This window comes from Ammospiza caudacuta, chromosome 1, assembly GCF_027887145.1.
Source record: "Ammospiza caudacuta isolate bAmmCau1 chromosome 1, bAmmCau1.pri, whole genome shotgun sequence".
NCBI lineage: Eukaryota > Metazoa > Chordata > Aves > Passeriformes > Passerellidae > Ammospiza > Ammospiza caudacuta.
In genome coordinates, this window is record NC_080593.1 from 66060904 (window position 1) to 66349261 (window position 288358).

Sequence of the window (288358 nt, forward strand, 5' to 3'; positions counted from 1 at the left end):
TACATTTGAGGTGAAGAGGATTTTATTTTTATTTCACTGTTGGAGCTCTTTGAACTACCTCAGACTAGATTTTTAAAAGTTAATGCACATGACTACTTAACACCCATGTTCTCTAGTAAGAGTGAATTAATGGCATTCATATTTAGTTCTTGGAAGAAATTTCACAAGGGCATCCCCATACTACAGGCTGGCATTCAGCCAGTAGCAGTAACTTGCACAGCACATGAACAAGTCTCCAGCTCATGATCTGCAGACAAGGAACTGGCACTTCTGGGAATGCCATATCTTGCCTGGGAAGGCAAGTCCTAGACTCTGCCTGTTACAATCTCTTCTTTGTCTGGTGGAGCTTCAGGTTACAACATCAAGAGTTTTCTAACTTTCTGTAGCATCACAGGAGGGGAACAAAGGAATAACCAGTACAAACAGGAATTTTTCTGTTTTCCTGACTCCGTGCGCTCTGTATCTTAAATGTCGTACAACAAAGACCCTTAGCACATGGGACCACAGGACATAGAGGAGATGAGGATGTAACACAAGGTCTCTCTTCTGCCCTGTATTTTTCACATATAACTTCTGTAGTATTTTGAGAAATAATAAAAATACCCATTTTATTTGACATCCTCTGTGGACCACAGAAGTCTGTTTTGCATACCAGTGGTTACTTCTATTAGGAAATCACTCCACATGCATTCAGTCTACATTTCCTTACATTAAGCTATTGATCTTTCTCTTAGTTCCAACCTCTGGTTTGTACAATTCACAGCCTTCTGGTTTTTGGCATTAAAATCTGAAGATGATTAGCAAAGCATTGATGTAATCAACTTTCAGCTATTTAAAATGTATACAGGGACATTTTGTTTTCTGTTACTTTTTCTAGACTTATTGTTATGGTGAATAGCATTCTTTATTTACTCTCGAAGGGAAGATGAAGAGTCTCCCCAGGAGGAAGAAACAACTTCCTAATACAAAAATAAAGCACTGGAGAATACAGTCCTGGCCCATGTATAAACAGATAGACAAGACATCTAAGAAACAATGGGAAAATGCTTTTTCCCTTGGTAACTAAAGGTCATAACCAGTGGTGTTTACTACTCCAGTTTTTCCCAATTTCCAGGGTGGAAAACAGAGGAAACTTATCTCCCATCCAGTCCCCAAACACATCATTTGATCTTATTGTACTACCGAACCCTACAGTAATCTGTGACCCATAACAGAGTTTCTGTGCACCCATACACACTCCTAGCAGCAAGACCTTGTGGATTGTCATGTAATTAATTTACCCATATTCCATAACCTAAATTGGTATTCTTCATACCAGTGGTTAATATATAAACCTGACACAGAAACCTGACAGAGAAAGATCTCAAGTAACTGGTAAATACTTGGTCTGCTTAGCCACAGTGGGCTTGGGGCTGCCACAGCTGTAGGACTGTCTGTATGCAAATAAAAATATGCCTGAAAGGTTAAAGTGTGTATATACCATGTCAAACAGCCCTGCTATGAAAGAAAATATGTGGGAATATGAGTATCAAGACAAGGCTATAATCCCAGTAGGGAAGTCCTTCAAATGTGCAGAGTCACTCAAGCAGCTGGCTGCAAGGGCGGGATTTTGTTCAGGATTAAGGCACTTAATATGCAGTCAGTGTGTGAATCCCTGCTACAGTCAAAGGAGACCTACTGAATACAGTCAACGAAGCTTATAGAACTGTTCTGCTGACAGCTGAGAAGTGTCTGCTCCAAGGTAAGCTAAATCACATGATTTCATAAACTCCACTGATTTAACTCTCATTGACTACAATGGCAACTGAACAGGAACATGACTTTGTTTCTAGAAATTTATACATAAGTATCTACAGTTACAGTTGTTCTCTAAAAACCTCATCTAGAGTTTTGATCTGGGACAAAATTCTGCTCCAAATGGCAGGAGGAACTCCACATGGAAGATGACTTGCAGAACCAAAGGCTGTGTCAGGATTGTGAGACTTAACATTTGAATGCACATGGTGAACAAAACCTCTGGGATCATCAGCAACTTGCTGCAGAAGTTAGCTGCACCACTCCAAAAGACATAAACATAGAAAGCTGCTTGCTTCCAGAAGACTCTGGTAAAGAGGCACTCACATGAGTGACTGTAGTTAAAGCAGCATTCTGAACATTTCCACGGTTGCTGGGTTTGGCCATGCTGACTTAGACTGACAGTCTGGTCAAAGATGGACCAAGAGTCCCATGGATGCCTTCAGATGCATGCAGCTGTGGGAACGCAATACTGGGTACTCAAGTCTAGTGAGTAGAGGCAGCATCAAGGACAACGTCCCTTTTACCTCCAGTACAGCAGGACATGAATAGGCCTGCAATGTGTGAACACCATTTCTGCACCTTGCTCACAGCTGCACCTACACCTCCTGCTCTGTGACAACAGCAACAACAGTTGTTCCAACCAGAGTTCCCAGATGCTGAATTCACAGTGCTACCCACAGCTGCAGTCCCACTGAAGCACGAGGATCAGTATCTAAAGCATCAGGGTAATCTAGGGATAACTAGATCTAGAAACATACAGAAAAAGATCAGAAGATGTATTTGAATTAACTGGTTCCTCCTCTTCCTTTCCTTGCCAATCCCCTTCTTGCATGAGAATATGTCATCAGCCTCATAATTACAACACCCACATCCCTATTACCATAAGAAAAAAAGCAAAGTAGATGCCCTTTATGTGCCCTTTCCAAGTCCTCTGCACATTTCCTTCTACTCCCCTAGACATGATGGGCCAGAGTTAACCTGTTTCCTCACCTGATGAATTTGTGACAACTCTCAGCAGACACCGTCTGCAAAAGCCTTTTCCCTGCAACACGGCAGAGCCAGCCTGCAACAGATCTATTCATAGAGCAAGAGAGAAAAACCTTCTCAGGATTGGAGGCTCCTAGGTGAGCAGCGACAGTAACTGATCCAAATGTTTCCTTTGTATTGTATGATCAGCAAGAATGTGTGTTTTCATTTGAATTTTCACCCTTTGGTTTTCTGCATCTGGTAAATACTGGCAAAGTAAATGTTAAGATGTCAGCTCTCTCTTCTAAGAAGTGATTGACAGTCCCCGAGTGCTCTGGGCTTTTTATAACCAATGTGACTGACAGCTTTTAAGTGGAAGCACTTCGTGCAAGTTTCAAATGTTAGTTGTCTGCACGAATAACACGGAATATTGGCTTTTCTTGTATCTATCTAATGGCATTTCCTCCTGCGCCAGCAGCCACTCTAAACCCTCAGTTGTTAAAAGATGGGGAAAAAAAAGTCTGTGTTCTCTGCTCTGCACATTTCCAAAGCTCTCAGTGTAACAAAAGGCAGAATAAACCAATGCCTGTGCTTTAGGTTCTTGCATTTCAAAGCAGTGCAGCTAATAATTTATTTCTCTTTGCATCAGGCTTAGCTAAAAATCATGGTGCCTTGTACAGTAATATTTCTTTTTTATTATTTTTAAGTACTCTGCACCAAAAAGTTTCAAGAAATCCAACAGTATTATTACTTTGTCAATGCACTCAATCAAAGTGCTAGCAACCATGCTATTGAGTCCAGGATATCTCTTGCCTTGCCCCTCTAACAACTAAGGAAAACAGATGCACTAAATATTAGACACAAAATTTAATATACATACCAGAAATGTACATGCTGCTTCTCAAACAAATGTGCCAAAATTAGCACCTTGTACAATTCTGCACTTGAAGTCCAAGCATAGATAAAAGTCAAATTTAGGGAATTTAGCGCATGAGAAATTGTTTGATCAAAGGCACCTATTTTTAATTGGCAACAGGCAAGCAATTTAAGAGTTGTTAATAAGCACATTTCAACTGTGAGAGTAACTTGTAAAAATATTGCTAGCCCTTCTACACAGAAAAGAGACTAAAGGTTTGAACAGGGTTCATTTACTGAAAAAGTTTCCCAGAATGGATTTGAAGTAGAAGGAGTTGAAGGACAACCCATTTTTCAAAGCTACAGAAATATCCATCATTTCATGTATACTTCTACACTGAAGGACTTGAATTTCGTATTTCTTCTACACTGTGTAACTCTGGAAATGTTTTCAATGTGAGCACTTCAGTGTGAATCAATCAAAAACATCTTGTGCTTTCTGAATAAAGTAATGATAGAGGCTTTATATAAAGGTAGGCCACTTGAGATTAAAAAACCCATTACCACAGAAAAATCAAAGAGTGAGATCCCTTTGTCCTTAACCATCACGATGAAGATCAGGTGAAGGCGCACTCCCTCGATTCTTCCACTTTCCAACACTCAGTGCACAGCCTCCCTATCACCCCTATCCAAAAGTCTGCATGCTGCCTGACAGCAGGGAAGGCACAGGCTGAGCCACCAGCCAGCAGGACAGAGTCACACCGTCCCTAGTGCTCTTCTCCCCAGACTGGCACAGCCCTGCAGCTCACGTGGATGATGCAGGGCACATACAAGAGAAACCTGCTCTTCAGTTCCCTCACAATTTCTCTTTGCTGAAATGCACCCCTCTGCCTAGAAATACCTTGGGGGCTCAGGAAAGTGAAGCTGCAGAGTTAGAGAAAACAGTGTGATACTATTTAGATTTTGCCATGCCATCCTAAGAATACTGTTGGAATGTGGAACAAACTTTTCCAAACCTGTAAACAACACGTTCCTCTTAGTGGAGAGCCTCTGGCCTCCTACAAAAGAGAAATCAGTTGTATACTATATATGATATTCACCTCACTTTCATGGCTATGGTGCAAGATTTTTGTAGTTACCTTTTCTTGTTCGGTTACATTACTTCAGTGCTTTTTTTAAAAAGAAACCTATGTAGCCATCATTCGTTAACTGTACAACATAACCTACTCAGAGAATAATACAATTTCCTCTCAGCTTCTCATTTTTCTCAGCTTTAATGCAGCTGTGTAAGATTCTCCCCTCTCCAGAGGGCAGACAATAATCAGGTTAGGTTGGTATCTTTATGAGACTGACCTTAAAGTTCACTTAATTTTTTCTCCCATCCTCTCCCAACAGCCTTTCTTAAGTCCTTTCCAATACATTATTTACTGTTGAATACACCTAAAAATAGAAAATGGAAACAGATTAATAATTTTACCTCAAAATTTATCAGTGTGCAAAATAAACAAATTACTGCTCAGCAAATGTAGAAATATACTTTAATCTTTAGTACCAACTGTGTTCATTCATTTGCTTTCTTTTTGTACAGAAAAAAATTTTTCCTGGTAAAAATTAGAAAAGAGACAGAATACTAGTTTTATTGCATTTAAAGAAAATAAGTGAAGTCACTTAATCCTTCTATGAAAAAAAAACTTCTCTAAGTTTTGAAGAGCAATGCTTCATTTATACTGGTTTTAGGTACTATAAACAGTTAAGAATTTTTGTGTTCCCTCTGAGTAATTGACTTAAACATGCACAGCAACATCGATTAATCTAAGCCACATAATTTCCTGGAAGTGTTTTCTTTATATCAATGTCTTTCAGGCTGCAAACTACAGCCCAAACAGAGCTAGTGAAAGTTCTACAGAACTACAAGTTATTTTCTCAAATTTCCAAAACCTCCTGCTCCCCACAAAGAAGTGGTAGTAAAAGAGAAAAAAGTATGTCTGCACTTGAGTGGTTTAAAAAAAAAAGGAAAAGGAAAATTTTCCCATGGATATGTGTTTCAAGTTTCTACATCAAGTAATTTGAATTTAGAATACTTTCAAGTTCCTTCCTCCTCAAACTGTTCACTTCATCACTAATATGCACCACCTGCATTTTTAGAGGCTGGAAACCCAGGATTAGATCTGACAGCATGCATTTGCTAAAATAACACATTGATATATTTTACTTGTTATATTAGCTAAGATTTAACTAGCAATGATTTATTCCCGAACATTGCACTTGGCATTTGCTAGACACACTGAATACCACCAAGGTTAGCTACAGGGGAGTAGCTGTAACTCCAACCTTCCTTCCAGGAGAATACTATTAGGATGAGGAATCCATACTTTGGATGATTACAACACAATCAGCAAATAAAATGCTCTTCTGAGATTACTTCATTATCCCTCTAGTAAAATAAAGAAGCCCTAGAAAATACATAATGTGAAAAAGAAAAGATAATTCTAGATTTTCACAGAATTATTCAGCTTACCGTAACAAAACTTCAGTTACGGGAAAGTCAGTGAGCTGGTCAGTATCAGAGCATGAATTCCTGAGCCATGAAATGGGAGAAGATAGAGGCTTCTCAAGCCCAGCAATGCCAGCTTCTAAAGCTGAGACTTTCACCTTTATATAATGAAGCTGGAAGAACAGGTTCCAGCTACTGCACTCAGTAAGAAGAGAATGTCCAAAGAGATCTGGTATAAATAAACATGGAGTGAAGAAATTTGTCCTTGTTTTGTGGTGTAGCCATGTACTGCTGCACAGGATGGTTCCATACACCCCCAAGCATGTGACTTTGGAGGAAGGTAGGTTTATATACCCAGTATCTGTCAGGTACTCTGAATAGAGCATGTTATCACTTAGTTTTGTTCTGGTTTTTAATAATGAAATTCCCTTCATTCTTCAGAGTGGGTTTTGTCTGGTGTAATCCAGTATTGTTCACAGTGACATTTCTGCAGGACAGCAGGGTTACACAAAGGCTCTGCGGCCTTCCTGACTCAGTGAGGAATATGTTGGTAGGGCTGCAATGAGTCGGCCTCTTTGGAACTGCTCAGGGACCAGGGAATTACATGAAGAATGTCTGCAGTGACTCAGAGATGTTGTGCTTGCAGAGGTAGTTGGGACTAACCTTTCTTCGGTGAATGCCTGGTGATGTGTTTAAGGTGCAGCAGGGATTAGGGAAAATAATCTTAAATTGACAAGGGATGATCCGGGAAGTTCAATAACAAACACTGGCAGTTTGCAACCTTAACAAGAAAGATTTATGTTATGTAAAAGAGAGATAACATATATATAATTCAAAAAGGTATCAGAAAGCTAGGATTTCAAACCACTGAGTTTTTAAAAAAATGTTCCTGCTTCCCTATTCTCTTCTCTTCTACATATCCCAGATCTGTCATATCTGTAAAAAAGGAAATAGAGTAAAGAATTCCTATCCTTTGGGAAAAAATTGAGTTAGTGTAATGCAATATTCTCTAGCTAGCCGTCAACAGCCATAACAACTGCTCAGCTGTAACAGCTTCCTGATCCACTTTTCGAGGAACTCATTCTTGAGCTGGCATATTCTAGTGATGATACCTATGCTCAGGGCCTCTAGAACCCAGTTTTAAAGTGGTAGATAACTTTAGCTCAGTTACATTTTCACAGGCCTATGAAAAACATACAACTCGACCCCATGAACCGGATGCAGTGATTATTACAAAGCCAAGCTGTCTCTGTAGAGTTACATTTTCTTTATGCAGCTCCTTTGAAGATCAAGGGTTTTTTTAAAAAAAGAATATTCCTGAGGAGCTCTCAATCCCATGGTGACAGGAACAAGACTAGGTACATCTCCAAGTTACAGCTCAAAGAGGCCTACAAGTCACATTAAGTTATTACTGCACTCAGCTCATATCTTCAAATTTGCATTTAAAACTGTACATGCTAGGAACAATCTTCATTCCTTTATTTTTCTTGTTGCTGGTGCCATGGCAGAGGGTCCAAGACCATGGAAAATACATCTGTTGGGTTATCAGGATCTCTCTTACCAGAGGCTAACTTACATTTCCTGGGTACCCAAGCTGGTCTAGTAGAAGACATCAGAACCAAAAAGCTTCCACCAGAAAATGAATGATAGGTGTAAAGAAGGTGGTCTATTTTAGCACAATACCAAAGCAGAGGGATAAGAACAGAGCCAGTAGGGAAGGACAAAGTTAACCAAACGCATCTAGGACTGTCAGAAGAGAATCATGTGCTGCTCTGGATTAACAGAAAGACCCACAGTGTCACTAGGTAATAGGCAAAGGAAAGTTGGGTCAGAACAAATGTGGTCAATTAGGTAACAGAAAATGACTTCTTGGCCTGAGTGTGGACAGGAAGAAACTTTAACTGAAAATGCCTTCTTTGGTTAGACAGACTAACTGGTGTTTAGAAACCAAGCTAAGGAAGCAGTTTGGTCTCAGCTTAACACTGTCCCTGTGGGTAGCCCCATTTGTTTATTTTGCCTTGAACCTTCCAACATCCCCTTTGCACAAATCATCTGGTCTACAAACTCTTGGGCACTGTCCTCTCTTCAACCACAGCTTTCCGGCTCCTTCACAAAGCTCCAGGCCTATTATATTTCAACCTGCTTGTCATAAAGCCTAACAAGCTCTTTCAAAAGCTTCCTAACACTTGAGAGTTACTGAGCTTTTAGTGCTTCCTCAGCCTTACTTAGAAGAGGCTGGTATTGGAAAATCTAATATATTCAATGTGACAGGGCTGGGTTTGCAAATACACTTGTCTGGTTTCTATTGACATTTAAAAACAATGTTAGTGACAAAAATGTAGTTATTCCTAAATTATGGAAACAAGGAGCCAGGCATACTGAATGAACTTTTTTTGAACCTCTATTCATTTCACTTCAGATTTTGGCAGAGAGTTCTGCTGGTTTCTATTTTATCCTAACCAGTTTATCCATGTTCCAGACTTTATATGTTCTCTGGCTGTAAAGCTTTCCTGTGGAATTTGCTCATTGCCACAGAACTGTGCTGGAGAAATCCAGCTCAGCTCTGAAAAATAAGAGAATTTTCTTGTGCTCATATGTACAGATAAAATCGAGAACATGCTCTGAAGCATATGCTGACATACGCTGACATAGCTCACTCTCCATCATGTTTCAGGCTGCCTCAAACTGCAGTTCTGAGAGGTGTGAACTACCTCATCAAATTCAGCTGGGGCTGGAAGGATTTCCCTCTTCCAATCTTGAGAGTCTACTGATTTGCACTGTGTCACGGAAATTCATCATTTTTGCTACAGAATTCTGTTTTACTGCAGTCTAATGCTTTGTTTCCTTTCTCCTGACTTTTCTAAAATCCACCTACACAACTGCCTCTTCCTTTCCAATGGCAGTGGGCACAAATTGAAATACAGGGAACTCCATTTAAATGTCCTTTTAAGATAAAACTTTTACTGCAGGTATGACTGGACACTGGCACAGGTTGCCCAGAGAGGATGTGGAGTCTCCATGTGTGAAGATACAGAGAACACGACCAGATAACATACCTGGGCAGAGTTGAGCACTGGGTGTGGATTATTTCCAGTGATCTCCTCACACCCAGCCGTTTTGCAATGGGGTGAATTTCCCTGTGGAGGAAGATGTTTGCTGTATTTTAGCATTTGTTCTGCCTGCAGTGTTCCAGAGTCCTCTCCAGCAAAAACACAGGGACTAATGAGCCTATAGAGGTCCAACTCCACAGTGTCAGCTTACCAATCCATACACTGTCCTACTGCAGCTAGAAAATGATGCATCAGCAAAGCCCTATAAAGAAGTTTTCCTGACCAAATGGAAGGGTGCTAAGCATCAGAACTGCCTGGGTAGGAAGTGAAGAGCTGCCTTGATGAATATCTGCCATCTCTCCAGCTAAATGAATTCACAGAGAGGAGAAAAACACTGAAGGAACAAAGATGAGTTTTGGTGCAGAAAGATTAGAGAACACTCACAGATGTAGAAGAGGTGATGTTTTGGCAAGGAATCTGAGTCAATGAGCTGTGTACTTACCATGACCTCCACAAACAGCTGTGTCAACTGGATTAATTTCTGGTTCTTCCTACCTCCCACTACAGCAAAGCAATGCTGAGACTTGCGTAAAATAACAGAAGCCACTTCACTGACCACTTTCAGCAGCACAATGCCCGTTCTCAAGCCATGTATTCCACTACTGTTACATTTTGCCCTAAACTGTGCTGGGCTTTTTCTTGAACAGATTTAGCCATATCAAATTTAAGTACTTGGTATCAGCTACTCATCCAGGCTCCCCTTAGAACAAATCAAAACAGGCAGATGTCTCAGAAAACCAAAATTTCACTCCCCAGAGTATCGGAGACAGGTGAAAGGAACAGAGGTTCAGAGAAGGTTGCTGAGCATCTAGGTTTCAGCAGAGAACAATTTTTAGGTACCAAAAATTGGTTCATGAGCTTCCTATGATGAGCACTCACCTTGTCATTGACACAACACTACAAACAAACAAACAAACAAAGCATTCCAAATTTAGTTAACGACCACAATAAATATTTTTAAGCTACCCCACAACACTGGTCATCTGATGTGGAGCAATGCAAACTGAAGTCTTTTAGCAACTAAATATTTAAGCCCATATTCAAGGAGCCCAATCAAATGGTCTGGTATCTCCTGTTGGCTGCAGCTGGTAAAATGAGAGAAAAGGCTGGTCACCACATTTTCTGTCATTGTCTAAGAAGCAGTAGGTAGGGATCAGAAAGTACTTGAGAGTCACCACCAGGAGCTTCACAATGGACCAAAGAAAATTCAATATATACTTCATTAACAACTGGAAATGAACCAGCGGTGGGAGTGGTGAAAATCAATCTTCAAAACCATTAAGAAATGAAAGCTACCAGTGAGATACCGTGACAGCAAAAGTTCCAAAATTGAATGAAGCATGAAAATTGCTTTGGAAGAGTAAGACACAGGTGGGAGTCAGAAATCTTTTTGCCTAATTTTGTCTCTGATGCACTGAAATGACTTTGGCAGATCTTTTATACCCTTTGTGCCTCTGTATCCACATCTGTAATTCAGATCACAGCTAACCTGGTAACGCTTACCTCACAAGGACATAGAAAGGCTTGAAAGTTGAGATCCACAATGTGGCTTAGGAAACACAATTATTTTTAAAATGAGCACTTGGGAGATGGTCAATAACAGCACTGAACAGCATTATAAAATCAGGAAAGGCAGACTCAGGCAGGGGCTCAAACAGCTGGAACTGAAGAAGTGTGTCACCAGCTTAATTCCTCATGGAGACTGGGACTTCTGTTCACTTCCAGAAGCACACACACTGGCTGCCTGCCATATTGTGCTATTAATCAATGCCTAAGCACAAACCAAACAACAACAAAACCAAACTGCCCAGACCCCACACAGCTGTGACTTCTTGCACCTACACCACAAAGGTCCAATAATATCTTTCTTTGGTGGGAACAAGTGTCCTGAAAGTAACCAATCCATAGTGTCATGAACTGCAAGAGCAGCAAACTGCAAACTGCCCACAGACACTCAGATGACAGCACAGGCAGGAATTCAGCCCTACAGGATGTGGCCTCATTGAAAGATGATGCACCCTGAGCAAGCCACTTGCTGAAGGTGATACAAGGAAATGTTGCAGGATTAATTTACATTCCCACCCCTTTTCAAACATCATCTGTATACAAAAAAAAAAAAAAAAGGCAACATGAAAAATAAGGTAATTAAGTTACCATAACGAAACACTGCAATGTGAGCTGATAGGTAACAGCGTCCTTAAACTAGACAAAGAAGACTTATTTCCTTAAAGACTCGGTTCAAATGCATTAGTGTTAACTAATGACAACAGGAATTTCATCCCATTTACAACAGGCTGTTTTCGATATCTGTGAAAAACTGATGTAGTTAAGCCATGGGAAACTGAAGAAAGTTACTGGAATTAGTGAGGGTGCATATGTCTCTGGGTTTCTAGGAAGGCTGAAGTATGAGAAATTCACAAATGTGTGGAAACTTTTGATAGCATTCCAGTTGAAACAAACTTGCAACAAACCCTGCTGAGAGGTTCATTCAACAGGATGAGCTAAGCAAGGAAACAGTCAGTTCTGGCTAGTTGCACGGATATTAGCAGCAGCTGTGAACTCAGTAAACAGTCCTGTTTTCTGGTTGTCAAAGAGCTGCTAAAGCAGATGTGAAATGCATCAAAAATAGGTCACAAACAGAAAACATGCAAGGGAAAGCATCAATATGAGAGTGACCTGAAAATAAGTAATGCTGGAATATCTCGGTAGTGTTTACAGCCCTGAAGTGTATGCAGCTCAGAGCAGCACCCAACGACAGGCTGCTTCATGGGGTTCTTACGATAGGACCTTCCAGAGACAGCACTGTCTGTGTAAGGGTGGGGTACTCTCAGCAGCTGAAGCATCAACACAAGAAAAGGTACTGAACTGTACTCTGCTTTCCTTTGAATTCAGTTTTCTGAGAGAGGCTTTCATTCCTGTCCTTCTCCTCACCCCCAATCCCAAACTCTATAATTAACTCAGACTGAGGTATCATAATGAGCCAAGCGTGGAATTTGCCACTACAAACAGATTACAAACTCACTTTGTCTGATAGGCAGCCCTCACGCAATAGTCATTCCTCCAGGGACTGGAATCGTTGCCAGCATGGTAATTACATTCCCCCTTTTTTCCCTTTCCCTTTTTAAAAGCCCATAGAACCTGTTCCTTGTAATTCCCTCATATGGAGATCCACTCAGATCTACTTCTAGCACTCTTGCAGTACTTAAAACACTACAGTTCCTCTACTACCAGATATATAAAGGAACAAGATTAAACTCTAAAGGGCAGGTTAAGAAAGATAAGGTACTTGGGCTATAACAGGACTAAACAGGGCACTGACATGTCCCATCATTCCCTAGAGAGCCTCTGTGGCCTTCACAGCGCAGGTGTGGGATTGTCTCTGGCCAAGTGCCTTCAAAAGCTGAGTCCAAGCACTGCAGCCTGGAGCAGGCTCAAACACTTCTCACAGTCTGCAGGCAAGGACAGACACTCTCCTTTATCTGACTGCTTTTACTTCATTACCGTGGCAGGTTCTACCCCTCCACAACCTAAAGACATTGCATCATAAGCATTAATACAGTAAGGCTAATCAGACAAAAAAACAAAATAAACAAACAAAACAAGGCTGTTGATATATTCCATAAATGGTAAGGTCAATTCTTATGTTTGACTGGGAACACAGGTCATTTAGTTGCTTAGTCTTAGCAATTAAATCCCTTAAGTAGCAATGGCTCTGAAACAGCGTTTAACACAGAAACACTGAAGAGACTTCAGCTATTAATGTTTTAGACCAGCAACCAAGCTTCCAGAACTTGTCTTCTCTCCTTCAGAGGAAGGGAGGAGAAAAAAAAAACCTACTCTGATCCAACTTAAAAGAAACCCTTTGTGGCTTGCATTCAGTTGGAAGCCTTTGCTGAAACAAATGTTCATTTTAGCATGGATTTCTTAGACACCAGAATCTAGGATGAAATGTGGTAATTGACAACAAGGTTAAAAATGGCAACATAAACATAATGATCATTGCTATCAGCAGTTATGTGACAGTGCTCCAAGGTCCTTTTTTTTTTTTTAAGCTAGTCAGCTTTTATTATTATCATTCATCTAAGCAATAACTCAAAAGCAGTCATACTTCCTGAAGCTAGTGGTGTGAATCCTGGAGGCTGAAGCATGCTGCTGCACTCCGCTCTTTTGAAGAACAGTTTTCTAGAAAAGGAGCCTACAGAGGGAGAACAGAAAGCTGTTACTTTCCTACAAGGACATAAAAGGATTGTTTCATTCTTTCAGAAGAAATTGGGCTACATACTTGTACTCAGTTCTTGGCCAGCTTGCTCCCTCCCCTCCTCATGGGGCAGTATGTTACACACATTTGGCTGCTGCTCTCCGAGCGCCACAAGTGCTTTCATTCCAGTGAGGAGTTTGTGAAGCAGCTTGGGTGGGAAGGGACTGCAGCAGATTTAAACTTTGCTGACAAACCATTTAAGAACATACTTTCTGTCTCTACAGGTTGCAGATCATGGGTAAGCTCTCACTTCCAAAACCAGAGCAATATGCATTTTTACCAAGTAAATATCATGCAGACAAATCAGATGGTAACTATTTCAGAAAACCTGGCGTAAGTTTCGTTTACACAATGCTTTCCAAATGTTCCGTATTTGCAGAATAAAGATAAAAACTCTGATCTTTGTAGTCTGAACTTGTCTGCTTGGTTTACCTTTCCTTTCTGGCCTAAATAGAACTTTTATGTATATGACTTCTGATTTAACACAGGAAACCTAAATAAATCCCAATGAAAGAACTGTCAGCTGACAAGGTTTGGCTCAGAATTTGGGGCTTCTAACACTTGAACTCTCTTTTCTCAAGTTGTTTTGAGATGCACTCAGGCTGGACTGAAAACAAATCCCATAAACTTCTTCCTTAAATTTTTACTGACTTAGTGAGAGGGAAATCCTTTCTCAAAGACACCTCATAAACTGCTTGTCATCAAATGCTGTTACAGTCAAGCACTGAGTTACCTTTTGTGCTGTAATCTGTTGATAGAATGTTTGAAGCAGTGCTTTCCCCAAGACTTCCACTAGCCACAGCATGTTTTGAAAATCTGAAATGGCTTACTTCAACTTGCCTGCAATGATCTGTGTTTGTCTAGTAGGAAACATAAGGAAGTGAATGATTAATTACACTCTTCCCAGTAATTTAGAAGTGCTGATGAATGCCAGGAAAGATTGTAATGAGTACTGAAAAAACCCCAAAGGCAATACATTGGAAGCCTTATTGTTGCTTTCAACAGACACAAAATAATTAAGTTTGTTAATTAGACATCACCTTTCAAAAAATAAGTAACAACAGGTACGTTTCATGCTGTCCATATTTTTGTGCAAAAATCACAAGCTGAGCACATGCGACCGCAGCCAACAACTGTTCATCATCACAACCCAGCACCCTAATCTCAAAATTAGCACTGTACATAGACATACACACAGATATTTTCTCTTCAGTAGTCATCTTTCAGTCTGTCATTCACTAAGTAGCTCTGTGCTTCAAGTGCATTCTGTGGTGAAACAAGCAGAAAACACTCTGTGTTTCACTGTCATGCCAAACTAGGAGATCATGTAAGGTACTTGATTCTGTTACTGGGTTCATGTAATCTTTTGCACAGATCAGAAGGGAAAGTTGCCCACTTGGGAAAATAAAACATACTACATAGTTCATTCAACTATTTGGAAAGCATTCTAAGCTGTTACTTATGTACACCAAGAATTTGTACAGGATTGGTAAAGTTGAGGATTTTCTCTGAAACAACTCAAAGACATTTTGTTGCTCTACTCACGCTGTATTATTTTCAACATCATACTTTATATAATTAGTTAGCTTAGTAACTGTACAAGGTTTCATATCTTTACTTAATCATGTAATTCTTTACTGTGAGGGTGGTGAGGCAGTGGAACAGATTGCCCCGAGAATCTGTGGGTGCCCCATCCCTGGCAGTGTTCAAGGCCAAGCTGGATGAGGCTTTGAGCAGCCTGGTCTAGTGAGAGAGGTGTCCCTGTCCACAGTAGTAGGGCTGGAATGAGAGGATCTTTAGGGTCCCCTTCCAACACAAACCATTCTATAACCCAATGTGGTTTGCAGATTTCCATGAATTTGAATGAACTGAGTTTTAGAGTTTATGCTTCAGAGAGCTAACAGGAAACCACCACCCTAGCTCCCTCCCTCCCCCCATATATACACATTTTTATCTTTCTTATCCCTCTTGATTACTTACTACAGTGTTGTGGTTGAGGAACACATTCAGGTAAAAAGTGAGCCTGACATTATCAGGAAACAATTCTCTTTGGGAATTATCCAGTATCCATTCCTTTTTATTCTTTCATCCCGACTCTTCCCCTGCACAGGATTGTCACTTTGAAGCAGCACCTTTAAGGGTAAGTTCCAGCATTTTCCTCAAGTAAAAAAAATAATGAAACCAACCAGCTGCAGTGTCAGAATAAAATCCAAGCATAGTAACAAGCCATTTTCCCATTGCAGCATCTATGCTTGCTAAAAGAGGATACTGAAACCCAAAGCAAAGCACAAGGTATAAGTAGTGACAGAATATAGCAGGCAGCTGTGTCGCTGCTCTCAATGTCTGTAAAGAAGAGAGACTTTTTTAGGCTGCAGAGAAAGAAGATGAAGTGTTGTGCCTGCTGGGTTACACAGCAACATGCCACAGGGAAAAAAACCCCATCCAAACATCTGGGAGGCTACAAACACCAAGGCAGGGCTGGCACGTATCAAAAGGACACACTAAACAAAACTCCCAGAAAGATGTATGGAGACACTTCCGACGTGCTTTAGGGCAAGTGCCTTAGCTCTGTACAGGAGTCAGCAGCCATCCAAAGAGATCCTGGACAGAGCACAGAGTGAGCAGGGATGCTGCCAGCCCAGGCCCCATGGCAGAGGGATGGCAGAGGTGGCCAAAGCAGCACAAAATACCAGCAGGGCACCCAGAGTGGAAGCACGGTTATGGGCTGTGTGCGCGCTCCTGTGTGAGCCCTTTCACGCACGTGGAGGCAACACATGGCCGATTGTGGCAGTGCTTTGTGCTGCACCTGCTGCAGAGCTCTCCCAGCCACAGCACTGGGGGAAATTCCCATTGTGCATTCAGGGCACAGACCATTAACTGCCCCCTGGAAATGCTTAACCCAGCCCGGGAGGTTGAAGAGGCAGCCCAGCAGGCAAACAAGGGCCACCCTCCCAGAGAGAACGAGAAGGGCAGCCGAGAGCAGGAGGAGCCGACAAGTGAGGGATCATTTGTAGCTGTCCCCTCCCCTTCTCAGCACTTAGATTTACACAGACTGCTTGTTCTGCCCCACAAGAGCACAAGTCACTTGTCAGAGCACCTTAAAGTCCCAATTAACCCAATTAACAACCTCACCATACCCCTGTGCAAGACAAGGTGGACCTTCAAGGCAGACACACCAACTTCATATCCACTGATCCTGAGTGAGGGAATTTAGCTGCCCTCCCAACACATGGATGCTTCTGCTTTGTGAGAGACATGATCCATGGAATCGACTGAAGGATCCCCAAGAGGCATTCTGAATTCTCAGTCTGGACACAGGGGGAACAAGCAGGAGCAACTCACTGGGATCTGAGGCTCACGCTGCTTACCTGCAAGGTGAATTCCAAAGGAGCATATCAAAGTTATGTGATGTTATAACCTTTGCTGTGAGAAATCCTGCTGAAACTGTTATTAATGCAGAAAAAAAATATCCAGAATTTCCTTTCTAACATGCTAGAGACTAACTGAACAGAGACAACTGTGTCCAAGCCCTAAGCAATGCTTCATGGCACATGAAGGACAGAGATTCACTTAAATTAATAGATAAGTAGTAGAATACTATCAAGTAGTAGTAGCGTTACTATTAAGTCACTTGATAATTACTTGAAATCAGGTGATTGAGGAAGAGGCTTTATCTAGGAATAAAAGCTCAGCTGTTTTTTCCTCCAACACAAAACACTGCTGTAAGGATTCCAGCCTGGGAAAAAAAAAAAAAAAGAACCCTACACAACAATAAATGTAGAAATGCTCCCAAAGATTTCCTAAGTCCATGCTGCAGGCACTCAGGAGTAAATGTGATCGCTGCATATTATGCTGGCAACTACGTGATATTTGCATTCACTTCAGTATGGCAAACTGTGGAACGCGTGATTAAATGGGAGAGAATACAGAGAGGGCCAGAAAGGCTGAAAGGGTAAGGAAAACACTAATGAAGAGAAAGCGTTAAAGTACTTTTTTGTTTAGTCAAAGAAAGAAGAAATGAGAGACGGCAATAGGTTTCCAAAGTGTAAAAAGTTGGGCTTTTAGACACTAAACGATTGCATATGACCCTTTTTACACATATTACCATGAACACAATTTTCAGTAGAGAGGATTGAGTTAAGTATTATGAGGAGAGCCTTTCCAGCTCTAGGTGTAATTACGCAATAGAACCCAGGGGATCGTGGTAAACTCCTCGCTGGAGGGGCTTCAGTTAGAAACTCATCTGTCAGGAGAGTTTAAGTGCTGCCTAAAGGCTGGCGACGTGCAGGCTGACCTCCTGAAGGGCACTGCACTTTCAGCCGCGCTCCGCATCTCGCAGGGGCCAGGCCGGCGGTGACCGCCCGGCCCCTCACGGCCCCCCCGCAGCACGGGCAGCGCGCGCGCCCGCCGGAGCCCGCCCGTTCCGCTCGCGCCGGTGCTTGTCCCCGTGCCCCCGGCCCGAGCGGCCGTGCACCGCCGGATCCCAGCGAGCAGCCTCGGGGCCACCGACGAACAGGGGACGGCACACTGGGCGCTGCTCCCCGCTACCGTGCCGAGAGCGTAGGGAAAGGGTTAAAATAGCTAAAAATACCTACAAAAATGGGGGGGAGGGGCGGGGGGGATTATACTTCATCTAGGATTTCTGGCAGGACATTGCACTGCAAGCGCCCGCTGCTGTGCCGGCTGCCCTCGCAGCCGCGGCCTGCGGGGCAGCTCTGGGTGGGCGGCGGGAGCTGCGCGCCCCCTGGCGGCCGCGTCCGGCACCGGCAGGATCGCGCGCGAGACTCGCTGTGTGGAACGGCACGCGACCGGCCGCGAGACCCGGCGCGCGACAAGGCACGAGCACCGGCACGAGACCGGGCACGCGACAAGGCGCACGACCAGCCACGAGATCCGGCCGCGCGATAGGCCGCGAGCTTCGCCCACGCGACAGAGCATGCGCACTTGCGCGAGAAGTACCACGCGACAGTGCACGTGCATTTGCACGTGTACCTGCGCGAGACATAGTACGCGAAACGTCACGCGCACCTGCGCGAGACAGGGCGCGCGATCCGGGCTCGCGACAAGGCACGCGACCTGGGCACGCGCACCTGCGCGAGCCGCTGGCACGCGGCGAGGCGCGTGCACCTGCGCGAGACATAGCACGCGAAAGTCGACCGCGCGACAGGGCACGCGCACTTGCGCGAGACGCCGGCACGCGACAGGGCGCGAGATCCGAGCTCGCGACGAGGCTCGAGACCTTGGCACGCGACAAGGCACGTGCACTGGCGCGAGGTATAGCCTGCGACAGGACGCGAGGCACGGGCACGCGACAAGGCACGCGCACCGGCGCGAGACCCAAGCACGCAACAGAGCGCGGGACAGGCCGCGCGACACGGAGTGCGGCGGAGCGGCCGCGCGCTGTTGGCACGAGCGCAGTGGCCGCGGTGGCACCGGACAGCGCCCAACGGCCACGGCGCGGGACCAGCGGGCGCGCGAGCGGGGCCGGAGCGGCTGAGGCGGGGAGGCCGCAGTGACGCCCAGCACTGACCAGCCCGCAGCCGCACGCAGCCGGCGCGGCCCGATGGCGAACCCTGCCGAGGGGGAGGTGGTGGTGAAGGAGCAAGCGAGCCCGTGAATTGGCCTCTGCCAAAAGCACGGCAGAGGGGAAGGGGAAGACACAGCTGACCTTAGAACCGGCTCTCTGCTGAGTCCAAACCCCGACAAAGGCGAGCAGGGGTGGTCAGAAGGGAAGCGAAGCAGAACGGGCTGTGAGGTCAGAGGAGCAGACAAGGGGAAGATGCTGTGTAGGAACACATAGAGGCATACCTGGGATGGCTTCAGCTCCCACCCAGAAAGGGGGAATTCATTTGGTTTTGGGGCTGCGGCTGTAGCCTCAGTGGGATTTGCGCTGTCCTGAGCTGCTGCTGCCGCTCCCAGGCACAGGCTGGCACGGATCGTGACAAGACACACCACAAACCCCCCATGCCCATCCTTTTCCATTGGGAACCAACAGCCTGGTTCCTCCTCCCTGCTCCCAGACTCGTGAAAGCATGATTTTCAAACCATAGCCTGGCTGCTGTAAACCTTTAATTTAACAAACCAAAACACTACAAGGTGTTACTATAATCTATTGGGACGTGTTGCTGTAAAGTGATTTTGACAATATCAAAACACAAGGAAAGCTCGTAGCAAAGTCAAAACTATGTAGTAGAAAATGAACTTAATCTGAAGCTTCAACTCTGTTTTTAATTTATATCTCATGATAATTGAAATTCAGTTTGGGCTTGTTTCTCATTTTCATTTAAAAGTTACACACATTCGAAAGCCGTCAGGTGCTTGCTTCTGCTCGAGAAACATTGCCACACTTGCCTGTGCTTTCTCCTCAGCAAAAATTAGCCCCATTGACCTTCTTCACTGAAGCCCTCCATGCTGGAGTGGTTTCAGCAGGTTGGTGCTTCCCCCACACACGCCAAGGTCACATCCTACAGGGTCAGCGATGTTACAGCTCCTTGTTTTCCATTAAGGACTCCCATGGGGCTGGAGGCGTGGGCCTACCAGTACTATTTTAGCATCATAATCATCATATCCGTGAGTGAGCACAGCTTCCCTGCAATTTAATTTACTGTTTAAACAAGCACAAATCTCACAGAACGTCTGCCCTCCAATTACTCTGGTGTCTCCGAACTACCTCTAATCTCTTCCTAAAAGAGATTCAAGGACAGCAGAATAAAGCAATACAAAAAGTTCTACTGATTTCCAAATCCCAACCACAGGAAGTCACTTAACTGAAAAAATAGTGACCTGTTACTAGCGCTATATGGAGAGAAAGGAACACATACACCCCCCAAGAAAAACCCAAACACCAAACTTAAGTCTAACTGGTAGTGGGATCTCGCAGATTTACTGACTGAAGTCCCACCAATGTCAGTGTGACAGAGAAATGGCAGAGCTGTCTTGGCATCAAGTGCCCTAGAGCATTCCTGAAGTTTTCCATAACCGAGAAAATAGCTGTCAACTTCTTACTGCTTAGAGACCTCAGCATTTTATAACAGAGGTGCTGATTCCTGCAGAGTAGATTGAAGTCCCATTACAAGAGTCTTTCTTCTCTTATTTACATTTAGCATCACCTTCAGAAATCATCCCAGCTCTCCAGAAGTCCATGGATCATGGTTAAATACTTTCTCAGACACAAGCACACGCTTCAGAACCTAGAAAACCTAGCGCAACCGGGCAGGCAGCCAGAGTCTATCTTCAGACTTTTTTTGACTGGCATGACGTAACAGCATCCCTTTTATTTATTTCTATGAGGTACTCTTGTGACAGAATGGGGAAGATATATACAGAGATGTTAAGTATCTGTTCAGCTCTTCCCCATCATCTGTATCATGCTGGCACAGTGCCTTGCAGAAAGCACTGGAGCCTATCCATTTGCATCCTTGGCTAGGAGTGGATTGCCAGGCAGGGTAGACGCACCGCCAGTGCATTCCTGTATGCCTGTAAGCAAATCCTTGGCATGTCATGCATGCTACTCAGATATATTCAATTAGTGCATCAGTATTTATGCCTGTGTGCCTGAATCTGAACTGCAGACAGATGTGTGTAGTACTTACTGAAGCACCTCCCCCTGAGGAGGGGTGTAAACAGGGAGGTGACTGAAATGATTTAAAAGTTCATACATGTCTCTGAGGCTGCTCACTCAAGTGTCACAGACATCTTTTCATGAAAAATCCTTTCCTTAGGATTTTTCCTCCTGAGAAGCTAAACATTGATTGTCTGCTGTTGTGGAATGCAACAGGTGGATCTTTGATTGGCCCATCTTAGATGTTTATAATTAATGGCCAATCACAGCTCAGCTGGCTCAGACAGAGAGTCCGAGACAGAGCCTTTGTTATCATTCTTTCTTTTCTATTCTTAGCCTAGCCTTCTGATGAAATATTTTCTTTTATTTTTTTAGCATAGTTTTAATGTAATATATATAATAAAATAATAAATCAACCCTTCTGAAACATGGAGTCAGATCCTTCATCTCTTCCCTCATCCAAGAACCCCTGTGAACACGGTCACACTCAAGGACCGTGCTCTGAGAAGCAAGTGAGCAGACTGGAGTGCACACTCCTCACTAACTGCAGTCCAGCCTGTGCTTATTCCAGTGCCCTGCAGAATTCTTCATTCTCCTGTTTTACAGGCACCTATTGAAACTATTTCCAAACTCTTGTGACAAGGGACTGGGAGAGAAGGAAGGCACAGACAGACCAGGTTGTTCTGTGTTCTCCAGAACACAGAACTGTGCTGTGATGGAATTAAAATACTACTTCCTACATACAAAGCAAGCAAGTATAGTTTGGAAGAGAGCACTGCAGAAAGACAAAAGCAGTAGAGATGTGCAAGATAATGGGAAATCCTTGTTGAACAAATGGAGAGGAAAGCAGCTCAGACATTTGTGAACTCTGAAAGAAGCAAGTGTGTGGCAGGGACAAACCCAGTTTGTCATAACACCTCATAGTAGGGTGACTAAAGCAACGAAGGAAAAAAAAAAGCTGTTTAGCATGATGTGAAATTATGCTGTGCACATTTTTCCCTTTAACTTTGTTTTCAGTTTTGTAATTAGTAGTTCATTGTGTGCTCTGCTAGAATCACAGTGTTTCATTTGCAGCACAAAGAGTGACTGAGGCAAGCAGCACCTCTGAATAGCAAGCAGAGTGCCACAGACAAACTCCTGGGTGCTCAGGGGCACCAGGCCACACTCCCCACCTCACTGATGGTGTCAGGGTGCAGACACAGATAGGTTTTCCTCTGCTGGGTGTTAGCCAAAGCCCTCTCCTCCAGCCCTTGAAAAGGAACAACACAGCTCCCAGGCTACTGTCACCACAGATAGCCTGCCATTTAATTTTCTGGAAGCAAACAAAAGTTACCTTTGCCTTCTCTGGGTAAAGAATGGGGTGTGATACACACACATATTAAATTCCTTGTTTAAAATGAAATCCTTTGCCACAAGGATATTTTAATGACATTTTGTGTCAGACACCACCACCATATATTGCTTCCTATGTATCCTGGGAAACACTTGCCCCCACTTTTCAGGCAAGCAGCCTGTCCCTGTGCTATGGTCTGCTCCAAAGCCTCAAGATAGTGATAGAAAGAGGAAAAAACCCAACAAAACCCAACACCTCTAACTCTCCCACGCTGACTTTAGTACACATTATGCTTAGCTGGTAGATTAGGCTTTTGTACCAGAAGAGATTACCCAGGATCTGCAGTAGCACAGACAAGGATGTGCATGTGTTGTGCTGCCTATAAATAGGCTCTCCACTTAACAAAAACACAACCCAAACAGCCAGCTGTTAACAACTAGACCACAGAGTCTAGGCAGCAATTGCTGCTTGCTGAATAAATCTGTGCAACCTACTCATGCTTCAATTGGCAAATGATGTACAGATTAATGTTTGATGAGAGCTGATAATATTAACATGATCTCTGAAGAGGCAAGAGTGAAACATGCTAAGCACGAAAACAATCTTTGAACTGCTGCTCAGCAGGGCTGTGAGTGGGGCTTTCCAAAAGTGAGCATTTTTAACTCACAGCTTGTCACTGGCAGCTTTGGCAAGAACAGTGGGGACTGTCAAAGAGAGGAAGGCCATCCCCACACCTAGGGGCCTGTCTTTGGCTTGAGACTTTGACTTGAGACCTCTCTCACAGGTGTCTGGTGATCAGCTGCCCAGCTCCGTACTAGAGATTCAGCAGTACCCTGGAATAGCTACAGGAGTATTCCAAGAATGAATGCACTAAAGGACAAGCCCAGCTCTTCTCCTAGCCCTAGATACAGTCATTGCAGGGCAGACTCGGGTCAGGGAACAGGAATGCAGACAAAAGTTTGCATTATGCTAAGCTCAGCTGAGTCTGACAGTTTTACAGGAACCAGCCCTCAAAGCTATACTGTGGCTACTCTGCAAGAAAAGCAGAGTTTGATTGGGTCATGGGAGAGCCAGTGCTTCTGGAAAACACCTTCTACTTGATGCAGACTACTTGCAAGCAGTCCAGAACCTTAGTGCCATTCCAAGTCTAATGTGTTGACCTGACTAAGGCAGGACAGATTCACAAGGCCAACCTGGTTTGATTTCCTAATTTAAAAAACCAGTCAAACAAAACAGCACACCACCGAAACCCAAACAAACCAACAACATCAAAACCAACTCCTTCAGTAAAACATCCAAAGCCTGTCTTAAGGCTGATGTTGATGATCATTTGCTCCCAAAGGCTGAGCAAGATGACCCCTACAATTGGGCTGGGGCCCCCTTACAGAGAACACAGCCTTCTGCAAAGGCTGTGCCATGACAAACTGGTGGCTAAACAAATGGACTTCATTTGAGTTCTGTGGCTGAGCTGGAGTTGAAGCTGCAGATTCATCTGGCTTGTATCACCTGTGCCAGAAGGTCTGCACCCCTGGCAGCCACATCTACAGCCACACAAGAGAGGTCCCTTCATCACGTGAAACAGCAGCTTGGACACCAGAATATCCATGTAAATAAAATACAGCAAAACTGTACCAATGTCTTGCTTTCCCTTTTTTTTTTTTTTTTTTTTAATTAGGGTTAGGAAAGAAAGAAGGAAAATCTTTACAGCTTAGTTATTTAGGCCCTGAGATATTTTCCATTAAGTATGCCAATACAGAGTCCAGATTCAGGCCAGGCTTAGATTGCAACAACTCCACAGACTTCAGAAGCAAGACTCCACTTTAGGTAAGCAAAGCAGAATTATGCCGAGCATTTGGAGACAGCGACTACTACAGAAACAATCCAATAAAAAACTTAGAAATCCCTTAAACAGGCACTGCTGAATTTAGCCATGGTATATCCAAATTGCACCCTGTTCCTTCTCCACCTTGCTTTCAACCAGAGGTTACTGCTCCTGTAATAGGAGTGGAAAAATACTGCTCTTTTATGTAGTCTTCACAGGCAGCTTATGACAGAAATATAAGGCTGTATGCAAGAATATAAGGCTATAAAAGATTACAGCAAACCCTGCCAGTTCTTACCTGTCAGAGCTCTTGAAGAAAACTACTAAGGCCACACTTTGGAATTTATTTTAGCACTATTTTACAGGCTGTCATAAAGTTTATGAAGGACACAGTGCTTAGTGTCTCACCACCCAGCATGGACACCTGCTAAATAAGGGCAAACTGTGTTGTAAAGGTTTGCATAAAATGACAAACTGCATTAAAAGCTTGAAATTCTCTTCAGAGGAAGCTAAATAGAAGTCAATATATCTTAGAAGAAAAGCATGGGGATAGGGGAGGCAATTGATGGTGGAAGGCCAGAGGGCACTTTTTACTTCTTTTTGGCTGTGAGGCTCTCACCTGAGAACTGGTTTTGGCATCTAAAGATATTTTTTCCAGAGTGCACATCAGCTAACAGTCAGTTCTAGAACAGGCCAGAGTGTGAAACACCTTGAGAAGCTGACATGGTATCAATAAGCCATATGCTCTCCTTAAATGGCCACAATGGGAATCCCTTTTACACAACAGGAGAAATTATCATGGATATCAAAAGGCTGAACAATTACTTCATTTACTCTGAAGAGAAACATTAGTAGTACCATTTTTTGGCCCTGTGTTAAACTAAGCACAGCACTGAAGATCTGTGGTGACAGGTAATACAAACCAAATCACAGTCCCAAATGGTCTGAAATCCATTTGCAATATTCCTCTGCAAAAATGCAAGTTTCAGAGTTTAAAACATGACTGAATGACTTTATTGATATTTTTCATTTCCATAATGTGAATAAAACTGAAAATTCTTGCTCACAAATGCACAACAAAATATAATTTCTACTCCCACTATGCATTGTTATAAATGCACCTGTATAAATTGCTAAAACATTCCCAGCAAAGCTTTTATAAAATTCTTAAAGACTGGTTCTTCACAGGTCTTCAAACTGCATTGAAATCCTTAATTTCCAAATGTTTTTCTGTATATATTTCAGTTTTGAAAAAAAACCAAAAACCCAGATAAACAGAGTAAGCTGCAATTATGCTTTGCTTTTGCAATATCTCTAGCAGCTCTAATCAGGAAAATGCAGATATTGGATGCTCTTGCCAAGTTTAAACAGTTTTACACTTTACATATCTATTCTCTGATAACTGCTGAAATAATATTTTTTAGTAACTAACTCACCAAATTCCACGTTATCACCCTCAACAACAGCATTTTCTTAGGCACACTAACTTCTTTTTTGCAATAATGAAGCGAGTCTGGAGAGAAGAAATACACAAATGCACACTACGAAAAGGCATAAAAATTCCAACAAACATCAGCCACACAATTTTCCTTAAAAAATGAGCAATTGAAATACAGGAGGCAAGACTTCTACTGTGTGTTTGCATTTTGCTTTTTCCACTTACTGCAGAAACAAACTGTTCTGTTGCACTCACGTGGCTCTTCACCCATTACACTTGCAAAACCCAAAGCCATTTGTAGAGGGAAATCAGCAGAGCAGCTGTCAACAGAAGAGTAAATGTGATGGTCCTGGTGCCAGCACCCAAGCAAAATACTGACTTTGGAACTCCAGCAACCTGACAAGCCTGGGAAAGCTCACTGCAACCTTTAGTTGTAAGGTTTCACGTTAGGATTTAATCTCCAATTGATCACACGTGTCAGAAAAGCGTGGGATTGCTGCTAGTGCTTAGGAATACATAGGAATAGCATCTTGTGCACAGAGAGAGGGCAGTACCTGGTCAGAGTCTGTTACATCTTCAGGAAAGGGGTCTGAGCAGGAGTAAAGATCCAAGTCTTTTGCTGTCTCTACACAGGGGACATCTTCCATTCTGACTACCAGCTACTACATCTCAGTGCCCACTCTTCTGGGCACCTGACAGAAACAGCCCAGGCTTTGCATTGTAATGTTTATTTCTAAAGCTGGAATTTCAAGCATTTACAGTTTCATGGCATAGCTTTATGAGCTCTTCGCCAATGAAAGAATTTTTGTTGTTTGGTTTTAGACTGCTCCCCAGTACAACCCTTGCTGACTTCTTTTAGAAAAGCATGAAGCTGTGTCTGTGCTCCTCTGGTGGCACTAGTTTGTCATCAGTCCTCAATAAATCAGCAGTGTCATCCATGAAGTGAGCTGGGGAAGCAGCATCATCCTGTGCTCTCCTGTGCAATGCTGCAGCACACCACTAAAAATAGCTGCTGCCTTTCACTCCAGAGATGGAAGCTTCCTGAGAACAAGGCATTTCTGTACTCGGGGTGCACGCACAATATGCAGCACACTGATATATCACCACTTGTCCATATTTAAAGGGAATAGATTTGCAATATTTCCCCAAACAGAAAGCTGTCGCAGCCACACAGCAAGTGTGTTTCTAGTAAACAATCTTCGGCCTCCGCCCCACAGGCTTGAGCAGTTGCATTTAAACTCATGTTTTTTTAATTTTATTTCCACAACTGCCAAAGCAGTTCCATGTTTCTGCTAATCTTTTTTGAAATAGAAGAAAGTGAAAAATGTTTCAGGAGAAATTTTGGAACATCTTCAGATTATTTTTTTTTAAAAACATATTTTGTTTAAGTAGAAGCAAACAACAAGTTTTTGATCTCAGCTCTCACATACAAATCTGGACCATTCCACATTTAGACAGAAAAATGGAATCAATCTATTTCTGAACAGAACTGGCTCTGGGCAAGGATAGGCAAAGCACAAAAGCTGCTCACTCAGAAGAGGGCAGAAGCTGGAGAGACGTTCCCTGGGCAAAGGGAAAGGACACATTGAATCAAGGGATGGAAAAAGTGATCACAAAGGGTTCAAATATGGAAACAGGACTATGAACCAGTCTGGGAGCCTGAAGAAATTTGCTGTTGAGCAGAGAAGCAAAACTGTGGCAAGCTTCCCTAGAAGCTCTGACAATTTTGCATTAAACATCTGCTAAAACAGTATTTGACCACTGTGCCAAAAGGACATCTCTGATGTGTGGCTCCCAGGAAGGACAGACTGCATTTGGCAAAGCAAAGCCACTCTCTGTCCCATGCTTCTGCCAGACACAGGAGATGAGGAGTGCTGGCTCCACCTCACTGCACAGCCAGTCTCCCAGCAGCACAGAAATGCCACCAGGAACTAGTAGCTCCTTACCTCACCATTTCTGCCTGCCAAGAAAGCATGAGAGCCCGGTGCTTTGCCTGTTCAAATTCAGGAAAAAAGGTGTTTGAAGAGCTTTGCTCAGCACAGCCAGCATTCTGTGAACAGTGGCAGAGCTCTAATTAACTGCACAGACTTCATCTCAGCAAAATGTTTTAAAAGAAATTTTAAAAGTACATGAATACTCCCAGTTAATCCATAAGGCAAAGAGCTGAATCACAGACTCTGACAAGGCAGTCCCTGGAAAGCAGATAGATATGTCATACACTCCATTTCTCATTCCAGAAGCATCCCAAGTCCAATGTGTAACAAGCAGCTTTATATGCATATAAGCTGAAAAGAGAATGCCAGTTTCCAGCACCCAGGAGGACTGTTCAAATCTGGAGTCTAATTAACTTGACAAATCTCCTTCACTCCTGGTGTAGGAAAGTTACAAAGGAAGATTGGCTTGACTGCATGCCAGACATGTAGATTCCAAACAACGGCATTTCCCCTGAGTCCTTCCATGAAGCCCAAACTGCAGTCAGGACAAGCAAGGACACCAGCTCATCCAGGCTTCAGGGCTGTCCATCAGCCTGGGTGGTGCTCTCCTGGAACTGCACTTTTCCAGGAGCAGAGCTGACCTGTCCCACCAAAGGAGCTCTAGCATCGCTTCACAACAGAGCAAGGTGATGTCTAGAACATTCCCAGTCCACTCCAGCAACTACAAGTGCTTAAGATCACTGGCCAATTTTATTCCCTTCAGAATAACTTGCTTCTAACCACAGTCTTATCCTAGGGATGAGGTGAAGCTATCTGTACATCCACACTTCCTTCTCCATTAGCACAGCATCTCATGTAGCTTGTACCCCGGACTGGAGAAATATTGCCAAGAGATCCTCTTGTTACATATCCTTCCAACCACACATGTGGGCACATCTGCAGGTTGGGCAAAACAGTGATTGAGAGCAACCCTGCAGAGAAAGACTTGGGGGTAATGGTTGAGGAAAAACTCACATGAGAGTAGTGTGTGCTCACAGCCCAGGAACCCAATGGAATCCTGGGCTGCATCCAAAGGAGAATGGCCAGCAGGGTGAGGGAAGGGATTCTGCCCCTCTGCTCTGCTGAGGACCTCACCAAGAGTGCTGCATCCAGCTATGGGGTCCCTGAAATAAGAAGGACATGGAACTGCTGGAGCAAGTCCACAAAGTTGATAAAGAGGACCGCCCTTTGAAGGCTGAGAATGCTGAGGCTGTTCAGCCTGGGTAAGAGAAGGTTGTGTGGATACCTTCCAGTATTTGAAGTGGATCTACAGGGAAGCCAAAGAAGGAACTGTAGTGATAGAACAAGGACTAATGGGTACAAATTCAAAGAGAGGGAATTTAGATTAGAGATTAGGAAGAAATTCTTTACTGTGAGAATGGCAAGGCCCTGGAACAAGTTACCCAGAGAAACTGTGGATGCCCCAACCCTGACAGTGTTTGAGGCCAGGTTAGATAAGGCCTTGGGAAACCTGGTCTAGTGGGAGGCATCCCTGTCCATGGCAGGGGTATTTGGACTAAATAATCCTTAAGGTCCCCTACAAACCTTAACATTCTATGATTCTAAGAGCATTCCCTATTCTGATAGGAGTTTGGTTTGCCCCTGTGTAGGGGTCTGCACTTCCAGGTTCCTGTATTCCCTTAGGAAAGTGTATTTCAGCTTAGTTCAACATTTAAAGAGGAAAAACTTGGCAATTTCTACTGTACCTTTGAGAACTTACTCATTGGCTTAAAATCTGATGTCAAACCTGGCATCAAGTGATCCAGGTAAAATGGTATGGTTCTGAAAAGGCCTGGGGAAAAGGTCAACTCAGCCCAAACTGATGCAACACTTCTGAACTATTCCCAACCCACACAATTAATGTGCACTGAATATTTTTGGAGAACAGATGTCACTACGAGTTATTTCATACCTGCATGGTGTGAAGTCTGCAAGGACTCTTCAGTGGCAGAAACACAAGCTTTCACAGAAAACAGTGACATCCACCAATTCAAATAGGATCTCATTGAGACCAGCAGGCATACTCAAAAGACTCATAGGCAATTTCAAGATGGAAAAGGCCTGGTGTATCCAGACTGAAAGCAAAATGATCTAAAATAGCCATGAGGAGCTTTCATCGAGATCAGCTTGAGAGAAGAGCAGGAATTTTTTGCTATTGCTTGGGAGGGGGGGAAAAGAATACAGAGAGATGCAAATGTACTTCAGATAAGCACTACCCTTAAGATTTGTGAAGTTTTTTTCCCTAGTTGGATGGGAGAGAAAAAGCTCTTGTATCCCTCAGGCGAGCTGTGTTCTTCAGAGAATTGGATGCAACATAGAGGTTCTGAACACCATGAAGATCAGTCCTTCAAAACTTACAGTCAAATACTCGTGCCCCCACCTACACACACACAATTAGTACTTCACCATATTACAACTAAAATCACGAGAAGCCAGTCTGAATCCTTGTTCAAGAGAGCAACTGGGCAAAAGTTGCCTTGAACATTACATCCCCTGCTCTCAACTAAGTAGCACAGTTCCTGACTCTACTAGTAACTAATAAGGAGAATTAACTTTTATTTTGCTGGACAGGAAGATAAGCAGGAAGTTTTAACAGAAATTCCCATTTCCTATTTGTCAGCCTTTTCTTAAACTGTTCCATGTTCATGAGAAAATTACAACTCCAAAGAGAACACCTAAAGCACCCCGACTCCTAGTAGCAATTCAAGCAGGGTTTCAATGCTATTCACTTGAGTAGCATTCAGTCAGTCAGGGAAGCTGAAACAATAACATATGTGAAACAGCTTGAATCTTGAGGATATGATCTATACAGAACTAGTTAACAGAATTTTTTTCTTTAAACCCACACACTCACCATAACATTCATTTAGTAAATCTGAATAAGAACTGCATTCAAGAGAACACAATCTGCATGTGAACATTCTGTGAAGAGAAAGAATGAATTCCATGAATCAATAATTTGCTTCAATTGTCTTGGTTCTGTTTACTATCTACACTATGTTTGATGAGTCTTAACTTATTAATGTTGGACATCCTCTGTTTGAAATCTCTGTATAAGACTCCAAGTGAACACAGTCTGTGTTTACTTTGACTTCACAGATAATTCAGGATCTGCTGAAGAGTTTTCAGACTGCAATGGACTTTATTAACTCTGCTGTCTTAAGTTCAGAAAAAAAATCTCTGCATCATGTCAATTTGAGGCAAGAGGCCCTTCATTCAGTATCTCTTATTTTGCAAAACAATATTTTTTATATTATGTTGATATCATATATAGTATTGGAGTTAACATTAACATAATAATGATGACATATGTGCTATTACCATTACAATGTTGGCATGTTGATTTTTAATATTGACAGAGCTGCCCAAAATATCTACTGTTTACAACATTTGTTCTAGCTAAAGAGATTTGGTAGCATTTGCTAATCAACTGCAACCACTTCCCACCCATAAAACTGATGCAAATAAGGGGAAAAAACAGCTAGAGGGATCCAAAGACATAAACACTTTTACTTATAACTCTGTAAAGAGAAATCCCTCTCTCTCTCTCTCCATATGGCTTTCTCTTGGCTCTTAATCATCTTTTCATTGGCTTCCAGCTGGCTGTCTCACTATCAAGACCAACTTGCTATGCCAAAGTCAGGCTCAGAAAGATGAGAGCTGCAGAGTGGCATGACTGGATGCAGCAGTTTTTACTAGGGGCAAGTCTAGCATAAAGGGTGCATAGCAGGGTCACTTCACTTGCCTGAGCCAAGCAGGCACTGCTGTGTTCCCAAAACACAGCAGCAGGTCTGTGTTCACACTTTTTAGTAGCGGGAGCGAAGAACAGCTACTACAATTGAAGCTACAGGGAAATTCTGCAGGCAGAAGTGTAATTACCTGAGTGGGAATTCTGGCAGAAAACCCAGACCTCTTTCTCTCCTTAAATAGAAACAAATACTGTGCAGTCACCATGGAGAGATTACGTACAGCATTTGGATCACATACAGCACTGAAATACAACACACACACAAGAGAGCCAGCCATGGAGCTGGCTTAGCAAAGCACAACCACGTCAGGTCTCCACTGACTACAGCCGCCATTTTAGCCATCATCCCAGTCTTACAAATATTAAGCTATCTGTCAAAATTCATGCTCTGTGTTAAAGGTCAGCTCTGCAAGCTCTTTGGTCCATCTGGGAGGACCTGGAGCCTGACATGACATGCATGAGACAGAGATGGAAGCACTCACATATTGATCTACCACTACCCAGGTAAGATTTTAAATTAAGAATAGAAGAAAATCACAGGGAAAGAAACATCCTATAGTGCCTGTATGTGAAGGCCTGTTTGGATTTAGCTAAGCAGCCAGTCACTGAAGTGCAGCAGTTCTCGTACAGTCTGCAGAGGCTTTGACTTGCAAAAATTCTTAGTTTTGGTCCATGTTTGCTGGACTTTGGTTTCCAGTCATCCCATGCATTCAGGCCTACCTCCTCATCTCTCTCTCTAGCCATTCCTTCTGATCATTCCACAAGCCAGCTCGTTTTTTTGCCTACATCCCCCAACAGCCCCCGACTCAATGCCAGCTTCAGCCCCCCTCTCCTGGGGTGGAGTTTTCCCCCTCTACTCCATCATCCATGTCCCCAAGCTTCCTCCTTGGGGCTGTGATAGCACCCCAGGGGGAGTCACCAGAGCACAGGGAAAATGAGTACCCTTTTCCTTCTTCAGGCACAGTATGGGCTGCAGTTTTGCAGTCTTTTTGGCTTCAAACTCCCCTCCAAATGACTACTTGTGCTCACTAGTTGTCAGGGTACTTCCTCTTTAGCCACCTGACTATTCACTCCTGTTTTCAAAGAGAAATACGGCTACTCAGAGTCCCTGAAAAATCCACCATAACTTTCTATTCTTCAAAGTCAGCAGGACTGTTACCAGACTTAGAATCTCAAAAATTTGCCCCTCCCTTTCAAACCAGCCAACCTTTGCTTCGTTAATAACTGCAGTCAGCTTCCAAACCTTAGAAGCTGTTTTTTATCTGCATATATGTCAGGGTGGTGATACTAAATGGGAAATAGTTCACTTAGCAGGACCAGCAAAGCCTTGCTGTGTATCAGAAATGCCATTCCATGGAGAATACTTTTCTCCCCTCTCTGCAGCAGCTCACTAATTTAGGTGCATATATCAGACAGCTGATAAAGTCACAGATACCAGGATGTCCTGCCTCCCATTTAGTTTTCCCAAGCATCCTGCAAGCCACCAAACAGCTTCAGATTTGGAAGTTTTGAAAACAACTCTCCTCATTTTAAAATAATCATACTTTTCAATTTCCTCCACATACCACTAGCAATTATAGAAACAGCTATCTGATTTTGTAGTGATTATTCTCCAGCATGCACATCCCTATGACTGGCTTTTGTTTCTATTCTCACAAGACAAAGCATGGAGAGACCTGCACTTTTTTCCCCTTTCCCACCATTACTGGTCTTCTCACAGCTCCTCTTTCCCTCCATTTTCCATGTTGTGCTTCACATAGGTTTCATTCCATGGGTTTTCTTAAAGGGAAATATCTTAATTTGTATTTATGAAAATCCGCTTTTTTCACATAGCACACATCCTGCTGCCTTGACTGTACTGAAACTTGCTTATTTTTAATGTTACATATTAATGAAAAGCTGCTAGAATGACAGAAAGGATTTTCTATCATCAGTCAGCATCAGCATGAGAGCAGTCTGCTCTTGAAAGCCTCTAGCTCTGATTGTTCAAAAACACACTGTTCACCATGTCAGTTGAATCTTGTGTGTCAGATATTAAAAGTTCAGGCTCTAAGTGCACAAATCCTGTTGAGATCTGAGAAAGTTCTTTGCCATAAATATTAATGAGGGCTAATTTCATGCTACTTGTTACATCCCATGTACACTTACTTCTTCAAACTATCCCTTGTCTTGTCTTTTATGTGCCAATAATCAATTTGTAAAGCATAAATCATAAAGCTTACCTAGTTTTTGATTATGCTACAGCCTATGATTTAGCATTTAATCAATTTTCTTACTTTGATAAGTGACGTTATTTCCATTTTATCATCTTATCTGTGTTTGAAGGAACAAATAAAAGTCACCTCTTTGAAAGATTAAAATTCCATCTATTATTTACTTAAAACCAAGTTTTAGAACTGCACCATCACAGTAAGCATTTAATCAGAAATGCAAACAAGAAGCTCAACCTGTACATCCTGTTCTGCCCTACATCAAGCATCAGTCACATTTCAGCATTACCTCGTGCAATCGGCAAACATCTGCTAAAGAGAAAACAGAACAAAATACCCACACACCAAAAGGTTACTTGACTTGCATTCTGTGTGAATTCAGACTGAACACGAGAGTCAAGTCCCTGTCAATCAGGGATGGGAAAAGAACGGGATGTTTTGGAAGACAGCTGTTTCTGGAGAGCCAGCAGGTGCGTGTTTGAGCGCGCCCTGCAGCGCCAGGAGGCCGGCACAGAAGGCACAGTCCCACACACGCTCCGGGCTCGGCACAGGCGCTGCCCAGAGAGAACCTGGAGCCCCAAGGAACCTTAGGGCAGTGCTTTGCACAGTCAGGCAGGGCACACTGGGGCAGGAAAGATCACTTCGGGCTCCCTGCCATGCAAATGAGTTTATTCAGCTTTCCAGGCAGAGCAGCTGAGAGCTTGGACTGGAGACAAGAGGAATGCAGCAGGCTGCCTGCAGCCAGCCAGCCAGAGCGATCGCTTAGGCTGGAGTCACACTGTCTCAGCACTGGGGTTCATTGGATTCTGAAAGTCCACTGGCCTTACTATTTAAAAGAGACATTAGTCATGTAAACATCTCAGTTTCTCATAAACACACAGAAAATACGACAAGTTTTAAAGAAATGTTGCCACAAGTCAGAGTAAGGTCATAAAGTGACATTCATTTGTTACCAGGGTCCCAGGAAGTTAAAAAAAAAATCTCCATTGTTACTAACAATTACTTGAGCTTTTGCTCCCCTTCAAAAGGTTTTGAATCCTTAGTTCATACAAAGAGTCTGTTTCATGTAAATATTTGGGGGGAAAATATTCTCTTTCTTCTAACTATAACTAGCTGATGATGTCAGCACAAGTGACCCAAGACATGATCTTCAACTGACAGCACTGACTTAACATTTCTCTGCTGTCTTTTATAACAACCTCTTGAAAGCATAAACTATGGCTGATTTTTTCTTTTTTTAAATCTCCTACAGACATCTACTTCTAAGGATGTGAACAGGTTCAAACAGTAATCAAGAAATTGTACAATGATCTCAAAGGGTGCTTAAAACATTCTCCGTAGCCTGTCCCTGTCTCCCAATGACATTTTCTCCCATTTAGAAGCTTGCCTTACTACCTGACATTCCAGATTTTGAACTGATCTTTTTCCATGGCTAATGGTGTTGAAGTATACTTAACAAATTTGACCAGCCATTGAAATGCATGTATTTTATGCAGTATCTTCATCCAGCAGCTTGAATTCCCACACGAGGTTCACTAACACCCTGAATGCCCTGAAGAGACTTGGGACTCCAAGACCAGCATCCCAGCTCCACAGATGAAACATACTCCCTCTCATCTTCTGAGAGGAGTGTCTGGACAAGGACAATGATGTCTGTATGCCAGGACATAAGTAGAAAGCTTTCTGTGGAGTTATTTATTGTAGAAACAGGCCCTGGCAACAGTTAGACTCCATGGTGATAACACATAACCAGGCTCTCAAGGAAGAGAATTGGGCATTCGTACTCCCCAGACTTGCAGCAAGGAGCAGATGGTCACAATTTCACCATGGGCCACAATATTTCTATCCAGGCTGAGTGGTAGAGCTGCCTTCTGAGGGCCTACAGAACCACCAGGGAGCCAAAAGCCAGGGGGTGACCTCTTCCCCATGGACTCTGTCTGAAATACATTAGGAGATGCCTTCGCACAAGAGTGTACCAGGAGGACATGGGCACACAGAGACATCGTTTTGCTGATGTTGGGGGTGGCTTTGGCTCTGTCAGGGAGCTCTGAAGGAAAAAGGCTATCACTCACTCAGCTCAATGCAATCGTTCTGCTACAGAGAAAGCAGATTCACCATTTGGCCACAGGCGTGATCTGATTTCACAGCACCTGAAAAGTTGATTTTCACAGTCTGTCCCACTTGCCTCATTAAAGATACAATTATAGACACTTATCTCCCACACCAGTGATGAATTACAACACTGCAGCAAGGTGGATTTTGCCTCAAAAAGTTATTTTGAGGCAGGGGCTTGTATAAATGCAAATATTATGTATGCAAGATATATATGTGAAGCTTTCAAAGTTGAGTTGGCTTAAGCCCAAACATACAGAGAAGAGACAAATTACACTGAGGCTCTAATCCTCCATTATTAGGAGGTTCAAAGCTATTGCTTAGAAGGTGCACAAGCTAACACCTTACCAAGTGCTAATTTAAAAATCAGTTTTAAATTTCTAACCAACATTCTGCATACAGAAGGCCCTTAAAGTACTGAAACAATACTCTCAATACAGTCAAATGGATTGTGGCCACATTTAAGTTATGCTTTGTTTTGAAACTGGAAAATAAAAAATTAATTTTGAAATGGTCCAAGAGACCTTCCCTCACCATCCACCTGTGACAGAACATGGATAAGGTATCAGGAATGCCTCTGTCTTCCACTGTACTCTGAATCTCACAATTCTATAGGACTATTCTAGAAAGCCCCTTATATGTTTAGAAGCCCAAAGAGCTTTTCACATTTGTCTCTTCATCTTGCTGTAGACTAGCAATGACAGCATTGATGGAACAGAGACAGAGCCTCATAGGCTGGGGCAGCTTGACTAAAAGGGACTTCAAAGGATGGAGCCAAACTTGAATATGAGAAAGTGAGGAAATCTTCCCCAAGGAACCACCATGAAGATTAACTTCTTTTCAGATAACCCACGCACAGGTTAACAACAACAGAAGTTCATAACAGCTTCACAAACACAGACCTAGGAGGAAATAATCTTGAAGGTCTATTGCTACAGCCAACTTCCACACTGGGGATTGTTCCTGCCGTGACACTATGCAGACTGAGCTCTTAGCACTGGTTTAAAGCCGTGCCCTAGTAACATAGAGTAGCTGATGATGACGATGATGTTCTTCTGCATGACTCAACCCTCACTACCAGAAGAGGAAGCAGGGTCAATACTTTTCTTGGAAGATGCCCAGAAGAGACCAAGAGAACAAACCCAGCCTTGTCCCCAGGGGCACAAGGGGACCCCCTCTGGCTGGGATTACAGTACATTGGGAAGGGAGGTTGCCCACAGGAGGGCTCTCAGTCTGGTGTTACAGTGAGCCAGTTTGTACCACAGCCAATACAATACCCTGACAGGCAGCAGTAGAGACAGTAAGGAAATATCCTTTTATTTCTTCACATATGCAACCAGAGATTGCAAGGCCAGGTATAATATGAAAAAAATAAAAACTCCAAAAATCATCATGGCATTGAGCAAACGTGTGCAAAGAACTTTTTCTTTCAAATGCAAGTGAGCACTTAAACCCAAACTTTTCTATAATCTTAGGATACCATTTCAGTAAGAGGTGCTAATGGAGAAGCAGGACTATTTTTTGGTTTATCTGAGCCCCCTTATTTCAAAGTTTAACTCTTGTATTTTTCAAGTGCTGTGAACATCTTATGGTTCACAAACATGCTAAATGGAGTATCTACAGTGATTGTTTACTCTCTACAATAAACAAAAGCTGTAATAAAGTATTTCAAATAGAACACAAAAAGAGTAATTAGAGGTGTTTGCTAATCTTTAAAAAAGACTTAACTCCCAATACCACAGAAGGATGTAATGAAAGGATTTCATTTCATATTCAACAAAATTATTTGCTTGTTCTGAAACAGTTTCATTTAATTTTAACCTCGCTTTCCTCCCACTTTCTAAAGGATAACTTCACAGGAAATTTCTGAACAGAAAGTTTTGAGATCATGCTTCAATCTTCTTTTTCCAACACCAAAAAAAGACACACCATACCAAGGCACTTCAACCACATTTTTCTCCTGAATGGATTAGTAAAACCAATACAAATTCACATAACTTGTCAGCGTTGCCCACTCATCCTGCTTTTATTTTTTGCCAGGGTGCATTTTGCTGTATACTGGCTTCTGACATTTGCATGTTCTGACTGACAGCTGAACCCCAGTGCTTTTTGGGTAACTGGTTTGGTTATTTTAGGAGCAGAGTCAGCTACAGGGTGGTAGATGTTCTGTATTTTTGTTTTACAACTAAAAAATAAGACAACGTTGTCATACTCACTCTGCTTATGAAGACTGGCAGATGTCAAATATCTGCAATTTTGATTTGGTCCAAGCATTTTTCATACAAGAGCTCTCACTTCTGCCAGTAGAGACTGGGCAGATGGTAGAACTGTCAGCTGAGGGCTTCAAAACACGATGGGTCTTGGCCCTAAAGTTGCTCATTGTTTATTCATGTCTAATATGTGGAAATTAAACAGATACTCAGAAGAGTTATCAAATAACTTGGGTTTTAGTCCTAATGCTGTCTATAAACATATAATTGTTGAAATGCTTATGATCAGACTCAAATGTAGCAATGCTGTTACAACAAAAATCACATACCACAAAAACGCATGAACATTTGGTTCTATTTAACAGACAAACAGTGATCTTTACAACATCATCAGTAGGCTTGTACTACACCATCCTAGTCTGGCTTTCTCCAACCAGATCACAGAACCCTTAAGAATTCAAACTATCAAGAGCCCCTATGGACCCTTTTGGGAACATGCTTAAAAATTGGCTTCATGGGTCTTCTGCATAAGCTTCCATGCTTTCCAGAACATACCCCTCCCTCTGGGTGTAACTGGACTTGGCACCTGCACCATTCTTCAAGCCACTAAAACATTTATTGCAAACTTTAAGCAGTGAAGAGAGGCTCCAGCTGGCCTTCTCCACTGGACAGTCTCAGTCTATGCAACCTCTTAAACAAAAACTCTGGCATTGGAAATACATCCTGAAGCTTTGCCTGAATGCCAAGTGCTGTACAAGTATTGTGCTTTAATGTTTACATCTTTTGACGACACACCGCTCACCAATGAGTTCATCAGTAAATCATCACCCCTAGAGGAAACAGAGAGGCAAAAATCACCATTCTTGAGGAGCTGAGGATGCAGGGAGTAATCAAGAGTCAGAGTACCACTGCCAGAACTGTAGAAGCATATGAGAACAAGGTAGGTGTCACATGAAACTGGACTCTGGCTCTGCTGTGAGCACCCTGAGATGCAGCTTTTGCACTCTAAAAGCATCCACACATTTGTCCTCTAAGACTTCTAGAAGCAAGTTGTTTAACAGAGAACTGTGTTGTAGAAGTGTTAATACAACAGAAGTTGGCAATAGCTTCCATTGTTTACAGTTTCTGGGCGTGTTTCAAATGTGGACAAAGGTAATAACAGTATTAAAGAATCTGCTCTTTGAAAAACTCACTGGAAGTACATGCCAGTAAGGGATACAAGCTTGTTTCTCAGGCCCATGAAACTAGAAGAAATGCTGCTATCAGGACTTAAAATGAAACTTAATTTAAGACATAGAAAACTTTAATAGCAACACTTCTGAGAAACCTACAATTCATATTTGATCTCAACCTAAGCAACCATTACAAAATTGATTTAAAAAAAATATAGAACTGATATTTGACTAAGAAGCTAGTGTCCATTTTCCTTGCATTCTGAATGATAATCTGTGGCTTATTTTGGCTTCTGAACTCAAGTTTTTTATTTTGTTTTTTATTTTGTCAAGCATTGTGTGAGGATCAGATGCCTCTCCTAGATAGGCTTTTGAGTACAGATGTCAAGAAAGAGAGGGTCTGCAGGACATCTGTAAGGAGTTTAACACATTTATGGATATGCATTGTTCAAAGCGTGATCCCACCACTGCTTGAAGGAGCAATTCAAGCTTGAACCCAGGATGATTCTGAGTAGCTTTATCATTTGAGGGAAGCCATTCACACACCTCTAACCTCAGCCACTTACATTATTGAAAAGAAAATTTCATAGAAACTTCGATATTCTGTGATTCTGAGATAAAAAGGACTAAACAAGCAAGGGCTGTGTTACAGTGCTGCCTAACACATCTCCTATTACCAGCACTTTGGAAAATGGGGATAGAGGGTCTCCAAGTACAGCTTCTCTATAGCTTTTACTTCACACAGATTTTTGAGTATCCAAGAGGATTGGTCCCTCTGTGGCTAAATTTAGGTAACATACTGCAGGCAGGTTTTTGTATTTTTCCCCTTCACAGCAGAGGCAATTGTCTGCTCTTTTTCTCCTATTGTATTAAAAAGCTGCCTGGTATTAAATTACATACTCTTTTATTGACAGAAACTCAGTCTTTGCTATTTCTCCTTAGAGAATTTCTATTCTCCCAACAGGAAGAAGGCACTTCTTTCAGTCTTAAAATGAGTACAGCTTTTAAAATGAACTTCATATTTTTTGCTAACAAAGCCAACTTTTCTAAGCAATACTTTATATTTGAGCTGGGCCCACTGCTGGGTAGCCTACAAGTGAAAACATAAATCTGTCACTAGCTGTTAACTATTAGCTCTCCCTTAGCAGCAATAGAAAACTCAGCTTGTGCTGCCTTCCTTGAGAATAACTTACTCCATTAAAGCTCAAGTCCAGCAGATTTCCTATGAATAGGCAGATCAAACAGAGACACAGTAGAAAAGGTGCAGTACCCAGACATATTGCAAATTACAACATGCAGCTCTGAATTTTGCTCATTAACACACAGGTAAATTCACATCTGAAACTTTGGAACTGACCAGGAATAAGCATGAATTTATGCCAAGTTTCAGTCCTTGCACTACCTTCAACGAAGAAATGAACCCATGGCCCTCACAACACTATGAAAGATGAGTACAACCAGGTTTGAGATTATTTTTACAGTAATACTGGGGAGAGAACCTTGCTAGAGCTTTCCCTTTGTGTGCATAGTTCTGCTTCATGTAAGTATCTGCATCCCTTAGGCCTTGGCAGCGTCACCCATCTTCTCCAGATTTCCTGCCACAGCCAGCACTGTGAAACAGCCACATTAGAAGATTTGGTCTTCCAACCACCCCTTACTTTATCCTCAGCAAAGGAACTCAATGCAGTACAGGTTAGGATGCCTTGTTACACTTTTTTCTAAGCATTACTGCTCTAAAGGAGCAGCATCTTTGAGAGCAACATTTTATGGATCTAGCATCACAAAGCCAAGCCATACACACCATGTATGGAGGATAAATCAACCTCTATAATTTTCACAGTGGTTCTTATTAAAAATGCTAGCAGAGACAGAGCTTTCACCTAAGACACAGATATCTAGTCTTCCTTCCATTATTACATTTTAGCATCTGCTGGAAGTTGGGGGCAGGGGGAACCTCTTTGACCCTTTGTTGCTTCAAAGAGATTGTTTATCATGGGATATCTCAAGTTGGAAGAGATACATAAAAATCATTGAGTCAAACTTCCTGCTTTTGGCAGGACTACCAAAAACTGGACCACATGACTAAGTGCCATTCAGATGCTTCTTGAACCCTGACTGGCCTAGTGCCATAACCATTCCCTGGGCAGCCTGTTCCAATGCCTGACCATCCCCTCAACAAGGAACCCTTTTCTAATGCCTAAAGTACCATTGTGATGTCAACATGAACATGTTTAATTCTCACCTCTGAGGAGTTACATTGAACTCTTATAGACACCCCTTCTCCCAGAAGTGGCAGGAGTTGAATTATAGGCAGAACAGGATGCTTTAGTGCACTAACAGCTGTAGGATGTCATCTATCAGGTACCTTTTTTCCCAAATCTGCTTTTAAAGGCACTCCTACATGTGCAAACTTTTGGAGGGTAAGCAAAAGCACCAAAAGCTGTCATTTCAAATGGAACAGTCTGTGGGAATTTAATCTCCTTATCATGAGTTATCATTTACAAGGAATGGGCTCAGGTTATTTTAGTGCTTCTTTTGCTGTTAGCTTTCAGTGTGGGTTCATTGAAGCTATGAGGACTCTTGATCTCTAAAACGGTTTAGCTCAAAGACAAGTTCTTTTCTTAGCTTGTATAGACACAGAACAATCTGGAAAGCAACCTGCTTGCTGAATACTCTGCTTTGTTTGGACATATTGGGAAGAATTTTCCAACTATCTCTTTATATGCAGTCTACAGTTTGTCTTGGGTAAGCAATAACATGGTCAGTGTACAACACCTTTGTGCTTTCACTGGAATGATCTCTCTCATTAAATAGAAGAGTTTCTATTTTTTTTTTTTTACAAAAACCGCTTTTGATTCATTTTTATGATGATTGAACATTGCTTTGTTCAGACTTTGTGTCATCTGCATTCAGAATGTCTCCTTTGTATATCAGTTTTCTTCCTACTGATTCATGCTCCACCTTCATCTCACTTCATGAGTCATCTTCTCTACTATTTGCAGCACTTAACACTTCTGGCAGTGAGGCTTGACTTCTAGAGTTATTTATGGCAATAAAAGGCTGAGGAGCAGATAACTCAGGAAACTTGTAATAGGATAGTGATTACCTCAACCCTAGGTCCTCGGTGTGGGTTTAACACTGCTAAACCTCACATAGAAAATGGCAGAATTCAGCCTCCTGGCTGATCACATAATCACCACATCTTCCAGGACTAAGTGCTGCCTTCAGCAGCAGGGCTGTAGGATTGGGCTGCTCATTTGCATGCAGCAGAGACCAGTGTTATGATTACTAAGCTTTAACAAAACCATTCTTAAATCTCTTCAGCAGTGATAAAGTAACTTCTCTAAATCCTCAGGACCTCATTACCAAATCCCCATGTCTACTGGGTGTACAGCAACACTGCAAGACACATCACTCACCAGCAAAGGGGAATTCTCACTGCAGGGAACACTCCCTCATGAGTGAGCGCTGAGGTTATTGACACATCATTACTCTAGGCTTTCACTGGTATTGGAGTCCATCACCTCCATGCATGAAACAAAAAGGCAGAAGGCAAGCAGCAAAGTGTCACCCCAAAAACAAAATATACCCTGCTGAAAGCTTTTAATGTCTCTACAGAGGGATGCTCTGGGAAAGACAGAGAAGAAACGCCCAGCTAGGCTGGAAAAAAAATTGGAAATGAGAAAGTGGGTGATTTTACAGTGAAGGACATGAAGCCTTCTGCTAAAGCAAAGAAACAGGTCATCTAATTCTGCTGTGTATTTTTCCAGTGTTTGTTTTATCACCTGAAACCCTCTACTTTTTAATAAATCAAACTAATGTAGACAGTTTATGTACAACCTACTACCAACATATGATTAACTGCAGTACAGTGGGTCTTATATTCATCTCAGAGACATTACAACTCCAGGGTTTTTTTTTGCTGAAAGCCTGGAAGATTACTCTAAAAATATTCACAAGAGAGGAAACTTCTGGAGCAGTCTTGTTTTGTTCCTACAGCAAAAGATTCACAGTCCATGGACACCAGAACAAATTGACTAAATTCAATGATTACTGGAGTAATCTTCTGATCACATTTGGGGTAGAAAGACAGAAAGAACTGCTGCATGTTTTTGACAAATACCTACTTCCATCCTTCAGGACAGAGCATTGCACATTTTGGATTTTGTTCTATATTACGGAAGAGGAACTGAATAAAATACCACAACACATCACATTATTTTTTCCCCCAGAAACTGCTCACCAAACCACAAAGAAACAGACTGAAAAGGACTGCCTGAGTTTGGAAAGCCAGGGAGGTACAGACACCCTCAGCCCTCACCTTTAGATGCTGAGCCAGGGCTGCTGCTGAAGAAAATAACTGCAGTAGACAGAACAAACAATTGTACTGAGGAGGACACTGTCACTGAGTCTTGGTAACTTACAGCCGCATCAGTGAATCAATCTGCCTGTGGCTTGCAAATATGAAGAGCTCCTCTGTTCCCTGCAAATATCTTTTTTGAGGGCAGAAGTAAATGATTTATAATGGGGCACAGCTGACTCTTGCTACTACCTGTCTCACCTGGGAAAAGGTATCTCATCTGTGTGTAACAACACACTAATTAGAAGAAACAGGTGAGAAGAAGCAGGAAGAGGCAAGTTAGTAATGAGCCAGTCACTAAATTCAAGCACATTCACATTATCATAAGTCTATCAAATTTAACTTGCTATTATTATATTATTAAATTTATCCAACTTCTTTATTGGCTCCATGACAAGATTCCCTTTTCCTAGGGATCAGGAGGTTGGAAACACATTGTATACACACAAGAATACATAAAAGCAGGAGCACACAGGGATAAAGCTGTGACCAGCAGGGATTTGGGGCAGTAGAAAAACATGGTGGGACCCTAAGAATTTTAACAATGCAGAGAGACTGGCAGAGAGGTGAGACCTTCAGACAGTAAGGTGACAACAGGTTCCAAGAACATCTGTTTGACAAGCATTGAGCATATGAGGGAAAGACAGAACAAATACCAAAATTATCATGCAGAAAACAACTGATGGGCTGAGATATACAGAGCACAGGTGAGTTGCAAGGAGATGACTCTTTCTATTCCAGAGTTGTATGTCTGGTCAGTCTCTTGACTTTGCAATCCTCTATGCCCTACCTTGAATGAGCATAAAGCATTTATTACAGCCAGCTCTTCCAAAAAACCAGTAAAGCTCTTCCAAAAAACCAGTAAAGCAATTATGCCATTTTCAGTCTCCCTGCTATCAGCCCTGCCATCACCTCCTGGTCCATGCCCACTTCGATTTGGGCCACTGGCTTTGCCCACCTCCTTTCCTCACCAATCTCACACCATGCTCACCTCTGCTTCTAGCCTGGCTTTTTACTTTCTTACCTTCAGCTACAGGTGACACATTCTTCCTTTCCACTTTCCCAGCCAAGGAAATCCAGCTGCAGCACAGGACCACTCTTCTCTCAAATCACAGGCCAAGTACTGCAGAACAGATTAAAAGATAGCCCCGATTTTTACAGCTTTGTGGCAGTTCTCCTAGCACTCTCAGGAATAAAAAAAGCTTTCCTGCTTTCTCCTCTCTTGACAGACTTATACTAAATCACTAAGGGGAGGAGCAAGAGATCATCTCGTTTCCTAAGCAGCTGGGATCCCACCTGAGAAGCTGAGAGAGACAGCCCATTAGATAGAGCTTACTCTTTCAGCCCACCTCCAGGCCTGGTCCAGTTGGTATGTTTTGCAAAAAAATTGTATTAGCAATAGAGAAGAAAACCTGAAAACCACCCTGTGTTGCCTGGAAAGAACAATGGAGAAACAGGAATATGAGGAAAAAAAAAAACCTTAGAAAATAGAGAAGCTTTATTCAGCTGGTTGAAAATTTTCCAGCAATCTGACAAATAGGAGAAATAAGAGACCTGAGGATACATTCTCTCTACACAGTTAACCCAAGCTGTTCCTTGAATTTTGTTTCTTAGGTACATTTAGCTAAGGTTATCTGGCCAGGTATGGAATAAAAGCTGTTGTATGCATATACACACATCCATACAGACTGTTCCATTCAAGAGCTAATAGTCTCCCAGTGCCTTGTCATGTTTTCAGAAGAGCAAATGATCATCTCTTTGCAGCCAATGCCATTTCTTCCATTATTTCCTGGGCAAGAATTTTAACTCCCTGCAGCACAAAGCCCCATAAACCCCTGATGATACAGAGAGAAAAGCATAGCATCAGTAAAAGTGCCTTTTTGTAGCAGGACCACTCATGTGGTTCTGTCTGGCTCATCTGTGTGCCACGTGTGATTGTTAATCTCTCAAATCAACTCAGCAGCAAAGATACCTTGGAAAAAGCAACAAGAAATGCAGTACTAATAGCAGGCTACCTCAGATAAACTTCCTAGAATCAAAAACTTAAGATGAAGGTGGGGCATGGTGTAGTTCTACTGGTGGGCTGAGAAGTGATCAGCTTGTCAGCTTTACTTGGGGAGGGCACAAATCTGTTTCAGAAGTGAAACACTCAATTCTTCATCCTGTGCACATCCTAGGACTTAACCCAGAGCAGGTAACTTTTCCACCTGCATCTATTGGGGCAGGGTGCATGTTAAAGGTAGGTAGCCTGGTAAACGCTTTGTGAAGGGGTTGTTGTGTTGTCTGACCCCATTAGACCAGGGGAAGAACCATTCTGAGTCTTTCTAGGATGCCTTTTGGAAGAGGCTGAGCACTGCGTGGAAGGCAACTTCAGGGGAAAACCCCACATGGATTTCTCCTTTTACAAACTTCACAACGACTTTAATAATTGCCTTTATTAGGAGGATCTGCTGAAATCCACAATTTCATGCTTTTTAACACAATAAGCTTCTGAGCCTCTTCCTGCAATACAAGATACAAACTCTTGGCTGGGCACACAGTTTAAATATTTTCTGGATTTAGAAATAATTTAAAAATAAAGACCAAATGTCTCTGTTGAGTAAACTAATTTCTGTGTTATTAATAAGAGAAGCAGTTAAAGCCTGCCTTATTGAATTGTGTATTTAACTGAACACTGATCTAACTCCCACTGAAAACCATCCATGTCTTTCCATTACTTTCAGTGGATGTTGGACTTGTCTCTTGATGCTTAAGAGAATAGCTAAGCAGGGAGAACTCAGTTACATTTCTGAGCAAAGAAACAGCTTGCTGTTTTGACTTAGTTCAAGTGAACAGTACATTGTGAATATTCCTGTGTATAAAATTACACTGAGATGTAGCTGACAACTGCAGGGCTCCTCACCATGGCTAACTGCACAAAAAAAACTAGGACAGCAAATAGGTGCCAGGTGTCTGCTTTTAAAATGCCTTCAAGTATTAGATCTCCTCCTGTTTGACTGCTGGGTCTCTTACCAAAACCCTCGGGGCACAGTTCAACAGCTCTCATGACTAAGCTCCACAGACTTGTGTCACAGTCACATTTGCACTGCTCCCTGTCCCTTGACAGGTTGAAAAGGCACCAGCAAAGCAACAGAAGCCCACAACTCCATGGCAACTGTGGAGGAGAGCACTGGTCTCCCTGTCAGTGGCAATCTCTCTCTGCTAGCCATGCGTGGAGGGAGACACACAAGCCTAGGCAAGGGTGACTTGAGGAGAAGCATCTCTGGAGGTCAGCCCAGCCAGGGCTTGCTCTCCTCAGACATAACCACCACAGACCTGTTTCCATTGGAGTAATTTGCCTGAATTTATTTCCTTGATCTTTACCAGAGGGCAGCCAGCTTTCTGAGACTGAACTCGAACTGGCAGAGCAACCAGGTGAACAGAGTCGGAGCTGCAGATGTTTGAGTGCATCAGCATCACTGGGGCGGGCCAGAGGATTCCTACCCCGGCTGTTTGGGGACAAGGCCGCAGTCCCTGAGCCTCCTTGCATGATGAAGAAATGGTCGGTGCACGATGCTGTAACGCGTAGTCAGGCTCCTCTGAGCACACAGGCTTGAGCGCAGCTCGCTGCTCCTGCCCTGGGATTTTCCCTGGAGTTCCAGCACAGAGCGCCCCCGGCAGGGGTCACCCTGTCCCGCGGAACTCCGTCCCGGCGCCGCTCCCGCCCCGGCACTGCCACCGGGGGGGTCAGGTGTTCATTCCTGCGGCTTTTTTGTTTTTTCCCCCCCCGAGCTTCTGAACAGGAAGGGAGAATATTCCGTGCCTGCTGTATTTATGCCGCCGTCCCTTTTAAGTCAGTTTCCTAAGATACCCAGCTACAAGAAAGATGTGAATAACTTCGTTCACGCTGTCACCAGGAAGAAAAGCGGGAGAAAAAATAGAGTTCCAAGAATACAGAAAGACAAGTTCAAGGGAAGTAAAATTATGTATGTACTATCAGTTTGCTTTTTCTCTTACTCCAGAGGCAACTCTGCCACAGGGAGCAATGCCAGCCATACTCAGAGATTTCTCCTACAAGAGTCACCTCTGTTGAAGGGAAATGTTCTGTGTGATGCTGAAATTAAGAGTTCAAAGGAAGGGAAAGAAATGCTCAAAATAATCAGTGGATCAGGGACCAGGTTTGATTTTTTGTGGGGTTGCATCTGCCTGAAGGAAAGGCAGTAGGCAGGATCCTGTGCTGGTGGGAGCTCGCAGTGCCAGGCTGCTTTGCCTGAGGCTGACACTCATGTTTGTCCATGGAGCTCATTCCAGGGCAGGTGTGAGTGCTGCTGGAGGTCCCTGGGGAGCATGGTCACAGCTCCTCCCTTCATGAGTCTGTGTTTCTTCTCCCCTCGTACTGATTTAGTCTCTTTTCCCTTCCTCATTTTGTTCCTCTATTCCTCTGATACTGTTCCTTATGACCCAGTTTGCCTTCTCTCCAGCATGCAGAGGAGTCACTCGGCTTTTTCCTGTCCTTTCTGCACTGCAGTTCTTTATACGCTGAACAAGAATGTTCCATTTAAAATACCAGCCATTGCTGCTGAACCACCAAACCCCTCCGATTTCAAAACAATGTCTGAACAGCTGGGACAAATGTTTTTCTCACAAAAAGTAAGACACAATTTACCACTATGCCCTACATCCTCGGGGAGACACAAAATACACACCTAGACCACATTTTCAAATAAGCCCCTAATAATCGATAGACAGGAGTAGCTGGCAGGAACTGAGATGTCTCCAGTTTTGAGGCATTTGAACTCAACATCCAAATGGTTTTATGTTGCATAAGTCTCTGTTTTATAAACAGCCTGTAGTGCTGAGACAGTGTGCTGCAGCAGCTCTTGGGAGCTCTCTCTTGTGAAGCCACACTGTTTCCTAAATTACTCTGTTCTCACTTTTAATATTATCCAGAATGATGAAACTAAATTTGTTCCTTAGAGCTTTGCGTTAACTGCCTGTCTCTGTCAGTGCACTTCAGACCAAGCCAAAATACTGAATGGTGGGAGCACAATTGTGCTGCACAATGCAATGCTTTGGCTTGAGTTCAAGAAGCTTAATGCCAGAAAGGGGCAGTAAATAATGTCATTACTCCCTATATATACTGAACTTTAAATTTAATTACAGACTGTAGTACCAAGGGTACAGAAGGATTGTAAATGAAAAAAAAAAAGAACCAGGAGCCTTCAACCTCCCTTTGTTTTTCAATGTTACCTTTACATTTCAAAACAACTTGTCCTCTTTTCAACTTCTGTCAGAAGTGCTGGTTTCCTTTGAGGAGCCAGTCGTTCTTATTTCAGGCAGCATATCAAGAGAAACCATGTTTTCCCAGCACATAGTCAACAAGCACTGAAAAGAGACTTCAGTGACTGTAGAAGCAACTACTGAAAATATCCCAATTGGTGTAAGATTCCTACGTTTAAATGTGCAGGGAAGGTTTGGGAGCAGTGGGCATAGGGAAAGGGCAGGATTAATGAGGAGGGAAGGCTGGACCAGGGTGCTTTAGGATAGAAAAGTCCCTCCCAGAATGGCAGTAACAAAATTATTTCCCTCCTCCTTTTGAAAAACAAAGCAAAGCAAAAGAAAACACAAAGTTTTGATAAAACAAAGAGGTAATTTTACTTTACAAAGTAAAGCCAGTATCAATCACACACAGCAGGAACTCAATTTAGCACAGTGAATTCATTCTCTTTTCCTGTTGACTTGCAGATTAGGAAGGCACAGGATAAAGAGATCCTGTCAGGGATATTAAGGGAGCTCTCCTGCAAAGATACCATACATAAGCTCTGCTCACAGTCTCTCCTTACCATGGAGCAGCCAGCTCTGGAGACGTGTTTCCAGCTGATTGACACTATCTCACAGGGGGTGAGGACAGAGACAAGCTAGAATGTCCTACCCAAGTGTGTGACCCCTGTGTGCCCTCGCTCACAGCTACTCCATTGCCTGGGATTTAATTCTCTGGAGTGATTTGTTCTGAAATAGGGACCTGACTGATGTATACATAGCAGAATAAACCTGCCCACTATCATCACTTTTCCACTCCCATTAAATTCAGTTTTCTCTTGTTCCTTCTGTGTTTTGTGTTTAACAGGCCATCTTTTATTTTTAATATTTGAACACCTCTGGCAGGTGCTAGATCTGTTCTTCCTCCCTGGCAGTTTTAGCATAAGAATTGTTTGGCTTTGGAGGAAAGTGGGGAAGAAAATGAATAAGGTAAACATAAACAAATTCAGAAAAATATTTGCAAAGACAGCACTGGGAAAATTCTCTCTCCTCCACATGAGAGCCTTTAGTGTGCAGTGGCAATATGTAGTGACTGGCCACTACAGTGTGCTGGTATGTCTGCTTCCATTATTTTAATTCTCTTTATATTCTGGAAGATATTAAAGCCAGCTAGTGATATGGAAGGTAATGGTTACTGGTGATGGCATCTCTGAGAGCTGCTTAGACATGAGTCACACTTCAAAGTCAAGAGTAAGACCTGCTGCAGAAAGTCCTGCTGGCACTAAAAACTTCCTTCTGAAGTGGTACTCTCATTTAGTTGTGAGAGCCTTACGTTTCCTGTAACACTCCCTGGATGCCTAGAGCTAAAAACATGAGCTATTAGAGTTGGAATTACTGAGCCAGAGCTCTCAGCCTGGGACTGCAAGGGATCATGATCCTCAGCAAAACACTGTGACTTCCTCTGCAGTGGGAAATTAAACATGCCTGGGGTCAAGTGGCATGGGATGCCAACATATATCCTATTAAATGGTCCTTGATCCAGAGTATTCTCTGAATTGTGCCTGGGAGCTGTTGGGACAGTGCTAGCTGCCCAATGTAGCAACTGCCAGAGGTTGTTCTGACATTTGAACTCATGACAAGTTTGTTTATTCTCAGAAATCTTCCTTGACACTTTCAATTACTAGAGTAGGCACAACCTGTCTGAAACAATGTTTTCCTCACTTTTCTGCCCAGTGTACTATTCCTTCCTCTATCCTCAGTAAAATGTGCCTTTGACTATACTACCAAAATACTTATAATTATCCCACGATTGAATACTTAACAAGCTACTTTAGTTAATAAACAGCCATGTGAAATACGAAACTCATTAACCTGTACCCAGTCTGCTTGTCACAAATACTGTTTTTATCACCAGCTCTAGCAATTGATAAGTCTCATGCTTTACCATATTCCTTTTCCTTTAAGAGTTCCTGAAAGATCACTGCTTTGCAATGGCAGTTCAAACACTCTTTCTGGGCACTTAGTGGCTGACAGGCAAAAAGGAAAAAAAAATAGAAAAAAAGAAAACTTTCTGATGGATAGCCCTCATAAGCTAGGAAGTCAGTGGTCTCCAGCAACTAAACTGCTCCGAGGCATATCCATATCAGCCTTCAAAAAAAAAGATATTTCATGATCCTATAGGATACTGAAAACAAGCACTAGATGGAGCAGTGGGTAAACTTCTGGACTCTCTCCCTGCTTTTATTCAATCCGTGAAGTTACCAGATAGCCCTCTTGGAACCTGAGCTGACAAGCTGATGCCAGGTCAGTAGTTTGTGAAGACACAAGTGTGCCTTGGGTAGGGCTGAACCATTAGTCTGTATTACAGGACTCTTTGGATCCACGGCAGTTAACACTGATGTGTAACTGGTGGCCACATTCCGAGATGTACTCTTAGATGTTTGTACATTCTTCTTTGTCTAACAGTTCTGACTAATATCCATCCTTTTTGAAGATTTTCACTAAGGATCTATAAGTCCACAGTATCCTACTTATCATTTGACTGCTGAGGACGTCAGTCAGCAAAATCAAAACCAGACCTTCCTTTTTAATTATGGATTGTGCATTTTGCCTTGTCTGCCTTACAAAAATATCACAGCTTTTTCGTAGCTGAGAGACAAAGACTCTGGTCTTCCTTGGTGTTTGAGGATTCCCAATATAGGGTGTTCCTAACATTAGAAAACTCAAAATGTATATGAAGGGGGAGAATTTTTCACAAGGCATCTGGTCTGGGTTTCAGGCATTTTCCCAGTTGGAGAAAAAGTTATCTTGTTGGAAAGGAAAAAGCATATTGTTAGGAAACAGCCTCATGATTCTTAGGGTAACTTGGAGGGCAAGGGGAATGCTGAAATTAATAGCTTTTAAGCATTTGGGAATGCCAGTGTGGACTTCAGCTTTCTTTAAAGTACAAGAAATAGAAAAGAGGAGGGGATATTTTCACCTCTTTCCTTGACAAAAAACATCTTTGTCATGTCAACCAACAGCTAGTGCTGAGCTTATCACTGCTTCCACTCTGCCCTGCTCTCCCTGTTCTGGCTTCTGAAACTTACACCCTTTGGAAATGATTGAATAATGAACTTTTCACTTCAGGCTCTCTCAAATAAGAGAAAAAAATCCTGTCGGTTGCATATGGAGTTCTTAAATCTAGCTTCAAGATGCTACATTTGAAAATTAATTGTATAAATGAAAGAGGGTCACTTCTAAAATGCAAAAGAGGATTGTTTTGAAAATAACAATTGTTTTAAGGTCTTACCCTGTGTCTTGGTTTTTTTGCTCTCTGGACTGTTTATCAAAACCTGCCCTAGTTTGCCAATTTCATAGCAAATGACTTGAGTTTTCCAGAAAGTGCAGATGTCCCTCACCAGATTACTAAGAAAATAACAGTAGAGTATTTAATGTTTGCGAGAGAGCTATTCGAAGAATTGTTCATGTCAGCAGTTAGTCATAAACCTTTATACAAACATTTATATCACCAAAAAGCTGATGAGAACCCTAAATTCTTCACTTAATTTTTTCCCCTCACTCTTCCCTTTTCTAACGAGCTTCCTAAATGAATCCAATGGTTTGTCCAGAATTCATCCATCTGACTTTATGGCTAGGATATGCTCCAAGGAGGTGGGAACAGCTTACAGCTTGGTTAGAAGGACTGAAAAATAAGTTTCTTTTACTCCTGTAAACCTGGCATTTAGCTGAATTCAAGCATTGACAGGCTAATGGTTGTTGTTTAGCTGCAACACCAATTTATTTTACATTTTAAGACCTGATGTAGCATCATGCTCCATCTCTCAATAGCCCCAGAAGCACCTCGAGAGAGAGGCATCAGGGACTTACTCTGCAAGGGAGAGCCCAGCCCACACAACAGTAATTATTACTTTGCTCACCTTGCTCCCTTTCAGTCACTGGTAACAAGAATGGATGCCCAGACAGCAAAGAGTGCTCCAACAGCTCATTGTCATCTCCTCCAGCACAGGCACCACAGGCAGTCACTGAGGAGGATGGACACTGGAGACAGGAAATTGCCTCTTTTGTCTGTGCCTGAAGCTGCTCCTGATTCAAGGTGTGATGGCAGGACGTGTCAACACCTGACAGCACCCTCATTTTCACAGTGTATGCAAGATGTCAGCAATAAAACCTGGGCCTGGGAAAGGTTTAAAATAAGCAAAGGAATGCTAAATTACACCTTGAAACCCTACTCCAGAGAAATGCAAAATGACAGTATTAACCTGAGCCAAAAGCACTTGATGTTGGAAGGAAAACCCAAGCAACAGTGGCTAAATTGACAGAAAAAAGACCTCAGTTTATGCAAACATTGATGACAATGTTGATGACAATATCGATCAAGAACAAAAACATCCCTGTCACCTAATGGGGAAAAGTAATCTGCACATGGCAATATCCACTGGCAGTATTACTGTAAATAATCACTCTGAAGTGCAATTTATGATTATCACTGAGACCATTTTAAAGAAGAAAAGAGTATAGGGTGATAGCAGAGAAAAGTTTTGCTTGTTACTTTATTAATAATGATTTGTATAATGCCTTGTTAGTCATCATTTATATTTGTGTAGAGAACTTCATTACAAAAGTCACTCTGCAGATTCACCTAATTGATTCTATAGAGAGAACCACACTGATTTTGAAGACATGCACAATAAATATTACATCACTTTCACTTGCTCTTCTGTTGGCTGTACAGGAGAGAAATCCTCTTTCTACCACATACTGTCTCTGCAAAACTGTAGACCCAGATGTAAACAGAACTATGCTAAAACAGTGAGTACACACAACATACTCTGCATTTGCCTAAAATATACAAATTATTGCAATATGCAATTTACTATTTCAAATGACAGTTGATCTGAATTATGATAAAGTACTTGAACCAAATTTTTACTATTTATAAACATTTCTTGAACTTGAAAGCCATGCACTTATTCAGCAGCATGCGCATATTCCATATAATGGGATAATGAAGTGTAGGAGCTAAACCAGGCTACCTGCACTTTTTGGCATCCTATGTAGCATTGTCAATAAAGTGATGCTGTGGCAAGGGGAACAGCTCAAGCGTATCACGAAGCCCTGAAACAAGCTATGCCATTATGTGAAAGTTCCCATGAAGCCCCAGTGACTGTTAAATTATTGAATGTGAATTGCTTGAAAATACAGCATTTCCAGCAACTCCTTTGCAAAAGACTGAAGTGTTGCTCACTACTAGATATCTCAAGCAATAATAAAATCAAAGCATGAAATCCCTATGCAACAGCAAATTAAAGAGAACGAAGAGAGCATATAGTATTACTGAAAATTAAAATTAAGGATAATCTTGTATTCAGTGTTTGGATTCAGTCTTCATCCAGAAAGAAAATCCTACAATAAGTACCTATGGATTCATCTTCTGGTAGCATGAAATGTCACTGCTTTCCCCACACTGTCACTGTGACCCTCTGTGCAGTGGAGTCAGAATTATTTGGCTCATTGCTGTGAACTCTCTGTTCTGTTATTGTCAGGACACAGCATTCCTTTTCTGCCAAAAAGCTGGGATGTGTGCAAAGCAGGAAGACTTGGGCCTTGCCCTTTACCCCTTGCCTGTTGCCCCTTCCCCCTTCCTTTTCCCTCTCCTTCCCTTTCTGTGCTTTGCTTGGGACAGCAAAAGCAGCTGTTTTATTGGTGTGGTCCTGGAGATCTCGGATTAAAGGTCTATCAATTTATACCCAGTGTACATATATATATAATATACATATATTTGTATACACAGCATTTCATATCAGCCAGTGTCATGTGATGGTGGGACTTGGTTTGCTTGCTGGGAGAGTATACCTTTTATTTAATAAGAGGAGTGTAGGTATTGCTGTTTTTCCTGGATGCCTCTTGGGAACTTTCTTTGACATCTAAAGCCTTTTTCTGGCAACCAGTTTGTTCTCTAACAACAGCAGGCTGGGAGTTGTGATAGATCCCATTTAGTCTTTTGAGAAACAACTAAATTCTGTGAGCTAACTTGTCTTCTTTTACCATCTAAGGAATATTGGCAGGCTGCAACCATTTTCCTCTGTTAGCTCTTGAAATGATTCTTCATGCTTTTGTCACATAATTAAAATTAGATTATTGCAACTCCCTGCTGGCTGGCCTTAGAGCTTTGTAAACACTCCAGCTGGCCCCTAGGTTCAGAGTGAAAGGGATGCTCTAAGCATATTCTTTCTTTGTCCTCTCTTCTCTCATCTGTGTTGAAATCACTGCACTTGCTAACTGCCAGCAGAATGTATTGGGTTATTGCTTTCTAAGGGCAGTGAACATAATGTTAAAGACATTATGTGCCAAAGTCTCTCTCAAGCTTTGCTTGAAAGAGCCTGGATGCAGGAGCTTTCAATCTATTTTCTCTTTGTTGGTGAGGTCTCTTTTTGCTGAAAAGAAGGGAAAGAAGGGGGAGGGAGTGGAGGAGCACAGACTCTCCTAACAGAATTCAAATAGAAAATGCATAGAGCTACACAATTTCAAAAGCAGGGGCTGACTTTCATTGACCAGTGTGTAAATACCATGGACATTATGCAGTTGCTTCTTCTCCTATGACAAAATGACTCCCTTCCACCCCAAAACATGAAAGCCATTTTGAAATAACAGCCCTCCCACTAGAGCTAGGCTTTCTGAGTTCAGTAGGCAGCATTCCTGGCTGACTTCTTTTTATGTCACATTTGCTTATGGACCGTTACTCCCACATTCACATCCAGCAAGTTCCGTCTTATAAATCTTGCATGGAACATCACAACCGTGTGAGATTTGCCTGATGAGCTTGTAGGGATATCATATTAAAGTTCTCAAGGGTCTGCATGACTAATTGTTAATGAGAGAGAACAATGCAGGGATAATGGTGCTTTAAAAGTAAGTAATACTAATGGCATAGTTTGTGTTTGGATGTGATTGTGCATCTTGCTGTCACATGTAGAGATCATCTCTTAGTGTCCTCTGGTTTTATGAGCCCATAACCTCAGCTCTATAATCAGATAGTCAGTAAGCACTTACTCTGCTGAAGGAGAATTATCATGGTGAAGCACAGACAGGCAGTAAAGCTGGCAGTATTGAACTCTGCAAAACTATCAGAGCCTCATCACTAAAGCCAAGAGTACATTTGTTTGGGGTGAGTTTTTACACAGTCTTGGCCAGCCAGTGCTATGAAATGATGATTATGGCTGCAGAACCACTGGGGTAATACTGTAGAATACCAATATTCTCCTTATTTGTGCTTCACCTTATCTCTCATATTAATGATTGATGTTCCAGCATGGTCACCTCTGTGCCCAGTCATTTTTCTGTGCTATCTATTCCTTTAGACACCAATATTTAGTTATGCAGTGCTGTTACTAGCCAGGGGCTTGATTTTAAATCCCTTGGACAGATTTCCAGAACGACTCCCCCATCCAGCTGAAAGCATAAGCACTGCGGGTCTTTGGCAGCTCTGCAAATCAAGACTGCAGCTCCTAGAAGAAGTCTGAAAACAGTTGATTCTTACACTCAGCTTCCTGCCACAGTGCAGTTTGTGACTGCTGGCAGCCACAACATAACATAAGCTCCGTTTCTTTTCTCCCCTGTTTCATTGGGGATTTTGCTGACATAAATACGTTACCATGGGTGAGCAAGTGCACAACGCCATGGCTAATGCAGAGAACATCCTCGCCTACAACAGGGATGGCATTTGCCATGCTCTGCTGCTTTCCCAGTGCAAACATCTCTGCTGGGGACCTCACCACTGCAGGGCTGGCATGCCACTGCCTTTGAACAGGGACGGTGCCAACCTCCCAGACAGCCGTAAGCATGCGAAGCCAAGACAAGTATCAGGGCCTGTGCATGTGTCAAGGACAGGTTTCCCAGCCTGAAATGTCAAAGCAACTGTTTTTTCCCTCAGGAGGTGCATTTGTCTCTATGGTGAAGAAAATGTATTATCACAAGTGTTGCCTTTGAGCTCAGAGCTGGATAAAGACCAAACAGACACTGAATCCAGCAAAATTTCAGCATCCCCCTCTTCTTATCCTCTGACAACTTTTTTCTTCCAAGAACCAGTCTGCTTCCAAAAGGAGAGAACTAAATACTGACCAACACACTCCTTGCTTCCAGACTTTACATGACAACTGCTTGGAAAGTGACACTTGAAGTTTGTTCTATTGAGGACTAGTCTCAAGTCTAGTGCCTTGTTAGCCAAATTGGGACTCCACTTCTTGTGAGCCCGTGTCTCCTAATACTGGCATAGATAAATGGCCTCTAACTGGGCTCTCCATTTTGCTCCTAACATTACAGACCCCACACAGAGACACAACCCTTGGTTTCAGAGCTGGGGACTTGCAGAGGGCTGTGCAGTGATCCTGTTGCTGCTGAGTCTCAAAGGAATGAAGGGGGTGACTGATTCCGGTAGGCTGGCAAGCCAGCTAGGACTCCAGCTCCTGACCTCGCACCAGCTTCCCTCTGGGTGCCAGCTGCTGACTGTGGCTGACTCACTGATGAGAGCCAAAGGAGCCAAGACCCACAGGGTATTTCACTCTTAAAACATCTTGCAATGCTGCAGAAATGCAGGCTTGTGGAATAAAACAGTTAAGCAGAAGATGGATACTTTTTCCCTTTCCCAAAACGGGCGAGCAGAAAAATCTCTAGTTGCCTTTCACAAGTAATTTCATGTTACTTCTCCTGTGTTGCTCTGATGTTTTTGTTTCAAAGAGAGTGAGGGTGATGTGGAGTTTTGTTTCTTTCTTTATTTTTAATTAGCACCTCTGGGCAGTGACCCAATCAAAGCCTCATCTCCCTAACAGAAGGCTGTCTGACCACAACTTGCATGTTCCAATTTTCATTCACAAGCAAAGACTATCTGTTATCCAAGTATTTTTACTCTGTCATAATCAAAATACAAATTGTAGCTTAACTTAAAATAGACATGTCAGAAACACTTGACATGACCTGCATACCTGTCAACAAGTGATAATCAAATTTCCTTGCCATACTAAAGTTGGGCAGAAGACATTTATTTAAAAAAAAACCCAACCCAACCTATCTAGTTTCCATATTATATTGAATTTCTGAGACACAATGGGAGTTTTTATTTTATGCAAAGGATTCTAAAAGGAGTACAAGCAGTTAAAGGGATGTCTGCTGCAGCTGGAACAAGGGTACAACTTCTCTTTGAAACAGCTTACATGCAGCATTACTGAAACTTAAAGAGCAGAGGTGGAATTATTTCTCTGCTTTTTCCATTTATTGATTATGCAAATACAGTTTCCTTTGTATAAATATTTAGCTTCTCCATTTCTCTCTGAAAATCAAACAGCAGCAGGGCTAGAAAAGCAGGGAACTCAATTGTAAAACTGGCATTACGGTGTATTTGTGAAAGTTGAGAGCACAAATTGTAGTGCATTTTTAATGAAAGTAAAACCCAAACTGACACTGTGCCTTACAAAATTATTGGGAAAAAATGACACAGTGCCAAAAGGAAACTTCCTACAGAAGAAGATGATTTAAAAAAATGTGGCAATGTTTAGCAGAAAAAGATAAAGGTATTAGGAAAGAGAAATTATTCTAGTTCCTTTCTGCATAAACTTGATCTGGAAGTGTTTGCCAGAAACAAAAAGCTCACCCTAGGAATACAAACAAATAGGCCTCTACAGTACAGGGTTAAAATTATCCATGTCTCACTAACTTGTGATCCAGACTAAACAGGGCATTAAAAAATCCAAAAGAGCACCGCTTCTTCTATTCCTGAAGAGACTGAAAGGGTACACTGACATAACAGTTTCCAACAGCTGTGATAACAGCCTGTGCAGGGTCATGCTGGAGCTGATGGACAACAGCCCCTTGCACGCAGAGCACTGGAGCCGTGCTTTGGGGGTTGCCTGTTGCCAGGCTCAGCTCTGGTTACCTTGTACAGTATATCGCAGACTAATCCTTCTGTACTTGTCTGATCCTCCTCTGAGGGTTCTCCCCCATCTCCTTTTCTGGTTTTGCCTAGGCACAGGAATGCCTTTCCCTGCCTCCTTTACTGGATTTTGCCTGTTTCAGCTTCTGACACAAAATGGCCCTTCCTCGCCCAGAGGTGTTGTGAGATGCATAGAAGAGAGCTTTCCTTTTCCACTAATTGCATGGGTTTGATATGTAAAAGTTACAAACCTCTACTAAATTCAGTACCAGAACAAATCATCTCTTTGTCATGACATTGCTGCTCTAAGACAGGAACTTACTGGGTTAAAATCTGAAACACTTCTTATTTATTTGAACAATCTCCCACTAAGTTCAATGCAACTATACTGAGAGGAAACTACAGTGAGGACTGCTGAACAGAAAAGCTCACAATTATCAAGTAATTATCCCAGGAAACCTACTGCCGAGGGAGATACTGTTGCCCTTGATCCCATGGGACACAAGGACCATGACACAGCAAGCTTTGGCCCTCTTTGCTAGCCTTAATCCCAGCTCTGGGAAGACTGCTGTTCCTCCCTGAAAAGCCACTCCATGGAAGAGGACTATAGAAGCACATCCCAGAATACTTCAGCAGGGTAAAACGGAGGGCAAGCTGCCCACAAACACACATGGTAAGTAAGGAAAGTAGATACCAGGCCTCCTTAGCTGATGAATATTCCAAAATAAACGTCACAGGAAGAGACCTTTCTCCTGTCCAGCAGCACAGCTTCAAGAGGGGCATCTGCAGATCAGGTGTTGCCATGGGATGCCTTCAGATACAGTCTCAGGATGTCTTGACTGTTTCCTGTGGATTCACAGAGCAGGTGAAAGAGTGAATTCTGAAGATATTGTCCTCTCTTTGTATGTAGTCTGAGGGACCTGGAGTCGGACTCTTCATAAGTCTAAAAATTTGCAAATACCGTATCATTTCTGGCGGGAGGAAGTGTGCTGGCACCCCAGGGAGGCTGAGGAGCCTTAAAAACTAAAACCCAAACCTGACTTTTTTTGCAAAGATGCCACCTGGATTCTGACAAAAACAGGTTTGCAATGCAAATTTGCATATTTTAGGAAAGTCTGAGTGCAGAAGGTTAGAAAGGTGTCAAATGTCTGATATAAACTATGTTCTGAAAATACATGGAAGTAGTATGGATAAAGATGATGTCAGAGGTGTTAACCAGTTTTCTGACTATTTGTCTTTGCAGATGGCACTTTATGTCAGTGTAATTTTTAAGCTGCTTGTGGAATTCTCCCTTTCTGTTCCTCCAGATTCAGCTGTCCCTTGCAATCCTATCACTCTGGACCATATTCTAATGCCCTCTGTTGTGCCAAATGGGGAAAGAACCAGTTGCATTTGTCATGCTTTACAGGAGGGGTAAAACATATGAAAAGCAGCAGGAATTGCAAATTTTTAACCTTTTCTTCTTTCTCACACAAACTGACTGTGATTGCAGGAAAAGGCAGAATTGACATGTGACAATACAGAGTCAAAGGATGGGGAATTCATCTTCTAAGCAAACAATGAAGAATAGCTGCAGGACTTTTGGCACCTAAGTATGATGAAGCTTTCAAGAGCATTTCCTCTTGAAGGAACCTGATCTATTGGAGATTACACATACTGCATACTCAGCTTGCACACTTACAGAAAAATTCCGTTTTAGGCAATTGTAACATGCATGTGTTTCAACCATTTCCCTGGCACTAGAATAAACAAAAATGAGGAAAAGAGGGCTGCAGAGAACGATACAGAGAGGCTGAGGATTAGAGGAAGGAACATGAAACCATGAAAGGTGTATATGCCCATATTTTCTCTAATGCTCACAGCAACTACTGAGTAAGCAAATGGCCACTCCTAGTATGACTAATGGTGTAACTACTTAAGGACTTATTTCCACTGAAGTTTACGAAAGTTAAATCAAAACAAACCACACAGTTTAAAATAGAAATGTTCACTATCTGCTGTGAGCTGCAGCAGACTATTTCAGCCCATGCATGATTTTAAGCACACGTGCAGTTCTTTGGAAAGAGATGCGGTGCTTAAAACCACGTGCTCACATTGACTGCTTTGCTTAAGTGGGGTCTCCATCTGACCATACTGCGCTGCAAATCCAAAGTCTTTGCAACTTTACTTTGTAGGCCATTAGTTTTGGCCCCATGGAAAGCTATTTATAAATATCTGAAATAATTAAATCAGATCTGTACAGCAGAACAAGGAATCAACGAAATATGGTCACTATGGCAACAAATATTTTCTGGATGTAATTTCGCTTCTAATCAGCAATGGCATCCCCATGTTCCTAACAATGGCAAAAGTTGTCAGGCTTTTTTTCTTGTTTCCCTGTTTGTATTAAATGTGTTTTTACAGAGTAAAACAATAAATGTAACGTTCAAGTATTTTAGACAAAGGTCCCTTTTCAGAAGTATCTTACACTAGTTGGAAAAAATATTAGGAACTTGAGAAATAAATCCATTGTTTTCCCATATTCTTATTGCTCTCCTGCCTCCCTGGTACAGAGCGAGCCTCTGCTAGACTGAGAAATTTCATAGGCTCTAACTCTGCATTCAGATGTAAAAGTGATCCCTTCATCACCAACAACAGCTCAAAGCAGGTTAGAAAAAAAAAAAAAAAAAAACACCACAAACTAAATTGCTGTTTTTGACAGGCAGTGCTGGCTGACTCCTTTGTCAATATTGAACAAAAACAGAAAATAAAACGTGCTCACACTTCACCAGACCCCATCTGCAAAATATTCTTCTGGCCATGTCAATCACAAAAGTTAGGCTCTACATGCAGTACATGCTGGAAGTGTCAGGACAGGTCATGTCCTGTTCATCTACATAGTCTCTGAACTCACCAACTTGGCCACAGCCTCCTTGGAGTTTTGGAAATTTCATGCTTTGTGGATTGAGTCTTTGATAGGTTGTAGATTTCTCAGAGGAGTTTGTGAATTTGTCTGCACTTGGTGGAACTCAAAATCACCAAGGAGATGTCTGAGCTTGGTTTCTCTTTTATTTTTTTTTTCCTTGAGTACATAAAACAACATTTCAAAGATAGTTTGAAACACCTATCTTGTCCATTGCTAAATGAGAGGGCATTTCCAGGACAGGTCTGTATTTCCTCTCTGGTTTTACATTCCTGTTTTTTATATAATCAGTGGCCTCAAAGGTATGCAGTCAGTTCATCTACTTTTTTCCTTTGCTTAAAAGCTAATAACTCCATTGGCAGTGTCAACCAAACGCAGCAAAGGAGGTCAGTCCTCAGAGACTGTCAAGATTGTACAAGTTTCATGAAAGCAGTTCTTTAGTAGAGAGAAGTGATCTTTTCCATGGCATGACTGCCAGAAAAGTTTGTTCACTTATCACCTGCGCAAGAATCTGTGTTAGCACTGGGGCAAGTGGCAAAAAAGTACCCACGCTTCTATTGCCCCACTCAAGGGAAAAGGTTCAGTGGGAGCTGACACCTTTTTTAGACACTGATATAAATCATAGCTCTTCATGAAATCAGCCTTTGTGACTCCCAGTGCACCTGACCTTGCCAATCTTATACAGATGATTAAATTGTTAATATTGATCATTAAGAGACTCTTCACAGTTACCTGTGCCAACTCAGATGGGAGGTTTTAGATTGAGGTCACTCTCCAGTGTAGATTTATTCATTTATTTATTTATGATAATTATCATGTGATATTTTGGAGAAGAGAAATCTATTTATGCAAGAGAGGCATTAGGTTTGTAAAGCTCAAGCCACACCCTCCACACAACCAAAACAGCAGCAAAGCCATACAGAGATGCCAGAGTAAAGGACATGCTCAGCAAGCCTCTGACTTGCAAAATTTGGGGGTTGTTTTTCTTCTCTTTTATCAGTGTGGGAAATTCACGCTAGCAAAGGAATTATAGCTGAAATGAGGTATTTAGAAAATCAGCAACAAAATACTTGGAGCTGACGTGACTCCTTTCCCTCTGATCTCTAGCCTCCAAGCCCCTCCTGACACAACTCACCTTCTGGATACAGCAAAGAGAGCAAAGGAAACTGATGACCTCTCACCCACATCAGCACCCACAGCAGCAGTACCAGCGCATTAGGCCAGGTTGCTCTGGGAATATACAGCTGGATTTTGGCATAATATTTATCTTCTTTACTCAAACAGTGTCTTAAAGCAAATATTCCTGGTAAAATTAAATGCTACTAGTTTTGTCTTATGTTAAAGAATGTCTTCATGTCCCCCTGTGCATGGGTGAGGGATTCATAAAATCTGAGGTCCTTTATGTTGCATTGAGAGGGTACCCCCGCCCTCAGTGTGGCTGTTTGTCAGTGGGGTGACAGCTGCAATGCGGGGTTATCTGACATTTGTTTTCTAATGCACATGCTGTTTCAAAAAGAATAATGTAAATGTAAACAAATGCAAAGGAATCCCGAGGACAGAAAAATATTTACAAAAAAAACACTTAATGAAAAGCCCACATATTGCTCTGTATTGTTTCACTGACTATATATATATATGTGTTAATTCTTCTAAGCCTCATTTGCCTAACAGCATGGAAACTGCCAGCATTTTAAGAGCTGCTATCAGATAACTTGAAATGACATTAGACAGACCATACAAACAGCACACAGACTCTAGTGACTGTTTCCTCGGATCTGATCTGAGGTGCAGCATGGTTTTGCTACATGTAAACTTTAAGGTTGCTGGACACCACCTGAGTCCCTAAGCTTCTGTGGTAAGAGAAGTTGCACAATATATTGCAAGCAAGGTCATGGCTCTGAGAAACCTCATGTGTTGGGGACCGATCTGAAATTTTTATTTATACCCTTGCCAGTCCAGGGGGTTGTTTTTCCCTGCTTCTATCTTCTCATACTTTGCTGTCAATTCTTAGTCAGTGAGATGAGAAAACTGTTACATAATTCCTGAATTTCACTTTTAGGACTGTTTTCCTGATGCATCCAGGGTCACAGCAGTACAGAGAATCCCCAAGCCATAACTCCCTGTGCTACACACTAACTCAAAACAATCACAAAGAGAGACAGGCAGTATGGATCTCAACCACAGAGATACTCTGAGATCTTGAAAACACTTGTGCATGTACTGAACTCATTAGAAGGAACTCTTTATTATTTTCTAGGGTCTTTTCACGTGTTTCAGAAGATGCCTATTAGGATGACAGCACAGACAAAACCAATAAACTTACAAAGGATACCTTTACAGAAGAGGGAGAAGAACAGAACAAATCCTCCAGAACAAGCTGTATTTCTAGCACACTATGCATCCTTTTACAAAGATTTCCTCCATTTAAATAAGATTATGAAAATATTTTTCCATCCCCTGCATATAATGTCAAATTTAAATTACTCTTCTTACTAGTATTTCTCATGAACTTCTCATCTGGTTGCATTTAGGGTCTCTATTTTTTTCAAGCCAGCTGCCTTCCCCCCACCGATCCAATTTTAATAAAACCTGTTAACACGCTTGTGAGTCAAACATGAACAAAAATCTCCCATTCCCTCCAAAGTATGGCATTCATGAAGATGTCATGAATAAATAAACATTCTCTAGTGTTCTGTTTCTTTTGTCTAGCTTATTGGTGTTGAGAAACCCTCTTCTTCATTTATTTATGTTGGTATTTTATTTCCTTATTGAGTTTCAAAGATGAAAAGAGAAAAATAAATACCAAGGAAATAGCTGATAGACTGAAATGACCAAGAATTTTCCCAGGGATGTTAAAAAACAGTGCTTTAATATGAAGATGTTGGATTCTCATTATTTCATTTAATATACCTGCTTTTAATATGGAATGCATGACATTCTGTGTATGAGAGCAGACAGCAAGCCAGTATAGTAAAATCACTGTGCAGGAATGCAGTTCCTTCTAATTGTGATTTAATGATATTGCATTTTACACCCCTAAACAACTGTTGTGCTCTGAAGTAAGGCAATCCTGCCTAGTCCATCCCTGTTCAAATGGTAGAATATGTACAGATCAGACAGCAAGTCAGTTTTGCACCAATCCACTGAGGTCCCCTGCACTTGCCTGCAGCAGATGCAATATCCTTACCTTTCCCCAGATTCCCTAGGGACACAGTGCATGCAACATACTTGCAGCTCCCAGTGAAAAGACAATGTGCAGGATCAAGTCAGCAAGTGGGCTGATCTCTTTATGTCACCTCATACTTCATTACAGATCTTGGTAAATTGAGCAAATCTCAGAAAAATCATTGCTCAGACTCTAATTTTTAAACGAATTGATAAACCTCAGTGAAAATTAAAAGACTTTGACAAATGCTAATTGGGTAGGCAAGATGCTTATCTTGAGTCTCAAAATACAGTCTACCTTTTGTGTCTTAAAAAATCCAAGCACTATACCTGATTCTTATATGCAACTAATATGAAATTTTAATTGTTTCATGTTGCCTGGTCCATTTTTCAAAACCCCAATAATTCTTTGGTAGAATTAAATCCAATTTGATCCTTCTACATGGCTTACCAAGCGACAGTGTAGTATCTTTTCTACACAGTGTTAACACAATCACTGTATTTTCTCAGCAAAGGTCCTTTCTAGAGGTGAAAATGGAGGCATTAGAGCACAACATGCTTTCTGTGTCCTACTTCATAACCTCACACCTTATATGAACTGTGAAACTTAAGACTAAGGGACAAACATGACAAACCAGCCAAACAGTACTATTTTTATTCTCATGACAAAGCCTGAGTTTGGTTGGTTGGGTTTTTTTACTTCTTTTTAAAGGCAAAAGTCATGCCTTTTCCAACTGAGGACAATAAAGGCTGTAAGAATGCTTAGAAACCTCACATTACCTTACTGGGTTGCAGCAATAAGTATGTAGATGCTACACTGACAAAAGTCCCGCTACTCAAGCGGTAACATGCTCTAACTTCCACTTACTCTGCAAAACAAAACAATAAAAAAAAAAACAACCTGCTGCATAGTTTTGAGGCTGTAGCCCTTGGGGCTGGAATCTTACAGGTTAAACTTACAGGTAAATTTTTGACAGAATTTTACTTTCAAATTTGTAGGGTAAATGCAGAGAGTAGTGGTGACTCAGTGCAGGCAGAGCTCCTCCCTTCTGAGTCACTTCTGCTTGGATGTCACAGGGAGACGGGAGCAGTGCTGCATACCTGCAGGTGTCACCTTACCAAGGGATCGTACTACAGAGATCCTGACCTTTTGGCAGGGGGCAAAGAAAGCCTCCACGATCTTTTGCACATGGAGGGTTATTCCACTTTAGTGTTTGGGCCAAATTCTAACTTACCTCATTCCTACCTACCAAAGAAAGAAAACAGAAAGGGAAAAAAGATATCTCTGAAGCAGCAAAGATAATGTGGTCTGACAGTCCTTGAAGAAGAGGAATGCTGTGTTGCAGAGGAGCGCTGGCCGTACCACAGCAGCAGGTGGTGAGACTCAGCGCAGGGCAGTAAATCTCTCCAAGGTCCTTCTGGATTGAAGGCACTGAACAGTCATCACAGGCTGCTATTTTTTTTTAACAAATCACATCTAATCCAACAAGTGGAACCACCTAAAAGCTATTGTTATATTGCAGCTATTTTTAGTTGAAGAAACCAAGACTGCAAAGTAAACTGGATAGTAAGAAGCACAGACTAAAAATACTTGGCAGCAACATGATATCTTTGGATCAGAAAACATGGCTGAGCTAGTAAACAAGCTACTTTCTCCTACAGCACAACTCATGAGCACAGGATGGGTGAGACTGGCAATACACTACCTATCCAAAGAGACAACAGCACATAAATGGGATGACTTCCAGCTAAAGTCCATCTTCCTCCTCTCTTCAGCCCTTGCAAAGAAAGTCTCAAGCTTTAGTCTGACTGTGCAAGTCACAACATGAAGAAGTCCTCCACATGCCTATCAAAAGATGCTGTGAGAAGAAGATGGAGCACAAACCTAATTCATCTGCATTTCCTCTACACATCTTTGTGCCCCAGATACCTCCAAAGGAAAGGAGAGGACAGTGCTCTGGAGCAGTTATCTCTCTTCTTTGCTTGTGCTGTGATTAGCAGACATCCCTGAGTGAGTGCTGAGGAACACTGAAACCTCTCTTTTCCTCTTAATGAAAAAGCAGTCAAGGGAACATTTTGGACTCTACTTTTAATTGCTTAAGCAGTGAGGTGAAAGCAAATTTTCTTGCAAACTCAGTTTCCCCAGTACAAGCAATACAAGAAAAACTAAGTCCTTAAAAAAAAACGAAAGGGTTGGGTTGAACTTGATAAATGAGGATGTGGTATTTTCTGGCCATAAATCAGAACCTTCCAGCTCTCTGACAGGAAAGCACAAGTCACTCCTCTGGAGGGCTGAGAGTGCATGAGGCCACTGACACGGCTATTCCTGAATCCAGAGCTGCGTTCATGTCATCAGTTTCTCACTAAGGACTAAGGGGCTGAAGCGCGTTTGAATGAGCTCTTCTCTGCATTTCTATCCATGTATCCACATTTCATTTCTACTAACCTACTTCTGCTAAGAGATGTGCAGAGTTCTATGAGGCTGATGTCTGGCATACAGCTTGTCGACTGCCAGTTTAATCCCTTGTAATAATAACTGGTGAGGGTTTAGTGGCTGTCTTTCACCAGCATCCCCATATTTGTTTCCCCCCCCACACTTATTTGACTGCAAGTCAGATGCAACATGATGAAATTTAGTTTAATTTCTTTGCTTTTAGCAGTGCTTCACCAGTTAGACTGATTGAGATTTTTTTCTCAACAGTATTCTTTGTACCAGACTTCTTGTTTTGCATTCAAAATACAAGTAAGTAATGAGTTTTGTGTTTTATCAGTCCAGGCTATGTGTATATGGCTCAGCAGACAGGTCCAAGCACTGATTTTCCCATTGGGCACTATGGTGGGGTGGGTGTACAACATTTTAAAGATGCACAGGAGTGTGCTTAGCAGGCAGTCATTCAGTTATCACACCACACAGAACACCAATGGGATTTTGCAGATTTTTCAAATGTCTGTCTCTTAGTTGCCTGTGCTCAGGACAGGTAAGCATGAGACTCAGGTGTTTCACACTCCAATTTCTAAGTTTTAGCTAGTCTGCAAATCCCAGTTTATTGCTTCCCTGACACAACTGCCTTGCTTTTTGTCAACATTAAGAATCATTTTTCTAACCCTGAGTGTGTCACATGGTGGGTGTGAGAGCTTTGTGATTTTGCAGGTTCAGCCTCTGGCATCGGCGCTCCCTCCATTACAGCATCATAGGACAACTTCAGTTCACGCCAGGCACCAGCTTCATTCTGTTTTCTGAACTGTTCTAGCACTGGCCAGCACTGTTCAGTGTACTACCCATGACTTGGTATTCATAAATCCTTTCCCTTGGGGTTTTTTCCCTAACATACCTTTTCCTTATGTTCCCCTAAAAACACGACATGCATTGTAACTTTTATGGATGCCTTCAACCTCTGGCTTCACTCATCATTCACCCCTGCTTCCCCTGACATACTTATTATTTTCCTACAGATAGGCAATGTGTCTTAAATCTACAGTTCCTCAAGCTTTGAACTTTGTTTGCTGGATCACTGAAATTCTGTGTCACCTCTTCCATTGCCCTTTAAAGGGAAAAATATTCCCATCAGAAACTACACCTGGTGGTTGACATTTGGTGATTTAATTGGGAATAAGGACGTTTTCATAGTTGAAGTTCATGTGGTTTAGAGCTCTGATACTGTAACAAAAGGGACTTTGGAATATGGCAATATTAATAGGTATCGGGGAAAAAAGAATCCTATGATGAAATCTGTTATAATAGGGACACTATCAGGAAAGAGGTGGTGGAAGCTTCCCCAGTTAGGAAACTTTTAGCAGAAATTCACAATTCAAGAACTTATCCTAGATAAAGATTGTAGATCAGCAAGAAGAGTGAGAAGATGATGAGACTTCCAAGTTTCCCTCACTGTGATCTGTTGGAACATGATTGTACAACCTACTTTATGCTTACCTAGACAAAGTCAAACTACCACCCATGTAGCACACACTGAGCAGAGCAGAGGTTAGACATTCTGCTCTCCTCTGTAATGGGACGTGGTTGGTGGAAGTGCACAGATTAGCAGACAAAGCTGTGCCTAATGTTATTAGTCGAATGCTTTCACAGAGCTATAGCATTATGGAACTTCAGCAGAAATGTCTCACTGACCAAACTGATGGTCTTGCTAGGTTAACAGAGAAAGGATTACTTTTATTTTCAGCCCTGCATAACAAATCATGGTGGTTTATGCCCCAGGCATTCTAATAATAGTGTTAGCAAATAAAGTGTGCATGTAAGTATATGTATATGAGGTATATGTATATAGAAATTCCAGCTGCATTTAATTGATGGTGCAGTGAATGTTCTGAAGACCACTATTATTTACTGAAATAAAGCACTAGCAAGAATGACTGGTGTGCAATATAATCACAGGTCTTTGTTGCTTCCAGAAACCTAATGAATGAACACACAACATCCATTGGTTTCCAACATGACAGGCATATGGTGTTCATAAATAAATAAAAAGCATGATATTACAGTTACGCTGATACCACTGAGTGGCAACATTTGGTAAACTGGAAAGCTGATTATTCTGTCCTACCTCGACAGCAAAAACACAAAATCTCTGAGTAAAACCAATTAATTGTGACTGATAGCTTTTGGGGTTTCCTCCCATTAAGCTGTGTTACTAGGTTCCAAATGAAACACTAGATCACTTTCTCATTTATAGCTTCAGATATATATTTTAAAACCATTAAAATTACATAGAACGTAATTGGCAGCTACAATACCCTTCAGCAACAATACCCCCATACCTAGGAGGGATTCCCAGTGATATATCAGACTGCAGCAGGAGCTGGGTGCCTAATCTACTTTGATTTAAAAGTGAGATCCTGAAAAGGCCAAAATAGCTGCCTGCAGGAACAATCCTGCTCTTTTACAGTGATCTGCTGTTTGTGGTAATTACCAAAACATGGGTAACCCTGATTCAATTTCCAAATTTCCTTGCGTTTAGGAACCTCAGTTTCACATCTCTCCCAGGAATGCTCTACCTAGACACTCCTCTTCCACATGTTCTCACTTCTTTCCCAAACTGGCACACTTTCACCAGTGGCATCATTCCTGCAAGATTTGCAGCATATAGAAATACATTTCTTTCTGCTACACTTGCATTCCGAAGCCACAACCAGATCCCTAGCAATATCAGCTGATCCATCTCAAAACACCAAAATACACCAAAATACATATTATCTTAAGCAACTGGGGACATGACACTGGTGAAGTTGTTCACAGACTTCCCTTCAGCACAATAAATGTTGTACAGTCCATGCCTTTAAATCTTAAAATCCATTAGTCTGACTGTAAACTTAGCCAGACATCCAGCATGGCCAGGTAAACACTATCCCGTCAACTCAAGCTAACTTCAGGCTAATCCTCATCTGAATTCATGCAGATTCATCAGTTTTCTGTGGGACCTACAGGTTCTGTAGATAATCCTCACTCTTCAGGCTTTGGAGAAACTTAGCCCTACCACAAAGACACAAGCCCCAGTCAGTCCAGAACATTTTCACAATGTGTGAAACAGCTCCCTTCCTAGGCTGTTCATGGTAACCTCCTTTGGGCTAACACTAGCCCAAAATCTGGAGTTAACATATGGTATAGGAGAGAAGCATGCAATATATTCCTGATCACTAAAGTGTTCAAATGGTCTTTAATTAATTTCCATATGATAGAGGTCGCCTTTCTCTTTGGGTAAACCTAAAGTAATGATTAAGACTGAGATATGGTTGGAAAAGATTTTTATTTTTGAGGGCTGCTGAAGGAGTAGATAGCCGGGTGCTAATAGAATCGTATCAGCCACAGTTAGGTCATAAGATCATGCATCCAAGAGCTGGAGGCCTGTTTTTCACAGGTTATGCCATGCAAAAATAAAGGCTTGTATTCACAGTGGACTGAATGGACTAGAGGAGGTTGCAAATGATGAAGTATCACTTCTCTGGGGTTTAGGTAAGGATTCCTAGGAATCTTAAGGCTGGAAAATCATACCCTAGATTCTGTCAGGACCACAAAAGCAGAAAAAGGTCTGATGCTAGAAGGGATGCAAGGTAAAACTGAGTTTTGAGGAATTATACTCCAATAGTAGGGGTTGTTTTCCTGTTATGATGTTAGTAATACAGTTCAGTTATAGGAATGAATGGGCTAGAGAACTGTATTTATTCCTGACTTTTACTGGAATTGCCATCTTAAATTGAGGATGCTAATATAGTAATAGGACTGTTGTAGCATAGCTTAGAGGATATATTTTGATCTGTTAATGGCCAGCTTCACTTCTGGTTTTACAGAAGAGGATGTGTTAGCCTGTCAGAGTAGGTCAAAAACTGTACTGCAGATATTTTGAATTAGCAGTACAAACAAGGGCTGCATGATGAACCCTACCTACATGCAAGAAGTTTGTCTTTTGTTGAGACATAGGCATGGAAAATTAGGGTTTTTTTCTGAAAAAAAAATCCAGGATTTTTTCTGAGTCCTCAAAGACCTGCTGTTGCTGCTAGACCAAAAAGCTGTATTTTGGGTTTGGGTCTGTCAATGTCATCCGTCTTCCCCTGGGCTGAAAAAGCTGAACTCCTAAATACATCTGCAAGTATTTCTGGGACAGCCAAATGTTGCTTTTCTGGCCTTAATACGGGAGTTTGTGCAATGACTGGAAAGCCAGGCAAATTCACCCTTTGTGCAGACACCACAAGACACTCAGGAGTGCTGGGCACAGCAAGGGAAAGGAACCGTGATGGGATGAACTGCATTTGGTTTGAGATGAACATTTTAAAAGTTCATCTTCCTGGTCCACAGGGGTCTGAGAAGGTAAATGCACTACTAAGTGGGCTGGGTGTTGCAGGGCTCCATTGAGCACTGACACCCTTAGCTGGGCTACTATTTAAGTTCAGGTCACTGGGCTAGAGTTTAAAGTTACTATTAGCCCTCGGAACAGAAGTGGCTGGAGTGTCAGGTTTAACACAATGTTCCAGACCAACAGGAGAGTCAAGCTGGAAGACATCTGGGGACAGAGTTAGCTGACCTAACCAAATTCCGGTGAACGTTAAGGGCTTGTCATAATTTCAGTTGAAAAGCAACATTTATGTCTCATCCTGCAGGTGCTGCTAGATTTCACTTGAGTTAGCCTTAACATGTTAAACCAAATTTAACCTGGAGAGTCTGAAGGGTCAACTAGGGTTTAGTGACAGCATGGCTTAGGACTGGTATAGGTATAGGCCATTAGAACTAGGAAAACTACTGATGACAAAATCAAATGGAGAGCTAAGGTTAGGTATGGGCAAACAGGACCTGAGTTTGGTGCTAAGTGCTCTCATTACGGTTAATGTTTGGTACCAGAGGGGCTGAAGAACTTAGTGAAAGTCTGTCCTCCAAATGATGCACTGCTCATTTTTCTAAGCATGAGAGTCTTCATAGGGAAAAGCCTAGCAGACAGAAGAAGAAAGTGAAAGAGGAAAGAGGCACACAGTACTTATCAAGACTTTGGGACTGCAAGAGAATCGTTTAGAAGTCTATACACATATGCACATCTGTTTTCCCCAATCTTTAACCTTCGTCCCATCCTTCCGGTCTCCCTGCGAGTCTCCCTTCCCCCCAACTCCCACAGTCCTCTGTCTCTTCATGTCACACAGACATTCCTTTCTTTATGTTTCTCTTCATCCTTCCCAGTCCCAGCATTGGGCAGAGGCAGCAAAAGAAGAGAAAAACAAGGGAAACAGCTTTACCATTTTTTTTCATCTTGTGACCAAACGAACAGCAAGAATCACAACCACCAGCACCACCACAATAAAAATGGACGTGTTGCAGCACCGTAGCCTTGCTAGCCGGGAGAGAGCAGTAAGTGAAGGCTGCAGAGGTTTGACCACAAGCCCTCGGGGAGGGATCGAAGCATTTGGGGACCGCCAGCAGCCAGTGAGCCGGCTGTGCCCGCGGGCTCTCTGGCCGGCCGGGCACCGCTGACCCCACCGGAGCCTGTCTCCCGGCACTTGCTGTTTGCAGCAAACCTGCCTCGAAGGGCACCGGGCGTCCCCGAGGGGCACCCCTGAGGCCGCCCCTTTGCCTGGCGGCCCCGAGGCCCGGCTGCCGCGGCACGGGGGGCATCCAGCTGTTGCCAACAGCTGTGTGTCAGCCCCGGCCGCGCCGCGGCCGAGCGCGGGGTCCGCCCCGCCGGCGTCCCCGCCCCTGCGAGGAGGAGGAGGAGGAGGAACCGAGAGTGACCGACCCGGTGGCTTTTAGGGGGGAGGCCACTCAGTTGTTAGAGCCCAGGCCCTGCACTCCTCTTCCAGCTGCTGTTTCTGCTCGTTTCCAGCACTACGGCCGCCAGGCTGGCTGCTGCCCGGCCTCCCCTCCTCCTTTTGCCGGTACCTACCTCAAAACCGCCCGAGGCTGCGAGGCTCCGCTCTTGAAGGAGGAGGAAGCTGGGTCTGCAAAGGCAGAAGGGAATTGCATTGTAGCTGCGTGGCGGGGGGAAAACGGGGGGCGGGGGAAGAGAGGAGAGAGAAAAAAAATTAAAAGGAAAAAAGGAGCGGGGCTGACTCTGGAAGCGGGTCTCGCCGCCCAGGACCCGCACGCCCCGGCCGCCACGCGTGGGTGCAGATCACGGCGCGGCGCGCAGGGCCGGGCTGAAGATGCACACGACGCAGAAGGACACCACTTACACCAAGATCTTCGTCGGGGGCTTGCCCTACCACACCACCGACTCCAGCCTGCGCAAGTACTTCGAGGTCTTCGGGGACATCGAGGAGGCGGTGGTCATCACCGACCGGCAGACGGGCAAGTCCCGGGGATACGGCTTTGTAAGTGCCGGGGCGCGGGGCAGGGCGGTGGGCGGCTGCGGGGGGGCATCGCGGGGAAACTTCCGCGGGGGCCGCTCTGAGAGCTCGGGTGCCGGGAGGGGCTACCGAGCGTCCGGCTTTTTGCTTTTCTCTCTTTTTTTTTTTTTTTTTTCCCTTTTTATTTTTCTCTCTCCCTGCTGGGGAGTTTGGATAGAGGCGGAGGGGGTGGGGTGGGGAATTACTGAATAAGGAGATTGAGGGGGGGAATTACCCAATTCCTCGCACACCGCCGGCGCGCCTGTTGCTCGCTGATACGGCCGCTGCGGGGTTTATCTGCCGGCGGCCGAGCTCGGCCCGCGCCCTCCGCCCTGCGCCCGCCGCGGCTGCCGGCGCCCCGCTCCGCTCGGCGGGCGGGCCGGGGCCGGGGTCGGGGTCCGGCCGGGGGCCCCTCGGCGCCGCCCGCGGGTACGGCCGGGTCGCTGCTGTGGGCGGGAGGCTTCTCCTTCCCCGCGGAAAGGGATCTAATGCGCGGCATCGCCCGTTAAGGTCACCATGGCTGACAGAGCTGCTGCTGAAAGGGCTTGTAAGGACCCCAACCCCATCATCGATGGCAGGAAAGCCAACGTGAACCTGGCGTACCTGGGTGCCAAGCCGCGGATAATGCAGCCAGGTGAGGAAGCAGCCCTGAATGGCTTTTCTCTCCGTACCTCAGGTTTCTGAAGAGAGTAAAACTTCAAAAAAAGGTAGTGCTGCCCTCCACCTTCCTGAAGTACGCACATAGTTGGGCGTGCTTTGGTTTTGATGTTTAAATGCAGCATGTAGTAATTTTCTGGCTATTTTGCACATGTGCCTTATTTAAAAAACAAAAGCGATCAAAGATAAAATATCTGGAGTTCCCCAGGAAGACTTCCACAGCTCAAACACTTCATTGGTTATTCCTGCTGCTGGAAATGTGGTGGCGCTGACCATTTACAGTATCGTTGCAGGGTAAGATTGGCCTAGGAGTGAATCGCTTCCAATGTGTGCGGTCTTATTAATACAAACAATATCCTAATACAAACTTCTCAAGCAGATGGGAGCTATTATGCAGATTTTAAAATGAAGGTCTTAGGCTTCTCCTAAGACCACATCTGAGACAATCTGATGTCCTAGCCACTTCCCAGACTACTGCTTTGCAGCAAGAGTGAGAGGAGCATGGAGTGTGTGCACATTTGTGCTCTAAAGGAGGTCATTCTGAATTCCCCTGTGTTTAGCCTGATGAACACTTGTGCGAGTAATTAAGTGCCCGCCAAGGAAAGACAGGGTTTACGCTAGGGTGTCTGGAGAACAGAAATGAAGTTGGGATTTGACCCCCTGTGCTAAGTCCTGATGAGTAGAGGTGACTTAAATCTTTAAGTCTGTAGAAATTACACAAATACACCAATGAATGAAAAGTACCACACAGTCATTCAGATGTTAAAGTTAGGGATCCAAATGGAGCACCATGTAAAATGTGAACAAAAACTCTGTACTTGTTTAGAAAAAGTCATTTTCCTAAACATCTCTATGAAAGCGTGTGCTTTACTGGTTTAAGTTCTCTGTGTGTCTGTGTGTATGGACTCATATATTTTGCTTTCTAATTTGTGGTTCTACAGCCTTTTAGCTGTTGTTACTGCAGGCTGTTAGTAAAGGCTCTTACTCTGCGGTTATGTGTGTGTGTGTGTGTGTGTATACATATAGCATAAATAAGTGGCCAAAAAACCCCCATACAGAGAATGCGATGTGTTTTTGTTGGTAGGTTTTGCCTTTGGTGTCCAGCAGCTTCATCCCGCTCTCATACAGAGGCCTTTCGGGTAAGTCTCAATGGGACCTCAAACAGGGGAGGAAAAAAAAAATCTTTTTTAAAAAAAAAAGGAAAGAAAAAGTATGATTGTTGAAGGCCTCTTGCAATAGCATCCTTAAAGCTGGCCAGCAATGCTGAAGCTCTCAGATTTATAAATGTATACTCATATACTCAAAAAAATGCGCTCACCTTGTCGGTCATGTTCTAAATGCCGCAGCTGAGTCAAGTTGTGTGGGACGTGGCCCTTCCGACTAAGCACTCCAGTCCCACATGACCCTATGATAAAACAAGGAGGTATGACTTGATGCAAGATTGCTGTGCCCCATTTCTCTTTTTTCAGCTTGACTCAATGTTATTTATCTCTTTCTAATCTGACAGGGATCGTTTACAGTTAAGATAACTGATCAGAAGGATATGATGATAAGAGGTGGAATAGTTCTGTTTGGAATTAAACTCTGTAACCAGTAGACTCAAACACAAACAAGCTAAAATGGTGATTAACGATGCATGTATGTTTTTTCATATAGTCAATAGACCTCCGTGTGCTTTTTTTTTATTTATTACAGTAATGAAGTGGTGTTGATAGCTAAACTGTGTGCTTTTATTTAATTGAAAGAGCTGTAGTGAAAGTTTTTTGGGGGGGATCTTTTTTAATTTTGGTTTTGTTGTTGAGGAGTGACTTTGCCATGGGGAGCAAAGGGCCTTTTTTTCCTTGCTTTCAAGCTGTAGCCTGTGACTTTTTTAACCATATTTTGTAGTGAGTGCTAAATTGTGTGACTTCTTGATTTTTAAGTAAATCAACATATTGCTTGCATGTTCATAATTTTTGGGAGGTTTGTTCTTGGGAAGGGTGTGGATCTCCTTATTAACGATGTGCGTCCATTTGGGCTTTCTAATTTGAGGGGATTTTTTCTTCAATCTGTCTTTAATATGTAGTGCATTTCTCCTGAATTTGAGTATAAACTATTCCTAAGTGGATCTAACTCTTGCTTTTTATAGGCATATCATTAGGAGTTGAAGTCTGCTTTAAGCTTTCCATAGTGCCACTTCGCTAATGCACAGTGACTGAGAAACTCATTGTGAATTAGTGCCTTTTGCTAATTAATGCATAAGCTAACAATTAAGTAGGGAAAATGTATCATAGATGTATTTTGTTTATTTGGTTAGAATGGCTTTAGAATATAATACTTACCTGTTATTAAGCCACAACAGCTTCTCAGTAATTTGATTTGTCAGAATGGAAGGAAAAAACAGTTCCTATCTTGAAAACCACAGGAAAAAGTTTTTCCTAGAAACTTCATTTTAAAAGAGCATGTTGATTTTTCCAAGAGTGGGGAGGCTGTAAAAACTATCTTTTTTTTTTTTTTACCTTGTTATGATTATCCTCTACTGTTATTTTGCTTGCTTCTTTGAAGTGTGAGATGACAGTGTGTATGCAGTGATCAGTTTATGATGCCTGCACTAAGGTAGGCAGGAGGCAGAACACCTCCTCTCCAGAGCTGTTAAAACACTTGTTGAAAAGGGAACTACTGAATTGTGCAGGGATCAGCTGTGGAGAGACTGAGTATTTGCTGAGCACAACAGAAAGGGAGGATCTGTGGCAGTCCCTTGCTTAAAGGACTCTGCAAATGTAGGTGTCTTTCTTACTTTCCTTACCCAAAGCCAACAATAGATGACATAAACCATATTTAAGTCAGGTAAATCCTTCCAGCAAGCTGAATAAGGTTAGATTTCTAATGCATTCACATAAATCCGAAAGAATGTTTGTCACAGAGTCATGTATATATGAAATTGGTAATTTTTCATTCATCCTTGGCTGTTGCATTTCTTTTACTATGTAAACAATAGAGATTACCAATCCTTCTTCCTCCTCAAAATTTCCAATGACCTGTACCTTTATCTAAAGTACGTAGTTCAGATTAAGGAGAACAGCATTCATTAGGATGAATGAACATGTTCCTTCACTTCATTGAAAGTAAGAGGGAATGTTTCAGCACTTATTTGAATCTCTTTCTGTTGAAGAGTTCACTTTTGCTGTGTAGTTTGCATTGAAATACATGGTCACCCTAAAGCCTTTTTTCTTCCTGTGCAGTTGCACTTTGGAAGTACACTTCCCTAATACGCTGTGTGAAACAGGCTGTAGTGGTGATTCAGTGCCAATACTCAGCTAATCCATACACAAAAGCTTCAGATCTTTTGTGGTTGAGTTTTGTGTTTTTTCCCTAACAGTGCAAATTAGTGAGGTGCTGCCATATTTTGGTACGGTCAGCTGTGTTTTAGAATCACAAAATCATAGAATAGCCTGGGTTGGAAGGGACCTTACAGATCATGTTGTTCCAACCCCTGCCATGGACAAGGACACCTTTCCCTAGACCATGTTGCTCAGAGCTCCATCCAGCCTTGCCTTGAACACTCTCAGAGATGGGGCATCCACAACATAAGGTTTCACATCTATCAAATAATAAACTTAAAATAATTTGATTATGTAACATTACTTTTACTGAGAAGATGCAGAAGTTCAATATTCTGACTTAAGTACAACACAGTTATGGTGGAGGGAGACAGAAACTAGATTAGCTTCAACGCATGATGCATTTAAAATGCAGGGAATTTTTTTTATTCAGTGCTGCAGAATAACATTTCTTCCTGCTCTTTACATTCAGCATCTATCTTACTGTTGATGTGTTTCATAGAAAGCTGTTTGATCACAGAATTGGTTATTTATACAGCTTTATTTTCGGGATTGTTTATTAAAATACTATCTCTGAATTCAACAGGAATTTATGGAGGGGGAAGATGACTTTGTTTCCCAAGATAGCTTTTCTTATTTTGCTGATCTAATTTTTACTTTAATATTGGTGGTAAAATTCAAGGTTATTCATAGGTATTGCTGAAGGACATAGCTGGTGTGGAGATTTTTTTATTTTCTGTCTAAAACCTGTACTTATATCAAATGAAAACATACCCACTGTTTTCAGTAAGACCAGAGTTAAATCCAAAATGCTTAAGCCCATTATCAAACAGTTGGCTGATATGACATGCTTGGTATCTTCCAAGATTTAGGCAAATCTGCCTTTCTTAAGAGAGAAGGAAAAGCCCCCTCTTGAGTTTTTGATCAAAAGATCTGTATAATACTAGACTACAGACAGCCTGAAAAGAGGGAATGAAGCTGGAACAGTCAGAAGTTAGCCTGCTGTTACGTCCTCTTAGTGGTTATCAGATAAAAGGAAACATAGTAAGGGTCTTGTATGTTTAATGTTTATGCAACCTATTTCTCTTTAAAGGAGAGCTGTTCATTGGTGAAAATCTGCTCTCTAACTATGCTTACAAAAGCAAACAATGCCATGCAAGAGCCAAAGCAAAACATTTTTTTTTAAGTTGAATATCTAGTTTTTTTGCGAATGTAATGCTGAGAGTTCTTTAACTAAGATGCACTACTCCTGCTGAATTTCTATATGCCACAGCTCTCTGCATTAATCTCAAAAGTCTCTTTCCTTTGAAATTATCATTCACTTTATTGTTGCCTATAGGATTATTCTTGAGGTCTTTAGTTAAACATAAATCTTCTGTTATAACAACAAAGAAAGTCTTAAGGCACATGGCAGGGATGTAGGTCATTGAGTTTTGAGTATCTCAAAGCTACAGTTATTGCTGAAGTTAAATACGGCTTCTATTTTCCTTTATTGCAAAAGCATAAAACAGTAAATACACATTCCAAAATAAAAACTACTGCCAGGAAAGAGAGCTTAAATCCTGTCAATTTCTCACACTATCACTCTGAAAAGTAAAGCAGCAGCTTTTATTTAAAATTAAGGATACTAAGGATTTCTAGTGTAACTGGGAATTGCTTTTTCAGCTTTTGACCTGGCAGAGCATGAAAAGCAGTTGGGTTCTGAATGGCTGAGATCTTCGTGTCCTGGCCTCCGCAGTAGGTAGAAATTTACTTTGGCCATATAAAGCCATTTTACTTGACTGAAAACAGTTGTAGCATGACAGATGATCAAAAATAGCCCCACTGCAGCTTATGCTGTCAATCATCATGTGTTAAATGGCATGGTGGAGAGGAGCCTGCACAGGGTTTATGTTTATTGTAGGGTAAGATGTGGCAAACAGATAATGTTTCATAACTTCACCACCTGTTAGTTTCTTGGCTTAAATAAACCAAGTCACAAGAGCTTAAGTAGAAGCACATATATCTTTCTGTCTTTTTCAAGGATATGGCTGAGTATCCAAGTGTCTTCAGAAAATCTTAGTAAAATCAGTTCAAGGCAACACAAGCAGCCTGAAAAGCTTTCTTATTGTCTCTTCTGTTAGAATTACTCTCTTCCATAAGTGCCGAATGTAAAGATTGCTTTGATGTGATGTTAAATGGACTCTTCGTGATGCAAAAGAGGCTCTCTGTGACTTCAGATTTGTTTTTATACTTCTTTCCCTAAATGCTTAAGAAATATGGTGTAATGTTTATTAGAATTATACTTGGTTGATGACCAATACAAAATGCTTGCTTATGCTCATCCATATGGAGAGCTCAGGTAATGATGTGTATTTAAATGCACAGAGCCAGCTTAAGTATGCTTCAAATGCACTTCTGGCTAATCACTTCATAAATTAGGTGAGTGTTAAAAACCCAACTTATGGTTTCGTTTTATGTTTTCTTTCCCTTCCCAATCCCTCCCTATTTGTCACTCTTTTTTTTCCCCCTTCCCACAATAGGAAATGAATTTCATTTACTTGTTGGGTTTTTATGATTGTGGTGTTCACGTCTTAAACATGGCAACTGAACATTTCTCTCTGCTAATACTCTTATTCAAGTGACTGAGCTCTTTTTTTCTGACAAAGAAAACTAAGCTGTTTTAAAGTCTATTATCACTTATTTTAAACTACGTTTTGCTATGATTCCAGTTGACAGTGTCCCCTCTGATTGCAAATGTTTCCTTGTTGACCACTTAAGTACATCTTAAAGCTGTTTTAAAAATGAAACAAAAAATCCCCCAACAAACCTTTCCATGAAATCTTGAATTTGGAGAATAGAAGACACTTTTTACTACTACAGTTTTCATCTGTGCCTAAAGTGTGTTCAAAGGTTGGTGCAGTCTTTAGAGGTGTCTGTAAAGGTAAAGAAAGTTCAGTATGAAATAGCAGTGAATCTGTACAGGAAGTTTTTCATGCATTTATAGATATTCACTGGCTGGGAAGGAGTTGCATATATGAAGGACTTCTCTTTGGCAATCCAGATGCAAGACAGGGTTATGAATGTAAAAGTATTTTTTTTAATCATATTATAATATAAAATCCAAACATGAGATTAACATGTATGTACACTTGTGTGCTAAGACAAAGATATGATCAGTTTTTAAAAATAAAGGGCTAAGTAAACAAGCCAAGAAAGCAAATTATGTGACTTGGACAAGATGGGAAAGTGTTTACTCATCTATTCAGAATGGTTCTTTCTTAAACTGTAAATTTGTGGGTTTTTTGCTTTTGTTAAGCACCAGATCTATTTAGACTTAATCTTATGCCCACCTCCCAAAAAACTCTATGCTGTATGTCTTGCATAGAAATAAACAAGCTGGCACAAAACAGGACATCAGTGACCTGATAATCAAACAGGTTTGACTCTTGTGTCCTTATGAACTTTTATAAAAGTGTGATGCACATGTACTTAGGAGTCACTGTTATGGATTTTAATAGCATCTATGTAGCTTCCCCTCAATGGCCTCTTGTGACGGAGTGAGCTGCACTATCGTTCGTTTGGAAAGTGTGATTCTTGCTGTGTTTACCACACTTGTGAACTCTATTTAAACTCCTTTGTCGCCTGTGTTGGTTTTTTTCTTATTTTTAATAAGGGTGACTGAGGTTGCAGAGAAATTAATGTGTGCTGAGTCTGCATAGCAACTTAAGTAGGGTTGCCACAATACACTCTTAACACGCCTCCCTGGGAAGACTTGACATAAAGTCAGAGTTCAATAATTTTGTTGCCTTATTGGCTGTTGTCGAACTCATTATAGTGATGCTGTCAAACTGCTCAGTTACTAATAATAAAAGTATTACAGGAAGTAATTTTACTAAGAGTCAAATAGTTAAGAGAGAAGAGGGGTAATAAAAACGACTTACAGGTGATTTGAAAAACAAGTACTGCAATTTTCCAGATGGAATAATCAAGCTTAGTCCTTCAGAATTGTCTTAAAACAGACATCACTAATGCTGGTGCTTTGAATGGCCTTAAAGATAATATCCTTAAGGAACACCGAACACCCCAGCTTAACTCAGCTACAACGCTGTGCTTTGGAGCTATGCATCTCTTCGGGCCAGTGAACTGATAATTGGTCCATCGAGTCAAGTTATTGTGGCAACCCTATGCACATAACAACAACTAAATTGAGTTTGTTTTAGTTCGGAGTATGAATATGGCACTTAGGCGCTGACTCGCGTACCGACTCTAACTCCCTCTCCCATCTTTCAACAGGATACCCGCTCACTATGTCTATCCACAGGCTTTTGTGCAGCCCGGAGTGGTAATTCCCCACGTGCAGCCCGCGGCGGCCGCTGCCTCCACCACGCCCTACATCGACTACACCGGCGCGGCGTACGCGCAGTACTCGGCGGCGGCGGCCGCCTATGAGCAGTACCCGTACGCCGCCTCCCCGGCCGCTGCCGCCGGCTACGTGGCGGCCGGGGGCTACGGCTACGCCGTGCAGCAGCCCCTGACCGCAGCAGCGCCCGGCACGGCCGCGGCGGCCGCGGCGGCGTTCGGCCAGTACCAGCCCCAACAGCTGCAGGCAGACCGCATGCAATAGCGGACGGAGTCCCGAAGGAAGCTCGCCAGCTCTCTCTTCCTCTTCTCGGCCTTCCAGTAGAAGTAGTTAACAGTGACAATTCGTAGTAACTAAGGAGCTTTAAAGAAAGCGATGCTATTGCGAAACTAAAGATTTTTATTCCGCTGTCTTCATACAGTATGCATCCAAATCTTGTTGTTAGCGGGGAAGGGTAGTGCGGCATGTCTAATTTCAAGTATCGAGCCAGAAGAAAATGGGGGGAAAAATACTGTACTGTCATGAAAGAGTGGCAGGAGTAGCAATGGGACTTCATCTTTTGAAACAAACAAAAGAGAACCAAAAAAAAGCAAAGATGTACTTTCTACAGTATCAGGGAAGCAAAACTGCCTTTTAGAAGTAAGAAAATGGTATCTGAAAAGTTTGAACCAGGGAAAAAACTTGAGTCAGCAATATGTAACCTTTAACCATTTAAGAGGAAATGAGCTTAAAGCACTGATTGTCCTTTCTAGCTTTCAGAAGTTGTCTTTGTGAGACAGGACCTTGTCACTGTCTCACTGACGGGCACCGAACAACCCAAGGAAGATGGACGGCTGGTAAGATGGTGGACAGGCACCAAAGCTATTTTCTTCTCTGTCCTCTGGATGAGTGGAACTATGGAGCAAGTGATGTGGAAGTAAGGGGTGCAACAGCTGTAGAGACAATCAATAACACAGACAGTTCTGGACAGAACACATCACTCGTGCTCATGTGATGAGCTTGTCACATCCTAATCCCTCACCCCATCCCGTTTCACTTTTGGGAAACTTTAACTGCTGGTGTCAGCTATTCTGATTCTAAAATAGGATCAGCCCTTTACTACAACAGCCTTCTCTTTCTATTTATTGCATCTATTCGTAACTTGTGAATAAAGGCAGGAAGAAGCCTAATTAATTAAAACCTTTTAAGAACTGTTTTAAGGGAATTTTCTTTTCTGAAACCATTTGTACAATTTTAATATCTATTTCAGGATTATATTTAAAGTATTTATTAGCAAACATACAGTACACAAGGCAACTTTTTGTTACCAAGACTGCAGTTCCTGAAGGGTTAATGGTATGTGATTTATACTGTGCCTTAATTGTTATGCTATTTAAAAAGAAATATTTATTTTGAAAGTTTTACTATGCTGCGCTCTAAAGAAAGCGACTTTAGATGTGACACTGTAAAATTATGTATTCATCTCATGGTATAAATTATTTAGTAGGCTTAGATGTAGCATATTAAATATTAACCTAATTAACTAAGGATGTTGACTTGGATTTATTTAAATTCAGTATGTGCACTGTATGAGGGTACTCTTAAATTAACACTTTTTTAGGTTTTTACATAAAATATTGCTAGTTCATTCTTTTTCCCTCTACTAGTTATTCATGTAGACCTCTCAAATACATTAGTGCCGTTTTCTCACTCATCTGTATGTAGACTGACTATTTTTCCCTTTGCTAGAAAATGCTGCTTTACATTGTCCTGTGAAACTACAATACTTGCAATTTTTATTCTTGACCGAAATGGAATTTAATATTTTACACTGTATTGGATTTTTTTATACTTGAACAATTTCATACAAGGGAAGACAGGATAGCATTTTTATGGACTTTATCCAATGTCACTGGATTTATTTGAAGTATTCTGAATACTAGCCAGTGTTACAATGTAGATGTGACTCTCCTGTGCATATTATTTATTCAGTATGTATATTGCTTTACAACATTTCAGATCTCTTAATCTATTCACTCGTATTAAAACAATAAAAGAAAATGTTGTCTCATCCTGTCTAGTGTTGTTCTTGCCCAAATTGTCTTAGATCTTGTTTTGTTAAAACTAGAGGGGAAATCTTTTATATAGTTGTCCTGGTCTGTGGGGTGAATAGCAGCATGTACACTGACTTCAAATACACAGAATGATGGGAACTGCATTACATGGAGGAGATTCTGTTGAGGAGATGGAGAAGATCCATTCCGAGGTTTGTCATAAAGTAATTCAGAATGGAAGGGACTTTGGAAGGTCTGAGGTCCTTTATGTCTTTGTCCAGTCAGGTCTTTAAAAATCTCCATATGGAGACTGCACAACACTGGATATTCTATTCCACTACCTAATTATTCCCGTTGTGTCATTTTTTTTCTCCCTTCTATCTAACCAGAACCGCCCCTGCTCGTTACAGCCCTAGTCTCATTGTTTGGCAGAAAGCCCAGCCCTATCTTCTTGGTAATCTTCTGTTAGGAACTGGAAAATTGCCGTTCTCTTCCATAGGCTGAACAAACCCCAACGCCTCACCCTCGCCTCACAATTCTCATGCTTCAACCTCCGGCCGTCCTGCTGACCCTTCAGTGGAGTCGTTCCAAGTCTGCCAGCAGCTGTCATGTACTGGGAGCCTCTAGACTGGACCCACTATGCCAGCTGTGGTCTAATGAATGCTGAGTAAAATGGAATAATCAATCTCCTTGATCTGCCATCTGTGCTCCTGTTGATACAGTCTAATGCACTTTCACTGCTGCCAGAGTTTACCACTGACTCCTGTGCAGCATGCCCCAAGTCTCCCATGTCCTTTTCAGCAAAGCAGCTAACCAAGCTGTGGGGGTTAGTCCACCTGAGATAAGGAGTGGTCTGTTTGTCCTGACTGAGCTTCATGATGTTCCTGTTTGCCTAGTCCACTGGCAAGTATAGATCCTCCTGAATGGCAGGCCTGATCTCTAGGGTCAAGTACACCCTCCAGTAAGTATAGTCAGTCTACAGACCTCACTATACTGCATCCCATCTCTCCCTCCAAATCATTCACCGAAGTATCAGACCAGCCAGATCCTGAAGAAACTCCACTGTAACCAGTGGAGACAGAGCATAAACCCTTTTGACCAATGATTCAGTTAGTTTTTTTACCTAACTATCCATTTGAAATTGGATACAAGGATTCTATGGGAGACTACATGGAAAGCCTTGCTAAACTCAAGGTAGACAACATTGATTGCTTCCCCTCTTTGACAGATGAAGTCACCTCATCACAAGAGACAATTAAGTTGGTCTGGCGTGATTTACCCTTGTAAATTCATGCTGGCTGTTCCAAATCACCATATTCTCCCTAATGTGCCTGGACACCTCTGCCAAGATGACTCCATGGTTCCATGGATGGTTCCATGATTGTTCAGTATTTCCCTAGATTGTCCTGCATGCCCTTTTTCTGAAGATGAGTGCATCGTCTGCTTTTCTGCAGTCGCAGAAGACATCTCCAGTCTCCATGACCTTTCAGTGACGACAGCAAGCAGCCTCAGAATGACAATATCCTTGGGTGCAACCCATCAGGTCTAATGGGTTTATATGGACTGAGCTTCCTCAAGAGGTCCCTGAATCAATCTCCTTCCACATCTGGCAGCTTTTTGGTCCTTGAACTCTTCCTACAAGCAAAGTGATGTTACTAAAAACCTAAAGGTCAGGACACCTTTTTGCATATAGTAATTGAACTGGGAAGCTGCTCAGATCCAGCTGGTGATGGATTTGTAATCTTTAGGACTACTTAACATTTCAGTGCCAGTCCAAGCCACTAATGACCAAAAGGAGTTGCCACCTGATATCTGAAAGAAGGCTGTGTGAAATGCATGGCAGCATTAGCCAGTTCTTTGAGGAATGGGGGGATGTTCATACAATCTTCATACTGAAATTCATCACTGCAGCTGTCACTCTTACTGTGACTTCAGCAGAAGCACAAGCTTGACTGCAGAATTTGAGCTGCTCTTTCACCCACAAAAAGGGTCTTTTTCATCTGCAAAAGAAGGGAGTAGTGAAATTGAAGGGATAGAAAAGATTTTTCCTGGTCTTGAGGTCAGACTTCATTTCACCATGGACAATTATGAAACTCCAGAATTGAAACATTCACTAACATCCTGGCCTGACGCTGTCATGGTTCTTAAGAAGTGTTTCAAGCCTGGCTGCTGAGAAGTGTTGCTGAACTGCCTTTTGCAATCTGACCTTAAGATCTTCGACCTGGCAGAGCACACTGTAGTGCTCTTTCTGCTAATAAGCGTGTAAACACCCAGCAAGGAAGTGAGCAGGAAACAATAAATGCGATTTTCTACTCTGTTCTTCTATTTTCTTACCCTGGTCTTGCTCCAAGAGGCTTGCATAGAAGACATGGTATCAAGCAGGAATCAAAGTCAGAAGTGCCTCTGAGAGAAAGGCTGAGCACACTGCTGGCATGCTAACCTTCTCTTGGATACAGGATGAAGACAGCATCCTTTCCCTACTGAAGCAAGCCCCTGACAATGTCCTTGGGCCTTCCCCTGCCTCTGCCTGGAGGTGACAGACACCCCCAGGGAGGGGTGTGAAGGGGAGTGCTTGCTGCCCTGGAGGGGTCTATCTTGTGGTAAGCCACAATTGGAACAGAATATGACTCAGAATGGGAAAGTTTATGACTCAGCTTATAAAGGTCAATCGCATGCTGGCTCTAACTTGACAGAATAAATAACATCAGCAAAAATGAAAATGTGTGAGCTCCACTAGCAAACTTAGCTTTGAGCACACAACATGAACACTAATGCTTTCTTTTGATAAATGAGTAGCTGAACAGACCTTTGTACATAAAATACACCTCAGTAACACCTCACATACATGAAATGCCAACAGTTCACATTACCAGGACCAAAATAAAAAAAATGAGAAACAGCAGCACATAATTATTAAATATATGAACTCAGAAAAAAATGTTATCATTTTACTTGAGAGATGGTATATATGCAAAAAGCTGCTCACAATAAAATTTCCAGTTGAGTTTCCAAAACCTTCAAGAGAGTTTCTATATCGAAAAGTGACCAGTGCTAAGTTTCAAGAAGCTGAAACTAGGAAACATTGCCAAGGAATATGTAGATCAAAAAAGGTGCAATACTTTGAAAGGTTACATTGATGACCTGGCTGCTAAAATTGCAGTTTTTCCTAATATAGTTATTTTCCTATTAACTAGTGAACATAACTTGGCATTGCTAAACTTCATTGATTCTACTTGTTCTTGGGTTTTTCAAATATGTAGAAGGACTATATTAGAATGAAAATAATGATGCAACCACTCAAAGCACCTCTTAGTCTTGTTCATCAGATGCTTACCCATTTTAAACTGAGCAACTCCCTAGCTATGCTCAAACCCTTGTGAGAAAAATCATTCTATTTTGAACCTATGTATCCGTTTTTAAGAGCCTGCATATGTTTAAAAATAACATGGTTATGTGTGAATTTACAAAATGCTTACTGTGACTGATGATTGGGCTTTGGGGGCTTGTTTGCAGATACTTTTATCCCTCCAAAATGCAGTGTAAAATTATGAGAAAAAATTAAGATTGACACAGTGTCAAAGAATAAGGAGAAAACTACAACCATGACTGCATTCAGATGAGCATATAGAACAATTATCAGCTTTTCTCATCCTAAAGAAAATTAGCTCTGGAATGTTTCCCAGTTCCATGTGCCAATTTTGCTGAGATAAGCCATGAATTTGGGCTAGCTTACACTATCATAATTTTTGACCTAAACAGTCTGGGAAAAGGGAGGAATCCACCAAAGTCTGTTTCATCACCAAGCATCTGAAAGTCAAAACACGCTATCCAAATTAATTGGTTAGAGGTCTCTGATATACATATAATCCTCAGCTCAGTATCCTCATGTTAATCTTTGGACCAGACTTCACTGTGCCTCCTGCTTCTTCTCTGTTCTCTACATATGGCTGTTGTGGGTGATTTGTTCCCCACTCCTTTACAGGGCAAGGGCTCTTGCAGCTGCCCAGTCACTTCCTTCTTAAGACTTACACCAAGTAAAATAAGAAAACCCCATTGTCTTTCCCCTCAAAATTTACAAAATCTGGACAAGTCTTTACAAAATAGCTCTTTTTATCTGCAGCTCATCTTCTTCTGAATTTGATGACTACATTTGAACCTGAGGAAAAGATGTCAAAATACCAAAACCGACAGAGTTGGGTCATAAGCAAAGCTCAGTGAATCCATCACCTCTCATTAGGCTGTTAAAAGAGTTTTTTCATTGCACTTGCAAGGACATGAATCAATCTTTACAACACACTTGAAGAACAAAACACATTTTTATTCAGCAATGCAGATAAGGGATTTTGCCACCCTGTGAAAAATTTGGACTTTTGTTGTTGCTGTTGTTGATGATGGTTTTTGGATTTGTAGTGATGACAAAAATAAGCTAAAGTATAAAATCCTGCAGTAAACAAACTTGTTTCCCTTAACAGTAAAACTGGATAATTTAAAAAAAAAAACATTTTATATTAACCCCCCTATTTTTTAAAATAATAAATTGCTTCAAAGCAAAATATCCCTGCACTTAGAAGCAGAAGTAAGAAGAGTAGATTGTTTTTGTTTTTTCCTGACAAGAATCAGTAGAATTGAAAGGCTTTCAACAAACACACCACTGCATATTCCAACTGCTACAACGGGAAGGCTGTGGATACCATGGTGTTGCCAAAAACTGGGATTCCCTGGCTACTTGTTCAAACTGCTGGAATTCGTCTCCTAATTTGATCACTAATAATATTTCTGAATGAGGATAGAAATAATGGAAGTCTAGAGGAAAACCTTGTTTTCGCTGAGGGTAGGTGGACAATTTCGGAATCATGGAATCATTTAGGTTAGGTAAAGAATGTTAAGATCATCAAGTTTAACCATACTGTTTTATGCAGACAAGTAAACATGGGGAAGAACAGCCCAAGCATAACAAAGCTGGAATTCAAGCTTTTTTCATATAATGACCAAAGCTTTTTTAAGTGACGGACACTCTCAATTAAAATGTAATTTCTTCATCGCAATAGCAATGAAGGACTTAAAAGTGACTGCTCTCTTTGTCCAGTATGCTCTTGCCCTAGCCTTGGAAGATCATAAGTAGCACATTAGTGGAATGAGGAATGTTCACAATTTCTTTTTCAATATATGATTATGGAGTAGTGTGAATTCCTTTATATGAATTCACGTTATGAGCATTATTTAAGGAAAATCTGTTCTTCATTAACCAAGGCTTAGGCATCACAGTATGTAAGTTTATGCATCAATCTTTCTTGATTTTCATCAGTATTAGCTTTTTCTCCATTAGAGAACTGCTTTATCAACTAAAATATTTTCTCCTTTTCTGTAAAGTGAATCATTTCACTAAGCCAAGTGCCATCATCATTTATGCTGGTTTTCATGTTAAGTGAGAGTGAAGAGATCTCCAGGCTTTATTCTTCTGTAAATGTCACCAGTTCCGTGTACATTACTGTGTCTTGAAACTGGTTTTCCTCTGACCTTATCAAGAAGGGCTGTCTGCTCTAACAACACCTGGGATCTTGCCAAAAGAAATCAGAATCTGAGATAGAGTTCCGAGAACAGCAGCTGAGTGTGAAAACAGAAGTGTGCCCACCAGCCTTCAGAGGGCTGCCGTCAGCGGGGAGCTGCCCTGACGTGGCTGCAGTGGGTGAGCTGAGTGAGCACCTGAGAAGGGCACACCACAGCTCAGAGGCTTTCTTTGCCTGCATGCATCAGCTTAGCTTAGCAAACGCCAGTCAAAGGGCAGAGAAAGCAGCTCTGTAGAGTCTTTCTGGGGAAGAAGGTATTGGTGCCCACTAGAACTTCAAGAATGAAGCTGGCTTCAAAGATCTTGTGTCTTGTCTTCAATATAATGAAAAAAAATGTACGAAGTGCCTTAGCCAGATCCCAACAACAGCAGTGGTGCTTGCCAGCAGTTCTCTAAGAATACAGGTTGGCAGAGATACAAACAGTGTGTGGAGGAGCCTCAAGGAATCTGGCTTTCCTAAATGCAGGGAATGGCAGTATTGGGCAGAAGCAGGCGCTGTCTCTATTGCATTTAAGATACGGTTTATTTGAAATGTGGCTGCTCTGTATTAATGACCCCTTGTTTTAGCAGGACAGCTGGGATGCTGACTGCCACAGCCATTGCTGCAGAAAGAACAGAATAGCAAGCTTTAGGCACAATCAAATGAGCTTAATTTCCAGCCAGGGCCCAGACTGAAAACAGAATGCATGAATGTGCCCTGAGAGAACTGCAGGAGACCAGAAAGTTTTGCTCCAAAGGGGTAAAAACTAGTCTGCTTGGTAGTGGTGAAAGTACAACTAATTGCAAACATTAAAAGAGTTTACTGGATTCTCAATATTTATTGTGGTGTTTAATGCGATTATGAATATGGTATGATTGTCTGGAGATTAAAAACTGGATGAGAACAAGGGCAGTTATTGCCCATTTGTTGACGTCTGAGGACAAAATCATAAATATGCCAACATGAAAAGAAATTGTTTCTTGGTGGGATGTTCTTCAATCTAAGCAGGTTTACCTACAAAGTCTCCAGTTCTGTCACTCATACAGGTAAAAGATCTAATGATACTGACTTTTAATTCCTAATTCAGCAGTGATCTCAAGCAAAGAACATTTAACTGCACTGCTCACTTATACTGGTGTTCAGAACATTCTTGGTGTTTGCAAGTCTTTCTGGCTACCCCAGAGAACAACTCATGAGGGCCTTGTTGTGGAGCAGAGCAAGCAGCATGCAAACCCTTCAAGCAGCTTTGTGTTCTAGCAGGCATTGATCAGCTCTCAAACTTATAGAATGGGAACAACTCTTAATACCTGTGTGGGCTTAGTGGAAGAACAATTCTGCTGTTCAATTTGATGTGCTGGAAAGAAGAAAAAGGCAGGACATGTTCATGTTTGTGATGAAGGGTCCTCTTCAGATAATGACTCGGTGTAGAGGAGAGGAGGGGAAAAAGAAATATTTAAGCGATGCTCAGTTTCTTTCCCAGAGTTTGAAGCAAATCATCAGTAGTAAAATTTCACATGTTCTCAATTTCTGAGGAACAGTAAAAAGCAATCTTGGGATTGTTTGAGAAATGATGTTTTGAGTAAGATCACTCACTCAAAGAGTAGAATGTGTGGAAGCCATGCCAACTACGGAATGAATGTATCGTGATCCATTTAAATGGAGCTGCCTAAGCACATCCCTAGTTTGTAGATCTCACAGCAGCTTGTCTGGATATACAGGTTCGCGCTCCTGCTGCAGGAGGTCCTGCAAATTCAGTCTCTCCATGACTGCCTCATTTTAAATAAAAATATAACTGACCAAACCACTTTTCGTTCTGCAACTGGAGTCCTCCTTTCTCAAATTCTACAGCTGCATGACCCTGAGCACCTTTCCTGGGGGGAAAATTCTCCTAAGTCGCAAGGTGGTGCAAGCTACAGACAAACACCTTCTTAAGGTACAGGCTGGAAAGCAGGACGTGCAGAAGGCTGAGTGATTTCAACTACCAAAAGCAATGCATTTAAAAAACCTAGCAGGAAAGTGCCTCCCCCATTATTTCTCAAATCCACTATCTCACTTCTTTTCAGATACGTGCACCAGCGCTCACTTCTCAATTTACTTTTTTTTTTAAAGCAGAAGCCATCTATATTTACACCAGAATGTAGAATAATGAATTGCCTAGTCTGCTGCTAATAATGGAGAAAATAAAAAAGTGAAGATGAAATTTCTTATTCCAAGAGAATAATTTATATAAGTATAAAACATCCAACACTACATCTTATACATAGAATTTCTTGCAAGTCTATGCTTTTATTAATTGCTCTTGTTAGAGATATATAATGTCAAAGCCTTCAAAAAAAAATAGATCTTATTTAAAAGACACAGTCAAAGGCTTTCAGGTGACTGAAAACTTAATTTCAATGCTTTCATTGAAAACAATTCCTCTGCACTATGAACATGCTTTTTTACTCACTCCAAGTATTTTTCTCTTTGCCAGACAAGCATGACTTTCCATTACTGGAAAAGGGAAAGTGCTTCCTGTGCTTTCTGTCTCATTTAGTATTTTATCATATTGGACTGTAATCCTTTGACAGGACACTATTATTTTCTTTAATTAAAGTTTTTAGTATAAGCTGCATAATGAATTATATTTCAGCAATATGTGGTAATAATTCAGATCTCTTTTAAAAAGGTTAATTCTAGTATATTTTAATATGCAGTTTTGTACTCTCTCCCCCTTTCAATTTGCTCTATTATATTATTACTCCACAAGTCTATTTTCATGCCCTTCAAAAATGCTGTTGCTCTTCCTGGACACAATAGTGTGCTTCAGGCAGCATAAAAGATATCAGGAATTTGATGCCTGATTATGGCTTTGTTGTGGCAAAATAATTATTAACTATCTCCATTCTCTTTAATGTGCTTTGCATCCTTCTCTCAGTCGGCTATTTTTTCTTCTCACAAGTTTCAAGTTGAAACTATGCCCTCTAACACATTCTAGTTCATTGGAGGTCATTAGCAAACAGCTTCAGAGAAGCTAGACAGCACGTTTGCTCTTTTCATGTTGCTGTATTTCAGTTTTTTGATGGGACAGAATCTATTAAGATCTTCTCCTGTACTCTTTTTCTCACATAAGCTCTTTGTTCCTTATAATCTATAGGGAAAAAGTACATACATACTGTCTCTTGCTTTCACAGCTGAAAAACAGTAGACAAAGGTAAAGAACATGTTATTGTATCAGATATTGGCATATGTCTTTACATCACTGGTGCACACGCCTCCACTAGATTCAAATATGTGATCACATAAAAGTAAATTAAAATTCTACATATGGCAAAATACATACAAAAACACACTTGCAAGTGTAAAGTGTAAAACCTTGAAAATCTGTGCATTTTTTAAGTTGACTTTCCAAAGTCACCATGTTCTTACTACAAACTTGGTTTAGACCCTGCCACATTCTAGAGGCAGCTGCCCAGGCCTGCCAAGCCTGCCAGCTCCTCCAGCTAGACCTCTGTAATACAAAGCCATCTAAATCTTACAGGTCCTACCCAGAATGACACTTGGAGCTACTGAAATCCACCACTACCTGTGCATTTCCTTCACAGAAAATGATGTTCCACCAAAAGGTTTTCACGTTCACAGTAACAGGCAGGTGAGGAAAGAGACAAATAAGCAGTTAAAATTTTGGTCCTAAAGACTATAAACAAATGAACCGTATTGTTCAGAAATACTGATTTTCTGTGGAGGAAACATAAGTTCAAGAGGAAGAAGAGGCAGCAGAAAAAGCCACTTGCAGATTCTGAAAAAAGATCCGTGAAAACAAGAGGAACTTAGGAGAGCAGAGAGGAAAAAAAACCAAGTAATTCATTTACCCATTCAATAGTCAGCAGAATTTGCATATCCATCCCTTTGAAATTTTGTTTATCTCCAGCTGTTTTTCTTATCATTTTGGCATGTTTTCTCATCACATGCAGCCATTTAGCTTTCAGATGCTCTCACTAACAGACTGCTGGCACCTTTCAGCTGCTCCCAGGCCTTCTCTTTTAGACCTCCCAGCTGCCTCTCTTACCCCTCATAACATGACTGGCCTACCCAATTTTTTAAAAATTGTTTCCAGCTGCCACATTTGTTGCTCTAGATATTTTCCATTCTCTCCCCCAGAATACGATATTTTGGAGTGTTTCTGTGGGCTGATGGGATGACAGCAGATTTCCAAAGCCTATTTCTACCCTAATAGGAATCTCATTTGAGTCCTTTTGATATTTTCATGCACCAAACTGAAATTTTTATTTTTTTGCTGTTAGTGAATGCTGGGAAGCTGAGATGAGGAGGAGAGCATGGTGCTAAATCACCAAAGTGGTAAAAATACAATGATCTATGACCAGATAATCAAATCTCACCTCTTGCTGTTCCACAGATCTCATGTATCTTGGTTCTGCCTTCTCTTAGAACCTGTCAAATCTCCCACACTGTATGCAACACCTCTGAAATTTAGAAGAAATTTCAGGTCATTTCAGCTTAACAATTTGGAATGACTAGACCAAGAGCATCCCAAATCCTTACACTACTCCTGCAGACTGCAGCCTCTGGAACTGACATGGAAAAGGCTCTATGTATTTTTAAGAAACATAGATTGATACATGTTAGTCCTTCAACTTTCATGATCAAGAAAACATCTTTATACACAGATTCCTCTTAACTGCATAAGAGACAGTTTAGACACACCTGGTGGTGATTCTCATGCAGTCTTCTCCACTTTAGAAAGCAGGTAATGCTTTCATGTAGAATGGTTTGCAAAATTTTGTCCCAAACTTATATGGTTATAGGAAATTCTAATTGCCATCTAATTAAATGTACTCAAATTTCAAAGCTATTTGTCTTCCTTTTTTTCCACATTTGGGCAAAAGTAAAATGGAATCTGGTCATATGAGGCACTTAGAAATTATAAAATCCTACCTGGATTTTAACAATGCCATTTGAATACACATACTTAAATGCTCAGAAAAGAATAATTTTTAAAACCCCAAAGACCTGCATATCATTTAAGTTTCTGTGTGATTCCCTCAGAGCTGTTCCTTTTTATTCAAGACCTTTTCTTATCCAGACAGAAGCTCAGATTTACCCATGGGAGAGGCCTGGGTGAAGAATCTTTGTGCAACAGGTGCCCACTGTGCCCAGATGAGCCAGGACAAAATGTGTTGGCTTCTGGCACTTGTTTTGAAATAGGTCATGAACTCAGAAAATCCATTTATAAACATTGCACCAGGCTGTAGGACAAGGCACATGTTTGGTGGTGTCTGAGAAAGGAACCCTTCTCTACCACGGTGGAGGAAGGATTCTCTGCTCATCTTCTTCCATTCTCCTCTCTGCAACTCATAGCACAGTGCTGCAGTTCCATTCTAACTGGAGAACAACTGGCCAAAATCAGGACACACAGGAAGAGGAAAAGGACTTCTGGATCTGTGTGCTCATTCTAAAACTGTTAGAGGGAGAAAGGAACCGTATTATGAGGCCTTGAAAAACACTTAAGAGCAGCTTGCAGCTTGATTTTAAGAACCAGTTAGGTCACTACAATGGCCAGTAAGAAGCAACCATAGAATTGACAGGCTCAAGCAGAAGGAGAGGTAGGAAGAGAGGTTTTTAACAGAATCACATTTTCATACTGTCTGAAAGCAGTTTCCCTCTCAAAGGGTCTAGTGGTGTTCTCCACAGCACAGTGAAATTATGGAGAGCTCTCCAGACACCTTCAGAGAACTTTGTGGTGGGTCTTGTGGTCTTGTCTTCAGATTAGATGGATATAATGAAGTGCATTAGCAGACGTTTTTAAAAACACCTAAAAAGTCAGTAAGAGCTGTGAGATCTTTGCAAGAAATAAGATTGCTATCAGACCTGAGAACAAAACTCCCAGGTTCCTTCCCAGTTTGGTTCTTATTGCTTGCAAAATGCTTCTCTGGTACAAAGAGAAGGAATCTGGAAGTCAGCTCATGAAATAAAGGAGAACCAAATTCCACAATTAACTAGGTGTCCTGGTTTAGGACCATCATCTACCACACACAGTTCTCCATTCCTGCCAAGTACTATCAATACTCTAAAAAGAACCCTATTACTAAGAAATGTTGTTATTTGGAATAGACAAAGTTGGGGTTGCCTAGTTCCAAAGAAACCAAATATGCTGACCATGACACAGCACTCTGAGCTTTCCACATGAGATCACTAGATATCTTTGACAGTGAGAAATGAGAATGGGATTATATATTCAGTATACAAAACACAGAATCACTTTCTCTATCTAGGCTGCATCAAATTAAATGGCAAGAATGGATTTAAGTACTTTCCTTCTTAAAAAAAATCAAATAGTATATACAGGATAGTATATATCCTGTTCCTGTAATTAATTGGACTAGCATTAGCAGATAATGACAAATCCTATTACTCTCTATCTTACATTTTAGCACTGAATACTGTAGTCTGATGCAAAGCAGAAAAATAGAAGCAAATTGAGAGTCATCCCCACAGACTTAACTTTACTCAAGAAAAATTGCCCTAGTCCTATTTTGTGGTCAAGAGACAGACACATAAATCCTCTGAATTGCTATCAGAAGGATCCTCTTTCTCCTGCTTGTAGAAGGATGCAAAGAGGACTAGCTCACCTAAGGTAAAGTTTGCTTCTGTAGTGTTATTTTCTCAATGTACAAGATTTTCTGCTGTTTGTTTTGTTTTGTTTTTTCAAATAGAAATAGAAGACAGTCATTGCCTAGCTTTGCCTCTCTGATTAATACTGAACTAAATCCTAATGACAGTTCCTAGAGACAATCACAAAAGCAATATAAACCCACAATAAATTATGAATGTATTATATCAACAGCAACTCTACTGCTAACTCACTACCAGGTTGATATCAAAAAGTGGTGTCTCCAGTACAGAGTTCTTTAAAAAAAAAGTCAAAGGGAAATAAAAAATGGAAGGAACATGTAGCACCACACTTTTCAAATTTGAAATTTTGTAAGTACATAATCCAATTAAATGTTCTTTTATGAGGGCAAATGGAAGTGCACAGTGATCTCCAAGTCCTTGGTAAGAACTATATATTTTTGATTTGGTTATTTTCAAATTTACTGGTATATCTAGTGTCAGCATCTAGTTAACAGAGCTGACACAGTGGGGATGCTGTACAACATGCACATTAAATGTGATATGTAGTCCCATGTAGCTTCTGCAAATGAACATTTGCAATTCTCTAAAGACCACAGACTGTAAGTTAAGAACAGATGCCACAGACTTGAATCCCTATCATGAAATACTAGGGTATGAAAGAATTAACCAAATATAGTAAAAAATTATCACTTAATTGCATATTGAATTTATCTTATGCATGCTGTGGAATACCAAACATGTATGTAACACATTCACTTTATGCATACAACATGTATTTTTTAGATATTGGTTATTTTGTTCCAATCAACAAATCGTTTTACTGCTGGCACAAAGTTGCCTGTTTTCCCTTACATGCATACAGCCAAACATAGTTGGGTAAAAGTCAAAAGTCTTTTCTGCATAGCCTTTTCCTGAACATTTCTACTTTGTTTTGTTGCTCAGTGTGTCAGCTGTGTTTAGTCACTTCTGCTCACTGCAGTGTGAACACACACACATGCATGCATCTGTGTGTGGACTGAGAGCCAGACAACATGTGGAACACCTAAGATGTGCTTGCCAGGTATCTAGCACAGGTGGAATGGTACAAAGCTGCAAACACAAAAGCCTCACATGACTGTGTGCGTGAATTTCAAATAAACTCAGTGTCTGTGGCCCAGGTTTTGTTCTTGTGTAGCTTCACCGAGTTTATCTTGTGACATATTGTTGTGGTTGTTGTTAAAAAAAAAAAACCTGCTAGAAAAAACCAGCGTTTTTCTTTACAATAAAAAGAGAAGGGTGGATTATACAAGTTTTTTTGAGATATTTGAGCCGGAATTACTGTGATCTTAATAGCCATTTCTACCTAGCCAAGACAGTGAATCAATACAGTGTATCTATTTGTTAAACGAATTCTCTTCAAACAAAAGAAAGTAGCAGGCATTTAATGAATAACTAGTCATAGCAAACCCATAGCTTTTAAAAGATGGGCTAAGAAGTTGCAAACAAGTGTAAAAAGTTGTGGCATATAAACAAAATTATGATAGAAAGTTTCATTTCTTCACAAAGCTGCATCAGAATTTCAGAAATGATCAGGGACATGCAAGGAAGCCCAACATTCCCTCCATTACTGAAACACTGGTTGTATTAATTTGAGCATTATCTGATGCACTACCAATACTATCCTTCCTTTTTTTTTTGGACAACACCACAAGTGTAGTGTCAGTAGTTACAACTTGTAGAGCCAACCAAATGTTTGCTGTTACAACACGTTCATGGAGGTGGTAATGGCCAATCCCACCTCATCCTGTACAACACTGGCCAAAATAGCCAATGGTGCTGCCAGACTCAAATTCTGTCACTATGTCCTTCTGATAATACAAAAGGACAGAGTCCCACAAATTCAGATCTGTCATCCTTCTGAAACAGATGGAACCTGATCGGAAAATTATCAAAAAGTTAATTTGAGTCAATTGAGCCAACTGAATAATAAAAAAGCAAAACAGCCAAGTGATGTATATTCCCCTGCCTTTTGCCATAGACAGGCACAATCTATCTTTATTCACTGCATATACAATTACTGGTATGCAGGTTTGATGACAAGCTATTCCTTAGAGCACATAACAAATTCCAGGTGAGTTAATTTGTGTTGAGCTGCAACACTGCAGAGCTATCTGAACCCAGACCCTGCAGCAGCAACAGGTATCACAGGAACTCTCAAGTGCAGCTTATTCTGATAAAGCCCAGTGCAAAGTTCAGCCACTGAGCTTTTGATCCACAGGATCTGGTCTGTGACTCACATATTCAAATTTTGCTATAAGTACCTTGATTGAGGCTTCTGAAGTTAATAAAAAATTATGAGGTAACATATTTGACTGATCTCAGTCCACAATTCACTGATCCCTGTCAACACCTCAGAGTTCCCACTTCCCAGGGTCATATCTGTGTCCAGTGTCTGAATTCTAGGTCTAGCAGGAAGTCTGTGTGACCTAAATGACCTAAAAATATTCAATATAGAAGCTATGTTTGATGGGCATGCATTTTTGCTACACCACACAAATGAAGTTTTAAATCCTTAGCAGCATACGCATTCCTAGTTTCAGATCAATTTCAGTGAAATAACTCCATGGACACTGGGTCAGATGTGCAGTAGCTATAAAGCAGCAGATCTCTGAGCTTCCTGTAAGCTCTGGAGACCTAGAAGAACAGAGCATTTAACCCGAAGTGTACTAGGTAAAAACATAGTCTCCTTCTAAAATATCAATGGAAAAATTTACTGAATTTGTCTCCAAAGATATACTGGCTGAATAATACTACCTGAACTCACAGTTCTTGCCTTAAACAGGTGCCCTAATCTAAGATGCAAATAAACACAGATAAAGGAAAATAGTGAAAATATTATATTGGAGAGATTCAATACAGTAAAATCTGCAGCTTTCACAGCCTTTTCAGTATTGAGGTCTATTTCTCAGAAAAACAGAAGTTTGAAGGAAGAGGGGGAAAGATCGTATATTTGTCATGGTCCAAATTTAATCTTCATTCAAAACTAAAAAGCCCCACAACACTGTCAAAGCAAAACTGACACCCCAAGCCACCTCCAACTGTCAAAACATTTCTATTAATCTGTTTAAAATAACTTTAATGGCCTCTCCAGATTTCTTATTCCTAAAATGATCCTCTAAAATAAAGGAATTAAACCCCTGTGTTTAAAAGGTCATTGGCATAGGAAACAATGAGTTAACAATAATGAGGTATTAAGAGCAGTAATGAGGTAATTTTTTGATCCCAAGCTAATCCAAACAGTTGGAAGATAATTCCCTAATGTGCCAAATAAGTTCCATCCCTCTCAACTTTGAGAGAACAAAAAAAAACAAGCATGAAAATAGGAGTGAGGTTTGTACAAAAACACATCCCATGAATGAATCTAGGAAATCATTAAAACTGTAATAAATTGGAAATAACATATATAGAGCCACAGGATGGATTTTTAAGCTCTTTCAACACAAATTTTACTTCCATTTACTGAAATCACTCTCACTTAGTATGAAACTTCATTTGACACACATATTGTGCCTCAGACAACAAAAAGCAGTGGCTTGGCCAAATTTCCTACCAGATCTGTGGATAAGGCCACAAAGCTTTAGTCTGCAGGGAAAAGCAGTTGACTTGGCAAGTCTGCCTATGGCTCGCTGACCTTTGTTTCAGAAAAGGTCACTGCAGAGTCAGGTTCCCGAACTTCCCAGGGATTCTGCAACTCTAAAGCTAGGGATCTTTTAGACTATAGCATCATGGTATCCTAAATAAACATGAATAAATAAACCCTTTTTTTAAATTCCCACAAAACCTTTTCAGAAGTGCAGGAGCAATCAGGAGTGATACCAGTCCAGTTCTTGGTTATCAGCAACCAAGACATTGTTGAAAAGCGCTGTAAGAGCACACAAAACCAGCTGCATGTAGGTGAAAGGCTGAAGGTTTCTGTGTCTGTGTGAGGAGCTCTGATTGTCTCTTGTTTGCCCTGAGCACAATTATGAGAATTTAGCTTACAGTGCTATCAAGCTGGCTCTTCTTGTTACATTCAATACAACGAAAAAATGAAAAGGCAGTGATTTTTTTTTTTCCCCAATTATTTTCAGTGGAAGAATAGAACACTGTGCACCTTCGGCTGTCGGAATGAAACTGTGAGCCAAGGCAGATTATAATTGATTTGCTAAAGAAGCAAATAGAAACCCTTGAGTTACACAGCATTTTCAGCAAGAGAAAGACAGACTGAAACAGGTTTAACACTGATGCTAGGTTAAATCTTAAATTAGGCATGTGCAAAGCCTTTCGGTTTTTCAGGGTGCGGCTCACATATGGAATGAACAAACCAGTTTTAAAGAGGTGACACCTCCACAATTAGAATGATTATTTTAAAGAATCATAGAATAAATCAGATATGGAATTGTAAATGCTATAGAAAAATCATCCTATTATTATTAGTTCCAAAGGACCAGTAGCTGCTGACACTGCTGAACTTTGTGATCATTCTTCTAGATTAAACTACTAGTAATTTTCTAAAAAGTGAGTTTCTTTTCTATACTTTATGTAATTTAAATTCTTATCTTTGGTTTCTTTTTTAAAGATGCATCAAATAAATGGTTTAAATAAGACAGAAGAAGCTGTATGAAACTAGTCTTGCTGAAATGAAAAAGTTGCTTTCTTTGGAAAAAAAAAGATAATTTAGGGGCCTGTGGATTAGATGATCTCAAAAGGTCCCTTCCAATGTAAAAAATTCTGGGATTCTCTGATAGATATTTTTATATATTATATGTTCTATATTTCATAAATTTAATAAACTTTCTATTTTATTTTACTGATAAATATTAGTTAATATTAAATATTTTTTCATAACACATTATGCAATTTTATGCATTGTATTTTATATATTCTATCATGCAAATAAAACAAAATCAAACAAGAGATAATGTGGCCATTTTTCTTTAAATAAAGTTACAAACTCAAGAAGTACTGGCAAAAAATAGTAAGAGAGAAAACCAGATGTTCCTGTGTTGTTGATGGAGTATTTTAACAGCAGTCTCCAGTTCAATGTGTACAGTGACAACAAAGGAGCAGCCACCATGACTATTAGCACTGCAATTCCTTATACAAATGGATCAATGGATCCTTATACAAATGGATCTGTACACACACACACACACACACACACACACACACACACACAACAAACCAGTCCCAATAGAACACTGGTTCATTTTCATTCATAATTCTGTGTGCAGTCACACCTTTCCACCTATCCTGAAGATCATGAATTTGTATTTGGTGGGGAAATGGATGTGTATTTCCAGCACCCGAAATTTTTGAAAAAGGGAAACTGCAACTGCTTTACAGCCAAGTATTAACACCAGGCTGCATCCACCGGCGCTGGATAGAAACTGAGTAGTCCCGGCCTTTGCAGGTGAGCGTGGGAGGTGAAATCCACCGTTAGGGAATGAGGTTGCCAGGCAAGACACACACACACACACTCCCACACAGCAGCTGCTGCTGCTGTTCTTGTCAATAGCCCCAAGAGAAGGAGAGAGACTTTTTCAAAGGTGAGCTGATTCAACTGCACAAGGGTTTAAGGACATTTTACTAATTATTTCCTGAATTAGAGCTATCTTCAACTAAATAATGGTAACTGCTCAAGCGGACTTTGGCTGGAACAGGAGCAGACCCCTAAAAACTGCCACCCACTCTCTCAAATCAATGACTAAACTTGTGCTGACTTCAATAACCCTGGAATAAACAGACCTTTAAACCTGAGGCTTTCCCTCAAACAAAAATGGACTAAAGTCAGCAGGTGTTTTGCTCAGAAAGGCTCCAGTATGAACTTCCAACTACTAAAAACAGCCCCTGGACACATACAGATGCACTGCCCATCATCCATCAAGTCTCTCTACTGAAATGTAGTTTTGTAGAAAACCTAAACATCTCTGAGGAGCTGAGCTTTTGCTTATCATTCTCCTCCTGGAGAGTATCAGGAAACATGAATTAATAAGTGTATTTTCACCTGTACTAAGGGGGGGTCTAACGCTTGTTATTTGTTGTCACTCAGCAAACAGTCAGAAATGTGACACTAACTTTTGAGTTTTGGTTGGACTCTTGAAAATTAGTGTTTGCATTTCAGAAAATGAAAACATTAAAAAGGTTGAGATTGATGTTATAGAACTGACATCCAAAATGACAACAGGAAAGTGGAAAATGTAGCAACAAATATCAAAACAACTAGTAATACCAAAACAGCAATTGTCCCTTCTTTTCTTCCCTGCTTTTATTCATTGAACAGTAAATTACCACAGGAGATATGCATACAGCCTTTAGGCTGGAGATCTGTATCACACAATAATCAGTATAATCAATCTCCAGCAACTCCCATATGTGCAGCACATCAGGTTCTCTACCAAATTTGTTCAATAACTAAAATTAACACTTTAAGGAAGATATGGTATGAATACCACAGGGATTCCTGGAAAAGCTGCACTTCAGGAAATATTTAAGCTTCTTAAATTTTATAACATTAATGCTGATGAACCATTATAAATACTAATGAATGACTCTAGAAAGGGATCATGTGTTGTTCAGCCCAGCTGATGACATAGATGAGCCTGTGGTTCCAGGAATGTTAAGGGGACTATCTTTCCCCACAAGATTTCACTCCAGTGTTCCTATGACACATTTTAGTTTCTTTTTATGAAATGCTTTGCAGAACTCTGCAATTCACTCCCTGCTGCTGCTGACCCCAGTGTGGCCCCTAACTTTGCTGATTTCTAAGGTACATACACAAGAGGTGACAGCAGCCACAGACAAACCACTGAAGCACACTGAGGCAGCCAAGCACAGGCAAGCAGAACAGGTTTAGCTGATTATTGCAGGATGAATGAAGCTGGTGGCTGGAAGAGGCTGGATTGGTCTGCTCAGAAACCTGAACAACCATTTGTAAGCCATGGCACAGATGAGTGCCTACTGGTTTGACTTTGTAAATACATTCCGCATGGCAATACCCAACTATTTGCATTAAAACCATTTAACCTTTTATAAATACCACAACATGCAGTTTTGATGCTTTAAACACACTTCACTCAATCTGTGGTGCCTGAGTCTATCTTATAGTGGGGAAATGAGTTGGAAAAATGTCCCAGCTCAGCAGCTGGGCAGTAGAGGTAGATGACCTCCAACAGACCAGAGGGACAAGATAGACCTGAACTTCACTGGGATGCAGAAAGGTCTCTTGCTAATCTGATGTGCACACCAAATGAACAACAGTAACCTAATAACAAGCATCTGTAGGCCACAGATTGTCTATGAAGGTGCTTCTAGGTTTTTTTCCTTTGCATCTAAACTATTTATATTTCAACCTAATGGGACATATAGGAACTTGGATTAAAAGTTCTTTTATCAATTATTTGTTTCACAAATATTACAAATTACATACTATTCACAGTCATATTTAGATTGTACTCCAAGTATTTCTTTTTTCCCTTCAAAACCTACATATATGATTAGCCTTATTAGCTCGAGGTTAAATATCAAATCTTCATCATATTTATTGTTCATGCTTCTTTTCATACTCTGTGATGTCAGTTAGAGTAGTGGAAATCTGTATATAATCAATAGTATTGTTCCAGAAGTACTGAAACAACTGAATTAGAATCAAAACTGAAGTTCTTATTTACACCAAGGTTTTATACATTTTTACTCTTCATGGTTTACCTCATAAATCAGCCTTAGAGTGTTGTTTTCCCTTCTTTTCCTTTATGAAGATACAAGAATGGCACACTTGATGAGGGATTAAAAGAGAACTCCAAGATAAATTATTCAGGAGAGCAAACAATATTCTTTTCTAAAGAAAATGATAGCTTTTAGAAACTCAGTGCAATATATGCAGAGCCTTTGTAAATACAGGAAGCAAGAAAATAAGAATGAAATAAATGACTGGTTTTGAAACAAAAATACTATTTCTGGTACCTACATGATTGGCCTACATTTACTCAAGGAAAACATTCATTCAGACATGTAGGCTGAAATGCTGACCCTGTCAGCCAGCAACAAAACACTTACTAACTTGAGGAGAAACAGGATTTCATCCCATCAGTGTGAAATATTTATAGTTCCTCCAATCCATTTTAGATATTAAAATTAAGCATATTTTGTTACTTTTCTTTCTGTTTTGTTACTTTACTTTGCTCCTCCTCCCTTTTTGAGAAAGAAAAAAAAAGTAAGGTAAGTAAGGTAATGTGGCTATTTAGACTAGATGATCATTTGTAGGTCCTTTCCAACTGAAATATTCTATTCTATTCTATTCTATTCTATTCTATTCTATTCTATTCTATTCTATTCTATTCTATTCTATTCTATTCCTTAGCTTGATTCATCCTAGACCCTTTTTGGCTTTGTATTTCCAAAATACACCTTCTTTATTCAACAGAGGAAATCCTTCTGCCACAGATGTTTGGAGAAATATTGAGAAAGATTTCAGAAAAGGGGCCTAGTCTTAAAAAGCTCTCAAAATATTTTAAAATAAAAAGATGCCACTCCACTTGCTATGAAGAATATAAAAGCTGGAGTAAATGACTGTGCTAGGCTGTATGCTGCTGTGCCTGATCAGCTCTGCATCCCTAATCTAGGTAGTCATAAATTGCAAAATAATAATTTAGTCTGACAAAACTGCATAATAATATAAGTAATGTACTGTACTAGGGATCCTTGTCAGCAGTGTCACTTTGCAGGAGGATATAAAACTGAGATATCCTGACTCTTCAAGTTCTTGGCTGAGGGAGAGGTTGAAAGATAGAAGAAAACTCGCATTGCTGTAGGGCCTGGCATTCTGCATGGGGAAAAGCATAAATCACCTCAGATTCTTTCAAGAACTAGGTAAAATATTTCAAAGACTCACATTCAAAACTCATGGGTTTGCCCCCTCTCTATTAGGTAGTAAGTGTATTTACAGAAGATAGCTGTCAATAGCTGAATGGGTTCTTACAGGAGAAGACCAAGCACGGTGACTATGTTGAGGTAAAGGTCTTTATTTACTGCCTGAGTGAAATGATCTAACAGGGACTAAGTGCTTTTCTTGCTTTCCCCTCACCCACACAGTGCAAAGGAGCTTGGAGATGGACAAAACCAACTAGGAACAGCCTTGGGAGAAGGGGGTAGCAAATGTCACCTGGCAGCTTATTAACAGTTGAGGAAGAACAGAGGAATTCTGTCTCTAAGGGGCTTTTTCTTTGATTTACTTGGCCTGTAATGACCACAGCTGGGGTTACACTACTTAGGAACCACTGTTTAAATAAGGGCACAGTCTATGTAAATGCTTGGAGCAACACTAAATTTCTTTCAGAATGCACATTGGTTATCTGTCCTCATTGCTATTTGATCTTACAAAGTCTTCTCTCTGTAAAAAAACTTATTAAATTATCAATTCATGTGATTTTACCACAAATATTGCACAATTAGGTGTTTTCTTTGAAGCACCATTCCCTAGAATCAGGCAATTCTGTATTTTAAATAAACAAAAAAAGTTTCAAGCCCAATGGTTTTCACAGTAAACGTTGGATTTATTAACAAAAAAGAATCTCAAATATCCCCAGTTTTTCAGGAAAAAAATCTTATTTTCTGTGCATCTGGATTTTTCAGTACCTCTGCTGCACCACCTGTCAGGGCTTTCCTATGCAACAAGAATATTGAACTCTGGTAATCATTTTTAAGTCTTCCCAGAAAAAAGTTTAGAGCTGACTCCATGCTTTCTACCACTAGCAGATGGAAAAATAAAATAAACTAGAACCTGGATTTACTGGGGGGAAAAAAGGAAGTCACCTCCTCAGCAATAAGCAAAAATGACTTTGACTGATGACTAAATGAGTGATTTTAACTGTCAGTAGTCCATGAAGAAGACTGATGCATTTTACTGATGTCGTAGACACAGCAAGTCTTGACAAGCTCTGATCACAACAGTGATGCCATCACACACATGGTGATGAAAGAAACACAGCAGCAGACAACAAGGAAAAAACATGTCACCTACAAAGAAAAAAATGCAGCTGCAAGAATACCCAGATTAAAACACCAGACTTCCATGCCTGACCCATTTGCACATTCTGAAAGTGACTGGAGCTTCAGGGATAGTGGAACACATAAGTCAAAGAAGCTGTGGCATGCAGATGACCATGAAAAACTTTATTTAACTTCCAGCAGTGTTTGGGTGCACTTGCATTTTTCTCTGTTGCAGATGGCTTACAAAGCACTGGCTAAGACTAGGCTGAGAGCGTGGACATTTAAGTAGCTGCAATTATCCTACTCAGATGGTTCACAGCTCACATCTGGGTCTGGAACAGTGAGCCAGCATCATGGTAAAGTTGTCCTGAAACTACCAAAGCAGAACTACACATTCAACTACTCAGCTGGAAGCAATAGCTTGCTTTGTTTAGTTGTGTTGGGGCCTCACTAGAGAATATTGCCAGTCTCTCTTAAACAATCTTCTGCATCCCAGATTGAAAGGAAGGTGAAAACAGAACCAGGAAGCTTAAACAGAAATGCCAAGATCCTAAAATGAGAAAACTAACACTGACCAATGAGTAAGACTTTGTTATTCCTTTTGACTACTGCTTCCATAGCTTTGATCCACAGCAAGAGAGATCAAGGTGGCACAATAACACTACACTCACATACTTGGAAGATTTGCTCAGTCAAATCATCCTCACTAGAAGTTCCTTGCACATTTCTTCCTGTAGTTAAATGAAAACCACAAAATTTCACTTGAAATCCATATCAGAATGCAGTAGTGTACTAAACAGGTTGTTTAGCAAAAACACAACCATGATCATGAATAGACAGGGCAATGTAAACACTTAGAGCTGAGCTACCATATCCACTGAGGAGCTTTCCCAAAACTTCTGTGGAACTGAATAAAACCACACAACTACCATTAGTAAAAGTGGTCACAAAGATTAGTATTTGTGAGATCAGAACAGTTTCCCCTTGGAAACAGCAAAGCCCTTAAACATATTCTGAATTATAAAGAAGTGAGTAATTCCATCCCTATGTGACAAGCTGCTTAAATACAACAGGAATGCTTAAGTGCTCTGCTACACAGGGCTGCCATTACTCACACACTTAATGATAAGCGCGTGCTCATTACTTCACTTTTTATGTTGCCATGTCTAAAAAGAAGCATGCGACTAGTTAATGTACAATTATAAGAGCCCAAACCCCAGAGCTCACCGCATAAAAAAGAATACAGAGAAGAGATAAAAAAGCAATAGAATGACAGCTATGAAATGAAATGTAATTTGAATCTACCTGCATATTTTACAGGTGAATGAATGACAGATTTCACCCCAGTTTGAAAGAGGAAAAGCTGTCCACTTCTTTGGCAGAATCTTCCCTTTATTTTTTCCTGCGTGTTTTGACACTTGATCTGTACAAGATAACCACAAAGGGCTCTTCAGGGATCCATTTTGCTAATTAGCTATATTTTATCAAATTCTGTGGACTAAACAGCAGATTTTGTAAGCAAAACCAATCCTGACATGTCCTGAATGAACTCCAATATTATTTAAGTACCTCTAGCAAATCACACTACCAATATTTTCACATGACAGTCCAATTTCTTTTCATATCAGTAAGTGCTTCTGCAATTTTAATCCATATTTTCTGCATTGCCCCAGCAGACTGCATGAAATTAAGGCAATAAGCAACAATATTTGTGGCTTTCTCCAGACTCATCTATGAATCATTTAGGTGCAACTTTCATCAATAAAGAAATTTTACAATCATATACATTGAAAGTCCATTTTCAACACAGACTAGGAAAGTAACAATTAACATTTTTAAGTCTTCTTCTGCGGGAAAAAAAATCTATGCAAATAAAAGATGCATCAGAGTATTTTCTTCTAAGTAGGTTACAATGCTGTCATTCTACAGAGATTTTGATAGCCTGCATCTACAGCTTCTGATGTGTTCTTTGGGATCCCTGCACAACTTTAGAAATACACTCTTCTATAAAAGGGAATAAAACATGTCAGCCTTGGCACAGATTGTCTGCAGCAGCAATGTTAGGAAGTAAAATGAAAAAAGAATAGTAAAGTTGTATTAAATCAAATCTACTAGACTCCATGAACTGCTACATTTTAACAGGGTAACTTCCTGCAAGAGGGCTATTACCGCACCTCTTTGCTTAAGAGGAGCTCCTCAAAATTTCAAGAGGACTATGGCCCAAGTTAGAATTTTAAGGCTTCTTCAGAATGTTTTGATCTGGAAGTTGGTGACCATGTCTTTACTAATAAAGTACATCAATAAAAATCTTTAACTGTTAATGTTTCAATTACAGGCATCAATGTAATTTCTGTATATCTGAATGTATTGTTAGATTGAGGGCAAAGTGGCCAGTCCCAAGGCCTGATGTTCCAGTCATTCCTTGCTCAGTGTTTCACTTGACGTCAATTCCAACACCCACTTTCAAAACTTATTCTTTAATGCTGTCCAATCCCTTTTCCTGATGGAAGAGAACAAATGCATGCTATCTACTCAATTTTTTGCACATATAATATTTTGCAAAGTCCAAAATTTGCACATCTTTCATATTCTTCTCTTTAGGGGGATGTTGCTCAGCCTGAATTGAAAGCTCTGAAGTTCTTTGGTAGAACTGCCCTTTCAGATTACCTTTACTTATTACAGAAACTGCAAGGCTTTCTTCTCTAGCATTTTCAGGCACTACATCTTATATCTTTGCTTGCCATTGGGTTTCCTGCCTTTTATGAGGTCACTTTACAGTTACTGAATCTCCCTTTTTCTTCTTACTAAATTTATTACTTCTTGTTGTTCCTTTTACCTTAGACTAAGCCTTTTATGTTTGCCAAAATTCTCCTTGTGGTAAGAAGAGTTTAGTTGACTGTTTTGTGAAGAAAGGACTAGAAGACAGGAGCAAAGATGGATTACAGACATGTTTTAGACATGTAGGGCATATGGTCGTTTGGTAGCCTCATAAAACTTTCCATAGAAAAGGAATGCCTCATAGTTTCTCCTTCTTTTCTGTATGCCCATTATATAAAAGGATGATGTGAAGTGCTCAACTGAGCTCTTACAATAAGAGCTTATAAAACTTTTCATCACTGTTATGTTTGCCCAATTATCCCATCAGAAAAAACCCAAACAATATTAGAGGTAGCAGCAATTTAATGGAATAGTTTAGAAAATATATAAAATCAGATGCACTTGAACTATTGACAATATAATTTGATTAAGATATGGGATAATTTGGTTCCAATAATAGCGCAAAAGCAAAATATAACCGCGGGGTACGGAGGGCAGGGTTCTGGGACCCTTGCCACCTCACGTACGAGCTTGCCAAGTGAAAATCACCCCTTATATGCCATGTGCCAATGCCATCTCCTCCCATTTTTGATTCATCACACTTCTACCTCCGCCCTCATCACCACCTTCACCATGCATGCTCCACCATTCATTTAGGTGGTCACACAAGTCTTCAGGGGTTGTTTTTGATGAAGGCCTCTACTCTTGTTCCTTCAACTCACCCCTGGGTTACACATGCGCACCAAGCCAGTACAATGTAAGCCAAAACTAACTTATTACTACATTTAAGCATCAAAGCAATAAATCTCTTATAGCTGGCATTTTCCTGGGACCCAAACAGATTTTCCCTTCTTTCTGTTAATTTTTAGTAACTGTTATCTCTTGCTTTTTTCCTGTCCTTGAACATCTGCAGGATGGGGCAGGGGGAGGGGGGTGGAAACCCTCCTCTCCCTTTCTTTCTTGGCATTACATCTTTTAACTGTTTTATTATTATTTTCAAATATTAATTACTGTATCAATATGATTACTGTTTCAATTTTGCATGAATCATACCTATTTACCACATCACTTAACTGCATTTTCTCAAATTAAATTGAGATTCTACAGAAACTCTACTGCATTTCTCATCCTAAAGTTTCAACTTATTATGCAGACACTACACAAGTCTTGAGATTTTTTTTTCCTCTGAGTTGTAAGAAATACAGACCTGGAGATTTACTCTAAGTGTAGTAGTTTCACTGTTTCTTAATCCTTTTGGGTTTTCCTTCCAGAAGGAGATCTTCTGGCTTGTTTCTTGTCTCTCTTGAGTAGTTTCTGTGTTCTGTGCATTTTTTCAATCAGGTTTTCAATTCCATATTACCTTTACCCTTCTGGAAGTTTTGGCAAGACCCTCTGGTTAAAACATGTGCTGTTCTGTTGATTTCATCTGTCTGCTTGTACACGCCAAGGAGAACTAGTTCGTTTCACTTCATACGGGAAACTATGCCACTGATTTTTTTGCAATTTCCAATGCCAATTACATTGTCTGCATTACTGAGCTTGGATCCCAGACAGATCCTTGCAGTCTGCTTGCTTTTGCTTAACATCGACTTTAGGCATGTGAGGTCTGTGAACTGCTATTAACCATGGCATTCTTGTTAAAATATGACTTTCCTCAGCCTACACTTAACTGCTGCACAATTAAAACAAATCCTTGTGTTCTATGTTTTACAGTGATGCTGTCAGACCATCAGAAATGAAACATAAATTCTTCTAAAATAAGCTATATATATGACAGAAAAATGCGCTACCGTTTTTCACATAACCACATGGTTGAATTGAAAAATATATTGACTTGAAAAATATATGTGGTCTTTTTTATAATCACCATCTAATAATTTTTTTTTCCATTCAGAGCATACTGTTTTTCTAGAGGCTGTGAATTCATGGTCCTCTCCCAAGACTTCTGTGCAGAAAAGCCAATTCATTTGCTATGAGCACGTGAAGCAGATTTCAGGTGAAGGTCCCTTTGGACCATGTGGTGACAAGCACTGCACAATTGCAGAACACTCACGCTTCCATTTGGCACGGGGTACGGACTGGTGCAAAGCCCGGCGAGCCTGACAAATGAGGCCTAAGCACCAGGGTTTGCCCACTGAAGTCCTGGTTTCATGGCACACTGATTGAAGGCAGCAGCCCCACCATAGGCCCAGCTAAGCTGTGGCCAGGCTGACACAGTTTAGTCCAGCCCAGAGCAGGCAATGAAGTATCCAGGTGTACATGAGGATGTCCTCGACCTTCCCTGCCGTGTGAGGTGAGGGGTCTGATGGTTTTGACAGAAGCCTCACTCTTCCTTCCTGTTGTGGACCACAGCAGTGTCTTGTGGGATGCTCACTCCCAACCCTCTCAAGCTGTGCCCGACGGGCAAAAGCAGGGCCACCGTATCAGCGGCCATCCACCCTGGGCTGCCTGCAGTGTCCCCTGCTCCTCCGTGATGCTCCACGCATCCATTTCCCCGCAGATTCCCAGCCGCCGCCGTGAGACACCTCTCCCTCTCCCTCTCTCTCCATTTTCACACTCCACCCACTTTTTGCTTTCTTTCTCCATCTCTGCCACCGTCTCTCTCCCTCTCTGGACTTGTCTTTATTTGGCACTCCCGGAAGCCGCTGGGCATTGCTCTCCCTGCCTGCCCGGGCAGCTGATGTGACTGACTGACACCGGCTCCCGCTGAGGAGGAGGAGGAGGAGAAGGAGGAGGAAGAGGAGGAGGAGGAGGAAGGAGAGCAGCGGCGAGGCGAGGGAGGGGGGGAGCGAGTGACCGGCCGCGGATTTTCATTGCAGAGAGGAGGGGGGAAAAAAAGGCTACGCGGGTCATCAAAACAGGTAACTCAAGAGCTGGCGGCGGCGGGAGGGGCGGGATGCCGGGCAGGCGCGGCCGGGGCCGCGGGTGCGCTCCCGCCGGTGGCGGCGGCAGCAGCGGCCTCAGCGGACATCTTGGGGATGGGGGAAAGTGATGTGGGGGCGACTCCGGGCTCGGCCGGGGGTGGCGGGGCGGCAGAGTTATTCCTTGGGCGGGCAGTGCTCTGGAGGTATCTGGGTGAGGGACCCGCGCTGCCCCTCGACTTCCCTCCTGTCACCTGCGCCGGCCTGCGCACGGGAAACCTTACCCTCTCTGCCTCCCCCCCTTCCTCCGGGTGCTGAGTGGGAAGGGAGTAATCTGGGCTGGGAGAGGGGAGACCCGAGCGAAATACCACGGCATGCGAGGGATCCTCTTTGGGGCCGAAGCCGGATCTCGTTCGCCGAGCCCCCCGTCGGCGCCGGGAGCGACTCCGAGGGGGCTTTCGGCTGCGGCCCGGCCCCCGCCCCGGGTTCCGGCAGCCGACGGGTTATTAAAAATGCCCTCGGCTTGTTTGTGCAGACCTGGCTGTCAAGCCGTGCCGATCCTGAACTCTCTTAATCAGCGTAAGATGATCTAATTCTGAGGCGGGCGGCTATAGTGCCGCTGGGTGTTGGGGCGCCGAGCCCTTGGATCCCTTGGAGCCGGAGGTGTGCGTGTGGTGGAGGTGGCAGAAGAGCCTGCAGGTTTAGCCCAGAAGAAAGGGTTAAATAGCATCTTAGGGTGAGCGACCTAAAGGCGTAATATATACCTTTACATAAAAATATGTAAAGGATACTTCAAATACAGGTAGCTTTCAGAGGGGGCGAGAGGAAGGTAGAAGTGAAGCCGAGGTCCTGCATTTTGCAGTATCTTGACATCAGGAGCACTCCTCCAGAGACGCAGCCAGCACAGAGCCGAGAAGAACTTGTTGTGACCTCACCCAAAAACGTGCAATCTGCCCTTTGCTTTGGGGATTGCTGTAGATTTGTATCCTGGCATTACAGCATCAATACTGAGGATTTTTATCAAGTAGGATTCAGATCTTATAATGTGTAGGGGCAGTCTTAAAAAACAAAGACCATCTGGTGAAGAGAGCTTTTTTTATATACCCTACCTAATTGTTTTTTGAGTGATGGAAAATGTCAGAAAAAAACCCTTCACAGAGGCCAGTCCATTTGGAAGTAGTTGGAAGGGATCTGTTTAGCAGGGGATCTGAGTGGGATAAACCTGCAGATTTTATAAATTTGTTTCTAAGCCAGGAAAAAGTGACAGTGGTTTATGGACTACCATGTTTCATTGTTTTGTGAAATTGTAATGAGAAGACTCATCCTACTTCAGAAATGTAACTGGAAAAATAATTTAGAATAGTAACATGGTAGATGGAATGAGTTGGAACTCAATACAGTACTCTCAAATATGGCCTTTTAAGACATTACTGTGATACCCTAATTTTTGTGCAAATTTTATCCTAGCATTTCCTTTTAATTGCTTATTATGCAAATGATAGTAAACTTTTTTCTGGTTTTATGCATTTTCAGTACCAGGATTTCATAACACTGGCTCTATTTTGAGCAAGTTTGCACAAAAACAAAGGCAATCTACCTTCTGTAACAATGCCAGGCACATACAACAATATGGTCTTTTTGGTCTTGAGCTTAACAAAAATGCAAGTCTTCTGAATACTCCTATGATTCCTTTGTGTCTTTCCCCTTGAATGCTGCTCAGATGTGGAAGGTGGACAGGCAGAACTCCGAACTTAATGAATAAAATATGTTTTCTCAATTAAATAAAAATGAAGAGGATGTGCATTATTTACTATAATGGTAGAACCAACCTCTGACATGTTTTCATTATTCTTTGTCAGCTGTGGCTCTCACTTCAATGGAGAAAAGTGCTTCTTATTATACCATAAGGAGCAAGGGTACTAAGATTACATGTATTAAATTCCCTCCCATCATTAGATATTCTGATCCCACTGTATCATTTTTATTGTCCATGCAAAATATGTTGGGCACCCTAGGTTTAAAAAAAAAAAAAGTCATTAAAATTCACCCAGGTCCAAAATTCTTGGTAATCTGAATTAGCAGATACTGGCAAAGTAAGAGTGAGTAAGGAGGACTGAAAACCAGGCAACTTGTATTCAACTCTCAGGCTCAATGTTGACTTGCAACATCACCTGAACAAAGTCAGTTAATCTATGCTTTAATCTGTGGCCTATCAGTGGCAATAAAGTTGCAGTTGGTTTGAACTCTAGGGAGAGAAATGATGAACTGCCAAATATGTTAAAGAATATTCTTAGTGGTTCTGCACGAGTTCTAACATCACGTGCATCAGCAGCAAACTCAGCTAAGCATCAGCTGCAGTTGCTGCCTACTGGAACATCTGACTACATGAAAGAGAACATTCTGTGCTTATTGGGGCAGAACCAAAGAAACACCTATGATAGATAAGGCATACATTTTTTGCAGTTATTCTTCTGCTTTATTATGAACTGGTTAAAGGATTTTGCTTGATAAAGCACCCTTGATATATAAAAATAATTTAAATTCCTTTTTCTAAATCTTCAAGTGCATCTTTTGCAGTAGAGGGGACAAATGGGAACGTGTCATTTTCATGTGGTACAGAGTCCACTCCAGTTGCTTACATAATACTTGAAACTCTAAAGATTCAGCTTTTCTTCAGAATGTTACTGCTAACAACTATACCAGATTAGCAACACCTTTACTAAGCACTGTATGCTGAAGTGACAAAAGCATGCGTGAGCACAGCTGCATCTATGACAATGATTATGCTGATTCAGATGCTTCATCAAGAGTAGGGAGTGTGGAGCTTCTTAAGTGTCTGTGACCTCTGTCACCATTTAGCAAGACTTTATGGCACAGACACCACTAGAGTCTACACACATACTGCCTACTGCTGTGTTAATTTCACCTGTGTACTTCAGGTATTCTGACTATCAGTTTCAGGGACTTTTTGTTATTTAAAAGGTCCCATTCAGACTACTTTCCTGAGTATATGCTAATGGCAATTGCTTTGTCTGACCCACAATTTTTCAGGGAACAGCAAGCAAAATAGGTTGCTCGTAGAATTCCAAATACCAGTAGTATGCTGGGAATTAAAGCCTTAATGCTTTTGTGGGCTATATTAAAAAATGAAACAGGAAAATGCTCAATTACATCGTTAAATAGTGGCACATTTTTCCAAGATCTGCTCAGATCCTAAGCTTTAAGCTATGTTTTGTATTAGTTTAAATATTTAATTAATTGCTCTTTGGAAGGAATGCAAAGAATCATTTACATTTCTGTGCATAATCTGTCATTGTCTAGAAACAGCAGACTAATTCACCTAGAGCTCTGGGTCCTCTAAAGCAACAGCCACCCTCAAAAAGGCTGACTTTTACAAGCCTCTAGGGTAGGTCCAGTTTGATTCCTCTGTGTTTAGCAAGACCTCACACTGAAATACAGGAAGGATAGACAGTTAAATGTCTAAGATCTTGTATGTGAGCAGGTTGTATGGATTATCATAAAAGCTTAGGACCTCTTAAGTAGTAACCAGGTTATATCCGGAAATAAAGGTCTGTTTTAGTAGCAGCTGGCCCATTTCATCCTGAATCAGAAGCAAAGGCACAAATTGCAATGCCAGCAGTATTGCAAAATCAGTGGGATGAGTTTTAGAATGGGATGCATGAAGACCTTAAAATTTTGTGACCAGTAAAGATCCCAATTGAGCTGCAGAGCAGAGGGAGGACTCATGGCAAAAAGTTTGCTTAAGCCCCGTTGGCTGCTGCTGTGCTGGAGGAAGAGCCACTGGCTACAGGCTGAGTGGAGCAGCCATGATGAGCCTGAGACCATCAGACACAGATTGCAGCAGGGTGTTCTGGTAAGAGCAGGAACACTTGCAAACTTGGCTGAAATCAAGCCCAACTATTCAGGCTTCAACATAATATGGATATGCATGAGAAGTAGGGTGTGGAAGTTTTGTGAAAGGCCACCAGCGCAGCAAACAAAACTTTTACAAACCTTGATACTGAATAACTCTAGTCTTTTCTTCAGAAGTAATTTCACAGTTTCTGTTTTTAGAGCTTGCAATACCTTTCACTTAGTTTTAACTCCCTCCTTTGTTTTTTTCCTTTCACATCCTGGAAGTACTGAAACATTTGTACTTTGGAATTTACCCTTTCAGAGAGTTCAAATTTACCCTTTCAGAGAGTTCAAATTCAATTTGTTTGGAACCATAGCATAAAGATCTTACTGTTCAGTTATTATGAACTGCACTGAAGCACTTGAATAAAATCAATGCCTGCATGCAGTATTTTCTCGGTTCAGCAAGACAGTCTGCTTACATACAGTAATTGGACTTGTGACAGGTAATTAAATGGTTTGTAAGGCCTTTAGGATGCTTGATTACATGAAGAGCACAACACTAATATATAGTAAATGAGGTGGCTAAGAACACTGCATTTCTGTTGATTGCACACATACTAAATTTCATACACTTCATTTGAGGGGGTAAAGAAAATAAATCCAATACAAAAGACCATGAGCAGTGGTGACATGAAAAGTGAGCATAAAAGGAATAGGAGAATGTACTTAGAAACTGGGTTGCCTTGGTTATTTTAAGTCAATCATGCTTACACAAACTGTCAAGCAGTCTTGACTGCTTCAGTATATCATTAAATAATGAACTCGCTCTTTGTGATCACAAAATTCATGACAGTCAAAATTATTCAGCAAGGGATAGAAGCTCTTCACAGAACTTCCCAATAATTAGGAAGTGAACTGATACTCCAGGAGATACTAAGCACATACATGAACACATGCCATATTTTAAAGAATTCGTATTAAATTATCAGAGGCCTACTTGCAGTCCATGTTGTTATTATTACATTGACTTGTAGACATACAGCTTGATGTGTGCAGTTGCTCACCCATATTATGGGACTAAACTGGGATGTGATAAGAAATCTAAAATGCATCAACAGTCAGAGGTATTTGTCAAAACAGAGATTGTTTTATGATGCAAGTTTTACAGTTTTTTCTGGACAGTGGGATGAGTAAAGGGTTCTATTCTTTTTCAACATGGTTTTGTAGACAGCAGCTTGATCACTAGGAGCGGGAGAAAAGCAGAGGAGGAGCCAGAATGCAAACAGAAAATTATGCTTTGTGGTACCAACAGCATAAGGCCAGACAAAGGAAAACACTTGGGTTAAATGGGAGAGATTCAACGTGAACCTGCTTTTACTTCTTCTATGCAAATGGTTTTTTGCTTATAAAAAGTAGCCCTTTAAAAACACAGAGGTTATGCCAAAGAAAGAAGTCCACACACAAGATAGTTGATGTAGCACACTATTATGCACAGCCATAAGGGACTCATTTTATAGCATAACAGTGGCTTTAACACACACAGTGCGCTACAGACAGAAATATTTTATGATGGATATGCTAGAGTCAGCTAAGACTTCAGATCAACTTAATAGTGAAAATGGCACATTCATCCACAAAAAGCAGAAGTCATACAGACATTTTTGTCTTTTTTGCTATTTCAGTTATAACTCTCCATCTTAACAAAAATAAGGTCAAAATTCTAATACTGTTTGATATACAAAACTAAATATTTTAACTAGGTTTAAAAATTAAATAATTCTCTATACTTAAGAATTAATTGCTCCCAAATGAGCTTGTAGTAGATTTATGGGCAAAACAATAAAAAAGGCTCTGATTTGAAACTCAAATCATTCTTCTCACACAGGGCCCTACTGAGAGGTCATCTGGTTTAATCCAAATTGACATCAGTTTGAGAAGACTCTGTTTACATTCCTCCCCTACAGCTAATGGAAAACAAAATACAAACCATACAAGGTAATGTTCCTATTGGTCTACCAACACATACTTTCTTCTCACCACTGTTCCCTTTGCATTCTCTGCCCAGAATCTTTTGTGATAGAATTTCAAAGTACTCCTTTGTACCACCCAGCCAGTACTGAGCTGCTTCCAAGCTCTATCTGGGAATGAGGAACTCCAGAGACCCCAAGCCAGAGGGGTTCTGAACAAGAATGGGGTGCAGCAGGAATTTGGGTCTCATGGGAAAGGTGGCAAAGAGACTGCTTCCTCAAAACAGCTTGGATTTTTTAGGTGTCAAATGATGATATAGGAAAAAGAGCCATTTCAGACCCAGGCTGTCTGTGTTTGTGTCAGAAATGAAGTGCTGTACGATGCTTTTGTAATTTGAGGGGATGTTCAGGAATGCATTTCTCCTCCCTTGATGTATGTTGACATAAATTTGTACAGAGGAACTCTCAGAGGACACGGTGCTGTAGATCTATAAAATGTTCCTGACTGGCTCTCTGATAGCACCAGCTGGCAATCTGGGGAGTTGTGTATTTTATTTAATATCTTGGTAGCAATTTATTAAAAGACTAAGAGAGAAAGCACATGTGCAAGGTGCTTCCAAGGACAGTGTGATTTTCCACTTCCAAGGCAGTGCAGCAATGGTGAATACAATTAATATGCACATGGCTGCCTGTATTCTGGTTTAGGCATCTGCCCTTTTTTGGAATAGAGAGGAAATCCAAATCTGACATGTAGGATATCAGATGATGTGCATGAGTGAGACCTGGCATCAATTTTCAGATGCTAGATGAATTTGGACAAACTGGCACTGAGTGGGCCAGGGGAGGAAAGCAAATAAATTAACAGGACATTTATTTTCCTTTCAAATTAGTAGAATGTTAGGAAATAAAAAAAACTGTGGAACTTTGTACTCTGTCTCTTGCTGATGTTTGTGAGCATCATTTCATACTTTACAAGGTAGCACCACTCCTTTGTTCAAAACTCCATTTTTACATGTCTGGTATGTCATCATATGGTTTTTTCCCCTTTATGCTGCTGTACTGCTTTTCCCTGTGCATTCATTACAACTTGTTTCTTCTTGAGGATGGACCAATATAGTCCTCTGTTGTAAGTCACATACAGTAGTAACAGGAACAGTATGTGTGTGTTTTGACTTACAGTTTGCTGTTTGGGATCAGTATGTCAGGAAATTCTAGTCTACAGCCAAGTTTTTTCCCCTGATAATAGATAAATGGTGCTTTGAAACAGCTGGGGAGGAAAGCAGTGATCTCCCAAGGCCTGTCTATAAAAAGAAATCCACTCTTTGAGTTTCAGCATGCTTTCTTCTACCTGGTTTTGGCTTTACTTCTTTTGTGGAAGAAATGACAGATGGTGATACTACCACATGCCTTTAACACTCCCAAAAGAGATACCACTAACAGTAAACAGGGTAGAGCTGTGGATCTTCTGTCTTGATTTTGTGCCCAAGAGACGGTTACCAATGTTGTGTTTAAATGATTTGTCAGTAGATGTGTGTTAACACCTTTCCTCACTCTTAGGTGACCTTACTTTCAGTGAAGGACAATGTTCTTCACCAGGAGAGCAACTGGATAAGGATTATATGGGAGTTAAAGCATTGTTATTTTTAACTCTTTATAGGTGGTCAGCATCAGCTCTGGGAAAAGATACATGGTTTACCCTGATAATCACTTCAAATCTTTAATTAAAATCATGACAGGTGAGATAGAGAGTCTGTCTTGAAGTAAAAACATGTTTTATGAGAGTGGAAGCATGCCACAGACATATTTACATCCTCTTTTCTTTAATGTGCAGAGATTTAATTGGACACTGTAAGTAGACCAATCTTATTATTTATTTATAATATAAGCTCTGATGCTGTATCATGGCAGATAGTATCTTCACAGAGTCAAGCTTTGCCATTTGTATTCTGATTCCTTTTGAGCTGTGGCTTTGTGGTGTCTCTTTGACCAGGCAAAGTGCAGTGTGGAATAAGTAATCAGATAAACAGCTGAATATAGGCCAAGAAAATGCTGAAGTGTGTCATAACGTGTGCCAAATATGTAAATCTCAATGTATAGGCAAAGATGTCAGTGTTTAGATTGAGAATGGATGAAGAGAGTTTTCATGCTATTGTTCAGGAGATGTTTAGAACAGTAACTTTAATTCCTGTGTTGTTTGTAAGGTAGATAACACTGTGTCATTTAATGGTAAAGAGAGGTGTAAATGTAAGATTTGAATATACAACTGATTGCTCTTTTAGTGTTATGGACAGTAATCACAAAAATGTTTTTGCACTTTATTCATACATGACAGGCATAACTGTGTGTATTCTTATGTGCATGTACATATATGTATAGAAATAGATGGAAATACCATGTACTCATGGTTATATAAATCTACAGATAAAAAGGTAGACAGTGTAAAGATGATGATTATTGAGTGTAATATTCTATATAAAAAGAATAGAAACCTGACATCCCTAATATTAGGGTAAAAACGGTTTCTACTTCTGTTTAAAGACTCTGACTATATATTATTCTATGATTGCTGGTGATGCCTGCTTTTGGAAGAACGTTGTAGTTCTCCAGTTAATGGGACTAGAATAAAACAGTGACCAATATAGTGAATAAAAGCCTATGTGGTAGCAGGAAGGTATTGCATAAAAAGATCCTTCAGGTTTTTGAGCTGGATTATTCCCCTGAACTTCTGACACCACAATGTGTAGTTTTACTGCCTTACAGAAGGTCATTTATTGGGTAATACATCAGAAGTCTGCTCATTTGTGAGACTCCTCAGACCTCCTGGTGTGTGCACTCAAATCATTGAGTTTGTCATCAAACAGTCATATTCTTTCACAGGCAAAATCAGGCTGAAGAGGCCAAAAAGTAACAGGTCCTCCATAGAAGTTTGTGCATAATTTTTGTGACATTTGATGACATCACAAGGAAAATTTTAAGGCAAATGAAAAAAACTCAACTTACCAGACTGTATCTTTACATAAAAAATTAGGTGCTATACTAAAAATATATTTTAAAATACTGATGAAATTAGTTGACTGTTTGCTGTGTTATGTATTAGTATGCTATGTTACATCATCCAGACTTTAGAGTGGTTGAAAACAGAACTTTTAAAATATACACTATTTTAGGCTTTTATGTAGTAGGGTAAAATGTGAAAAGAATGTACTCATAATATTTTTTAGGATTAACAGTGCTTTGTTTTAAGAAAAATTTTAATATTCTTGTAAAAGTTTGAATATTTCAGAAGCTCCTCTGATCCATTCATCTCATTCCTGCCAAGATATTTGTAACCTTACAAAAATTTAAGGTGTGTTTTTTTAAGGTGAATTGATTTTTCAAACAGAATAGTGTGCATTTTGCAGTATAAAGAAAGTACATTGCCAGTGGGTGAAGAAAGGTGATCCCACCCCTTTGCTCTTCACCTGACTGAACTCTTAGGTCAGGTCAAGAATACAAGCAGTTTTCATGGATAACTCACCTGGCATGGTGAGTTGTCTCCTGTTCTGAAAGCAGCCCTGGTTCTGCAATACTGTGCTTGGATAAATACAGATTCACGTAAATGGACTCATTACATGACTAATGAGCCCTGGTGAGGTCACACCTGGAGTGCTGTGTCCAGTTCTGGGCTCCTCAGCACAAGGGAGACATGGAGCTCCTGGAGCAGGTCCAATGGACAGATGCAAAGCTGACCAAGCAAGTGGAGCATCTCTTCCATGAGGAAAGGCTGAGGGAGCTGGGCCTGTTCAGCCTCAGGAGGCAGCTGAGAGGGGACCTCATCAGTGTCCATCAGTATCTGAAGGGAGGGTGCCCAGAGGGCAGATCCAGGCTCTTCTCAGTCGTGCCCAGCAATAGCACAAGAGGCAGTGGGCAGCAGCTGATGCCCAGATGTTCCCCCTGAATACGAGGAAGAACTTTACTGTGCAGGTGACCAAGCACTGGAACTGGTTGCCCAAAGGGGTTGTGGAATCTCCTTCACTGGTGATATTCAGGAACTGTCTGGATGCAATCCTGTGCCATGTACTCTGGATGATGACTTTAGTGGGAAGGTTGTACCAGACGACCCCTCTGAGGTCCCTTCCAACCTGACCCATTCTATGATAAAACAAGAGAGCCCCTCTGAATTTTTACACTGTTCATGTGCATGCTGTTTAATGTCATCCTCTTTGGGGGTTTGATTTTTTAATTTAATATAAATAGGAAAACTCCATAAATTCCAAACAAAACTTTCTCACGAGAATGATTCTTTCAAGGGTTTCATGCTGTAAAATCTTCTACTTCACTTTTAGGTCAAACACAAACCTCAGTATATTGATAAAGTCTGAAAGTCCCTCCCTGTTTGAAAGGCAGCATGACTCAGAGCACAAGAGCTTTGCACGTGTTTCCACAGTCCTAGTAGCTAATTTCCTCTCATGCTTAAAATTTTAGTAGAAAAATATTACTATATTTTACTAATAAGAATTAGTAGTACTTGTTTGTAAATGAAAACATTTATTTCCATGGTACTTTACTTATTGATTATAACATTTAGGCACTCTGCACTGGCTGTGGAGACACTGAAGCAGCAATGTTTAGTTTGGTTGCTGAGTGTTCCATAGTGGTGCATTTTATTGGAATCTGCTATTAGGCTTTAATATCTCTGCAATACTAGCAGGCTGTTCTTTAGGAACTAATATATTTACACTTGTGTTCCATGTCTGCCTAACCATTCTAGTGTCTGAGCCATAGAGGAATCAATGTCTTGTGGAAGAACACCACAGGATGATGGCCCCAGAGAGCCTCTGACTCGCTGCTTATTCCCCTGTTGCTCCTGCCTTTGCACACCCCGGTGCTGGGCAGGGGATGCAGCCTGGTGTGGGGGCTGGGCTGGAAGTGGCCACAGGGAGCATGTTAATCAAGAGCCATCATCACCACATGCACCCCTTGCCAAATGTCACTTATCAGGATCAAACACTCCCAACCTTCAGTGGGGAACGTGTACCTTAAACTTGCTCTATTAAATGATAGGGGATTTAAACATAGCTTTGCCTTTGCTTATATAACTTTCTCACTCTGTATGGTATACAGCACTTTCTTCCCAAGAGATTGGCCAATATTCAAAAATGTCAATGCCTACACTGCCTCACATGTAAGAGAGTAGATAATCACATTGTGAAGAAAGAAGGCAAGGTGTGAGTTGTTAAAAATGTAACCTAATTTCTGTTTAATCTTAAACCAAAAGCACTGCAGCAGTACTGCACAAGCAGGCCTCTGGGGTTTTTTTTTCTATCCAAATGTTAATCAGCATATGATTTTAAAAGTTTGGGGAACACTGGTTCATATCGGGTGCTTCTGTAAGAAAAAAATTATATAAGAAAAATAAACAGAAGACCTTCTTGGATTTTTGTGTAGTCTTCAGTCAAGTGGCTGGGTCCTTCTAGAAAGTATAAAAGACCAAGGCAAATTTCAGAATGAGCCTTTTCAAAAATCAGTGAGTATTAATTGGGTCTGTATGTTAGTCTCTGTAAATGCTGACTCAAATCATTGTAGGCATAAGATTTTACCAATTACTTTTATGACTATTCCAGTTGTCTCAGTATCTGGCTGGGAGCATATATTTGCATTTTGTCATAAGCTGTTCATGTGCAGACTGTTAAAAGCTACACTAGCAGTGGTTGGAACCTGCTACTTAGAAGGAAGAGACAGAGTTGACTGCTGATCCCTGCTGACAAAGAAGCAACTTACCCTTGAGAGCTGCTTCACTGCAAATGTTTATGTGCCAGAAAGACAGTGCTTAAAAAATGAGAGTTTTACCATAAAAGAAAAAGCCACAAGATGAACAGAACTGCAGCATGAAGCAAGGACTTTACTGAGAGGGGTCTAACACTGTTTCTATCATAATGATTTTTTTCAGAATGGCAGAGACTCATGGCTTGATGGAGAGATTGGAGAAAGCAGTGACTCGACTCGAATCATTGTTTTCAGATTCACACAGATCTGGTGGAATGGAGTGTGATGGCATCAATGGAGTCAATGGAAGTAAGTATGTTATCTGTTATTAAAAAATATCTCTGTTATTAAAAAATTACAAATAATGTATATGTTTGTCTTCTAAGAGGGAATGTGATCCCACCTCCTACAAATTCTGTATCCAAATTTTAAAAATTTAAAAATTATTTAGAAGTACCATGTGACAAGCTTAGTAGCATGCACAATCTGAACTAATATGGCCTAGAAAATTAATGATTTTACTGTTTCTTTAATATATTGTCCATCTCTTAAGCTTTATTACTCTTTCCATTTTAGCAATTATATTTACAACTTACATAATTGTAAATAACTCCCCTGGTGAAGATGTCTGCTTGAGCCCAATTAGCAGAAGAAATGAGACATCCCCTAAATGTGCAGCATAAATATTCCTGTAGAAGTCACCAATGTAAACACTATTGATTTGCCAACTCTCTCTGAATTTCACAGTGCAGACCCACTTAATTTGTTTAACATCCTTAATCAAACATGAGTTTGTTTGGAAGCATTTACTCACTATAAATCCATGGCTTTACATTCTTACCTCTTGAGCTGTCTGTTCTCAAGTGGCTCTCCAAAGCACTACAGTGGAGAATATACTAAAAAAAGCTTGTTCTTTGTCTACTCATATCATATCATATCATATCATTGAATCATATTTTCTTGTGCCTTAATTTTGTGGTACCTGAAGTTATAGGCTAAATAACTTTACATATGTGCTACTTCTAAATATGATGGAATAGAAGTGCTCTTTCCTTTCTCCAAAACTTCTTTTTTTGTCCAGAACCCCAACATGCATCTCTTTATTAGCTTCATATTCATTGCTTTCTGTATTCCTTGCCCTTTCTTGCATTCTCCAGAGAAGACCACATCCCAGCATGGGCTCAGCTGCTGTACAGAAGCTGCAGGACACATCTGAAGTTGCAGGCAGTTTCCTTTACTGACACAGCAACAAGTGAAGTGTGTGAGGTGCTGTGTCGTCCCCTATGCCAGCTGACACATGTGAGGGACGTTCCCTGCACCCTTGTGTGCCATGGGCCTGCACACTGGCAGCTGCTGTGGGGCAGCTGACTGAGAGCTGTGTGTTTCTGTGGCAGGAAAGGAGCATCTTCCAGCAGGCTTCCATGGCAGATGAGTTAGCCAGGCACAGAAAGCTTCACTAGAAAAAGTGCTTGCAGTCCAGAGAGAACCTAGGCAGCTAGCAAACTGTAGCAAAGTCAGGGAGAAATATCCATATACAAACTGACAAATAAATCAATCACCACTAGGAATTGTGCAATTCTCAAAGAATTTAGTAATGTAATGAGTCCATTTAGGTGAATCTGTATTTATTGCAGAACCAGGGCTACTTTCAGAACAGGAGATAACTCACCATGCCAAGTACTTCCATGAAAACTGCTTGTATTCTTGACCTGACCTAGGAGCTCAGTCAGGTGAAGAGATTCACCCCCCAGGGAACCAGAGCCTGAACGCCCCAGCAGATCCCTAGAAGAAACCAGCTGAGAAGCCTTGTTGAAGTGTGGTTATAAAATACACCCACTGGGAGACTGCAGTAAGAAGCTGAGATGAGCAGCACCATGGGGTGTTGCCAGGCTGCATGATGTCTCCAGGCAGAGCTGTCTCACACAGGGACTCAGGAATTAGCTTATGCTGGTGCAGTTGGGAAAGTCTTCAGTTTGTGTGCCTGGTCCGCCTACAGTGCCCCAAACACCACTCTGTGCCTTTGTCACTGTGCCTCTGCAGAGGTTCACATTGCCACAGACACTGCAAAGGAAACAGTCTTACAGGTACCTTCTTTCTTTTTCTCCTTCAAAACTGTCACTCAGGCCAGAATGTGACCTTTTTAAAATCTCCAGTCGAAATGGAGGTATATTTCTTCAACCATGACCTCTATCCCCTAAAAGACCATTCCATAAGTAGAGTTAATAAAAAAAAAATAACCTTGGCTTTTCAATTAGTACATTTTCAGAAACAGGATGGGAGATCTGTACCTTTACTGTTTTCCTAAAGGGCATTACAGCAGCAGAACTGCAAATAAATCATTCTGTTGCTCTGCACGGCCCACAGCAAATTCTAGTAAATGCTCCTGGGAGTGAGCTGCATTGAATAGTAAAAAATAGCATCGTTGCTTTCTAGTTCTGCATAGGAGAATTTGGTGAACTGTTATGTAAAACTCTGATCTAAAAGGAAAATGTTACAATGAATCTTTTGGAAGCATGCACAGATTTTGAAAAAGAACATAAATGTCCTTTGGAAAGCATCTCCACAGCTAAAACCTTTTGTACATTAGGTCATTTGAGGGGTTTACACACAAACACTTAATATGGAAGAAAGCCCAGAAATTCCTCAGAATTATAGGTGAATGGCATCAAGAGAACAAAAGGAGCCTTGAAATCCCACCTAGCTGGCTAACTACATTTTCTTTTTCACACAGGCCACTGCAAACTCCAGTTGCCAGAGCCTGTCTTTTATTCTGTCATGGAGCCAGATGACTCTTGTGGAATAAAGGGGGCTTTCATAAGTGTGAATTTGGACACAATTGTTATATAGTGCCAAAAGGTTAAAGCAAATTCTCTGGGGAAAGCTTGGTACCTCTTCAGAGCAATCCTCAGGCTTTATTAATGAGGGAGAGAGGCAGGGAAGAATTTTAACCTTGTTCTCTCAGATCCTACATATGTCATAGATTCACATGTGTGTCATTCATGCTGGATCTGGCAAAGGTTCTGAGCATAGACAAGACATGAGGGAGTAAAGGAAGGGTTGGAAAGCATCCAAGGAAAGATTATTTTTGCTATCTTAACAGGTACCACGTAGTGCTAGGTAGAAGCCAGGTGCTTAAGAAACTGAGACTGATCTGCATTTTCTGATTGTTCACCTAATCAGGAAACTGCTCTGTGTACCATATAGAAAATAGCAGCTTTATTCCTCCTTTGTAATGTATAGTATATATAAAGTCAGTAGGGTATGTTGTCTGGAAGACTTGTTTGAGCTTTCTTTACCCAGTGACAGTTTCGCAAGGTGAGACAACAAAACGAGGCGATTACAAAGCCATATCTCACTGCATAAATCTACGGTCAACCCATTCCAAAGACTCTCTTACTGGAAATGGAATTGGTTGCTATTAAAAGCCACCAAACATCACAGAGATATTCAGGAATGGAGTAGTATAAAAATAGTTGTTAAGTACAGTGCAGGTTCTTTTTAGGGGATGATATTTGGTTAAAGTACAATAGGGGAATTTTATTAAGAGAATTACACTCCTCAGGTCCTTTGAAGGGCTGAGAGATGTTTGTTTTAGCACATGTTATTTTAAGACAAAAGAGGCTTCCCATTACATTATACACAGGAAATTTTCTTACAGGTTCCTATTCAAATACTACCAAGAGCAGGATTTTTTCCTCTTCTTTCTATCTAGGACGGAAATAATTTTGCATCCTTTTTCACTGATTTCATTAATCAGAAATGAAGTTACTGAAATCTCCTCAGTTTCTATGATACATCTCCTCCATCTGCTACACATCCTATGCATTATATACTTTATGAACCCATTATAATGGAATGTTCCTCTTCTACAGGCATAGCACCGTATGTGGAGGCCTTTGATAGGCTGCTGAATGGAAGTGTTGCTGAGTTTCTCAGGTACAGCAAGATTCTTGAAGGTGATGTGAAGACACATGTAAGTATTGACTCAGATTTTCCTATGATGGTGGAAGTGTACAAGTGTTGGAATCTGTGTGATCAGCCTTGATTTCTGACTAGAGGGGTATCTTAATAACAGAACAAACTCTTAAGTTATTAATGCTTGTAGTAGAGATCGCCTGGCATTACACACTGAGTACAGTTGGTTCGGGAATGGCACAAAGTTGTGTGGATTCATAAGAAGAGATTGCTTGCCTTCTACAGCACCAAAGTTGAACACCATAAAATGCAAAATATATAAATATTCTCAGTCAAAAGCAATTTGAATAGTTTTATTGGCTGCTGAGCTCTTTGTAGGACAGGAACAATTAAAAACATGTGCCAGCAAATCAGTAGCAAACAACAGGTGGGCCCAAGCAATGATATCTTCCTGTGGTTGTTTTTCTAGGCATGTGTATCATCATTCCAATTAAATATAGAGATTTTGTTCTGGTTGTTTGTTTTATTATTCACATCTCTTTCATTTGTAACAATGTAGCAAACTAAAAATGATTCAGCCATTTAAATGACCTTTTGTTAAAAATATAAGTTGCATCAAGGAAGTACTATGGTATCATTTTCATTATGAGAATACTTTCTAACCTTATGATCTTAACCTTGTGATCCAAACTTGTTTGTGTTGTTTTATTTTTTTAAGCTGGTCTTCCCTAAAATGGGTGGTGATGTAATTGACAAGGGATGGACTCATTTTACCAACAGCTTACCAATATAGATTTGGGGAAAAAAAAAAAAAAACTGAAAGCCATCCCACACACAAGAGAGCTGGGGTCAGTGCAAGCTGGATCTGAAGGAGTGTGATGCTTTTGACTTTTCTAGTAGATCCATGCCATCTGGCCTTCCTCTGTGTGTATGGTTCCCAGTTGATTGCTGCTGCTGCTCTACATAACAAACACTGTGGCCAGAAAAACATGCAGTCCTACAAGCTACTGAGATTCATGTTGCAAGGCCAACATAAATATTCCTATTTATGTCTACTTACAGAGAAAGATGACTGGATTATTTTGTCATCTGTGTTTTTTTCCTCTGGTGTTACATGTTCTGGTTTGTAGGACAGAGTTTCTGACCTAGTTAGGCCTAGAAAACAGGAGGGAATAGGAAGACCAGGCAATCCTAGATGATCTTTGTTTTTCTAAGAAATGCTTCACTCCCTTTCTATTTGAAAAAGGACAGACAATTATACTATAAGCTACAATATATGTACTTTGTTCTTCAGAGAAACTAGAGGAAAATAAATAAATGGGGGTCGGAAGGTTGGAGGAAGAATTATGGACCTAACTGAACAGAGGATTGCTCCCTGGAAAGGATTGATTCTAACTTGGTTTTTACATTCATTAGACGTCATTATTTTGCAGTTGATTTCTCAACAGTTTAGATCTGAGTGATACAAAAATAGTCTTCCTACCAATACTAAGCAGGGAAAGGGATTGCATTAAACATTCTAAATTGCTAAACCCTTTTTAATATACACTATCTGTAAATGTTTAAATCATTAAATCAGTAAGTGTATTAATTTATGCATTTGTCACTATTTCTTACTCATAATTGAGTCCATATAAAAGATTATTAATTATTTGTCAGCCAAGTCTGTGGACAGTCCCTAGCATATTGTTGATGATAGTGTAATGCAAGCTGTGATATGGAGTATTTGTTAGTGCTGTGAGCTTAGACATTGCATTAGCTTTCTTTACATAAAGAAACCGGTGATTCTGATTGCAGCCTACTAAATATTCTGAAATCTTAGATTCTGCATTTACAACGTGGAGCAGACTGTGGTTGCCTTATGCTCATGCTTATCACTGAAGCAACATCTGTGCTTTACCTTAACAAGTGGAACAAGGAGTATTTTTCTTCTGGGTGTCTTATAGACCATGTGTCCTCAGCATTATACTTGCAGCTGCTGTCTCTTTCACATAATGAGCTGAAGGAAGGTTGTATTTTATTTCAAAAAACACCTGTTGCCTTGAAAAACCTCACATACCTGATGGACCAGAATGGTAATATGAGAGAAAGAGAGACTTCATATTATGCTAAAGAAATGAGGGATTTAACATGATGTGTTTTGTGCTGATGGCTCTAATGTTTGTGTGGTTTGTGTGCCTGGCAAAAGGAAGAATTCAGACACAACTGGTATCTGTTGGGGAGCCTTGTTCCTATTTTTTCAGCATGCTGTACTCTAAAAAGTCTGCTGAAAGAGAACAAAACAAACAAACCACAAAAAAGAACTAATAGCTAGCTTCTGGCTCTCTTAAACACAGCAGCACAGTGGGCTTTACAAAGATTAGTTTATCAGAGTCCTGCTTAGGCTCAATCTTGAGAGCAAGATATTTCTCATTCAAATTACAGTACATATAATGGTGAATCTCTGAGGTCAACTGCACTGAAGCAATAAACCACTTTTGAAAAGACAGGGAGAGTGGTTAGGCTTTTACATACTCTATTTAAAGCAAATTACCCTAAACAGCTAAGATCTTTTCCCTATTCTGTCACTGTGGAGTAAAGATCTGGTGATTATATGGATATTTATATGAAATGCAAAGTCCCCTACAGGCCCGGGTTTTATGAAACCACTTTCTGCTGTCCATGTCACAACTAGAGCATGTGAAGTCAGTGAAAGAGTGAAAGTCAGGACTGCTACCAACCAGCTGTCTTTGGCCCGACATACCAGTGTCTTGGAGGCTGTCACCAACCATAACAGGTTGTAACAGCCCTGAAGCTGACTCTCCATACATGCCAACACCAAAAGCTGTCCTTCTGTCAGAATAAAGGAAATTCAAAATCAGTATAAAACAGATTGTGACTCTACAGCATAGGCCATGAATCCAGCACTGCAGAAAATGTGTTAAGGATGGCAAAGAGCTGCTTGTGGAAGACATAGTGTACCTTTAGATTGTGTCCCAGTGAGGAAGCTGGGTTCAAGCAGGTTTGGTGGGCTCTTCACCTTGGCAAACAAAGAAACCAAGACTTTAGAAGGCCAAGAAGCAGGTTTTTGTTATGTGTTTATTATGAATTTCTTCACATTATTTTTGTTTATGTGCTATCTCAAGTGGTGGAATACTTTGGCTTGAATTTGAGTAATGTACTAGATGAGACATCACGATAGGAAGAGAATGTACTGGTTCTACAAGAGAAGGATAGATAACCTCACATTACCATATTTTAGTATTTTATGTGGTACAGAGCAGAGCATAATTGCAGCCTTCTGTCAAACACATAAGCTAATACTTGCCTTTTAAAAAATGTTTATTTGTAAAAATCTTTTAACCTCCCAACCCCACCAGTTAAAAGAACAGATTGTCTGTGTGATTCATTTATGTTCCCTCTTCTCTCATCCAAGCCTATTTATCTTGGAATGGAAAACTATAAAAATATGGATGCCTTTTCCCTCCTTTCTTCCATCAACTTCCAGCTGCTGAAATGCAGAGCTCAAAACAAAAGCTGAAAGAGCTTGGAGCATTCAGAAATGAAGTGGTAGGTGGCTCAGTTGCTCCTTATTGGAAGAGGGTTTGGATGCAATCCATTATATGTATGACTGGCTGAACAAGGTTAGCACCGAGAATTAATTCACAGCACATTATCCAATCTGCAGGAGTTCTCTGTGTGCATGTACTTGTTTCTTATCATGGTGAGCAGAGAAAGCAATGTGCATCCCACAAATGTCATATGCACATACCCAGAGAATTTCTTTATCTCTTACATGAAAGCAGTGACATTCTTCTCTTCTTCCCAGTAAAGTCCACGTAAATAGAGAGCTGAAAGCAGGAGATATGTATTATGAGATATATATGCACTTTGCAGAGTGCCACTCTGGTTTGGATTATCAGTGAAGTTAAAAAATCCTACCTTTCTGGTTTTTTTCAAAAGAGTAGTTATGACACATGAAATAGCTGCATGTTGTCTTTTCATGTGAGAGATGCTGTAGGAGTCAATGATGTTCATAGCCCTGAACTTTGAGCAGAATGTGCTGCTGTCTGTGCTACACCAAAAAAACCCCACTTTTGCACTTATATCTTAGCTTATTTAAATGCAGACTATCAACCCCATTATTTGACTGATTCCTCATTCACAAGGCAGTTTGCTTACAGGGCAACAGAATGCACAAGTGTACTCTCATGTTCATCTTTTGTGCTCAGAGGCTGTGCGGTTTTAGGCATTGTGTTGAAAGTTGAATTAGAGCTCAGAGAAGAGGATGATGTCAACATGCCCAAAGAGAAGCTTGCTGTCAGATTGCCTTTGCATTTCTTTGAGAGGTATTTTCTGCTACGTGGAATAAACACCAAACCAAGGTGCTAGTGCAGGACTGGGTAAAATGGAATACATAACGAAAGAATAAAAAGGTAGATATTTTTGACAGCATACAAAATGCACTCAACTGAGAGCAAGAGTCTTAGAGTCTTAGAGTAGAAAATGGTACTGCTGTCCAGCAAAAGGGAAAATAAAATAAAATCATCAGCCTTGGAAATCTGTCAGTGTTAAAGTTGATTTTGTAATGCTAATTCAGCTATGTTTCTCACCCTATGTATGTACTACAAGATACTTCATAACATGAGCATTAAAGAATGTTCACTTTAATAGAAGAAAGATGGAAATGCAATATATACAGTCTAGCTGAGAGGCTAATTTAGAGGTTAGTTTAGAAAAAACCTGACATTTCTAGAAGTTTTACAACTTTTGATTGCTCTGTTCTAAAGGACAACTTCCCATATGGCCCTAGGGATTGAATCTGGCTTTCAAAACAAGCAGGATTTGTTGAGGCAGGTGCAGTGGTGTGCAGACATACAGTGCTTGTACCTGTTGGACTGTATGACACCTGGTTGGGAATAAAGATGGCTCCTGAGCAAGAAGAACCTGTCCATTCCAAGTCTAGAACACCACCTCCTGAAAGAGTGCGTGTTTTTCCAACAATTATAATGGATCAGGCTGTTGGTTTCTTGACACTGACATTGCAGTAAATACCACTTGTTTTCCTTATGATTTAAAAAGGCAAGGAAGAGATAAAAGTCAAACAAGTATTGAAAAATCAATGCCATGATGGCCAGTACTGAGCTTTGAGTTGTGTATTGCTGGCATGAGAAACATGCACCTGTAAATCTGGTGGGGGATAGGGGTGGGAATATATGAGAATATTCCATATGGCATTTAGTCAGAAACATAAGAAATCAGAAATACAAACACTCAAGGTTGTCAAGAGTTATTCATAACCTGTTTTCATGGGGGTTCTTTGAATGTGGAGTAGTTCCTGATTTAATCCATAAGCACTGATTTCAAAGTAGTGCAGTTGATCAGGGACCATTACAGACCATTTTTGACCAAGGTCTAAAACTGTTTTCCCCTAAAAAGGATATTACATGTATGTGGTTACTCGGTACAATGGGATTTTCTGATCTCCTGAGGATGCTAGAAAAAGATATCAGAATTATTTCAGTGGGTAACTTTATATGCAGTGTGAAAACAAAGAAAAATCCATCATGTTTGCCCAAGAAAATGTTAGATAAGTCACTCTTATGAAAAAAGTCTGATCATGAAGGTTATTTAAATGGCCAGATGAATTCAGAATAATATTCAGTGTTCACACTAGATATAAGGTCCACGTTTTACCAATCAATTTACTTAACGAATGGAACAATTAATCAAGGCATGCATTGCATTTCTGGCCATTTGAAGTCAACGTCAGAACTGATCATATGCTTTAGCTCATGCTAATTTTGCTATCCCTATACAATTTTTCATTGAAGCCCTTTAAGAAAATATTTGAATCAACTGGCAAGAAACCAGTTTTTCTTGGTGGTTTTCCAGGAGAAGCAGTGTACAGACTAGAGGCATAAGAGTTCCACAAGTTGAAAACCACTGCGTCAGCTTAACCAAAAATCATAAGGTGATAAAATTACATGGCTAAAGAGCGAGCTAAATCACAGATGGCTTTAGAGTGTGAATCACCTACACTCAGAGCCACAAATACAGTGTGAGCGTGTCTCTCCATGAACCCGTTGCAAAGCCATTGCCTAGGACACTTGCTGGTATAAAGTCAGGAGAAAACTTCTCAGGGAGAATATATGGAGTTGGCACAGAGCCAGGGTCCATGAGGAAGCCTTGGTAATGACTTTTCTCTCTGTTTCAAAGCAGTCCAGGAGCTAGAGAGCATATAGGTGACAGCCATCTCAGGCACTTAGTGTCACAACTGCTGTGAGGTGTGTGGTTCTCACAGCAGTAATTTCTGGTGAACCACTGCCAAGTTACACTTTCTTGATTCATCAGAAAAACAAAGGCAGCCTCCTTGCTATTGTCATCATCATGAACCTCTTGCGAATGAAAATTCTTTTTACTGGTGCTCATAGTGCTTATATCTCTGGTGAAGATTATGAGTTGGAGTGGTAATATAATTCAAACCTGTTTGGTTCAGTCTGAGAAATACACATCCATGAATGGGTTTTTTTTCCCTTTTTTGTTTTGGTTTTTTTTTCTGTTTTGGGACACATGCTTGAATGATGTCATGTGTTGCTACAGGCTATGAATAAGTCTTTTATTAATTTTCAATCTCATTCTTTTCTGAAGAGCACGTGTACACTCTTTTCACTCATCTGCCTCCCCATCCCTGACCTGCTTTTATTTTGCTAGTTGGTTGCAACTGTTTTGAGTGTATAGAAATGCTGGGCTTGGAAACTGAGAAGGCTGTTCATTGTCGTCAGCAAAAAATCAAACAATGAGCTCAGAATCTGGCTCTTCAGTCAGTTTCTAGTAAAAAGGAGTTCAGTGAATAATGAGAATTAAGCCACAAGGGAAACCAGTGGCTTTGAATGTTGTTTTAAATAAGCTGGGAGTGCTGTCAGGAGTGATGAGGGTATAATGTGGCCACAAACATGCGTTGCCTCTTTTTATCCAGTATGAATTGCTTGATCAATATGGTCACATTTCTGAATGTTGAAGAGTCCATTAGGATAGATTAAACCATGTCACTGTCACTGCTAACTTCTTTTAGTCTACTGACACCCATAAATGAAACTATGTATTTCCACAATTAATCTGCACTGCAAAGCAGTTTAAGTATTGGTGTAGAGTTTCATAAGCTTAATTATGTGTTTTATCCCAGAGACACAGTAAAAAGATTCATCAAGCATCTTTATGTAGAACTTCGAGGCTGAAAGATTTCTTTCTTGTTGCTTTAATACACGTTCTGTTTTTAAAAACACCTTAGTTCAGATCTGCTTTTAAATCACATCCTTGCCTTTCAGAGAGGCTGAGGCTCCCTCTCCAAGTACATGTAGGGTTTTGTTATTTAGCACCTCTGAAAAGGAAAATCTGGTTCAGGTGGGAAGAAATACTAAAATATTATTATAGATGTCTGAGCTTTGAACTGACTTCCATGTTAGCAAATTTTGTTTGGGCGCCTGGGATTCTTTCAAGGCAATGAAAATGGAAGTGAATTTACAAGGAGACAAGTTCTGGCACTTTCAGCCTTTGAGTTGCTTTCAGAGAGCTCAGAGGGACTACTTGCAGAGTGAGGTGGCAATGTCACCAGTTGTCTTGAAGTGTATGAGAGGCAGAACATACAAAAAAGTCTTCTCTATATAAGAACTTATTTGTCCAAGCTTTCTCTCTAAAGGTAGTACAATTTCTTAGAAATCAGTAGGTCTTCAGTCTTTATCAGGCAACTTGTCAGACAAAGTCAAGAAATCAGTTCTTCACAACGGTGCTCAGTGATAACTGCTAGAAGAATATTTCTGAAGTAAAACCTCAAGAAGTGCCGTAACTTTTTTAATTTACAGAGAGAAGCATCTGCACTTCCTAGAACTTATATTTGTTAAATCAGGGACACATCTAAGGCCTGTGAAATTTTAAAGTCTTTTCTGAAATTCCTTTAATATGGATTTGGACCTTCACAGAGAAGGGCTTCTGACAGAAGAGCTGGTGATAGAGAGTGGGGGCGCTCAGCAGCAGCCTCAGGGACAAAGCAGCCCAGCAGAGAAATAACCAGAGTGCCTGCAACCAGCACAGCAAAAGCGTGTTTGTGCACATCACAATGAGACCTGCAGGCCCCGAGATCTCTGTGGTTCTCTGATGTGCTGGCTTACAACATGTGCTCCATGGAGGAAATGTAGGTTTGCTTTTCCTCAGGGAAATGAGGTCTTTCCACAAGTAGTTCCTCAATGCTAGCAACCAGGTCCTCCAAAGAACTCTGAGCTCAGATGTTCATGGGAAAGAAAAAAGGCACCTGAATTTTAAAAACTGTTGATCTTGGTAATAACAAAGTTTAGACTTCATTACTTCAGTGCATTGTATGCAGTTTTTGTTTATTTAAAGAAGTAATGCACTTTTTCAGAGATGCATAATGTAGCTCCAGGTAACAGGAGAAACTAGAGGCTTCAAAGAGCTGTGAAGCGTTAATGTACTCCACTTCCTGTTCTTCAGCCTGATCATGAACTAAGCTGGTTTCCCTTGCCATCACTCTCAGAGAAACATGCTTGGTTTTTTTGTACACTAGGCAGGATGAAGAGCTGTAAGACCTCTCAGGAAGACTGTGGCCAACTTCCTCCCTGTGCAGGTTGGGGTGCTTTCTGTCCACTCTCCCTAATACAGATTACCAAAAAAAAGAAAAAACATTCTGCCATGGCATAATCTTTGACATGTGATACAAAGAATATTCATGTAATATTTTTACTTAAATGTATTCCCCCTGGAAAAGCCTTTCATCTCAGGAGTCCTGGGTTATTTAACAAAATGGAGGCAGGTCAAATCCCACTTATCACTGATTGCTTTTACTCATACTCTAACGCTCATAAAATACAGTATTGACAGTCTTTGGTTATTAGAAGCTCCAGCCAACAATGGTGGCCTGATATTTTAGTGACGAAGAGAAGCCATTTGTTCATATGGTGGTTTTATGCTTGTTTTTAAAATGTTTGGCTCTTTTTATCTGTTGTTTGTTTCTATTGTAATTGCTAATGACATATTACAGAGGCAGAAAATGACAGCACAAATCCTGCACAGCTGACAAACAATTTTGTGGCTTAGTCTGGTCTATAGAGAAACACCAGGGACTAGGTGCTTACATCTAGATCAGGTGCTGCAATATGACAATAGCACCCTTTGCTTCTACTGATGTGGAGGCCTCTAAACGTGGATCCATGGCTGTGTGCTGTGCAATGAGGTGGCAGGAAATCTCCATCAGGTGACTCGGCCCTTGGCAGAAGTCTGCGATGGAAATGGCAAACTTGAATTCTTGAACATTTTCAAAACTGCTCAGAAAAGAAAGGTGGTGTAAAACCACCAACACTTTAGTCTGTAAATAGACCACATCTTGAGTAATGAGTGGACTTCTTATTTTTGTACACAATTCTCAGTATTTTTCTGTAGGGGGATAGAATATAAGAAAATAAAGATAGTGTAGAAAGTAATCTTACCCCTAAGGAGTTGCAGCTGGGCCAATGATCAAAGATTAGGAACAGGCCTGACTTTACCAGGCCACAGCTGTAACCCATGGGAAGAAGAGTGCTATAAAAGAGTGGGATGGCCGGTTGGGAGGGGAGCTGGAGTCAGTTTGCTCTGTTGTGAAGAAGAAGGAGTCAGTGCTCTGAGGAGCTGCCCACGAGAAACACCAAGAAGGTATGAAACTTTTGTGATAGGAGACAACAGTATGGAACCCCTGCAATAACATGACAATGGTTTTCTGTGCTGAATTTTCTGGAACCCCTGACTATCAGTATGTTACATCTGTTCTTGGAACTTCTGTGTAAAAGTTGAAATGAACAGAGGTCAAGAGACTCATATCTTTTTGGCCGTTGTCAAAGAGATTAATGAAGAATTTGTGAATCTGGAAGAAAAAAGCAGTCTGAGCTTTAGGAGAGCATCAGCTAGTCAATAGCTTTGGTCTGGCCTTGCTCTTCCTCTCTTATGGGTGGTGAAGTTTATTTGAGACATTTTTGGAGAATATGATCTCCTATTGCTTCACTTGGCAAAAATAAAGAGCTGCAATGGCCCTAAAGCAAAACATTTATATCCATTTTAAGCAGTGACAGATGAACAAAATAATTGACTATTTCTGCTACTAATATTAATAATTAATTAATTAACAAAGCTGACATTTCAATAGTATTCATTATGTTTTAAACTTAACAGTCCCTTGAAATCAATCAGAAAAGCATGTCATTCAAAACTGAGAGAGTTCAGAGGAAATTGTGGAACATTGCGGCAAACTTTATTGGTGCAAGTGGTGCAGAACATTTATATTCTTTACTCAAGGCAATTAATGTAAAAACAACTGTTGTGTTTTTAAATATCCCTTTTTTCTAATTCATCTGTACAGTTCGTGTTTCAGATGGAGAAATAAAATGACAGCAGCAATTTACCCCAAATGATTCTATTCATTTTACATCATTAATTAGCACTGAGAGATATTAAGGAATGGTATGGTTTGAACTCCACCAGAAGTAAAAGCGGTTTAAGTCACAGTGAAGGTTACTAAAAATTAATGAACAGAGATATGGCTGCTACTCTGAAACAAGTAATACTGTGCATTGTTACATGACACAGTGTTTAATACACTGGCAGATATCAACATCCAAAGAGACCAGCACCCAATTGACAGCACTGATTGATACTGTACAGGCAGTAGCACCGCTGAGAAATGTCAGCTAAAATTCCCTAATATAGACATAGCCATAAAGGCTGAAAAACACCAGAAAACCTCAGTACAGGGCACAGCTAATTGGTGGTAGTCAATGTATCTGTCTGAAAGTAGAAAATATCTCAGGTGGTGTCTGGTATTGTGAATACCAATGGCAAATCTCACACTGACTTTGATTTTTAATTGAATTTCAACCCTGTTTTCTGCATGGACCAGTGAGAGAAAGGTGACAGTTTTTTTCTTTTTTACTTTTTGTTTTCCAGAGTAAAAAGTGCTTTGTTTGTAGAACTGTGACTCTTTAAGGATTGGTCCAGTTTTTAAAAATCTCTATCAGCCAATTAGCTGTTCAAAATAAATACTGTCTATTTCGCTAGCCTGGGTGGTTTCTATAGCAGCCCCATCTTAACTTAAACTCCATTCTTTTTCCATTTCTTTCCTCTCCCTTCAAGCCAGCAGCCACTTTACCACTTCACTTTGAAGAGGCTTTTGAAAGCAAAATAGAAAAGACAAACGGTGTCTCTTCCTCTGGTAGTGCTGCTCCTCTTAGAGAAAGGCTGGGGGCAAAGAAGCTACATCTGTAGTTTTCATTTGCAGAAATGAAAACTACAGGCAGTCACTGTGTCATTTGCTAGATACGTAGGACCCGTAATTATTTCTGCAGAAGCTGTATTTTGAACTAAGGACCACTAATCCCCATTTTTCCCTTGTGTCCTCTTTGCTATCTAGAACTGTATTTTGATTTGGTAATTAGCTCTGTTAAAGTTAGCACAGCTATTATTCTCCAACAATAGAAATCCAGTGGATTCTGATATTTACACTGTGCTTTTAAATGCTATGATTTTGAGGAAATGCAGTATTAAATACAATAGCATCTGACAAATTCAATATTATAAGGTCAATAGGGTAATTTTCTTGACTAAAATTTCATAAGGAAATCTTATGTTTGTATCTCTTATTTCTATTTAGTTTTGGGGTTTTTTCAACTAGTGAATTTAAATGTAACTTGATCAGAGTGCATGTGCCTGCTTGTTCTTGTAGCTTGCTTGGCACATAAATAATATTTCTTTATTGGTACTTGGATACCAGAGTGAAGGTCAACTTAGATTGAACAGAACATTTAAAAGGAGAAAAAGGCAGATCATGAACCTACATATGCTCTGTAGAGCTCAACCTCAGCAAAACAAACTGGAAATTTAAGCTTCAGGTCCGGTGCATCTCTGTCTACTCAGTTTGAAATAGTGCAAGTTTGAGTGGAATTTGTACTCATGCTCCTTCAAACAGGTCAGCAGCGTTGTCTTCATTAGACATCTCTCATACAGCCTCTGGCAATTTTTCAAGCAGTGGCTTCTGACAAATATCAGAGATTGGCATTGTGTTATGACAGAGAAGGTTAAACCAGTTGCTATTTAAAAGATTATTTCTAAATACGTATGATTCTTAAATTAACCTCTGCAGGCTTAACTGAGAAGAGACCTGTGCTGTTACTGTAGTGGCAACAGAGAGATCACTCACTGTGGTCAGCCACAGGTTTCCACAGCATGGAACTGGGCTGTCATGGCACACATGTCCAACTTCAGCTCTTCCAGCCACATCAGTCCCCTGAGTTGGCTGTCAAACACACCTGAGGTGAAGGATTAAGATGCATTATTCCACACTCTACCAGTGGGGAAATCGGGGTGGTGCATGGAACACCACATGGTCCTGGAGTTCAGGTCCTAAGTCACAGCTGTCTCCTCCAGCCTCTAGAACAAATTGCTAAAAGCAGAGTAGGAAATGCTGTGAGGAATTTGCTTCCTTCAAAATATTCACCTCATCTGAGGAATCTGATGATTGATGTGTCTGTACGTAATCCCAGGAATGCCAAAAGGATTACCCTAAGTTATCAGGTGTTAATTTTCTGTTGCTCCAGAACATGTCCATTTTTGTCTGCAGATAGATGTGTGCAAGTTGGTGGTGTACTCTATTCTGACAAATTTAATCATGATTCCTATACTAATTTTGGCATTCAAGCCTCATTACTAGAATTTAATGTAACTGAAAGAGTTTCAGCTGATTTCTTCTGTAGCAGTCTTTTGTCTGAGCCACACAAGCTGTTGAGAAAGATGCCCTCTGTTATGTTTTCACTCATTAGTCTTTGCTGGTTTTGAGGGGGGAGGTCTCATGAAAGAGTCACCTCCCTCCAAAATTGTAGCGCTGCCTGCTCAGTTACACAGCCTGGCTGCTAAGCACAAAGAGGTAGCAGTGAAGTGTCACATTTGAAAGACTACTAGAAAGAAGTGGAATGGTGATAGACTGAACTAATGCATTCCTAATGAGAAGAAACTCTTCTGTTACTTTGAAGGGAATGCAGGGAAAGAAATACAGCATGCTCAGAAGCAGTAAAAGTCTGAAAGCTGTTTTTAATGCTGTTGCAGAAAGAAAGAAGTCACTGTGGCAGAATTCTTATAAAATTCTACTTGTAAAATGCAAATACTGTGTTAGCATGATCGTTTTATTAAGATGTACATTCAGAAGTGGGAGATCTGGCTGCTGTGATCCCTACACAGTTAAAAGTTTTGGGAGTGGATAAATTTTGGGCACATAGCCCAAGCCTTGCAATCAATATATAGTCTACTGACAACTGAATGTTTCAAACATTTTGTAATAAATTTTGAATAATAAAAAAAAATGCAAGAAGCCACCATTTAAATGTAGCATTCTTTTGAAGTAACTCAAAAGAGTGTTACCTATGGCTTCTGTGCTTGTGTGCACTCAATTGCACAAAATTTCTTAAAGATTGTTCCCAGACATTTTGAGAAAGTGGCCTTGGCCACACTCTGCACCAGAGGAGAAATAATAGAGTTCTGGAGGAGAAGTGAATCCTGGTTCCACATCCAACAATAGTTTTCACACACATGTGAGGCATAGTCAAGGAATGTCAGTCTTTTAAGAGCATCAGTGTGTATCATCCAATGGTCTGTCTCCAGCTCTAAGCAAATTCGAGTGCTTGATCAAAAAGAAATGAACAATGAGACAAGAAATCAGTTGTTACTTTGTACTCAGAGTGGAGGAAAAAATCCTCTTCAGCCTCCATAGTGATCACTGGGATCCCAAAAGTGTGCATTTAATGCAGTGCAGACAAAGTGCCAGACAGACACATTTTTTCAAACCTCATTGATGTTACAGCTCAGTATGTGTTCAAGAACTCAATAAGCAATCTTAACTTTCTATATCTAAGGACTGTTTTCTCATGTTTATGATCTGTTTGATCAGCATTTAAAGCTCTGTCTTAAAATAATGCTGCCTCTTTGGAGGAATTGGAAAGATCCCTTCTGAACTTTTTGCATTGTTGGAAATCTTATAAATTTGAGACCATATTTACTCATGGCCCAGTTTTCAGACCTGTGATTATGTGCTGACACTACCATTTTCTTCATTCTCTAGTTGCATTGTCTATGAGAAAGAATTGTCATATTCCTCAGCCACTTTCTTGCTAAGAAAAATAAGTGAAACTTACATTTTCTTTGTGTGACAGATAGTAATTGTTTTAAAAATCCAAGTAGCTTGTTTCAGCATCAACTCTGATTTAAGCTCATCTTCTTTTTAACAAGGTGACTGTTAATTCTGTGCACATAATTCCAGAGGAGATTCTCTCTAATGACACTTCTGTAGATCTGCTAACAATACTTTGCCATATCCTCTGTAGAACTGCATATGTTCTTTTCACAAAACCACCTTCCTGGCATTTATACTTGTATTTCCCAGTTTTCAGCATTTCCATTTAATCAGTTCCATATTTACACTGAGAACTATGCATTGTTTTAAAAAGGTACCAGGGAGGATTGCTAATTTTTTTCCAATTCATATTATCTGTACCAACAAAATTGTCTTATTCTTCTTAAGCGATGAGTGAGTCCTTCTTGACTGTGTTAAAACCTCCTGAACTTGGGTTGCCCAAGAATTTTATGAGTGCACACCTAATTCTTGTTCTTATGACACTAGAAACATATGATTGCTCCTAAAATTAATCCTTGAGGAGAACAACTAGCAACTTTCCTCCTCTCAAGTAACACCATCTGTAATATACCTTATTATTGCCTCTGCTTATCAAGATTCTTATCCAACTGAAAAATTTTAATACTAATTTGTGTCATTTCCACTCAAAGTATGCGTTTCCCATGAGGACCCACAATAAGCATTTTATATGATACCCAGAAATACTAGATCTTGCACATTATCTTTGTGTAAAAAGTAAAGTAATGATTTCAACCATAGGTAATCCCATTGTAGTTTCTCCTGCTTTTCATTTCCATGTATTTTAATCATTTGTTTCAAATCTGGTTTAAATGTTCATGGTGCTGAAGTCAAGCTAACAGTCATGATATCACTTGACTTAACTTCCCTCCCTCTTCTTGGGCATCTTTGCCATTATTGTGTATTTCTGACATGTAGTACTAGCTCCAAATAATATATATTTAAAATATTTTCTGCTTGTGCTTCCATCTGCCAGTGTCTTCAGTAGTCTGGAAAAAAGATAATGTGGACCCAATGATTCTGTCACTGAGCTGTGGATATTTGACTTCCTTTTCAAATAATGTAATTCCCATTGATTTGCCATCATTCTCCTTAGCTACCCTTTCAATATCTTTATGGATATTGACTTCCTTGAAACTGAGGAAGAGCATGTTATTCAGCAGCAGATAATCTATACATCAAAAATAATGTAGACATACCAAACTTGCCCTTCTGAGCAGTGTCAGGGCTTCACTTCATTGCTTTGTTTCTTTATTGTTCCACTAGCTAAAAAAACACATCTTTGTTTTACTTTCCCATGCGAGGTACAGTTCAAAAAAGCTTTTATCCATCACTCCTTTGCTGTATGTGTTACAGTGCTTGAAAAGAAGTTCTGCTTGATAATCCAGGCCTCCTCTCACTCTGTGAGGATTTTGTACCTATTCTTATTATATTGCTTTCATTATTTGTTCATGTAGAGACACTAACCCTTTCCTACAATTTCTCTCTCCTGCCCAGTGCACACAGGTTATTTCCATTCTTAGTGTAAACGCATCCTTTTCCTTCATTGAAGTAATTAAGTTCCTCAGACCAATCATCTTCTTTCATTGATTTTTCTATTTTCTAAAAGTTTGCCTTATACTAAGCCTTAGTTACAGATTTATTTTTATCCATCTTGCAATCTAAGCAGCACTGAATTCATTCATAATCACTTCCTCCTCAGGAATATCAGGTTTTTCTCAGCTGTTTTACAAGGTTCTCCTCACACACACAAACCCCCCCCCCAATCTTAAAATAACTCACACCTTGTTGTTTTATGAATTTCTGTACCAAAAAGAAGTCATCTGAAATGTCTAAGAATATCTAAACCTTGCTATTATTGATTATATTTATGTCTCTGGAAAATTTAGGCTTCCCTTATTATTTATTCCTTTATCTATTTATAGAGATGATTATACCCTTCCAAATCTCAGCATGTCAGACCATATTATCCCTTTCTCCCCAAATACTGTCCAAGCTGGGTCTCTTTTACCATCTTCCTTGCAGTGACTTTCATCCTAACAGATTGTTTTATTCATGCCATCACATTTTAAGATGAATAAACACAATTTAGCTGTTTTACTTTGCTACAACATCAAATTTCCTGACTTTCATGTATTTTAAGTTGCATCCACATGGGTCTGTATATATAATTACCTTGTTTTCTTTTTAGATTGAAAAAACCCCAAGGAAAAATGGCATGCACTTCCCCACCCTTTCACAAAGTGATTATAAATGTACCTATTCATATTAGGTTAACTTAAGAGCATTTGTTTTGGCTTGGTTTGTATTTAGCAATATATACTAGTTATGAATAATTCTTTTCTATACCAGTAATGCTTTTTCCTAGTCACTACTCATCCACCTGGATGAGGTAGAGGTGACACTGGAATACTCATTCAAATCAGTGTATATCAATAAGAATGTACAGAAAATGTATAGGGTTCAAATAAACGAAAAAGACCAGAAATTTGAACATTAGTAAACAGCCATGAGTGTAGATATTTATCACCCAGCCAGACTGGTGACACAAAAGCATACTGTCAGGTGCAGCTCTAACCCAAATGCTAAAGTTCTGTGAGTGGACAAGTGCCCAAAAACCTTCAGCCACCATCTCTCATGGCCATCAGTTGTGCCCACAGATCATGGGCAAGGAATGAATTACAGCATACTCAGTCAGCAAATGTGCCAAGCTCAACTCATCCTGAACATCACCACAGCCTAAGCTGCAGTTCAACACAAAGCTTGCAGATTGCTGTTCCCAGTGGTAATAAGTTCTTGCTATGCACTTGGGTATAAGCATCACCATTAAAATGCCTAGACATACTCTGAAGTGATAAAATTAAGTCCTCTGTGACTAAAAGTAGGAATTATAACTGAAGGCTTATAACTGCTTATCAATTAATTTTATTTCCTGTCTGAAGAAGGTAGGGAATTTAACCTTAGGTGTAAAAAAAAAAGAAAATTATAGCTAAGCTAGTACTTTAATACATTTCTTCCAGTCAGTTTGCTGTGATTTAGATGAAAAGCAGCAAGGAAGATTTGAGCTGTCACACTTGACTTTCAGCTGCCACAAAGAGGCACTGGAGGTTACAGGCTAAGGTTTAATTTATATTCCTCCTTTTGTTACAGGCAGAGATGGTACGTGCTGCTTTCCAAGCACAGAGATCTTTCTTGCTGTTAGCATCGCAATGTCAAGAGCCTCAAGAGGTAAGGAAAGTGACCTGGAGCTTCAAGAGGCAGTGTATAAAAAAGTCTGTGTTGCCGGATGTTATTGATCCTGCATTTGCTTTGTTTGTTCCTTTATTTATACAGTGCACTTGAGGGCTTGCTTTCACTTTCATAAGCATGGTGTGCTGTAATAATCAGAAAGCCGTGGTCTAGGGTTAAGAACCTTTTCTGTGATGAACCTGTGAATATAAGATCATTGAAGAAAGCAAAGGAGTGTCCACTTTACATTTGTAAGTGGGATCAGGCTTTCTCTGGAAGCTGGAAATGGCTATTTGCCAGTCCCCCAGGGATGCTACATGGTAGACATTGAAGTCAGAGTATAAGCTAGTGAGAGAAAAACCAGTATTAGCCCATACACTCAGTATTCCTCAAACTGAGGTCCAGGTTAGGCCAATTCTGGGAGGAGGGGAAAGCATTTTGTCATGAAAATGAAAACTAAACTTTTATCAAGTTGATTTATATACTTGTTTCAGTGGCAACTCTTTAAATTCTTCCCTCACTAGAAAGCTCATGGAATCTGTGGGGTTATGAATCTCATTTGTAGTTTTTAGAAGGCTTAGGGCCAATAGCACTTTATCATTCCTGGCAATAGCAATCAGTTAGCTCTTCTGTGGGACCACCCTTGAACCTTCCTCCTTGGAGTATGCAGAGAATTGTCTTCCCTTGCACAGTCCCATCATGGCCTTCAGTTCTGCCTTTTTCCACTAGTTCCCTGCTCCAAAGTACATTAAAATCCATTTTCGCAAATCAGAACTCTCTGCACATGGTATAATTTGTTGAAGTTATGCTGTCATTATTGTTCTTAGAGACACAAATTGGAAGTTTTTCTAATCAGTATGTTTTAATGGCAAGGGTGCTTAAGGAAAAGAAAAAAAAAGCCCATAGATATTCAAGGGTAGACTTCAGAGTTCCAAGCAAGAAGGGATCAGTCATTTTTCCAGCTGTCTCTGATCTCAGGGAGTAAAAGTGGGTCATGGCTCACACAGAACAGGCAAAATTCCCATTGGTACAGGCCTCAAGCAGTCATTTATATTGGCTGTGAATACAATTGCACCTAGTGGCCCACAAAATTCTACATGTTCATAGGTAAAATATTCCCCAGTGACCAGTTTCTGATGGCCCATAATGTAATGCAGCATTCTGGAGTGTTGGGATTGTCCCAGCTCTGGTACAAGAATAAGCTGTGGGTCCTGCTTTGGCCTCCTGTGCTGATGTGCTATCAGTAGGATTCTGTCTGCTTTTCCAGTGAGAATGGCCATGGCTTCTGCCTACTCCTACCCTTACAACTTTCTGACCTCATGTCAGAGGTCAAGTTTGAGATTTTTCAACTGTAAAGTTTAGAAAATTTTTTTTAATGTCAACAAAACAGTGCTAAAAACAAACAAGAATGAAAGAGTAGAGGTAAAAAGAGATTCTCTAGCAATCTAGGATGATGGTTACAGAAGCATTAAGAAAAGCAATTAATAATTAAAATCTTATTAAAAACATCACCAGAGCTGGCCATCCATATGTCTTAGTTGTACATTATCAGGCTTGCATAGATTTCTGCATCTTGTTGAAGGCAAGAAAGTACACTTTTATCATTTAACTGTCCTTTAGCACAGAGGACGTGCCACATGATATGTGTGTACACATCATTCCAAAGTTAAAATACCAGGAATATTACAGACTACGTTTTCTTTTTATCAGTGAGAGCAAACCCAGTCCAGTTACTTACTTTTTTAAAGACTGTTAGCTACACATTTTTATAGACATCAAAACACACACTGTTGTCCATTCTTTTTCTCTTTTTGCTTTTTTTTTTTTGCACAGATACACTCAATTATACTATGGACAGATGTGAAAGTAATTGAAGGCTGCCTGTTCTGTGCAAACTGAGAATTTTTTTCCCACTGCAGAGAGTGATGGTTCCAGGCATTAGGTTTTTTATATCTCCATCACAATGAGGAAAAAACTTTCTATTATAAAGTCACATTGGTCAAGCATTTTGAAAAAGCTGGTAATCACCAGCTAACCCAGGAGAAGGAAAGAAATAGGCATCCTGCTCCCCTGGGGCCTTACTGCTGTGATGTCATCTCGGCTCTGGTTGTATTTATAGCTTAGAGCCATGGAGTCAGTGTGGAATCCAAACAGGAAAGCTGATCATTAGTGTATCAGAATGCACAGAGTAGAGAAAAGCAAATGAAGATGACAGCATATCTATAAATGCAAGAGAAAAGAGAGTAATTCTGTCATTCAGCTGTCTAGACTGTTTGCTTTATAATGTAAAGCTGTGAATGAGCCAGCGAGTTGCAATTATGGCATAGGAGCTTTGTAGACATTCAGAGACAGCGGTGTGGAGACTGAGGGGATTTACTGAGTTCCTGTCAGGTTGGGATGTCATACATGGTGCCTTTAAAAAAAAAAAGAGGGAGGGGAAAATGTGCTGGAAAAATAAATTAGCTCAGCTCCTGCAGCTTACAAACTAATGAATAAGGATTTCAAACAAAAAGAAAGCTCCTATATCTATAATAATCCTTGGATATTTTTGTGCTCAGCAAAGAGAGAAACATGTATCATCAAAAAGTGGTATTTTTTTCTCTCTATGGAAATTGTGAAGTTACAGAATTCATTTCACTCTTTAATTCATGCTCTGAGTCACTAGCACACATTTTCAAACAGTCAAGATTGCTAAAAGTTACTTTTGTGGAGTTTTGCTTCTTGTTAATAATGCTTTTTTTTCATTTGGAATCTGTTGCAGTGCACAGCCTTTATTATCTGTATATGTGAAAGTAGTAGCAGCCAGGAAGGTAATTCCAGCTGGCATACCAATCTAGCATCAACTGCAATAAATTACTTTGCAGAGAGCATGTTCTGTTACTTTTTATGGTCATGTTCTATATTTGTGTGTGCAGTGGAGGAGATCACATGACACAACCACCAGTTGATATTCCTATTTGTGTATGTCCCAGCTAATGGCTGCTAGATACAGGCTCATTCAGCAAGATGGGATTTTTCAGTCCATCTACTTACCAGAAATTATTATCTGATACAAAACTTCAAACATTAAAACAAAAAAATGTCTGTTATAAATTGTTTACTACTATAAATAGAATAAGATAATAGATGAGTTTATAAAAGAGTGCAAAGAAGATGGGAAAATAAATTAGAATATTGCTGTAATCTGTGAGAAGTTGTTTAAAAAGATATTTTCAGACCATGTGTTTGCATGTTGCTTGGGCTATTCAGAAGACAGGTTTTAGCATAAACCTTCACAAAACATTCTAAAACAGTTTGGATCTGATTTTCTATTTCCCACAGTCTAAGCCAAATGCAATTCTGACTGAAATGTGTTTTTTATTTCATTGCATAATAATTGTAAAAGTTATTAGTGTTCCTGGCAAAATTTATCTGTTTAACAACTTTCTTTAATTTGCAGTCATGAATGCTGATCACTGCTCAAAGTCACTGCATTAAATTCTTTGTGAATGGTGACTCATATACTGCCTTCTCTTTATGAGTTGTTATATTTCACTTTAAACATTCAAACAGTTGTAAGAGTTGTTTTGAGGGCTTGAGGAATCCATTGTTCCTATGCTGAGAACAAATTAATGAGATTATTATTTTTGTGAATCAATATAAGCATATGCAGGATGAGCATGTTCGTGGTGAGAAGTACTTCAAACAGATTTAAATGACAGATGCAGTTCAGACTATAAATGATTACGTAATTTCTCATTAGAGAAGAATGCTGAGTTCATATGACTGCCAAAGCTCATGGATTTATTCCTAACATTGTGCAGACAAACATTCCAATTAAATACCTAGCTTAAATATCCAGATCCTGCACGCAGGTGGGAGGAGAGGGGTGGAAAAAAGTGAGAGGTAAAGGAGAGCTTTCCCTTTTTTTCCTAGAAAAGGGAGACCTCACCACACCTCACAGAAACCCAAGAAATTGTATTTGAATTCAGACTTAGAAGCATGAGAAAAAGTCCTTCTGTTTTTATTTTTATAGCCAAGCAAAAAGGAAAAAATCTATTGTAGGGTTAGAATAGTTGTGGCAAAATCTTTGACTAAAGAACTCATTCTCAGGATTTTTATGTAGAAATCAAAAGATGAAGAGTCACAGTTCCCTACTCTCTGTCAGTGTGGGATTGCTCATTTTCTTCTCTATTTTAAAGTACTTCAATAACAAGACTCCTGGGACTTATTATTCTGCATTCTAGCAGGATTTGTTTTCTAATTATCTTGACTTGCTTATGTCATTCCATTTCCCCCTACTTTTCCTCATGCTTACTGGGATCACCCTTACTGTTTTCCAAAAATACAAACAGTAGGATACTTCTCACCTTGTTAATTTAGCACATTCTTATGCAAAAGAGTTTGGGCTGAGTTTCGATGCCATTCTCTCAGCTGCTGAGAGTTCACTGCTGCTAACCTGCTCCTCTGTGTCTAGAAATAGCTTAAGGGAGAATTTAGTTCAAGCCTTTTAAGGCCCTCAGGCCTCAAACTCAGAGAAGGTGCCAAGAGTGACATGGACAGGGGCCTGAGAGTCCTGAGCTCGAAAGGGAACCCCTTCCCCCGGTCCTGTTCTCTGAAATGTTGCCAAACTGTTGGCATACTTCTGTTATCTGCAAGCCTCCAACTGCATGTGACGCGTGGTCACAGCCGCAGGGACGGACCAACAGTTTCCAGTCTCTAACCCACTGCAGTGCACAGTTCACAGGCTCATTTTTGGGTACTGTTGCAAGCTCTTACTCTATTTCACGTCCAGATAGCCCCTGACACCTGTTACCTCATAATTCTGTCTCAAAATCACTCATCTGCATTTTATCAGCCTCAAACTCATTGTATTTTCAGTTCATAGAATCGTTTAGGTTGGAAAAGAACTTTGAAGTCATCAGTCATAAACCCAGCACTGCCAAGTCCACCACTAAACCGTGTCTCTAAGCACCACATTTGCACATCTTTTAAATACTTTCAAGGATAGTGGCTCAACCTCTTTCCTGGGAAGGTTATTCCAGTACTTGACAACCTTTTTGGTGAAGAAATTTTTCCTAAACTCGAATCTGAACCTCCCCTGTTGCATCTTGAGGCCATTTTCTTTTGTCCTGTCACTTGTTACGTGGATGTAGAAACTGATCTCCACCTCACTGCAACTCCCTTTCAGGTAGTGTAGAGAGCAATAAGGTCTGTCTGAGCCTCTTTTTCTCCAGGCTAAACACTCCCAAGTCCCTAACTGACCCCTCATAGGATTTACTCTCTAGATCCTTGACCAGCTTCATTGCCCTTCTCTGGACACACTCCAGCCCCTCAATGTCTCTCTTTTAATTAACTTCTCTAGGAATCCTCGTCCCATTTCACTTTCTTCGCTTGTGTTTGCCAAAACCCCCAGCTCAATAAAAGGTGGAAGCATTTGAGATTCACTTGTGCCCCAGGGGCAGTGCACTCAGCAGTAAGAAGGCCCAGAGGCACTCAGGGATCGTGGGAATGCAGAAGGGCCATGATCAGTGCAGCATCACCCAGCTTGCACAGAATAGAGGCAGAGATTCACATCAGTGGCAGCTCTGGACTGGCTCACACCAACATCCCCAGGCACAGACTTGCCAGCAATTCCCATTCTGTGCAAGAATCAGGCTCCAGTAACCAAAGGCTCCTTGCACTTGTGACCTCCAGTGTACCTGTGTACTCTGGATCCTCATTTGACGTGCTAAGCAATCCTAGGGATCTGCAAGCCTTTATTGGATTTCTGCTGTTTGTAACATAATGTCCAAAAATCACCAGGGTAGTTTTCAGTCCCTCTAGCAATGTTCATATTCAAATTGTGCCATGTGAGACCCTACTGAGCTAAGCTGATAGGACACTTCCTCTCCCATTGAGTACCATATTCTTTATTTCTGCTAAACACAAATCCCAACTAGTACTCTCCTTCCTCTGTGTTACACAATTCTTTCCTGGGATTTATGCATATAACCTTCTAAAAAGGAAAGCACAGGGTGTACAGATAACTGAAAAGCAGGGCTTTTTGATTCACAAGTTAGTTCATTATTTTCTTTTTTTCAAATTTTATTTTGGTCTAAATCAGACCACATTTGTGAATTCCAAAAGTTATGTCAGTTCCAGGACTGCTCAATGAACTGGACAGTCTTATAGTTTGGCCAAAGATGGAAACCTGTAATATCTAACATCTCTTTCCTGGGACATGCCCCATGAAAGGTGATTGCTCTTAGCAAAGATTCATAGGATCTCAGATGTTGTGAACAAAGCAACTGTGGCTTAACAGAGTCTCCTTGCTACCTGGAATGCCCTGGACCCCACTGACATGGACTATAATCACAGCAGCAGGATTGAGTAGTAGTAAATCAAAAAGTTGAAAGCAGTTTATTAGTTGTCATTGTTCTTGTTGATTAATTGTGGGGTGTTGCCTGTGTGCCTAAAGCAGGAGGAGCCTTTCTTGTTGAAAATACTGCCCACAGAAAGCTGCAGTGGACAAGAAAACACACAGAACATTCAAGTCAATTTAAAACCAACCAATCCCAGCCAAAGGCAGTGGGTGTGATTCTGCACTGCTGTAAACTGATGTATGCAGGTTGTATCAGGCCCTGGATTTCATCACTGGTTAGAAGTGATTTGTCTTTCACATTCCTCTCCATTTGCCCTGCCTCAGAGTTTATATTTAAAAATAAACCCACAAATGACTAAAGTAGTAATTTGTCATGTGGGTTGTGGTTTGGTATTCCCTGTTTTTTTTCCCACAAAGGACAAAACTGCCACAGCTGATATTGGCTGTTAGATTGAGAATTTTTGTGCTATCTAAGAGGAATAAAAGCCAAATACCAATTAAGTCACTTTGGAAGCACACAAATGTGCCTAAGCTTCTGTGCTGATGAAGCTGACCAGACAGTTAGGCAGATTTGTCTCTCTGTGTCATAGTCCTGCTGCTGCACAGCAGTGAGTTGAAGTGGCAGAACCTGTACTGTTGATCAACACATCAAATACTTGTTACACCACTGTGTTGAAAATTTACAGTCTAAAAAAACTAGGCCATAATAAATTAATGTAGTTAGGTAGGAGGAGAGGTTTGAACCCTGAAAATATCAGAATACTAGAGTATTAATGTAGTGATCTCAGAGAAAAATCTCACTTATGGTCTCTACAGCCAATCAGAAAATAGTCACAGAGAAAACATTGGATTTAGGTGGAGTAGGGTAAAAAAAATTATTTTATATAAATTTAAATCAATAGGTTATTTCTCAACCTAATCTGAACACTGATTCCATCCAGCCTATGTAAAAAGGCTTAAAGAAAAACACAAACCTTTCTTAAACTGCATACCTACCAAAAAAAGTATGAAGTTAAAGTCTTTACGTATTTTGAAAATATAAAAGAAAGGGGAAATTACAGTTAATCAAAAACTATTTCAGTTCTAGAATCACAGCCACTCATAGCAGAAATGCATCTCACTGGTGATCTTACTCCTGTAGACACAGGATGGGCTTCTGCTCATCATCTTTAAACTGTCAAGGTAGGAATGTTGTGTAAGGTATTTTTCTAGGCTCTCTTAACAGTAATGGCCAGCACCTCTAGAGTCCATTTCTTCACATCTATTAATATCTTCTAACATATAGTCATCTAGTATCTATTAATGTGTGCAAATAATTCCTCAGGGATATTTCTTTCCTCATTTACAGTAGAAGGAATCAAGTCTCAGCTGAGAGCAGATGCTGGTCTGTTAAATTGTTAGAGCTGAGTGTGGTGTTGCTATCCATGACATCTTTCATCCCTTGAAAGGATGAGGTGTGGGATGGGACTGTACTAGGCAGTTTGCAGAGATAATGGCTGTGTCTTTGTTAGTCTTTTAGCTCACTGTGGGACTGTATTTCTCCTTCACATCAGCCCTGTTTACTATGTCATGGTTTACATTATAGAGCAGCCTAAGGTGTACAAAGTGGGTGTCATTCTGAGGTTAAGTGGAAGATCCACTCCCAGGCAGCATCTAAACCACAATTTACAGCTAGTCCCAAACAGCACCTCCCTTACATGCATACTGTGAATGTTGGAGCCTCAGCACCAACTGTTTTGCTCTGCAGAGTCATTCCTGTTAGGCTGCACTGCTTGCCAACACATACAAAGACACCTGATTCAGATCAACTCCATGTTTCAAACTTGCTCCTTAAAAACACAAAGCAAGTATGATGGAGATTTTATGTAAGTATGAAGGAGAAACTAACAGAACTGTGCACCATGGAATAAAGGTTGTACTCACGCTGTTCGGGTTGCAGCTGAGTAAAAGGAAGAGGCTGTTGATTCCGAATTCTCTGAGTTTTCTTTTGCTGCTCCTATGCCAGAGGTTGCCATGCCCTCATTTTGCATAACTTAAAAGGGTATTTGTTCTCCTGACATGTTTTTTTCATAATAGGTCAGGTTGATTTGAACACCATGATAGTGAGTCTGAATTGTATTGCCACTCATCAACATAAAAATTCTTCACTAAACAATCTCACCCCTCAAAACCATGTAAGATTAGCTTAAAAATATATAAGATCTTTAAAACCATAGTTTTTATTTACCTTCTGTGTTTTGTGCCTTTGTGATTCATGCTGGCAGGTTTCTGCACAACATTGTCCTGAGAAAATACCCATTTTCCCAAATTAAAGCTGAGATTTTCAAGTAATCACTGGTTCAACCAGCCAAAATTTAGGCAAGCCATTCAGTTTAATGTGACTTTACAGGCAGATTTCAAACATCACAAAATCCAAAACTTTGGCCTTTCTCTTGAACTGAGTGTCCCTGTCCACCAGTCCTATAAGCCTGTCACCTGGGGAATTTCTTGTGTGGGTATTTTCTCCTTCACAATTATACGAAGGAGAAGAAAGTCTGTGTAGCGTGATCTGTTGGAGTACTGGTATTCCAGGCCATTTTATGAGACTGGGCTGAGACTCTTAAGTCTCTGCAGCCAAAGCCTAAGGCAGTTCTTTGGCATGCTGGAACTTTTTTGCAGTGTTTTGGCTAATTGTGGCAATTAGCCAAATTGTCTTGATTTTCTAATAAGAATTATAAAATATAAGCTGGCTGGTTGTCAAGTTATTTGTGTTTAAAGTGACAATCTGGTTTTAATCATTATTTAAAAAGGAAAAAAAGGATACTGGGAATTACTTCTGATATTTGTCAGTTGTGCCCATGTTGCATTTTTAAGCATTTCAGCAAAACTGATATTATAATAGGAATGGTGTTTATAAAGAGACTCTTAAATTTCTGTCAAACAACTGTGCTGGGTCTTAAATGACAAGAAATTTTATCTACACATGCCAAAGGCATGCTGAAGATTTTTCCAACAGTTCTCATTCATCTCCTGGAATTCCCTTTTCTTAGAGATACAATATAGACATTAATTTTATTAAGTCAGCTGTTTTAATATGCATTGCAATAAAGAGATTATTCTTCTAGAACCCTCAGCACAACTGTTTCTGCATTGTAAAGCCAAACAAGACTGATTACTGCCAGAATTAATGAGCCTTTCTATACCCATATGCCATATACTCTGTAATTCATCTGCAGTTTAATCACTAACTAAAAATTTAGAACTGAGACAGAACTCAATTCAGTGATTCCTTGCAGGCTGTGTTCCTGTGTCAAACCCTTACACAGAAACTTGGAAAACAAAAAGCTTCCACAAACACACACATTTTGTGCAGCCATTGCAGAACAGGATGAGTGCAGTGAAGGGGAGGCAGACTCTGCTGCTCTGCCAAGACCTCTCTCATGGGACAGAGCTGAGCAAAGCCTCCAGCCCACTCTGGTGTCACTGCAGTGCCAAGGGAATGATTACTTGGAGAAAGTTTCCCTAGCAATACATATTTCATCTTTAAAACTTGCACAGGTTCTGTGAAATTAAATAAATCCACTACATTTTTATAAACATTTCTTATAAATATGTAATCATTGGATAGATTAAGTCCTGTGTTTTGAGGGACAGAATCTCTGTGCCACTAATAGAAGATCCTCAGAAAAGTGGCTGAGAGCTTTTCTAGAAGGAATAGGAGGAGGTTTGGGTCATTGTGGGTTATTCAGAGAAATGTTTTGACCATAACTTTGCCTTCTTATCTATAGAAATCAAAGTATTCTACAAAATAAAACAGCTATGTTAACACCATTTCATATCTAGGAAACTGAAGCACAGAAAGCTAACCCAGCTTTACTGAAACCTGATGAAATTTGGTGGGAGAGCTGCAAAGAGAACCCCCATTTAAGGACTCTCACTTCAGTGCACTATCCACAGAAATGTGCTGCCTCCCAGTGCCGTCTAGATATACCAGGCATCTGTGGAGCTGTATTTTTAGGCCTGATATTCTCTTTGTCTGGAACTGGGCCATGAAGATTCACAGTAAGCTCAGGACTGTAAATATCTCTCAGACTTTATGGGAGGAAAACTGGCATAATATCAAAGCAGAACAAGCAGTTTCTTAAATTTCAGTTTTGTTAACTACTGTCATACTTGAAAGATTTCCCTGAAAAATAAGAAAATACCCAAGAAAATACCAGCTGCAGCATGTTGTAAACAAGCAAAAATTAGAAAGGAGAATTTCTGCAGACTTTATCATGTTATGGCAACAAGATCATGTTTTCAGAACTACAAATTATGGGGGTTTCAGGGCTTTTTTAGACTTAATGACTTTTGCTGGTCATTAGGTCATCAACAAAAAATCTTATAATTTCACAGTAATACTGTAAATATTTGTTTTCTCCCAACCCATTTTGTTGTAGGGAAGATCACATATCCCCATATATTTCTGATGCATAGGTCTTTCTCAGAATTACTCTACCACTAAAATGTTCAGGCTCTGTAGGTAGATCAAAATACTTTTCAAAATGCACAACCTCTTTTTGACACATTTTTGAAGTGTCTTTGACCTGTGCTGATCCATAGTAAACATGCTTATTCTAAGCTGACATAAAATTCTCTAAAAGTCTTCTAGAAAGGTGAAAAGAAAAACCTTAAGATGACAGAGATCAAGCAGGACATATGTGCCCATCATTTTTTGTGTGTCATGGCAGCATTAGTACTCAAGATCATGAGGATTAGTTGTCTCCAGCAAGCACATCACAAATAGTCCTGGAAAAGGTGAGAAAAAATGCAGAATTCTGCTGCAATCCTGAGTGGTTTCCAAGTGAAGTGCCAGGGAGGATCAGAATGGTGCCCTGGCTTTGCTGGGACATTGTATGAGTTTGGGGAGCATACTTTTGCAATGTTAGAAGGTTGCAAGGTACAGCAGTTGTTTTGCCTGTAAACTGATGACTCCATGTCCCTCAATCTGCTGTTTTCTGAGTGGAAGAATTTTTCCCAGCGAATTAGTGCTCTAAATTAGTTTTTCTGAGACACTGGACCAGTGTGATTAGCATTCACTTTGCACAGGAAAGAGTTTGGATAGCTTCTGCATTCATTTTGCTTTTCTCTTTGCTCCAGACACTATTCCTTCCACTCAGCAGTCATTCCCATGGATACCATTCGTTTCTGATTAACCCAGGAGAACTTCCCCAAACCATGGCTTGCAGGCAGCAATTTCCCATTAAATCCTTCTGCATTGCTTGCAGCCAAAACATTAAAATGTACCAAGAAGGACAGGTAAAACTGATCTTGCCTACAGTGTCTTACTTTCTCAGTCTTGTTGCCAGATAATAACAGGCAACTAACAAGTAGTTTGTGTTTCTTGGGAAAAACAACTTGGTTAATAACACGAAAAACTCAAGAATCTGAAGAAGTTCAAGGGACATCAGATGAAAATGACAGTCATTCTGCTGACTCTGAGCTATGGGGTTGATATGGGTCTTAATCTGGGCAGCATGTGAAAATGCTGCCAGTGCTGAGAACAGTTTTTGCTACAACACATTATTAATACTTAATGTCTGTGCATTTTATCACTGCAACTGTAGGAGGGTAATTAAACTGTTGCTGTAATTTATGGTGACCTTTCTTTATGGATGTAAATCAGAAAGCAAGGAGGACAATATTAAACTACATGGTGCTTTTGGACCACCCACTGTTAACATCAGTCCCTCTCCTCTCCTCTCCTCTCCTCTCCTCTCCTCTCCTCTCCTCTCCTCTCCTCTCCTCTCCTCTCCTCTCCTCTCCTCTCCTCTCCTCTCCTCTCCTCTCCTCTCCTCTCCTCTCCTCTCCTCTCCTCTCCTCTCCTCTCCTCTTTTTTTTGCAGAATGAGGTGGCAATGCTTCTCAAGCCAATATCAGAGAAGATTCAGGAAATCCAGAACTTCAGAGAAAGGAACAGAGGAAGTAAAATGTTCAACCACCTGTCCGCTGTCAGTGAGAGCATCCCTGCCCTTGGGTGGATAGCAGTGGTGAGTGACACATGGTATGGTTGGGAGGGCTGTTAAGAAGCTTCTGGATGGTGCAGCCCAGGATAGTTCCAAATCATGCAGTGCTCTGCAGTCTCTACTACACCCAAGAAGGTAATAAACCTAGTATGTCAGGGGAGGTGTCTGACTAATGTTTTACTTCCTTTCTCCTTCTGTTGTTTCCTGCTACCATGGGGTGATGGTCCTAGTCTCCTAAACCAGGCCCTTATGTCAAGGAGATGAATGATGCTGCTACCTTTTATACTAACAGGGTATTAAAGGACTACAAGAACAGGTATGTTACCAAGCTCCAGTGTGGACTAGCCAGAGAACAGAGCATTAACCATACCAGTAGGGTTCACAGTGCTAGCACGGGAAGTGTTTTGTAAACTAAAAAGCATTTGATGAAACCTTCTTGCAGTAGCATAGTTTCCCCTCCTCACCTCTGACCTGCAGCATGCTGCAGCGAGAATGGCAGCAGTGTTAGCAGTGCTGGTTTTCACCCTCTGCACATTTTAAGATTAGTTTTAATTTTTCTGGCATTCCAGCATCATGAGCTTATATGCAAATGCCTGTTTACATAGCGACGTGTGGCTAGCTGGCTGCTGTGCATCCTCCTCTCATTTGTGCTCTCATACTGTTGCTGCTCTTGCTCTTGGCTTCAAAATGTGTATTAGGTGGTAGATATATACAGATTCAAATTCCATAGCTCCTGATTAGATTTTTCTCTGCACCACTTCACTATTCTTAAAGAGCACAAGGAATTCACAAGAAAAGTTCCATGAATGATATCTGTGAACTGATGGAGAAAGAGAAAAAAATTCAGGTCCTTCTTTGAAAAGTCATGTATAAATCCTGCTGACTTGATGCTTTTGAAGGCCAGATTTTGGGTCTTGATTTTCATATCCCAGTGAAAAATGGTATTTGCTATTGAATTTTTCCTCATTAGTGAGGAGAAGGTTTTAAATATTAAAACCTTTCACATGTATTTATGTTTCTTGAATATGTATAAATATAAATGATATGCTGTATATAGTATGTTATTTTATATATATTATATGTTATATCTTATTCCTAAAGCCTGAGTTTACTTACTGAAGGTAGTACCTGATGCTGGGGTAACTGATGATTTTTACAACATAGTATCAGTGTTTACACTGGAGAAAAAAAACGTCTTGTGTAATGGTATAAATGGAGTACATTATTTAGGTATTTAATTCTTCCTTTAATGAGGAATTATTTCCCTGTTTTTCACTGAATCAAACCACAATGTCTTCCAAAGTATGGAAGGCTTTCCCTTGACTTCAGTAGGCTTTGGATTAAACCTGTTGACCCAGGTCCTCCACATTATTAAGGATAAAATTCCAAAGGAAATAAATGGAAGGTAGACACACAAATCCTTGTAAGCAATCACTATTCACTAATAATTTGTTATAACTATGGACTTCATCTTACAAGCAGCTTTTCTCTTCATTATTTCCTGGTTTCATTTCTGAGTCCCATTGAAGGACTAACGACAAAGATTCTAAAGCCACCTTTGACTTGTACTTTAAAAATTCTTCATGTATAAATATTTTGGTCTGATGACTGTAACATGACCCAGTATTGCCCTGGCCACATTTGAACATGGCAGCCAGAATATCTTACAGAGTCAGTGGGTATTTAGTTTTCTAAAGTTCAGCACCCTGAAATTACATCTGGGTACCTGCTGTAAGGCTCAATGTGCCTTTAGTGATTTTTCAGTTACTTTGAGCCTGAGAAGAATGGTGACACACACTTCTAGCAGGAAGCACTCTCTGCTAGAGGCATCCTTTGCTCTTGTTTGTCCTCTAGAAGGATCTAGAAGCTTTCCAATGTAGTAGCTTCAGTCTTTGCAGCACTGGGCAGGTTGTCTGCCTGCTAACTGATTTGTCCATGGCTTTTAGCCAGTCATTGGGTTTACCTGCTTTAAGCAAGAGCAGCACTGCTCTCTGATTTTAAATACATTCACAGATAAATATTGCCTCTGTTTTTACAGTGACACACGCCATGTTGATTGGGTGAAGTCATATCTGAACATCTGGTCTGAGCTTCAAGCTTATATCAAAGAGCATCACACCACAGGTCTCACCTGGAGTAAAACTGTAAGTACTCTTTCTTTCTTGAAGAAGAACCATAAAAAGCCAGTAACCTCTTTGTCTTCTAATGTGGGTCATTAGCTCAGGAAAAATAAATATCTATGCCAGGAACAGAAGTCATGGTCCATGGATTTCCCAACCAAGCCAATAAATGTTTGAGATATAGGTGGAGATGTTCAGGCCATTATGGTACATGTTTGGAGGAAGAGAAAATAATTACTTGGGATTATTATAGCCATAACCCTCAGCTGCAGATGGTAAAGAGAGACAGACACAGTTCTACATGCCTGTACAAGGTATGCAAAAAATTGAAGGACATGTCAGACCAAAGGAAAACTGAGGGAGCATGTCATGGAAAGAAGAAGGATGGTGGGAAGAATCTGAACAAAGAGAGAGATTTAATAACAGGGAAGACAAAGACAAGGGATACATAATTTTGTAGATGTATAGCTTTATAAAACTATTATTTTAGATATATAGAAATAGCTTCTGAAACAGAGAGAGTAAATATAACTGCATACCTAATTATTTATGCTCCTTATGTAACCTGCTTCTGTGTGTTACATATGAGATGGTAGCAATGAATATTTTTCTCTAAGAGAGGTATAAACATGAAAAATTAATTTTATGTTTGGTATAAATGTAAGAGTTTATGTCTACCATCTACATTGATACAGTGTTCTATTTTACTTTAATAATGTGCTCGTGTTTATCATCTGATTAGGAGAACTGCTGAAATATATTAAAAATGTAATCGTCCTGCTCTTTACTGATACCATATCCTAAACCTACCATATACTTGCACATGCAGTCTTTCACACCAAATTTATAATTTTTAGGTGTACACAAATATCATTATTTTTAATTTTAATATTCAGAGGACTAATACAGGTCACCATGTAGTTCTCAAAACATAATGGTTTGTTATAGAACTAAAACAATATGTTTTAGTTCTCAAAACATAACAGTTTTAAGAACTTGGGAACATAGGGAAGTGAAGTAGAACTTTCAGATTAATGGCCTTCCAATCCAAACCATTCTGTGATTCTATGAAGTGTAGCTTAACATGGAATAAGAGCTGCAACACCCTTCCTGTGAAGACAGGCTGAGAGAGTTGAGATTTTTTCAGCCTGGAGAAGAGGCTTCATAGAGACCTTTTTGCAACATTGCAATGTATAAAGTGGGCTTGTGAGAAAGACTGGGAAAGACATCACCAAAGCTTGTAATGACAGGACAGAGGGCAATAGTTTTAAATTGAAAGATTGAATATAAGGAAGAAAATTTTTATTTTGAGGGTGATGAGACACTGGAACAGGTTGCCCAGAGAAGCTGTAGATACCCCATCCCTGGAAGTGTTCAAGGCCAGGTTGGGTGGGACTCTGATCAACGTGGCCTATGAAAGGTGTCCCTGCCCATGGCAGGGGGTTGGAACTGGATGATCTTCAAGGTCCCTTCCAGCCAAACATTCCCCTGATTCTGTGGTACCTGGAAATGTTGTTTTCTCTCTCTCTCAATGGAGGTTATAACCATGTAAGAGAATGTAGGTTACTTGTGCTCAGCAACAGGCTGCAGCTTTCTCTTCATAGCCTTCATGAGGCATTGTACAAGACCTTTCAGTTCTCAAGTACTTGAGTGCAGGTTCAAACATGGGAGAGAACTGTGATCTGCATGTACATCTTAGTCTGAAGCAATGCAAAAATGTTTGAACAGGATAAATTAGAACACTGTAATTATTAGCTACGTTGGAAGTTTCTATAGTAAAAAATGTAAATATTAAGCATGATTCCTTTATTTAGTACAGAATTTCACACTTGGTACATCCTATTCTTTTATGATCTGTGAACGTGAGAATATCCAATGATTTCTAAATTATTATTACATAAGGACAAGGAATTGTAGTACCCCATTAGCTGAATTAGCCTGAGAATCTGGGACATAATTCATTCTGTTAATACAGAAATAGAATAATCTTCACCTTTAATAGAACTTCACTAGTATGGAGATAGTGTTACGAGGTGAAGGCTTGTTACAGTCATTTGGTCAAACAGGAGGAGCTCTCAGTGCTGGTGAGTACTGGTTGTCTTACTCAGAAGGGTAGCTGTTGAAGATTATGTTTGACTGGTCCTAAAACCAGTACCTCAGCCATTGTGTCTTTATATTTCTCTGTCTTCAGCTGTCCAAGAAATTGCTGAAATCTAGGTGTGACTTGTTTATTTATATTAAGCATCATTTCCTGCCAACAGTGCTCATTCCATCATGAGTGATGAGCCCATCACTGCATGTGAAGTACTGATTTCACTTCACTTTGGATATCACTCATATCTGGAAGTTGTCTTGGAAGTATGCTTCATTTAAATTATCCTTTATGTGATACGAGTCTCAAAGATTAAATTGCAGACTCATTTTTATGGATGTATATATTTTTTTAAGTTTTACTAAATGTGTGTGTAAGAAAATTAGAATCCAGTAAGTTAGCAGGTTGTTTAAATCGCTTAAATGTTATTTAAATATTTCTATGAAGCTTGGTCACAAATACATTCCAGAAAGTAATGAGCTGCTCAAGTGATAATTTCATTTTTGTTATACATTTTAAAGTGTTGAATGGAAGTCACAGATTCACATTGTGTGAAGTTAAGCATAAAGGTCTGCAGAAGCAGGGTCTAGACAAAAAATGTGATATATAAAAAGGCTGTAGATATATTCCAGACACAGTTGTTAATCATTGCACACAGCAGCTTCCACTTACATGCATAAAAGGAAAAGGCATTAGTTTGGCAAGGCATTAACAAAGTGGAACGTTTATGAGAGGCAGACATTGGTGTAAAAAAGGTATTTTATTATAGAGGGGGAGAGAAAGAGAGAAATGTCTTGGGGTATCTAAGTACAGATTTCAAAGTGTATTATACCAATAATTTACCCTTCACATCTGCAGAAGTCAACAAAGCAATGCATGAAGTTTCTATAAAAAGCTCTTAAGTAGCACATTTAGATATTTCTAACCAGAGTGAAGAGTCAGGAAGAATATTAACTACTTCTTCTCTGCCAGCTGTATTGTCAATGCTTGAACTCCAACCAAACCCCAGGAGCATAAGCTTAGATCAGAGGATTTCCTATGCTTGGGTTTCCAGAAAGGGGACAGGATTTTTGAGTTGGTGCTTGGCCCACTAAGCTATACTGTGGTGTGCACATTTGTGTGCATGCAAGATCCTAAAGCTGTGCCATTTCCAGCCTCCCATACCCTTCCATCAAGCTGCACAGGGCAGCTGCAGCCAGCCTTGGAAGAGATCACTAGTACACACAGGAAAGTGTTCCTGGCTCTGGCAGCAGGCACACAGGCAGACACTTCAGAGGAAAGAGAAAAAAATGTCTTAATGAATTAGAAGACAGACACAAAAACTGGTGCAAAGAGTTGAAATAATGTTCAAGCAGTCACTTCTGACAATAACACTTATCTCTATCTGCTTTATAAAAAGTTTGTGATAAAAACAGATGTTCATGGATTTTTGGGTCTAACACAGTTCTGTCTTACTTTGGTTGTGCCAAGTTGTGTGACAATATTTTACTTATTAAGGGCACTCTATTGAAATGTGTGACTGTGTGAGGAGAAAGCCAAGGAAATAGTGAAGCATGTAGTGTATTCAAGAATACACATAGAAGGAAATAGTGTAGTTAAGGACCTTTAGACTTCTGTGTATCTGAACCTGTTTTGCTCCTTTTATGGAGTGGTGGTACAGAACCAGACTGGACTGTGTAAATTGGCATTTCAAGGCATGATGGATATGGTTAGTATATTTGATGGTACTGTGCTCACAGAACAAAAGTACATATCTAATGTATGTTTGTGAGCAGGATTGTGCCAGAGAGTAAAAAGTTCCATGTATTTTCAACATAATCTGAAATGGTCATTTTCATTCATTGATTGTGCCTGTGGCAGAGAAAATATGCTTGCCAGTGCAAGTCAGATGGATCTACAGTATTTCCTTAAAAGTGTAATTTTGTAGTTCGTTATCTTGGATGTAAAGTGTCCTTCTGCCTCCTACACCCTGTGCTGAGTGGCCATTCACTATACTCACTACATCTCAATTTAGCTATCTTGACAATGGGGACAATAAGCAATTACCAGCCTAATGGAGATTTGTTTTAATTTGCTACCAGATATGACATTCATAGATGTCAGTGAGTCTTTGGAAAAAGCTGTTGTTACAGTGAAATATTTTAAGTGCCCAGGGTAGCATTTTACCTATGCAGTAATTGTCATTTTTGCTTGCTACAGCTTTCTGTTTTTAACAAGCAATCCACAGCTGTAATAGTGACCTGTCCTTTTTCAGTTCTTTCTGATAAAGAGCAAGTGCTTTTTTTTCTCTTTTTTTTTTCTTCAGAAAGGATTCTGTTGAAGCATGCCTCTTTCTACCCTCCACTTCTTTTTGGTGATGCAATTAAATGAACAGCTGTAATATAAGCTCACCAGAATGCTTAATGAAAAGTTTGTTTGCTACAAGACCTGCATGAGTAATCTGGGGGAAGTGAATCTTCTGCTCCTATTTCTGTAGGTTAACCTTGCAGCAAGAAAACAACCAGTAATAATAAGAGACTGCTGTAGTTTTCCATATATCAAATAAGAGTTAAGACACAAATCTTGCTCAGAGATAATTGTCTTAAATGTTTCAGTTGCAGGTGGATCTGTATTTAACATTTTGTTCTTTGTATACAATAGTAATTTAGGATAGATTTTACCAGCAGAATACAGAATTTCACTCAAGTGATAAGTGAAATCCTCTCCCTCTTTACAAATCAAAACAACTTAGGATGAAGTCTGCACATCTTTAAAAGCAGTTGAGATTTATTTAAATCCTGTTACCATTGAAGCCAGTATCTTCAAGTATTTTTTCCCCCTGAAATAGCATTTTTAAAAACATTTATTACTCCTTAGATAGTACTCTAAAAACATTCTTTAAAAGCTGAAAATCTCCACACGCTCCACACCAAGAAGTACCATCATAATTCCTACATTAGCCTTATTGAGTGCTATTATCCTAGTCCCAGTGCAGACTTGGGCATTTTATTCTAGTCTAAAATAATTACCTCCAGACATTTTCTTATAAATTGGCCCTGCCTTTCTCCTGTTCTATCAAAACATTTTCCTGTAATACATCATCTCTGTACATATTGATGTGAACAAGCTGCAGAAGACCAACTTCTGCAGGCAAAAGCCTCCTATTATCTGTCCAGTATCTCTTCTGTGCTGTGTTTAGTTTGACCTACTTATCAAGCAGCCATCGTCTGAGCCACTTCACTAAAGCTAAAGGTCAAAACTGTAGTGCCAAATTCCAGCCACAGCCAGGACTGCAATCCCAGAGGCCTTACTCAGATAGAAGGAAGGGCAGCACAGATATACCAATTTAGATGCCTGTATCTCGGAGAAGACATAGACATTTCCACAGCGCTCAGTTTTTCTCAGTAATAGCCTTTTCTCTCCTTTTCTGTATACCTCCCATTCCTTTCTCTACCCTTCCCTACTCCCTATTCCCTTAGATTTTTTTTTGTTGAAAAAATTGTATCCTTTAGGTGCAAGTGTTTCTTTATCGGACAATAGGCAGTGTTCTGGTTTTTGGTACAGGGTCAATTAAAAAACTGGCTATCCTGGCACCTCTACAATAGTTGCCTCTTTGGTGGAGACTGCCTCAATCACATCCCTGTCCCTTTGAAAGAAAGTATTTTTACTCTCTTATTCCAACAGTGGGTGAAAATATTTGTCTTTACTGTATATCAGTTGTATTCTCTAACTTGGACCAAGCACCATTCAGACATATTAAGGGAAAACCTGGGCAAGGCCTGCAGCCTAGTTCCAGTGGAAAAGGGAAAGGAAATAAAAAATTGAAAGTGTGCAAGAGAGAAAAGGAAAGGTATATCTATTAAAACTTCACTATCTTGCTAAAAAGATTGGTCTTTTTTTTACCCAAATTTTTCTGTAAGTAAAAGATGGTTGAATCTGCCTGTTGGAGCACATTACATGTTGGCAATTACATTATCATACAGTTCTCAAATGATTTAGAGAGAGCGTGGCTGTATAAAACATTTCTGGTTGGGTAACTCTGAAGATGTAAGCATCATTTTAAATCCTGAACAGGTGATGAACGGCAAAAGTATATTACAGGAGGCTGCAAAGCTTGAAAACACTGCAGATAAATAATTCTGCTGAGACTCAGTAACAAGGAAAGAACGGAGCCGGGTTTTTGTTGCTTTGTGTTTTAACTGACAACGATTACAGGCCCTGCAAGTCAGCTGTTTCATCCAGTAAATTGCAGCTCTCTGGGCAGCATAACTCCTTGCAGACAGGTGGCTTAAACAGAGTAGGTAATAGAACTGTTGTGCTAAGCTACTTTTACACAAAAAACACCTTAACAAGAGCTCTGTGCCTCTGAGTCACAGTCCACCTGTTCCCAGAGGTTGATATGTGATATTTTGAGCTTCACAATTCTTGTCTTTGGCTGTGCATATGTATGAAAAGAACAATACAGAATGCTGTAATCATTTTAGGTGTGAAACTACGATTACTATAAAGGGGGAGAAAACAGCTATATTCTTCCTTTTTCGGGGGGGGGTGGGTGGGGGGGAAGAATGTATTCCCCATTAGGATTCCTGTTTGTCTGCTGCCATGAAAAGAAGGCTTTTCAATAAATTAAGGGAGGGATTTCATGACCTCTTTCTAAGCCACCTGTTGCTTCAGCTGCAAATAGATACTCACCTCTTAATAGGAATGGCCAATAAAATAGGTACTGTATATCATACACATGCATGTATAATTTCTTTAAATGCATTATATAGATGCTTATAATCTTCTGGGCTCACAGTAAAATCAACCATTGCAGCTACAAGAAATGCATTGTTCAGATGCTCCCCAGCAGGTTCCCAGCACAAGAACTTTGTTGCCCTCAGTGTCCAGGCTGCACTGTGTCAGCCAAAAGCTGGATAAACACAGAGGAACACTGCGGGTGTTTGCACAGGGTCTGGCACATAAGCCCCTCATATCCCCAGAGATAGGAGTGTCTAACAGGGGCTCCTTGCTGCTGCACTTCTACAAATATAGTAACAGTGACATGGAAGGCTAACCCAGGGAGCTGTTCAGCAAGAATAGCTCAGGAAATAGTAACATCTGCGATAAGACATAAAAAGAAATTCTTACTGTCTCTCGGTAGCTGAGCTCAGACCTGAAGACTCGTCAGGCTGCATATGGCCACTGAAAATTAGTGACAGTATGGCATCCAGAGCACTTGTGTTATATCTGAACAGTGTTTTATTTCTCTAACAAGATTGGCTTTGCCCTATGCTCCGGGGCAAGGAAGCCTTTAGGAGAAATGTGCTTAACAAGGCCCAGCTTCTCAAACAGCTTCACTCAGCTCTGCTGTAATTTCAAGGGAATTAAATGAGAATTTCAACCAGGCAGCTATCTCAACATAAACAATCATTTATTTCTTCCAGCAAGGCAGTTAGGTGAGAAAAAGAAATGTACCTCACCCTTCTGCCAGTTGTACAAGATGAAGGTAGAGATATAACATACTTTGAGGTTGTACCACAATCCTGCAAACCCTGCACAGTGAAATTTATCAGACCCAGCAATGTCAGCAGCATCAGACACTGTTGCTAAAGGAAGCTTCTCTGCCACAATCAATGGGATGCCCTTGGGCCTCTCTGCAGATGGCTTGGGGCTATCCAGCAAGGAGCAAACCCTGACCCTTTCCTGTCACCCCATTTAGAGCATGGGTGGAAGCTGAAGACAGCCCTGGGGGAAATTTCTGAAATGTTTTATCCCCTACAGGGCCTGCATCTCCTGTTCCTGATAGGACCTTACTCAGGGAATTACATTTTCCTTCATTTCAAAAAGCTCCAGGAGCACATTTCAAAGTACTCAAGTTCACTATGATGCAAAGCTACCAGGTTAAAAGTTACAGCTTACTTTTGTGTTATATTTTCACACAGTAAGGATGACTCTATCTGTTGTCCCCTGCTAATTCTCACTAGGGGCATACTTGTAAATGATGGAAAAACGACCACACAAACTAACATGTTAATAGGAGCAGTCAGCAATCAGTGTGACTTGAGGTGGTGTCTGCAGACACCAAAGCACTGAGAGCAGCAGCTGTTGCCCAGGCAAACAGCTGAAATAAAAGAGGAAGAAAGGCAGCTTGCAAACAACCGCCTTCACTGGTCCAAATGGCTCCTAATACTTTTTATGTAAAGACACACTGTTGTTAACATCTGCGTGAAGTTAATCTGAAGAGTTGTTTGCAAATAGCAAAGCTGCTAAGCACCTGCTGCTTTAGGATAGATGAACTTTTGTGGGCATGTAACATGCTATTTTATTCCCAGCAGCTCTCACAAACACCACCCTATACAGAACAGAAATGAATGGACTTTGTGAAGGGAACGTCTGTTGAAATTGGATAGGACTATACACAAGTATTACCAGATACCAGAACAGTTTTAAGAGCCTGGTTCAGAAGTATCCTAGAGCCTGAAGCATGTAAGTTGTCTTACAAGAGGAACTAAGGAAAGCAAAGTAATTGTCATTGACTGAGGTTGGTAACTTGGAGCTTCATTTATTAATAGATGTCAAAATGAATTTTAAAAAAAAAATCCTGGAACTACTTCACTTGGCTGATTTTTAAGTTGCCCTTTACATCAGTGTGTCTGAGTGCAGCACAGGTCCCATCTTCCTGGCATGCAGGGAATGCAAGAAGTGAAATGTGTATTCTATATTTCCAGTTACATTTTGTGCTTTCTGCCCCCTTTTGAGAGTTTCCCTGAGCCACTTTCCCACAAAGAATTTCACCTCATTTGAATTTTTATTTGATTTCAGTTAGGTATGTTAAAATGGCAAGGAAAAGAAGACTGTAGCCACAGTTAGACTGTACCCCTCTTCCCAGCAGGTCTGTGCACCTTCTCATTAGTGAGACTTGTCTGTCTTTTCCATGCCATTTTATTTCAATGGGAGATTGTCCTACTGAGTCCATGTTGCAAGATGGGAGATCTACAGTGGAGCAGTTAAACCATGTACTTTGGAGACCTTTTTTTCCTGTGATTTCTCTTTCAATTATGCCTGGCCTAATTTATGATTGAAATTGTTTGCAGTTTCCAGAATGGCCCTAGATGTTGAAAATAGCATGCTACAATATCAGTTAGCTTGTGTAGCTGTAACTTAGGTCTTAAACTAGACAAGATTTGCCATGCAGGAGAAAAGCTAACAACCAGGGTTCAGTCTGTCTTCTATTTCTATGACTGCACAAAATAAAGGAGTGGGAAAGGTGACAGAACCTCAGGTGTCTTTACCTTGTGATAGCTTCTTTATTCTTAATTAGATCTAACTCAAAATCTTTTGTGCTCAGTGGAGATAACCACTGACTTTGGTGGAGGGACCAGGCTTGTAAAGGAAAGAAGAGGCAGATGAGCAGCATGAGTGCAATGAATATGTTTTTTTCTTACTTGTGAAATCCACTTAAAAGGACTAGAATGTCTTAGCTGCTCAGGTCAAGAATTGAGATTTTTGAGTAGACTTGTTTTTTCATCAGTACTCCACTAAGAGGAAAAAAGCTCCTAGTTTCCCAGATCCTTTCCTACCTCGTCTGTTCCTTGAAAATAAATATAACAATCTCCAGTCATACAAAACCATATCAAAACTTAACTAATGTGTTTAAAATCCTTCCTTTTATCTGTACTTTGACAAGGAAGTTCTTTCAGAGTTCTGAGACAGAGATGACCTCATTCCATAGATAAACCCTCCTGAGTTTTAGTTCTGTGTCATTACATGGATATTCCCATACTTCAGTTGCCATTTGGGAAACTGCCTTTGATACACTACTCAGCAGAATTATTCTAGCCCAGAGTGTCTTGCACTGGTCTGTGATGGCCTTGAGTTTGACACTTGAAGCAAAGACAGTGCCAGAGTGACCTCCCACTCTGTGTTATATGCAGAATACACAGATAGCTTCCAGAAATTTTTTCTCCTTTGCACCTTTGCACAATTTAGATAGTGTTAATTCTAAGTGGATGTGTGAGTCTTACACAAGTTTCTGGAAAATTACAGCACTGTACTGGTAGGCAGGTGGAAGCAGGAGGCATTTTTGAGAAATCAGATGTCAGTCTGGAATTTGGCAAGCGAATTTTCATCTCAGACTAGAAGTTATTAGCCATTACCACTACTGCTATTAATTGCCTTTCATAAAGTGTACATAATTCATAACGGCATGTTCACACTGTGAATGGTGAGTGCCATTTCTGAGTATCTGAGTGTTTTAAAAAGCCCTGCAAATGCAATGTTCATAATTCTGGATAACCAGGGCATAGTGGATTCAGTTGCTATGGTTGCAGGCAACAGAAGGGGAATATCTGTATTGCACCTCAGGCAGTCATAACTGATTGTACCACTAAATCCACTTACATTCTTTTATTTTAATTACAATAATTCATAGTTCTGCTGACTCTGCTGCAGGTAACTTCACTGGCTTTAGGAGAGGCAGGGAACAGGCACTATAAACTGAGGGCCCAGTGAAGAAGTTGTCCCCACCCTAAGACGCTGACCTGTAATAAGGAAGTATGTAAGCAGAAGCTCTGAGCTAAATGTATCTATGCAACACTTGAATGTCTCCAAAAGCAGTAGACTTTAGTTCCAGTATATCTTGACAACAAATTATGATTGGTTCCAAAAGTACACTCTTCTCATTTGTTTACATTTGATCAAAAAGATTTAATAACAAGAAGAGAGCTTATCCCCTTAGGAGATCTTGGACTTTTATTCTGTTTTTAAAGTATATCTGAAGAGTAAGTTAAAAAGGAGTATGTGGACCTCAGCCCTTTTCCTGTTATCAGTTTGGGATTACAGGCCAGAACAAGTTTTACTTTTTAAAAAATAGCTGTAGTTTCCACTCCCATGAGATGCATGAATCAGATCAATGCTTTGCTGTTTCAGTTTAGTGGAAAGCAGAAAGAGTAGTACCATAAATGGTTAAAAATATCCTCAGAGGCCAGCGAAGCAGTATCTGTTTCCAGGATGGATTACCAGGGGCGCACTAACAACCTGTATCTATTAACAAAGGCAGCCAGTTAGAGGAGCTGTGACTCCCTAAGTCGCTGTAATTTTCCCATTGTATCTGCCCACCTGTTAATATTTGCTGCTGCAATGCACAGTATCTCTGTAGCTACCTGAACTCATCAGAACCAATCTGATTTTCTCAGTAGTTCTTTTAGAAGTTCCCTCTGTGCTGCAGAGAGGTAGGATCAGAGTGACACTCAGTGGCAGGATAGTAAAAGTGATTCTCAGATTGTCTCTAACATCTATTATCAGGATGTTACAGCATTCTTATAAGATTTTAGTCAGATAATTATTAGTATTTCTGTCTTTTTGATAAAATTCTATGTAAGAATTGTAATTCAGACCAAAATACGTACTTTTGATTATGCAAACTGAAAGAAAGATTTAGTTACTTACTTTGCCAAGGCCCCCTTCGCTCCTAACTTGTGTGCTGTGATCTCCTGCAACTGAAACAAAAAGGAAAAAAGAATGTAAGAAATTGAACTAAGAACTCAAAAATTGAATTTCAGAATCAAGATACTTGAATCAACGTAGTTTTACATTCTGTGGTATTTGAATCTTTACCGATAACTTGAACAGTTCCAAGAATAGCATTTTACATCTTGCATACAATTTATCACGTTCCCTATGTATATTTGACAGTTCATTAACCTCTCCATTATTTGTGTTGTACCAGAACATCATCTTTATAGGGAAAAGGGAAATATTTTCCTTTTTGTGTAAGTAAACACTGGAATAAAATATGGAATAGTTACTGTTAAAGGTTTTTAACATCAGCCCTTAGAAGTGTTTAAGACAAATATTTTAGGTGGAGTCGTTCTGCAGTAAGGGTAGAGTGTGGGCTGTCAGTCTTTCTAGCTGTGCTTGCGCAGGTGCAGGAAAGGATTCATAGGATTGTATTCGATTATGAAGCCAGAAATTCTCCTGAGCCTGTGACTTTCTAGAGTCACTCGAACCCGCAGCATTCAAGGATGTTAATAAATAAGAGCTGTTGTGATACAATGTTCCTTGAAACACCGTGTGTAAGATAATTCCCTCTGTCTCCAACAGGGTCCTGTTGCATCCTCCATGTCCATGCGATCTGTTCTAACCGGCGGCTCCGGCCTTTCCCCGCCACCTCCGCCCCCGCCGCCCCCGGGACCGCCCCCCATCTTTGATACGGAAACCGCCAAGGACGAAGGAACCGCGTCCCGCTCAGCCCTCTTTGCACAGCTCAACCAGGGCGAGGCAATTACCAAAGGTCAGGAGACAAGAAATCGAATTGTGATCCAGCAGTCAAACTACATCAAGAGCTGTTACATCTTTCACAGCATTTCACAGCTTTCACAGCATTTTTAAGTTACATTCTGGCAGCTCAGATCCTTCTGAGGCTTGCAATGGTTCGATGGAGAAGGCTGCTCCAGAACCTCCTTTGGAAGCCCTAGCCACCCAATAAGTTCAGTATACCTGACATTCACACCATTTAGAGGTATTTTTTTAATTTTAAGGCAGCCAGGCTGGATATCTTCAGCCCCCAGTAGCTGGTCAGCCTCTTAAATTGCAATTGCAATAAAGTTTTATCTCTCTTTCTGACTCATATTGAGTGTACAGACCTGTGTCAAAACATCTTACATGTCAGGTGAAATAAAGCTTTTTGTATTAATATTGGACAGCTGTAATTTAAGTATGTATCTGTGAATTTAAATACATATGATTGATATATTTGCATTTAATGCTGCAGGGATAGATCAAATATTGTCATAAATTAGAAAAAGAAACTCTGATGGAAAAACATGATACAACAAGCTCTCAGAGCTTGCTACAGACAGAGAGGGACCTAGACGACATTGTGGAATTTTCTGTTGAAGATACTAAGAGCCCATTGATAGTAGAAGAGTTTTTATATGATCTGCTAAAAGTATGTCAGCAGTTACAATTCAGGTTGTTACACAGGTAAACCTTGAGGAAATTTTTTTAAAAGGTAATTACAGAGAATAACACAACTACAAACAAACTTCTCATGCTTCAATATGAGCACTTTAAGGATTGGAAAATAGACTCTCTTTCACAAGCACCCTTCTTTTTGGTTTTTAGGGCTTCGGCATGTCTCTGATGACCAGAAGACTCACAAGAACCCCAACCTACGTGCCCAAGGTCCACCTGTTCGTTCTCCAACAAAAAGCCATACTCCAAGTCCTACCTCTCCCAAGAATTCTCCACAGCAGAACCATCCCCCTGTCTTGGAGCTAGAGGGAAAGAAGTGGAGAGTGGTGAGTTCCAGTCACACCTCTGAATTGCAACTTGCACATTGCAAACCAGGAGGAGCACTGAAACCTCTTGTCTGTCATTCACATGCAACAAAACGAAGTTGCAACTAAAAAGGGCTGAGTCCTCCATTTCTCTGCATTTGCTACACTTCAACTTTTACTATTCTGTAGGATTTTAAGTTAATTCATTTGTCTCTGAGAATCACTTATTAATTCATCTCACTGCAGAACATCAGAATCGGCATATAAATTCCTTGTAAAATCAGACAATGCCTCAGAAACAAACCCATTAGAGAAAAACACCAATTAAAATCTTTTCTTGCAGGCCATTCCTGTGAATGAGAGAGAACAGTCATCACAGTTTCCCTAGCCAATGGAATTATACATTTATATTTCATTGCCCATTCCATGCAAGCATGTCTTCCATGCTTAAAGTAGAGGAGTGTTTTCCTTTTGCCCAATCTACAGATGGAAAGAGGAGATTTGTTCTAAGTTTGGGTGTTAATTTATGTAGGCATATACCAAAGAATCGATGAATGAAAATTGATGTGACTGTGTTGGTTAAGAGAGAGCAGAAAGAACATGCAGTTTAGTCATGCAGAAAGTTATATACACAGTCAGTGTATATTACAGTGGAGTCCAGTTTGCATAAGGAGCAGTCACTGTTTGCCTGTGGTATGTTGTTATGGTTCTACTACTTGGAACTTTCCTTGTGGAACTTTCCTGGACATCCCTGGAGTGTAATTGTTCTTTTAAGCCTAGTGAAAGGAAGTTTATTTGCCTATTACTCCATTATTGTATATGGTAATGCCTGTATGTGTTCAGAATATTATATAACACTTGTGGAAGGAAAACTTGCTCTGTTCTTCAGTCTGAATCAGATGGGAGCCAAACAGCAGTTTTGTGAGTGCCTTTTTTTAATTGTTGTGAGCATAACATCTTTGCTGCAAAATTAATGGATTTTATTGCTCTCTGTGCTAACTTCTTCAGCTCTGCAGCTCTAAAAGATACAGTGTCATCTAAGGGTCACTTAGGTGAGATATCTGGTCACCAAGCAGATTAAGATTTTAAGCCACAGGAAGGATATTGCTGTGTTGTAACTGAAGATGCAATGACTCGAGGATAAATTGTACTAAACTCTGTCTGACTGTTAGCTAAAGACTGTTAGTTAAAGACAACCAATTAAATAAACTTTCTTTTGAAATAGGAATATCAAGAGGATAAGAATGACCTGGTCATTAACAACACTGAACTCAAGCAAGTGGCCTATATTTTTAAGTGTAACAAATCTACACTTCAGATAAAAGGAAAAATCAACTCAATTACTATTGGTGAGTGGGTAGCTCAGCTGGGCTTCAAGTGAGTCTTAAAAAAAATGACTTATGTGATTAATAATGCATCTGAATCATTCCATTCATTTTAATGATTGATTATGAGAGTAAAGTCACTCAGCTATGCAGTGCAGGACTGGGAATTTTCATAGTTAATGTAGCAGGTGTGCATGCATTTGCTTTTGTCTTGCCTTTCTTATTTATGATTGCTTTTATTTTAGACAACTGTAAGAAGTTTGGCCTTGTGTTTGACAATGTTGTGGGAATCGTGGAAGTGATCAACTCCAGGGATATTCAAATTCAGGTAAATATCCAATTGAGAGATGGAGACAGACCTAGAACAAGTGGGGGTGAAAAAGCCCAACATATAGTTACAAGAGACTTTAAAAATTCACAGAGCACAACAAAAGTTAGAAGTATCCAAATGGATCTTTATATGCTCTAAATTCTGTTGATGTTTTTAGAAAATGCTTGTGAAGAGAATTTACTATCACTGAACCAACCTCCCATAGCCCAGTGCCTCTGGTTCTGGTGAAGCTGAGAGATCTGTACACTGGCAGAGCTGTTCCTTCTGTCCCGGATCTGCTTGCTTTCATGCTAAGCAACTCCCAGCACTTGGAAGTTCAGTAGTGCTTACAGAAGAAATTCTAGCAGTTAGCTAATTGACTTCTAAGTGCACAAGATTTTTTTCTTTACTTATCCTCTCAATGGAAATGTTCAAATAGACTGTCAAAGGACAACTAAAAGCTATAACATAAAAGTAGGTGCTGGGATTTCAAAAAATCTCCCTGGCCAGTGATGTGACACTTTATGTAATTAAGTAGTTACTTATTTGCCTTCAAAAAGCTTAATCAGACATCATCTTCCTTATGATCCTCATGAAAAGAAAATACACGTATTTTAAATCTCTACATTGCCCTCTCTAGTGGGGACACTTGTCCTGCTCAAAATGTACAGTCTACCTGACACTTACAGCACTTCAGTCATCCTGTTCCACAGAGGTCTAGCTACCTGCTCTAATACTGGGTTGTGTCTGACACACAGTGTGTAATCTCAAGAAGGGACTCCAGGGCATACTATTTTGAGTGAAAAAAAATGTTAATTATTACATTAAACTGCCACTCTTCAGAGTGAGGTCTTTTGCTTAAGAGGCTGTGCCTGCTGTATGACATTAAATATAGGCAGTCCTGCTCCGTGCTTCAGAAGTAATGGTCACAGCCACCACAGGGAATAGGAGCAAGATGGAGTTTTTATATGTTGAACCTTATGCAAGTGACTGAAGTGTAACAATCAGTTTTATACATGATCACTACATGTCTTTTTACAGCAGAGGAGACAGTGAGTTATGGATCCCAGGCACTTATTTGAGCGGTTTTAAAATAATTATATTGTTTTAAATCATTACCTCTTAAACTATTCATGAAAGCTGAAAAATCCGTATGTAATAAATAGCAAAGCCCCAGCTTGCTAATACTCAAATAAAGTGGAAATACTTTTTTTAAGAATCATGTTCTATGAATATTGATAAGGCTTCTATGTATATCATGGAGCAGAGTGGGCATCCATTTAGGAAGGCAGGATCTGGTTATCTGCTGTATGCAGATTGAATCAGGCAGCTCCCACAGGGCTGGTGTATGCCAAGTGCCAAGCACATCAGTTTTCTCAGTAATTTGAAGACCTGAGTTCAGAATGTCCAAATACATGATATGTTAAGGCAACAGATTTCAGTAAATTAATCCTAGAGATTTTGCTATAGTGACTTCAGTGCCATATTGCTTGTCTCTCCTTTATCTCAGTGGTATATTTTTTTCTTGCCAGATGATTGCAAAATTTTTTAAACACCCCTTCCTTCTGTTCTTGATTGCATAAGAACCCATTTAAGAAGAGGAACTTTAAGATACATTGATGCACTGCATAGCTCATACTTCAGGATAAGGGTGGGATGCAAGAGGACAGAGCACTTGGTTTACTGCCACATTTAAGGAACTGAAGTTGAAAGATATTCTTTAATTAAGTGATGGGAGACACTCTCATTAACAAGTACATCTCTGTCATGTGCTGTCACTGTTCTATGGCTTAGGATAATCTCTGGTGTTTTGATGTCCAGAGTATATTGCTGTCCTTGCTAGAGAGGGCAGGAGCAGGAATTTTACTGACAAAAAGTGAGTCAAGTCTGTTGGCCATGAAGGTATCTTTCAATCTGTAAAATTGTAAACAAGAGAAGATTTCCCTTCCTCGCCTCAAGTAAATCCTGCGCTTGCTCTTAAAGAGACATACAAAATAGTTTTAGAGATTTAAATTAGTTGATCTTAGTACATATTCAGAACTGTAGCTTGCCGGAAGAGAATAAAAACCCTTTCCTGTTGCATGCTACAAGAGCTTTGAAGTCTTCAGAGTGTATTACAAATCCCTTGTTGAGTATTACTTTATGCTGGGGTCTTTCCTTTGCCCTTACTGGGTTGAAGTTGCCATGTTTGACTTCTTAGCCAATACTCACTGCTGAGCAAGGTGAACACTGCCTAAATATCAGCACAAAAGTATCACTGAAATTACAGAGAATCAGAGAAGTACTGTCATCAAACTGTATATTAAAAGCTTGCTGTACATTACAGTTTTGTTGTTGTGTATAGGTCTTTGTTACCGCCACCAAGAATTTTCAGTGTCCAATAAATCAAATAAAAGCGTCACACAGGCAGGTGACACATAGATCAGGTGCTGGTGGCCAAAATTAGACCTAGGAGGCAATGAGGATTTTATTAACAGTATCTGTGTTTGCATTTTAAGATTTGATGTTAAGTAGATTTTATTTTGCAGGTGATGGGGAAAGTGCCAACCATTTCTATTAACAAAACAGAAGGCTGCCACATCTACCTCAGTGAGGAGTCATTGGATTGTGAGATTGTGAGTGCCAAGTCATCCGAGATGAACATTCTCATCCCCCAGGATGGTGATTATGTGAGTGAGATATTTTTTTAAATTTCCTTTCTCTTTCATGCTAGTCTTGGCAGCTAAGAGCATTTAAGCTGCTAGGAAAGAAACTGATGTAACACACATAATTATGTCACCAAAAATGATCCAAAACAATTTAATTTCTATGTGCCTGTATCTCAAGAGGAAGAATTCTTTATTTTCCGGGGCACAAAGTAATTTCAGAGATCAAAAATCATGTCCTCTCTTTCCATTCCGATGGCTTCATGTCCTATCCATTTGATCTTTTTTTTTTTTATATCTAAACATAGTCTCCCAAAGAAATTACCTTCACAGAAGAGCACTTAAGTTGGAAGATGATGAGGCCAAAACTAAGATAAATGTAATGCTATTACAGGTGAAATAATACAGTATGATATACTTGTTTTTTCTACAGCTATTGATACATGGGCAGCAGCTATAGTACTTTGTACTATTTTCAACATATGTCCTTAAAAGCCACTTAAACTGGCATTTTTCCAGTTCCTTTCCCGTTCTAGTAAAATTTTCCTACTGTGCACAGTGGCATTTCTAGTAAAGTCATGCTCTGTCACTTCACACACAAGCAGGCAAAGTGTGTGTGAAATAACAGTTCCCTGGTGTTGTCAATGGAGCAGAGTTGAAATTGCAGTGCATGGCCATAGACAGAACTTAAATGTCTTGCTAGTCTCTTGGGCTGGAATTTAGTACAGGGGTTTAGGCTTTATGAAATAAAATGTGTAATGAGAACTTTTGTGCTTCACATTTCCAAATGTGACTGCTAGATGGCCAGCTTTACACAAGTAAAAAGGGAACAAGTTTTAGTGGGCTCATATTCACTTATTTTTTTTTTAAAAAGAGTCCTTTTGTTCAGTCTCACCTCAAAATCACCATAACATCAGAAATTACTGGCTACCAAAACATCTCTTTGAGGTCTAAACAAAAAACCCTTCTCTTCACATATTTTTTTTCTTTACTGGGTACAGAGAAATACTCAACAACATCCCCCATCATTTCACTCAATTTGTAGAATAGAGGGGCATTTTATTTGATGTTCTGCTTCATTTATGTACCCCACAAAGGATGCTGACTAGTTTGAAGTGTATCACACTTAAAATGACTGGGATTTTTTATTTTATTTTATTCTTCCATATTAGAGTATTGCTTTTGTCCTTAAAATTGGACTCCTGGTTTAATCTCCATATCTAAATCCTCTATACTGTCTTCCAACCCAGACATCGATGGAATCTGAAGTCATTTCTGACATGAGGCTTATTTACTTTGTTGATGCAGATAATGGTGTGAGAGAGATTATTGCAAAGTCATACCATACCAAGGCTGTTTGAAACTGGGTAGCAATCAGCCTTTTTCCTGTGTGGCACTGTAAAATAACTTCCTAGGGTAATGAGGAAGGCTTCTCTCTAATCCCGGCATGTCTGAGCTATCAATGCTTTCGCAGTCATGTAGAACTAATAGTATTCCACCAGTTTTCATGAGCTATCCTCTGTTTGTTTAACCGTCACTGTTGCTTTTGTTTCCTACCAGAAAGAATTTCCGGTTCCTGAACAGTTCAAGACAGCATGGGATGGATCTAAGTTGGTCACTGAACCTGCAGAGATTGTGGGTTGACTTCCTCACGCCATGGAGCACTTGCTGACCGCAGCCAGACTGCGGCCAGCATGCACAAAGCAGTCATGTAAAGAAGTAGAGGTAGCAGGAGTTCATGCTGCTGTCATAGGCCTTCAAGCATTAGCTCTGCATGCTAGGAACAGTAACACATCTGGCACCCTTTTGTTAGGCATCCCGGTCCTGGTCACGTCTCCACACAGTTTTTCCTTCACGTACAATTTTAATTCTGAATGAGAATGCAATAGGTTAAACCCCTCCACCCTCCAGTCACATCATTGGTTTGAAATTTTGTGTACATTTAAGCCAACATACTGCATGATACACTTTTTTTAATCATCTTGCTTCAGTGCATTCCTTTTTGTATTTCTGCTAATCAAAAACAGCATTAAGACTTTAAGGTGTTTATTTTTGCCTATTAAGCAATTCCTGTATGATGCAGTAAAAATGTACCTGTAGAAAGTATGCAATTTCTTGCAGTTCTGTGGCAATCATAATGTGTTTCGTTTCAAACAAGCAAAAAAGGACAACTGTCACCACAGCAATACATGAAAAAATGAAAATGAAAAAAAATCTGGTAGTTTAATAAAAAATGTTTTTAATATGCATATTTAGAAGATCCCACAGTTTTCTGTGAAGATTTTACTGTGGTTCACAGACTTGCTGCTGCCTTCTCTTTTCTTGCAAATTAGTAATTTGTTCTAAGCTAGGGCCTCATAAATGCTAAAACCTTTCAGAAAATTACTTGAAGGTTTTTTGCTCCTTGGATTTCTTTTTTTTCTCTTTTTTTTGGGTGACACTATCTCTCACTTTTTAAAATTTCACATTTTATGTTGCATCTTATACAGAAAACCAAGACAGACAGACACATCTGATACCAGCTAGTTTCCCTCACTTATGAAGTTCCTTTAAAATATTTGTATTGTAACTCATCATGTTCATTAAAAGTATCATCCGGGGGGTTTTTCCCCACATTTGTAGAAGTTACTCAGTTTCAAATACGTTCACAAAGCAAAGCCATAGATTTATGCCATACTAATTCTGAGCCCAAATAAAGGACTGGTTTAGTCCTTTGACTCTGCTTTACAGTCCCTACACTTTTTTCTTTTTAACAAAGCTGGAGTATTGCATACATTTGTACTATTTCAGCACATAGTACAAATAAAACTTTAAAAATTTTAAAAGTCAATTTATGTTTTTGATCACTTGTAATACTTTGTATCACTGAAATCACAGTGACATGCTTGCAGAGCTAGTTACAAGCTAAATTTTGTGCCTAACTTACCTTGAAAGTACATTAACTCTTAAAGGTTTTTAAGTATACCTTTGATTGTAAACCCTATACAATAGAACCAGTAGTGCTCATTCCTTATGGTTTTGCTATCTGATGTTTAACCTATGTGTATAATGTGTTTGCTTTAATATATATCATTTTTTCAACAGTAAACTTCTTATGAAATAAACAGAAAATGTACTTGTTTAAAAACAAAGTTGTTCAGAGCTTAAGCTATTGCACTGTTTGTCCTACAGGCTTTGTCTTCCTTAAACCCTGTTTCAAAAGCTGGAGTGAGAAAAAGTAGCTCCTCCTTCCATTTCAATAAAATATCACCACACTTGCTGCCATAATCCACCTCACAGTGAGTAGAGGATATTCTGTATGCTGGCAAATAAACCTGAAGTGTCATGCACATAACTTAGGTGACAGCCAGCAAATTGAGCTTTTCATGATTCTCACTTCTAGGTACACCTGGATGTTCCAGGGATTATGTCTAGGGAGATGATCATGATGTAGTGCAAGTTGGTATGGTTTGCCTTCTATTTTTTGCTTTTCCTGCTTTTCCTGTTGTGTCTCTATATGGCTTCAATCACAGGTGGTCCATTCCCTATATCACTTGGATGTGCCTCATCTCTGAAAAATGGGCATCACATACTTGTCATGGTACAAGGATTGTTGAAGGGCTGAATCCTTAAATCATAATTGTAATGTGTTCCACAAAACAATCTCCTTCTGGAGCATTCTGGCCTGAGATACTGACTTTTTCTTTCATATACAGCATCAAAGAGGGAGCAAGGCATTATGCAGCAGCAGGATGCCACTTACTGCTTTGGAGGTAAGACACAAACCAAGTATCAAATCCTGATGATAAACAGAAAGCAGCAAGACAGCTCTTAATCACTACAGAGGCAAATTCTTATAGTTCCTCTGAGGGACTGAACTCCCCCATCAAATACAAAGTCCATGAAGGCTGATCTGATTCTTCTTTAAACATTTGAAGGCAAACTCCTTCATGGCTAGACCTTCACCTTAACATTCACGTTAAGCACATTGCTTTGACTGGTCATTTAGCAGAAATAGATCCTGTAAAATAACAGCACATGCCTGACAGTCTGAGCACACCTCAGACCTTGGTCAGAGGGCAGAAGTTTAAAAGAAAGGAAGAAGGCCTTGCATGGACAGACCCAAGGCAATTGCTTCAACTGAAGAAAAGGATACCAAGTCAATGCATGACTGGACACCAGAAAAGTAGGAGAGAGACCTCTAAAATAGATTATATCCAGCACTCTTAGTCAACCACATAACAACAACAACAAACCTATAACACCTTTTGTCAGTTCAGTTTGGTCATCATAAAAAATACTTGTCATACATTTCCAGTAGGTTGGACTGTTCTTTCCCTGCAACCTGTCAGTAAATTCAAAATTACAAAGGAGTGCTAAATCAACAAAGTTCTGCTTCTACTTTACATGAACTTGTGTACAATTAAAGGTTAAAAACTCATTTGGTGGAAAATCAAGTTTATCTGAAGAGTAGAAATAGCCAACAAACTGCAGAAGAGTCATTTGATGAGTCATCTCAACCATGAGCAGTTGCAGCCACCAAGTTTTCAGCAGCAAGACTGATCTGTGTTTGATGGTTGACTCCAGCAAGGAATGAACTGCTAAATGCTGAGCATCCCTGAGGTCCCATTGATGGTTTTTTTACTGCATGCAGTCACACAAGATATACCCCTTGATTTCTGTGTTACACTGCACTAATATTGTGGTCATGCCCTAAAGTCAGTACCACTGCCAAAACAGCAAACAGTTAATTTGGTTCATATATTAATAGGTAAAAAATGTGTATGGTGGAATTAGCCAGTTTATTTCTATAAACCTGCATGGGTCAAATATTCACCAGTACAGATGGTCTCAATCAGACAGTAAAACACACATAAAAGGGAAGGTGAGTTGTTAAATTAAGTGTCTAAATGTAAAGAGCTTTTTTTCCTATGAAAAGCTTCAATGGATGTCACTTTCTTAAATAGAACAGGGTGCAAAGAGGAGGGAGCCAGGCTCTCTTCAGGAGTGCCCAGTGACAGGACCAGAGACAATGGGCACACACTGAAACAAACACAGGAGATTCCCTCTGTCCATCAGGAAACTCTTTTCAGGTGCAAGTGACCAGCATTAACACAGAGAGGCGATGGAGGCTCCCTCCTTGGAGAGTTCAGAAGTCCCATGGCCATGGCCGTGCACAGCCGGCTCTAGGGGGCCCTGCTTGGGCAGGGGCCAGGTGAACTCCAGAGGTCCCGGCCAACCTCAGCCCTTCCGCGTTCTGTGATTCGCGCTTAGTTGGTACTAAGAGCCCGCGGAAATGAGAAGCATCGAGGTAGTAACTCCAAGTACCCACCAGATGGCAGGAAACAGCCGAGGCCAGGCCTTCGCAAGCCTTTAATGACAACCTGCGGGACTGCAGTGTTTGCGAAGGGCGTGAATGCTGTTTGCCATTGAACTGGGGAACTCTGCCCTCGAAAAGTCACTGTAAAACACTTAATATTACTTTGATCTTGAAATTATCATCTTGGTAAAAGGTGAATGTTTGAGTGGGATGAACAAGGAAGAATAAAAAATAACTACTTATTACAAATTATTAAATAGATATTTTGGGTTGGTTTTCCTTCTTTTTTTTTTAACACTGCTAAGCACATCTTCATTTAAAGAATACCTGATTGAACTTAAAAGTAATATTTAACAGAGCCATTGAAGATAAAGGAGTAAGTAATTTCAAATCTGTGTTTGAAAACCAGAAATCTTTTCCACGAGTTGGAGAATTAGGCACTTGCTAAGGCTTCCCTGTGCCATAGTTATTTTGCAGACAAATAATTTTTGTTCTTACTCTTTCCTGAATCTCAACATATCTGGATCTGCAGGAGTTCCTTACTGCACTGTGTTCATCACCCTGTGCCTCACATGTCTTTCCTAGAGATCAGACATTTGGCCACTTGGAGTGCTTCAGGGGCTCAGTTCAGTGTGCACCCTTAGTGCACTCTCCTGATGTGCTGTTCAACTGGGCTCCTTCTAAATATGGAAGCTTCCAGACAAATGGAGCTAAGGTTCAGTTGATGACACAGTATGGTAGCAAGCACAGCAGTTAGCAAGAACATACAAAGCAGGTTCAGCTTCTCTTCTTGAGGTGATCTGGGCCCAGCTGCTGTGAAAATACTGCCCAGAAGTAGCTACTGCTCTCTGAAGAAAATCAGGCCCCTGACTTGTGATAAAATCCCCCTCTTATTAGATAAAAATCATAAATAATGCTCTCCAAGGAATGTTCTGACTACCAGACAAGAACCTGCTCTGTCTTCATGGCTGAAATAACACTGAAAAATCTTTTTGTGTGCCAGAAGTTTTGTAGAAGAACAGAGAACATTCCCTACTCCACCACCCAAAACTGACCCTAGTGGTCACTCCCTAGGTTTAACCCTTCTTCCCTAGGTCTTGTGGCATGCTGAGGACCCTACCTGATCACCACTGACCACCAAAGACTCCTGCTCTCCAAAGCCATAGTCCCACTGCTGCTTCAACAGAGGCACCACCACACTTCCTCCCTGGGAAGAGAAGGGAATGCGACAGAGAAGGGAGTAACCAGTAAGGCTTCCCAGGGCCACATTCCTGAGTAAAGCTGTTCTGTTGTTACTCTGCCTTCAAACAAGGCCAAGGTCAAAGGCAAATAAAGGTGTTCAAGCACAACTCCTAAATCGGGCAGTACTAATAAACAGGCAATGACACAAAAAAACTTGTGTACCCTAAGATAAAAGCAGAGAAGTTGTATTTTTTAATCAACTGTGACCACCAGGATTCTGTTTTCTCTATTCCACTTGAAGCTGCATCTATTAGAAAGAAGTTGCTTCAGTCAATCTGTAAGGCTTTAGAGCCAATCTCTCTTTCAAGTTCCGTAGATGGATGAGACAGATCAGTTTCAGAGTGAAAGGCTCAATTAATTTAATTTAGGAGAAAGTTGTACCATTTTCCACACTAAATGTATAACATTTTACATTATGTAAATGCATACATATATTTTTTGGCTCAAGTTTCATGTTCTGTATCTGGCTGCTTGCCCCAACAAGGGGAAAGGTTCTTATTCTTTGGTGACTCTGTATAGTTTCAGTGATGAAGAATCTCTTTACCCATCATTTGCATTTAATTTCACTCTGTACATGATCATAAATACCAGATCCAAATGTCTAAATAGCATGAATTGTAGCTGCTGGGCCCAACAATAATTAACCACTTTGCAGTTGTTGATTAATGTCCAACAACTCTCATCCAAGGACTCTTCAGAAGAGCTCCTACTATTAGAATATTTCAGCATGATGCAGGAGATGTGATCTGTTATCCCTGAGCAAAGAAAAGAACTGAACTTCAATGCTAGGGTGATTCCTCAGTTTTAAAAGTGGTTTCAAACCCTTGAAAACAAGATGCTGGAAGGCATAGCAAAAATGAGCAAAGGCACAATGTCTGTGGCTCTGTACCACAGCCAGGTTCACAGCACACCAGTGTTCATTACCTCCTATTAAACATGAAGGTTTCCCCACTCAAGAGTGACTGATCAGGTTTTTCAGCATCACCTACACTTAAAGAGCTTGAGGTGAGATTCCAGATTCCCCTTAAACCTTAACTATTATGACACCAGCTTTTAGGTGCTTACCTCCTCCTTTTGATCTAGCTCAGAACATTTCCTCTTGCCTAAATCTCATTTCTAGGAAAGAGGGTATTTAACTGCCAAGGCATTCAACTACTTCATCAGCTGGTACAATGAGCTTCCCACCCACAAGCTAAAGCAATGTAGCAGGGAATTGGTTCTGCAGAAGACTATAAATACTGCCCTGTGTGGCAGTCTGACACAGCAATGAAACAAGACCTTCTACTACCAAAAGCCTAAGCTGTGAGGTTCTTACTGCTGGCAAGCCATGTTGTCACAGCATTTCTGTCATGTGTGTTCCAGAACAGAAAATCTGAATGCTCCCAGAATTTGTGGGTCAGTTGTTGGGTATCTTTTTAAGCAGAAGAATGAAATACTAATAACTGGAAAATGTGGTCATAAGGAAACATTACATTGTTACCTGTTAGTCCCCTGCTCTCTGCTGTCAGTGATTCCACTTCACCTTGAATATCCAGAATAATCTCATAGTGAGTTCAAACTATGGCTATACCTGTGTAATGCTGCTGCTGGTGAGCCTAAAATTTACATGTGACTGGCAGCATTCTGTGAAGTCTCTGAGATCTTGTAATTTTACTTTGAGATCTGATCTGGCTTTCAAGGAAGAAGTGAAATATTACAGGGAAATAAGTCTTGTTACATTTCATTTATTGTCAGTTTTCCAAAATAGCTTTTCTATTAGGAATTAACAGATGGTTTAAAGCCATATTTTCCTCTATACACATGTCTATCTTCCCTCCTTTTTTCCTTCCTAATCATGCTAAATCTTGCTGTGTTTCCCTAAACATTTTCCCATATTGATTTCACCAAGGTCTACATTACAAAACATGCCAGGGTAATTAAAATCATAGCTGCACAGTGAGTGCCAGCACCTTACATAACTGCATAGTCTTTTATGGGTCACTATTTGATAATCACTTAGGCAATTCATCTCAGCTTGCTTGTATTAGAGACTTGCTCCACACAAGCTTCTGGGACTGAAAGAGTGGAAATTTCTGTTGGATACATGGGAATAATTCTTTACTGTGAGTGTAAAGAGGCAGTGGAACAGGTTGCCCAGAGAAGCTGTGGATGCCCCACCCCTGGAAGCATTCAAGGCCAGGTTGGACGGGGTTTGGAGCCACCTGGGCTGGTGGAAGCTGTCCCTGCCCATGGGGCGGGGATCTTTAAGGTCCATTCCAAACCAGGCCATTCTATGATTCTATGATTTTATGAAATTACTTCAATTTTTTAAATTAGGTGAGATTAAATGGGAAAATAGTTCACCAGGGAGAGGCAGCAACTTCTGTTTTTGTTCAGCTGTGGCTTGTGCTGTCTTCAACATTTCAGGTTCCCAGTATGTATTACTGGTTAATTCAGTATTGAGCTGTGTTAGCATCTCTGTCAGACAGAACTCTTGGTCTGGTTGAGATGCTTAACAGAGCACAGAAACCTTAAAGACTAAAAGTTAGTTAGAAGAACTGTGTTTAAACTTGCTGCTGGTTCTTCGTTCAGCATTTGAGGGGAGGAAGCGCTGTGAGGGGCGGCTGAGGGAGCTGAGGGTGTTTGGCGTGGGGGAGGCTCAGGGGTGACCTTACCGCTCTCGGTGACTCCCTGAAAGGAGCCTGTAGCCAGGCGGGGGTCGCCCTCTTCTCCGCAGAGTTTCAGGTTGGACATTAGGAAGAATTTCTTCGCAGAAGGGGTGATTGGACATTAGAATGGGCCGCCCAAGGAGGCGGTGGACTCACCGTGCCTGGAGGTGTTCAAGGAAAGCCTGGAGGTGGCACTTGGTGCCCTGGACACGGTGATGTTCAGGCATAGGTTGGACTCAATTACAGAGGTTTTTTCCAACCTAAACGACTTTGTGGATTGTGGGGGTGTTGTTTTGGGGCGTTTTGTTTGTTGTTTTTGGTTTTGTTTGGTTTTGCTTTGGGTGGTTTTGTTTGGTTTCGATTGTTTTGTTTTTTTCAGAAGACAAACATGATATGTATAGGGGAAAAAATGAAAAGGGGGAAATAGAGGAGGAAAAAACCCCTCACAACATTACTACAGGAAAATAAACCCGCAGAACTTGCGCACCGTCAGGAGCTCCGCAGGCCGCTTCGCCCGCACGTCACGGGCAGCGCCTCTGCCTCAGCGCTCGGCGATACCATCTCGTGGCAGGGGCGGGGGGGAAGGCCTGTTTCTCCCCTCGCTCAGTGCCCTATTCGTCAGGCCCTTCCTCCCCCCCCTCCGCCGCCGTAAGTGGGAGAGGCGAGGCGCGGCCCCGGCGCACGCGCGGTGAACGCTCAGTGCCCGCCGCGATGGAGGAGGTGGCGGAGGGCGGCCGGGCTGGCGCTGGGGCGGCGGCGATGGCGGAGGGCGGCAGCCCTGCCGGAGATGAAGCAGCCAACGCCAGTGCCAACACCAACACCGCGTCCTCACCACCGCCGTGCTCCCCTCCGGAGGGCGGCGGGACGAAGCCCCTGAGCGCGGCGGAGTACGCGCGGCGCGTACACCAGTGGCTGTGGGACTCGTACTGCGGGTACCTGGGCTGGCAGGGCTGCCCGCCCGCCTTCCTCGCCGCCGCCGCCGCCGCCGCGCAGCCGCCCCCGCCCGCCGCCGCTGCCTACTACAGCCCCTTCTACCTCTTCGCTCCGCCGCCGGCACACACGGCCTCGGCCGGGACGGGGCCCCGCGCCCCCGCCGCTGCCACCCCAGCCTGGCCGGGAGCGGCGGGCGCGGTGTCCCCCGTGCCCAGGGCGGCCTCCGGCAGCGCCGCCAGCAGCAGCGGCAGCGGCGCCTCCAGGGACACGGGGCGGCCGGCGGGTGAGTGGGGCCGGGGCCGGGGCCGGGGCCGGGGCTGGGGAGGAAGGGGAGCCTGGGGAGAGCCGCTGCTCCGAGCAGAGGGATCTGGAGAGGGAAGCCGGGGCTGTGCGACGTTAGGAGTCGCTGCGCTTCCGTTGGCTGCGGCCCCGGGCATGTGGCTGTGCCGTGTGACACACGGTGACAGCCCTAGTATCGAGGCCGTAAGGCCGGAACTTGGTCCATAAACAAGTTTGGATGCAGGGTGACAGCCCTGATACCGAGGTTGTAAATCTAGAGCCAGCAGGTTTGGGGGGATTGACTTGAATATACAGTTTACACTTTCACAGCTTGTAAAGATGTTTTCTTGCATACGAAGGAGTTGATTTTTTTCCACTGGAACTTATTCTTGTGGTCACAGGCTTGTAATGCATCTAGCTTTTTAAGTAGCCCGTTTGGATTATGTAATCTAAACTAATTTTGCCTGCTTGAGTGAGCTCTTGGTGCTCAAATAAAATAATTTCGTGGAATCGAAGCAGAGAAGTGAAAACATGCTGACGTTGAACAAGCTTAGGCAGTGGGACCCGAGATAAACAAACGTCTGTTGCAGCTGTAAACATTGAAGGCAGTGCACAGCAGGCCTTCTGTTTATATTTTTCAGGAATAAAGCAAACTCACTCTGATTACATGAGAGGTAAAACCAGGAGCAGCAACAACTCCTCACAAGTTGAGGAGTGCCTAGGTCACATTCCTTGAATGTTCATACCACTGTGAGCAATGTAGGAAACTGTGGAGGAGAGCACTGCTGGTGGACTTTGGAAAAAAGCCAGAGCTCGTTTCTCCCTGCAGGACAAAGTACGACATTGCTGATCTGTGACATTATTTATAAGCTTAGTGGCCGTATGTGTGTGGAAGATGTTTTTTGTTCCTTTTTTCCTTATTTTCAAGGGAAGGGAGCCTAGCCACTGAGCTTGTTTCTTTCTTATATTTTTAAGCAGATTTTTTTTTTTTTAAAACATGGTTAGGACACAGAATAGTATTTTCTGCAATTATGCTCTGATTCTGTTATAGTTCAGTTATGAACTGATGTTACCAGTCATTAAAGGGAGGGTTGGACAAAGGCTAGGCTGAAATGATTCTTGGAATTTTACCTGTTTTTTCAGGAGCTAATTCCATATATTAAAGGTTATTTGGGGCATGAATAACATCTCATGCTGCTGAACATGGTTATTCTGAATATTGCATACTATTGCAGTACACTTGGCCTTCTTGAGGGGACTAGGTATGGGATGCAGCGATACAATTCAGTTATAAACAAAGACTGCTGGGCTGATGCTTTAGCTTGAGATTGCAGATGGATATATCTGGAGCAGCTAAAGTGATTATGGCTCCTTCTTCCCTGCTGCAGATTATTGTCCACACAGCAGTGAGGCGAGGCAGGGCAGGTCATGTATCTGTCCCTGTGCCAGAGCAGTTTACAGCCCGTGTGCTTATGTAAGCTGAAATAAGTGACAGCTTATGTTAATGTGGAAGATTTCAAATTGGAATGTCAAAAAGTGGGATTGTTAACTGCCTCTTCAGTCTGCCTGCAGGTGTGTGTCAGAGCAGCAGAATTTAACAGCACCCTGGGCAGTGGCTGGCTCTTTGTGGACAGTCACCATGATTTAAGACATTCCTTTGCCTGGTCCCTCCCTACCTTACTGCAGGAGATTACTGCTGATCCACTGGGAACAGTAGGGCAAAAGGTGCATCCAGGCCCCAGCTGCCCTGTGGCTGACTGGTGCAAACTCCTCTTAAGCACTGTGTAGATGTAATATCCTAGACATTGAGCTGGATGGATGTTGAATTTGGCTGTCCTTGCTGAATAAATAGTAACCCTTGGCAAAAGAGTGGATTTCTGATATCACAAACAGCTTGAATTGCTGCAGTGTAAATCTGCCAGAATCTAAGGGTTGCCAAGGTTTCTTAATATGATGGAGTTAAACATAATTTGAATACTTATTTTCCTAGCCCCATGTAGCTTCTTCTTTAGGCAGTCATTTAATTTAATGTATTCAGTTCTGAATAAATCAGTCTCTGCTACCAACTCTAACAAATGTGCTGCTTTTGACAGAGCAGATGAAAGCTTTCACCTGGCACTGTGTACTCAAACCAGGGTTAGGAGACTGGCTATGTTTCCTCATGTCTTAGTTGAAGAATCTCTAATTAGAATTAGAGAACTTGGACAGGCTTTGACAATGCCAGTGGAATCCATTTTAGTGTTATACATGTCACAGTTTGACACTGGCCCAGCACCAGGCACCAAGAGAGTCACTTGCTCACCCTCCTCTGCCACAGCTGGGTAAAGGAGGGAAAAAAGAAAAACAAGTTAAGTAGGCTTCTTGAGTGAGATAAGGACAAGAGGACTATTTCAAGGGAAAAGCAGGCTCAACTTTAGTTGCAAAGTGCATTCTGCTGCAACGTGGGCCTCTCTTTCCATGGGATGCAGTCCTCCAAGGACAGACTGCTCCCTGGAAGCAGGGATTCCTTCTCTCCACTGGGTCTCCCACTGGACCACAGCCTCCTCCAGGCATCCACCTGCTCTGGCATGGGCACCTCCCCACGGGCTGTGGGTGGATCTCTGCATCCCCTGTGGATCCCCATGGGCTGCAGGGGCACAGCTGCTTCACCATGGTCTCACCATGGCCTGCAGAGCAACCTCAGCTTGACACCTGGAGCACCTCCTGCTCTCCTTCTCCACTGACCTTGGTGTCTCCATGTTGTTTCCCTCACATAGTCTCACCTCCTCCTCTTCTCTGACTAGAAGCAAAACTCATTAGTTTGTTTCGATTTTCTTCTTAAATACGTCATCGCAGAGGCATTGCCAGCCTCCCTCAGTGGCCCAGTTTTGGCCAGCAGCATGTCCATCTTTGTGGCCACCCTGCTGCCTCAAACCAGGCTGCTTGTGCTATTGATGCAGAGTGATCAGTGCAGCAGGTGTGAAACAGAGCTCTAGAAACCCAGGGATGTTAAATAAGAGCTGGCTCTTACCCAGTCTCTGCCAGATTCTTCTTACCCCATTGAAAAGTGCTCTGCGCTTTTGGCTGGCCTCTCACAGCTCGTGGGGCCATGGCTGGCAGCATCAGTCTCAGCGACTGAACTGGGGAGGCTTATTCTTACTGAAATTTGATGATGATTTTTGAGACTAGAGAGTAGGGTGATTTTATTTCCTCTTCTGTCCTTACTCTCTGTGGGGATAAGCATTCTCAGAAACAGTAACAAAACCAGTCCCTGTTTCCACAGGTTCCATGTGGTAGTAGAAAGGCCTTTCTAAGTGAAGTACTGATGTGAGTCATTGCATGCTACATGTGAGAGTCATGTTCTTTGGAAAATAGAGGAGTAGCTGGGTCCAGATGAAATTATTTTGCAACACTATTTCTTGGAAACTTTCTAAGACACTCTCTAATGTTTTCTTTGCTCAAATCACCTGAGTAACAAAAGCTTGTGGCTCCTTACTTTGTGGCCATTTAAATAGGAGAATATGTTATGTTTTTTGGCTGGAGGTAGAGCAGTATGCTGTGTTTTATTAAAAGTAACATGTAGAAATGTTTATGTCAAGTATTTTCATCCATTCCTGTTTGTATTTGAGTGGAGATAAAATAGTGTTTTACTCTGAGAACTGGTACTTGGTATACATAGAAGCCTTGGTGCTGAGGGATAAAAAAGTTGTGGTAGGTCTGATTTTCTTTTTAATCTGACCTCTCAGATTTACACAAATCTGTTCTCTATGAGATTATTCTAAACAAAAGAACACAAAAACTGATCTTCTGTACTTCCGTTCTTTAGCAGGGTATGATTTTGCCTGTGATCCTAATTATGAGAGGCTCAGTTCTGAAACAGTTGAAGTTCTTCAAGAAGCTTCTTCAAATTCAACTTAAACAATTCAGATTATTTTTTATGCATACATCTTTAGAAATGTTCTCAAAAAGCATGTGAGCAGAGCTCTAGATTATGTTCTTGTAGAGAGGTTAATGTGGGTTTTGCTTTCGACATTAGTGTTAACTTTGTGTTAGTGCAGTAAAATCTGGGTAATGTGAACTATTTCTGTTGCAGGTCGGGAGTTCCTTATCCCTTCTCTGGCACACAGGTTCATAGCAGAGATGGTGGATTTTTTTATTCTGTTCTTTATAAAGGCAACCATCATTTTAAGTATTATGCACCTCAGTGGAATAAAGTAAGTTGAACAATTTAAAGCTTTGTTACATACAGCTTTAAGCTTTTCATGCTCTTTGAGGTGTCAGGTTGTAATTATGGTATGTTTTTGCATATGATATTAAATAAATTACAGAAGTTGAGGAACAGCACCACTAGGCTAACTTCATTGTAAATACATCCTGATTTTGGGTCAGCTATGGAAACAAAGAATTTGTACAGGTCTGTAGGCTCTCAAAGTCACTAACTACTAAGGAAAGATTAGACTTGCACATTTATGGAGGGGGGGAATAGCAAGATTACAAAAAAGTTCTTTTGAATTTTTAAGAAAAAACATGGACAAACTTTTAAACAGTGTTCAAAATGTACTAAATCTGGCTGGGATTAAGTTAATTTTAGCATCTTTCATGCTAATGTATAGCATCTTCTGTGGGGCTGTATTTTAGATTTCTGACTGAAGCAATGCTAACCCCACCAAAAAAAAAAAAAAATCTGATCAAGCAGATCAGATATGTATATACATTGAAAATACATCCTGGTTTCTAGGAATACTGCCACACTGCAGGCTTCACTGGGTGTAAATTGGTTTTTTTAAAAAGTGCAAGTAATCAATGTGTGTGTCAACCATACACTAGACTGAAAGATTCGTCATTTCACATTTTTGTACTCAGATGTAGTAATTTACCTCAAACACTTTCTTTTTTAACTGCTTCTTTAACTGTAGATATCTTACTTCTTAACTCTCTTATTCTGCTTTGGGTTGGTGTACTCAATATTCCAGTCTGATTAAGAGATGAGATCTTGGTGCAGTCAATAATTCCACTACTGTACAAACACATTTTGGAACCCAGGCTTTCTGCTCAAGAACCATCCAAATGTTGCCTGACTGTAAATTGATAACAGACATACAGATAACATCTTCCAGACACCTTCACCTGCAGCTAGAAAGGGGTATGGAAGAGGGTCAAATCCAAAACAATAAATACGTCAGTGTAAATGATTGCTGGGTTTTGTTCAGATAAGCAGCAATTAAAATGCCAAATGTTCATTTCTGTTAAGTGGCCAGATCCCATCACCTGTAACCTGACAGTTTGTGTTTCTACTTTGCCTTTAGTAGGTGGAGAAAGATACAAAGTGAAGTAGTGGAAAGATGGGGAACAACTATATGTATATTGCTGCTGTAAAATGATGAAAGAGTAATTTACAGCATTTTCAATATTAATAGTTTTGTGAGACAATTGCTTACAGGGAACTTCAGAGAAATGTTCTGAGAGGTTTTCTGCTTAAGAGACCTGGTGTGCTTGGGGTTAGGCTGAATTGTCATGGAAAGCATAGGCCCTCACAGGCTCAAGAAGAACTTTATTCTCTTCAGGCCAAAGCTGCATTGAAAGGAAATGTAGGTTGTGCTACATTGGTTTTTTTAATTCCTGGGTTGTTTGAGGGTTTTTTCTGTCCTCAAGTCTGAATAAAAAGGAGGGCAGGTCGCACAAATATTAGATGGACTGTTTCAAAGTGGGACTGCACAGTTCTACGTGAGCCTTAATTAGATGCATGAGTGAGAAATTCTTGCCTTAATGTGTTGCAAGTATATCCATTCCAGGTATCAGATAAGAATGTTACATCTGTGGAGTTTATCTTATGAAAATATGCCATTACCTCCAAATGGATGCTTTGCATAGCTCTGTTAGGCTAAAAACCTTAAGGTTTCAATTGCTTTGTTTGAATCCTCCTATTGCATACCAAGGTGCCTCCAGACAAGTATGGTGAGCCGTGAAGAATGAGAATGAGGAACCCTGATGAGAACCCTGATCATGCAGAGGAGGATATGGGGCTCTACTGATTTCTTAGGGACACTGCCAACTTCTCCCTTGCATTTGTAAAGAGTGCCCTTTTTTTTCCTTGAGTGTAGTGTAAGAAGATACTTGGAGACTTGGATGCCTTCCATTTGTATCAAGTTCAATGATTATGTGCAAAATCTGTTTTCCCCCAAGAAGTGTGAGAATTTTCAGAACAATTCTGCAGCTCACTACCCAAGGATACCATTGTGCAAAAGTGGTAATAAAGAATGATCTTTGCTTAATGAAAAAGACAAAACAAACTAGGCAGTAACTCAGAATGAAAACTGAGTGTTCTGAATTTTAATGACTTGTTTAGTATCAGAGAGGGCAAGGAGCTTTTGTTGTCTTATAATACCAGAACGGAGGGAGTGAATTCTGGTATTAAAGGGGTAACACTGGTATTGGGAGAAGGATGGTTTTAAAGTTCAGTTTTATTTTGTACAGGGACATCTCTAAATTTGCCATGCATTACATCATAGAAGAAATAGATGAAGATACGTCCATGGAAGATTTGCAGAAAATGATGGTAGTAGCTCTCATCTACAGGTTATTAGTCTGCTTTTATGAGGTAACCTACTCATAAACATTAACCCCTGTAATTAATAGTTGTGAGTTGTTGAAGAAATGGTTTTAAAAAATAATGTTATCGTTGGCCAATAAAGTAAATCTTCTTAACAGTATTTTGGATTATGTTGAAGCTTATGACATTCACATAGTTGAGGATAACCAAGTTTGGGACAACTGTCAACAACACGGTGATGTGCGGACTTAAAAAAACCTCTCTTTTACAGATAATCTGTATTTGGGGAGCAGGTGGAGCAACCCCAGGGAAATTCTTGCTTGGACTGCGAGTTGTGACGTGTGAAACTTCTGTCCTTATTGCACCCAGCCGTGTGTTAGTCATTCCATCCTCTAATGTCAGCATGACAACGTAAGTGCTCCTGCCTCAGTCCTGCTGCATTCAGGTTAACAGTGTCAAAAGCGTGGGATTTGGAAGGAAGTTCACTGTTGCTTTGTTGTTGACCTTTGCAGTAATTAGACTGCAACAGCTATTGTCAGATTCTGTGATCTAAGAATAAAATGGTAATTATTCAGTCACATGGAGTATTTTTCAGGGTAGGTGGTTAAATCTCCTCTAGAGCTCAACTTTTGTGCTGTGCAAAACTTGGGCACTAAACCTGGAAGTTAATTACTAATGTAAGCAGAAAAGTGAAAGTAAGGCACTGAATGTTCTATTCTGATTTCAGGTCCACAGTACGAGCTTTGATCAAGAATTTTTCAATTGCATCATTTTTTCCTGCATTCATTACGCTGCTGTTTTTCCAGCACAACAGAACAGCCTATGATATTGTAGCAGGAACTATTGTGGTCAGAAGAAATGGAGTCAGATGATACCAAAAAATGAGATTTCCGGACTGGTTCTAAACATCCCCTCCAAATCCCAGTGAATAAAAGACCTACCCGAGAACTGAAATTGAGGTGTCTGTTGGAATCTTTTGCCCTAATTAAATAGGAACTGATTCAGAAGCTGAAGAAAATGTATGGTTCCTGTCTGATGCCAGCAACTACCTTCGAAGTGTTGGAGTTTTCATAGACGCCAAAGAAGTTTGGGAGAGAAAATATGTATTAAATCCAGGAGTATTAACTTCTGACTGATGAGACAAAACCTGTCTGCTTTAACTGCAAAAAGGAACTGTTCTGTTTGTCAGTTTGTGGAAAGCAGATCCCTAGGAATATGCCACCTTAAAAGAAATGTTGCTCCTACAATTTTGGATGTTGGCAGATAACTAGAAAATGAAGTTCTTCTCCAGGCAGTTGCCTGTCAAAGGATATGGAGGGAGAAACCTGCAGTATTAGGCAGCAAGGCAAATGATGTTAATTAAATTGCCATGTATTTAGAGAGATCAGCAGTGGTTATCAGTGTCTTTTATTATTGCTTCACAGTTCGTATTTCTTCACCTTTCAAGTATTTTCTCACAACATTGATGTGAAAAGTTTTTTTGCATGATTGTCTCAAGCACTGTCACTTACTTCACTTGTCCAAGCTAATGAAGAAGTGAAACAATAGCTGCTTTTTCCTCTGGGAAGGGTGTTACACTGCAGTGTTAGTGATCTGGTGTGTGTAAATAATTCTCGAGCCAGCAACAGTACAGACCATGCTAATGAAAGGTAACTTTTTTGCTTCTGTTTTGAGTGAAAGCACTTGCCTATTTCTTGCATATAATGCAGAACAGAAGTGAATGTGTTTCAGGAGCATGCAGAAAACATTAACTGAAATGTGTTATGGGTTTAAATCTGCAGAAGTACAAATACTGGTTATTTTCACTTTATCATTCTGGCTAATTGTTTGTATATTCAGAATAACTTAAATACTGAATAAAGAAACCTAATATTTTGCATGACTATATCACTTTGATGATTCATTTATTGTCATGTTATTAGCATCTCAGGAAATTAATGTAAGCAATATTAATGTTCTACTGAACTCTGAGTATGGAACTCTTTGATCAGTTTTTGTATGTTCCTCTCTTAGGCTTAACATGCCACTCTCAGTGGCTGCAGTTCTTACCCTGCCTTCAACTTTGCCCAGTGGCTTGGTTGGCAGTAGAAATGTTTGAGAGCTTGGTTATGGCTCTTGTCTCCAGGTGTAATAACTTCATCAGTAACGTGTTCAGATGCTGCAGTATTTCGTTGGACAAGTTGTGTTATTCTGTGAATGACTGTATTGTGCTTGCATTTCAGTTTTCGTTGGGAATGATGATTCAGGACTAGATCCCATGCTTATGGTTGCAGAATGGATGTTTTGCCATCCATTATGTCTCCAGAATGAGGTCACTAACATTTTAGATAACTACTTTAAATATTTATTTTTGAAGTAAAGGAAGAAAAGTTGTCTTGGCTAGAACACTGTTTTTAGAGCCCTTGCTTAATCACATTTTTTGAATACTCCCAGGGATGGTGATCCTACTACTTACAGACAGCCTCTTCCAGTGCTTGACAACCCTTTCCATTAATTTTTTTTCCCTAACATCCAGTCTAAACCTTGTGACACCAGCTTGAAGCCATTTCCTTGTCCTAGCACTTCTTACCTGGGATGAGAGACCAACCTTGCCCCCCCCCTCGCTGGCCTGCTTTCAGGCAATTGTAGAGAATAAGGTCACCCCTGAGCCTCCTTTTCTCCAGGCTAAACATCCCCAATTCCCTCATCTGCTCCTGACAGGGCTTCTGCTCCATTCTTTCAAAGCCTTTAGCACTGACGCTGTGCATGGCAATCAGCCTGATGAAAGCTAAAGCCATCAAAACCAACTTTAAAGTCCTTTCTGGGATAATTTTTGCCTATTCACAAGAAGAACTTTTATTCTCTTTACTCTTGCAGTGACCTAAAAACTAGGATTCAAAGGGGGGAGGGGGGAGGAAGGGAAAAGCAACACTGTTGGCTAAAACTTTATTACTACCAATTCAGGTATAAGGGAAGGTATCTCTTACCCTGCAGAAAAATACCACCTTTCCACCAGGTAAAGAAAACAGTTACAATGCAAGAACACAGAGCCTGTCCATGGAAATAGGTATACGTTGTGCTGTTGGCTGGCTTTTAGTTTATCTCTTATGCAAGCTGTATCCCAGATGGTGCTTGTTTCTGCTTGAAGGAAAAGTGCTTGGCAGGTGATTTAGGGCTAAGGGGCACAAAGTGGAAATCTCTGGCATTTTTCACATGTAGACAGCTGGAAACAGGTAATTGCATATAATCCTTTAGTGGCTACAGTGGCATGATCTGACTGCCTCAATAGCAGTGAGAATGTGTGTGGTTTGAAAGTCAAGTTGCTGAGCATTTTCTGTTTCTAGAAACAGTGACTAGGGCCCTACACCTGAAAAGAGCAGGAGGCCTTTGCCTGTCATGTCCAGCTTGTGCTTGAAAGGCATCTCACACCAGCAGCACCTGCAGGAGCAAGGAGCAGTGCTGGGATGAGTGGCAGAAGTGCCAGCCAGGGCCCCAGCAGTGCTTCTGGAGACATTTACACCACTGACAGCGATGCAGTCTCTGCCCTTCTAGCTGAGGGAAGAATTAATGTCTGAGTCAGAGACAGACTGCTGTGACTTGGTACAAATTCAGCTGTGGGTCCCCAGATGAACAAGCATTTCCTCTGATTTTACTAGAATAGTGTCTGTTCTCCAAGAAGTTCCTGTAACTGCTACAGAAGCGCCCACCCCCTATTACTCATTTCCAGTCTTCAGTTAGAACAATGCTGAATGTTTATAAGCATTGGGTTGGGTTTCTTTAATAGCACTACAGAAAATTAACTGCAGTCAGCTGACACATTGCTCAGCTGCTCCAAGCTTCAGCCTACAGTAAAACTCTCCTTCCTAACAGGAGACTTCTAAATTTAAGATCCTCTAAAATCAATGGGAAAAAGCAGAGACTGAAGAAAGCACGAGACATTGCTCAGGTTGAGGGAACCATCTCATAGAGTTACAGCTGGGGGTGCCTTTACAGAGAGTTAAAATTGCCAGGTAATATTTCGCAGTTTTTATTGATGGCATTTATCCCATGGTTTAACATGTTAATTATACTGTAATAAACATGGCTTTAATATTAAACTTTTCCTTATTATCCAAAGTCACCACAGTCCATTTCAGTAAATATAAAAATATATACTTAATACTTTGTACAATACTGGTTTTTGGTCCAAACAAAAATGGATCAGAAAAGCCAATAAACTTACTTTAAGAATTCCCAATTTTAAAGATTTTCTAAATGGATTTAGGCAACTTTGAATAATGGGATTTACATAAAATCTGAGACAATACTAAACAAAAATGGCTGTAACACACAAAATTAAAATTTCAATTTCACAGATTTGTTATGCCAAAAAAGTACATAGAGAAACAAAATCGTATTTACACATCTCATAATAAAATAACAAGGCGAGACAGGTGATAAAGGGCTGTAAGAATGAAAATATAGAAATAGCATATAATTATTAAATGAAGAACTACAGATCTAACAAGTCCTTAGCATGGATCATCCTTTAATCAGTCTTCCCCTATCAGAAAATTTTAGTGCACAATACACCCAAACTCACTCACTTCACACATACACCAGCACAAACTCAGCATAGAAATCATTCGTTATCAACATTCTCTACTCTATACAGCATCCCTCGCTGATATAATTACAATTTCGAGGCGTCAGTAAACGCGGATGAGCGCACGTAGTGGTGCGGATGAAGAGGTATCAACAAGCCATTCACTGTGCAGGCTCTACTCAGGGCTACAGCCAGACCATGCCGAGTCAGTGAAAGAAGTAACTTGAGACTTTTGCTTGAGAACAGCCTTGTTGCCAACTTTACTTGCTACCAAAAAAACGTAACGGGGAGAGGGGAGGGAAGGACAGGAAAGCTAAGTTTTATATTCCTTTAGGCAGATCTGACTTCCGACAAGCCAGCATGAGGTACAATCCCAGTAACTGAACAATTCAGGGTAGTAGCTGAACATTTCAGGATAGTAGCTGAACAATTCAGTCAGGGTAGAAGCTCAACAATTCAGGATAGTAGCTGCTTCCAATGTTTTTGATGCTTTACCGATCAGGCGTTTACTTTCTACGTCTAACTGCAGTCTTTATCTTCCGACCAGCAACTGAAGATCCAGAGGCAGAGAAAACATTTTTCCCATTTGTCCTATTAAAAGAAATTAGTAGTTCAGAGTTTAGGACAGTGTAGCTGAAAATTCAGTAGCAGCACTGAGCAGATATTCCAGAACAACTGTTTCACAGTCTTGTCTCACTAGTTACCAGCTGGCAACAAGCAGCAAATGACGAACAGGAGGAAGAGAGTTCCAGAAACCAATTAAATCTCTCTTATTCAGAAGGTAAGCAGCAGCATAATGGCTGGATCGGGTTCTACCTTTCAAGAACAAGAGAATCTCACATGTGTTGATGTGTGACACTCCTGACAGCTAGGCTCCTTTACAGATAGCGGTGCTTAGTTAGCCAGTCAGGCTAATAAAAGGAAGGATGCCAAATTTAGTTTCAAACTCCAAGGTTCATCTGAACACCTCATGATTTAACAGCAGTAGAGGCTGAACACTGTCCACTGATATTACCCGAAGCTCAAGGGAAATTCTGATATGGTCTCTTACCCCACTGTAAATGTTGGAGCCTGGTTGAACGAAAATCCCGAAGTACCAGAAGGTGGTGCAGGAGCTGCTGATGCAGGAGGATTTGCACCAAAAGTGAATACTCCTGGGTTATTTGGAAAGCTGAAATTAGTAGTATTACTTCCAAACTGGAATACAGAACCTGGGAAGATGGGGTGGAAGCAGAAGGAAGTAAGAAAGCTGAAATTTGAGTTCATCCTTTTCAGTAAAATTCTCATGTTCTTCCCCATTATCTTTAAAGATTATTCTTTTAACAGGTTGCTTGAGATGACAAAGTTGGGGAGTCCACCAGAAGTGTCAGATTACTACAGGAACAGTTTATTGAATTCACAAGTGGAAGAGACATTCAAGACCTTTGGGTCCAACCCCTGCCCTAACACCTCAACTAAACCACCGAGTGCCACATCCAGTCTTTTTTTAAACACATCCAGGGATGGTGACTCCACCATTCCAGTCTTTATCACTCTTTCTGTAAAAAACTTTCCCCTAATATCCAACCTGTATTTCCTGTGACGCATCTTGAGACTGTGTCCTCTGGTTCTGTCAGTTGCTGTCTGGAGAAAGAGACCAACCCCCACCTGGCTACAGCCACCTTTCAGGGAGTTGTAGAGAGTGACAAGGGCACCTCTGAGTCTCCTTTTCTTCAGGCTAAACACCCCCAGCTCCCTCAGTCGTTCCTCACAGGGTTTGTGTTCCAAGCCCCTCACCAGCCTTGCTGCCTCCTCTGGACGTGCTCCAGGGGCTCAATGTCCTTCCCAAATTGAGGGGCCACAACTGGACACAGCACTCAAGGTGTGGCCTCACCAGTGCCCAGTGCAGGGAAGGATCACCTCCCTGCTCCTGCTGGCCACACTGTTCCTGACACAGGCCAGGATGTTCCTGATACAGGCCACCAGGGCACACTGCTGGCTCATGTTCAGCTGCTGTCACCAGCACCCCCAGGTCCCTTTCTGCCTGGGCACTGTCCAGCCACACCATCCCCAGCCTATGACACTGCAGGGGGTTACTGTGGCCAAAATGCAGGACTCAGCACTGGGACTTAATAAACTTCCTCCCACTGGACTCTGCCCATCCATCCATTCACACAAGGAATTTTTATAGTAATACTGCTGGCACACTGATAACTAGTTGTTTGCTAGCTTACATGCCACTATTAGATTTATACCTGTGCATACTGAAGTTTATTAAGCAAGTCTTAAATTGTGAATTTATATTCAGGTAAACTTTCCTGTGTTCATGCAATGGATCTGGGGACTTCCTTTCCTTTAATGTGTCAGGAGTACCTTGTCTGAAAAAACCCCAAACATTCCAATTATCAGAGTAAACTAAGAAGTAATACAGAAAATCCAGAGAGAACTTTACCTTTAAAATGCTATCTGATTAATGAAAGATCAACTGAGTAATGTGTTGTGCACTAATCTGCTTGTACTAATCTACTGATCAGTACAAAAATGTCAGCTACTTTTAATGGAGGCTATTTTGTAAAACTTCTGAGAGGAAAAAAGGAGGCTTTTCCCTTTCAGTATTTGATGTGATATCAAATAGACATTCTGGCACTGGTTTTGTTTTTTCATTATTACTAGTATGGAACAGATCTTTCTTAAGTTACAAGGTTCATTCTCTGCCCCTTTCCCATGGCATTTTATACTTCTTTAGTAAAAAGATCTTAATACAGTCTTAATCCATAAATGCTTAAAAAATCCCCCAAAGAATTCTGACTGTATTTTAAGCAATAAAATGATTGATTCAATTCTCAAATAAAAAAATAACCATTTTACACTGTGTCTGCTCTTTTGTTTTACACAACCTTACCAGTGATTACTCCGTGGTTTTCAACAGTTCCTTTTAATCATTAGGTTTCTAAAGAAAATAAAGCTCAAAATTTAGTTGTAGAGTTGCAAACTCCATGTCTGCTAAGTCTCTTGCGGAGAAGGCTTACTGTGAAGCTGGATACCTGTGGTACATTGTGTCTCCACAGTCAGGACTGGGACATAAATGACAACTCTATACCCATTACTTTTATGGACAGCAATTCCTGTATTTAAATACACACACAAGGCTGAAGTTGTCTTTCTCCATATAATTCATGAAAAACAAAATAAATGTAATCCTTAAACAGGAGAGGACGGTGGGCACTCACCAGCACTGGGGGTACCGGAGCCAAAGGCTGGCTGCTGGGCTGCCTGCTGTCTGAACACGGAGGGCTGAGTGCTGCTGGTCACCGAGCCGAAGGCAGAGGGAGCGGGCTGAGAGCCAGCGGAAAACAACGGTGTGGACAGCGACCCGAAACTGGGAGCGCTTTGCTGCCCCGAGCCCGGGCTCGGCCCGAATGCTGGCAACTGGCTGGCGCCAAAGGCCGGGCCAGCAGCCGGCGCTGCGGGCCCAGAGCCAAACAGAAACGAAGACGACGACCCTTGGGGACAGAGAGGGATGTCAGCGTGGGCCCCTTACCTCCCACCCTCCAGAATGAATCCAGAAACAAAAGGTTCTCAAGCCTCAGGTCTGCTGGCTGTATACTCATCCTCATTTCAAATTAATTGTGGGAGTATATCAAACAGACACTACCTCAGCCACAACAGGAATTGCATCTTTTCTTTTAAGCAACATGAGAAACACTGTGTTTGTGAGAGTCAGACAAAATTAAATCTCTAACGCACTGCCTCTTCATGTTGTGCAGACAGATTCCTACAGTGTGTTTTAATCTGCATTGACTGAAAGCTGTTTCTACCACATGCATGGAATATTCATTCAAACTGGATTTTTACAACATGCAAAATACAGCTCCTGATTTATTAGGACTAGAAGAACATATATATTTTCCTTTCAGCAGCTTCACCCCTCTCCTATTTAAGTGTTTACCATTATCAACTTCTGGAGGCCAAATCAACCTTGCAGTAATCTCAAAATTTTGGCTTAGCAGAGTAATTCTCTACCTATCATCAACAGAGAACCAGCCCAACGGTTGAGCTGCATTGACCAGCAGAAATCATGAAATGCACCTGAACAGTGACTCTGAAAGTACATGGCAGACCTGCTATGCCAAAGGGACATTTTAAACAGCAGTATTAATGCTCATGCAACAGGAAATACCCTCTAATTGTGCCATAACTTGGAACAGCTGACTTTCTTTCCAAGATGAGATACATGGTAAAACTTAGGTTTCTGAATTTGTGAAGATGTTTGAAATATGGTGTCACTTACTAACAAAATTACACTGAATGTAAGCAGTTAAAATTGATCTGCTGGTTGTTGTAATTTAGGACTCTGTTTCTGATCCACAAAAAAGTGTACAAATTAAACTTCTGTGACTGACAAAGTTAAGCCATCAGGATCAAACTAGATTAAGTCTTTCCCTGACAGATACAATCTTATTTCCAATATCTTCCATGGCTCATAGGAATACAGATAATTTGGTGTATTTAGTCATGCATTTGTTCATGCAATTCAAGCAGTGGAGTAACAAATATAAAACGTGAAGAAACTCTGTATTTCTTACTGCTGTCTTCTCTAAATTGCTAGAAAATTAACATGCACTGGCCATGCTCCTTAGTAAAAACCAACCCTTAAGCAGCATTAATTAATTGCATGTTGAGGTACTCCATTTATAGACACTTGTGAGGGAAGGACTTGGCGAAGCTTGACATTATTTCCAGGAATTCAGAGTTTTAGGTATAGAAGCGCAAAAGCAGGAAAGTTGTAATTCATTGACTTCTAACTGTAAACACTGGATTAACAGTGACTGAATAAAGAAATTATCATTCCCATGGTGAAAAGCTCCTGTACAAACTGAAATCCAGTAAAGGTTTGTCCTTTACAATAAAACTACTGTGGGGCCAATTCATTCCTAAACTGTATTTTCCACACTGAAGGAAAATTAACATTGCTGGATATAAATCCTCAGTATTCTTCTCTTGAATGAACTTCTATGCATTTAGCCTGCACATTTTCCAAAGTAAAATATTAATGGAACAGCATCTCCTTAGTCTACTACATAATGGCAAAAATAAGAAAATGAGAAGAGCAGCTATTTAAAACTTACCTGTTGAATTTGATGTAGTTGTGGCTCCAAAAGTAAATCCTGAATTTGCTGCATTGGTACTGCTCTCTCCTGAACGAAAGAGAAACGGAGTGAGAGTCGAGCCAGTGCTGGAAGATGTGGTTGCTGGTTTGTTCTCTTGAGAGAAGCCAAACGACTGAGATGTTGCAGATTCTGCAGGATTGCCAAAAACAGAGCTGGTCACAGTGTTGCTGGGTTGTCCAAACACAAAGGGAGTGGGAACTGGCGGAGGGTTTGAGGAAGAGAGGGTGCTGCCAAACACGCTGCTGCTGTTGGCTGAAGTGGTGGGTACCACTGTGCTGGAGGAATTGGAGCTCAAGAAGCTGAAGGACGCTCCCTGATCTGAAAGGAAGAAACACAGTTACCACTAAGTCACACAAATGATGTTTAACAACCAAGAAGTTTTCACACAGCAACCATCACTGAAAAACTTTAACCCTCCACTGCAAACTTTCAACAAATTAAAGGATACAAAACTGTGCGATATCTATGAAGTGATCTTTGCACCTTTATAGCAGTAGAGAAACTGCAGCACAGCTGCAAGTAGATAGAAAGAAGATATTCCCTCTCTTCTTCCCTTTCACTATAAAAACAACACAAGTATGAGGCTCTATACTGCACCATATTACAGATTTTATCACCAACTAAGCTGCTACTACTGAGACAGTACAACTTCTGTGCTTACACAAGCAGTTGATACAGGTTCCTTAAGGTGTGGCAATTTTTCTTCTGTCTCAACATAGTATTAAGACTCACTGAAATCTACGAAGAAATTGCCACATATTGCTTACACATCAACAACTAGAACTAAAGACATGCTGCAGGTAGTATATGAATCCCAAAGATGTTGTCCAGTACAGCCTCAGAGGGATTATTTGATAGAGCAGAGAAGTGAAGGCAAAAGATGTTCTATTTACCACAAGTACTGGTTGGTGCCCCAAAGGCAAAAGGTGCCTTTGCCTGCTCACTTTCCTTTTCTGATGGTTTACCAAAACTAAAACTGAATACAGGTTTTGCTGTGCTCTCCTCTTTGGTATTCTCAGCTGTTCCAGATGAAAAGATAGGCTGTGCCTTTAACTCTTCATTGTCAGCTTTCTTTCCAAATGCTAATGGACCAGCAGAAGTGACAGAGTCCTGCTTCTCTTCTGCCCTTCCCAAAACAAACTGTGAGGCAGGTGCAGACTCCACACTGCCGAAAGAAAAGCCTCCCTTCGTTGAAACAGTTTCATCCTTTTTCTCTTCTGACTTCTTAAATGGCAAAGCAGGTGATGCTGCATCCTTTTCTGCCACAGTTCCAAAAGTGAAGCCACTGACTCCAGTTTTATTCTCATTAGTAGTTAAGGAAGAAGTAGAACTTGTAGCAAAACCAAAACCTCCCAAAACTGGTTCCTCTTTCTTTTCCTGCTGCCCCAGACTCGTTGTTCCAAACTGAAATGTTGAAGGAGCCTGACTGCTTGCAGATGGAAGTCCAAAGGTAAAACTGTTACTTTTACTTTCTTTTTTGCTGTCTTCTGATTTAGAGTCTGAGGAAGAAACTCCAAATTTGAAGTTCCCTGAACCAGTAGGAAACTTAAATCCTCCAGTCACAGTGTTGGACGATGCAGATTCGGATGCAATACCGAACTTAAAGCTACTTTGTTCTCCAAATTTAAAATTTCCTGTGCTACTTAACATTTGAGAAGATTCAGACGACGATGACGGGACACCAAATGTAAATGATGGCATTGCAGCATTTGTAGACACAGTAGCAGTACCAAAACCTGCAGAAATAAGCAACAATGTCAAATTTGCAATATATGATGTAATACATGCAGGCTTTAGCTACATGGATGGGATTCTAGTCTTGAGCTTTCCCAGAGTCAAAACTGTTCAACAAAACACCCCCGACATGCAGACAAGTAAGGAAACTCCACACTTCCTCTCTACACTTCCTCTCTGTATCTTTTTGTCATGGTGCTCTTCTGTGCTGCAGCTGGCTTGGAAAGGCACACAGCTGAGCTCTTTGAAAGACCGAGGTCTTTGTCTAAACTCCGAATGAACAACACACATAAGGGCTTGAAACAAACAACTGTGTCACTGACACAAGCTTTCCTCTAAAAAACCCAATCCTTTTCTGGAAAATGGGTGTGGAAACATGCACACCATCTTATTTAAGCAACATTGCTAAACAACAAATGGACAGTTTTGCCATACTCAATGGAAAAATCACTATACTTAAAAAAAAGGAAAGAGGTTGTAGAATGTACTTCCTTGTTCTTAGTAAGTATTACCTTTGAGCTCTGCTTTGGTGCCTGGCTTCACAGTTTCACAGGCTATGCATTTTGTGGCTTCTGCTTTGTTTTGGACCAAGCAGACCTCACATTCCCAACTTCCTTCAGGCATCTTGAATTTGTCTAAATCCAGAAAACCTCCAGAAGAAGCAGAAACACTGCTACTGGTCACAGGCACTGAACTCCCTGAAAAAGAAGAAAAATAGTTAATCATCCTGCTTAAATCATACACAAATCTTTTAAGAAATGCTCACTAAATTGCAAAGCACACAAGTGTAACAGTAAAAAACATCAAGCTACAAGTTGATTTGAGTCAAACACAATCTGAGAATGTAAACAATAGAAACACCTGGATTCTTCTTTATAATCTATATATGAATTCAAGAACAAATTGAACCAGTGACATTTAAACAGCAACTGCAGTTCATAAAATGCAGGAACACAGCCAATTTCAGATGTAAATTACAGGTGCTGTACTGAACTAGAACTACTAAAAGAATTCCTGGGGACACCAGTTACCAGTAGTCAAACTTAGCATCACTCGAGTTAATGATCACTATCAAGTGATGCAAGGGTGAGAATTTACTACAATGATTCTTCAGCAAGTCACAAGGACAGGACACATCCCAACTATATAGTAACAAAACTAAAAAAGGAACTGAAAGCTTCCAAACCCACAACTCTGTGTTCACCACACAAACTACACTGCCTTTAACAGCAGCAGAAACCTACTGCTGCTGAGGTGTGAAATTCAACACTTGCCCTCTGACTGTCTCCCCGGTAAAGGAAAAGGTGACACTTGATGCTGCACCCCAAGAGCAAACTTCAGCTCCACAAGTGTCAAGAGTGAAGCAGACATCCCAAAGGCACAAAAGCATCACATAACTGCACTCTTCACCTACAATGAACCTCTGAGGGTGGCATTCAAGGGAGAGACACAAGGTAATTTCTCAAGCTCAAAGCAGCAATGTTTCCTAGACAGGAATGGCTCTTCTTTTCCCCAGCACATCCAGGGAATTTATGTCCTCCCATTTTACCTGCTTCATTCATCCCCTTGACAAACCTAAAGTAACTGTGCAAATTTGAAATTATGGTTCTGGTTTAGCACACGACAACTAGACAAAGACTACGCTGACTTGGAATCTGGCTTCATACCTCTGCTCAATTCCACACAAATGCTGACTGGAGACATTTTAAGCCATGTTGTGCAAATACTGCTTCTACCTATGTTTTGAAAGAGGAAAACAAAACCCCAACAAATCCAGTAGTTTTTAGCTCCTTTCAAGGAGTTTACATTTTTCCCCGATGAAAATGAGTCAAATGATTTTAAGCTAATCAAGGCATCCATTTTAGTCATCTTTCCTCACTAGCTGTAAAGCAGGGTATATTTGCTTCAGTTCAGCTCTGCACTAACACATTTCACAATCAGTTCAACTCATGTGACAGGCTGGAATCTGGGCTAAGACCTCCAAAGTGCCTGCAACCACTCCTGCAGAGAGCCACTAATCCATCCTGTCTGGCATACAGCCATGCTGCTCAAAGTATTTTTTATATGCAACATATTTTATTCTTTTAAAAATACACATAGACTAAGACTGAAACAACAGAGAAAAAAGAACAAACCTGTTTTCTCAGACTGACAAGCTACACATTTGCTGTCTTCTGCCTTATTTTGTAGAAGGCACACTGAACAGTTCCAAGAGCCTTTTGGCTGTTTAAATTTGTCTCCAAACCCCAGAGTGACTGTTGTGCCAGTGCTGCTGGAGGTGGATGTCACTGTCACCGAGTTGTCTGTGACCACTGGCATTGTCAGAGCAGGCATCACTCCTGTCCCAGGCTTTGGTGTCTCACATGCTATACATTTTGTAGCTTCAGGTTTGTTCTGGACCAGACAGGTATCACAATCCCACGTGTTGGGTGCTGGTTTAAATTTGTCTTCAAAGCCCAGTGTCCCTCCTGTGGGGACTGCTGTCTTGGAGGAGACACACGGACTCACACTGACCATCTGCTTCGTACTCTCAGCAGTGGACACTTTAGCAGCTTCACATGTTACACATTTGCCATCTGTGGTTTTGTTCTGCAGACACTGGTCATGTGTGTCAGACTGCCAAAACGAGGATGTTTGTTTAGAGGTGTCTTTAGCTGCAGAAAAACTACTTATTGCAGGCCTGGTATAGACCACTGTGCTCGTCACAGGCTGTGCCGATGAACAGGAGGGTGACTTCCCAGCCATAAAGCCTAGTTTAAAAAAAAGAAAAAGGAGAGTTCTTACTAATGAAGCTGTACTGCATGGAAGTTACTTATAATAGCAGACAGCACAAATCTAAACCTAGTGCCAATGGTTACAACTAAATCTAAACCTAGTGCCAATGGTTACAACTATACATTCCAACTAACTGCAAGAGGAAGTCCATGGAAATCTTATCTAAAGGGATGAAATTTCATATACTGAGCTGGGACACAACAGAACACTTATTTAAAGCTTGATTTAACTCTTCACTTCCAAGAAAGTTTTAAAGACACATCTCATTTCTATCTGCCACTAGACTGGTAGATACAAGGATAAACAAACACTAAGGAAAGCTGATGATCTGTCACCGACTGGAAACAATCCAATTTCATTTTAAGACACCATGTCAAATCAAATCAAATTTCCAAAGCTATTTCTGCCATAGTAGATGACTCATTTATTTAGTAGCTGTACAGCAGTTGGTACTTGGAGCAGCAATCCACACAGTATTACCCTACAAATACTGAGTAATAATTAAGCAATAAAAATTAAGACAAACACACAATTTTTTTCTATAATCTTGGTTCAAAATGCACTGGGCACAGGCTAACTCTTTATTTGAAGATGCAAACTTTTCAGAAAACAAGAATCACCAATACGGAAACACTAATGAAAATGCTATAGCAACACATCTTAAATATCAGCACAGTTGAACTGTAAAGCTAAAATAAAGAGTTTCTCTTTTTATTATTATATTATTCTTGCATTGGCGTTGTTTTTTCATATTAGAATTGGAATCTTTGAACAGTGTGGATTTAGAACCTGATTCTGTTAAACTGCTGAAGAAAACTAAAGCCCCTTCAACCACAGGTCTCTCCTTAAACAAAACACACAGTGTATTTTCTCTCACTTAGCTCTTTGCAATATAAAAATAGGCACTGCCTTAAGCTGTACATAGATTTAGTAATAAGAAGTCTTGCTGTAGCTTAGAGGAAAGATCAAGTTCAATTAAGTCCTTTTTCCTAAAACAAAAAACATCATCTACACACACGTTACTCATCTACACTTTTTACTCAAAAAACAACAGTTGAAAACAATCACAATGACTTGGAAACCATTTTTTTTGAAGTGAGACAGCCCACTGCTACTTAAAATTTACATCTGAACCCATAGTAACTGTCAACATTTTAGGTAGAAAGATACGCAACTTCTGAAACACCTTTAGGAATGAAATTACTTTCACCATTCTTAATTTCTGGAGACAGTGAAGGTGAGAGAGGAATTTCCATTTACATAATTTTATTTATTTAAACAAAACACCGATTCTTTGACTAATTCTTTTTATACTTAAGTTTGAATTACAACCTAATATGTAACAGAGAAGCAACACATCCGGTTTGGAGCTGCGGTTTTCCCGTCAGCAATGAAAGCCCCTTGTAACAGAAGGGGGCACGAAGCATAACAGATGTAGCATTTAAGTCTGTCTTTACTGCTGACACGGCCCTAACTGTGACAAATTGTCTGGGGGTTTTTTGTTTGCTGTTGTGCTGGGCTTTTTAAAAATCAATGCAGCTATATGCAAGTGTGTTCTCTGCAAAATATTTTTTAAAAGAGCTCATTATCTCACCAGGGCTTTTTAGAATGTCTAACACACTTCCTTGCTTTAAGAACTTAGCAGGTTTGCAGAGCCCATCATATTCTTCTTCTTCTTCCTTCTTATTGCTGGTGCTGTTTACAGTGGCACTACCTTTAAAAATAAAACAAAACCCACCTTTTACAAAGAAATCCACTTAGAATACATTCACATCTGCTAGAAACAACAATTTCCATGTTTCATTCTTCTTAAATAAGAATCTTCAAAATTTAACCTTATTTACAAGAGTTTATAGCTATAATCTGATTAAAAGCAGACCTGTCACTGAAAACACACTTTGCCTGGAATTTGTAACAAGCTTAGAAATGACAGCTTAACTATTTAACATACAAAAAAGAAAAGAGAATTAGCACTCTGTTTCAAATGCTAAAATTTTTGTTACCTGGACTAAGGATGGATGTCACTGGTGTATCAGTGGATCTGGAAATCTCTGACGACTTTACAACAGGAACACTAAATGTAAACTTAATTTGCTATAAAAAAAGAGAGGGTTTTTTTAGATTTTAAGTTTAATCAAGTTTCACATACCAATAATAATCTGAAATCCAGTCTTCAAACTTTTGGTGGGTGCTGGGTAAAAAATTACAAATCAGAAATCTATACATTTGTTTGTGCCCTTACCAGGGCCAAATCTGCTTTATTGTTCCACAGTATTCTACTAAAGCCTTGAGAAAATGTTGGGATTTATTTACTTACAGACAAGGGAGGTAGCACTTCCACCTCAGTAGATTTCACAATTGGAGATGAAAATACAAATGTAGGACTGCCAACATTACTTGCTGGTTGTACCTGTATTTTCAAAAGAATTAAAGTTTGTATCTAAGAGAAAAGCGTGCCAGTAAAACAACAGCAGCCACCTGAATTCACTATCCAACAGATATTCTGCAGTGAAGTTGGGAAATCTGATGTTTGATATTTCTGATCCACAGCTAAGAGTTGTAAGAGAAAGCTTGCCAGTGAGTGTGTAAGATAGAAGAAGCCATATCAAAATATGTCATCCTCCCCACCCCCCAATCTGAATAAAACCCTGTTTAATCCAACAGGTTATAAACTCAAGTTGGTTAGCTTCATGAGCACCACAGAAAAAGTTAACATTCAGCAAGGAGGATGTATACCCACCCTGAAACAGTATTCACAGTATACAGCAAAGATTTACCTTGTTCATCACTGCTTTTGAAACCATGCTGGGTGATGAGGAGACAGCACTACTGGCAGGGAAACTGAAGCTGAATGTCGGCAGCGATGCCGTACTGATGGGCAGGGGTACTTCAGGTAGCTCTTCTTGTTCCACCTCCTAGGTGCACATTTTCATTTTTGTTAATTTTTTTCTTTAAAGAAGCTGCCAAATCTAATTTTTCACTTTCTTTAGAAAAGTTTTAGATTTCAATCTTTCTTTAAAAAGTTGTAAATTTTAGTTTTTCTTTTTCACGAGACCTACTACCATCCTACCCTGTCCTCCCATTAGTTTCTTAACAAAGTTAAATGTAGCAGAGAGATCTATAGACAAAGCAGGTTTTCCAAAGGAATCCTAACCTCCCACATGAGTCTGCCACATCATTTTTATGGCAGGCAAGTTTCTACGCAATACTACATCCACCACTTATACAGTAAGAGTACTGAAACTAAGCTCAAAATTGTTATCTGAGCAGAAGAGAGAGGGGTGCAGGTAAGATTTATTTTTGGTTTTGTCCTTTAGTTAATACAGATCTAGAAAAACATAACCATTCTAAGATTCTATTATTCCCTTATCTCTTTAATTAAGAGCACAACTCCATGGCAAGTAAGAAAGTGTTCCACTTGCAAAATTAGGTAGGACAGCTGACAAAGTCTCTGAAGTCACTTGAACTTGGAAAAACATCATATTTTAAGAAGGATGTGTGTTCCTTGGAGTACCAAAACCCCCAAACCAATCCAAAGCACAGAAAGTCAAAAATGAAACAGTGATGAGCAACATAGAGGATCATACTCTGGTAAATCCAGTCAGTATCATGCATCAGGATGCAAATTTAAAATTCACAAATCAGCCTACCTTAAAAACTTCTGCTCTTACCCTTGTCTTTTAAACCCTTTGATTACCAAGATTAGATTGGTTAGAGTTTAAATGGGAATAACCAATCTCTTCACGGTTTGGACAGTAGTACCAATGTCTACTCAGAAGTGACTAAAAAGAGATGCACATTGCTACTACAGACATTTAATGTACCCCACAGATTATATATTTCAGAGATCTTATCTGAAGAGTCTATCACACCTTGATATTGAGAACATTTCTGTTACATTCTCCAGCATTTACTACTTCTTCATTGTGCATCAGCCAGAAGACCAAGTTAACCTCTTTAGATTTAAGATCTAGTAGTAAGCCACTTATGTAACGCTCAGGCAGAAAAATAATCCTTGGGATAATAATGACTATCATTGCATTAAATGGAGTTTCCTCATTAAAACAAGGGGAAAAAATCCTTCACAACAAGTTTGAGCAAGTGCCAAAAATTGTGAATGATCACTAGTAAACCTGCAAAACACTGTCTTCTGCTTCAGGCTCTTGGCTCATACTTTCTACATGACCTACATATTAAAAACCCAACAAAATAAAAAATCCTTTTTTTTTAAATACTTGGCACTTCATTCCTTTCTGAACAACTTCATTCCTTTCTGAACACTCCACAAATCTCTACCAAATTTATTCATTCAACAACTAATAAGAAACTTTATAGCATGAAGAATATCCAAGATAATACAATGGAAGATTTAAAAAATATAAAACCAAAGCTGAAGCACTTATACGGATAACTAAACTGGAGCCTGCTCTGAAACCCACAGCCAAATACCCACAAAACTGAAATGGCATTGTTGTAAAATACTATGAGGCAATGAAGCTACTTATCTCAGTAATCACAGTGAGAACAATTAACCTGAGACACCCCTACCAGTTGCTGTTTTTGTCCGGGTCTTGATGCACAGTATCGCTCCCTTTCCCTTCTCATCTTGCCACAGGCACTATCCATCCTTCCTCCTGAAGACAGACCATTGGATGCAGGAGTATCGAGTTTGGGGTAGCTCAAATTGCTGGCACAGAATAAAAATACATAGGTTGAGGAAGGGGATTAAAAAGAAAGAAAAAACCCCCAAAATTTATCAAGTAATTGTTTCAAGCTATTATAGCCACTATTAATCCTAGAACTGTTGTGTCGTAATTAGAATCAGAAAAAACCATCCCACAAGTTCCTAAATGCTGGTAAATAGCAGGTGTTCCAAACAGCAAAAGATGAATAAGAGCAGCAGTGAGAATAACATACATAAAAAACAGTCACAACATCCATAAATGAATGATGACTAAGCCAGAAGACCTGAAATAGAAGAACTGATTTAGATTGTTATTTTCTAATGTTTGCTTTTAATAGTCCAGACAGTGGAAATTTTGACTGCCAGTTCTCTGATTCTGTGATGAGCATGTATCTCTGAAGGGACATAAAAGAATAACTAAAAATATACGGGCAGGGGGCGGGTGTGCATGTGCACACAGGAAATGCTGCCAGCAGCTCTTATGGAATTGAGAGCCTTAAACTTGTGTGGCAAGGAAATATGACAGAAGCTTCATAAGCAGCTCTGGCTTTCCTGAGGCCATCAGCAGAAGCAACAGAGGTGTTTGGGTGTGCCAACATTCCAGAAGTCTATTTAGACATGAATACAGATCCCTTTGTAAGGCATACAAAGGCATTTCACTGTTCATTACAAAAGCCTAGATCTAAACCAGAAACACTCCCTAATCCAAGTGGGAAGGGGAAACAAAAAAACAAAACAAAACCCTCAAAACAAACAAATGTGCACCTCCCCCCCAAACAACAACAAACCAAACCAAACCAAACCAAAGCCACATCCCAAAACAGAAGTGAACTAAGGAATAATAACAATAAAAAGCAGCACGGCATTATGATGAAGTATCCCTGAAAAAATTACCATATCAAGCTTATCCTGCAGCCAGTCAGCCACTCATTACAAAAGTACATTGGATGACACTGGAAGATACCAGGTCAAGTGTCTAGAGGACTGAGGAAAAGAATTGGTCTAAATCTCTCAGATAGTTGCAAACATCTGCTCAGCACTGCAACCACTGAGAGGAAACCAGATCCTGAAGGCCATATGCTCAAACTTTTCCCTAATCCAAAGTGACAATCAATTTGAATTATGAAATAAAATCTCATGTCAAAATAAATCTTTATTCAGACAATTATAGCATGTCTATGATAGTCCATATTCCTCTTTTCTGTTAACACTTGTCAGCTACTAAGGGGCAAAGACAGTTCTGTCTTCAAGCAAGTCAGTTCAATCTACAATTCTGACACTGGTTTAAAAACTAAACAGCCTTTGTTAGGCTGAACAGAGATGTACCAAAGTACTGCAGGTTAGCTGCATGAAGAGACTCTGGCCCTTACTAGTTTGTATTCCTCCATAATATGACAATCAATAGAGACTGGCTTCACAAAAGAGTTAAAATAAAAAGGACCATCTAGTCTTAAGTCAAAAGTAGAAACACAGCAGTAAAACTTGTGAAAAAATGAAAAGCAGTATCAGTTTCCTGGATCTCCCTTCTACATGGAGAAAGGAACTGCTCCAAAGAAAGCTCAGAACAGTTTGAATACTCACTATTAAAACCTAACACCTGTTAGCACCTCTGCCAAAACCAAAGATGGTTCCTGTAAAGTCAAACTATTAGACTGTAAAACAGAGGATTGGCTTTGGGTTTTTTTGCAAGCCAAAGAATGCCCAAGGTAATGTAAGAATTGCTTGGAAGATGAACAGAGCCAACACATTAACAGATTCCCTAATAATGTTATTTGAAAGGTTGAAATCCTCAAAAAAAGGTTATCTTGTGAGCACACAGTGCCTTAATTCACCCAAAAGATTAGCTCCCCAGAAGGGAGAACATCAATACTATCTCATGTTATTCTATGCCAAGCAAGCAGCATAATGCAAGACAATCTCCTCATGAAGAAATACATAATAATAATAATTATTAACTCTCCCTCCTTTTTTTTTCCAGAGACAAGCTGGCACTTGTCTTCAGATGACTCTAAAGGGCTTCTGTTTTTCAGGAAAACTCACAGAGCAGACAAGTGCCTTTGTCACGTAATGAATATTAAAAAACAATCTTCCTCTAGCTTCTTGTATAAACAAATAAACAAATAAACAAATAAATAAATAACAAAACCATACAAAACCCCAAACAAACAAAAACACCACCATTAAAAACCCTAAAAATTGAATTTACTCCTGATCTGTAAGACATTTCACATTATAAAAAATTTTTCAGAAAGAAATTCCTGAGTGACAAAGCCTTCAGACTCCAAGTAATTATTTAATTAGCTTACACTAACAGCTTCTCCCCTAATGAAAACCAAATTGCACAAGTAGTTAAACTCTCTCATAATACAATTTTTTCACTTTTTCTATTCCCTTTTACTGAGAACTGTTCCTGCTCCTCCAAAAGAAGGCAAGTGTGCAGACTGTACTGACAAAGCAAGGGGGCTTTCTTCTTTCAAGTGTTTTAAATTAATAGATTTGTCATACCTTTCAGATGATTTTACAGGCTTTTCTGCAGGAAAACTCTCCTCCATCATGTCCTGCAAAAAAAAGTTTTATTTATTTCAAGATTTATCTGAATATATTTATAAACAAAACACAAAGAGAAGACAACCAAACACACATTTTGTACTGTTTTGGTTATTTTATTTATTTCACTAAATATACCTCATGTGTTTAAGCTTGTTCCCTAACTATCCTGACTATCCACCTCATCTCCAGCCCATATATTTAATACCTGGTCATTTTTACATTCAGAGTGATACCAAAACCATGGATGATTTTTTTTCTGAAAGGGATTCCAGTATTGTTTTAAGGAAAGTCTATCAAGGACTCCATCAATACCTAAGTGATCAGAATGGGCAATTAAAAAAGCAATCTGAATTGGCAATTGCTAGAAATCTCACTTGGAGCCCACAGTTCACCTGAAACATTTTATACACAACATCAGGACCTTCCATCAGCTTTCTGAACAGCACCATATGTAAAGGAAATCTGTGTTTCTGTATTTTAATTTTCTTTCACTGCAAAAACGCTGGCCCAACAGCAGACCAGCACATTCTGAAAATAAGCACCAGCCTCTTAGTATGCCAAAGATACAACTACATTCATAAAACCTCTCAGTATCTCTTTCACAATGCTTCCCTCTGTCTTTTCTTAATGCTTACCTCAAGAATACTATTGGTGCTCTGGCAAAAAAGAGCACCTTAGTAGACTGGTTAGACACATTCCAATTTTGCAAGAAGCAGGCAAATTAGGACATGAAAATTTGCTTACTTGATGGTCTGTATCTACCCTTTGGTGAATTTTTCTGGAATTAGTAGCTGATTTCAGAGATGGTTTAAAATACGTGATCCGACTCCCTGTCAGGGAGATTGGCTTTGGTGTCACAAGTTTCTGGACAGGAGGATGTTGCGAATCCACCTTTGAAAGGGAAGCAGCAATCAATTTATCCTTGCACCCACCTGACTTACCACAGCATTGACTGATGATAAAAGTTACAGAACTGCAAACCTCCCACCCGTCTCAGCACCCAGTGAAAACTATGTGGAAGTGTTGAAGATATTTAGCTTGCAGAAGGAAGTCACCAGAAAATCAGTTATGAAATCCAAAAAGCTACAGGAATAGTCAAAGTCTGACTGAATCCTGTGTCAAACTTTGGCAGTTACTTCATGACAAAATAAACAATATTCATAAAAGCAAAATAACTCATGTTACAATAATATGCTCCCATCCTTTCCACTCCTCTGCCCTCACTGTGATTTTTTCACTGACTAAATCCATTAATTTAGTATTGAAACTCTTAAGTAAAGTTAAACCACGTTCTGGGTTTCTCCTTTTCCTACATTTTCTTCCTTTGAAGTTACACTTAAAAAAAAATTTGTTAAATATTTTTAAAGAAGTCTCATTAATGCATGCTCCAATGTTTTAGATTTGCATTTGATGCTTTTAAAAGTACTGGTCTGATTTTTCTTGCCAAAGCTTTTTTACAAACAAAGGCTAATTACTAAACAGAAAGTACTACACATTCTGCAAAACTGAATAGAGAAAGAAGGAAGACCCAAAAAGGCCCCATGATATATCAAATAATCTGTAGCCTTGGTGATAAGAAGAGTGAGACTCTGGATGTACCTACTATTTAAATTAGTATCAACAGATGGTTGTGCCCCAACCCAGGTGCAGAACCACATGACCTTCCATGGGCCCAATTCTTCTAGAGCTTGTCCTGGTCCTTCGGGATGGCATCCCTCAGATGTGTCAACTGCACTGCTCAGTTTGGCGTCACATGCAAACCTGCTGAGGGTGCACTCAGTCCCAAGGTCTCAATGATGATGATCTGGCATTTGGATTTGTTACATTTCATCCCACTGATGAATGCCCAATGCTCCACTCCACCTCTCTGCAAAGACTCCTGTCCCCCAAGAGAGTCAGCAGCACCTCCCTGTTTGATACCATCAGCAAACTTGCTAAGGGGGCATTCAATTCCTGCCTCCAGATCACTGAGAGGTATTTGCACAGCACTGGCCCTAGAACCAATCCTGAGGAACACCCCTGGTGACTGCTCACCAGCCAGATGTAGCAAAATTCACTGCAATCTTTTGCATCCTGCTGTTCAACCAGCTTGTTCCAGGGCTGGAAAACTTGCCCAGAGGGATGCAAGAGAGACAGAACCAAAAGTCTCACAAAAATCCAGGAAACTAACTCTGCCACCTTGTCTTCACATGCCAGGCAGATGACATTATTGCAAAAGGGTATCAAACTAATGAAACAGGCATGCACAACAAGAAAAAAAAGTATCACAGTTACATGTTCAATACGAATTATTCTGTCTAGTGTAGATCCTCAAAATAAGAAAATTACCACAAAAAAAAACCACCTGTAAAACTTCTGCCTGAGTGTCCAAGTGTCCTGTCAACCATTTGTTTGCTTTAGCAGGAAAACGCACAACCCTCTTCTGGGCACATACAATCCTGTCCTCTCTCTTCATCAAGGGCTACCCTTTCTCCCTGCCAAATTTTATCAATTCTAGCATTATGAGCTAGACAATTTCTCTATTTTTACCCAGTGACAGCTGTATGCAACACTCACTTTCTGACCAATGCCAGGGTCTATGCTGCAAATCTGGTAGATCTTTTTAAATGCCTCATCACAGGTGTGGTTCTGCATTTTAATGCAGAATCAGTTTCAATTTTGTTTCCAATTACTGGGACAATATTTAAGAGGAGGTAAAAAACTTACATGCTCTACTTTTCAACATTCTTTCAATTCATCATATGGCCAAAGACAGTACAGAAATTCTGAGATGTTTAAAAACTCCTAAGTGACTGCAGAACTAATTATACTTCTAACCAAGTCAACGACATAGAAACTTTTAAAAACATTCTGTCCACTTCCATATTAAAACAGCAGATTGAAAGTCTGCATTAAAGAAACACCATTTTTGTTCCTTTGGTTGCCAGAGCTAAAAGTGACCTTTTGTGGTTTCATAATTTAATAAATATAATTTTTAAACAAACATTTTTAAAACAAAACCAAGGAAATAATGATTTACCACAGAAACAATTCTGTGCTACTTACAAATAGGAATTTAGGAGCATAAATTTACAGAAGTAACAAAATTTAACAACTGTTCAATTTTCTCCTTGCCTTGACCAGTAATGAAAAAGGGATTTATTTTTTGCTTAAAATAAACATGGAAATCTGCACAAGATCTGAAGAATCAATCAATATTTTTGTATTTCTTGTTATTTCTGCAAGAGAAAGCTTTCCTGAAACAGGAATGTTATAATGCAACTTAACTCCAAGTTGCAGGCCAGGATAAAACCACTTTGTGTGTTCTACAGACATTGTTCCTGATTTATCAGCACACCACCACAAAAAGATAAGACGTGAGTAATCTTCACAGTCCTTCATCCAGTGTGGATTGAAAAGACGTTTTTAGAATTTTCCACACAGCCAAGGCAGCTATAACTCACACTGAATTCATGTGTGTGCTGTCATTGAGGTTTGTGACATTTTTTTAAGAGCTGTAAAGCAGAAAAAGTTACCTATCACAGATTAACATGTTACTGGTTCTTACCTGGTTTTCTCTGGATTGGAAGCTAGTCATATTCAGCACACTCCTGTCCACAGGCTAACAGGGGAAAAAAGAGCCAAAATTAGAGGATGTTTTTTTCCCTACAAGAGGGTTCCATCCAACAAAAACATGGGGGAGTTTCTGATCAACTTACAGTTGACAGAGGACTAGAAACAGGAGATGGAATCCTTTTAGCATCCTGTTGAAAAAACAGGTACAATAAATTAAAATGGACATGACATCAAGTAACATCTTCTTCCTATATTGGCACATTCACTGTGTTCTTCAAACACATGGCATAAAACGTTAAAAGGAGCACCCCTTACCGCCAAAGGGCTTGACATCTTCTCCAATGTCTGCAAGATGCGCCGTGCTGTGGAACTTGTCACACCATAGGACTGCACGTTTGCTTGTTTTGCTTTCATTTGTCTTTTTATTGGTGGCTGAAAAATTAGCATCGCCAATGTTACAATGGTGGATTCTGAGTTCCACACGTGGATTTCATGCCCTACGGCTACACTAGTGATACAACCAATACTCTCATAATGACAGAGAAAAATGCACTCACTGAGCATTCTAGGCATGAAGAAGAAAAATATACTCCACTGACTCTACAGAAGTTTAAGTGGGGCCCTGCATATCTTGCACATGGGATAAAGCAACAAAAGAAATCCTTAAATGTAAAAAGTCATAAAATGGAGATGCTGGGGTCATAGGGTCTCTGAAGTGGTGATGAGGAAAACAGAAATGAAGCAAAACCTTGTGCTGCAGAAAGTACTTTCAGTAGCAAAACAGATCTCGGAGTTTCATGATGGCATAAGCACGGCATCTTAAGCCAGAGTATACAACCATCATCATGAATTTCTAGTTCTACTTCTCTCGTTTCCCCCCCTTCCTCTAAGACTGCAGCTGACTGCAGATCTTTTCACTCACTTTAGAAAGATCTGATTTGAACTGTAACAGATCTAAAATAATACATTGAAAAATTTTTTAATTATTTCAGTCATGTGGTACAACATTGACTGAAAAAGTCAATGTTGTACCACATGACTGAAATAATTTTAAAAAACCTCAGTGTAACATTTTTTAAATAAACTGTTACACCTGTTATGTAACCACATCATGCTTCCCACATAACTACACGAAGACTACACGAAGGAAGGAGATCACACAACACATAAAACATGCAAGTGAGACTCGCTGTACGCAGCAACAAAACAAGCTTGTGTCTCCTTTAGATGCCTAATATTTGCTTCCTCTTTTCAACATAAGCCAGATTTTTTGTAAAAAATAAAAATAGCTGACCAAAGAGGACCTCTAGCTTACAGAAATTTTAAATGTTCTCAAGTTTGACTCAACACCAAGTCAGGAAAACCCACAAGGTTCAAGATTTCCCTGAATCAGGAAATTGAGTCCCCTTGTTCCATGGTAGAAACAGACTGCGAAAATTTATCTTCAGCTCCTTACAGTTCCTTTTGACTTTTCAGTTTTTTAACAAAGGGCATTCTCATTTAAACAAATTAGAACCAAATGAGATTTTACTGACTTGCTTTTAGAGTTAACTCTAGCTACTGAGAGCAGTCAGGATTTTTAATTTGCTGGTTGATTTTAGACCACAAGGAACACCTGGGGACAAGCAGCTCTTCTCATGAGCCATCTGATGACAGTAAAATAGAGAGCATCTTTTTGTTTATCATGATATGTAGCATGTAGGACTGCATGCCTCCCTCTCAGTAAAAGAACTGCAAAGGATGAGCAAATTTGCCTTTTGAATACTCCTCTATTAAAAAATGCAGAATATGTTCATAATTTGAGTGCTCATGTAAGATCTACAGGCAAGTATAAGGAGGCAACTTTTGCTGCTATTAATAAAGTTTTTAAACTTATGCCATCATTGTAATTATTTACATGTTATTTTACCATAATACATCAGAGGCAGACCATGGAAATTTCTGGAATACATAACAGAGGAAACCCCTAATACAAGAAAGTGCTCAGGAACTAAGACGCTACTATCATTCTCTGCTTTATGATAAGCATTTCTACATAAAGCGTTACACAAGAATTGAAACAAAAACTGTAGGCTGAGTGGGCAAGATAGGAACCGTGGCCACATTTTTCAAGTTAAGTTCCCAGCTCAGAGCTTTTTTGGCCGAGCTCCCCCTTCTGTATTTCAGTTACGTTTTCCCTCCCACTGCACTACTGCTCTCATACCTGGTAAGCAGAAATCTGCACTTTTGTCTGTCTTGCTGCTGCAGCTGCACCACCATAAGAGGTCTTTCCTGGGTAAAATGGAGAATCCCCGAGCTGTCTTGTCTTAAAGACAGAAGTGTTTCCAAGTGACTAGAGAAAGGTATTATGGTAACTGGTTAGTAAAATGGCTACACATTCAACTTGACTAAAACTAATACTGTGCAACACTTACAGGAGAGGGAGATCCAAAAGCAGACAAATTGAATGCAGGTTTTTTAGAGCTAGATGCAGGATGTTGTGAGAGGGAATGAGATCTTTCAGCCTCTGGGGACCAGAGCAGTGGTGCCGAAGTATTTTTTGAAACTGTGATATCTGCCAAAATGACAAATGCCATATGTAAATGCCTTGTGTACATTGAGAAATTTAGTATTAAACATCACACAAACTTCAGAGTTCTCTACAAAAACATCTCACAAAATGAAAAGGTCCCTCAACACTGATTTCTCTGGCACTCTAACCTTCAAAGCTCTTCAAACAGATGAATTTCACATATGGTATGAAACCCAAGTACCAACTCCGAACCTAAAATCTGTTCATAGAACTGTGAATACATGACCTTTCATGTATTTTCAATACTGATCCAATACCAATCTTTCAAAAGCATTCACAAGTTAACAGCACTTTTCCAATATAACACAATTTTATTTTTTTTCTTTCATTATAAAATAAAGGAACTGCATAAACACTGGTGCATCTCTAATGATACAAAGCTTTTCCTATATTGATAGAGGGTTGGAAACCAGCATAGGACAGAACTGACCAAGTCTTAAACCTGAAAAATTACCCAAAGGCTGAATTAACACTGTTAACTACCTATTTTCTGTATGTTCTATGGACACGTACCAGAAAGTTCTAGCAAACTCAGGTTATATTGCTATGCCCTGGCAACACCTACTCTGAATTGTCAAACTATGGTCTCAAGAGAACTGGCTGAGCACACCTCCATCCCCATTTATATGGGGAACTAGAATAATTTGCAAACTTGCTGTTTTGCCCTTTCTCAGTGAGACATCTAGGTCACATTCTACATAAATATAATGTCTTGAGGGTTTTCTTACTTAAAAATGGTGTAGATTCTAATGAGTTTGGCAAAAAAAAAAAAAAGTAGTATTGACAAATTATGCCCTCTACCAAAAACAGCGAAAAAAAAAAGGCCCAAATTTGTTCAATCAGATTAGTTGTTTTATTGACTCCTGGTGAAAAAAAATTCGAGAATATCTTGTGTTTTTATTTTTCAACCATATTTACTCAAATTTAGCCAGCTGAGAGATATTCTGAGTCAATCTTCCTTCTAGGCAAGCAACCCAGCTATCAAGCTACAGAAAGTCATCCTCATCTTCTATTATTCCCATTCAAGATTTACAGATAAGCAAGCTAAAACTGCGTTTATCATCACTGAATCTTTACAATATAACAGACTCATAAATGTATTCCAAGCGTGGTTATATTTAAAAGGTGACAAGATTATATACTTTTAAAATACTAAAAATTAAATTTAACATCTAGAGCTGACATTCTCCTGCTTTATTTCCTAAGGCAATGTGGAATATTAAAGAATACAAAGTACTTCATTTTATCAACCAAACCAAAGAGAGAACATAGAAGTTACCTTTATCAGATGCTCTAGAGGAGAAGCCACTGGTTGTTGAGATGTTATCATCATCATGCTGAGAGGTAGAATCTTTTATTTCCTTTACGAGGGACAGCCCAGGACTGCCGATGCCAAGTGTGGAAGATGTGGAGGGCTGACAGTGCGGGACTGTGGAATCCAACACGGTGCAGTTCAAATGGCTCCGGTGAAGGGAGGGCCTTGTCAACACATCCGAGAAGTTCAGTGCAGACCTGCTCGTGGATGGTTCTAAACAAGAAGAGCCAGACAATCAGCTTCCCTACAGACAAGCTCACAGAAGCCAAAACCTGTTTTCTATCAACAGCCATGCTTATTGCCAAGTTCTATGCACAAAAATAGAGAAGCCGAATTTAACTTCCTCACCCGGATAGGGTTTCATCTGTCTGATTACAGCAGCAACACTGCTTGCAATACTAAGCATTAATGTGGCATTAACAAGTACTTAAGGATGGGATTTTTCTGAATTTCATCAAAATCTGACCCTGCACTCAAGTGCTTAAACTGTGTCTTTCACTAAATCAAACAGCTATAAATTCCTTCTCCTCCAGCTAATGTTTACAATAAGCTTTCCAAAATTTGAGATTCCATGACAAAAACTGCAGAGTTGTTCATAACTTATCTTTTTTCTTGTAAAAAAGATGGCGTCAGTCTGAATATGTAACATAAAAATACGTATTTGCAAAGATTTTCAGGGGTTTATTTGTTCTGGTGTCATCATCCTCCCTTCCAAATTCTACCATATCAGGTCATGCTACAGGCAATTTATGTCCTATCCATTAGTTTTCGACATTTTGGCACAAAGGACAAAGTAAGCAACACGGCCTCAGTTGTAAGACAGGCATTTTTTCCTCATTAAAAGGGTCTGTAAACACTGCCAGTGTCCTGCAAGAGGTGGTCTCACAGCTCCAGCTTGCCACATGAACAGAATAGCAATTAATGGCCATCTTGCCGGATATCCGTATGCCCTCCCACAGTCCCTCCCACAATTTCTGGGTATGAACATAATTTTGAGACACTATCCCGACATTTCTGCTGAAGCTTAAACTAGCTACTTCAATCTTCAGAAGCACTGCACTGCTAGTAATTGATTCTTCAAAGCACTGGTAGATTTTTAAAACTGTCTTGAGATGAAAGAAAGCATTATCAGACCAAAGGCTGGCCAAGCAAAGGAACATAGGCTCTTGCACACTGGTACCTCAGAGCCAAAGAAACAGGCTTTCTAAAATAAAACCACCAGTAACAATAAAAAAATTATTATTAACTATAGCTAGAAAAATTAACTACAACATCCACAAACTGCAACACAAGCTACTGAAGGTTCTAGCAGGTCCCATCTGCTCCTGATTTCTTGGAGCTAGAAAGTATGCTGTGCAGCTGTTCTCACTGAAAGGTCCTTTCACACAATTCTTCAGGAAAGCCAACACATGTTACTCATTCATGAAAACCTTCTCTATTCCTTTATACAAACTTATGCTCAAGTTACAGCTACACAGAGAGCTGTAAAGCTCCTTATTTACAATTAGATAACATTGGTGAGAAAGGTATTTCCTCATTACTTTTCATTCTGCCAACAACAAGCAGCTGACTGTCCACACAGATGGTTATGTACATGTGCTCAGACAAAATTTCTCACCTAATTAAAAACTGAGTTCCCAAAACTGCTAATTTAAGAGAAACTCAAATGAGAGCATATGCAAATTAATGGAGTACTACAGAAACAGTGAGAGGCATAGATATAAAGCACAGATTATTTTTAACATGATAAAAGAGTAGTAAACTTCTTTACCAAGGATCCAAATAGTTTCCAAAGACCCCAAGCTAGCAACGCCACACAATGTTACAAAATATTTCAAAAATAATAATGTCATTAGCAAAGTTCCCCAGATCTCCACTAAACTAACAAAGGAATTTAATAAATTGATTGAAGAAGCTCAAAGGAAAAGAAAAAAAAAATATCAGGACACATGAAGGAATTCTCCTCTGGCATTCTAGCATCTGGTCTTTTGTTTTGAGGAGAACAAAACAGATTAATATTTCTACTACCTTAAGCAATTAGATAAACTCTCATCCCAGATCCTTTAAAAAGAAAATGTAACCCAACACACTTGCAAATGAATGCTAGCAGTATTTTACACTTGGCTACTTGACTATCTGAAGTTAACTAATGACTTTCAAGGGCTCTAAGTGAACTTCCAGTATGTTTAAACTTTGAAGATAAGGCAGTTCTAAAAACTGAGTTACTGAGGTTTATTCCTTTGTTTTTCCTATATGTGGGGTTATTTTGGGTTGGGGTTTCCAGCAGGTTGGTCATTTTGGTTTGGGTGTTGCAGGGTTTTTTGTTGTTGGCTTTTTTTCTGTCCAAACGCTCCTTCCAGCCTCCCCTAGAAATGTAGATTCAAAACCAAAAATCTGTGAATAAATACAGATGGTCAGAATACTAAATGATATTGCACATACCTTCTAAATTAATTCTTGCTGATTCAGGCGTGACTCTCCCATCAATTACCATGGCATCTTCATTTGCATAATCATGGTGATAGTTTACTGGATTCTCTTCCTCGTTTGCAGATTCATTCATGTCTACAAATTTATCTTCCCTTTTATTGAAATACTTCTGCAACCATCCTGGTACAATGTTTTTCACTGACTCGGTCACTCTGCTAAGGAGCCCCAGCTTGAAAGAAAAATATATGCGCACAGTCAGCAGCATGATCTGGGATGCAACCCTGCACAGACCTCAAAGACAGACATTAGATAGCAATATTCATATGAGTAAGATAAGAAGGTGGTGGATCCTTCATAAAGAATTCCTATACTTCTGGAACATGCATGACAAAAATGCACTTAACATTGATTTACTACTAACACATCAGTTTCTGCACTTCCCAGTGACCTTGGCAAAACTTCCACATTCTGAAACTACAGCTGAAGTTCACCAAAGGCTTGTCGAGTCACAAGGTCATAAAGAAATTAAATTTCTACATAACTCCTGATGTACACACATTTTGAGGACACCTTCACTTGAAAAACCATCAAACCCAGAAGCACAGCAATTATCTACAGCAATAGTGATGAACAGTAATAGCTACTAAAATCAGTGAACTTAAATATTTCTTTTTCTAATGCTGAACTGCAGGAACAATGCTCACCAAAAACCCCACTATTCTGCTCTGAATAGCGAAGGGATCCTGAAAGGATCTCCGAAGAAACAGCTACAGTTGAACAACGGACTCCTCACTACAGGACTGTTGAACAGACTCCATTTGATCAATTTTCATTTTGTATCTACAAACCTTAATATTTGGCAGTTACTGAATACATAAAAGCCATTTCCATGTTGACATTTACCAATTATTTGTAATGCTTACATTCTAGTAATTATTTAACATTTTGTTTTAGGCAGTCACTTGTTCCCCATCATATCCTCAAAATTTCAACATGCCTTCTTGTCAAATCTCAACCCTGTGCAGCAGAGTGCTTGCAGCATGGAGCTGCCCCTCTTACACTGACTGCAGCCACAGAACCTGCTGCTAACCTCCACAAGCTTAAGAAAGCACCAAAACTACCTCCACAATTTCAACACTCTAGAAACTGAAAAGCAACAAGAGCATAAAAAAGATTTTTGTTGAACTTCGCTGCCAGTTGCTAACACATGCATCAAGGTACTTGGTTATTTTTCTGGCAACAAAAATTTCTAAAAATTATTATTCATGCGTAGAAAATGGAGAATATTCTTTGAACATGTAGTAGTTAGTCTAGTAAACAACTCTGAAACAAGAACCCTGTTGTATTCAACTTTCTTTAAAAATTCAGCACACGTGAAAGAAAAAGTGCATATCTGTCATTCACATATTTCATACACAGTAACACAAACACCAACTTACAGGACAGCCTTGAATCTGGAGTTAGGAAGGGGGCTGGCAAAGAGAAAAGCAAGGTAGAAAACAAAAGTCTATTCACAGAAAGAAAGTCATCTCAATTTACAATTTGACATGTTTCATAATGATCTGTAATTTAATCTTTTACTTGCACAAAGGCAGAATAACTAGCCTGGGACAGCTTAAAGTACATAGAATGCAGCATAATAAATGCATCTATCACAATTACCACACTAAGACACACACTAACACGCTGCTACTCTACATAAATACTAAGCCTCAACACCAGAGCTCAAAAGCAGTTCAGTGCCTGGCACCAGCAAAGAGGCAGCCTGTACTCTGTTCCCAGCCCCTCATTTTCACCTTTACTTGTGACACACTGTCCCCCTTTAGGGGAGTGAGTATTTTGCTGCTACGAATAAAAGCATATCAGGAACTCAGAGGAGTCAAAACGTGCCAAAATAAGCAAATGGTCGGGACACAAACTGCATCCAAGGCAATTGCTCTTTCCAAAAAGCTAGGCATTACTATATTCAGTATTGCTAGAGAATCTCTCCATTAAAGAGTAAGACATTACTGGACATAAAACAGGTGCCAGTACGATTCTCTTGCTGAGGAAATCCTCCCAGGACTGAAAGCTACCTGAGACTCAAAATGGAAGAAGCCACAGGCATCCAGAAGAGTAAACACCCAACCATTAGTAATCCTAATGAGTAACTGGAGAATGCAGCCAGACTAGTAATTAACTAAGATGACGTTTTACCATCCATATCTGACACCAGACTGGTTTGACCCTTTCATGCAAATGGCAGCCTTGCCATTCTCCACACAATCAGCATTCCAAGCTGGGTAACACAGGGTAACTTCCCAAACCTGCCCATGAGCTGGAACTCAGCACAGCAGTACTGCACCAAGTACTAATGGCCTGCTCCATCCAGCTTAGGCACAGTGGTAGACAAGCAGCATAATTTTATACTCCAGAATAATTCTGGCTTAGTGACAAAGCAGGAGAAAGCAAAGTACATGTAAAGGCATCTACATTTCTGTCAGCAAAATATGTTAAAGGCACTGTGAAAGAACTATGCAGGCATTACAAATGAGCCATCATCAAAAACAGATTCCACTAAAAAAACACCTCCCCCCTAAAAGTATTCCACATTCCCCAGGTATGCCTATTCAAATACACACAGATGACACACCAAAAAAAAAAAAAAAAAAAACACACCAGAATACCTTCCATCATCTCTTATCTGCCCATGAGAGCTAAAAGCCAATCAATAAAGCTCTGTGGTTGGATTCCTGATCAAGTCAGGCAGTTAAGGTAACACTGATAAACTACACATTTGAACATGCACAGTGCTTATTCCTGCCAGAACAATTCAGCAAAATGTCATGCCTTACTGTCTTTAAAGGTGGCATTTTAATCTTACACTAACTTGAAGTTTTCTTATACTTCCACTTCAGTACATGCATTTGAACACCCTTTCCCTCTCTGAGCACATGCAAACAAGCCAACCCTGTCAGCAGCAGAGCACTCCCCCTCTACGACTGTGTCACCAGCTCTGCACTTTGTTCATCCCATCTCCTCAGAGAGGAATCATTAATCCTTCTAGAAAGCTGACAAGGATAGTACACATCTCATTGATGCCAACAGATCTTCAGATATGAAGTACAAAAGACACAGCAATAGACAACTGTAACAGGCTTATTCTCCAGCCAACTGCTCAGATCCTGATCTTCTCATGCCACAAATATGAACCAGCCTCTTCCAGAACACCTTCATTTAGTATAGCTACTCTGAACATGCCACTGCACAAAAGCTGTTCTAGTTCCCAATCTCAGGTTGGGAGCAGAGGACGTGGCACTGGCACTCAGTCTAATGTTCATAACTTCTCATTTCTACAGGCCACACAGGTACCAAACTTAATATCATGGAAGGGCAGAAGACTCACAGGGGCAGTCCCAACTGTGTGACTGCTGTGTTTTATTCAGTGAAAATGTTTTACTCCTTAACTGACTGATTTCAGAGGTTTGAGCTGCTGTCAGTATCGACTGACCTTAAATACACTCATCCCAAAAAACATCAGCAGGAAAGCTGAACAAAATGAAAATCCACCAGAAAGACCCAGTAGCTTATGAACAGGTATTTACAACAGTTTTTCAATATCTGCGCATCATCTCAAGTGTCTGCAGCTCTGCTAGGTCTATCTAAGCCTATGTATACAAACATCATAGCAACAGTAACTACAGTAACAGCTACTCCAAGGCATATTGGCTTGACATCATGGAATCACTGAACTATTAAGGCTGGAAAAGACCTCTTAGATCATTGTGTCCAACTGTGACCCAAGAGTTCAAACCCTCCTTGTTTGGGCACAAACACTCATTACTGAGTTTCAAGCCCTGCTCCTTAGGTTCCAAGACCTGTCTGAACAGCCCAGAGCATTATTTTGAAGGCTCCACGTCTGATTTGGAAGGCCCAAAGCCTCACTTGTAGAATTCAAAGTCTTTATAAAGTACAAAGGCACATCTCCAGGCCCAAACCCTAGCTTCCAAAGCCTCCTATTTAGGGTTCAGCCTTTATCTAATGGGTTCAAAGCCTTCCTCTAAAACCCCATTTCTAGGGAGCAGAGCCTGAGTTCAAGGTATTGAAGCATCATTTGAGATCCAAGAAAATCCAACTGCAGCAGTCAAACCCTCCTACTCACCTCCAAAAGCCTATTTCTAGGGGTCAAAGCCCTGTGCTGGAGACTCAAATCCTTCCTTGGAGGGCCCAAAGCCCTCTTCTCATAAGGTCATGGAATCATTAAGGTTGGAAAACACCTTTAGGATCATCAAGTCCAACTGTTAACTCAGCACTACCATCATGTTCGCCATTTAACCACATCCTCAAGTGCCAGCTCCAACTGCCCTTCTCTGGACAGGCTCTAGCCCCTCAGTGTGCTCCTCACAGAGAGTGGCCCAAATCTGAACACAGGATTCCAGGTGTGGCCTCACCAGTGCTCAGTACAGGGGGACAATCACTGCCCTGCTCCTCCTGACCATACTTGCTGACAGAGGCCAGGATGCCACTGGCCTTCCTGGCCAGCTGTGCACAGCTGGCTGCTGTTCAGACACTGCTGACCAGCACCACCAGGTCCTTCTCCACCATGCAGCTTTCCAGCCACCTTTACCCCAGCCAGCAGGGGGTTGCTGTGACCAAAATTCAGGACTTGGCACTTCATCTTACTGAACCTCATACAACTGGCCTCAGCCCACCTACCCAGCCTTCCCAGATCCCTGTCTGGAACTTTCCTGTCCTCCAGCTGATCAACACTCCTGCCCAACTTGGTGTGATCTGCAAACTGGCTTGGGGTGCAATCAATCCCCTCGTCCAGGTCATTGATGAAGGTGTTAAAGAGGACTTGCCCCAATACTGAGCCCTGGCAAACACCATTTGAGCCTGGTCACCAGCTGGATGTAACCCCATTCACCACCACGCTCTGGGCCTGGCCATGCACACAGTTTTTTATTCAGCAAAGATCACACCCATTCACACCATGGGAAGCCAGGAGACTGCCATGGGAAATGGTGTCAAAGGCTTTACAATAAATTTTAGGCAGATGACATCCAACATCCACCAAGTGGGTAACTCTACCACAGGAGATCAGATTGGTCAAGCAGGATCTGCCTTCATAAACCCATGCTGGCTGCAACACTAAGCAAAAGATGCAGACAGAAGTATCAGTTACCAAACAGGTGTCATAATTTACTACTTTAAAAGACCACTTCTTCAAAGGATTTATACAAAGAAAGAAAGAAAAATAAGTAGTTTGTGATCACAGTTTGAATTCCAAACTTAAAAGCAGGCAATAGCTTGCCAAAAATATATTTCTTGGCCAAAAATATTTACAGCATAGGACGGTTGTTCCAGCTTGTAAGGGTCTTTCACATAGCACAGGGTGAGGAAAGTACTGGCAGAAGCACTCAGCAGTGACACATTACTCGAAAACATCCGTTCTGCAACTGAGTTGATTTCAGTCCAGAAGGTTCAAGTATGAAAAAAATGTATAAAAATTATATAACAGTCATACACTTACAGAAATTTGCCAGAGATGCAAAATACACAACTGGATAAAAGAGCTGATTTCCACTTCACTGTACACACACCTCTGTAAAGCATCAAATTCTTGCCTCTCAGAGACTTCCATGCTTCCAATTCCAAAGTTAAAGCTATCAGAACATATGAATCAGTAAGTCCTCAAAAAGAAAGTGAAGTTCACTGAGACAGAGCAGATCAATCCAACCAATTCCAAACACCAAAAAGGAATTTTCTTTCCCTCCACCCCCCACAGTTAGCTCATGCCAGCTCTGGCACATAGCAGGCTACTCTCCATACTAGCTGAATTCATTAATCTGGCAAAAAGTACACGTTTCTCTGCTGGGCCCATGAGTTAAACGGGCTCAGTGCACCAGAACTGGCCTGAGAGAAAGCACAATCAAGCAGCCAAAACCAGAGGAACATGAAATAAAACTTCTCTTTTCTTTCAATCATCCTGCGTCCGTATTGTCATTAGACACTGTCCCATTCTCCTCTTCACCTCACCCTTCCCTTGTGCTGCCACTAGCACATACAAGCAACCAAATGATGAACTGTAGCAAGGCTCTATTAAATAGATCCAACCAAAAATCTGTCTATAGACCATGATGGTGAGGGACTACCCCTCAGGGGCATCAGGCTGCTGGTGCAGCTTACCATGTGTCTGCACTGATGTTCATGCAACAGCAGGAACAGAAATGGAAACATGACATGATTGTCTCTCGTAGCATCAGACTTAGACTGGATTAGACTAACTCTGCTTTTCCTATTCAGGGAGTGGCTTCAATTTGGATGTAGGACAGCAGAGTTTGATATTTCATTTAGAAAAAAGACAATAAAACTTATGACTTAATATGAACAATATGTTTCAGGAATGTTATTAATTATGCAACATTTGAAAAACAACAATTTTATTTAAGGCAAGTGGACTAGTTCAGATTTATTCCTGAAAGTCTTGAAGAAAGGATTATATTACCAGATGCGTGTGTATTTCTTTCTTATTGCTTAAGTGAGCCTTATTTTCCTTAGTCTAGTTAGCTTTAAAATAAAGGTTCCAGGGAAATTCAGGTATTTTCTGGCATTGTATGCACATCTGTATATATTATTATCACTTAAAACTGAGAGCAAAACAACAGTATGTGCTCTGAGAGATAAATCAGTGCCTAACACACTAGGTTAAATCCTTGTGACGCTGAATGGTTTTTATCTGAAGTTTTGTCCACCTTCAGCTGACACAGTGACAACATTACAAAACACACCACAAAGTACAAGGTACCTTTCTCTCTTCCTTTTAAGAAGCACTACACAGGCACTAGTTAACTCTCAGCATCAATCAGCAATGGGTGCTGTAGAGTACATTCACTATTACAGTTTGAGATGGAAATCTATCAGCAGCAAAACCAAAACATTTAAGATTCATGACACTATTTTCTCTTACAACTTTAAAAGCAGTTTTAAAGTTCTTTCTTTCCCAATTTAAGAAGGAATTCCAAGTAGTTAGTACTTTTTAATTGAGGACTGCTCATCCCAGCTGCTACAGTGTGTCCCCAGGTAAATTTCATAAGCAATATCTAGAATTATATTAATTGAAATGCTGCTCAGAATTTCTTTCCTATAAGGAAACCACAGTCTAAACTTACTACTTTTATTTCTGACATAACCACAAGGACAAGTTTAAATCTAGAATGATCAGAAGTACATATCCCATGGCAACAGATGGTCTTTACAAATTCATTAGCACAAGTTATCAGATTTTGCAAAATATAACATACATTTTATATTTAGGATTTAAATACATTATTTGCACATAAAATTGTTTACCTTATTTACAGGTACTCTATACACATTAAGATGCAATTCATAACATATTTCAACATCACCAAACATAACTGGTAATGGCAAAGTCTTCATCTTTCCTGCATTTATAGCCAAGGAGTTCATGCATACAAAGGCTATCAATGCATCATACCCCACACTACAAATTTGCTACCTGTCACAATGCACAAAGAACTAAACATTTTCAAAGTTATTTTGCCTGAAAGCACTCACAAACAAAACATGGTACCATCACACTATGGCACATAGTGGTGAGGACACACTATGTATTTAAACCCAAAAACGAGCAGCCCAAATTCTGCAGCAACGCCTGAAGCAACAGTTAAAAGCCATCTGAGATCCACTTGCAGCTTGCCAATGTCCATCTCTATGTCCAGTGCTTCCTACTGAGGATAAGGTTTGAAGATTTGAAGCATATTTCACAAAACTAAGCTACAAAATCTCACTCCTGACATTTTGGAGAACACAGTCATCAAAACAGAAGACTGGAATTAAGTTTTTCAAGATAAACCAGTATTAGCAAAAACCAGCAAAATATTCACATGCTCCCTCTGAAGTATCTTTTCTGTCCATGTTGATCTGTAAACTGAGCTGATAATAGCACATACCAGTCATTTTGCAAAATCTACAGCCAATCCTGTTGCACCCTCAATACGTTATCTAATTCACAAATTTTAACAGGTAAATTAAAAACAGGTAACTACATCATGACATTTAGTTATTTGCTGTGATAATTCGGTACTTCAGCAAAACTCAAAGCCTTCCTACCTTTTAAGTTTCATCCACAGACATTGTGCACCATACAAAAGTTACGCCTCACAATTCATCTAACCAGCATAACCTGCAATTACTTTAAACTGGACACATCTAACCCTGGTGCACACAGTTCCTAACAAGATTCTAAAACGTTTGGTGAATTAAGAATTGGTGCTTAAGAGAAACGGAAGCAACGACCTTTGGACACAGTTGCTTTAGCTGGAGCAGTGAGGGGTACTGTTACATTCCTTGACATTTTAAGGTAATATTCTGAAACTGTAAAGCCCAGGTAGCCTCAACTCTGCTGCAGGGCAGTAATAATCTGTTGTGAGAGGCAGCAGTGTCTTTCTGGCTGTATTTTTTCATCGCACTGCAACTGACACAACCAAGAGCACCTCACTTTAAACATAGAACCGGTATCTTCAGACACTTCTCTTACCAGCAACATGAAAAATTGCCATGGCATGTAGAGATTATTTTTTTAGTGACTCAAGGTCACTAAAAAATCATTTACAAATATGTATACATTCTACAACTCTGTAAAGAAAGTTTAGTAACAAATACCGAGGGCTGACATTAGAACACATGCACTGATATCGATAAATTTAATACGTATCTGGTTGCACCACAGCAATTCCCGAACACAGCTAGATTTAAATCAGTTTAAGCCTTGTTTTTATCTGTTTTGCTTAGGATAATTTCAATTACAAGTGCACCTGTATTACAGTCTCACCGATTTTATATCTCATTACTATAAATATTTCAGTGCCTCACTGTAATTCAGTCTCAAAGAAAATGACAACTGAACAGTTGAGCTCTTTGCTTGGTTTACTTCAGTCTTGGAAGTCACCAGGCCCTGAGCTCTAATAGGGGAAAGAGTTTTGTGACATATCTGCTTCAAAAATATTTGATTCAAAATACAATCACAACTAAAAGCAAAGTCAGCCAGCTCCCCAAGACACTGTCACACAACTTTTTCCAAGAGCACAACCATCAAGAAGACCTTAAATAGCCTCAGCAGAGAAGGAAAGTTTTCTAGTGCCTCATGTATTCACAAATTGTGTATGTGCTATTCACAGGTGTAGGACTCAATGCATGCTGGTGTATCTGTGTTAGCCCAAGCACTTCATCCCAGCAAATGGGAATGCAAAGATGAACTCATGTTTCAGTTGAAAAAACCACAGTAGTCTCAAGCCAAAACCATTCAAAAATCCTACACTTAAGTGCAACACATACAGACTCACAGAATGTTTTGGGTTGGAAGGGACCTTTAGAGGTCATCTAGTCCAAACTTCCCTGCAATGAGCAGGGGCATCTTCAACTAGATCAGGTTGCTCTGAGCCCCATCTAACCTGACCTTGAATGTTTCCAGGAGCGGAGCTTCAAACTCTCTAGGCAACACCTCTCCAACGTATCACCATTCTCTTCTTAAAAACTTCTTCCTTACATCCAGTGTGAATCAACCCTCCTTCAGTTAAAGGAGTCTAAGTCCCCTTTATGTTCTCAAAGGGGTTCATAAGGTCTTCCCAGAACCTTCTCTTCTCCAGGCTAAAGAGCACTAACTCTCTCAGCCTGTCTTCATGGCAGAGGCTCTTCTGCCCCCTGACAATCCTTGAGGCCCATCTCTGCCCTCACTCCAACAGGTCCCTGTCCTTCTGTCCTGAGGACCCCAGAGCTGCAGGCAATACTCCGGGTGGGGCCTCACCAGAGAGGAGTGGAAGAACAGAATCCCCTCCCTCAGCCTGCTGGCCACACTGCTTTGGATGCAGCCCAGGATATGTTTGCCTTTCTGGAAGCACACATTGCCAACTCATACACAGCCTCTCATGCATCAGCAACCCCAAATCCTTGGCAGAGCTGCTCTCCATCTACTCGTGCCCCAGCTTGCACTGGTACTGGGGTTGCACCAAGCCAAGGGCAGTACAATAAATACTGAACTGATTACACAGAACATTAAAAAGCAAAAAATACGAGATTTTTACAGTTTAATGGCAGAAAAAAATGGAAAAGTATATCACATGACCTGCCACTAAGAAGACAGAAGAATATTTAAAAATTGGTCAGCAGAATAGCAACCCTAGAAAAAAGCCTCTTAGTTACTCTCTTTTTGAGGGCAAGCTCTCAATTTACTCTGGAAAAACTGCAACAGTGAGACAGAGGCATTATCCTCAAGAGACAGCACAACCCCAAAGACAGAATTAGAGGATAGACCAGCAAAAGGATTGCCAACCTAGAGGAACAGTGACATTTACACTGAAACCGCCTGTGTGTGCTCTGTGGTCCAGCTGCAGCAGCTCTGACAGAACCACACACACAGAGGTTGCATGGCACCCCATGCACCACCTACTACTACAACCTCCTCCTTAGAGAACGGCCAAAACCAGCAGGTCCACCTGGGTTTTGAGACATCTCTGGGCAGTTCTTCCAATATGCTGGCGACTCTCACAGTTAAAAGATTTTTCCTATTATGAAATCAGAATTTCCATTTTGGCTTCTTGAGTCCATTGTCCCTTTGTATTGCTATGAATCTCCTAGAAGAGCTTCCTACACCTTCTCTATAGTCTTATTAGGTATTTGCTGTTCTTAATCTGAACACACTCAGTTCTCTAAGCCATTATGATTTTGATGTCTCCCAACCAGACTCACTCTTGTATGTTTTCCTTGTCTTTTTTTGAACTGGAGAGGACAAAACTAGACACAACAGTCCAGATGCAGTCCTAGAAGTGCTGCATGCAGGGGAAAAAGCAACTCCCTTTACATCCTTCCCACACACTTACTAATACCTCCCAGTATGCAGCTGGCCTCTTTACCTCAAGAGCGTACTGCTGACTCACATTCAACTTGCTGTCCAGCAGGTCGGTGGGGTTGTTTTGTCCCAGATGAAGGACTTCACATTTGCCTTTATTAAAACTCACAAGGTTCCTGGCAGCCCACTTCTGCCAAGTTCCCTCAATGGCAGCCCCATTCTTCATTAGGCAACAGGGCTGAAGTTCCCAAGGGTTTAGTATTATCTGCTGAGGATCCATGGCATTCCTTGGTTGTCAATAAAGACATGGAACAGCATCAGCCTCAATATCATCCTCTGAGAGCTCTATTAGCAATTGGCTGCCACTGGATCTTTGTACTGCTGGTCACAACCCTTTGAGATCAATGGTCCTGCCAATTTTCCAATCATTTTACGGTCCACCTGACAAGTCTGTATTTCACCAAGTGGACAACAGGGATCACATGGGAGACCATGCTGCAGGCATTGCTAAAGTCCAGGTAAACAACATGCACCGTTTGCCCCATGACCACTGAGCCAGTCATCCCAGTGTGTTATGAATTCAGTACGTAATGCTATGGCAGCCCACCACCTGCAGCAACCTGCAATACTTTTGCTCAAACATTTTTGGGCGCACAAAAGATTCTGAATTCTGTCCTGCCGAGTTGTTGGAATCAATCATCGTTGAGCAGCAGCTCAGTTTGTCCATGGCAGGGGAGCAAGAACTGGTTCTAATTACTGACTGGAGGAATAAATAACTCCAAGGAAGTGATGTGCTGCCAGCAACCAAAGACAATTTGCAGTGTCCCAGCTAACACACTCAATTATTTCATCTGCTTTTTTCTTTTCCTAAGATACCACTCATTAATACTGTTTGTCCCCAACACTTCACAGCCTCCAAGACTGTCACAACAACACTTTGAAACAAACCCTAGAATATTAATGAAATGCTATAGCAATCATCATCGACAATTTGTACAAGTGTACAGTACTGCTAGCCTAAATGAGAGAAAACTGTCAATATCTCAGTGTTATAAGTTCTTCCCAATTAGAATACATTTTTGTTTACAGTAGCAGTAGAAAGCCAAGTGCCAAATTTCAACACCTGTTTTGCCAATACAGTATCATATTGCTGGGACAAAGACAAAACTTCTGATGTTGACTATCAGCCCATCTTATAAAAAAAATCTTTAAATACACATTAAACATTTCTCCAAATATATTTGTTTTAGCTCAATGTGCTAGCTTACTACTAAACCAAATCAAGCAGAATTGCATACAAATACAACCATGTTAAGAGTGCTTCAAGGTGCAATCCTGTTGACTGGAGTTAATACAATGGTATTTGTGTAGGTCCATATGGACATTCTTAATAAAGACTTTTTAAATTATCATTTTCCTGTTTAAGGCCTATGAAACATTACCTAGGTTACACTGCTCAATATGATTCTCTAGGAACTCTTAAGCAAAGTTACAAAATTTCCTCACAAAATAAACCTGGTGGTTTGTAAGATCCCTTCTGCCCACTGCCTGCAGTCACTGCCAAGCAAGGCCCACCTTCAAGACAGCAGCAGGCAGCAATGCAATGCTTTAGACACTGCTGCATAGTGTGTTCAGTTCCCAGTCCTGTACCTAGTCCCTCTGGGAAGAACCTTATATGATGTCTCAAGTGACTTGGTGAAACTCACAAATCCAGAGAGCCTTTCATGACCCAGGCCTACGAAAGTGGCTTCCAGTGGCCTTCTGGTCCCCTTTGTCAGGCTATGTCCTAACTACATCAGCACAAGACCAACTACAATACATGCACAGACTTACGCTGGTTTCATCAAGGAAAACATCTTTGGATTTGGACATCTACACTATAAATATCCACTGGCACATACACATGTAGGAAAAAAGGAAAACATCACTCCTTGGCAGAAGTTTTAATGTACAGACATTATCTCTAATATCAAACAGCTCTAACCTAAAGCTTAACGTGAATATAGAAGTTTATGGGAAGGCTATAAACACTTTTCAGGTAACTGGTTTCTTCTCATGCTTAAATCTGCCTGTATGAGTTTAAATAAAAGTGCAGTAGAACCAAAGTTCTCTGACTCCTTCATCTGAATGCTTAATACTCAAATAAAAAAAAAATACGACAGGAAGTTATTTTATTCTTTTCTCCTTTAAGTCACACTTAAAATCTCTGAAATCTGTTACCTGGATGAGAATGGCACTGCTCCAAGTTAAACCAGCACACACACACAAGCACAAAATTAAACATAAAATTAACAATAGGAACATACAAATACTCTTCTAGAAGCAGTTTAGTAAGCCAGCAATGCAAACATCCCTCCCATTTAACACATCCGCATCGGTAATTCCCACCATCGGTCTATCCAAATGACCAGGACAAACCAGCACTTAGAAACACGGGGGCCACATCTGGAAGATGAAACCCAGATGCTGGATACAGCAGCTCCCTCACCTGGCATGAGCTTAGTTCTCAGAGAAACTGTAATTTTAACCCAAGTGCCTCCTCCTTAACAAGTGCAGGAGGAGGCAGGGTACTTTGGCACTCAGTGCATTCCGTGTGGAGCTGTCAACGCTCTACCCCTAGGAAAGCATAGTCAACGGGAAGAACTCCACCATCCTACGCCAAGAACAGCCTCCAAAGAGACACAAAAAGGCTCTTTTCATCCTGATATGTGACTCTCCCACCTCAGATCTTCATGGTAAGTGAGTGGATACTGTCCTTACCTTGTGGTGCTACTACTTTTTGTTTCTTGGTTTAATTATGCAGCTGCTGACAGTGCACTTTTTATAAAGCAGGATGGTAGCCCAGAAAAGAAAATACTGTGGTTTAGTTTCTTCACTAGTGGGGGAAATCTACTCATAGCTCCATCTTCCAAGAGAAAATACAGGCTGCAAGTCACATCCTCCAAGCAGCATCTGTTCATCCCTCCTATTTGAGACTGGTTTAAAAAAAGACTCTTACAGTTAAAAAACCACACACACCAACATAATGAAATATGGCTCTATCAGGCACCTGGGGAGAAAAGGGCAGGAAGTTCTGCACTTTCCATGTTTATTCCAGAATATATTAAACAAATAACTTCTGAAATCATGGATCAGAGGCTGTATGTCTCCACTCTAGGAAAGTAACATCTTATACATCCTCTTCCTGGCTCAATGAATCACACATTCTTTTTCTGGATAATAACACAGTTTCAGTCAGAACTCAAAGACAACACACAGCTTGGCAACTGGGATATTTGCCCAGAAAGTGGAAGATGTAGGTTGATGTCTCTAGGCAAAAAAAAAAATCTGAAGCAGGGTCTACCACATTTTGAACAAATGCTTTAGCTAATCATCTTTGAAAAGCAGCAGCATCTCCTCTTCCAAATGTCTTCTAAAGCTGTTGCTGCACTTAATGGAAGACTAACTCTGCAGCACGCTGGGCACGACTGGAGAATTCCCACCTGACCAAGCTCCCTGGGAGACTATGGCAAAATAACAACATCAAGAAAGCATAACAACTTCAGAAAAACACACAACAGGCCTACTATTGTAAGCCTGGCATCATGCTACTCATCTTCATACAACTGGAAAAGAAACAAACATCCTAAGATTTTACAGGTATTAGCAACATGGCATTCAGTGCTTAGGCACCTTCGGAGCTTGGTGATCAGAGACTGAGTTTTCAGGACTGCAGTCCTGTCCCCAAGCACTTAGAACAGTTTTAATACAGTACTTCTATGAGCTTCCTTATTGATAATAGTTTGGGGAGCAGATCATGCCCAGACGGCATTGAGCACTTCCATGTCTTCCCAAACTCATTACTGAGAGACAACACCAAACCACAGAACACTTTCTGCAGAGGGGATGTTATATTGAAAATAAGAACGCTTATCAATTAATTCCGGTTCAAGTAAGCTATCTACCCAGAGCTCATCTTTCTATGTAATGCATGTTAGCAAGATATATAGGGTTAAAAAGCCATTCCTTACAATAAATGCACATATCTGACACCTATCTGTTTGACTATTTATCCTAATATATTACTTGTAAATTTGATTGATGTATTTGACTTGCAGCATCCATGCTCTGGGCAGAATCCCACAGATATCCCCCCCCAAGCAAGTGTTTGCTTTGCCCCATTGTTCAAATAAACCTACTAGAAAACACACACAGGTAAGAGACAATAATCAGACAGTCATCTCACATAATTATTTTAAATTCATCTGTTTTATCGGTTATCTACACAGTATCACCACGTGCAGGATATTGCAATTTCAACATTACTCTGTCGTTCACATATGAGCTTTCAACGTTTGCTCTGCAAGTGAAGTGCAGTGATTCTCTGGATGAAGCGTCACCCTGCCCGCTTTACAAGGACAACACTGCTGATCAGTGTGCTATACAAAGGATTAAGTATAGTACTTCCCAAATAATAAAAACTAATTGAACAACAATTTATGCGTAACACAAGCTCAATTTTACATATAGTATTTAATCTCCTGACTTACATTACCGATTTAATAATGTAAACGCTTTGGTTTTACAGTCAATTTCAGATTCATAAATACACGTGAAAGGCATTTGCAGAGCACTGTCTCCAGGCATCTTGAAATTCTATGACAAACAGGAGTTGGGAAGAATCTTTGCTTCTACTCCCTGCAGCCACTCTGAATGGCACGGGATCTATGTACTGCAATTTAAAAACTGCTTTTTTAATGTTATCTATCTACTCTGTCCTACAATACAAAGAATAACAAACGCCTCATGAATTACATTTTGCTCGTATTGCACCAGCATGTTTAGGCATAAGGAAGGGGTGAAGAAACCTAAGGGCTCTGCAGGCAGCATCCGACCAAAAAAAAAAAGGAAAAAAAAGAAACCACAATGGGAGATGCCTAACTACCCAGCACCCTCACAGACTCATTTGGAACCTGGAATTCGTCAAGAAAAGCAAATATTAGAAGCGATGCACTTAAATCTGACGAGTGACTCTAACTTGATAACCCAGTTAAGATCAATTTAATCATGATTTAACCGGGCAGCGCGGAGACAAAACGAGCATCCCACGGAGCGGGAGCCAGCCCGCTCCAACCGCGAGGAGAGGGAATGCGCACCTACCCCTTCCCAGCCGCCCTCTCCTCCTCCTCCCGCCTTTGCTCCTGCCTAGCGGGGGACAGGCGGGAGACAAAGGGGAGGCGAAATCCCCCCGCAGCCCGGCGGCGCCGGAGCGGGGTGAGCTCCCGGAAATCCCACAATCCCCACAGCCCCGGCGGGAAACCCTTCCCTCCTCCTCCTCACGGGCCGCTCCACCGGGAAACCCCGGCCCGAAGCCGCGCACGTGGGACTGCGTGGAGAGCGGAGGGGGGAGGGTGGCGGAGGGAAGAGGTCGGGCCTCCGGGGCGCCTCCTGCCGCCGCTGAGGGGAGCGCCGGGAGACGAGCGGGGTAGGAGGGGAAGGACTTCACGGGGCTGACCCGCGACCTCACCTGCTGCTTGCCCCTCGCGTAGGGCGGCTTCGCGGCTCCCAGGTGGTGCCGTCGGGTCCGGATCTTGCCGCCGCCGCCGCCGCCGCCGCCCGAGGCCATGATGCGATCCGGCCCGCCGGCGGCCTCGTCCTCCTCCTCCTGGTGCGGCCGCTGTGCTCCGCCGCGGCCCGGCAGCGCTGTCGCTGTCACCGTCCCCGCGGGGACGCGCCCGGCCGGGCCTCTCTCCCCCCGCGCCGCTCCCGCCCGCCACGCGCCGCGCGCGGCCTCTGGCGCGCGCGCGGGGGGCTCCTCCGCGGCCTCCGCCCCGCCCCTACCCGCGCGCTCGCGCGTCTCTCCCTCTCGCGCGTCTCTTCCTTCCCCGCGTTCCCTCCGCGATCCGTCCGCCCGCCGCTCCTCGCTCGCGCTCTCCCGCCCGGCGGCGGCGCCCCGCGCGCTGTCCGCCCGCCCGCCCGCGGCCCGAGCCGCCGCCGCCGCCGCACCCCCCTGCCCGGCCGACCAACCACACGGCGGCCGCCCCGGGCCGCGCGCGCGTCACCAGCCCGCGCGGGCGCGTCACACAAGCGGCGCCGGGCCGAGGGCCCGGCCGCTCCCGCGCACGCGCACCGCCCCCGCTCCGAGGGAAGCGGGAGGGGCCGGGCCGGGCCGGCTGCGCGGGAAAAGCGCACGCTGGGATCTGCCGCGACCCGCAGAGGGACGTGGCGGGGGAAACGGCTGTCCCCGGACGCAGCTCAGGGACGCCTTGAGGGCTACAGCGGAGGTCTGTGCGGGTCTCGCCGCGGGTGTTTCCACCGCCGTCTCCCCTCTTCCCGCGGCGTTTCACAGAATGACTCAGGTTGAAAGAGACCACAGTGAGTCATCTGATCCAACCTTTCCGCTCAAGCAGTGTCGTCCCAGAGCACATGGCACAGGACTGCATCCGGACACTTCCTTTCTTCACAGTGAGGGAGACCCCACAACCTCTGTGGGCACCATGTTCCAGTCCGAGCAGTCATTCACGCAGTAGTTTTTTTCCTCGTATTTACGTGAATGTTACTGTGAATCGGTTTCTGCCCCTTGCCTCTTGACCTACTGCTTGGCACCACCGAGCAGAGCCTGCGTCTGTCCTGCCACTCCGTCCCCGGGGACACAAGTTATCCACGCTGAACCTCCCCAAAGGGACAGCATGAGGGGGATGTTTCCCTTGCCCCTGACGAGGAGCGTGGAGAACGCGGCAGGAGAAACGGCACCGGGAGGTCTGTGGTGCTGTCACTAGTGAGTGGATTGGTGTAAGCAAGAGAAACAGCAGGTGCAGGTTTTTCACCGCTTAGTGGTGGCATGGGGAAAGGAGGTAGGAGGAGAAAGCTTCACCATGACTTTTACTTCCTCAAAACATGAGGAAGAGTGCATTCCTATTACCAAGTTAAAATACATTAAAATGTGGGGTTTTATCTTACTGAAAGTAAAGGTGAGAAGTTTCACATTTTATTTTTAGTATCAACTTGCCGTGAGATGGATGGAGGGAGCTGAGCAGTGCAGAAAATCACAAGCATCTTCCCTGTGTGCAAGTCAATAAAAATGTTACCCAGGACAGAGCCCTGATGCACCACACCCCCCTTCCACACACAGAAAAAAAAAAAAAAACCAAAACAGCATTTATCCCAGCACACACACGAAGAAACTAGGAGAGGTTTGTGTGGAACTAGGAGAGGTGTGGGGGGAATTATGGGGACCTCAAAGGTGATTCGGAAAGCATGCAGAAATGTAAAGAGGCAGCAGCTACAGAGGAACAGCTGTAACAAGAAATGGTGTTGGGGAATTTTGTGCTGCCTCTTTTCTGCTTCATACTGGGTTGTTTTAAACTTCATCAGGGTCCTCCCAGTTCTCTTACATGACTTAACTCCTCAATTCTTTGTCCCCTTTTCATTATCTACAGGAAATAACCATTACCCAGCAGAGTGGAATTACTTTCAAGATATTTCTCCTCATAAACTGCACTCTTACTCTTGTGCCCCACAATTGGGAATACAATTTCACGTGCAGGGGATGACTTGCAGTGACAGACAATCCCTATCCTTGGAACATGCCTGTTTGAAGTCACCTGCAAGAACCACCTCGTTTTGTGTGAATGGCTGGTGTGCTACAGCTGCTGATTAATTTTAGGATGATGGTCTGCTTTGACAATGGACATGTCGAGATCTACATCAATATAACTATCAAAACAAAAAATAGTATTTTTGCCTGGATTTGCAACTCATTTTGTCCAGGAACCAATTACCATGCTAGCTTTCAGTTTGAGAAGAGGGGAAGGAAGACTAGCATAATGTGTTTCTGTGATGGGAAGAGCTAGATTTACAGAGGGGATGGAAACTGTGCCCATTGGTAACGTACATTCATTGGTGACAATGCTGGCTTCTAAAATGGTACCTGTGTGTGGAACTGACTAAAATAATTCCTGTGCTGGTCAGGTAGGAGCTGAACAAATTTAAAACAAGCTTCCTTCTTCATGCATGCTGAGAATATTAAGGTAAGCTGTAAACACAATTTTCTCTTCCATATACGTGTCAAATGCAGCTACACTAGACATTTGCTCTGTAAATTCAAGTGCTGCTTTATTTACTTATTTCACCTATTTAGAACAATTTCCATATGGTGACATACCTTTAAAGAAACTCATGACTCAGAAATACTTGTGGATGTAGTCAAACAACGTCTATTGACATAAGTCACTGAAGTTAAATAAATGTCATTAAAATGAGACAAAACAAAAGGCAAATATATATATATATCTCCAGCAGAATGATAGTGATCATCACCATTTGATCAATCTTCCCTGTGAGTTATATCTGCAAGTTACTTTGAGGTAGCACTAGAAAGAAGCTGTTGGTCCAAGAGCATCCCTGCAAAAAGAAACATTCATGGCTTAAGTACCATTTAACCTTTTTGAACACTTTTCAGTCTTCATTGGTTTTTAGCCTGTTTTTTTCTCCCTGTTCACTGCAGGATCATTAGCCCCTCAAACCATGGTACTAAAGCTTTTCTGTTCAGAGAAGTGGAAAACAAAAACATTACTCTTCTTTAAGAAATAAGTGGGTTTTAGGTAAAGGCACTATCTATCACAGCTAGGTACAATGAAGAGTTTATAAAACCAATACTAAGATTCTTCATTAGACTTAAAAAACCCCACAAAACATTTCATCTGGGTAATAAAAGACAGAACACAACCAAAGTGAAATAGCATGGTGTTGAAAACATTGCTCCCAATACTTTTTTTTATGTTTCTACTGCAAATCAGCTCTTTGTAGAACTGAGAGCAGGCATCTGTATGATGGACATGTTCAGGTCTTTGTGTAAGCTTGCTAATTCAGGCAGTAGCTGGACCAGCGCTGGAAGTTTCCTCAATTAAAAGTCTCAGCAATGAATGCCAGCAGATCTGATGCACTCATTTTTTTCCCAAATTTGTGCTTACACCAACACAGAAGCTTTTTCAGTGTGCATTTACAGTAAAGAATTGTGCTGCACACAGTATCTTGATCCCACATATGCACTCCTAACTGGTAAGCAGTATAGACTAGAAAGGCTCAGGAGACAGAAAACAAAGAGAGCTGTTTAAAACAGTATCACACAGGCTGCAACCAGCAGACTCCCCCTTCACCTCACTTTTCTTCTGTGCTGACTAAAGAAAATATATTCCCCAACATCTCTCAGATTTGCACAACTAATGGCCCAAACAACCTCTTTCACTACATTGCATCAACAGTATTTTCACTATATGGGTACTTTACAGCCCAGAACAGAAGGTGCATGTCCAAAAAGGTTCGCTAATGCAGTGTGAAGACCTTGCTGAGATGTAAAATCTGCATAAATATAGTGACTACAGACTCTGAGGTTTATGTGCTGTGCTGATACAGTGCTGATCAAAGTGAAATCACACAACTACATAGGCTCCTTATTACATAATTCACACATGGATCAACCTCCCAAAAGCTAAAAAACAGTGGATATTCTATAATATTTCTACCAAGCCAACACGCACCCTTAGGATCTGATAACAATGAAAGGTTCCCACAAATTACTTGCTGCAAGTGAAGTATGGTGTTAGGTAATGCTATGCAAAGCAGGATATGCACTTCAAAGCAGGAAGCTTCCAGGTCTCTGCCTGGGTTATAATCGTCCAGCTTGTGATGACGGAGCTTGCTAGATACAAAATCCTTTGCCTAGCAACTGGCTTGTACTACCAGGCTCAGGCACCATAACTGTGCACTACAAATGAAGTGACATCAAATCCAGCACGGTTTTTAAAGTTTAACACCCCCACATCCAAATTCAAGAGGCCTGCATCTACTATGTTGAGTTCCCTCCTTCTGCAGTCCTGTGAAACACTTCTATACAGACACACAATTCCCTTCCCCATCCAGATTCTCTTTGCTTCATTTATTCCACTTTCTGTCACATTCCCATTAATAATCTCCCTACTGTGACTCTCCAAAGACCGACCAGCTCACACCAGGGAAACATTCATGTACAAAATCCCAGTTTTCAGCCACTTTGCAACTAGCTCTCTCCAAAGCAGGAAAACAGTCTAAGACTCTGATAGTAATGTCCCTAAATTAATGGCTTTTGTTTGCTCTCTTTCTACATAGGCAGTGCACAAAATTCAGGAAGAATGAAGTTCCTATATCACACCAGAAGACCTTTCTAGTTTAGTGCATCTGTATTTCATGGGTGGAACTTAAAAAAAATCCCAGCTGAAATTAAACTGTGAGAAGAGGGAGATTCTGGTGAGCAGGTAGAAGGGACCTGCTGTGCCAAGTCATCACTCTGCAATGCAGTACTAGTTTCACATTTAATAACAGCATATAGGTTATGACCACCACTTCAATGTAATTAAGTCATCAAAGAAAAAAAAACCTGCCATCCTAGCAGTTATGGTTTAGACTGCCCCCAAAACACACATCAGTACCAAAATGCCTTCAGTAGCTTTAGTAGCTTTCACATGTAGTGCTATATGATAACTTATACTTTTTCTCTTCAAAAAGTATTCTTTTGTTTCCAGCCTGAATTTATTTCACTGTGTACATTAAGTAGTAATAGGAGCTTAAGACCCTATGACCGAAAAGTACTTTATACCCTTTCAGATAATAATAGTTTAGAGGAAGCCACTCAGAAGTTGCTGTTTGAAAGCAGAACTTTCTTCATTGCCATCTCCCCTAACCTCTTTTGACTTCAATACTGAGAACTGTCATCCTAAAATGTTATAGACCTCATGACTATGAAACATCTGAGCACAAAGACTGAACAAATAACAGATGTTTAGGATAGGGTGCAATTTAGTTGAAGAGGATACTGGGATACTCTAATTCCTGATGGGTTTTTCTTCCCTTTAAACCACAGGGTTTTCTCCAAGGATTTTTACGTGTAAGAACAGGTATTATATTACACCAGTTTCTTTGCTGTAAAAGGTCAGATGACAAGACTAACAAGAAGGGCAGACATAAAACTATCAGTAGGTATCATCCTTAGTCTTTGGAATGTTTGCAGCTACAGCAGCTCTGAGTTTACCCTTCTGTATGTTAAAACTGGACAGCACATTAAGATTAAGAGCTTGTAAGATTGCCTAGGCATCTTGGGAGTATGTGAGAGCTAGCTCTTGCTAATGCTGATGCCCGTACCAAAGACAAGTGAAATATCCCTACTGCCTCCAGCTAAGCTCCACAAGCCAGAAGGAGAAAGTGTTTCGCATATATAAGTAAAATCCCTTGCTGGCCAGTTTGCAGAAACAAAATTTTATTTACACAGGCAAGTCTATCTTTAGACCCCATTGAACTCTTTACATTTCTAGAATATTTACATGATTTCAAGATGCTCCAAATGATGAACAAAACAAAACAAAGAAAAAGATTACAGAAACTGCCAAAAGCATAGCAAAAGAAACCCCAACCTATCATTGTGCTTTAAAAACTTATGATCTAGAGTAATGTAGAAGAAATGTAATTTTAGCACCTTGGTCATAACGGTCATGCTATATAAGACACTTAAATAGCAGAGGGGATGTCAGAAGTGACCGTATCCAGAGGTTGCCAGTGACAATTCATGAGGGCATCATAGAGTTCTTCACTTGTCTCCATAAATTGTCTGTTCATTTCATCAACATCCAAGTACAGCTGTGGATCTAAAAATACAAGTCTGGTAAGTACAAGTGTCAGAACTTGGGAGGCTTGCACACGAAAACCTGAAGTAAATGCTTAATAAAGTGTACTTTAGGTAAATTTAATGATTTAACAAACTTAATAGTACACCTAGTGAGATGTTTTTTTCACCTAGAACTTCAACAAAGCTAACAAATCCAGCTTCTTTTGGAATTAGTGTAGTCAAATGCTAGGACTGTACTGGTATTTTCACATCAAGCAGAGACTTTGGCATAATTAAAAATTTTGGACACCATTACAAGATATGTCTACTAACGAGCTTAACATACAACAATCTTAACAGAACCAGTACAAAGATCTAGTACCTTCTCCAACAGACCACTCTGGACAGAAAATGAAGGCAAGTTACAAGAAGCCTACTGCAAAGCACTGTTGACAATATCCCATTCTACTTGACATAGTGTACACTATTAGCTTTACAATCCTACCTCATCTTAGCTATAACCCATTCTTTACCCCAAGAGTCACTGGCTTGTACTGTTAAAGGGCAGAAGTATGGCTAAATTCAAGCTTACAGTGACAGAATTATCATTACCTTCAGTTATTAGGTCATCATTGATTTCAGTCATAGCTGAAGCTTCCTAAAAAAAAGAGAAAGTACTCAGTCAGTTTCAGAAAGCATCACAAATCCAAAATAATTTTATGCTCCTAAACATTCCCTTCCTCCCACAGCTATAAAATAAGCAGGAGCAGGTGCTGTTTGTTGGGAAAGGGTTTCTTGTGAGGTGTTTGTTGCTTTTTAATGTTGGGTTTTTTGAGAAAACCATAGTAGAGTTCCACTGGAAATGCACTTTTGGAAGTCTTAAGATGATCATATCTAGATCAGCCAGTTGATCAATTACAACTATTCTTTACTTTGCTTTAAGCAAAGTACATCAGAAACACTGCAAAAACTTGCAGTTAGAACTGTTATTTGACATACAAGAACAAATATTACTGCATAAACATCTAATTCTACAAATGCGCTCAAGCACTTAAATCCAAAAGGTCATGTTGAACACAACCTTCACACTTATCTGACATCATGATTTCAGTTTTAGGACTTTTTTGCTCTGATTTACACAACCCATATGACTTGTTAATTGTGGGGGGTTTTTTAATTAACTATGTAGTATCTTTACCTCAAAAACAGCTGGAGCCATAACAGCATCTCCTAAAGAGCAGTCTCCAACAGCTTGCATGCTATCATAGGGAGTATAGGAGCTGTAGTTGTAGTCAGCATAAGGATCATAATTCCATTGTGAATAGTAGTTCTGATAATCTTGATAATAATCATTGTAGTTGTATGACTGGTACCGCTGGAATTCTGCTTTCAGTCTGAAACATGAGAAGGTATATACAGTTAAGAGTTGGAGAACAACTGTAAACCCAATGCTGAAGTTAACAATTTCACACACAAATTTATGAGGAAACTTTCCTGAAAGTTTCAGGAAGTCTTATGTCACAGCACAATAGACCTCATGTTTGTGAGGAGAGCAAATGTTCACCTTCAGCAATGCCAAAAATAATTATTTCTCTGGATTAACTTGAGTTACATTTATCTATATTCAGTTTGGATACTTTTGGTATTGTTTAAGCAACTTACTGATAGAAAAAAGATTCATTAAGATCAGAGACCTTCACCAAGCACTGCTTTTTTAAAGACACTTGAAATGTTTAATTAGTCCTTCCATCTTTTGTTTTGTTAACATGAAATCTTGTTATTTCCAGAAACAAGGGGTAAAGTCAGATTATCAATTTCAGAGAAACATCTGACACTGCCTGTCAATTTACCATGTCTACCTTCACCTTCTCAAGTTTTGGTCCATGAACAGTTGCCAAAGCTTAGCTGTCAGGTGAAGTCAGCACTGCCGTTATCCAGAGTGAAGCCAAAGCAGCAGGAAAATTACAAAACTTATTAGTTATGAAGACCAAAGGGCCAGGTGATTAGTTTTCACTGCTTTCCCTCTCCTGTGCAGATTTTTCCCAGGGGCAACTTCAAATTGACTAATGACAAGTATCAACGAACAAGAATAGTCTGTTCTAAACCAGAGATACACCACATGAAAAGCATCCAAGAAATCCCCTATGCTTAGACATTTCCTCGCTGATTACATACAAGCAGACCTCCTGTGCTCGCAGTGTCCAATGTCTGTTTATCTCCACTTTGCTACAGAAAATTCAGATTGGGGCTTTTTGCCAAGACCACAAACTGAAGGAGCTCAGAAATAATTTCCAATGTAAGTAACTTAATGACAACTACTCTGATGGCTGGACTTTTGGATGCTGTGAGAGCATAGTACTCAGCCATTCAGAAACAGGTGAAGATTAGAGGTGTGTATGTCAATACTCACACTGCATTTCTGCTTCCTTACTGTGAAGCTACACATCCATTCTAATAAATAGGTATTTTATTGTCTTACTACTGTAGCAAATAAATGATGTTTCCTAATGCCTCCGTCTTCTGCTTCCAACTTCTCTCCTACACCAATCTCTATAGGAAACAAACATCTAAAAATACTGCTGACATTATTCTGGATAGCAGAAGTGAAGAAAACTTTTTTGGGACTTTGTTTTCAGAGCAAGTTAGTGAAAGCAAATCTGGACAGTGCTCTCTTAGGTAAGGGCATTTCTGTTCCAAAGCAATGAGGCAACATTGGCAAAACTATCCAGGGAAGAGAAGCACAAGCTGTTATTTTTAGCCTTCTAACAGAACACACAAGCTAACCTCATGAATATATACTGAAATTGTTTCACAGACAGTTCTATTTTTGTCTGTATTCTGGATCATAGTCTATCAAATTTGGTATCAAGTCTCTAACTGGATTGCCTTAAATAACTGACTGAGAGAACTGAGCTGGCAGAAAAAAAAAAACCTCTCAAACCAAATCAACTTTCAATTTCCTGCTGCCCTAATCACTTGAGGAGCAAAGAGCAGTATTCTAAACAAACTGTTCAAGCAACATCTCCTTTGGCTTCTTCCCCTCTTCCCCTATTTTGTGTTTTCCCACTACTTTAAAACTAACAATGTGCTAATTTGTCTAATCCAAGGGGAAAGACCCAGAAGAGCCTCCTAGCATAAAAATAAACACTTGTTGTCCCTTCTACCTTCTTCAGGCCCAAACACGAAACACTTACAAATACATTCAGCTTCACTACCATAAGCATTAAGGCCGGTCACAAGAGCAGCTAAGCCCAAGTTATACAATCTGGCTAGACTTAAGAGTTGGATTTCCCCAGCAATCCTCCAAGAGGTTTGATGGATCCAGGCAGTCAAAACATAATGCTTCTTGATTTTGCATCCTGTACAGCCATTATAGCAAGGGCCACAGTCTTTACAAAGGCAGAGCTAAAAGAATCCAATTATTCAGAATTACTTTATCAATGCACAACTCATTTGTTACCTTTTAGAAATTCCTATGCTCAGCCGGATTCGTTTTCCCCCCAGACCTGGTGCATTCTGGCAGTCTTGCAGTGCCCTCATCTGATCACCTTGCTCACCAAATCTGACAAAGGCATACCCTCTACAATTTTCAAAAGGGAGAAAACAAATTCTAGTATTCATAACAGTTACAAAGCCAATTAATTCATTTTCTGTCTTCATGAAAATAGTAGCTGCTATAGCTTCTATTACCTAAGCAACCTCTCTGGCATGTGCACATGCACAGAAGATGCTTTCACAAAATTAAAAACTTGGGCCAGAAGCAAAAAGCTTTGTTGATAGCATTAAGATGCAACTTGCTGAAAGCCAGCAAAACAATGTATGTTAACTGCTATCTGTGTAAGTAACCAGATTATATATTTCTGCACTTACAGCAGTTCAGTATATTCAATATACCAGTATTAACCTGTTCCTATGCTCTACAGCTCTAACCTTCTTTCTGAATTTGCTCTCTCTGATTTCTTTTTAAGTTTCTTGAATTAATCCATTACAGCTAGTGTTTTCTGAACAGCAAATTCACTTATCCCTTCTTCACTCTCTGCCTTGCCAGTCTAACTTCTCCTCAGATTTATTTACTAATACTAGTATTTCCATCTCCCAATCCCCTAGGATTTGCTAGGCCTTACACTTTTCTTCCACATGTAAAAAGGGAATTATTTTGTCCTGAGTACTGCACTGACTAGGTGGACACACTGCTGTAAGTAAGCACAGATGTCCATGCAGAGCTCTCCTTTCTCCCACCATCTAACTGCTTTCATGCAGATATGCATTTGGCTAAAATGAATCTTAACCCATTAGTTAGCTAAAACTAACCATAAAGTTTCAGAACCCCAGGGATCTAGGTTGTTAAAAAAATGCCAGAGAATAATCTCTCTTCCTGCCTCTGAAGAAAATACAAAACCAGTTCAAATGTAAGTTCTTATAGATTACTTATAGCAACAAACATACTGACAGCATTAACACATTTTCACAGGCATTACCTGGAATATCCCAGCAGGTCTGTTGCTATTTTGCAGTCAATACATGAAGGGTACCTCTTTAGGAAATAGTCATAGAGCTGAAAATCATCTACTTCTGGAGTCAGTTCCCCAACAAATATTGAATAGTCCGGTCTTTAAAAAGATAAGAGAACCACCATTAAGTTTGAAAATAACAGAGTTCATGTCAGTATAAAGTCCCTAACATACAAGCAAGTAGTTATTACTGGACAAATAAGGAGACAAAATATGAAGAGAGTATTAACTGCAAAACTCTGCTAAGCACTGCACAGAACTGCAATGCCATCACTCCAGCAAATTTTTAATTTCTCTGAGTCCATTCTACTGCTTTTTCAAGCATTTCAATGAAGACTCAAATTTATCAAATAATCTTTTTAGAAGTTGGTTTTAGAAACTATTATTTGTTATCTGAAGGGCAGGACACCCAAAACACCAAGAAAAAAATATTAAGTTAGAGCCAGAATTCAAAAAGAGCTAAGACTATTTTGACACCACATCTCAAGCAATTATGAGAGAGATACATCAGGAAAAAAAAATCTTCATTGTTCAAATGGCAATACAATACTAAGTATTCCATGAGCAATACTTAGTGTATAGGCACCAGGTGTGCCATTTCAGGATTTTGAAAATAACTGATGACGTTCACTAGTCATTAGCAATTAAAACAGATAAAGGGTCAGAGCTGCTCCTTTCTAAAGGCCTTTACCTGGTTGTGTTAGTACTACTAGGGACAAACTCTATTCTTCCTGGTTTTATTTTGTTCTTTTTCTTCCGTTTCTTCTGGGGTGTTCTCCACCAGCTGTAGGCCTGGAGACATTCTCTTTTTTTTGCCATCAAGTCCTGTAGGGAGAAAAAAAATGACCTTTATAGTATTTAGCCTCATTTACATTCCTCCCTCCCACTCCCCATCACCACAGGTGATTTCCCCATATTCACCTTGCCCTTGAAAGAAGCCTGGGGTCCCATTTCTCCCTCCGCCTCCCATGAGGGAAAGCAGCCTCTGGGGAAAACGCCTGGCAAAAATAACAGAGCCAAAGGATTGTATGAACAGCCATATTCCCCTGACTTGTCAAGCTGGCTAAAGGATTGACAGCTTCCTCTGGGAATTAGGGACAAACCAGATAGCCTTTTGATGCTGGCCAATCCTAAATGTTAATTAGCTTCAGGACTGGACTGTGTTCCACTTGAGCTCCAGGATGCAAAAAACCCTGCCGCAGCACAATCTGCACGATGAAGAGGCAGGGAAATTGTCACTCTTGCCTAGAAGGAATCTCCACTGTCCCTATCTCCCCTCACCTAGGTACTCTTCTGAGAGATGCCTCTCCTCACTACCCAGCAGTGAGTCACTCTCCCAGGCCAGGAACAACAACAAGAGGCCGATTAATGGAATTTAAGGCGAAAGCAGACCAGGAACAGGTACTAGATCGGCTGAGGGAAAACTCAAACCCAGATGCAAGGCCAGGAGGAAAGAGGCATAAAAAGTACCTCTCAGGGAATTTAAAAAAAAAAAAAAAAAAGGAAAAATTAAGAAAAAAGAAAAAAAACACTAAAAACACTAAAACCCCAAAAACCACAGCTCAAAAAGGAAGTGAATGGGGCAACTACACAAAAGAGGAGGGGAAACAGCCTTGTTAACACCGGTTGCCTCCCTCAATGAAGACTCTGAAGAACAAGGACTTCCAAAAATAAGGATGATGTTCCATAGCATTTACTTACGCAGGCTTTAACGTTCTTCCTCTATAACATCTCCACATGTATCTCATACAGAGTGTTACGCGCAAGCTCCTTCAGAAGAACTCGCGCTCAAATAATGCAAACTGCAAAGCTTAACACAATGCCCCCCAACCTGCTTGAGTCGACACAATGAAGTGTCCTGAGGACAGTTGCCAGAAGAAATCTTAGGGCTAAAAGAACATCCAACTCAGAGCAAGCTAGCTATGTCAGCTTTACATTTATTAGGAATTCTGAGTATGGTTCTGGAATCCATTTAGGCACAGCATGCCTGTATTTCTGACTAAATGATCTTACCTGGCTTGCCATGGTTCAAACTGCCTTCTGTCTTTCTCGAACAGTAAAACTGCGCAGGTTCAATTATTACACTCCTTCAGCTGAAAAAAATGTAGGGGAGAAAAAAGATGAAGGATTTTACCCTCAATATTAATTACTTTCAAATATGTTCACCCCACCATATGCTTTAAAGTTATTAATTCAGAACTTAATTTTCTAAGTTCCAACTTGTCACTGCTTATACATTGGAGATAGAAAAAAATATATGGCTAACAGGATTAGGATTAGATGTAATCCTCACTGTCCTAAACTATAACAGACCAAAAAGTTTTCCCATTGTCCAAAGCACTAGAAAATTCTAGATATTGTTTAAGTCTCCTATACCTTACCCTTAATTCTGAAATACCTACATATAATAACCCAATAATCCAGAAGATTCTAAAATAGTTAAAAGCAAGGCAAAAGATAGAGGTTTCAGTATGTTTTATACAACCTCGTCAGTTTCTTCCCCTTTTAGCCAGATTTAAATTTACTTGTACCACAAACTATGCAGCTGAAAACAAGCAGTGGTACACTTCCCATGTGCTAAAGGATATGAGAAATAAAAACAGGATGAGGGCATAGCACAAGCAAACATCTTTCTCTGCACCTTTTCTCCTCCCTCTCGCCTTCTCCACATACATATTTCACTCATTACCATCAAAACCAAAACCAGCAAATAACATCTTACTGCCATCACTAAAACAGTGGACACACTTTCCACAAGAGCTATGCATCTCTGTTGATCCCAATATCCTTTCTTTATGCTTTTTCCCCTAATCATCCAACAAATATAAATCAGTGCAAAAACTAATTTCATTTGCAAAATACTCTGCATTTAATTTCACACGCAGGTGTTCTTCACCCCTACTGATTTCTTACATCTGGTGTATCCTGTGCAGATATTTGATGGTCAAAGTTCTAGTTCCCATTTCCATGCAGGAATTTATGTAATGTTTTAGATCTTGGCTGATTAAGTCCACAGCCACGTAATGCAATAAACACAGAGCATCTACAATGCCTTCAAGGATTGCCTGCAGAGTTCAGAGCACTACTTGGATTAGACTAACTTGACACAGGACAGCCATAAATCATAATTAGAGCTTCTATGCATGGTGCTATTCAGAATAACTATGGACTTCATCCCCACAGCCGTTGTGAAGCCAAGAAGAGTCAAGCACAAACAGGCCTAAAATACTAGTAACGTTAGTGTATACTACACTGAGCACATGCTAACTGAAAGTAATTGTGATCATTAAAAAGAATTATCAGCAGCAAATTCTGCCTCTTAAGGCTTGTCATTACTAACGCAAATATCCACGTAACAATGTTCCTGTAACGCTGGCTTTCAATAAAAAGAAGCACAAACTCCTTCATGCTCTCAACACTGAAATACTGATTTTTGAATTCACAACTGCCCAGAAACTTTTTTTAAACTTACCACTTTTCACTCCTGCAGACCTGATGGAAGATGGCACGCACGACAGAGTGCTCTTGTTGCAAGAGGCTATCGGGAGGCAAGTGATACAAGGGCTTCTCGGTAGGTTATCACCAACTTTTATGCAAAAACGGTTTTGTACGCCTCCCTGTCCAACGTTCACCTTTTCACTAGAAAACAAGATCATTTTAAAAGCAGTTAAAACAGCATGTACTGATATAATACGTTTTTTTACATTTGCTTTAACTGTATCTACAGTCACAGGTAGCTTTCATTTAAGCAGCTTCAACCTCCAGAATTCAAACACATCTTTAATTGGATTACACACACACCATAGCAGCTTTTTATTTTATTCCACTTTCTTTCATTACTGTGTTCATACGGCAAAAAGGTGGGCGAAGCTGTTCACGGCCCTAATCGCCCGCGCAAACACCGCTCATGCAGGCAGCGGGCAATTCCCCCCCCCTTCCTTTGGCACTAATTCCGCTCAAACGAGGCGCTGGGGCAGGGCACGGGGATGAGGGAGCCTCCCAGAGCTCTCGGGGCCGGCGCGGTGACCCCGGCCGAGCCCAGGCCCGAGCCGTGACGCATTTCTCTAAGCGAGCCATTCGGCACGACGGGAAGAGCCCGACAGCAAGTGCGCCCCGCCCAGCCGCGGCCCTCCGTAAGCGGCCACACTGGCGCCGGGGCCGCGCTTCCTGCTTACCGTGCTACGCGATAAGAAATTAAGTAATGAAAAAATATAAAACGACCCGGCGAAATAACGAAAGCCGGCGGGACCCGGGGCTGGGGAGGGGCTGGTTCTCTGGTGCCTCGGCCCAAGCGCGGCCGGGGCCTCCTCGCCCCGCGCGCCCTGAGGCAGGCGAGGGCCCCGCGGCCCCCGGGAAGGAAAAGGGCCGAACATCCCAGCCCAACCCACCCCGCCTCGTTCCCGATAGATCGGTCCGCGCCCCTTTTCCCCGCTAGCAGCCCCCGATCCCGAGCACCGCTCCCCCTCCCCCCCTCGCCATCCCGACACTAACGCCTCTCGTCCTCCCCGCCGCCATCACCGCCAGCGCCGCTTCCGCCCCGCGAGGCCCCCCCTGCGCGGGCTGCCCCACGCGCAGCCTGACCCCTCACCGCTTCCTCCGGCGCTTCCCGCTCCGCGGCAGCTCCCACGGGATTCTCCTCACCCGCACGGAGCGAGCGCTGCCGGACGCCAGCGCGGGGCCAGCGCGGAGCGGCGCAGGCAGCGCGGCGGACGGGCGGAAGAGCCAGCGGGAGCCCCGGGGCGGCGCCGTGCGGTGGCGGATGGAGCTGGTGGCGGGGTGCTACGAGCAGGTGCTGCTGGGGTTCGCCACGCGGCCCGGCCAGGTAACGGGAGCCGGGGGAACGCGGGGGGGGGGGAAGAAGCACAGAACGGTCTGGGTGGGAAGGGACCTTGGAGGCCCTCTCGTTCCAACCCCCTGCCGCGGGCAGGGACATCTTCCCCAAGACCAGCGTGTTCGGAGCCCCATCCAGCCCAGTCTGGAACGTCTCCGGGGAATTGTGTGGGGGAAATGCCCCGGCCGCCCCTCTGGAAGCGCGCCCCGGCACTCACCGTCTCGCCCGTCCGCAGCCGCCGTTCCGGGCGCCGCCGGGGCTCTTAAAGCGCCTTGCGGGGGCGGGGCGGCCTCTCCGCGGCCTCTGCCGCCAGACTCGGCCCCCTCGCTGGCCCGAAGCGCTCCCGGCAGCTGCGGCGGAGCCACGTGCGTGCGGGGTCCGCGGTGCGGGGCCGCTCCTCCCGGCGCCGTGCGGAGGATGGATGGGACGTGGGCTGGGGGCGCGTGGAAGGCGTGTCTCCAGCCTGCCGTGATGGAAAACGAGAGTCCGCCTTTCCTGCTCTTGGGATTTATCTCTGTGCAGAGACAGCTTCGTCTAAGCACAGCACTGATTACAAGGGGCGGTTTGCAGGCTTAAATGCTTTGGACTAATCTCCTAACAGCACATTAACTCAGGAAGATCCCATTACGCTTACAGCTAAGTATAATTCCTCCGCCTGTACTCGTGAGGCCACACCTTACGATTCTGGACCCCTCAAATCAGAAAAGACATTGAGATGCTGGAGCAACTCCAGAGAACGGCAGTGGAGATGCTGAAGGGTCAAGAGCTTAAGTCCAGTGAGGAGTGTCTGAGGGAGCTGGGTTGTTTAGACTGGAGAAAAGGAGGCTCAAGGGAACCTTATTCTCTACAACTGTACAAAAGGAGGCTGTAGCCAGGTGAGGGTTGGCCTCTCCTCTGAGGCAGCCAGTGACAGGGCAAGAGGACGTGGCCTCACACTGCGCCAGCTGACATTCAGGTTGGGCATTCAGCCTTCATCAAGCAAGAATTTCTTCATAGCAAGGGTGATTAGACATTGGAATGCACTGCCCAGGGAGGTGGTGGAGTCACCATCCATGGAGGTTAAGGAACTCAGTGCCATGGTTGACAAGGTGATGTTCAGTCATGGGTTGGACATTGTGATCCTAGAGGTCTTTTCCAACCTATTTGATTCTATGATTCTGATTTTCGCACGTATACTTTTTCAGCTTTTGCTTTTAAAAAATAAAATTATGGGACAATGAAGTGGAAGCTTTCTGTGGTAAGCTTGAGAAAGACCTGTTTGTTTTGCATTTCATTTACAGTCTTGGACAGTCGTCCCTGATTTTACACATCATGCCCACACTGCCTCATTGTCAGCAGTAGCAGTGAATAACAGATATGTGGTCACTGGGAGCAGAGATGAGACAATCCAAATCTATGACATGAAAAAGAAGATTGAACATGGGGTGCTGCTACAGCACAATGGTAAGGGATCATTTCTTTGTAAAAAACCGTAATGATAAAAAATTGTAGCTGAAAAACTGGCCCTTGCTAGAAAAATACTGGGGTTTCTTTTTTTCTAATAAGACTCTAGTAATGGTGGTGTTGCAGCCATGATGGTGTGATCATACAAACAAGGTAAGCTTTTGAGCATAGAAGGTAAAAACAATTATTCTGGTATTAGCTCACAAATGCTGCTGCTGCTTTAAATTATTTGTAGTTTTATGAAGTGGTTTAGAAGTTATAAGCCACAAATGGCTTATGTGCCATTTTTCTTCTCTCAAGATGGTTTATCTAGATCATGCCTAATCCCAGCTACTGTCTTTCCCAGTGTTCTTGCCCCCGTTACAAGTGTACATGAACCACACAAAAGAGAGTTTGTGTTTGAAAGCAGGCTGCTGCTGTCAGAGGAGTTAACCTGGTACATTTCCCACTGTGTGTGCTGCCTGAATTACAGCTTCAAAGTACATGATAGAATCACAGAACAGTTTGGATTGGAGAGGATCTTTTAAAAGTCATCTAGTCCAACCCCACTGCCTTGAGCAGGGGCATCTTCAACCAGATCAGGTTACGAAGAGCCCCATCCAATTTGGCCTTGAGCATTTCCAAGGACAGGGTATCAACCACATGTCTGGGCAGCTGTTCCAGTGTATCACTGCTGTCCTTGTAAAAACACTTCTTCCTTACATCTAATCTAAATCGACCCTCTTTAGTCTAAAACCTTAACCTATCACAACAGGTCCTGCTAAAAGGTTTGTCCCTATCTTTCTTCTAAGCCTCCTTCAAGTACTGGAAGGCCACAGTAGGGTCTCCCTGCAGCCTCTTCCCATCTGAACAATTCCAGTTCTTTCAGCTTTTCCTCACAGGAGAGGTGTTCCATCTCTCTGGTCATCTTCATGCCCTTCTCTGGACTTGCTTCAACAGGTCCACATCATTCTTGTTGGAGCTGGATGCAGTGTTCCAGGTGGGGTCTCTGAAGAGCAGAGCAGAGGGGCAGAATCCCCTTCCTCAATCTGCTGCCCACGCTGCCTTAGATGTAGCCCAGGACACATTTGGCTTTCTGGGCTGATAGCACACATTTCTAGGTCATGTCCAGCCTCTCATCTCTCAGCAAGCCTAAGTCCTTTCCAGCAGAACTGCCCTCAATCTGTCCATCCCCCAGCCTGTGCTGATGCCAGCTTGCACTGTGCTTTGTGGAACTTGGAGGTTCAAGCCCACTGCTTGAACTTGTCCGTGTCCCTCTGGATGGCATCCCATCCCTCACCACTTACAGAATTTGGTGTCATCTGTAAACTAGCTGAGGGTGCACCCTCTGTCTATATCATTGGTACAGTCATCTGTTAATGGCTGTCCAAATAAATCTGTTTGGGTCATTTGTAGCTCAGTATTAATTAATCAAAAATATCCAGGAGCTAGACTGAGCATGGTAACTGCATTTAAGTCATGTATGATACATCTGGTGATTATGGGGAAGCAGCAAGGGCAGTAAGTCCAGCTGTGTGTCAGGAGCAGGGCTTTGACAGGGAGCATTCCTATCACTGATAGAAGCTCTCTGCCCTGGTGTTTGAGTACTGCTGTGACAGAGAACAGACCAGGTGGACTGCAGACATGTGTGGGTAAAGGGTGCCTGATAGAGCACATTAGACTATTGAATATAGCAAGAAAGTTTGAGGGTTTTTTGAATAAATACTTAGGGAATCATTTAGATTTTCCCAAGGTTAGGGTAGTAGTTGGCATGCCTTGATGGAAGAAGTTTTTCTGTTAAGTTCTACATTCTCTGTTAATTTGTTGTACACACCAATAACTGGTGTGTACAACATTGTTAATTGTATTTCTAGGCACGATAACTTCTTTGGAGTTCTATGGGACTTCACATCTGCTGAGTGGGGCTGAAGATGGGCTCATTTGTATCTGGAACACAAAGAGATGGGAATGTCTGAAATCCATTAAGGCACATAAGTAAGTTTCTTAAATCATCATGTTCACATACATTTTCATGTCTGTTTTCCTTGTAAATAATACATGTGACTGACTAATGTTTTGTTTTCATCAGGGGACATGTGACATCTCTTTCCATTCATCCTTCTGGGAAATTAGCTTTGTCAGTTGGAACAGATAAAACATTAAGGTGAGTCAAAACTGATGAAGAAATGCTGAGAATCACAATTCAATAACTCTTAAAAAGGTGCTATAAGCAACAATTCCATGTTGGGACTAGGCAACACTGATAAAACATATTTGTTATCAAATGGTTCAAAGATCCATCTGTTTGTCTTTTGAAGTTCTAAGTGCCAGCTGTTCATTCCTCCTCCTTGTGAGCTCTGACTCTTCACAAGTCACTTGTATAAATATGTTTGCATTTTGGAGCACTGTTTGCTTAAACTTTTGAAAAGTGACAGATTTTGTTTAGTGTGATTTTTCACTTGGAGTGTTTCCATGTTGCTTTAGATACCTGTTTTAGAGATATAAAATGCTATTTTCATAGCACAAATTTCTATTGGCCTCCTTTTGGTCTCAGTATTGCAAATGGTGGTTTAGAAAATAAATAACACAAGTTCAACATTATAGCATGCAAGCAATATATGAACTCATCATTTTCTTTTGCATTAAGAAGGCAGAAAAATGCTTAGAGAGGCTTAAAACCTTCCTTTGGGTGCCTCATGACAGCAGATTGGATTTCAGTTTTGCTGTGCTGTTTTTAACCAGAATGCACATTGCCTGTTATTATGTTTCAGAACTTGGAATCTTGTTGAAGGACGATCGGCCTTCATCAAAAACCTGAAGCAAAGTGAGTTTATCAGTCTAAATCCACTAATTAAGTGCAGTTTGATAGCTTTATTTTTCGTGTAAAGAAAAGTTGACTGAATTAATCGAGTCAGTTAACTGCAAACTTTCACAATGTCTTTTACACGTGCAGGCAAGCATGTGTAAGCTCATGTCCTTAATAATAATCATTTAGCAAAAGGAAAACATAGTACCACTAAAGTAAATCCTTTTTTTCCTTGAAATTTGAGGTCAGAGCATTTAAATAAATGTGTTTCAGTTTGTTTTTCTTTACATGATTCTGATAATTGGAAATAAACATTAGAGTGTATAGCTGTTTGTTCTAGTTTATTTGATTTTTCATTGAATATTTTCTTAGGTCTAGGTAGAAAACAGTGTCTAGCAGCTTCTAAAGATTCTTACTTTTAGATTCTCTGTATCAATGTGTACAGATGCACACATAATTAAATGGTCCCCTGATGGAGAGAAGTATGTGACCGTGATAGCAAACAAAGTGGATATCTACAGACTTGACACAGCTTCAATCACTGGCACCATTACAACAGAGAAGAGGATTTCTTCACTTAGATTTATTACAGTAAGTACAAAAACGAGAGGTGTTGGGAAATTAATTGGTTTGAAACACATGAAATTAATCACACTTGCATTTCTCTTTCCCCATTCCAAGGATTCTGTCCTTGCCATAGCTGGAGATGATGAAATGATTAGGTTCTACAGCTGTGACTCTCAAAAATGCTTGTGTGAATTTAAAGCTCATGAAAACAGGTATTCTATATTTGCTTTATATATTTACTATTTAAATATTTATGGCAATGCTAAGTCCTCTCTAAAGTTCTACGGTTTGTAATGTTCAGCATAATTTGCTTTTGTTTTAGTATAGAAAGTGAAATTATTTATGTGCTACATTCCAAACAGACTTGTTTGCTTTTCATATGAGCACAAGTACTGTGTCCATGCACATTACAAAAACAATAGGGTACAGAATTAAGAATATTGCTATTCTAAATTTGTGAGTGTGTGTGTGTTTGTGTTTAACCAGTCTTTACTGAATCAGACTCTTTAGAATGCTTCAACAAAACAAACCAGTTGTATTCAGTTCAAACAATAGGAGTGTAATTATGTATTCTCTGTTTTTGAATACCAAATATTTGTCCAAATGTTGCTTTGAATTCATCAAAACACAAAAGCATTAGCAGTAATGTCACTGATGTGTCTAATAGCGTATGCTTTACAGTACTAAAGAGTTCTGAATTGAATCCTAATAAGCCTAGCAAAGGCAAGTGTTCCTAATATGACAGCACTCAAAGCAGATCCAACTTCCTGCCTGTCACTTGGGGGTTTTTTGTTCAAACTGATTTTTTAGACTGTTGCCTATTCATCTTTAAATTGTCTCAGCTTACTGGTCTGAAGTGAACTGCGATGCTATAAGATAATAATGTATTCTTTTTCACATATTCTGTGTCTTTTTCACAGAATAAAAGATATTTACAGTTTTGAAAGAGAAGGACAGCATGTCATTGTTACTGCATCCAGTGATGGTTACATCAAAATGTGGAATCTGGATCTTGATAAGGTTGGTATATTACACTGCTGGTTACATTTAAGAAAATCAACAGAGAACCAGAATTGCAGACAGTTCTGTTGTAAGAGTTCATTTTAAATCACTGAGGAAATTTTAGGTGAAATGTGCCTGTCTTGATCTTCTTCCATGTTATGCCCAGTAGAGATGTATGTCCATGCACATATATTTATGCACTCCTATTTTTTTTCATCTTTGTACTTTTTTTTAAACAAACTATAAAATCTGATGAAATTATGATATTTCATCTCTACTTTTTGTAAAGTCATGCTTTCCATCAGACCTAGCCAGGCTTATGACTATCTAATCAGTTATGTATGTTATGACTTAGTTAAGGACTGCTGTGAATTTCTGTAATGTTGATGACTGTTGCTACTCTTCTGAAAACACAAAGTCTGTGGTTTGGGCAGGGGAAGGTGGTTGTTCATGTCGGGGGAGGAACTTGTCCTTTGGAAAAATTCAAATACATAAATGTTCTGAGTACTTGTATTTCCTGTATTTTCAAACAGTTCTGAGTAACATAGTTCAAGTAACAAGGAATCATGTCTTATCTTTAAAGTTTATTGTGTTTATTGTTTGCTCTTAAAATCAGAAATAGATTTTTACCATTTATTGCCTAGTTACAAAGGATCATACTATATGATAAGTGTCTTGGATAGGTCAAATAATTATTTCTCAACATATATACATTTCAAATCTGAATTTGCCTGTTTTTAATTTCACCCACTCTGATTATTTTTATACTTGTAAGTGCAGGAGTGATCTCCCTTTTTCCTCTTTACCTTACATTTCTGTTCCCCTTGTACAGAATTGACAGAGTGATCTTTGCCTTTCTGTGTAACATTGTATTTATTTTGACCTAATTCCTTTCCCTGCAGGCAAAGTTTTGCATAACTGTGTGGGCTGCTCTGTCCAGCTCTAGGGGTAGAATATTCTAATACAGTAGTTTCCAGTGGGTTGATGCTGTTAACACTGCCCATCTGTAATAGACTATTTGTATTCCAAAAGCTGAATGATATAATTGCCTAACAGTGAAAGTGTAAGGTGCTTTCTGACTTCAAATACTTCATTAAATTTAACCAGAAATAAAATAAGGTTGAAATAAACTTCTTTTATGTTTTCTTCAGATTAGAGATGGGCCATCTTTACTGTGTGAAGTCAATACCAAAGCTAGGCTGACGTGTCTTGCAGTGTGGCTTGACCAAGCTTCAGAAATAAAAGAAAACTCTGATAAAACTGCAACATCATCTCAAGGTAACAGAACTTTGTATTTTGAATTGTTAATGTGACTGTGAAATGGAATACACCAAGTGGGAGGCTTCTCCTATATCCACTGGAAAATGTTCTGGTATTTTGAAGAAGTGGGGATATGATGCTGGCAAGTGATACAATACACTTACCAATCTGATAGTGTCTCAAGCCCATATGTTTGTTGGAGAACATAAGCCTCTTTTCACTTTTATTTAAATTCTCTTTGTGTTAACTGGAATAACATACCGAGGAAGCCACTGCAAAGCTTTTGAGACAGATAAGAAAACAAGCAGTTGATAGAACTGCATGTCCTGTTTTGTTATAAGCAAAATTAGGTGTGAGGCCACTGTAGCAGGGCAAACTTAAGAATTCTAGCTCAGATTTGTTTGGGTTTTCTGCTGTTGTTTTTCTGCATTGTAATCTGTTTGCATACTTGATCTTTATGGATTTTAATTTCACATGCAAAACTAGCATAAATGGCACTTTCTACTGTAAAATAAAAAGATATTTATAGCCTTTTTTTAAAAAATGAGATACAAATAAGTCTGCCATTTAGACTACAAAGACTTGATGTAAAGGTCAGTGTGAATAATTCTTTGCTTTTTTTCAGAAACAGAAGATGAAAAATCATCAATAGCCAGGACAAACAAAGATTTTTGGACTACTAAAAGGGTTAAAATATTAAAAAGAAAGAGAAAAATTATTCCAGAGAAACAAAAGCTGGCAGCTCCAGTGCAAAAGAAGAAGAAGAAACAGAATAGCTTGGCATGAAGGCAGCTACTTTGTCTCCTGTACAAAAAGTAAATGCTGGTGTTGCCCTATTTTTTATCAGAATCTAAACCCTAACAGGACATATACCTCTTATCCAATGTATTGTTTAAAAGTAATTATTGTTCTTACTCTAATAAACTGACTGATCATTCTGGGAACTTTCCCTAAGTGAAGAAAGCCAAAATAAATTCATAATATGTAATGTTTATATTTTTCTAATAGCAATACCATACACTTTTTAACTGGCTCTGAAAAAGCCAGCTAAAATAATAAAAATAGCTGCATCTTTCTCAGTTACATTTTTGTTTCACTTAAATGCATATTAAAAACATATACACTTTTTAGTATTGAAAATGTTACTGTTCATTTGACTCAAGGTATGGTCTGACTTTGTCCTACATTTCTTTTCCTACTGTAAGAAAGAACATGTTAAAATTACTTAAAATACGATGATCACATCCCATTCTTACACTCATGGAAAACTGTAATTTCTAATTTTTGACATGGACTTTATAAGCACAATGTTTGGCTTTTTTACTGTGTTCATGCTTAAATATATTTAATTTTTTTAAAAATCTTTGCACCCATGGTTCACATCACTGAAACATTTTGTTTAGAATATGATGCATAATTTTAGGCAGAAGAGTTTATATCAATAAGGTTTTACCTTTTCTTCCCCTTTCCCAATGTATTTTTTCAAGTCCTTGATCTGAGCCATGTTTTTTTATAAAAAAAGAATTATATAATACCTGAAATTTTTGCCATGCTGCTAAAATGTCACCTTTTATGTTTGCACTTAAACAAAAAGTAAATTCCTGACCTTCTCAGTCAATGGGAACAGAAGTTCATCCTAAGCCTTTTTACAAATATACAGTGGGAAAAACAAAGTTGAACAAGGTCAAAGAGGTAAACTAAATGTTTATTTTAAGGTGTAAGGCATGTTAATGTTGCTTTCTGCACTACTGGAGTAGTCATTACTATTTCTGTTTTCAAAGAGTAATTGGAATTATCCTTTGTTCTGATTCACTTCATCCATTCCTCCTTATTTGTGTAGCAAGAGAAAAAGTAGAAAAAAATCAGAAAAAAGATTGAGCCAAATCTAGAGAGAGGAATGCAGGCTGGTTTAGAGATATAAAACAGGATGTAACTCCAGCTCTGTGCTCTGACACTGAAACAAAATGAGCATCATCAGTGCTGTTACAGACTTGTTCATGTGGCAGTAGCAGTATTCTCTTGGAAGTGGGTGTCCATATTTACCTTCTGTAACTGGTTTCCTTACTTAGATAAATTAACAAAGCCTCTTATTTGGATATTCAATATAGTTGATTTATGCAAGTTCAGTTTATTTCAACATTAAAGATATTAAGTTTGAGCTTACACAGCTTTTCATTTTATTGATACCCTAAATGTTTGTGTTCACAAACACATGCAAATACTATAGGACTTCAAATGGTTTGTTGACTTGACAGAAAGGTGCCAGATTTTTAATTCCTAAGGCTTCTACAGTAAATATAAGAATTAAAAAGCTTAAGATTAACTAAGAGAATTGTGTACAGCAATTTCACTTGTAAAGTCTTATGTCTATTTGATAGTGCTTATCTTATGTCCTTGACAAAATGCTAAACTGTTTTTATTGTTTGAATTTTTAAATACATGAGCTCATGGACACAGTGATCACAGTTGCAGAAGCACTAGGAAAAAAATCCGGTCTGCATGTAATTTTAAGATTAAAAAGCAAAAATTCCACAGAATTTGGATTCTAAAGTTTGAACTTAGAAGTAATTACACATTTGTAAAAATCTAAATCCCCTGTGTAGTAACAAAGAATTATGCATCTCATGAGACTCAGAACAATTTGTGAACTGGAGACAAAGAGCGGTCCTTAGGGCAAAACCCATATTTTTTATACTTTGAGTGAATACTCTGCTACTAATGAGTACTTCGGAATTTGTTGTTGTCATATCTTTGTGTACATCTTCCTTTTCAGCACATTTTCCATTCTAGTTTTCAGGGAACTGCTTAGAATGGTAGAGGGGAGGCAGCAGTGCAGAGAGAGGAGATGTCAGCAGTGACAAAGCTGTCCCTGTCAGAAGGGGTGGGTGTGCATGACGCTGGGAGAGGACATGGAGCCGTAGCTGCAAGGAGCAACAGCTCAGAGAGCAGCATCTCACCTGAGCCCCAGGTGAGTTCAACAGCTCCAGCAGCTGTGGATTTCTACCTCTTGGGGAATCCCTGTGCTGGATCACAAAGCAGAGCTCAGTGAAACTTGGACATCACAACTATTACATAGCTTGAATTAAAAAGGAAATACCATCTGTATGGTATTTCCATAATGCCATTATAGCTTAGGTATGTGTTGGTTGTGGCACTTTGCACAGAGGGAGGAGATTCCTACTTAAACCACTGAGGCCAACAAAGGAATTAAAGTCTCCCCACTTTCTGACCATTATGCTAATTCATAACGATGGCAAAATCTGAAATGCAGCAACAGAAAAGCTGCATTTTGCAGAAAGTACAGGCGTCTCGTGTTTTATGCCTTCTGTTATGAAGAGGAACCAACCCCCTTCAGTTTAGGGATCTGGCTACAGGAGTACTTTTTCTTTCTATATGGTGAAACATCCATGGGACAATTGAAGTAATATCATCAATTTATATGAAGAAAATCCATTTCAGCACTCAGAAAAGAGAAAGTTTAGCTTTGTAGGCATTAGTCATCTCTACATTTTCCAGGCCAAAAAAAATGCCAAGCATTCTCTTTACAAGATGTTTTCCATCTCCTAGTGTTGAATAACTTCTACAGCAGACTGCTTTTTCTGTCTGTACTAGCTTGTAATTTGGAGGTCCTAGAAATCCCCTACGTGTTCCGTACAAGAGCTATATTGAAATTACTGCTCAAAGCTGGAAGCAGCCTGTAGGCTGCCCAGAATTGTAGCTCATGCTATGCCAAAACCCAACCCCAAATTCTCAGCTGTACCGTGTAACCCCACTTCTGGGGGGCTTAGGTGCACACGACTGCAGTTCCGCAGGAGCTTTGCCCCTCACTGAACAGGAGCACAAAACCTGCTCTGTACTAAGTCAGTTGTAGGCACCAGGGCTTGCTCAGGCATCCCCGATGTGAAAAATGCGTATCATATGATTGGCTTTTCGCAGATATTAAAAGGAATAGTCTATGTGTTGTGTTAGAAAGTAATGCTGTATTAATTCTCTTAAGTAGTGTGTTAAATATAGTTTTAGGTTATAAAAAATGTTAAAATAGAAACTATGCTATGTAGGATACTTTTTTTTACAGAAAGGACTTGAAGCAAAATAGCAGCCACAGGATACCTAAATCCTTCAGAGAAAAAGAATTTATTGCCCTCTTAACAGAAGAAACGAACTTCTTCCCGCCTCGAAGGCGCTGTTAGGATTCAGAGGAAGAAGTTGACGATGACCAGACAGAATCCTGTATTTGAATGGAATTTAGGCATCATGTATGAAGTGTATGAATATGCAACAGGCTATTGTTTTTAAGGGTTAACGGGGGTCCTTTTTCGGGCTCGTGCTGCCCAGAAAAACGTACCCAGACGTCCGTAACTCTTTGGTTCTATTGCCTCATATTGTCCTAATCCAAATTGTCCAAATTATTATTACTCTAATTATATTACTATTTTTATAACCATTTTATTACTATTAAACTTTTAAAATTTTAAAAACAAGTGATTGGCGTTTTTCACACCCGACACTCGCCTTCTCCGCAACCCCTGGCTGCGGGCCTCACCCTGCCCTGCCTCTGCGGTGAGTTTTCACTTGGGTTTCGCGCTTGCAGCTTTCCTTTCCTTCCCCGGAACAGCCGGAAAAGGGAAGTTTTGGGCGGTGCGTGGCTGCCTGGCCTCCCCTTCCGCCGCCTGCTCCGCCCCGGTTGCTGCGGAGCGGGGCGGCCGCGCAGGTGGGGCCCGCGGTGTCCCTGTGCCCCCGGGGTTGCCTTCCCAACAACGCCGCCTGCATCTCTTGGGCTCGTCTCAGGGCCGAGGCTTTAGGCAAGTCCTGCTTGTGGAAAAGCTTGCCATAGCAAAATGCTTTGCTTTTTTAAATTTTTCCTCCCCTGAAAAAGGTTAAGAGGTGCTGATCTTCACCCCAGTTTTCTCTTCCAGTTTTCGGCATGGCAGTGGACTGGCTCGGTTTTGGCTACGCCGCCCTGGTGGCATCAGGAGGAATCATTGGCTATGCAAAAGCAGGTAGGGTGCCGAAAGGTGCTTCTGTCTCCCTCCCTCTTCCTCCCCCACCCTCTGCTCCCCCTCCCCAATAACTTGGTGTGAGCTGGGCAGCTTTTTACGAAAGCCTCCTATCTCGAAGTTGACCCATATGTAAATTTTATCGGTTAGTGCCATGTGCTGATAACTTGCTGCTGTTGGGGTGTGCTGGATTTTGAGTTGAGCTGGTGCTTTGGGCTGATAAGGCCATAATCTGCTTTCTGGAGGATGCTGATATCTGCTCTGTGCTCTTTGGGTGAACTGTCATAAGTTTGCTTCAGAAAGGCTTTCTCCTTGCTGTTTAAAATACAAGCATTCTGTAAGTCTTCTGTATCTTCAAGTGACAAAAATCACCACTTTTCCTCCTCAAGAGATTTATTCCCATTTTAATCTTTGATGATAACAGTATACTGCAAGCTGCAGAGAGCTTTCAGAACTATCTTTTCTTCAAGTAGAGCTGAACAGTGCAAATCAGTCCTTAAACTTGTTTCTCTTCTGGACTCTGCATCATAAGCTTACCCTCTGACCTACTGCTATCATTTCCTGTCCTTTTTCTGAGTTTACCCTCCTCCAGACAGAACTGTGGATTTATTCCTGCTGTGACACTGTCTCTTTCAGCTTTGAAAATCCCTAAGCCATCTTAGTTTTTATGATAGGAAGGGGCATTGCTGAAGTCAGTAAGACTCTTATTAGTGCATTTGACTAGATAGATGCTAGTGCCTATTCCAGTCTGTTTTCCATTGGTCTAGATTTATCCTTTGGGTTGTGAGTGGAGTTTAGGACAGAAGGGACAATACTGAGAACTTAAGTAACTAAACTCGTATGGTAACTGCTGGAGAGAGAAAAAAAAAAAACAACCATACAAAGGAGCCATTATATCCTTACTAATAACTTGGGGAAACCAAAAGAAAATGGAACTTTAATGTGTAGAACTAAGTTGATCTGTTCTTTTACAACCTGATCTATCTACCCACACAGACAGGGGGCAGTAGTAGGTGCCTTCGGAGCAATATGAGAACATGGCAATCAAAGGGAGAGTGAGTGAGTGAGTTATTGATTTATTTTTCTGTCTTCATTTAGCAAGTTCTCTGGGTCCCTGTGTTTTGAAATGTAGGAACTTCTTGAGCCAGAGGTGACGTGGTTGTCCTGGAAGTGTATGTGTCATATCTACTTAAACAATGCCTTGAGGTAAAATTCAAGGAAATTATGGATGTTTCTTAGCTCCCAGGCTTGTGGAAAGCATTGTAGCTACCACAGATTTATTTTAAACTCATATTCTGTGCAAAGCAGCCACCTAGTAGAGTGTGCATCTTTTCCTTGCACATGTGCAAGTATATCAGGTGCTTTCTATCATCTTTGTATCTTGATTTTTATACTATAAGCAGGATACAAAGCAATATTACAGCAACCTTGTTGATGATTGAAAAATTATTACTTTCTGGAAGCAATATGCAGTCCTCCTTTAACATTGACAGGAGATCTTTATCAACTTAGTTTTTCAATCTCAAGTCTTTGAAAGGTGACCTCAGAAATTGAATGTATAAAGAACCACCTTCAGTAGCATTAAGTCTTTAATCCTCTGTTGGCCTTATGGAGGGCATTCACCACTCACAGTGATCATGCTACTTCATTACTTGATATACTCTATAAATAACCAATTTAGATGTGGCATCCTTTATTTTCTGGTAGGTTGGGATTATCATTTATACTAAGGACCTGATTCAAAGTTTAGGTGCATTGAGGGAACCTTCTTCCAAAGGCTGCAGCTACCTTTGGATCAAATCTCAGGTGTACTTAGGAGATATGACCTCTGATGTTCAGCTATGCCCTGCTCCTTGGCAATTCTTTGAATGCCCTCCTGCCCAATTCCACTCACATGTCCTTTTTTCTGATCTTAAATTCTTACAATTTAGTCATTCTATTTTACTGCCTCTCAAAGAATTTTCATAAAACTGTTTTGAAGCAACATGCTTCGGTTTGTGCAAGGGAAACACCAATTCTTTTGCTTTTCTCACTGTTCTTTCAATCATGGATGTATTAATGGCTTTGCTGTTAGAGAACTAAATACTAATTCTGTGTGTATCTTATGCAAGAGTAATTGAAGTGGTTCTTTGTGCTGATCAGCATGGTCTCAATATCTTAAAAACCCCCTTCTCTAATCTTCTTTATGTCAATGAATGATGAATGCCCGTATTTTTTTATTTTTATAATTTTTGGTGTTTTACAAAACAGTTAAGCTGCTGACCAAGGTAATCTTTAAGTTTCTAAGAAATGCATTATCTTCTACTTATTCAGGTAGTGTTCCATCACTAGCTGCTGGCCTTTTCTTTGGGAGTTTGGCTGGACTGGGTGCTTATCAGGTCTCACAGAATCCACATAACATTTGGGTTTCTCTGAGTAAGTAATTGAAAATTTTATTTGAAAAGGATTACATTTACCCTGTATATTTAAAATTAGTACCTAATAGTCTTTGCAGAAGCATTAAACACGGATAGTGTTACAAATCTAACTTCAGTGCTGTCTCAACTGAACTGAACTGGTGGCTGCCAATATGCATCTGTCTTATAATGATGTGTTTGAAGGATCACAGTGCAAGAAAAGTGCTAATAAATGGATTTCTGAACTATTTTTGCCTGGAACCTTGTACTTTGAGCATCCTGCAGCAGGCTGTAACATTTTGGGAAGTGGGATTCCCCTTCAGACTGACCATACCCCTAGCTGACTATTTTATTATCACAGAAAATGGCAGAGATTGTAATTGGCTTATTTTTATAAATGACAAATATGTGAAATTACAAAGGTGTTGATGCCTGGGGACATTTTAGAGAGAAGCAAGCTTCAGTAATGCTGTTTCTTCCTTCTCAGAATTGGAGCTTCCCTTCCCGCAATTTGAGAAGGTAACTGTGGAGAGTTACTGCTTAGTCAGTGTTTAAAGAGCCACCACTGACTACAGCATTTTTCCTCTGAAGCAGTGACAGAGCATCTGGCTCTTTGACATGTGAAAGTCACAAGTCAAAGGGGAATGCCCAGCATTTCTCTCCACTTCACCTTTGTTTACAGGCAATCCACTTCCACTGGCCAGGCCAAAAGCTCTGCATGGTCAAGCCTTAATAACATAACAAACTGCGGATACAGCAAGCTGAAGAAGTGTGAGGTTAAGTGTTTTCCCAGATGTGTGAGACAGATACATTTCTGTAGCTCAGCAGCATATGGAGTCTTTTCATGCCTCAGAGGTTTTGAAGAAGATGTGTTCTGCTGCTGTTTGAAACAAAATTTCATTTTGAGGTGTGCATATTTTGAAGACAGGCTACTAATTAGAGCTTGAAGCATTTTAATACTGAAATATTTTTGTTTTATTGTGTGTTGGACTATGGTCCCAGTCTCTTATATATCTCATTATGTGAGATTATGAAGTGTTCAGTGACAATATTTTGTTTGGTGTTTGAGAGGAAGGATGTCATGGCTAGGACTGAAGATGAACTGGATCCTGCAGGACCAGTCATCACACAGAAGCAACAGCAGGGGGTAAAAGAGTTGTTGGAACAACGTGTGTGCAGCTGTTACCACTGGGTAGCAGATGCATACTAATGATAAGGATTCCATCAGTGTATGTTTTCCTTACAGTTTTTTAGCATTCTGTCTTTATTTGAGATACTACGTTCCAGGGGCTGTCCTTTCTATCTTACTGAGTCAGTGAAAGTACCTGGCTCCTGTCTCTGTGTCCAGTGGTCAGGGACAATTAATTCTCACCTTGGTAATGCTTAGCACACTTCCCTTTTGAAGTCTTTAGAAAACAAATTACTTAATTCTCATAACATCACTACAAATTAAACATGATGCTACATGTTAGACATGATTACTACAAGTTAGACAAATGCTCTCTCCCTTTTTTGAGAAGTGAGGGAATTATGTGCACAAGTTTAGTGATTTGCCTGTGTGTGGAAGGAGTGAGTTCTAGAGCAGTGTATCATAAATTATTTCCAGTCTCAAAAAGAGCACATTTTGAAAAACAAATTTGAGAAGTATGTGCAGAAGGATATAGAGTGCACTGTCTGCTTGAACTTGATATAGAATACTTACTCTTTACAAACTGAGGCATTTTAAAATTTACACAATTTATTGACTCTCATTGTCCATTAAGTGAAGTAACCCTGTTTCTCTTTTTACTTGATGCTGCTACTTCTCCCTGTTCTGTTAGTTTTTAATTATGTTTCTCCCACACATGCATCTCTGCTGACTGGACTGTACAATCTCTCATTTAAGTTACATCTGGAGCACTGACTGCTGTCATGGGAACAAGATTTTACCACTCCAGAAAATTCATGCCTGCAGGGCTAATTGCTGGTGTCAGGTACAATACTTTTTTTTTTGACCTCCTGTGTGTGATTTCTTATTCACTTAATTAAACTCAGATGGAGTGAAGATATTTTGTGTATTATTTTTGTTCCCATGCATCACTTGGATGAAGTATCTGAAAATGAATTGACAAATTATTGTTATTATTGTTAAATTATATGGGTTTTTTTCCCTTTATACAGTTTGCTAATGGTTGGAAGATTAGCACTGAAGATGTTGGAAAAGCCCCAGGAAAAGTAACTGTTAATTTTACATCTTAGTATTTGGAAAAGGAGACCTGATCATGAAACTGCATGAATGCAGAAGTGAGAAGATGGAAAAATTTTCTGCATCAAGACATTTTTAAATCTTTTTTTATAAGGGGGAATAAATGGTGGGACAGATAGTTTATATACAAGGTAGAGCTGTTTGTGTATAGAGAGAAATGGGTCCTGGGTTTGATTTTTCTGGCATGTTTCAATGTATTTTAACACTTACATGTTTTAATATTCCAAAATATACTTCTGGCATGTATGAAGCAGAGAGAAAATATCCTGTAATTAAGAAAATATCCACAAAGAGGCACCAGGACTAACTGGCTAAATACAATAGTATGTCTCAAACTTTTACACTGAGTATTATGGTGTGCTTTACCTGTTGCATTCTGAATTGATATACCATGTCTTTATAATGTCCAACAGATCTTGTCTTTTTATTGTGAAATGATGCTAAAATGATGCTTTTCTATAAGTAAAATTTGTTACAAACCTTTATTTGGCCTTTTTTTTTTTTTTTTTTTGTACAATTTCTGTGTTTGGGGACAGGGCTATTTTTTTCACCTTGTTTTCTCAGTGGAAGTACTTGCAGTGGACTGTTAGTATCCAAGTGCTATCTTTCAGTGATATTTAAAATCACTTTATAAATGGAGGGATAGAAGATTAAAATATGGGCCTTCATTAACATTTCATTTTAAAAGTTATTTGAAAGGAACTTACCCTGAGGATTAACTAAGTGAGATTTGTGCTAGGCTAAATGAGCAGTTGAATGTGATCTAGACTGTGTAACTGGAGTAAAACACCCTAACACTATGTAATTCTGATATTACAGGCTTATTTGACAATAGAATGTGTCAGCACTTTATTTTTAATCTCTTAGGAGAGCGGCTGTGCCTCTTCAAATCTGTCTTTACTAGGAAACTCTGGAGTCAGGAGGGTTCCTTGTTCTGCTGTGATGCCTGAGGAGTGAAGTGTGGAAGAGGCATCAGTGGCATCTGGTGCTTTTGTTGTCACTCCATCCTTGATTGCTTCTCCTGCACTGAGTCTTGCAGTTCTGTTAGTGCAGGCACAGCTCACGTGGGCTTAGCACTGTGATGGAAGAAATGTGTGAAAGAAAGTCCTTTATCAGCTTATTCTTTAGTGATACATAATTATTGATAAATTAGGATTCTTACCAAGTGTAACTCTATTTTAAAGTGATACCTTATGTAGTGACTATTTAGTATTTTACTTTGGGACCTTTGTACCACTGATTATATCAAAACCATGTCAATTGCTTAACATGAAAATGGCAAAGCAGGTTTAAATTAGCTTACATCTTACACACTTGCCGTTTCATAGTGTTTAAAGGAATTTGTAAAAATTGCCTCAAACTGCATAAAGCAGATACCAAACTATATAATTTCTCCATTTTGTTGGTCACTTCAGTGCTTGTATTTCCTTTTCTGAAAATGGCATTTACTAGTATTGAGTCAGAGTGACATTTCTACTGTTGTGAGTCAATGGTTACCCACATGGTAGTAACAGGAAGCTATTGTAGTAGAAAGTAGTAATTACAAGCAGATCTGTAGATGTTGGGCCAGTTGTGCTGTGTGTTATCAGTTCTCTTAGCAAAAGTTATAAAATTAATTCCAGGTTTTTGAATGTATTTCATATTGTAACCTCTCTTGTTTCCAGGCACCTAATCTCTAAATAACCTGATCTGTACAGGATGAATCTCCAGGGAGCAACACTGAAAACATGTTAAAGCATGTCTGAAATTGTAGTCTCAGTTAAATCGTTGTCTCTTTTGACTGTACTTTAAGCAAAATCTAACAGAAGTTTTGTAATTACTTTTTTATGTATTTAAATCACCCCTTGTAATTGAATAGAAAATTCTGTCATTGATACAGAATTTTCTATGAGCCATTCAAGAATTAAAGACATAAATATCCATTCTCCAGACTGCCCCTGCTTTTAGTCTGATTGTTAGCTACTTCTAAAAGATTTCTTTCTTGGTTTTTTTTTCCACTGAGACTGGTCTCCATGAAAAATGAGAAAATTACTTTGGCATTAAATCCACTGTGACTATGCTATGGCTTGAATGGAGCTTCATGTTATGAGTCAGCTTGTACATGGATTTTGGAAAGAATGATTTAGTTATTTTTGAGAAATGAACTGCTAAAATAACACTTAAATTAAGGCTGCTTGTTCAAAGCACACTCTGAAAATAAAAATATTAGTTTAATATTTTTTACAGTTTCAGCTGTCAGCACAAGCTGAAATGAATACTGATTTTTTTAAAAAGGTTCAGGAACAGGAAACTAGTTTTACTGTACACATACTGAGTCACCAGGACTCAACAACTCAGAGTTTAATCACACATCCAGAACATTACAGAACTGAGAGAAGAAAAGCATTTGAGTTGTCAAATCCTCGTTTCCTAGAGTGAGGGCCCAAGTCCTCCATTCTACATCTACTTTCCTGATAGAAACTGGGTGGCAAGAGGAGATGTCAGGTATTTTACCCCTCTCTTGAGTGGCTGGCTCAGGACCGGAGGAGGGAATTTTCTTATCACTTTGGTAGGTAAGTGATCTCCTGAAAGTAGGAGTCTGGCCTAAATTTTGTAATTTTTGTTTAAGCCTGTCTTTATAATAGCAGTTGCTTACCTTAAGTCCTGGAAAGTGAGAGATGTTGGGCTCCCTTCAGTTCCTGCTCTGGATGGGTTCAAGTTCCCTTCCCAAGGAAGGGCTCCTTGCCTCAGACCATGGGATATCCTGCAGGGAGAATGTTGACAGGGGAAGTCACACCACAGCTGAGAACAGCTGGCAAAGTTCCTGGGATCTGTGGGAAAAGGATCAACTATTTTTTAAGTCTTCTTTTAAAGTTAGATAGTAACTGGCAAAAATGCAGAAACATCCTGAAGCTGAGCAATGCAACTCAGATTCCTCTGCCCAGAGTGGACAAGCGGTATTTCACCTAAATATTTACTTCTGATTAACTCCAGGGTCTCTAATTCAGGATCTTCTCTCTGGTGCCCCAATTGCTGACACTGAGGCAGCATCACATACATACAGGTTTGGAATGTTACAGAGCACCCAATTAGTGAAAATGTAAGCAAATATTTTGGGGGGAGGGTCAAAATATTGAACAAATGAGTGCCTCAGTTATGGCTTAGTCTTTACAGGTACAACACTGAGACCCCTAGTTCAGCAGTAATATACTCTTAATATACTCAGGCTCAATTCCACCACTGAGTTGAGGTTACTCACACATTGATGGATATCACAACCTACACTGTTCTTCCAATTGATGTGACATTTGCAGGTAGCAAAGATCTCTTTAATTTAGTACAAATGTGTGAAATAGTGTAAGAATTCAGGCAATGTTACACTAATAGTATGGGCAACTGTCTTTCACAAGCCAGCAAAGGAGAATGAGATGTGGATGAAAGATGTTTCAAGTGGAATGGTTTAGAAGGGAAGTAGTCATGTGCTGTCCTACTTTATCACTTGTTCTAAGAATATGGCACAAGCCTGTTTTAATGCAAAGCGAGTCCCCTAACTCTTGTTCTGCTGCAGGCTTTGAAAGTGCAATTTGCCATGTCCCAGTTCTGTCAGTCACTGTGCTGGGAGCTGTTGCCGCCCTGTCATCACCAGCTGAGGGTCAGTCTGTGCTGAAACTAATATGGCCTGAAGTATTGCACAATCATCCTTTTGTGGTGTTAAAATTGCTGGCTTCTTGGCATTACAGTTATGCTTTCTGACTGCACAGCTTAATCACCTGGAAAAATGGGAGGGGGAAACAAAGGTCAGGAGAGCCTCCAAGCAGTTATGACATGAGGAGGAAAGTCTTTGTTTCTCCACAATCCCTACAAGTAAGAATGGAAAAATGTTGTGTCAGTAATAGCACAGAGGCATCTGCCCTCATCTCCTCTCCTGCTTCCTTGAAATGCCATGATGGAACAGATCTAAGTGCTTATGCTTTTATGCAATATCCCCAGCTCAGTCCAGTGCAGAAGTGACTTTGGGTGTTTCCTTTAGTCTTTCTGTGCTTCTCTTCTGAACTCTGAAATGGAGATAATGTTTTCTGTATCCCTTCCCTGGCTGTCTTTTACATTGCTGTTTTATACAGTGTGTGGCATTAAATGTTTCCTGCCTCAGGTGCAAGAATTGGTAAATGGAACTGATACTGTTTCAGCGCTGGTAGTTCATACAGTGGTTTGATACTCTTAGAAAAACCCTAATGAAAAAAAATATGGTACGACTAAAGTCTATTTGCCTTGTTTCATCAAATATTAGCATTTGCTAATATATTGCTATTGTATTTTGAGATCCTGTCCTGCAAGCATGGTAACTAAATGGAATTGAACTTTAGTGCTAATATTTAGAGTCATAAAATATTCTCAGTTGGAGGGGACTCATGAGGATCATTGAGTACAACTCCTGACTCCCCACAGAACAATGTAAAAGTGAAACTATATAGCTAAGATAGATATATAGTTAGATATATATCTATATCTATAAATATATCTATATCTATATATATAGCTATATCTATAACTGTATATCTAAGATAGATATATAGTTAGATATATATCTATATCAATATCTTAGATATATATCTATATCTAGCTATCTAATCTATATATCATTGTACAAGTGCTTATTGAACAGCAACAGCTTTGGGACCATCATCACTTCCCTGAGATCTTGTTTCAGTGCTTGGCCACCCCCTCATTGAAGAAAATCCATTTTCTTTTCCCCCTTCCCCCCCCCCCCCTTCCCCCCTTTTCTTTTTTTCCCTTTTTTCTGCCTTTTTTCCTCCCCCCTCCCTTTTTTTTAAATTTTTTTTTCCATTTTCTCCTTGGTGCTTGTTTGTTTGTTTGTTTTCCCTGGTTTTATTTTTTATTTCCCCCTGTTTGCTGCCAGGCGGTGGCTGGCTGCCCTGGGAATGCAGAGGTTTTGGCAGCGCGCAGAGCCGGGAGAGGGCGGCAGCGCCGCTCCGATGTCAGCCGGGGGAGAAAAACACCCCACCCACCCCGAGACGTGGAGACAAGGATAAATAATAATCAACCTAATTCCAGTTTAGGGTTTGCCCGCTTGTCGCTATCTGACCCGGAACACCAAATGCTGGAACACAAATGCTTGGCTCTCTCAGCTGAATAGGTCCTTAGCTCCTTTATTACCTTTGTGCCGGCCTGAGGAATGAAAGGAAATGATGCAGGCGCAAAAGGCTTTTCTCACCAAGCATACTGTGCAATCCAATGGTCGTGCTGCTAAGGAGCTGATAATAATCGCGCGAGGAATGAAAATTAAACCCTTCTGCCACTCTTCTTACACCCCCTGAAGGAAATCACTTATCTGTACTGGAAGATCAGCCCAGTCTTTCTCGCCTATTTACAGCAAGAAACAAAATCTGCGGGTTATCAGCCTGATTCACAAGCAGAAGAGATTTAGCAGGACAGGCCTCCTTCTCTAAGCACTTTTAGAAAACACACAAGCGTTATAGCTTTGTAAGCTGTTGGAATAAATATATATATAATGAGGGATAGGGTGTTAGCTAAGTTTCTTTGGATATGTGCTCTTTCAGCAGCGCTATAACAATAGAAAATGGCTGGGATCAAATCATGTGCTGTTACCTGAAGGCATCCCACCAGTACGAGAGTTATTGGATGCGCTGAAATTCCTCCTGACCCCTCTGTTCCTCAATAAACCTGCACACAACTTCCTCTGGGGATGGGCCAAGTATTGCTCCATTAGTATGCAGCACCACAGTCAGCAGGGCAGGAAAATACGCACCAGGAGGAGAGAAAAGGGATGAAAAGCAGCAGGAGCGAAGTAAACGCTTTTAAATTCTGGACAGAAACTTCCCTCCACTGAGATTCCTGCAGGTCTGTGGTGTCATGACAAGATGTAAAATATTCTGAGGTGAGAGGTCCATTTACTCAGGTTCTGTTTCTGTTTAAAAAATGGAGCCTAGACTGGGAGGCAGGGAAAAATTTATGTGATGGGACTAGGAATCCAAAAATTGTGACAATGGACACAGAGCAACAATCCTAAAATCTTCTGAAAGTATTTTAATCCATAAAGCTGTTGTGAAAATGATCATTCTGGTTCTCTGTGTGGTTACATATCCCTGGTGTTTAGCAGTGCTAGATGCTCCAATCTGCATTTTTTGTCCTATATACAGCAATATCTTCAGCTCCCAGACACTACCTCACCTGGCAACCCTGCAGCATTTACATCAGCTTGGGGCCTGTCGCCAGACTTTCTCCTTCATGTGCCACTACTGTCTCATCCCTGCCAAAAAACCAGGACACTGTGTTCAACTTACACCTATAAATATCATCTATATGAATTTATTTTTATATAAATTCATTTATTTATGTGAAGGACAGGAGGTTGTTTAGCATCCGGTTTTTCGGGCAGCACAGAGTCACTGATCAACACAGACCCAACTTCAGCCATGTCCTCTTTATGGCCAGGAGGGCAATTAACACACACACTCATGTTTCTGCACAGCAACAGACACTACCATGATTGCACAGGAGCTTTATTTACTCTTTTTAAAGCATTTTGTTTGCTTATCTATGGTTTTGCTTTTTACTAGTGGTAAATACCAAATAACAGTGATAAAAAACAAATAACATTTTCTTCTGTATATCCGCTTCTCAATCTGTCAAGCCAGCAAATATATCCAGTATTAGAAGTCATAGTGACTTTCTGAGACAGAGGTGGCAGCAGCCTGCAATTATTGCTGTTCCTCTTAGCTGTCAACCATCAGACTACCAGCTTCTTTAGGGAATAGTGTGCTGCATGGAGGCAGAAAAGATCCACAGATTTTCTCATTATATATTTGATTTTCAGAATATATCCCACGGAGTGCCCTCTCAGGGAATCTCGGTCCTCATAGATCAGGACTTTACTCAAGACTGCTCCTTTCAGATGAGTGTTAACTTCATGCTGTCACCTATAGACACTCTGTCTGCTTTAGTCAGGGCTCTCCATAACAATGCACGAAAAGATGAGCTAAAAGATGATGGTAAACAGCATTCAAATCCTCCCTTATCAACCACAAACAAGGTGTGGTGGATATGCTAAAAATGCAGCAGCAGGAAAGAGGAAAGGTAACTTTTTTTTAAAATGTGTTAAGTGACACCTAATTAGTGCTAATTTCAATTTTCTCTCTCTCTCTCTCTCTTTTTTTTTTTTTTTTTTTTTTTTTTTTGTCCCCAGGAGCAGTGAGGGTTTTGGGGAGGAAGGGTAAGAGGGGTCAGCCTACTGCTAATTGCTTCTCCTTTAGCTGGGTCACTGCAGTTGACCTCATTCAAATCTGTGCTGGGTTGACCCTGACTGGATGTCAGATGCCCGCTGAAGCTGCTCTTATCACCCCCTCCTCAGCTGCACAGGGGAGAGAAAATATAATGAAGGGATTTAAGGGCAAGGAGAGATCACTCACCAATTAACATCATGAGCAGAACAGATTGGACACGGGGAAAATTAATTTGATTTATTACCAGTCAAAACAGAGTTGAACAGTGAGAAGTTGAGCTAAATCTTAAAAACACCTTCCAACTTCACTCCTGATTTTCTCCACCTCCTTCCTGCAGTGACCCAGGTTGATGTGGAGTGGGGTTTGAGGTCAGTTCATCACATATTGTCTCTGCTGCTCCCTCTTCCTCAGGAAGAAGACTCCTCACACTCATTCCCTGCTCCAGTGTGGGTTCCCTCCCACGGGAGATGGACCTTATGAATTTCTGCAAAGTCAGTCCTTCCCATGGGCTGTAGCTCTTCATGAACTCCTCCAGTAGGGGTTCCTTCCACAGGGTGCAGTCCTTTAGGAACAGACAGACTGCTCCAGCGAGGATCCTCCATGGGATCACAGGTCCTGCCAGCAAACCTGCTCCAGGGTGAGTGTCCCTCTCCACATGTCCCTAGGTCTTGACAGGAGCCTGCTCAGCCACAGACTTCCCAAAGGGTCACAGGCCTCTTCAGGCACATCCACCTGGTCTTTCATGGGCTGGAGGTGGATCTCTGCTCCACTGTGGAGCTGTATGGGCTGCTGGGAGACAGCTGCTTCACCATGGTCTGCAGGGAAATCTGGGCTCCAGCACCTGGAGCACCTCCCTCCTCTCCTCCTTCACTGACCTGGCTGTCTGCAGGGCTGTTTCTCTCACATGTTCTCACTCTTCTCTCCAGCTGCAGCTGTAACTTATTTCCTCTTCTTATGTGCATTATCCAGAGGTGCTACCGCTGTCTCTGATGGGCTCGACCTGACAGTGTAGCAAACAGTCCCATTCCAGGCAGACCATCCTGCTGTGTGTTCTACCCAATCTTTTGTTTGTTTCCTCAACTGTTTCCCTGCTCATGCATGTCCTGGCAATGCATGTGAGCAGAAGATATATTTAAGATTAAATTTTCCTTTATACTTCTGAAAGACAATATCTAGTGATTATATCAATAAGTGAAATAATTGCTTCCTGTCTGGAGTGAATCTTTATAAATGATTAAATGCTCTAGAAATATGACTTCAGATAGAAATCCTGACCCTTCATTATTTCTCACCTCAAAAGTCTTTCTCATATAAGCCTACAACAAAGTGCACAAATGCCAGCAATCTGTCTCTGGTAATAAATGAAATTCAGGTGAAAAATCAAATATAATTTATTTCTTCAGAATCATGAAATTATATGGTGGGTGCAGCATGGTAGAGCCACAGTAATACACTATAAGCTTAAAACAACAGATGATGTGGTAAGAAAAGTAAAGATTACTTTATTTGGGTTATGGATTCAATGTCGCCCAAATACCAGTAGGCTTGCTTTTGCCAGCTGTGTTGGTTTTGTATGGCTTGGATTTGGAAGCAGGGGGGTCTACAGGGGTGACTTCTGTGAGAAGCTGCTAGAAGCTTCCATAATGTCCAGGAGAGCCAATCTCTGGTAGCTCTAAAGATGGATGTGCTGCTGGCCAAGGCTGGGCCAATTAGAAATGATGATAATGCCTCTGTGATAACACATTTAAGAAGAAATCAAAACAAATGTGGTGCAGTTGTAATTTCAACCAGAGAAGAGCAGAGTGAGAACATGTGAGAAGAAAAACTCTGCAGACACCAAGGTCCATGGAGAAGGAGGGCAGGAGGTGCTCCAGGAGCCAGAGCTGAGGTTGCTCTGCAGGCCATGGTGACACCATGGTGAGTGAGGCAGCTGTGCCCCTGCAGCCCATGGCGATCCATGGGGGACACAGAGATCCACCTGCAGCCCGTGGAGGAGTCCCATGCCAGAGCAGGCGGATGCTTGAGAGGAGGTTGTGACCCCGTGGAACATCTGTGGAGAGAGGGACCCTGCTCCCAGGCTGGAGCAGCCTGTCCTTGGATGACTGCAATCCATGGAAGAATGACCCAGGCTGCAGCAGTTTGAGGACACTGTTGCCCATGGGATGGACTCACACTGCAGCAGTTCACAGGGAACTGCTTGCTGCCTGTGAGGTGGACTGACTTTGGAGAAGTTCATAGAGCAGTTCACAGGTCCCTCCTGTGGGAGGGACCCCACAGTGCATAAGGGGAACAACTCCCTGAGCATTGAGAGAAGCCATGGGTGATGAACTGACCATAAAACCCATTCCATGCACCACTGGGGTAGGAGGTAGAGGTGGAAGGAGAGAGGGGTGTGGGGAAGGTGTTTTTAAGGGCTTGTTTTACTTCTCGCTATCCTGCTCTGATTTTGTGGATAATAAATTCACTTAATATCTCTAAGCTGAGCCTGTTTTGCCTACAATGGTAATTGATGAGAGCTCTCTCCATTAGTGGGATAGAATATAAGAAAATAAAGATTGTGTAGAAAGTAATCTTACCCCTAAGGAGTTGCAGCTGGCCCAATTATCAAAGATTAGGAACAGGCCTGACTTTAACAGGCCACAGCTGTAACCCATGAGAAGAAGAGTGCTATAAAAGAGTGGGGTGGCTGGTTGAGAGGGGAACTGGAGTTGGTTGGCTCCTTTGTGAAAAAAAAAAAAAAGTCAGTGCTCTGAGGAGATGACCATGAGAAATGCCAAGAAGGTATTAAACTTTTGTGATAGGAGACAACAGTGTGGAACCCCTGCAATAAGATGACAGCACCCTCCCAGTCCTTATCTCAACTCATGAACCCTTTATTAAATTTTCTCTTTACTGCAAAGAGGAGTGAGTGAGCACCTTTGGTGGGTGCCTGGCATCTGGCCAGCATCAATCCCCAACACCAGACTTGAGCATATTTTAGATTTCCAGCTGAATTTCTCTATGTACATCACCAAGACTGTGCCTGACTCCAAATGTTAACCCAGTGTAGCTAAAGTGGAATCTGGCTGGTGGGCAGAATGGGCTGGATTTGGAAATAAAGAGGGCAACTCATTTTTTCCCATTCCTGCTACCCTCCCTTAAGTGATTGTTGCCATTGTTTAGGTAGACAGGCCTCTTTCCCAAAGAAGCAGCAATGTGATAGCTTGCAGAAAACTCTCATGCTCTCCAAACTGTTGTGTTTCCTTTATTAGTCTCTCATTTCTGTAGTTTGGTGCCTTTGGCTGCCCAGACACATAACCAGGACTGTGTGTAAGATTGCGCCCAGCTGGAGCCCTGCCAAGTAAAAAGCCAGGTAAAGGCCCCCTCTCATGGAAACATGGGAGGGGCTGTGTGAGCTTGCACTCAAATGCCTGAGCAGGGCACTGAGTGATGGAGAGGAGGAGCTGCAGAGGCAAAGCTCAGTTCCCAAGTGCAAGTCTCATGGAGCACCCAGCGATTCCTGCACACTGTGACTGAAACCCCACAATTATGGGCAGTTGCTGCTCCCGAGGAAATGTCAGCCCTAAAGGCGTCCCAGGACAGCAACAGATGGGGGCTTGCCAGGTGAGTACCCCTGGGCACCTTCATTGCGCTGCTTCCTGGGGTGTACCACCTGCCCTGATGTCATCCTGGCCACTTCAGCCACCCCTGCTCAAGACAGCGGATATCTCTGGTCCCTGCTCAGAGCAAACACTGTGGATTTAACCCCTCACAGGGAGGAGGTAGAGCTGACAGCAGCCTGTTCTCTCCAGAGTAATTGACCAAAATGAATTAAATGAATACACATCAATTAGCATTGCCATCTTCCTGAAGCCAGCTGTTGTGTGACCTATCCATGGCTGGGATGTTCTCCATTTCCCTTGGGAAAATAATGCATTTCTCCTCCGGAGTGACCTAATGTTTTTATTAGGTGAGAGGAAGGGGATTATTTGAAGGAGGCTAGTGCTTAAGTTAAATCGCTCTGGTAGGCTACATAAAGAACTCTAAAGCACCCAGTCCTGAAGCAAAGTGAATTTCCTGCGGTGCTTCTGGCAGCAAACAGGTTGTTAAATGCTCCCGGGTGTCACCCCTCATTATTTTTGTCATCAGTGTGAATGTGCATGGCTTGTGCAGTGTTGGAATCCAGAAAATTCCTCTCCCTGCCCAGGGAGCTCAGGGACCTTAGCACAGAGCCCAAGACCCCCGTGTCTTTGATTTAGCCTTTGGAAAAAACAATACCCAACCTTTATATGAAGAATTACAAGCCACGACAGTTTAAGTAAAATGATACTGGATTTATCACAGAGTCAAAAATAGATTTTTTGGGGTTTTTAGAATGGGAGTTCAGGGGGCGAGATGGAGTAAGCTGGGCGTGTCCAGGCTTTCTCCTTCTTCTTCTTCTTGGCTTCCATCTTCTGCTGTGATGGTGGCACTTTTAGATTGGTTTAGAGTAGAAGCTCACTGTGGTTATAAATGATCAAATCGGGAGCCAAATTTATAAGAAAATTTGGCAATGATTTATTAACTTCTCAGCGAAACATAATTTCGATCGGCAAAAAACCCCACCACAGCCAAGGGCAGCGTCGATCTCGGGATCGGCGCTGGGTGAACACAGGGGTCTGACACCCAAATGTCAGAGTCTCACCCTGTTCACCCCGGCTGCTTCACGCAGCAAGCTCTTATACAGTTTGTTCTGCCTGAGGCAGAGATGACCGAATGTTCCTTTGTGTCCCCTCACATGCAGAACCGGGGCCATACATGTGCAGGGGTAGACAAAAGTCCAGTCCAGGTGTCTGGATGCTGTCTGAGCACTCCGGAGAAGTCGGCATTCACATGTAACAGGGTGGCGCCGGTGATCACCGTAGTAGATGCAATCTTCGAGGTGCGAAATCACTCTTGAGTGATCCTGGCATTCCAGGGAAGTCAATGATCATCGCTCAGGAAGGTTCCATTCTTACGTTAAAAGACCTGGTATTATCTTAACGTGGTTGAATAAGACTCTGCTCCCGGCTGGGGTAGTCAAAAGACATCGCTTGGATCTTACAGTATTTTATACATTAAATAGCATTAATTATCTCTACCATATACTACACTGTCTAACATAGGTGATAGGTATTGGAAAGTAATTGTAAATATTGTACACGTAGTGTTAAGTATAAAAAGACAACACCGCCCAGGGGCAGGCAGAATGCCTCTGTCTGTCCTGCTGGACAGACCTCGGCAGGGCAGGAGAAAGAATTTTATAGATAAGATACAATAAACAACCTTGAGACCAAGAAATGAAGAGCTCTGAGTCCTTCAAGTGCCGGGCTGCGAAAAGAGACTTTCTAACGCATCTCGGGGTCACTCTGAGCAGCGAGAGATCCCGAGAGTGCGGGGCAAGGGTTTGTCCATCACCCGTGCAGCTGAAGGCAGCACAGGGGCGAGGCAGGGCAGAGCTGTGCACAGCCAGGAAGGGGCTGATGGCTCATTCCAGGCTGTGTCACACCCTCCAGGCTGCTGAGCGTGGCTGCCGTGGGACACCTGACCCGCGGGGGAGCAGCAAGTGGAGCTCAGTGAGTGCAGAGTGTGGCACCTGCTGGTGGTGCCGGTGGCTTCCTGCCCTGCCTGTGGGCTGGTCAGCTCCACCTGGGGGCTTGAAGCGTTTTGCCGCTGCTCCTCACAGGCAGCAAAATTTCATAAAAATGGCAGGAAGGGAGATAAGGGTTAAAACCCACCCTGGCTGGTTCTCGGTAGAGACCTGCCCTGAAAAGGGAACCAGCTAAACCCAACCAATCGAAATTTTGAAATTCGAAGTCCAGCCTGAGTTGCTTTTCAGTGTTTGCTGGGATGCTAGGGGGGAGGGGAAACTGTCTGGCTTTCAGAGGAAAATACTGATCTAAGCCTATTCAATGTAGTTTGCATTTTCCCTAATGTGACTGTATTATATACACTATATTTTAAGAAAACATGTCTCTGAGGAGAATTAAAAAACATTTACTTAAATCATGTTTGTTTCTCAAGTAAGTCTCTGATCTAAGGCAAGGAACCATACATATTTAAACTTGGAAATTGTTTTTCTATGTATGATTAACACTGATTTCTAATGTATACGGTGTCACTTCTCCAGCTTGCTGCAATCTGCTTCATAACTTACAAGGGAAATTTCAGTGCTCTCTACAGGGCTGTGACAGAGACAAAGGAAATTTTAGAGGATAAATGAAGGATGCTCTTGAAAACCAGGGCTGTTAATTGGTACTCTGCTCTGTATTGATCTTATTCCTCTGCTCCTGAATTCGACTGAGATTCTGTAACCCCAGCTCAGGCAGATTGCCATTAAAGAGTTTTTCCCAGCAATATTAAACCCTCAGAGGTTCTCATATCCACCTTCTGAAACACCAGAGATGTCCATCCAACAGACTTGCTTTCATTCCATTCTCTGCCATAAAAACTCAGGAATTTGCCCATCCAGCTGATCTATTAAAAATTAGCCAGCATTCCCTGAAAAAACCCACCCATATGGCTTGCACAGCATCACTTAGTCTTTTTGCACTGTTATGCTTCATTCTGCAGAATTGCTGATGGTGTTGTAGCTTCAAGTTTCTCCACATTAATTGCAATGATATTTTTCAGTCTTTTCCTGCCAACCAAGCTGCTGGCTTTTTATTATATGTGTTCCAGAAAGAAGCAGAGGATTTCTGTCAGCTGGCTCCCATCTGTTTTGGAGGGAAGGGTGAGGTGCACAACACAGGACTTCTGCAACTGAAGAGAGAAAAAGTATGAGATACATGGGTTACATAAAACTAAGGGGTATGTAGGAGCTTAAAACCCCACTAACCAAACCCAGAAGCCTCTTTTTATGCAGTATTGAATGGAGTAGAAATTGTTTCTATCCCTGGATTCACTACTGGGCCAAGATTGACTCTAGACTTCCACCTTCCTGTGCCTCAAAGGTGAATCAGAGATAAAAATGCCAGACTCCTATATAAAGTGCTTTGGAACCTGCTGATGAAACACATCCTTTGTGGTGATGTGCCCTATGGGCACATAAAAATGATTTCTGTGGAGTGAAAAGGCACTAACATATATGTAACAAATAGGTGAAGTTGCAGTCAGAGATAAGTAAAGATCAACAGAGCTCCCACTGTCTTGGCTGAAAAGAGGCACCACGTGCAGCCTGTTGGAGCCCAGCCTGCACACAGATGAGTTATGGATGCAGGGGGGTCTTTCAACAGGGACAGAGAAGCCTGTTGATATCGGCAGATAAGAGAAGATCCATGTCACATTTCTCCCTAGGAGATTCTGGGTACACAAATGCCCACATGAGTGACAAAATGCCTCCTTGGTAGCCCCTCAGTTTCTGAAAGGCCATGGATGTGTGCTGTACATGGTTTTGTGTGCTGGGCACGTGCAGGGCTCCAGCAAATTTTGAACCTGTGGTGATGCTGTGCCTACACATCTGAAAGGCTCTGTTTACTGGGCATTACTTTCACCATGTGAAAGGCTGGGTTTACTGGGCATCCAATGGATGCCTGGTCTGCCAGACAACCAAGAAAATGATCCTGGATAAAAGTAAAAATCTAAAAATCAGATGCTGACTTGGCATAGTGTCCATGCAAAGATAACAGGAGAAACCTAGGCACCTTATCTGTGGCTCCTCTTCTCCTGCACTTACTTGGCTCTTGGTGCCTTCTG

At 40.8% G+C, this 288358-nt stretch overlaps 7 protein-coding genes across 16 annotated transcripts; 5 read left to right on the forward strand and 2 right to left on the reverse strand.

The window, feature by feature from the left end:
- Positions 1 to 73049: 73049 nt before the first annotated feature.
- On the forward strand, positions 73050 to 83835 carry RBM24 (RNA binding motif protein 24). Its single transcript, XM_058801272.1, has 4 exons — positions 73050 to 73451; positions 73977 to 74100; positions 75208 to 75262; positions 81719 to 83835. Exons 1-4 carry the CDS (start codon positions 73284 to 73286, stop codon positions 82047 to 82049), a joined length of 678 nt encoding a protein of 225 aa, XP_058657255.1. The 5' UTR covers positions 73050 to 73283; the 3' UTR covers positions 82050 to 83835.
- Positions 83836 to 111619: 27784 nt separating this feature from the next.
- On the forward strand, positions 111620 to 179817 carry CAP2 (cyclase associated actin cytoskeleton regulatory protein 2). Of its 2 annotated transcripts, XM_058804181.1 has the most exons (14): positions 111627 to 111680; positions 117424 to 117533; positions 123435 to 123559; positions 127123 to 127223; positions 144528 to 144605; positions 156815 to 156958; positions 157165 to 157250; positions 158973 to 159078; positions 171209 to 171398; positions 172232 to 172407; positions 173612 to 173735; positions 173957 to 174039; positions 176550 to 176690; positions 178227 to 179817. In XM_058804181.1, exons 3-14 carry the CDS (start codon positions 123436 to 123438, stop codon positions 178308 to 178310), a joined length of 1437 nt encoding a protein of 478 aa, XP_058660164.1. In that variant the 5' UTR covers positions 111627 to 111680; positions 117424 to 117533; position 123435; the 3' UTR covers positions 178311 to 179817. The 2 variants fall into 2 exon arrangements, with proteins under 2 accessions (XP_058660171.1, XP_058660164.1); XM_058804188.1 differs by lacking the exon at positions 117424 to 117533 and having other exon boundaries at positions 111620 to 111680.
- Positions 179818 to 186551: 6734 nt separating this feature from the next.
- On the forward strand, positions 186552 to 195483 carry FAM8A1 (family with sequence similarity 8 member A1). The gene is made up of 5 exons (XM_058812836.1): positions 186552 to 187071; positions 191140 to 191260; positions 193521 to 193644; positions 193868 to 194007; positions 194324 to 195483. The coding sequence occupies exons 1-5, from the start codon at positions 186567 to 186569 to the stop codon at positions 194466 to 194468; spliced, it is 1035 nt and encodes a 344-aa protein (XP_058668819.1). The 5' UTR covers positions 186552 to 186566; the 3' UTR covers positions 194469 to 195483.
- Positions 195484 to 197586: 2103 nt separating this feature from the next.
- On the reverse strand, positions 197587 to 241480 carry NUP153 (nucleoporin 153). The gene is made up of 22 exons (XM_058812822.1): positions 241281 to 241480; positions 224938 to 225154; positions 222460 to 222708; positions 221023 to 221162; positions 220812 to 220940; positions 218924 to 219040; positions 218752 to 218796; positions 218601 to 218654; positions 215798 to 215944; positions 215009 to 215061; positions 212368 to 212506; positions 210597 to 210734; positions 210137 to 210229; positions 209823 to 209913; positions 209414 to 209533; positions 207180 to 207794; positions 205557 to 205742; positions 204204 to 205046; positions 203269 to 203628; positions 201370 to 201642; positions 199212 to 199371; positions 197587 to 198751 (listed from the first exon to the last, which is right to left on the reverse strand). Exons 1-22 carry the CDS (start codon positions 241377 to 241379, stop codon positions 198667 to 198669), a joined length of 4353 nt encoding a protein of 1450 aa, XP_058668805.1. The 5' UTR covers positions 241380 to 241480; the 3' UTR covers positions 197587 to 198666.
- A 2372-nt stretch (positions 241481 to 243852) lies between these two features.
- On the reverse strand, positions 243853 to 257146 carry LOC131564201 (tRNA selenocysteine 1-associated protein 1-like). Of its 6 annotated transcripts, XM_058814557.1 has the most exons (11): positions 256948 to 257138; positions 255372 to 255538; positions 253913 to 253992; positions 252821 to 252897; positions 252591 to 252724; positions 251867 to 251998; positions 250849 to 250968; positions 248587 to 248782; positions 248001 to 248046; positions 247260 to 247428; positions 243853 to 244156 (listed from the first exon to the last, which is right to left on the reverse strand). In XM_058814557.1, exons 4-10 carry the CDS (start codon positions 252848 to 252850, stop codon positions 247292 to 247294), a joined length of 795 nt encoding a protein of 264 aa, XP_058670540.1. In that variant the 5' UTR covers positions 252851 to 252897; positions 253913 to 253992; positions 255372 to 255538; positions 256948 to 257138; the 3' UTR covers positions 243853 to 244156; positions 247260 to 247291. The 6 variants fall into 6 exon arrangements, with proteins under 6 accessions (XP_058670540.1, XP_058670515.1, XP_058670525.1 ...); XM_058814532.1 differs by having other exon boundaries at positions 243853 to 247428; positions 256948 to 257135; XM_058814542.1 differs by lacking the exon at positions 256948 to 257138 and adding an exon at positions 256391 to 256443 and having other exon boundaries at positions 243853 to 247428.
- Positions 256073 to 268047, forward strand: PAK1IP1 (PAK1 interacting protein 1). 4 transcript variants are annotated; one of them, XR_009275370.1, is made up of 12 exons: positions 256079 to 256721; positions 258011 to 258173; positions 260027 to 260147; positions 260242 to 260316; positions 260924 to 260976; positions 261404 to 261549; positions 261640 to 261737; positions 262446 to 262545; positions 263679 to 263805; positions 264413 to 264602; positions 266578 to 266755; positions 267863 to 268047. XR_009275370.1 is itself a non-coding variant. In XM_058814510.1 (10 exons), exons 1-10 carry the CDS (start codon positions 256659 to 256661, stop codon positions 264571 to 264573), a joined length of 1101 nt encoding a protein of 366 aa, XP_058670493.1. In that variant the 5' UTR covers positions 256073 to 256658; the 3' UTR covers positions 264574 to 264761. The 4 variants fall into 4 exon arrangements, 3 of the variants coding, with proteins under 3 accessions (XP_058670493.1, XP_058670479.1, XP_058670503.1); XM_058814510.1 differs by lacking the exons at positions 266578 to 266755; positions 267863 to 268047 and having other exon boundaries at positions 256073 to 256721; positions 264419 to 264761; XM_058814496.1 differs by lacking the exons at positions 266578 to 266755; positions 267863 to 268047 and having other exon boundaries at positions 256083 to 256721; positions 264413 to 264761.
- A 390-nt stretch (positions 268048 to 268437) lies between these two features.
- LOC131564238 (transmembrane protein 14C-like) lies at positions 268438 to 273910 on the forward strand. The gene is made up of 5 exons (XM_058814585.1): positions 268438 to 268589; positions 268704 to 268787; positions 271098 to 271199; positions 273066 to 273153; positions 273341 to 273910. Exons 2-5 carry the CDS (start codon positions 268712 to 268714, stop codon positions 273396 to 273398), a joined length of 324 nt encoding a protein of 107 aa, XP_058670568.1. The 5' UTR covers positions 268438 to 268589; positions 268704 to 268711; the 3' UTR covers positions 273399 to 273910.
- The last annotated feature ends 14448 nt before the right edge of the window (positions 273911 to 288358 follow it).

What these genes read in the sequence shown, in the direction of transcription:
- FAM8A1 (XM_058812836.1), top strand. Translation starts at nt 186,567, where the DNA reads ATGGAGGAGGTGGCGGAGGGCGGCCGGGCTGGCGCTGGGGCGGCGGCG. An exon ending in TATTAGTCTGCTTTTATGAG is followed by an intron (nt 193,645 to 193,867) that starts GTAACCTACTCA and finishes TCTCTTTTACAG; the next exon opens with ATAATCTGTATTTGGGGAGC. An exon ending in TCTAATGTCAGCATGACAAC is followed by an intron (nt 194,008 to 194,323) that starts GTAAGTGCTCCT and finishes TTCTGATTTCAG; the next exon opens with GTCCACAGTACGAGCTTTGA.
- LOC131564201 (XM_058814557.1), bottom strand. Translation starts at nt 252,850, where the DNA reads ATGGGACCCCAGGCTTCTTTCAAGGGCAAG. An exon ending in AGTAGTACTAACACAACCAG is followed by an intron (nt 251,999 to 252,590) that starts GTAAAGGCCTTT and finishes ATCTTTTTAAAG; the next exon opens with ACCGGACTATTCAATATTTG. An exon ending in GACCTGCTGGGATATTCCAG is followed by an intron (nt 250,969 to 251,866) that starts GTAATGCCTGTG and finishes TGAAAATTGTAG; the next exon opens with AGGGTATGCCTTTGTCAGAT.
- NUP153 (XM_058812822.1), bottom strand. Translation starts at nt 241,379, where the DNA reads ATGGCCTCGGGCGGCGGCGGCGGCGGCGGCGGCAAGATCCGGACCCGA. An exon ending in TCCAATCCAGAGAAAACCAG is followed by an intron (nt 215,945 to 218,600) that starts GTAAGAACCAGT and finishes TCCCTTTCAAAG; the next exon opens with GTGGATTCGCAACATCCTCC. An exon ending in GGGTAGATACAGACCATCAA is followed by an intron (nt 215,062 to 215,797) that starts GTAAGCAAATTT and finishes TTTTTTTTGCAG; the next exon opens with GACATGATGGAGGAGAGTTT.
- RBM24 (XM_058801272.1), top strand. Translation starts at nt 73,284, where the DNA reads ATGCACACGACGCAGAAGGACACCACTTACACCAAGATCTTCGTCGGG. An exon ending in AGTCCCGGGGATACGGCTTT is followed by an intron (nt 73,452 to 73,976) that starts GTAAGTGCCGGG and finishes TCGCCCGTTAAG; the next exon opens with GTCACCATGGCTGACAGAGC. An exon ending in GCCGCGGATAATGCAGCCAG is followed by an intron (nt 74,101 to 75,207) that starts GTGAGGAAGCAG and finishes TTTTGTTGGTAG; the next exon opens with GTTTTGCCTTTGGTGTCCAG.
- CAP2 (XM_058804188.1), top strand. Translation starts at nt 123,436, where the DNA reads ATGGCAGAGACTCATGGCTTGATGGAGAGATTGGAGAAAGCAGTGACT. An exon ending in AAGGTGATGTGAAGACACAT is followed by an intron (nt 127,224 to 144,527) that starts GTAAGTATTGAC and finishes CTTTTGTTACAG; the next exon opens with GCAGAGATGGTACGTGCTGC. An exon ending in AATGTCAAGAGCCTCAAGAG is followed by an intron (nt 144,606 to 156,814) that starts GTAAGGAAAGTG and finishes TTTTTTTTGCAG; the next exon opens with AATGAGGTGGCAATGCTTCT.
- PAK1IP1 (XM_058814496.1), top strand. Translation starts at nt 256,659, where the DNA reads ATGGAGCTGGTGGCGGGGTGCTACGAGCAGGTGCTGCTGGGGTTCGCC. An exon ending in AAATCCATTAAGGCACATAA is followed by an intron (nt 260,148 to 260,241) that starts GTAAGTTTCTTA and finishes TGTTTTCATCAG; the next exon opens with GGGACATGTGACATCTCTTT. An exon ending in GGAATCTGGATCTTGATAAG is followed by an intron (nt 262,546 to 263,678) that starts GTTGGTATATTA and finishes TGTTTTCTTCAG; the next exon opens with ATTAGAGATGGGCCATCTTT.
- LOC131564238 (XM_058814585.1), top strand. Translation starts at nt 268,712, where the DNA reads ATGGCAGTGGACTGGCTCGGTTTTGGCTACGCCGCCCTGGTGGCATCA. An exon ending in CATTGGCTATGCAAAAGCAG is followed by an intron (nt 268,788 to 271,097) that starts GTAGGGTGCCGA and finishes CTACTTATTCAG; the next exon opens with GTAGTGTTCCATCACTAGCT. An exon ending in TAACATTTGGGTTTCTCTGA is followed by an intron (nt 271,200 to 273,065) that starts GTAAGTAATTGA and finishes CTCTCATTTAAG; the next exon opens with TTACATCTGGAGCACTGACT.